Below are 281,617 nucleotides of genomic sequence, written 5' to 3' on the forward strand. Positions count from 1 at the left end.
CTCAAGAGGCCAAGTGTGTGTGTGGGGCAGCAGATGTTACTTTACGGAGGAGTGCCAAGTTTACCACCCTGCGGTCGCCCCATTGCTCTGGCTTCTCGGGGAGGGGTGGTAGTGGGGTTGTGCAGTAGAGCCGCAAATGGGTGCTTGTCCTTCCTGTGCGCGGTGATTCTTCTCATGGCCAGACGCGCACTGGCACTGCAGTGTAGTGAACAGTGAATACTTTAAACACATGTGACAGCGTGCTTCCTGCCATGAACCATGAATGTCACATGTGTATGATGATGATGATGACGACGATGATGACGACGACGACAATGATGCCCGCAGGCAAGGACTAAGGTGACTCTGCTTTGCACATCCTGCTGCGGGCACTCTTTTTACCGTGTTTCCCATTTGGCACAGTGTTACGAACAGGTGAACCGTGAGTTCCTGCGCAGCGACCACCCCGCTGTGACTCGTGTGCGCGCGGTCGCCGACGACGCCTACGTGGGCATCAGCTACAAGAACCAGGGGAAGCTGAAGGACAGGGAGAGCGGTTTCGATGAGCAGCGCCTCAGTTCCGACAGCGGCTACATCATCCCGCTGCCCGACCTGGACCCGCTGTCCGACGACGAGCACGGCAAGAGGAACCGGCACAGGTAGGCCTGGGCTCCGCACACATAAATCACCGCCCCCGCGCATGGACTGATTTGTCCTGTTGGGCGGAGGCATGCGGTTCCTCCTCCTGGCGCCCCGCTCACGTACCCTGTTCCGTCCCGCTGCTCCAGCTCCCAGACGTCGGAGGAGAGCGCTATTGAGACGGGCTCCAGCAGCTCCACCTTCGTCAAGAGGGGTGAGGGCGAGACCCTGGAGGACGTGGAGGCGCTGGACATGTGCTCCGAGTCGGGGGACATGGTGGAGGACAGCTTCCTGTAGACGGGCCACGGGGCCGAGGGACCGCGACCAAACACACATCGTAACCACTTCCCTGCAAGCAGACCTGCTGGCCGGCAGCCCCCGGCGGACCCTAACCCTACGCGGCGTGTCACTGCCGCGGGGCCTTGTGCACATATTGATGATTTATCGATGACTTATCGATGACCGCATTTCACGAGGGCATTGAAATCCAGAGACGTGAGCAAAGGAGAGCAGCTGTGAGCATCCAAGAGCCAATTGGGCCCAACTGGACGTGGGGACGAGCTGCTGGGACGGCTGGACCAGACAGAGCTCCCTTCCTGTCCCGGCGGCCAGAGGACATCGCAAAAGCACAAATTTACATTTTATATATATATTATATATATATATATATATATATACAAATACATACATACAAACACACACAGATATACACATTATATATAAATATACATATATTCACATTTTTTTCTCTGTGTGGTTATATTTTGCCAGCAACTGAATAAGTGCAGTAGTCAAATTTATTTTTGTACTTCTTGTCATGTATGAATATGGACTGTTTGTGAATTTCCGTGGATGGGGCTGTTTGCGGTGCACTCTGGGCTTCTAGACACCCTGCGAACTCTTCACCATCGTACCAAAGCTGAATTAATGGCGTGCTTTTCGCGCGAAGGTGCCATGACCCTGAACCCGAACGTAACCCTGAGCTCAGGCCCACGCGACCGGTTCACCTTCCGTGTACCACACGTGTAACGTCCACCGTTGTGCGCGAGACAGCTCGACCTACTTCGTAAACAGAGCTTCGCTCCGTACAAAACACTGCGATGTTCAGCCACACAAAAGTATGTGATTTTGGACGGAAATGGCATCCATCGAGCTGATGTTTTGGGTACTGCGTTGTACGTAAGATGGGACTGACTGCCTGAACAAGTCACCGTTCGCAGGGACATCAGCTGAAGACAGTCTGTTGCTAGGTTACCCGTCCCGTTGCCATCGGTCACTTGGCCTCCGTTTGATGTCCCACCAGCACATTCGCAGTTTCTGCCTTTCGCCTTCAAAGAGATAACGAGAGAGACGCTCATGCGTATGTGGGCTGGACGAGAAAGCGTGTTTGCGGACCAGGTCGCTGGTTTGACTCGACGAGTTCTCCCGGCGTACATCGTAACCTTGGATGTGCAGAACATCCCTCAGGACCGAAGCCCCGCGGGACCGAGAGCCCTGCCGGAGGCACGCGTGTGTGGGCGTGTGTGGGCGTGTGTTTCACCCGTTGGGGACTCGCGTCCCCGGCAGGACGCCGTACACCAAAGTTCACTCGCGTGTCTCGGCACCACCGAGCTATGCTGTGTCACTGCCTCTCCGTGCCGAGCGTCCGCCGTGGCGCTCTGGCGTGGAACGTCTAAACTGTTGCACTTTCTGTCTTTCCTTTGATGCGAAGGACCCCCTGGGAGACACGTCGCCCCCGTTCCTGGGCAGGAGACATGTCCCGGGGGACAGGGCTGCGGCTGATGGAAAGGGATGGCATTTGTTCAACTGTAGGTACAGTGGTTGTAATAGTTATGCAGTTATGCCACTGAATATGGTATCACTTTGTTTTTATTATTCATTATGTACATTCAGATGATCTATATTTCAATAAATGATTCCATAATGTGCCTTGTGGCTCCGTGTGGAGTGTGTGATATGTGGTGTACGCTGCACGGTCTCTCTTCTGTCTGGAACACAGCTAGATTCCGGAAGAAAGTAGAATCTCCGTCTGGGACAGATGAAGTGTCACCCACCCGTCCGTCTATCTGTCCATCCATCCATCCATTCACTCATCTGTCCAAACCCTCTGCAGGGCATCTTCCAACAAAAAAAGCTGCTTCTCCATGTATTAAGAATAAGGCACATACACTTCATTCGTCTACGGGTTTTTGCAGCAAGAATATCTGTCTTCTAATACCGAGAGTGTGGGAGTGGGGGACATGTGGAATATGTTGCCCGTTTCCTTCATTAAGAACCGCAGGAGTCCTGTACCTGTGGCTGAAGCCAAAGAGCACCGGTCGGCACCAGTGGCTGGGGAACACCCGGATGTAGTGCCAGAGTATTGCCACTAGGTGGCAGGACAGCGCCTCCAATGGCAGCCTTGATCACTGTGGGGGGGCGCACACGTTTGGCTGCAGATGGACTGCGATGAGCTCTAATGTTCCTTTGGAGAAGAGGAAAGGAGGAGAGCGCAGAAGTGTGGCACAGCAAAGTGCGAAGAGTGACAAAACTGAAGTCGGCTGAGAGAAGTATGTATCTCCTCTACTTGTTTCTCTGGTTAAGACCCTGGTTGTTGTCTACAAATGTATCAATAGAACTGATCCCAGATAGCTACAAGACTTGATCACCCGCTACATCCCAACCAGACTTCTTCGCTCTTCCACATCTGCTCGCTTGGTGGTCCCACGTGCTAAAGGTAAAGCATGAAGGTTCTCGCTTCTGGCTCCGTTGTGGTGGAATGACCTCCCCCTCTCACTCAGAACTGCTGAAACTCACCTTTTCCGGACTCAATTCGCCCAAGATCTCTCGGGCTCATGTATGGTGTGAATGTTCATGCACCATAACTTTATGATCATCCCCAGATAAGCCTTTAATCAGCCACTATTCCGGCACTGTATGTGATTGTTTGCATGTCTCAGAAAAAAATTTTTTAAAGAAATTTCTAGGAAAGTGATCAGGATTCGTCTATTCTGAGTTTCATGCAGCTACTCGTGTGATGAATATCGGTCCATAAAGTGGAAAGTAGCAAACTAAGTTTACTTAAGAATCACAAGTCTGCAACTATGTCTCTCTTACTCCTAAATGTAATGAAGAAATGGTATTTTCTCTGAGATGTTCGTCACTTCGGAGAAAAGCGTCTGCTAAATGAATAAATGTAAATGTAAATGCAGAAGAAAGAAGGGCACAAGGTGAGTGTGTTTCGCTGGACTCACGTTGCTCTCATCAAGCTCCAAAAGGCCAACAAGATGCTCCCAAATTCACTCAAATGAGGATGGCAAGAAAATGGGGCACTTGACATTACCACATGTTTGAGGAGAGAAACCACACAGAAGGCACAAAAACATGGTAAAACGCAGTTCCTTGTCATATGTGTGAGAGTAACTCATCCTTTCAAAAAGGATTCTCTCATCCAGGAAGCTCTTGGCACACATTAACAACAGACATTTTACTATGGTACATTACAGCGAGCTTGGAGCTGGTGTCCAAAACATGTGCACGTGAACCTGGAACGTTCGACCACAGCGCGCTCCAGCGGTTCAGGTTCAGGTGACCGTGTGACTCGAAGGTCACTCGTTGTGAAGCAGAAGGAAGGTCCTCCTGTGTGCCGTAAACACGGTTCACCAGCAGAGGGTGACAGGAGACACCGAAGAGTTTGGCAACCACAGGAACGGTGACCGTTCAACAGGTAGTCGGTCGCTAAAGCAGCAACTGACACGCTTCACATTAGAAAATAAAACGCAGCTTTTCAGTCGTATTTTCCAGGCAACTAAGACGTGGCACTGATGCAGAGAATGGCAGCAGGAGGTTAACGTACAACGGAACTAAATAAGCAGGTCGTGCCATGACAAGAGGCTGATGGCACAGCTGCAGGGAGGAGAAGGTTGAGCCGTCTGGCATTCGTACCCATGGGGTGGATGATGCCGCTGTGGAAGCACCGGGACGCGAGGAGTCGGCCCAGTTTCGCCCCCGGAAATGGAAGAGCTCAGAACCAGAGAGGCGGTTTCACGTCGCTCTCTCTCGGACGCGAGAAGATCACTCTGTAGACGCTGCCGAGGCGATGGCTGAGGGTCGCCAGGGTTCACCGCGGCGCACGTGGGCACCACGATGACCGTGTGCACAGGTTAGTGCAGGGCTCGTGAGGAAACGGTGACAGTGGCAGCTCTGCCCTGTCCTCAGCAGAAGGTGGCCTTCCATGAACAGGTAGGACCGGTGGTCTCACGTGGCTCAGCGTGATGATCTCCTGGGGAGGTGCCGAGAGATCATCGCTCTTGCTTGCAAATGACGGCGGAAGTCGATTTCCAGAAAGAACGTCGACGGCTCTCGGTGACGTTGCGAACGAGGTGCCGCAATAAGGACTCAATGGGCTGAGAGCCACAGCGCAGTTACCAGCCCGAGGGTCCGAGTGCCGCTCGCAGTCCCCATTTCCTCGGACCCCCGCTCCTATCCGGGCAGCGTGTCGTTGCAGGGGCCCACAGGAGGCGGAGAGCTCTCACACTCCTCCGTTCATATCTCCAGTTCTACAAACAAATTAAGGCTTTATGTGGCCAGGAGAAGAGCCGCTCTTTTCTGGAAGGATGCAGTTCTCGTAACGGCCGCGGTTATCAGCTCATGCAAACGAGCTCCCGCCGCAGAGCTTCTCCTCCTTCCCTCTTCTCAGGCCTCAGAAGTTCAGGGAGCTTCATAATCGCTTCTCCAGGGATCCTCCTGCGCTCCTGCGCTCTTCACACAGACAAGTGCTCCAGGGCGCTCTCAGCCATGGGCTTCAAGAGAAGTTGCTCAGTCTCCTCCTGCCACTGTCCTTCTTCCCAGCGTTGTGTCGCCTCCTGATTGCCGACCGGATGGCAAACCGTGGTGCAGCCAAGTTCGTTGTTCTTCTACAGTTTTTCTCATATTATTACGTATATAACCCCGACGAGCGCAGACCGCACCGTTACGGCTCCCGGCAGCGGGGACAGCTGGTAGCGCGGTGGCGACAGCGGCTGTCTTTGGACCCAAAGGTTGCAGATCCAATGTCCTGCTCCAGCTGTAGTAGCCTTGAGCAAGGTACTTTACCCCAGATTACTCCAGTAAAATGACCCAGCTGTATAAATGAGTAAATAACTGGAAGTCACTTTGGAGGAAAGTGTCAGCGAAATGAATGAGTGTCACGGTGCAGAGCTATCGCTAAGCGTCCACCCTGTTTCGGTCCTCACCGCCAGTGTGTGTGGCATTACAGAACTTAGCAGCACACACACTGCCATTATTGTCCCTCCTAGGTCACATCGTACTAATCGTGACAAGAAATGCGCATGTACATGTGTTCATTGATCAGACACTTTGCTCCAAAGCGATGAACATCTCATGGAAAATGCAGTGTGTTCATTACATGAGCAGGAAGAGACACTTAAATACAGACGTGTGATTCTTAAGTACAGTTGGTTACTTTCCACCATATGAACCATCGTTCATCACACGAGCAGCTGCATAAAACTTTATGCGACGATGTTGTATAACAGATTAATTCTACAATTCAAAGCACTTTTCCCCTTGAAGAAGTGACAGTACTATGTTTTTAGCTGTGAACAGTGTATCTTTACTGTGAACAATGTAATTTTGTTCGATAGTCCAACAAGACAGGAGCACTGAATGTGGCGCTACGGCCTGACGACTGTTGACGGTACGAATTGCAGTCACAGCGACTCCCGAGCGTGAAAATCAATGTCTCCTTTGTTCGCAGATAATTTTTACTCCATGCTTGGGGAGCGTGTAACAGGGCACGGGAGTGGGGGATGGGGCCGGGACGGAGGGAGGGAGGTTCGGACTCGGTTCGCACGATCCACACGTTACGCTGGACAGAGGCTTTCTGCAAATCCTTCCAGGCCGTGGAAGATCCCACTGCCGGTGTCACCGTCTGCGCTGCTGTGCGTCCAGCCGCGGCGCTGCCTGCTCCGGTGGGAAAGTGCTCCCGAAACACTGCGTGTGCCTCGAGGACTGTTTCTCCTGCGCCGTCTTTCGTAGATTCGTCTCCTCTTACCTGTTGCCTTCTGACATCGTGTCACTCGTGTCACCTCACCTGCTCTGCCGGGTCCCTGCGCCCCAGCACCCCGATACAGCTGAGCTGGGAAGACCGTTTGGAGGCGTCGAGGGCGGCCGGAGGCTCGGGATCGAGCGAGGCACCGGCCGGCGCTCGGCTCTAAGCGCGGACAGGAGAGCGTCTTGTTCGGGGTAAAGCAGGGTAAAGTTAGCATGTCGCCACGAGCAGACCGCAGTCTGCCACCAATATGGTATCGTGTATTAAACATGTGTAACAAAAGGAGGCCGAGACGGTCACGTGCGATGCTCGTGAGGAGGGGATTATTAACGGGCGGGTGTGTCAGTGGACAGAGGGACCGGGGGGAAAAGGGGGCGCAGGGAACTGGTGTCGAGGGGTGGCGCTCCGGGTGCGGGATCGGGGTCGGTGAGGTGCTCGGGCTCGTGCTTCCTGGTGCTCCGGCTTTGTCTCCGGCATCCAGGCTTCACGCTCTCTCTCCCCCTCACCGGTCCGCCCGAGGGAAGAAATAAAGGACCTGCTTAGATTCCGGTGTCGTTGCTCCGCCCCCCGCTCCGCCTGGCCCTTAGCCCACCCTGGCGTGCTACACCATGGTAATACGTCTCAACGTTCATGCAATTTACTTCAGAGACAAGAATCGCTACTACTGTAGTATCAACCTGACACTTCTTCCAAGATGACTTAGAGGGTGAGGTTTGAACACTGAGCTACTGTACTTAACCATTTCTACACTTAGCCAACACTTTTCTCAAAGGCAACTTACAAAGTCAAGGTCACAATTATTTACCCATTTATACTGGTAGGTATTTTTACTGGAGCAATTTAGGATAAGTACCTTACTCAGCGGGGGGGAATGTGGTGACGCAGCAGGTTTGTCTGGGGCCTGCTGTGTGCTGGGTCTGGGGTTTGAGCCCTGCTTGGGGTGCCCTGTGGCAGACTGGCATCCCATCCTGGGTGTGTCCCCTCCCCCATCAGCCCTGTGCCCGGTGTTGCCAGGTTAGGCTCCGGTTTGCTGTGACCCTGTTTGGGACAAGCAGTTGTAGACACTGTGTGTGTGTGTGTGTGTGTGTGTGTGTGTACCTCACTCAGGGCTACCACAGCCAGAGGTGAGGATCAAACCTGTGACCTTTGGAGCCACAGACAGTAGCAGTACCCACTACGCTACCACATGTCCTTGGTAGTACACAGCACGGTCATTTTCAATGCATTCATCCAGCCTAAGTGTGTTGCTCAGGACTCCTGCACTGGGAACTGAGGTTTGAACTTCTTCCTGCAACCTGTAATGCTCACAGGATGCAGGGAGATGAGAGGTCGGAGCCGAGTGCAGGTTTCGTTGAAAAGGATCGGGACGATGCTTGTTTGGGCGCTGCGATGAAGAAGAACCGCGGTCCAGGTCGGGGGCGGGGCGGAGCGGAGCGCAGTGAAGCGAAGGTCAAAAGCAGAGGAGCCGGAGCCGTCAGAAGGCGGGCAGTGATCTCGGCGAGATGCTGCGAGCGCTGAGGCTGGAGGAGCTGCTTTCGTGACAAACTCATTTTCACGGAGTCCAGCTACGTTGTGGTTAACGCACCGGCGACCTTTGTGGCGGAGCCGCGCTACGTGTCTTCGCAGCGGCCGCAGGACAGCACAGCTGAGCGCCACCTGGTCCGGCCGCACGCGTCTCAGCCGTGTCTCGCGTAACCGCATGACCGCTGGCTCCGCGTGACCCACCTCCGCGAAACCCGACCTCAGCAGGTCGTGCCACACCTGGCTACACCTCTACACTGGAGCAACGGTGAGCTCCCGCACAGAGCGCTCCGCTCATACCCTAACGACTATCGACCGCGCGCCACAAAATATGGCAACGCGCACGATATGGATCTGCTTTTACGGTAAGCGCTTCTGAGTGGAACATGCAGACGCAATTTGATTTGCGTTTGTGCGGCTGGTGATGAGCTTCAACCTCCAGACGAAACCCAACACGACACGGAGGACCGAGCGCGCCTTCCAGGAGCGGCAGCTCTCTGCTAAAGAGGATTCATTCTGTGCGGGAGCGTCTCGGGTTACAGCGGCGTTCGCCTAACGAGCGCGTTTCCATCACACTGCTGTTTAATCGAGGCGTCATGTCGAGATTAAAACTTCCTCTTCGAATTACAGCCGCATCAGATTCGGGGCTCAGCGCCGCAGCGGAGCATAAACACAGAGCCGGTGCAGCGCGGAGATGCAGAGCTCCGTCTTCTCCGGGGACGAGCGGGAGGTGCAGGGCAGCGAGGTGAAGACACACACTGGCGAATCCAAGTGTTTGTGGCACTCGGTACATCACACCATTCGTTGACGTGTTAATTAAGATGTCGAGGTTAACACCCCCAGGGCCAGGTGTCAAGGGCAATAACTTGAAGGGTCAAAGGTCAAGGCTGATGATGCCAAAGGTCACGTGCCAAGTTAATGACCCAGAGCTCGAAGGTCAAGGTCAATGACCCTCGAGGATCAAGTCTGAGTCTGATGATACGAAGGGCAAGTGACAAAGTCGATGACTCCAAAGCGTGAAGATGATGAGTCCCAGGGCCAGGAGTGATCGTTCAGTGACCTCCAGGGTCAGCTGCCGTGGTTCATAGTGCGCTCAAAGATCAAGTGCCAGGACCTAACATCCGAAGATCTGGTGTTTTAACGGCCGAGGAACTTTTCGCTTCTTTTGCCCCCTTTCTACCGTTTATTACAAAACATTACCTGCTGAGACTGCGAGACCCAGCCGCACCTCATCAGAACCTGGGACCCAACGCCACTCCATCACGCTGTGAGATCCAGGCCCGTGTCAGTGCACTGAGAACCCAGGCCTCACCGCACTGTGGGAACCAGTAAGTTCCAACAGGAGGTGTGCGCCCTCACCGTGTGCGACGGCTCCACGGCCGCAGCCCAGTCGAGCCTCTCCGTCGGCGTCTCCATCCGCTTTCTTTCCGTCTCACGCTCCACCGATGGAGTCCTGGCCGGCGGCTACCAGGCGTTGGACGCGCACAGAGCCCTGGATGAAACCCCAGCTGCCAGACAGATGGTTGTGCAGTACACACCCTGAACAGCAGCGGCTGTGCCGGCTCTTTCTGGAATGCTCTCTGCCTGCTCTCAATTTGGAGCTCTTTGGAGTTCTTGGTGACGGCTCCTCCGAGTTTTATTAAAGGGCCCGAGGGTTCGGCAAACGCTGCCGCGCCGATCTTTCCGGATGTCCTGGTTTCAAACCGTGCCTCCCAGCATAGTAGGGCTGCATGTGGGTCATGTGTGTCGCTCAGAGATGCCAGGGTTGCCTGGAGAAGATTGCTGGTGCCATGTGATGAAAGGCCTCTTGGCAGCATGAAGGTCATCCCACTTCCAGTTGGTGCTCGTGTGGAGCTCTGCGGCGAAGCCCGTCGCTGAGAGAGCAAACGAGTGGGTGAGCAGAAAATCTCGTACCGAAGGCTCGGCTCACACTGGGCTCAGTCGGGGCAGGAGGCCTCCATTGCTACGATGAGAGCTCCTGCAGAGGAGCGTTCGCTCATGTGCGGCGTGGTGGAACCCTCTGTGTGCGTGTGTGTGTGTGTGTGTGTGTGTGTGAGAGAGAAAGAGAGAGAGAGAGAGAGTAAGCGGCTGGTCAGGTTATCGTGCCTTCAGCATGTCCTTGCAGGTCCCCAGCATTCCTACACCGTATACTAAACAGCGATCAGGACATACGTGAGGTAAACAAGGTAATTTGAGGTATTCAGTCTGGTTTCACGTTTAGCCGCAGCTGTAAGAATCATGTTGCTCTCTAATCTGCCGCTGATGCTGCTGCTGTTTCCACTTGTGTTTGCCGAGTGGCCCGTTTCTCTGTGGGGGCTGCGGGGGGTGGGGTGGGGGCGCAAACTCTTGCCTTCACGTTCCACCAGAGGGAGCAGACTACCCTCTTGCCCACAGACGTGCGTCACGCATGTCTGTGTTTTCCTGCCCTCTCTTTCAAGCATCTTCAGCTACTGCTGCAATGTTCTACCTGCTTCAGCAGCATCTCACTTTGCACAAGTCCCCCCCCCCTCGCCAGACCACCCGGGCTACCGGGACTCGCGGCCGAGCTCGACGGCCCTTTTGTAAACACCCTGTTTACCGATTTGCACAGTGTGAGCCAAAAAGGCAGGAAATGCCACGGAGACAATTGACGTGGAGCACAATGTCAGTGTGCGAAAGAGGCTGTGTGTTACTGGAAGGGTGTGTGCCTCTCACGCTCGTAGAGAGGGAGCAGCGATGGGGCGCTCGGGTGATCTTCCTCACCCCGCTCGAGGATGTAAGGCTCCGCTTTTCGAGACTTAGAGTCGGTCTCGGTTTGGGTTCGAGAGCACGAGGAAGGAAGGTTACAGTGCTTTTGGAAAGAGTCACGGCTGGTGCGATGCAGGGCACGGCTGAGGTCAGCATGTGCGCGAAAGGGCTTCACGTGCTGGCTCCTTGTGTAGACATTTTTGAAGATACAAACATTTTCCAGTTTACGTCTTTATTTTAATTACATTTTCTTCACTCCGAGCCCAGAGGTGGCAGTAAGGAGCATCACGACAGCGGAGCAGTGTAAGCAACACCTCAGCTCAACTCTCTTCCACGGTGTTTACAGCTCCTGTCTGGAGTTCCTGAGTGTCGGTGATCAGTACCAGGATGAGCAACGTTGTAAAATAGGAGTCCGTGGACACGACTCCTTGCTATTTTCTGTCATTTTAAGTGAACTTGAAATTTTTCATCTTCAAGTTTTTTGCTTGAAGTTAAGAAGAAGCATAGTTTGGGCGAAGACGGTTCCCGACAGACGAGGGTAGGACAGTAGGACAGGGGGTAGCACTGGTGCCTCACGGTGCCTCTGTTGTGCCTTTGAACGTGGGTTTGATTCTGGCAATCGGATCAGTTACATGTTCTCCCTGTGTTTATGTGGGCTTCTCCTAGGTGCTCTGGTTTCTTCCCACAGTTCAAAGATGTCTTTCAGGTGGGCTGATGACTCTAAATTGCACAAAGTGTGTAAGTGTGTGTGACTGGCCTGTGATGGACTGGCACCCCATCCAAGGTGTACCTAACCCCGTATAGAACGCTATGCTTCTGGGACAGGCCCCTGACCACCATGACCCTGATTTGGACGAATGGTTATAAATAATGGATGAATGGATCTTGCGATTTATTTTTTATTCGATAAAGCTCTAACAGAGGTTTTCACGGAACTTAACCCGAAAAATGGATGAGGTCTCTCTCTATTATTAACCTTTTATCAACTGTGCCTTGCTGTAGTGGTAATAATGCCTTGGAGTTGTGAACAAAAGAAGCCACGAAGAGGCAGTAAGAGGTTCCAGTTCGTAAGCTGAAGACGCCGTGTGTTTAGTGTCACGTCAGCAGGCTGCGCTTGGCGCAGGGCTGGAGAAGCAAGCAGGTGAAGCAGAAGAAACGTTCCGTGGCTTCCCGACGGATGGCTCGTGTGCCGTTCTGCGGTCGTTAATCTCCTCCTGTCCCCCCGCCCTGTTTGCCTGGCTCCCGGATCTCGGCACCGGCTCCCGGATCCGACGGGAACCGGTTTGTCCGGTACAATCCCGGAGGTGCGCACGCCTGCCAAAGCCCGTAAACCGAGGCTCCCTGTCAACGGTCACCTCGCAGCGCTGTGTGTTGCTCCCCAAGAACGAAAACATGGTCGACACTCGTGTTCACGCACATCGCCGCTTGCTCCCGGACCTGTTTGCGCAGCGATCCGGCTGCCTTGCATCGGTTCGGCCCTCGCAAAACCCTAAACGACGAGGCGACGCACAGACTTCCCCTTTCTGACGCTCGGCGTCCGAGTAAGTGCCTCTTGTTACGGCTCCGCCGACGGCTTTACTGCTCAAAAGCAAAGTGCGCTTTGTTTGTTGAGGAGCGGGAATGGCAGCGTGGGCTGCGCTAGAATAGGGGGAAGTGCCAGGCCTTGAAAGAACCACAACTTTCTCGCGCTGCCTTTAGAGCCATGTTCATTGACCGTGCCACACATTCCACGCTCATTGTGTTGCACCACGCAGCTGTGTTGCACCGGGGTCAGGATCTGGCCGGAGGCACCGGACGGTCGCAGCGATGCGGAGCTTCGTTTGACAGGCTAATGGAAAGCGAATACCTGCCAATCTGGCACCGGAGCCCACCCACGTTGGGTGTTCAGAGCACACAGATGAACACGATCATTGCGTGACCTGGGAAGCTGCACTGAAAGTCTACCTGAAACATGGGCAGGTACTGAAGCGGGGAAGCGCTCGCTGAGTCAACAAAGCAAGAACTGGCGCATTACTGGTGCTGTTAACCCTTATTGATACGACACCCTTCCCAACAGGGACTTCCTGTGTGAGGTTTGTCTGCTGAGGCTCTTGCAGCAGCTTACCCATTAAAACAGCTGGGTAATTTTTACTGTATCACTTCAGGGTAACCCAGCTCTTCTGACCGCGCGCGAGGTGCCGGCACTGCCGGTACGACACCTGCCGCCCCATGTACGCTCCTCATTCGCAGCGGAAGGTCATTCTGTGCTCTTGTGCATCAAGTGGAAAGTTGCACTGCTTCGTTGGCACATTCATAAGCGGTTGCACCGGATGCTGAGTGTGGCTGGGCTGTTGCTCTTTGGATCCGATGAGCAAGGTCCTCAGCTACCCTGAATTGCTCCAGTAAAACTACCCGCCGTTGGAGAGACGCGTCCGCTAAACGAACGGATAAGCACAAGAGCTCATATGTTCACCTAAGAGGGGCATCAGCACGTCTGTAAATGATGTCTCCTGCAGGCAAAGCAGACTCATATAAATGTTCTCTGGTCATCGCTGAAGATAACGTCTCCCATTGTCTCCTTCGGAGAGACGCGCAGTCTCCCCGACACGTCTCCGGGCCGAACAATGCGAGCTCTGTTCGAGATGGAAAGACAAATAACAGAAGCGCTTGCTTATGTTGTACCTGACGCTTATTTTTCTTATAAACACCAATCAGTCAAGAGGTGAGCTGGATTAGATGAGGAAAATGTGCACATTGTTTGCACGCCGCGAGGAAGCGTGCGGGACGACTTTACGTGCGGCGTCGGCAACGTGAACGTGTCCACAAGGACCCGCTTGAGCTGCTCTGGATCCGGGCTCAGCTGCGCTGCTTTACTCCTGCGGCGGGATGTGTGTAAGAGCAGGAGGGGAAGGGCTCTCGGGGAGCCGTGGAAGAGCTACTGCCGCGTGCAGACACCGCAGTCTGGAGGAATGAGCGGAAGAGCGCGGCTCCACGGTCAGCGCGCTCGCTCACGTCCGGAGAGAAGAGACAGGGGTCATGGGACCAGTAGGCCAACAGCTGCTCTCCACAGCCACTCCCTGTCAGCAGCGAGCTGTCGGCTCTTCGCTGCTCGCCATCCTATCGCGGACGCCTCCAAACGGAGGCATTCTGAAGGACCCCCTGTGTCACGTGTCAGTGACCATCCTTGCGCATTCTCTTTCTCGTGGTGATATAGCTGATAGCTGAGGGAAGTCCAGCTTTTATTGCTGATGTTTTCCTCACGAAGCAGAAGCGCTGATGGGTTGATGGGCATGTTGGACAGCCCAGACCATCGTGTGTACCTGCTGAGCTTTGCTCCCCAAAGGTCACAGTTTAACCCCTCCGTCTGGTTAAAGAGCATATCGTGTACTAGCGCGCACTTCGACGGAATATCAATTGTTCGTCTCACATTGCGGCCTTGTGTCACCGAAGCGTAACAAGCCGGACCTCTGGCTCGCCCCCCGGTGCTGCTCCCATCCTCCTGTGCTGCAAACTGACATCGTCATGCACCCGAGTGTTCGGTAAAACCAGGTAAATCAAGGTAACTGTCTCCAGGAATCGGTGTTTCTGAAGATCACACGAATCCATGGAGACATCTGATGCACAAAGAGAAAATATGGCATATGTCTATCGACAGGGGACTTCTCTGGATGACAGAGCTGTAAATGTTTCATTAAAGCAGAGGACTCTTCGTTCGGGCTCGGAGGTGACGAGCTTTTCTGTCATCGCTCTCAGACTCGCTTCATGTGACTGGGCAGAAGTTGCATTGTCAGAGCGAACTGAGCGAGTGAAACTCCAGTGTGTACAAATTCGTCTGCTGATCCTCTTGATGGTACAAGAGCGCTTAACCAAATATCAATGAAGGCTCATTATTTGTAAACAGAGATCCTCCTGTTTCCAATCTGCTCTTTCAGGTGCGTTTCACAAAACAGACAACTATTGCAACCGACACACTGTAGCCTCTTAAGAGGAACTTTTTCTGCAGAATTTCTTTGAGGCCAATTATCTTCTTATGGGTGTTCATTTTATTGGTATATAAAATGTCCAGTCTCAATAATTAACATACAGTCATTGTAATTAATGAACATCATATTGTAACAACCCGTGTTACTGTGCTTGAGAGGGAAATGTGTTTATTGTAATTGGCTATCTTTTGGTGACGTACGGGGAATATAAGGGGGTGATTGCATTTGCCAGAGGAGAAAGAAGAGAGAGCCTGGGGGGCGCTAAGCAGGCTGGGAAGGCTGGCTTAAGGTGCAGGTCCTGGAGGAAACGGGGTCCTCGGACCAAGAGCATTATTTCCCTCCCTGTGTGTCGCTGTTCAAATAAATCGCTCCAAATGAACGCTGCCTCTGCGTCCTTCTTCGCCGCACCCAAACCCACGGCGCTGCGCGCCAAAATATTTAACACCTGGGAAGGCCACAGTCCCCCTCCAGGCCTGTATGGTCCGGTTGCCATGTCGATCAGACAGCACGATGACAGCGGACTCTCTGTGTGTGTGTGTGTGTGTGTGTGTGTGTGTGTGTGTGTGTGTGTGTGTGTGTGTTGGGTGCGGTTGTTCCTTCACGCTGGGCTGTTGACTTAAGTCACATTGTAGTTGCTTGGCAGAGTAAATATTTTTCCCACGGCTGTCTGATGTAGGTGAATCTTCCACTAATGCTCTCTGTCAACACTGGGCGTCTCCTGAGTGCTGTCTGCAGTGGGAACGTGGGACCACTTGGACCAAGCAGAGCTAGTGCCACTGGGACACATCCAGCGGAAGATCTAGAGAAGATCACAGCACTCTTCACTGGCCCAAACTTCTCAATGTCCTCTGTCATGTTGCACTGACCAATTCTATCTGAAAAGTTTGTGTTGATTTTATTATTAATAAAAAAGCACAGTACAGCTGTAATTTCAGCCAGATTAGCTTTGTTGTGTGTTGGGTATATGGCAGACAGGTTGGGTATGTAACCGAGCCCCCAGTGGCTTATGAAAATATATGTTCAACAGTGTTTTACATTTATTCCTTCAGCTGATGCAAACACACACACACACACACATTAGCTGAAGCTGCTCGTCCCAAGTGAGGTCACTTACTGGAGCCTAAGCCAGCAACACAGGGCGCAAGGCTGGAGGGAGAGGGGACACACCCAGGATGGGATGCCAGTCAGTCACAAGGCACCCCAAGCAGGGCTCGAACCCCACACCCACCAGAGAGCAGCACTCGGCCAAACCCGCTGCGTCACTGCACCCACATTTAGCTGATGCTTTTCTCCAAAAAAAAAAACTTACAATGTTAATGTAGTTACAATTATTTACCCATGTATACAGCTGGGAATTTTTACTTGCTCAAGGGTACTACAGCTGGAAGTGGGACTAAAACCTACGACCTGTGTAACAAAATGCAGTGAATATAATTAATATACTACCACCCATTGTCTTAAGTCCAGGCATTTTTGCCTCTTGCCCAGTCATTTTACTGTCACAAAGGCTATTTTATAATATGCAATGGATTGTATTAAATATCTTAGGACATACACTTTGTCTCTCAAACCCCAAAGGTTTTTGTCCCTCTGATGTGTTACTTTGGCTGTTTTCCTTAAGTTTATTACCATGGATATATTTCATATGTAATAAAACCAACTTCAGTTCTTTTGTTATTACTTGTTCATTCAACTGAAGCTTGTCTCCAAAGCGACTTACAGTATTAAGCTACTTACAATGACTTACCCATTCATACACATGGGTACTTTTTGCTGTATCAGTTCAGGTTAACTACCTTATTCAAGGGCATTGTACATCTTATAGAAATAAACTATAAACATCTATTCCTTTTTTTTACTCTGTTTACAAGATGCCTGATCCCTCCTGATGAAAAACATCCCCACATCATGACGCTGCCACCACCAAACTTCTCTGTAGGCATGGTGTTTCTTGAAGCATGGACAGAGTCAGGATTGCAACACAGATATCCTTTTGAATTTTGCCCAAAAATACTTTTTGTTGGTCTCATGGTTTCATTTTATCCCAGAGACTTTTGTCACATTGTAGCTGAGCTACTTCTCTGTATTCTGTTAAACTCCAGACATGCTTTAATATGATTCTGTTTGAGTATTTTATACCACCCTTTCACCTAGGCCAGTGTTGTGCAAAGCCCTTGTTATGGTGGGCTGGGGCACCTTTACTCCACTCTGAGCTGCTGAACTCTGCATCTCCTTCAGAGTGATGGTTGCACTCTCTGTGGCTTCACCCACAAGTCTCCTCCTTGTTTTTGGACTGAGTTTTGAGGAACCGCCTGCTCCAGGTCTTGCCTGGGTCGTGTGATGTATTATCACATCACCAGAATTTCCTGATAATTGAATAGTGCCTACTGAGATATCCAAACACTTTTTGTGCCCTTTTCCTAATTTATGCTTTTGTACCACTTTATTGCTGACTCGAAGTCACAGAAAAATGCTCTTTAGTTTTTATTTCCACACCTTACCTTCAGAATCTTACCCTGACTAACGATCCTTTAACACTTACTTTAATGGTTCACACGTAGAGAACAGCTGTATAGCAGTTGCGCTCATCTGTGTAAACTTGAAGCTTCCACAGAACAGAGAATACACACTTATGCAAAGAGCATTTTTCTTCTAATTATTACCTAATAACAAAAATAACATCACCTTAACTACTTCTGAGTTTCAGTGTTCTGATGTGAAAATGAGAATTTAATTATTGTGTACCATTGGTGATTCAGAAAAATGCAAGAATTAGTCAAGGGTCTGAGTACTTTTGTGAGGAACTGTACCTGAGCTATTAGTACTGGCAAGAAAACGGTGGTACGGAACAAGCAAGTGGTGCTGTGATAATTCTGTGTGTGTATGTAAATCTCTTTGTCTGTAGAGGCACATTTGTTTGTTCTGTTAAATGAATAAATGTAAATATACGGTACATGATGTTGGGTACCTGCGTGACGTTGAGTTATACAGTATATGGCTGTGGGTTTTTGTTAAAGCACTGGGCTTCAGGCTTTGCTCAAACCAGATGTGCTGCTGACCCGGAATGAAAACAGTCCAAGAGCTGAATACCAACAGTAGCTCCACGGAGTCAACAGAACACCCCAAGAACAAGGAGGGCGCTCTCTGAGGTCAAACGCTCTACACTCTGTTGCTCCCAAAACAATACACACAATGGCGTCCTTCATGAGAGCGCCTGGGCAGTGCGTGAGCAGGCCGCGGTCATGTGAAGAAGACCAGGGCCCCGGGCCCAGGCTCCGTGTAAAAATAGTTTTCTTTTCCGCGGACCCCGCGGCCACCTTGGGTGAGCGAGCGCTCTGGAGCTCAACCACTCACAGGCGGCGCTCTGTGCGAGACGGGGCCTTGGGGGCCCCTCAGCCAGCAAACAAAGGTCCATTCTGGAGCTCCCAGGAACCCACGGCTCCCCACTGCTACACACTCTTCTGAAAGCTGGAGAGAAGGAGGCATGTGCCTTGGTCCCGAGGGCAGACATCATTATGTGCAATATCATATTTTATAATGGTCAATTCATTTGATTAAGATCAGATATCAGAAGCACAAAGAGTAAAAAGCAGGTCTGCAGCACTTGTTTACACACACTGTGCAGCACAAAACCTTTGAAGGAGGGAGCAAGTCCGTGGAAAAATCCTCTCCTGGGTTATTTGGTGGTTTTCTGTTCCTATTTGTTTTGGTTTTTCGGGGAGATAATTGGATGTTGACAGATACTGTTAGAGGCTCGTGTGTGAGCCTCAAACGGGAGCCTGAGCTCTTTAACTTGCTCTAACTAGATTGGTTTGGAGGTCAGGTTCCCACGTACTGCTCACAGGAGCCTCGTATCGACCGCCCGGCCCTGTCCAAAGCGCTGCACGATCCAGCTGCGTGCGCGTGTGCGTCAGTGTGTTTGCGAATTTCCGTGCGACGCAGCAGTGGAATGCGTGTGTACGAGCTTGTCGATCTGTAGGAGATCCTGAGCAAGAGCACGGCAGAGAAGCGCGTGTCTCAGGGATGTGTGTGTGAATCGTGTGGTTTGAACAGTGATGTAAATCCCCACCGTATGCGGCTTCGGGGTCACCTGCAGTCGCTACAAGCACAGACGGGCGTGGAACTCACGTGTCCCATCCCTGATAAGCGTCTCGAGGCCTCGTGGACACTACATGTGCCTTCCTCTTTACCGCAGTAAGTCTGGACGCGGTATACAAGCGTGCGCTCGCCACGCGCACCTGGGTTCCGCACGGCGCGTTCCTAAACATCAGCAGGAAGAGGCCTCCCGCAAAGACGCTCTGCTCTGCTCTTCCCTTCGCGACGGGGGTTGCTGGCTCTCGTTCTATGAGCGGCCGCTTCATTTTGGACCCTCCAGGACACAAAGGACTTCACGTGGTTTCGTAGCCAAGGCATGGGACTCTGGCGAGATCTTTAGCCGCTGAGGAAAAGGTCACACTGCTGCAGTGCTCGCTGGAAACACCGAGTGTGAACGGGGACCCTACTTCTTTCTCCTCCTCATTAATTAAGCTAATTAACCGTTAAGGGCTAATTCCCACGCTGCCTGTTCCCCGGCAAAGCAAGAGCGTTCTGGCGGCAGCAGACGCGGGGGCGTGTCCTTATTGCATATTCAAATGAGGCGGGCTCTAAAGAAAGGCCCGAGCTCCCGGGCGCGTGTCCGGGGGCGTGTCCCTCGTTGAATATGGAGATGAGGCGCGATGTAAAGCGGGGCCGAGCGCTCGGGGCGCCCAGACCGGAGCTGCGCGTCTCCGCCGGGGGACTGAGACACAGGAGAGACATGAGAGCGCGCAACGGGCTGCTGGTGCTGGTGGTGGCGCTGCTCCTCGCCACCTTTCGGACAGGTAGGGAGCAGAGAGGCGCGCGCGCGAGACATGAGCACCTGCTCACCTGGCAGGTAGGAGGAGGAGGAGGAGGACGAGGAGGAGGAAGGTGCGCTTGATGACTAACTAAACTGGACCGGCACTGGTGCTGGACTCAAAGGGGTTCCGTCCAGCGGACAACGGACAGGTGCAGCTTTTCGCGCTTCCATTGACTCGCGGGGCTCTTGGACGCGCTTCCCCCCGTCCTATAATCAGGGGTGGTCGAGTTCAGGTCCCAGGAACGCGACTGTGTGTGTGTGTGTGTGTGTGTGTGTGTGTGTGCGCGTGTGTGGAGAGAGCACCTGTCCAGGTGGGGGCGGTGACCAGTCCCCGCGGTCTCCTCCAGACCATCAGCTGTCCCCACCTGTCCCCACCTGTCCCCACCTGTCCTCACCTGTCCTCACCTGTCCTCTACACCGCATTACATCGCATTACACCTGAGGCGCTGTTGTTGAGCGCGCGGTCATCGCCCGTCATCCGCGGTGGTCGCGGTTCTCTTCTTCCTCACGAATCGGAAATGTACTGCTTTTCATTTAGCAGACGCGTTACTTTCTCCAAAGCGACGTACATCTCATAGAAGATACAATGTATCTTCTTTACTTCACTTGGAAGATACAATGTATCTTATTTCTTTCCACTATTTCCATATTATGAGTAAAGAAAGGAGCTCTTTCTTTGTCCGGCAGTCGCGCGCTCACCCTTCATACTGTCCGTTTCATCTCTGCCTTTTTCCGCCTCATTCATTCATTGTCATTCCCACATTTTTTCTGCTTTATTGGTGCGCGACGCCGAGCGCTTTTCGGGAAAGTCGATCGGTGTCCGTGTCGCCGTCGGAGCCGGTGTTAGTGTTCCTTTTACAGCGAGTGTCAGTGTTCAGTGTCAGTGTTCAGTGTCAGTGTTCAGTGTCAGTGTTCCAGTGTCTGCTTACACCACCGTGCCGTGACGACTTTTTTAATAATTCATTCAACAGCGGGAAGCTGCGCCCGAACTGTGGACGGGTGGTGGTCATAATGATAATTATAAGTAGTAATATATAAGAATAGTAACAATAATGAATAATAAAGGTTGTAGTTTAGTAGCAGCATATATTCACACAATGATAATATCACAATGACAGTAATAGAATGCCGTAAAAATTATAAGAACAAAGATAGTAACATATTTATTTACGGGATAAATTTGTTATTAATGACAGTAATAATTTGTTACAGGGAATGTATACCATGGTATGGTACGGTATCGGACTCCTGTCACTGGAAGGAAAAATAAACTAAGTCAGTAGTAAAAATAAAAAGTTATTCTTTGGGGGGGTTGGGGGGGGGGGGGATCTGTCCCGCTGTCGTTGTCGCCGCCGTGTTTTATCGAAGTTGTTTTTTTAGGATCCCCTCCGTTTCATTTGGTTCTACTCTCTTTTACTTGTTTTCACTCGCCTCGGTTGTAACCTTGTGCCGCGTTTATCTCTTGAGTTTTTATCTCGTTCCGTCACCGACGAATTTCCACGGAGGTCCTGCAGTAACTGTCGTATGGAAATATTGCAATAACTTGTGCTTCTGTCACAGCATGCAAATGAGGCCAGTGCTTAATGAAGGGCTTTCTTTACCTGGCTAATTACCAGATAGAATTTACACGTCCTGTGAGTGTGTGTGTTTGTCCCTGCATGTCTTGTCTCAGGAAAGAAGCTTTAAATGCAAAGAGTTTGAAAACAGCACCTTCTCTGTAAACAACATCATGTCATGTGTGATGGAGGCGGTTACAGTTCCCTACACCTGAACAGGCGGACTTCTAGCACAGGACACACACCGCATCCAGCAAACATACGCTCACACGTTTGAGTGTGAATAATGAAAGCAAAGGTTTTAACGCTAAAGGAACTTTTTCTATATTTCCGGAAAGTGTGTGTGGTAGGTGGTAGCTCGTCCGATGTGTGATAAGAGGGGTCAGGTGTGTGTGTGTGTGTGTGTGTGTGTGTGTGTGTGTGTGCATCTGAGCAGGACTCAGACCAGTATATCAGTGTAAACAATGTAAAGAGCACTTTACTACTTCCCTGTATTCCCACTGCCCTGGAGTGCTGCTGACCCTCCTGCACCATTCTTACCCACAACGCTTTAGTTCCTCACCCCGCTGAACACGTAAACAAGGCGCGTGAGTCGTCGCGTTTATTACCGCACTCTGTCTTAATGCCGCTCGTCACCTTGTCCATTTTATACACCGTCCCTCGTGACAATAATGCACCGCATAGCCATAAATCATAAGTATGCTTGTAAGTGCACCAGTGGAAAATGTGCAGCCTGTTTACTTTGACTGGGTCCTGAACAGTTCACACCACGAAACCCGGGAGGTGCAGATGCAATGCGGGGAAACGCAGTGGACCCCTTCTTGACCCTGCGAGAAGTGTGAGGCCAAACCCAAACAGTGGCGCTCAGCCCTTATCGCTTTGACAAGCCCTTATCAGGGTTCCTCTTTCCTCTTCGTAGAAGTCCGTTTACTGAACTCTGCTCGCCAGAGTCGCCTCGGAAAAGGGAAGTGATCTCCTCGCTGCTTCGCCTCAGACAACGGCATCATTTACATGGCCTGTTCTATGGTAAAGCACCTGTACCACGGTGAAATACCTGCAGGATCCCTGCTCGGTTACATTACTGAGGGATCTGGCCCATTGCTGGAGGAACTCCTCTGTGGCCAATGTGTAGCTAGAAGGACGTGAAGGCAGTTTCTGCCCCACATGCTGTGGATATTGTGCTGAAGTTTCCAGAAGGAAAATAAGGCCTTTCTTGTAGTGTAAACACCTCCAGATAGCCAAGGCTGATAAGTCGGGCCACAGCGGGAGCATAATTTCCATATTCCATTGGTGTGAAGACAGAGTGCCCGTGACAGGTGGCCTAGCCCTGGTGACAGCTAATGGTCACTGACGGTCACTGACGGTCACTAACAGTCTATCCATCACGGAGCGTTGTCCTCTGTTGCTCTCCTCCATCACACCTTCGGAATGAACCCTACAGCAAACCTGCAGTGCTGATGGTGGACCATCCTAGAGGTGGACGGATTTATAATGGGCCATGATGACTGTCGACTGGTCCATAACGGGCTGCGATGACAGTGGATCGTCCTAGAGGTGGACCACGCAGAGAAGAATATTGAGAGCAACTGGGGCCAATGCACAGCTTCTCCAGGTGGACTCCTACAGTCTGACGTGTTGCTTTACTCATCGCGTCTCATGGGGAATGCGTGGTGTCCCAGAGCGGTGCTGCACCACAGATGTGTTCAAGCTTCTGAGATGGAAGAGGAGCTTCTGCTTTCAGGGCCAACTGACCTGTCGAGCTGATAGGTGCTCAGTGTGTCACCTGGCAGAGTGTTTACAGCCGTTTCTCACACCACAGTCCGGAGAGAGGGAGGGAGGGAGGGGGAGCAGAGGAACCGTTTCGCTCTCCTGGCGCCGTGTCCCTGGCATGAGCTGCTGCCTTTGTCCAAGATATCTTACAGTATGAGGATTCCAGCGGTGCATTGCTGCGAGCTGAAGCACGGCGCAAACGTTACCATGAAAGGAAACTGTTTGACGTGAACACGGTCGGCTGAGTTTGACCTCAGCGAGACAGAGAGACATTTTCCTAATGTCCCCCGAGAGGCTGAGAAATTGCACAAATTGCTCATTCTCTCACTGAGACGTTCACTGTCTTGCTCCTTGACTGCTGCATCACCTGCTGGGCAGTGTGTAGAAGCGCATCCCCAGCGCTCTGCAAAGTGTCACCTCCCCTCAGGTATTTCAGCCAGCAGCTTCCATTTGACCGGCGAATGTAGCGCACGTGTGTTTGTGTTCTTATGTGTGTGTGGTGTTGAGAGACGCCCTGCAGGCTCTGGCCGGGAGCAGCCGTGTCTCCGGTGTCCTCTGGAGTTGCCGGCGGTCGAGTCACATGGTCACGTGGGGTTTGGGAGCAGCCCGGAGCAGCAGTGTCAGGCCACATCCCAGTACACACACGCTTTCACACACACACACACACACACACACACACACACACACACACACACACACACTGGCACATGCAGCTGTGTTAGGCATGTCATTACGCTGCTTTGTGGTCATTGAATCCTAAGGCCGTTACGATGTGGTAAGATGTGTCATAACTGTGAGGTCCAGGCGTTATAAGCGGTGTGAGGACTTTGTCACTCAGACAGTGACCATGAGATAGAGACTGAAAAACCATGTATACTGTATTTGCACCATGTTTTGCCGAACTGACACAAGCAACCTCTCCTCATGCCAGGTAAGACGAAGCCCCAGATCTTCCCAGGTAATGGACAGCTGGTGGTGTCCCTGCACTCCAACTTCAGCCTCCGCTGTGAGGATGAGGGCGCTGTGAGGTGGAAGGTTCCAGAACGCAACAGCATCTTTCCAGTGGAGCAGAAAGAGGGCGTCGCACTGCTCACAGTGCACAGAGCACAGCCACTGCACATGCGCCGCTACATCTGCGAGAATGAGAAGAGAACGGAGGAGAGCTCCATCTACGTGTTTGTCAAAGGTGCAGTGAGATCACAGAAGGCAACTGAGCTGGGTCCACCTCAAAGCCAGAGGAGATGTTGGGCATCTGGTCCAGCTCCACCTCAAAGCCAGGGCAGATATTTAGTGTCTGGTCCAGCTCCACCTCAAAAAGCCAGGGCAGATATTTGGTGTCTGGTCCAGCTCCACCTCAAAGTCAGGGCAGATAGGTAGCGTCTGGACCAGCTCCACCTCAAAGCTAGGGCAGATAGGTATCGTCTGGTCCAGCTCCACCTCAAAGCCAGGGCAGATATGTAGTGTTTGGTCCAGCTCCACCTCAAAGCCAGGGCAGATATTTAGTGTCTGGTCCAGCTCCACCTCAATGCCAGGGCAGATATTTAGCACCTGGTCCAGCTCCACCTCAAAGTCAGGGCAGATAGGTAGCATCTGGTCCAGCTCCACCTCAAAGCCAGGGCAGATATTTAGTGTCTGGTCCAGCTCCACCTCAAAGCCAGGGCAGATATTTAGTGTCTGGTCCAGCTCCACCTCAAAGTCAGGGCAGATAGGTAGCATCTGGTCCAGCTCCACCTCAAAGCCAGGGCAGATATTTAGTGTCTGGTCCAGCTCCACCTCAAAGTCAGGGCAGATATTTAGCGTTTGGTCCAGCTCCACCTCAAAGTCAGGGCAGATAGGTAGTGTCTGGTCCAGCTCCACCTCAAAGCCAGGGCAGATATTTAGTGTCTGGTCCAGCTCCACCTCAAAGTCAGGGCAGATAGGTAGTGTCTGGTCCAGCTCCACCTCAAAGCCAGGGCAGATATTTAGCATCTGGTCCAGCTCCACCTCAAAGCCAGGGAGATATTTAGTGTCTGGTCCAGCTCCACCTCAAAGTCAGGGCAGATAGGTAGTGTCTGGTCCAGCTCCACCTCAAAGCCAGGGCAGATATTTAGTGTCTGGTCCAGCTCCACCTCAAAGTCAGGGCAGATAGGTAGTGTCTGGTCCAGCTCCACCTCAAAGCCAGGGCAGATATTTAGCATCTGGTCCAGCTCCACCTCAAAGCCAGGGAGATATTTAGTGTCTGGTCCAGCTCCACCTCAAAGTCAGGGCAGATAGGTAGCATCTGGTCCAGCTCCACCTCAAAGCCAGGGAGATATTTAGTGTCTGGTCCAGCTCCACCTCAAAGTCAGGGCAGATAGGTAGTGTCTGGTCCAGCTCCACCTCAAAGCCAGGGCAGATATTTAGTGTCTGGTCCAGCTCCACCTCAAAGCCAGGGCAGATATTTAGTGTCTGGTCCAGCTCCACCTCAAAGTCAGGGCAGATAGGTAGCATCTGGTCTAGCTCCACCTCAAAGCCAGGGCAGATATTTAGTGTCTGGTCCAGCTCCACCTCAAAGCCAGGGCAGATATTTAGCGTTTGGTCCAGCTCCACCTCAAAGTCAGGGCAGATAGGTAGTGTCTGGTCCAGCTCCACCTCAAAGCCAGGGCAGATATTTAGTGTCTGGTCCAGCTCCACCTCAAAGCCAGGGCAAATAGGTAGCATCTGGTCCAGCTCCACCTCAAAGTCAGGGCAGATAGGTAACGTCTGGTCCAGCTCCACCTCAAAGTCAGGGCAGATAGGTAACGTCTGGTCCAGCTCCACCTCAAAGCCAGGGCAGATATTTAGTGTCTGGTCCAGCTCCACCTCAAAGTCAGGGCAGATAGGTAGCATCTGGTCTAGCTCCACCTCAAAGCCAGGGAGATATTTAGAGTCTGGTCCAGCTCCACCTCAAAGCCAGGGCAGATATTTAGCGTTTGGTCCAGCTCCACCTCAAAGCCAGGGCAGATATTTAGTGTCTGGTCCAGCTCCACCTCAAAGCCAGGGCAAATAGGTAACGTCTGGTCCAGCTCCACCTCAAAGCCAGGGCAGATATTTAGTGTCTGGTCCAGCTCCACCTCAAAGCCAGGGCAAATAGGTAACGTCTGGTCCAGCTCCACCTCAAAGCCAGGGCAGATATTAGTGTCTGGTCCAGCTCCACCTCAAAGCCAGGGCAAATAGGTAACGTCTGGTCCAGCTCCACCTCAAAGCCAGGGCAGATATTTAGTGTCTGGTCCAGCTCCACCTCAAAGCCAGGGCAAATAGGTAACGTCTGGTCCAGCTCCACCTCAAAGCCAGGGCAGATATTTAGTGTCTGGTCCAGCTCCACCTCAAAGTCAGGGCAGATAGGTAGTGTCTGGTCCAGCTCCACCTCAAAGCCAGGGCAGATATTTAGCATCTGGTCCAGCTCCACCTCAAAGCCAGGGAGATATTTAGTGTCTGGTCCAGCTCCACCTCAAAGTCAGGGCAGATAGGTAGCATCTGGTCTAGCTCCACCTCAAAGCCAGGGCAGATATTTAGTGTCTGGTCCAGCTCCACCTCAAAGTCAGGGCAGATATTTAGCGTTTGGTCCAGCTCCACCTCAAAGTCAGGGCAGATAGGTAGTGTCTGGTCCAGCTCCACCTCAAAGCCAGGGCAGATATTTAGTGTCTGGTCCAGCTCCACCTCAAAGCCAGGGCAGATATTTAGTGTCTGGTCCAGCTCCACCTCAAAGCCAGGGCAAATAGGTAACGTCTGCTCCAGCTCCACCTCAAAGCCAGGGCAGATATTTAGTGTCTGGTCCAGCTCCACCTCAAAGTCAGGGCAGATAGGTAGTGTCTGGTCCAGCTCCACCTCAAAGCCAGGGCAGATATTTAGCATCTGGTCCAGCTCCACCTCAAAGCCAGGGAGATATTTAGTGTCTGGTCCAGCTCCACCTCAAAGTCAGGGCAGATAGGTAGCATCTGGTCTAGCTCCACCTCAAAGCCAGGGCAGATATTTAGTGTCTGGTCCAGCTCCACCTCAAAGTCAGGGCAGATATTTAGCGTTTGGTCCAGCTCCACCTCAAAGTCAGGGCAGATAGGTAGTGTCTGGTCCAGCTCCACCTCAAAGCCAGGGCAGATATTTAGTGTCTGGTCCAGCTCCACCTCAAAGTCAGGGCAGATAGGTAGTGTCTGGTCCAGCTCCACCTCAAAGCCAGGGCAGATATTTAGCATCTGGTCCAGCTCCACCTCAAAGCCAAGGCAGATAGGTAGCATCTGGTCCAGCTCCACCTCAAAGCCAGGGAGATATTTAGTGTCTGGTCCAGCTCCACCTCAAAGTCAGGGCAGATAGGTAGCATCTGGTCCAGCTCCACCTCAAAGCCAGGGAGATATTTAGTGTCTGGTCCAGCTCTACCTCAAAGTCAGGGCAGATATTTAGTGTCTGGTCCAGCTCCACCTCAAAGCCAGGGCAGATATTTAGTGTCTGGTCCAGCTCCACCTCAAAGCCAGGGCAGATATTTAGTGTCTGGTCCAGCTCCACCTCAAAGTCAGGGCAGATAGGTAGCATCTGGTCCAGCTCCACCTCAAAGCCAGGGCAAATAGGTATCGTCTGGTCCAGCTCCACCTCAAAGCCAGGGCAGATATTTAGCGTCTGGTCCAGCTCCACCTCAAAGCCAGGGCAGATATTTAGTGTCTGGTCCAGCTCCACCTCAAAGCCAGGGCAGATATTTAGCGTCTGGTCCAGCTCCACCTCAAAGCCAGGGCAGATAGGTAGTGTCTGGTCTAGCTCCACCTCAAAGCCAGGGCAGATATTTAGCATCTGGTCCAGCTCCACCTCAAAGCCAAGGCAGATAGGTAGCATCTGGTCCAGCTCCACCTCAAAGCCAGGGAGATATTTAGTGTCTGGTCCAGCTCCACCTCAAAGTCAGGGCAGATAGGTAGCATCTGGTCCAGCTCCACCTCAAAGCCAGGGAGATATTTAGTGTCTGGTCCAGCTCTACCTCAAAGTCAGGGCAGATATTTAGTGTCTGGTCCAGCTCCACCTCAAAGCCAGGGCAGATATTTAGTGTCTGGTCCAGCTCCACCTCAAAGCCAGGGCAGATATTTAGTGTCTGGTCCAGCTCCACCTCAAAGTCAGGGCAGATAGGTAGCATCTGGTCCAGCTCCACCTCAAAGCCAGGGCAAATAGGTATCGTCTGGTCCAGCTCCACCTCAAAGCCAGGGCAGATATTTAGCGTCTGGTCCAGCTCCACCTCAAAGCCAGGGCAGATATTTAGCGTCTGGTCCAGCTCCACCTCAAAGCCAGGGCAGATATTTAGTGTCTGGTCCAGCTCCACCTCAAAGCCAGGGCAGATATTTAGCGTCTGGTCCAGCTCCACCTCAAAGCCAGGGCAGATATTTAGTGTCTGGTCCAGCTCCACCTCAAAGTCAGGGCAAATAGGTATCGTCTGGTCCAGCTCCACCTCAAAGTCAGGGCAAATAGGTAACGTCTGGTCCAGCTCCACCTCAAAGCCAGGGCAAATAGGTATCGTCTGGTCCAGCTCCACCTCAAAGCCAGGGCAGATATTTAGCGTCTGGTCCAGCTCCACCTCAAAGCCAGGGCAGATATTTAGTGTCTGGTCCAGCTCCACCTCAAAGCCAGGGCAGATATTTAGCGTCTGGTCCAGCTCCACCTCAAAGCCAGGGCAGATATTTAGTGTCTGGTCCAGCTCCACCTCAAAGTCAGGGCAAATAGGTAACGTCTGGTCCAGCTCCACCTCAAATCCAGGACAGATATATAGTGTCTGGTCCAGCTCCATTTCAAAGCAAGGGTAGATAGTTGCTGCCAGCTGCTTGTACAAAATCCTTTTATTTGACTCTTTGACCTTTGCAGATCCCAGCCACGCTTTCCGGAAGACCATCATGAAAAGCATCCTGGGCAAGATGGGCGAGAGTTGCGTCATCCCGTGTCATCCGACAGACCCAGGCGTGGCCGACCTGCAGCTGGCCACATGTGACGGGGGGCCATTGCCCCAGGAGCTGAAGTTCAGCGTCAGCGTGGAACATGGCATCACCATCAGCTCCCTGCGCCAGAGCTTCTCGGGCTGCTACGTGTGCACGGCCGTGCTGGACGGAGCACCGGTCAAGTCCGACGACTACACCCTCATTGTGCGGCCAGGTGAGGGCACCACCTGCGGCCTCAGGCTACCTTCACACGTGAGGGAGAGGAGTCTGCAGTAGCGAGGGGATCCCTGTGAATGCGGGGCAGCAAGGTTTGGGGTTATTGTCCTTGCACCCCAAAAAACAGTGTAAAGTGAATGGTGCTTCACCACGCTGGGCTCATTCGATGCTGTGTGTGTGAGTGTGTGTGTGTTTAAGTAAACTGCGAGGTCAGCCTGCGTAGTGAGATGCTCCGCTGCGATTCCTCAGTTCCAGAACACCTGCCCGTCCTCCACTTCTCTGAGAAAGAGACAGTTATTCTCACCGTGGGCCGGTCCTTCAGACTCACGTGCAACACCTCCAACATCAACAGCAACTTCAGCCTCCACTGGATTCCTCCTCCAGGCGTGGTAAGACGTCCTCCCCGAAGCACTCGACGCATCCCCGAATACACACCATCCGATACTTTCCGTGTTTGCATGCACGTAGCGGTATGCAATGTTACACACAGTCGGCGCCGCAAAAACGGTGTAAAGTAAATGGTGCTTCACCACGCTGGGCTCAGTATCCTGCCACACCTGGCCATCTCCAGTGTTTGGATGGACTTGTCTTTGATGGACGTGTTTCTGCACGCTGTCTCCACAGAAGGCCAACATGCTCGTGAGGCCCCATATGCAGACAAACCCCCTGCTCTACCTGAAGAACACTTCTCTTCAGGTTCCTTCGGTGACCATAGAAGACTCTGGCAACTATCGGTGTGAGGCCACCAATGAGAAGGGCGTGACTTCATCGTCCGTCGAGCTCGCGGTCTACGGTAAGACCGCGAGCCTTTGGGCCCTCCGAGCAGCCCTGCTGGAGAACCGTCTCCTTCGCAGCCTCACGTGCCGTTGAGGAAGAACGTTCTGCGCTTGACATGGTCGTGGTTCAGTGAGCTCACGGCGATGTTTATCTGCTGCAGAGAAAGGCTTCATCAACCTGACAGAGGTTGGCAATCGTACGGTCCACACCCGCGTAGGAGACAGCCTCACGCTTCGGGTGGCGCTGGAGGCCTATCCCAGGCCGCAGGCCATGTCCTGGCTGTACCAAGGAGAGGCGCTACAGAACAGCTCGGACCACATCATCACCGCACATGAAGCAGGCTACAGGTGAGCGTGGAGGTTGCTGTGGCTCCAGAGAGGCACCACCCTGTGGTGTTGAGGGCCGCTCAGCTCCACGGTCCCGTTTGCTTTTTCTGAGGATGTGTGACCAGGCTGACCAACACGCTCCTCTCTCCCAGGTACCTCAGCGAGCTGAAACTTGTCCGTCTCAAAGTGTCCGAGGGCGGAGTCTACATCTTCAGCGCCTGGCACTCTGACACCTCGGCCAACTGCTCCTTCGCCGTCCACGTGATCAGTAAGTGCGCGCGGCTATGCGAGAGGTTGCGACCGTACTTGGGTAGACCGGCAGTGACCTGCGATCTCCGTCCAGGTAAGCCGGAGATCGTGGTTCGAGAGGGGCCCCTGGACGGACAGGTGCGCTGTGTTGCCGAGGGTTACCCCACCCCCGAGATCTCCTGGTTCTACTGCGACCAGCCTCACAGACGGTGAGTTCAGCGCTGCGGTCCTGTTTCCACCGGCCACCGAGTCGGTGTAGTGAGTCTCTTCGACCTCATGTGTTCGGACAGTTGGACTCATACGCAAACTTAGAACATGTGTTTGTTTGTTTGTTTGGCTCTCCTCGGCATCTCCCGAGATCTCCAGGTGTTAATGGTTACAGGCTGAATTTCATCGCATCCCGTGAGTCAAATCTAGCTAGAGATGTGTGGTCGTAGACAGAAGGAGCTCGGCGACATACAAGAGGAACTTCCTCGCCAGTGAGCAGTATGTTGTAGTGCAGCATAGCCTGATGATTATTATGATGATGACGATGATGACGATGACAAACTCGTCATCATCTCGTGGCCTTGAGGTTAGGGACCGGTTGACACTTGTAGCTCTCAGTTTAATTTAGGGTGGGTTTTGTTTACAGTTTGTGTTGTGTTACTGTGTGGCTCCTGCATCAAAACTGCCTTCATTACTGGTTAGAGTTGGTTTAGGGTTGTGCTCCATGCTGGACACTTAGGGTTGGGTTTAGGGGTGAGGGTTGTGGTCCAGATGCCCGAACGACCTCAAGGATAAGGATGCCCCCTGGGCGCCTCCTTTGGAGGTATACCGGGCACGGCCAACTGGGACCCGCTGGAGGGATTATATCTCACAGTTGGCCAGGGAACGACTGGGGATCCCCCAGGTTGAACTGGAGGAAGTTGTGGGGGACAGAGGCGGCTGGGCCTCTCTGCTCTCCCTGCTGCCACCACAACCCTTTTAGGACAAGCGGGATGGAAGATGGATGGATGGATGGATGGATGGATGGATGGTTGTGGTCCATGATGGAAAATTAGGGTTGGGTTTAAGGGTTAGGGTTGTGTCCCATGCTGGATGCTTAGGGTTAGGTTTAATTAGGATTGCGCCTGGACATTTAGGGTTGGGCCTAGGGGTCAGGATTGCCCCCCATGCTGGACATTTAAGGTTGGGTTCATGGGTGAGGGTTGTGCTGCATGGCGGACATTTAAGGTTGAGTTTAATGGCTAACTCCAGGTTTGTGTGCCCCATGCTGGATGTTTAGGGTTAGGAGACAGACATTTACTTTGTGACACTTTTCTCCAAAGTGACTTCTAACGATAAGCTACTTCTCCATTCATACAATATGGTAATTTTACTGGAGTTATTTAGGGTAAGTACCTTGCTCTAAGGTACTACACCTTGGATTTGACTGTGCAACATGTGGCTCTAAAGGCAGCAGTGCTAACCACTATGCTACCAGCCGTCCTCTAGACACAGAGACAGAGAGGCAAAAAGACAGATGGACGGAGAGACGGAGAGACCAAGGGACACAGAGGCGGAATGGTGGAGGGACAGAGAGACAAGACGACAGAGAGGCAGAGGCAGCAAGTCAGAAAGACAGAGGGACAGAGGAAGAGAGACATGGAGGCAGGGAGACAGAGGGAGAAAGAGGCATAGGGACAGAGAGCGGTCGAGCTGCTGACAGGACCGTGAGACACACATTCAGGAAGGATTGCAACTCTCTGTAACACACACTGGGACACAGGAGGAAATGAGCAGGACGAAGGACAAAACACAGTGCAACACCGCAGTGACTGTTTATCGGCTCTCGGCACTGGACAGGAGCCATGGGTGGCAGCTGTGGACGAGTGTGTTGTGCTGGAAAGCCACAGACATACACACACACACACACACACACACACACACACACACACACACACTCAGGCTTGTGTCATTGGCGGTTGGACAATTGTACATCTGCAGTCCATCTGTTTTGGCGCAGGCTGTGGTGTGTGGATCAGTAGGGCACCAAGAGTGGGACTTTACCTTCTCTCTCTCTCTCTCTCTCTCTCACACACACACACACACACACACACACACACACACACACACACACACACACAGCTCTATCTGTGGTTCGTCTGTATAACTGGTCACATTCTCCCCTTGTGTCACTGACTGCCTTTTGCACCACAGGCTCTGATGTTATTGCTATTGCACAGTGACCCCCCTGGCCCTCTCCCCCCCCCACCTGACTGAGTCCACACTGTACTATTGGTCAATTTCACTTTATAGTAAGAGTAACACTGACGTTTATTTATTTTTGGAATCTGTGCCAAGTCAAAGACATCCTCTGTCCTCTATCCACTGTCTGCTGTCCTCTCTCCTGTGTTCCCTGCTACATCTTTGTGTCAAGTTAAACTTTTAATAGCTTCTCTGCGGATACTGCAAATACTAAAGATCCAGTACGGCCTCTGTAAGTGACATAGCTGCACACGTGTAAATGTTGAACAGGATGGTCATGTGACACATGTTCGTGTTTGCCTCCTGTCATTCTTATGTGACTAGTGACCTGAGCCCCAGGGGCTCCTGGGAAGGGGTCACACGTGTGTCGATGGGACCAAATGTGTGACGTGATGGGACCCGACCCAGATGCGTGATGTGATGGGACCAAACGGCATGCTGTGCCCACACTAATGCTGCTGCGCTTCTTAGACGATGGTGATGACGTTGTGCAGGAAGCACTGGGTATCCATGGCAACACCAATCAGCAGGACCCATTGAGTCAGTAGGGATTATCCAGCTCGTACCTGGATAAACACGACTGGCCAGAGAGCAGTGGACGTGAACACGGGTTTTGACACACACACGTACAAACCTGGGGAGATGCAAACACAAACAGTACCGTAGAAATGCAAATACAGACACGCAAACAACATGACCGCAGGTTTCGGAACCCGGGCAGGTGTGGACAGGTGCGCATGTTTACACAACAATATTTGCATGAAGTTCAGCTGTGTGAGAAAACAAACACAGGGCATTCACCATGTTTTTACACTGTTTACAGTGCTTCTTATCACCTGTTGACACAACGCAGAGCCCAGCAGGGCCCTCGAGGTCAGGGGCACTGCACACCTGCGTTGTCAGGGTTCGATTAATTATCACATGGAACGCAAAGCATGCGGTCACCCCAGTGGCGAGACACTATGACCTCTTGCGCCCCGCACATCACTTCACTGGTGACCATGGCAACGGGCATGACCACAACCACGTGGCTCCTGTGAGGACCCCCAGGCGCATGTTATAACGTGTTTATGAACTCCACTTGTCCTCTGTGCCGCAGGTGCTCGCAGCTGCTCAACTCGACGCCGGAGGTGCAGGACGTCAGCACGGTCGTGCTCTCGAACCCCACGTTCGGCCGCAGGAAGGTCGAGAGCCGCCTCAACGTGAGCAGGACGGGCTACCCGACAGTGGAGTGCTTGGCGACCGTCGACGACCAGGAGGCCTTCTTCCTCTTCTCCATCAGCGGTGAGTCCCTATCCCTGGTCCCTGGTCCCCCTGCATGGTCACTCTCCCTCCCTAATGTGTGCAGCCTTTCGCACACTGACCACGGTCAAAGAGCTGGACAGACGACTGGAAGGCCTTTATGTCGCGGACACTGTGATGCAGCACAGTGTGTAGGACAGAGGGACACACAGGCATCACGGGTGAGACCAACGCACACCTGTAGCGGCCCAGTTGACCGAATGGTCGGACACAGCGGTCTGCTCGAGATACGCGGGATGCTGCCGGCTGTGCGGGGGGGTTGGGGGGGGTGTTTGCTCAGGCGAGCGTAATGCGCTTAGAGGCCTGCAGCTGCGGTCAGCTTGGGGTGCAGCTTTAGAGCCCTGCTCGGTCTTACAGGGGATCAGAACCTGCTGACTCGGCACTCTTGGGTCTCAGTGCGCAGAAAGCTGCTTAGCGCTCAAGGCTTACCGCACTGCACAACACCGGCAGTGGCGGTCGAACCGCGGTAAGGCGCTCCGGTTAACGCTTGGCGTGGCCATCTGCGGGATGGCCGAGAACGGTCAGCGGCACTGCGAGTGCAACTCTCAGGATGACCAGGTGGCGAGCGGTCGCTGACACTCACCGACAGAGCCCAAGTGCAGTGAACGGCTCTCTGAGTCGGGTGGGTATGTGGAAGAGATGCGCAGAATATGACGCAGGCTGCGGTCGTGTTCCAGCTGCAAAGGGGACTTCTGCTACAGACGGCCGTGACAGCGGTCACAGTGACTGACCGTGACCCTGACGACACGACACATTGTTACTTTTCCTGCTTTTGTTCCTGGTTCCCGTGGTGTGGAACATCTCTGAGGTGAAAACTGTGTGGATGCATGGGGCCAGCAGGGGCTGCAGCGGTGAGAGCCACACCTTGCTGTAAAAGACGGTAAATAGGTGTAAGTCGCCCGTCTGGAGAAAAGTGTCAGATGAATGGCGGTTGGTAACATTTAGAGTGTGACTCACATTACTGTAGAGTGAGGGCAAAGTAACACGTGAGCCCCGTCGGTGGAATACGCCTCGCTGGAGTTGAGCTGAACCCTTTGAGGCCTAATGAAACGCTGTTTACCGTTGCCAAGGAAACGCATGCGGGGGACAGCCGGGACACCGGGGGTCTACAGCATTGAACAACATGAGGTTCACTGGGAAGGCCAGATGGCAGAGAGACCGTGAGACCACCATGGTGGGACAGAGGGACTTAAACAGCACAACAATGCCTGTAACGGCTGGAGCCAGAGCCATGCTCCCCCCGCCTTCCGACCCCCTGCCCCCGGACTCATTAATCTCCTCCAGAGACCATTTGAACATCTCACTGAGCCCCAACGCGGCTCACAAATGAACCTAATACCATCTGATACCACCTCCTCAACAGCCCAGCGTGATGGTGGTCCTTCTCCAGCACCTCACTGGTTCTCCTCCGGTACCTCAATGGTCCTTCTCCAGCATCTCAAAGGTCCTTCTTCAGCACCTCACTGGTTCTCCTCCAGCACTTCAAAAGTCCTTCTCCAGGACCTCAAAGGTCCTTCTCCAGCACCTCACTAGTCATTCTCCAGGACCTCAAAGGTCCTTCTCCAGCACCTCACTAGTCATTCTCCAGGACCTCAAAGGTCCTTCTCCAGCACCTCACTAGTCATTCTCCAGGACCTCAATGATCCTTCTCCAGCACCTCACTGGTTCTCCTCCAGCACTTCAAAAGTCCTTCTCCAGCACCTCAATGGTCCTTCTCCAGCACCTCAAAGGTCCTTCTCCAGCACCTCACTAGTCATTCTCCAGGACCTCAATGATCCTTCTCCAGCACCTCACTGGTTCTCCTCCAGCACTTCAAAAGTCCTTCTCCAGCACCTCAATGGTCCTTCTCCAGCACCTCAATGGTCCTTCTCCATCACCTCAATGGTCCTTCTCCATCATTCTCCATCACCTCAATGATCCTTCTCCAGCACCTTGCTGGTTCTCCTTCATTACCTCAATGGTCCTTCTCCAGCATCTCAAAGGTCCTTTTCCATCACCTTAATGGTCCTTCTCCAGCACCTTGCTGGTCCTTCTCCAGCACCTCTCTAGTTCTGTGTGGTTGGTTCTGTTGGTGCTTCTCTTGGCTCTACTCCACTCTGACGTTGTCCTCCACTTGCAGAGCGTACTGTGCAACATCACCTCTTCACACCGCTGCTTACTGGATTTGTCACGACTGCCGCCCTGCTCTGCATTGTCCTCGTGCTGCTGTTTTACAAATACTTACAGGTGGGTTTGGCCTCGCTGCGGCACACAGGTACACACAGAGGTACACACACAGGTGTGTATACGCTCATAGACAGACACACACACGCGGCTCCCACCAGCAACTGTAACACCTTCGCCGTGTCTCTCTGTCACACAGAAACCCAAGTATCAGATCCAGTGGAAAGTGATTGAAGGTATCCATGGCAACAATTATGTTTACATCGACCCCAGCCAGCTTCCGTATGACCACCAGTGGGAGTTCCCACGTGACAAGCTCCGTTTCGGTGAGTGTGTCAGGGTTGGGCCCTGACTGGGAGTGGCGCCCCCCCAGGGGGAGGTCTCACACACAGGCGCAGGTAGGACTGTGTCTCTCTCTCTCAGTCCGTGTGTGTGTGTCTGTGTGTGTGACCGCAGGTAAAACGCTGGGCTCCGGTGCCTTCGGGAAAGTGGTCGAAGCGACCGCTTACGGCATGTCCAAGGCCAACACGGTCATGACGGTGGCGGTGAAGATGCTCAAGCGTGAGTAGCACCCTGGGCACTATGCCACCCTGAGGCTCATCCTGCCCCTGCACCCCTTGTGTACGAGCTTTCTGAAAAGGCCACATGTTCACTCTCCGGTGTTTACTCTGTGTTTACTCTGTTTACTCGTGCCCCCCACCCCCCTGTCTCCCCAGCGAGTGCTCACGCCACAGAGAAGGAGGCGCTCATGTCGGAGCTCAAGGTGCTCAGTTACCTGGGTCACCACATGAACATTGTGAACCTGCTGGGAGCCTGTACTGTGGGAGGTTAGAGGACCTGGGGGGGCTGGGAGGGCTCCTGTGGGGGTTCCTGTGTGGGGGTCCTGTGGGGGGTCTTGTGTGGATTACGCACATTATGTCTCTGCATTTGTTTATCTCTTAGCTGAGGAGTGTGAAGTTTCTAGAGACGCGTCTGAGTGCGGATGTCACTGATGAGACCCCCCCCCGCCGATCTCCCTGCAGGTCCCACTCTCGTCATCACAGAGTACTGTTGCCACGGAGACCTCCTCAACTTCCTGAGGAGGAAGCGAGAGATGTTCTTCTGCTCCAAGCTGGCAGAAGAGTGTCACTACAAGAACGTTGTGCCGGAGCCCATGAGGTCTGAGCCACGGGGGGTCCCCTAGTGCGGGGGTTCTACGACACGCCTCATCTATCCTGCTGCTCGAGTCCAAACCATAACCCTTAACCCGTCTTTGGGCTCTGCTCCCTACAGGGACGACAACCACAACGGCTACATGACCATGAGACCGTCAGCTGCGAGGACCGCGGTGCACGTGAGCGCCCCCGAGAGGAGGCCCTCCCTGCGCAAAGGCAAGCTTGAGTTTACCACGGTGTCACTTTGGCTGTTGTGGTGTTCCGCTTTTGAGCGAGGAGCTGCGAGATGACCGTCCCTTGTGCCCCCTAGCGGGAGGGTCCTGCGGGGATGGCGACACCCAGACGGAGGCACTGCTCGAGGACTCCATGTCCCTGGACACCGAGGACCTGCTGAGCTTCTCGTATCAGGTGGCCAAAGGGATGGACTTCCTCGCTTCCAAAAACGTACGTGAGCTCAGGTTACCGCCTCGGTTTCCGCACGCCGCTGAAATATTGATGGAGGCCCCAGTGTCCCCGGTGTCCATGAAAGATTCATGTGTGACACGCTGGGGACTCTTGTGTCTACAGGGCGTGGACAGAGTGGCAGAAACACCAAACGCACATGAATGTTTACTGACGTGAGCGTCCTGTACAGAGAGGGAGTGCGGCTCAGGGCAACGTCGGTCCCTTTGCCACGGGACGCTGGTCCTTTGGACGAGGAGGACACCCTCAGTCCTTGGGGGACGAAGGAGCTGGAAACCTCCTCTGTGCTCCAGAACTCAGCGCTGTGTAGTGTAGCGTGGTGGCCGCCGGATCCCACGCAGGGCTGTGACATCATCACTTCGATGTGCCTAAGGCGGTCGCCCAGTGTGTCACAGTACTGGACCGCGGGATGTTGTGTGGAAACAGCAGTTTTGCTCTAGGACCATGTTGTCACCGAAGGCGTCTTCATCCGTCTCCGCCATCTCAGCACACAGCAGCCCTGGACCTAGTGACTCAAACCCCCCCTCCCGTCTCCCATGCTTGTGTTTGTGTGGGTTTCTTCCCGCAGTCCACAGGCGTGTGCGCGAGGAAATGTAGGGCTACTGCATGGAAGCCGTCCTAAAGTGGACTTCTGAGCCCGAGTGGCTGCGTCTCAGGGCATAACTGTACAATAGCACTGTAAACAAGTGGGCAGTACCGCGGTGCATGTACAGCACAAGTGTGTTTCATGGCTCGACGTTTTGCCAGTGCATTCACAGAGACCTGGCGGCCAGAAACGTCCTCCTTACCCAGGGACGCGTGGCTAAGATCTGTGACTTTGGGCTGGCGCGGGACATCACCAAGGACTCCAACTACGTTGTCAAGGGCAACGTAAGTCTTCTGTGTGTGTGGTGGGGGGGTCAGATAAATCGCGATCATGATCCATGTTCAGTAACATCCCCGATACACTGTTTACTGCATCTCGGCTCCTCGGTGCGTCTCAACGGTGTTTACAGCACCGGGGGGGGGGGGGGTGAGGGTCCCGTCGAACTGCCTGCTGTTGTACCCATGATCAAAGTAACTTATCCTGAGCTGAAAACTACCCTGCTGTTTCAACTCATAAATCACTGTAATGTTGTTTTTCTAAAGCCACAACAGTAATAATAATAATAATAATAATAATGTTAAAGGCAGAGTGCTGCGTTTTTGCACTGCCAACTCAAGTCAGTATTTCCACCTGTGCCACCCCAGGTCCCGAATGGTTCTAAGGACACTAGTACTGTTGTGATGGTGTACTTCCTGTCACAAAACGGATGGCGGTGATGATGATGATGATGATGATGATGCACTTCCTGTATGAGGATAGAAGACTGCTGTCCTTTGTTTCTCCAGGCCCGTCTTCCTGTCAAGTGGATGTCCCCAGAGAGCATTTTTGAGTGTGTCTACACTTTTGAAAGCGACGTCTGGTCCTACGGAATCCTGCTCTGGGAGATTTTCTCTCTGGGTAAGGACTCACTTCCCAGAATCCTCCAGGCCGTGGCAACCTTGACATGTCTTTCCTGAGAGCCGCTGACTTCTGATGAGCGCTGTACCTGCCCGTGTTACAGGCAGCAGCCCGTATCCCAGAATGCCAGTGGACTCCAAGTTCTACAAGATGATCAAGGAGGGCTACAGGATGAAAGAGCCAGAGTTTGCACCCAGTAAAATGTGAGTGGGAGTGCAGCCCAACTGCAGCGTCTACTCGTAGGGCGTAGCCCAACTCAGAGCGTCCACTGCATGGCTGTGTCCAACATCGGACCTGTAGAAGCTTTCTGCCAGGCCTGCACGACGACTGGGTGTGGATCTGGGCACGCGAGAATATGGTAAATCGTGTCCTGGGTGTAGTAGCAATAACTGTACACTAATGGTTAAAATGAGTAAACGGTCCTTAAAGACTCTACGGACATGTGCTTCATTGCACCTCGAGTGACAGCGCACGTGGACACACCAGACAGACAGAGCTGCAGGACACACACGACTGTATGTGAGTCACCACCAAGAGCGCAGTTCCCTCCATGGACGCTGTGTATTGCATTGCATTTATAGTGAGCTCAGTAAGCGACTCAGTGTTAACTACTTACAGTGATTTACTCTGCTTAATAGAGCAGGGTAAACGGTCAGTCAGTGAGTAACAATTCAGTCGCGTCACTGTGGGTACCTTGTCCAATGGTAAAGCAGCAGGAGGAAAGATTCGACCCAACAACCTTCAAGTCCAGAGGTGGCGGCTCTTACCGGTTTGCAACCTGCTGCCGCATGTATTAATAACTGACAGTGACTGAACAGCACTGACTCGGTGTACAGTACTGTAGTACAGTATGTACTTTACTTGTGGTGTCATGGCTACAGTACAGCACTCACACCATGTACGGTATGTCGTAGTCGTGACGCACTGTTATGTAAAGTCACAAGGTGCTTAAGGTTTCGCTCTTATGTACACTTGCTTCGCACCTTGTGTCCACCTTCAGTGTGAGACGCACCTGAACTCACACCACAACACATTGGCACCAGGTGCCAGAACCTTCGCTGTTCTTCGGACCTGCTCACAGGAGACCCGGTCCCTCACCCCGAGCTGTGACTGGGCCTCGCGTGGCGATCGCACGACCCCAGCGACGATCGCTGCACAAGGCGCCTTTATGTCAGACTCGGTCGCAGGTTTTGATGAGGAAGAGGCTACGCGCCGTGACTTCCTGTTCCAGGCTCGGCCCTCAGTGAAGGCATTCTCCTCCCTCCTCCGCGGCTCAGCATCACGTTCCCTCTAAGGTGTAAACAGAGATTGCACAAAAGATCCTTCTGCGGCCTCCAGTGTGTGCTCTCCTCCTTTCCCACAGCTATTACTGTCTTTACTCTGGTACCACTGTGTTGAGCGTTGTTGTGTTGTTGGAGGTTGCCGTGGTAACCGTTAGCATCCTTACTCTAACGTTGCCGACAACATCATTTTGCTCCACTGCAGGTACGAGATCATGATGTCGTGCTGGGACGCCGACCCAGTCAAGAGACCGTCCTTCGGCAAGATTGTGGACAAGATCGAACAGGAGCTGTCGGACAGCACCAAACATGTACGTTTTACGTTTGGGATCCAGACGTACAGCACTTCACCTCACGATTGTAGAGTCACGAGTGGGAAAGTTACACTTTCGACGGGCGCGGTCGGTGGTTTAGAACACATGACGCGAAGATGACCGTAGAGCACGGGCATACACCAGCGTGTTGAGTTCGCGTGCCGCGTGCGAACGAGGACTCTGCTAGAAATAGACATTTTGCCGAGAAGCGCAACGTAGAAGAGTTACCGGGCCTCCTGTTGCCGATTCTGAAGGAGCCCTCAGTTGACCAAAACGCTCTCGCTGAGCTCGACTGTGGAAAACTCGACGCCCCGTATGCACACGGAGCGTTCTTCCGGTCACCCTCCAACACCCAACTCCAAATGCGTTGGGAACCCGACCGAGCCGCGTGCTTTAATGCTAGTCCCCGATTGGCCGCTTGCCGATGGCCTTCTGCCGATTCATTCTTTTCACTTGGCTCCTCGCAGATTTACCTGAACTTCAGCTCCCGGCTCATGGCGAGGGACGACCACAACGGGCACTTCCTGCGTCTCAATTCAGTGGGCAGCAGCACGGCCTCGACGCAGCCGCTGCTCGTCAGTGACGAGGTCTTCCATGAGGAGACGCTGTGCCCCCCGAGGGCATGAAGCTGCTCACGTGGCCAGGATGTACTGCAAGTGCCTCCCCCCAAGTTCTCAACGCTGGCACTCTTCATAGACGAGGCGACCTCTAAGGCTCCTGTCTGAAGAAGTGTCGCCTCACACACAAACACACACTTGTTGATGCTGTTGTGCAAGGAAAACTGTGACAGGGAGAGACGCCACCTCGCTGTCTCTCTCTCTCTCTCTCTCTCTCTCGAGAAAGCACCGCCGCTTCTTCTCGGATGCTGCTCTGTGCCCTGTCTGCGCCCAGTAACACTGTCCGTGTTGTATGCCAGCGTGCATTGGATGTAGTCGTGCAGTTCCTGTGTGCTGCTCCGTGTAAAACTCTACTGCTTACATGTGCCGTTACATGTGAACCTCAGTTAATCAGAAGCCGGTAGCCATTCACGGGAATTGTGGTCCAGGATCAAGGAGGACGTTGCTCTTCATCCTCTGGAGCCGTGTGTGTAGAGTCCGTAGGCCAGACTGCTGCATGAGAAGGAAGAGCTCGTTTCGGAGAACAAGAACGTGTTTTATAGGCAATCGGCTGTCATTCCCTTCACTTTGGCAATGACCCAAAGAAGCCGCTTTCCCGTCAAATGCAGATATTTAGTGGCCTGTCTTGTGCTTCGGAAAGTCGCTCAACGTTCTCCCAGACTTCAGTATTAATGTGTTAGTGCTACTTGATCACTTTGACGTGTGAAGGCTTTCTGAAGCTGTGGCTCTTCACATCCACCCAGGAGGTGGTTCTGCCTCTAGGAAGCTACGCTTGAGTGTCTTCTAGAGGAAGCAGTGCTGAGCGTCGCTTCTGTCGTGCGCGTTTACATGGTCGCCGCATGTGCGGGGCAGCTACTGTAGCAACGCAGCGCTCTGGTAGTGCTCTGCTAAGGCGTGTTCCACACACACCTTTTGAACGCATCGGTGCAGGGCCTTTAGAAAGGACTCGAGCAGCAGCAGGAAACAGGCAGCTTTTTCTCGTCTCATTCTGCCCTTGGATTCTCTCACTTTGCAGCTCGTTTCCAAGGAACGTTTGTCTTCGGTGCTTCGTCAAAAGGCAGCTGTTGGTACGCTTCAGGTTCCCGAAGGGTTTGCAGGTGATTTCAGGCTTCACTGGGTCCCTCTAAAGGGCACTTCGGGCCCTGCCAATTGTCTTCAGGCTTTCGGCGATTCGCATGTGAGTTCAGGACCACCTCCCTGCTGTAGGGAAGTTTAGGCCCGGCTGGGTTCGTTCAAAGGCACCACTGTTCTGCAGGTTCTTTTTGACCAATTTAGGCACCTTCAGGTTTGGGACAGGCCTGTCAGGGAATTGGGCTCACACTCGGTTCCTTCCTTTACGCGTCCTTCGTTCCTTCCACGCCGAGTTCCTCGGTGAGTTCGGGTTCCGTTGGGCTCCGTCAGGTCTGGTCTTCAGGTAAGTTTGGCCCGGCTGGGTTCCTTCAAATGCGGAGCTGGTCCGCGGGTGAGTTTATGCTCCGTTAGGCCCGTTCAGGTTTGCGGTTGCTCCGTAGGTTCGTTCAGGCCTTACCGGCTCCCTTCAGGGTTGTGGTAGCGTGCCCGAGTCATCGGGCTCCTCTGTTCTCACTCCAAGCTAATTCCTCTGCAGGAAGTCCCACTTCCAGGTCTTGGCTAGAGCCGTGAGTCAGCCTGCGTTTCACTTCCCCATTTACATGAGCGTGGACGCACCTGGCCAGAAAGCACTTCTCCACATGGCCAGTTCCACGCTTGTCGGGCTGGAAGGACTGCCACGCTAGCTAGAGACCGTTTCCGTGACACACGCTTCCGTCCCGTTCCGTTCTTCTTCGCACAGTTCACGCTCCGTACATACACCGGGAGCTGGTTACGTTAACGATCCTTCTGTGTCTTTTTATTGCGTTTTTAACGGTACGTCTAATGAGATGTCGTAATCCTCGAAAGTCAGGCTGATCGGCGAAGCAGCCAGCTGCCAGGTCAGGGCCCATAGCCAAAGAAATCGGTTTGCTGGAGGTAAAACAAGATATGGGGCATCTACCTTGCTTTTGCATTCTTTGTGCCGGTAGAGACACCACATTACTACTGTGGTGCACTGTATTCGCACAAGCTGGTGGAACGTATTTGCGCTCCCTTCAGCCCTTGTTAGCGTTAGCGTTGTAGCAATGAATCCTGTACCCTTCGGCGTACCTTCTTCCAACCACCAGGTCTACTAGTTGTTCTTGTCTCGATGGATCACCTGGACTCCACGGGCTCCTGGATGACAGTCGATAGTACCTGACATTTCCGCTATTTCAGGAGTGTTTGTGAAGGCCAAAACTTTTGCATCGTCAGCACTTTATCAGAAACACATGGCTGTGTACAGTTGCTCACCTCTGTCTCTAGCTCGGAAACAGCTTTCATGTGTCGCAGGACATGAAAACAGCAACTTTCTGCCACTGTAACGATAAACGAATTCTGCGGCCGGCCGCGACGAGCTCTTCGCTGCGGCTCCATCCGTGTAACAGGCGGTCACTTAGGCGGTCGCCGGAGGCTCGGCTGTAGATGGTTCACCTTCCCGTCATCCTCGCCAGGAGGAGAGCCAGGGTCCCGTCCCCAGGTCTCCGCCCTCGAGCTGTCGCATCAGCTGAATACGAATTACTGCGCGTGCCAGTCACTTTTTCTGAAACGGAAACTCGTGTGTGTAGTGGGAGCGGTGAGAGATCACCGGGACGTCAGAGCTTCAACTCGTACCAGTTTTTTTGCATTCTGTTAATGTACATTTACTTTTTTGAAATGTTTGACCTCTTGTACAGGGCTGGAAAGATGTGCTGTGTAAATGTGCTTAACGTCTCGCTGTTTTTGTTCATGTAAATAAACTATAATGACAAACATGTCTTTGGTGTTCAGTTTAGTTTTCCCCGACTTCGCGTGGGGATGTTGAGGTCACGGCTTTCAGGTTGCTCACGGTGTCGGACGCGGCCGGATCCATCTGAACTGTACAGAACTGTGCTCTTCCACGCTGGAGTAGCTCTTGAATGAGACCCTGCTGCTTTACACAGTTAGACTCCTTTGGAGGCTTTGCTTCACGTTCCTACAGTCTGGCTACACCGAGCCTTGAGTCTGCTTCTCCTCCAACACACACACACACACACACACACACACACATGGGCCAGCCTTTATTTGTAAATAAAGCTTCCCCTCCAGAACAATTAGTGATCAGCCAGGAAGACACCTGGCCTGAAGCTCAGTGGCGCAGACAGCTGGAGAGCTACTGGCTTGGCGCTCGCCATCAGCCTCGTCCCGGAACCAGACCTATTGTTTCTTCATCAGATAAGTGCAGAAGGAAATCCCACAGATGAGCTAGATGTGATCAACACACTGGGGTCCTGAATCTGGTCACCATGACTGAGCACTGACTGGCACCCGTTAACCACAGTGGCAAGATCCTGAACCAGGTCACCCAGGCCATAAATCTGTGTTCCAGCAGGAGCCTCAACAAGTTCTAAGGACACTGTCCAAAAATGTCAAAACCTGGAAATCCAGAAATCTGGTGAATTTCCTGAAGGCCTCTGAGATGTTGCAGAAAAGTCACTGTTTCACAGCAGCTCATAGTGATTTCTGTAAAGTCCAGATGCTGTAGGCTCAAGTTCCACTGTTGACTGCTTAAGCTACATCAGTGAAGTTTAGTGCATCAACCACAAAGAGCTTTAGACAAAGACACAGGACTATGGACACACATCACCATGTTGTTGGGTCACATCCCTCCAGTAGTTCCAATAGAAGTGACCTTCAAACAGCAAATACACAGATAATCATAGCAGATGCTGTTGGACTCATTGATGGAGCAGTCAGGAGATCAGGAGAGAAGTGGCTCTCGAAGAGATGGGTTCAAGAGCCTTCTTCAATGTGTGAGGGATTCAGCAGCTCCGAGGGACAAGGGAAGCTCTTTTCACAACAGCTGGTAAATATGCTGTTTCAGAGATTGGATTCAGAGTTCACGTTCTGTCGCTCTCTGGCTAAGACATCGGAAAAGCTGCTGTGAAGAAACACAGGTTCCTGTCTGTGGTTCTACCCTAAGTTGACCACTGAGGTCCCACAGAGTCTACATGAAATCAATGAAGCATCTAAAAGTCTTGCCCGGCACAATATTTACCATGGCTGTACTCACGCTGCCCCACTGAGATCTTTACACCAAGGGAAGATTCGCCTCCTTGACTGCTCTGTGCAGGAGCACATGTGCAGCACTACTGGTATCCTTTTTTATAGCTTTGCTTTTTCTCTTTGGCTTTCAGGATTTCATACTTATCTCTCCCTCTTTCTTTTCTCTCTACTCTTTCCCAGGGTCCCTTGTTTCTCTTTATTTTGCTTTCCATAGTATGACAGCCAGTATTACCAGGTTTACACGATAATTTTACAATGAAACTTTTCCAAACGTGTCACTTGCGGTGTAGCTGTAACTAAGAGCAGGGCGGTGACAGTAAATACGTACAGTAAATATTACGGAAAGAAAGGAGAAGAGCTTATCGGCGCTACACTGAGTGAGGAACGCACTTGGTTCACTATACTCCCTTCAGTTCTTACAAGAGTTGTACGGACATTTTAATGAGCATGAATATCCTTTGCGTTCCAGGTTTATTTACAGAGTCTCTCTGTCCCTCACAAGGTGACCAGCTAGAGCTCAGTGGAGTCGCTTTCGTTTAACTGCTCGAATGACCGTAACCGCACAGCTTCGCTCATCCCTCTCCATCCACACTATGAGCCTTCGCTCTGGAAGCGTGAGGCAGCTGCTGGTTCCAGTGCTCAGAGCTCCTGCCCATGGACCCAAATGTCGCAGGTTTGAATCTCACCTCTGGCTATAGTACCCTTGAGCAAGGTACTTACCCTAAATTACTCCAGCAAACTACCCAGCTGTTTAAATCAGAATCTGATCTATTTGGCCAAGTGTGCACACACATACAGGGAATCTGGATTCGGGATTCGGTTCCCAATGGCTCATAGTGTAGAGCAGACAAAAAAACACAACACACATATAAGCATACATACAAGAAGTGCAGGGATGGGATGGAATAAATAACGAGGGAGGGAATAAGTAAAAGGGAGACAGTTTTGCACAGACTAACAACAGTGAGCTGTTCGTCGACATAACAGCGTGGGGAAAGAAAGCATTTTTGTAGCTGGTTGTTTTGGTGCAGGGGGTGCGGTGGCGCAGTGGGTTGGACCACAGTCCTGCTTTCCTGTGGGTCTGGGGTTCGAGTCCCGCTTGGGGTGCCTTGTGATGGACTGGCGTCCCGTTCTGGGTGTGTCCCCTCCCCTTACGCCCTGTGTTACTGGGTAGGCTCCGGTTCCCCGCGACCCCGTATGGGACAGGTGGTTCTGAAAGTGTGTGTGTTTGTTTGTTTTGGCGCACAGTCATCTGTGGCACCTGCAGGGTGGGTGAAGTTTGAAAAAGCTGTGGCCTATGGGTATCTCATTGGGTAGATAACTGTAAGTTGCTTTGGAAAAAAGCTCCAGCTGAGTCAAGAGTCCAAAGACAGGACGGTTCCAGATCTGCAGGACAATCTGAGTGCACTTTGGAGGATCGGGTTGTCGCTCGCTCTACTCAGCCGCTTGCTCTTGTCGGGGTTGTGGGGTCCACAGCCTATCCCAGCATCCGTATGTGCTGGGCCATGGGGGACAGGCCTGGACAGGGCATCAGTCCATCACAGGACAATTTACTCAGAAGAGCTGGGTACATTTTACTGTATCAGCTCAGGGTAAGTATGCGTCAGGCTGCTGCAGCAGCGGCTGGGATTCAAACCTGTGCCCTTCCAGTGCAAGGCAGCACCCTGGGCCACTACTCCACCTGCTGCCTCTAGATTGTCGCATTTCTTTTCTTTGGGTCTTCCCAATGCTGCATGACCATCCTTGCAAACTGCCCTCACCCTTTGACTTTGATCATGCGCATGTGTATTTGTGCTTTCCTGCTGCATTGATCATGTCTTTATACCAAGTGGTCGGGACCCAGTGCTGTACCGTTGAGATCGAAAAATACAAAACCTGTGCTCTTTTGCATACAAGATCAGGCAAACTCAGAAATGACAGTAAGTGTGATAATGATGCGGTGTGGCCCCTCCCACTGCGGCGCGTTGGCTGCGCTCTGAGCACACCACGGTGGGGGTGTTACGGCGGAACGGTTAACGCAGCCCTTTGCCCGGACGACTGAGAGACTAGAACCGCTGTTGCGGACCCCCTCGGCCCCAGGCTGGACCTCATCCGGCCTCCGTCCCTCTGGACACTTTGAACTGGCCTGCAGTGGTCCAGCAGCAATGAGCGTGGCCACACGGAGCAGTGCTGGGAGCAGCGACATGTTCACAACAGGAAGTACTGGACCGCGCTATGAACAACACTGCTTGTAATAAATGATTAAGATGAGGTTCTGCATTTACATATACACACACACATTTTCTGAACCGCTTGTCCCATACAGGGTCACGGGGAGCCGGAGCCTAACCTGGCAACACAAGGGGCGTAAGGCCGGAGGGGGAGGGGACACACCCAGGACGGGACGCCAGTCACCCCAAGCGGGACTCGAACTCCAGACCTACTGGAAAGCAGGACCCGGTCCAACCCACTGCGCCACCGCACCCCCTGCATTTACATCTATTTACATACATTTACATACACTGACATTTATTCATTGTTCTACAAATTTGTAGTGTGATTGTTTACGCGACAGTTCTGTGCTGATGAGCTGAGGTAGTATGTGTTCTTACAGATATGAGTTGTGGTGTGTGTGTCTCCATGTGATGTGTGTGACAGCGTGTGTCAGTGACTGTTAACGTGTTACCGTTGCTCTGTCCCCCCCGGCTGCCCCCAGCTGTTGGGTTTCACCTTCCTGTGGTTTCAGTGGCAACTCTGACCGTTGGCACACACTCTCTCTCTCTCTCTCTCTCTCTCTCTCTCGCTCTCTCTCTCTCTTTCGCTTGCTCGCTCTCTCTCGCTCTCTCTCTCTCTCTCTCTCTCTCTCTCTCTCGCTCACTCCCTCTCTCGCTTTCTCTTTTGCTCGCTCTCTCTCACTCGCTCCCTCTTGCTCGCTTTCTCTCTCTCTCGCTCACTCTCAGAGACACAGAGGGAGGCCAGACCGAAGACCTTATTGGAATAACAACCACCTGTTGGCCTGGAAAATCCAGGACAGCCAATGAAATCATCCCACCTCCTCTTGTGGCACCCTTGAGCAAGGTATTTGCCCAGGACTGATACAGTAAAAATTACCTGGCTGTGTAAAGGGGTAAATCAGAGTCACTTTTGGTCTGTCTCACCTGTCCACCTGCAGCAGGACGATGAGTGAACCGCCCACTTCAGTGCACTTGCTCAGGCCGCCAAACAGGGTAAACACAGGTCACAAACAGGGTCATGCCAGTGTGGATGATGTGTTGTCAGCTGCCAAGGAAGCAGGCGGTATTGCTGAACCAACCACAGCTCCACATGACCACACCCCCCAGCAGTTCACCCTCTGACCGCAGGGTGACCGCAGGCACAGTTCACAACAGCTGCTCAGTTATCTAAGGTGCTCCCCGTTTCCTCCTTCTGCTCCTTCCCCCTCTTACAGGTTGCACAACCCAGAGGGGCAGTTAGAGACACTGCAGGCCTGAGAGTGCGAACCCGCGTCCTACGCCACCAGTGCCGAACTCACGTCCTACACCGCCAGCGGTGAACGCACGTCCCGCACATGACATCCCTGAAATGCACTCTTCCCATCAAGTACTGGGCATGCTTTGCTACTGCAGAACTTGGAAGATGGAACAACTGGTACTTGAGCCATGGACCCATAAGTGAGATCCAAGCCTTGGGAGAGGAGTCTAGAGTTGCGGTCATGATTCAGCAAGACACGGTCAACATAACCACCCCAGAGTCATGGTTAGATGACAGTTCAGCTTGATGTGGTTCGTATAACCAGCCCAAAGTTGAAGCCGGGCGATAAGTTCATTGTGTCGGCTCCAATACTGACACCCAGACCCATGGTCAGGTCATGAGTTCAGTCCCCCATGGCCCATAGCAAATACCACAGAGTTGTGGTCAGGTCACGAGTTCACTCCGTGGTTCATGTCTGGCCTTGAGCCATATACGACCTGCTGTGGCTCTTGCCACGTGGCAGATGGATTGATCCACAAAATCATATTTGTTACACAGATGCTTTTCATAAAAATCAGAATCCACTGTGCTTTCCAGTGGCAACCCAAAACCCAAAACCCAAAACCCAGAGAGAACTTGGCCCAAGCGTGGAGAAAGCGGTTGAGGGACGCACAGGAAGAGAAAGTGAACTGGGACCACAAAGAAGGGGGCTCAGAGCAAAACAGGAATACGTGCACATGTTGTGACCGTTTCTCAGTGCTTTTGGAGGCTCGCAGAAGTGTGCATGGTTCACACCTCGTGCAGCACACAGGAGCAGGAGGTGTGAGGCGTGAGGACGTCCGTCACATAGAGCCACGGCTCCAGAGCAGCTCCACCGCAGGCTCACCGTGTTCGGTCTTGCTTCGGTCCGTGACGCTCGTGAAGGCCTCACCTGAGGTGTTCTGTTCACCTGCTTGTTTCACCACTGCAACGTTTTGTGAAAAGGGAGGAACAAAGGAGACCAGGGTGATTGCAGAATGCGGACGTCACGCTACGCTGTGTCCCGCGTTCAGTCGGCACTCCTGCTCGCGGTTGGAGGTGTTTGTGTTTCTCAAAGGTCTGGAGACCATCAGTGGATACAGACAATTTTCACAGCAAGTCCTCATAGCGACACGTACGGCAGGCGTACACAGCGGTGGGTAGCAGTGCGTTACCTCTACTTGTCCTTAAGGAACCTTCTGGAAAAACTGCACTTTTCAGAGCAGTGTTTGCTGTCAGTGCTTTTTATTGTTACATTTCAAAAGATAAGATGGACTTTTGCTCTGTTGCATTTCTGTCACTCTCTTGTCATTAGCTTTCAATTTCACACATTTATTGTAATGTTTTCAGCCCCGTTCAAGTGTGTTGAAAGTACTGCTGCTTTGTCCCCTAACGTCCACCGTGGATTTCATTGGCTGTTGTCAGCTCTCACTGACTTTTACATGAACCACTAACAATGAATGTTCACTATCAGCTGACTTCTGTTGTGGATTTCATTGGCCAGAGGTCAGTGGCAGTGGGACCAATCAGAGTTTAATGTTGTGTATTGTCCCGCCTTCACTGACAGCCTAATTCATCTAAAAACGGGAGGCACCATCTACAAAAAAATTAAATAAGCACTTTTTTGCTTTCACACTTGATTCTGTGCAGTGTCTTTTTCACCTCTGCTGCTTACTATGTCAGCTACATGTGGTAGAACCTTGCTCTCTTCTCAAAAACCCAGACTATAAAACTGCTTGCAGCCGCCCCAGCTCTGTAGATTAATACCTTCAACATGTACATTTGCATTGATTCATCTAGCAGACACTTTTTCTCCAAAGCAACTTCAAAGTATGTTTTTCCCCATTGTCTTTCCTCATTCTTTCTCCATTCATTTCAGTGCTGTTAAAAAATCGCTCTCTGGATCCAAACTGGCTCCAGAACTGCAGTCCAGTCTCTGTCCTCCCTCCCTCAAAAACCATGGAACCTGTGACCAGCTGTCTGAACTCCTCGCCCAGAATGATCTCCTCGACAGTAATGGCTCCGGATTCAAGGTCGCTCATTCCACCGAGACAGCTCTTCTCGCAGTGCCGGACGCTCTCCGGTCAACTAGAGCGCCTCCCTCTCCTCGGTGCTCGTCCTCCTCCACCTGTCTGCAGCACTGGACACTGTCAACCGCTGCGTTCTACTCTCCTCTCTTGGACAGTTTGCCATCAAGGAAGAGCACTGAACGGGTTCGAGTCCCACCTGTCAGCCAGATCCTACCAAGTGGTCTGGTGTGGCTCCCGATCATCTGCTCAGCCTCTTTCTCGACTGGTGTTCCACAGGGCTCAGTACTGGGCCCCCTACTCTTCTCCATGGACACCTCCTCCCTCTGTCCGGTCATCGCCTCCCAGGGATCCTCCTGCCATTGCTATGGCGATGATACCCAATTCTTCTTGTTTCCCCCTGCAGCTACAAACATCTTCTCATATTTCAAATTGCTTCTCAGACATCTCGGTTTGGGTGACTGATCACCATCTACAACTCAGTATTTCCAAGACTGAGGTCCCTTATCTGCCAGCAGGTCCATCCAAGAGTTGGGAACCACCTGGACTGCTGCAGTTCTCTCCTGTCTGGTCTTCTGGTCTTCACCATCAGGCCTCTCTAGATGACCCAAAATGCTACTCTACCGGTTATGTTCGACCTCATTCCTATATATCTCTCCTCCTTGTTGCTCTCTATTGACTTCATGTAGCTTCCTGTATCAAGTTCAGCACTCTGGTTATGACCTACAAGAGAGATGTGTGCAGCCTAATTATATGTAACTAACCTTACATTTATCAGTGTTTCAGACACTTTTATCCACAGTGACGTACAACTGAGAGTAAACTGAAAAGCATCAACACCAGATGAAGAGCTTTAGGTACAGACATGGCACTATGGACACACAGTTTGTGTGTGTGACACCACCATGTTGCTGGTTTCACACACAGTTTGTGTGTGTGACACCACCATGTTGCTGGTTCTCATCCCTCCAGTAGCTCCTATAGCTCTTTTTTTGGGGCACGATGCAAGACGCCATGAGCCCGAATCCGTGGTCTTCCTCCTTTCACCGGGAGAAGAGGAGAAGGACGCCGTGTGCGCGTCAGTCCAGCGTATGACTCGTGACGACGCTGTTGAGAGAGGCGCCGCTCGGGGCCCTGCCTGCTGCACAACAATGCGAACGTTTGATAGGAGGCGAGCGGTGGCTCTCGCCGTGCTATTTATGAGGCGCCGCTGCTTCACACCAGGATATTTTTACTTGCGTTGAGAGAAGTCTTTGCGTCCTTCGCTCTCGTCCTGCAGCGCTGCAGCATCTCCAGCTGCCTTTGAAGAGCCGCATCAACAGAGTCCCTCTTTGTGCGAACCACCACTTTTTCACAGCCGCTTTCCATTTCGCCCAACATGTTTGTCCTTCTCGTAAGTCATGGCCAATGGCTGAGGGGCTGTTTAAAGATCAGTTCCGCAGAGAACAACAACGATGCCGATAACGTCTCCGCTGAGTCACTGCACTCATGTTCCAGAGCCACAAATGGTCTTGCTGCTTCTGTTGACCGTAAGCGTTCGATGTTTCTCTCCGCTTCAGCAGCAGACGTCATCATGGGGTGTCTTGGTATCTATGTGTGTGTGTTTCTGCCCACCTGTGGCCAGATGGTGTGTCTGCAGGCTCTCCGTGGAGGTGTCTCCACGTGGAGCCTTTGCAGAATTCTCCAGAAAGAATCAGAACCACCTTGGTGCATCACGAACACCGAGATCCGATGCAGACCAGCTCACTTCTCGCACATCACGTGTTCACGATGTTCCTTGTTCAAGCCTCACAACCAAAGTGTTGCCCTCACACGCCTAAAACCCGATACTGTTTTGGAGGAGCCCGGCTCTGAGTCTGCGAAGAACGTACATCCGGCACAGGTGTCACCGTGCCCTGGACCAGGAGTTATATACAGTCTTCTTGTTGTTCAGTTTCTTGACCCGAGTCAGTCGTTACTCCCAGACTCTTAGCTGATGAGGCCGGTGGAACGAGCGACTTGTCCAGTTTCACAGAGTTCGTGACCGGAGGACGGACCAGCTGGGAGGTGAAGATCTCTGTTCGGCAGAAGTTGACTTGTAGGTGGTGATCAGACTTCCAGGCAGAGATACCGCCCCCCCCCACCCAGCACTCAGATCACTCCAGGTGAAGCCATGGGTTTGGAATTTTGCGTGTGTCCAGATGAGAGTGTGTGTTGTATTTCACACCATTGTTCCGCCCCCGTTTCCTGAGGTGTGTTTCCTCGGTGAGGGGAGGAAGCACAGCTGGGTGAGGCCTGGGTTGGGGCATCGGAGGGCAGTGGGGGGGTTTCCCTCAGATAGCACAGACCTACTTCCTGTGCAGCTGCACTGTATTCATTTGTCCCTGTTTGGGTTGCTGTTGGGGGGTTTTCCTCGGCATATCGGCACGGGATCGGAGAGACACTTTGGAAGCAGCGCACAGGGAAAAACATCCTCTTGGGGGGACAACTTGGCCCGCTTGGCCCGCTTTGCCCACTTGGCCTGCTTCAACTGAGCCTCAGATCCCAGACGCCTGGCAGATCATCCCAGAACTTGGAGCAGCCACTGCCACCAGGACTTTCGCTCCTCCTGCCTCCCGCCTGACCGAGAGCTTCACCGTGGCCTGGACTCCCCGGTCTCTCTCTTTCTCACTTTCTCTGCTGAGGCCATTTCAGCTCGTTCTTCTGAATGACCAGGTGAGCTCAGAAGAGCCCTTGACAGCTGAGCGCAAAGAAAGCGGTCGGGGAAATGGGCAGAAGGAGACAGGAGAGGCAATGAAGCACCTGCCTCACGTGGAGCAAGAGGACACACCCCTGGGGCTCCATGTTCACCTCGCGGTTGCGGTCGTGCTTACGGCCCGTGGCCAGTCAGCAGCCCGTCTTCCGTGGGTCGGGACGGCGAAACCTTTGGGTGTCGATGCTGCGAAGAGCCGTGTTTTACTACCGAGAGTGCGGTACCCAGCAGTACTGTACTATCCTTCAGGTGTGCCTGTGACAGAGTGACACTGTGACAGTGCGTCCTCCACCTGTTGTCCCTACAGTGAGGCGTTAGCAGCGGTCCACAGGTTTGCGGGATGGGGGGGTCGAGGGGTGGAGGGGGGCCCACAAAGGCACACATTTCACATGCAAGCTCAGCGTTGCCAATCCAGCTTCACTGATTCATTTCTCCTTCAGATGCTGTGAAAAAATGCTCACACACTCATGTGATATGACGTTCATGTAAACGCAGACAAGAACAGCTTTGTCCCCTGGCTGTGAACCCCACCCCACCCCACCGGCCCCCAGCGAGGCTATTGAAGCTCTGTTGCCATGACCGGAGGTCAGGAGTCTCGGGGCAAAACAGCCGTGTCACATGGGGGCTTCTGCTTGGGGTCTCGAACCGCCAGGGATTTACTGCAAGCCTATGGGGGGGCTGCCCCCCTTCCCAGCAGGCCTCACCCCACGCCTTCACGTCACGTCTACTTCCTCCATCATACTCTCGCTGTGTAATTACGCGCTTCCTCAGATTGCTGTCTTTCTGAAAGCAGCCTTATCTCTGAGGCGTCATTAAAATATTGCAGCGCTCATTGTTGGCGCGTTATGAGAAATATGAATGACGTGCTGTTATGAGTCCTCAGTGATGCTGTTGTCCACTCATCAGAGCCCTGCGCTCATGCAATATGAGACTGAGGCGAGATCTGCTCCACCTCTCAGGGCAGTTTCCATCAGCTCCATCTATAATTACGGTTGGGGATGCGGGTACGAGAGGGACCCTCATCTCCCTCTGTCTGTGTGCTGTCGAAGCGCGCGTCCGTGCGGTTTTGCCGCGGGACGCGGGTCTGGGGGCAGTCCAGGACGGCTCAGAAACAGATGCCTGTTCATTCCTCTGGAGCGCCGCTCCGGTTGGGTCGGTCTGGGCCCGGTCTGCGGTTCCCCATCGGACTCCCGTTAGTGGATGTGGGCTCCGTTCCAGAACGATCCACAGACGGGGAGCGTCTCTCAGGCCGGATTCCCTGTCTGCATTTGCACCCCACCTGGCGAATACACACACATACACACAGGATGACAATGCTGACGACTCTGATCTCTTCATCCGCATCACTGGAATTTGTATCCAAAGAAAACGTGACTGTTTTACTGGAGTAATCTGGGGGTAAGTACTTTTGTGGTACTACAGCAGAAAAGGGGAGTTTGGCCCAAACCAGCAACTGTCACGCCTCGGCAATGGGGAACACCTGCGACTGATCGGCGTCCGGGCGCATAAAAGGGAAGCCTGAAGCGCAAGAAGACGCGGAACCTTGTTCGGCCTGGTTACTCACGCGCGTTTCTTGCCGTAGCTCTCCTGACTTCCCTGATTCCTCCTCCTCCTCCTCCTCCTCCTCCTCGCCTGCATCCTCATCCTTGTCCTCACCCTTGCCCTCTTCCTTGTTTCCCTGTGCCTGCCCCTGTATCTCCATGACTTCCTGGTTTACCATAACTTCTCGCCCATTTACTGGATTACGACTCTTGGATTCTCCCTTCGGATTTCGGACACCGTGACAGCAACCTTCAGCTTTACACACTCTTATCTAGTTCTTTAGCTGCTGTGTGCTACGAATCAGTAATTTACTGATAAGGTGACTCATTTTACCCTATCTTTACAGCCTCTTGCTGTCCCCCGAAACACATTTTACCACAAAACACTGCCAGTAACATTATTATCACTGTTGTCCTTGACACTGAGGGCAACCAGCAGAACTGATTACACTGATTTCACAACAATGCAAAAACAATGCATATATTATCATGTTTGCAGCAACATGCCCGTGTTTTACCAAATCTGAGAAAAGCTATCACTTTACTATGGTACACGCTGTATATGTGGTTCCCAAGTAACTGGGTTAGATCACACCTCATGATCTGAAGATGAGAAAAGCAGCAGGCCAGTAGCGCCCCCCTGGGGTAAAAAGGCGGTGTTACTCCTACAGACACAGACAACGGCCGGCGATGGCGAGAGCCACTGCGGGCGCTGAGCCATCAGACTGGGTGGGGCTAAACGTGACGGACAGCTCCTGGATGGGCACCCTGTGGCAGTACGGTAGTAGGGGGGGACCGGCCGGACACACACATCATGCGAATGAAGGAACAGGTGCACAGAGGAAGGACAGCGTGCACGCACGCACGCACACACACACACACACACACACACACACACACACACACACACACACACACACACAAACGCGCTCACAAACACAAACACGCATGCGCACACACACGTCACCGGGACCATTTGAACCCAGAGAAGCACCTGTGCTGTTTCATTGGCTAAGGTTTTTAGCAACGACACATTAACCATTTGACCTTTCCACTCCTTCACACTTGATGCTCCAGGAAGTTCTAGAAGATGCCACAAGCAGGTCGTCCACCACCTTTTCTTGAACTCTTCCTCCCATGAAAATCTCTGGAGGTGGTGTTCCAGCGCTGTGTCTACTGCGTTTCCAACGCGAGTCGCCCGTGGCCTTCGGCACACCTGCACGGCACTAATTTCCCAACTGTAGGTGACGCACGAGCAGGTCTGGCTCGTGGGGACGACGGGGACGTTCCGCACACTTCCAGACAGGATCGCGGTGCCTAATGCACGAGTCGTCACTTGTGCGTGTCACTGAGGGTCCGGTGCTTCGCAGAGCACACACAACTCGCACGCTTTTCTCCTCAACGGTGTGCTGGGTCCCTTCAAAAAGGAGGTGGCGTGAAGCTCATCCAAAGTCCGCCATCCGTCACGAAGAGCATCGCTTGTCTCCACCGTTAGCACTCCTGTGTCCCTCTCCGCGAAACGCCTCCACCACCCGAGGACGGCAGCTCCACTCATCGTCTCTCTTCCACGCGCTCGACTCGCCGTACCCGAAGTGTCTACAGTCAGTCAGTCAATCCCTCAATCAATCCATCAGTCAGTCAGTCAGTCAATCTATCAATCCATTCATTCTTTCACATATTGATTTTAATGAATCACTGAGGTCAGATTGTCACACACACCCAACAGCAGGTGGCGCTGCACCGACGTGTAACTGAAGATCACTGTTCTTCAACGACCTCCTGTCTGCTCTGTTGGTTGTAATAACAGCGGCAAGTGATTTTGGAGGTCGTAGGTCGCATCGCGTTCAGCACTGGTTACGGTCTAGGATCTGCTCCATAATACCTGCAGGGCTTCATCGCACTCTCCACCCAGCAAGATAGATAGATAGATAGATATACTTTATTGATCCTACAAGGGAAATTATTACACAAGGGAAATTATTAGATTTTATTATTATTATTAGAGCGCCAAGCACTTTGGTGGTCCCACTCACAAGGGTTCAGAAGGATTCAAAAGTCCTTCAGTTCTCAGCCTTGAGCCCAACATGGTGGAATGAGCTGCTTGTGTTCTTTAGAGCTGCTGAATCCCTCTAGCATCAAAGAAGGGTCTTGAACCCATCTCTTTGAGTGCCACTTCACCCCTGATCTCCTGACAGCTCCATCAATGAGTCCAACACCATGTGCTGTGATTATCTATGTATTTGCTGTTTGAATTCCACTTCAATAGGAGCTGCTGGAGAGATGTGAACCAGCAACATACTGGTGTCAGGCACACAGGAGAAGAAAAACAGAGGGTTTTTTGATTTGGAGAAAAACATCTGTCAAATGTATGGATGTGAATGTACAGCGAATGCAGAGAGAAAGACAGTTGTGTCCAGACCACTTCCAACAAGTGTCAGACAGACCGATCATCTGTAACGATCTTCTTACAGTTTCTCTTTCATACCTCACAGATTGCGCCACCCCCTGCCCTGTACTCTGGTTGCGTCGTCTGCTGAGCCTCTGCGACCGCTGGTGGCCGTTGTGACGGCTAGCTGGGGTCGGGACCTTTCCTCAGGGAGGCCTTTGTTGGGCCACACCCACTGTGTCAGGAAAGTAACATTTACATGACCGTGCTATTTATTACCTTAATTAAAGACTTGTTGTAGACATGATGGGTTCCCTTTGTGGGCAGACAATAGTGTGTGCACATACACCTCTGGCACACACACACACACAGATACAGATACACATTCTGACGCAACATATACATACACAACACCAGAGAGTGTATCACAGGAGGTCCAGCGCCGCCCAGGAGTGACGAACCGTGGCTCTCAGGGGTAAAACCTCGGGTAAAACCTGTAGTCACGTTCAGCGTGGATGTTGACACATGGCTGTAACTATGTTCCGTCCAGTGTTGCCCTGTGCTCAGATCTCACTGATTCTGGCACAGCTGCGTGGGACGGTCGCACATTGGAGCCGAACCGTTTTACGCAAAACCACCAGAACCATGGAGGGGTGACAAGTTGTCTGGGAAACATGCTCTTGTCTTGCTCTGCTTGCGGCTCTGGAGTCACACTCACACGGCCCCTCGGTAGAACCCGAGAGCCAACTGCACTATCAGCTGTGAGTGGCAGCAGGCAGCAGAAGCAAAACACAAAAGCAAGGTTTTCGCTGACGGTCATCGAAATGGTGGAGAGCCCCTGGGAGACTCATATCCATCATCCCATTTCACTCATGACCTTCAGGTGCTGCACTTCATCACTCACACACTATGGGGGAACCAGAACAGCATCTCTTTGGACTGTGGGAGGAAACCCACACCGACACGGGGAGAACAGGTGAACTCTACACAGACTGAGCGGGGATCAAACTCACATTCTCGCAACATCCAGGCGCTGTGAGACAGCAGCGCTACTCGCTGTAGTGCCGTGCCGTCCTTCCTATCAACAGGCGCGTTTATAATATGCTTTTATCCTAAATCACTTGCCGCTGCTATAAAATACAGTAATATTTAATAGATGAATGTGAACATTTTGACTTGAGAAACGGAACAGAAACACTCCTCTCTGCGATACAACACTGGGCTCTAGTCTGTAAGTGCGCATCCTGAAATGGTACGGTATCTGCGACCTTATGAATTATTTTCACGCATATATTAAGTGCAGTATAAAGGCTATAACATGACACATTCATTCCTATAATTATACTTTCAAGAGCAGGAATAATACAAACACACACATTTTCAGAACCTCTCATCCCATACAGGGTCTCGGGGAACTGGAGCCTAACCCGGCAACACAGGGCGCAAGGCCAGAGGGGGAGGGGACACACCCAGGACAGGATACCAGTCCGTCACAAGGCACCCCAAGCGGGACTCGAACCCCAGACCCACCGGAGAGCAGGACGTGGTCCAACCCACTGCGCCACTGCACCCCCCTGCAGGAATAATATTCCATATTTATTCAGTGACAGGTACACATAAGGCCTGTACAACATTATCTTTGTGGTTGAATCCACAAACACACAACACACAACACACACACACACACACACACACAGTCTGAAGCCACTTGTGCCAAGCAGGGTTGGGGCAAGCCAGGGCCTAGCACAGCGGTGCAGGGGACACACCCAGGGTGGGAGGCCAGTCCGTCGGAGAGCACCCCAAGCAGGACTCGAACTCCAGACCCGCCAGAGAGCAGGCACAGGCCAAACCTGCTGCACCACCACACCCCCCCATGGTTATATAATTTTGACAAAAAACTGCTCCCACTGAAGAAACTGTAACAAAAGAAAAGACACAATGTATCCGTCTTGTTTTTCCAGACAATATGATTCACTGAGTCCACAAGGAGTATTAATAAATAGACATTCATGTGAAAGAGATAAAAGGACGTGGTTGATGGAGGAGGACGTGGCAAAGTCACACTCATTTCCTGAGGAATGGACACTCGGCCCCAGACTGGAGAGGAGTACAACAGGATGTGCACTGGAACGCACACTGTCTGCGTCTCTCTCTCTCTCTCTCTCTCTCTCTCTCTCTCTCTCTCACACACACACACACACACACACACACACACACACACACACACACACACACACACACACACACAGACGCTGTCACAAAGATACACAGACACACAAGTGACATACAAAACAGTATCAAAACAAAGAGCTTTACCCACAAACACAGGACTATTGACACTGCTTGTGTGTGTGTGTGAGACACCACCATATTGCTGGTTCACATCCTGCCAGTAGCTCCTATACAAGTGACTTTCAAATAGCAGATTCATAGGTGATCACAGCGGATAGTGCTGGACTCACTTAGCTGGAGCTCAGCGCTCTTGTTGGACTGTAGGGAGCGATCAGATATTGTGGAGCAGATCCTTTGACCATCTTGCAGAGTGTAACCAGCACTGAACTTGATGCTTCCTGTGACACGTGGTCACAGCTCAGTGAAATGGGCTATTTGTCGTGATCAGATGAGGCACAGTCAGTTGTCGCCCTGCGATTTCCTGCAGTGTCGCAGAACCACGGTGGTACTCTGTCTACCAGCTCCTTGGATCCTTTCACATGGTTTACTTTTATATGAGATGGCATCATTCTGCCTGTCCTGTCACACCAGCAGGTCGGGGGCCCTTTTCAAGCGTTCAGAGTATTGTTGACTGGTGCACATTTGTCTTGTCTTGCCAGTTACATCGCACTGTCTTTGAAAGAGGTGGACGGCCTCATGGCGGCGTCCCTCTTTACGCGACTGCCTTCCAGCGTGTCGGGGTCGTTCAGGGCTTTGCATAATTCTTCTCCTATATCTGTGCTTTTCGGACATTTCCACAACTTGGCCTTCGCTGGAACTCGTCTCCCTGACTGAGGTTCTGAGCAGCTGTGCTACATTTTGTGTCCAATGTTGAGAGCGCAAGCTCGGAGGAAGCGGCGCTGCACGCCCACTACTTTGTACCAGTGCTGTAGTGTGAACTCTGCTCTTGTCCACAATATTTTAAGCATTTCGTAGGCTAAAAACAGTGTCGATTATCCAGGCCTGCAGCTGTGTTGCTCTGTCAGGGTCACAGAAAGGGGAGGAGCCTCACTGTTCTTGTCTCTCTTTCCATAGCTGACTGCATACCGATCCAAACGCCACACACCCACACTTCACCCTCAGCAGGACGTCTTAGTGATGCCACACGAACAGCCAACAAAGAGATGAGCAAAGAGGCTCGCGCATCTGGAATGTGCGTTTATTTTATAAAACTAGTTACATTTATTACAGGTCTGTTAATAATGGTACAACATAGTGGCATTTTCATTACGAACTGTACAACTGGGTGAAGCTCAGGAACGAAAGAAACACCATGGCGGAAACCTAAAGCTAGATACTGGGCAGGAGAGCTCCGTGTCAGAGCACGCTGACCTTGCCTTCACAACACAACTGGAAAGAAAACAGCGGCCGACTCCCAGTCTCACACAGCTCTGCACAAGCTTCCTGCCACAGGAAGTCCTCGTGTCCACAAGAGGGACGGCTCTGCCCTGCTGTTCTCCAACATCAACTTCAAGCTTAGGCTTTCAGGAAGCATGACAGCTAACATGTAGTGCATACATGCTTTTCTTCCACAGACGACCACAATATACAGTATTACATTTACTTCTACAATACAGTGAACCGGTATGAAGCACCCACACAGCATGATGGGTGTACGAGGCATTTCTGTGCTGGTGAAAGCAGGGAAAAGAATGTTCGACACGGTCTGTATCTGCAGGACGTCCAAACACTGAAACCAAGGCTGTGTGAAGAGCAGGCCTGCAGTCAACGCTGCGTGGGCACAGTAGCCAGGATGTGTGTGCACAGTAACACTGAAGGTAATGAGTGTATGTGTAGAGGAGCACTGAGGGTATCAGGTGTGCATCTTTAGAGCTCTAGTGGTGTCAGGTAGTCACAGGGAGGCACTAGACGGGGGGGGCGCTGTAGCGCACTTCACTCGTGAACATGCTACACCCGCTGAGAGGGGCCTTCAGCTGCAGGTCCCTCTTGAGGACGACCTCGTCGTTGGCATAAACAGGGATGTCCGCATCGTCGGAATGGTAGCCTGACTGGTAGCCGCTGGTGGGGTTCGATGACTCAGATGCCAGGGACTCCTTGCTTTTACAGCGCAACAGAGCACTGTGGCGGAGTCGGGGAGGGGACGAGATTGAACAGTCATAATCAATAACCTGTCGTATCGACTGAACTGAGCAGTAGCCCCCCTAGATGGTGCTCTGCTGGTTCTCCCTGGGGGGGTGTGACTGTAATAATGATTATCCCACAACAAAGTATCTTCAGAATGACTTTTCCCCACTGGAGAGAAAATCTTTCTTGCTCTTACAGCAATTACCCCCATGGAAAGGTTGGTTTCTCACTCTCTCTCTCTCTCCCTCAAAGAGTTATATGGTGGAAATCCATATGGAACATTGTCATTTTCTCTGTTGGAAAGGTGTTAAAGAGTAAAGTATTAGTTGTATTAGTATTAAGCATGTTATGTGTTGGACAATGTCAGAGTAACTTTCCCTCTCTCAGACTACAGCAGTTGCAAGTTTCACTTTCTGGGACAGTGATGTGTAAGTTGTGTCTGGGACAGCACATTTTCAGGGTTCATCTCTTTGGAAGATGAGCAGGAACACTAAGTCCACATGTAGCTATGTCACCTGAAATTTGGTGTCTGGGGATGGACACGGTCCAGCCTCTTCATGGCCTCAGGCAACAGATCCATTCCCATATCTGTCTGTCCAGCCTGGTGAGAGATGTTTCATACATTATTCAATATTCCATGGGCCTATCTGGGCGAAATCTCAGTTCCATTGTCAGAGGGCGGCACACTCACCATCACAACACGTTTTTCCAGTGGCACATCTTCAAAGGTGCTCCCACACCTGTCACTCTGCAGAGAGAATCTGTATGGGGGTCAAGAGGAGGCACAGTTATCCATGGACCCAGAGCCACAACACATCAGGTTTCAGAGTTCACGTAGCCTCACACAAACTCATTGAACTCAGTTGCAGAGGACTTGTTCTACATGTGGAATCTGAGCACAATGGTCATGACAACAGGGTGTGAATACTGCCGCAGTCGGACATACCCGAGGAAGGCCGCGTTGTCATAGTGGAGCAGGGGGTTATGAGAAATCTCTGGAAACCTGCGGGATGCGAAAGACCCCTCCAGGTGATCGACAGTCAGGGGGATGTAGTCCTTCCCATCCTGCAGCAGAGTGTTACTTCGGTGTCATTCAGGGGTTAATATTGCATCTTGGTAAGTAGGTAAGGTGTGTGCGGTGCACACACAGATACACACACCTACAGTACAGTGATAATGACATGGGCCAGCAGCCTCAGGCTGGCTCCATACCTGTTTAGCCCTAGCCTGCAGCAGGTCACCCAGGTGCTGGACAAGCTCGGTGAACGTTGGCCGGTCTTTGGGTCTGTCCAGCCAGCATTCCAACATGATCTGATATCTGACCAAAGACGAGACACACACACACAATCAGCAAAGAATCGAGTTCACCCCAGTTTCATAACAAGAATGTCTTGGAAGTGTACATATAGTGCACCCTAGCAGTGTGAGCTACAAGTCCAGCACAGTGAGAGCAGTTGGTAAGCAGTGTACCCCAGTAGTGTACACTCACATCTCAGGGCTAGAATAGTCAGGTGCTCTCATTCGTGTCCCCTCCTTCAGTCTTCTGCAGAAAGTCTCATCGATTACCACACCTGGGTATGGTGATGCACCTGCAGATGAGAAGAAAGCTGTTAACAGCTGAAAGAATCTGGTAATGATCCAGTCTCACAGTGGAGTGTTTGAAGTTTCACCTAGAGAGAAAATCTCCCAGAGTAAGACTCCAAAAGACCACACATCGCTCTGTGTGGTGTAGACTCGGTCAAAGATGGTCTCAGGGGCCATCCATTTCAGTGGGAGTCGTGCCTTTAACAGCGAGAGCAAGAGAGACAATGAGAAGAACAAGTGTTTACACTCTCTGTTAAATGAAGAAGACAAATAGATGGTGTAAAATACAGGTCTTTTCATTCCTTTTGGACTCACGTCTCCCTTCCTGACATAGTCGGGGTCTTTGTACACATCCCGAGCCAAGCCAAAGTCACAGATCTTCACCACATTGTTCTCAGAAAGCAAGATGTTCCTTGCAGCCAAGTCTCGGTGGATGCACTGTATGTCACACACACAAAGGCACACAGTCACAGGGACAAGTGACAACACAAAGCCAGTCGCAGCACCAGTGTAAGGGTACAGCACATAGCTAGTCGAAGCGCCAGTGTACGGGTAGAGCACACAGCACAGTCCCTGCACCGGTGAACAAATACAGAGCACAGCCAGTTCAAGCACCAGTTTTAGGTACACAGTAAACCAAATGCAGTAGCCATAGACACTCAGCCAAACACTCATCCTAGTTATAGGCAGTCAGCCAATCAGAGAACAGATGAAAAAACATCTAACAACCAACAACATCATTATTATTATACCAGACTTTTCATATTATTGTACAATCCACCATTAGTATTTCTGTCTTGTCTTTTCATTGTTATATTTTCACTCATTTATTAATTAAGTGACCCTTTCTCTAATGCAGGGTCACGAAGGTCTGTAGGAGACATAGGGTTTGAGACAGAATACACCCTGGACAGACACACTGTGATCATTTTGTTCACAGATGTTTATGATATTAAAAACAAAGTTCTCCAGTCCTGCCACCTTGCCCTGAATTGCTGCAGTCAAAAATTAAGCTGTCTTGTGAATAGATAGACTGTACATGGCTTAATATGTAAATTGCTTTAGAGAAAAGTGGCAGCTGTGTGACCATGCAACTGGGCAAAAATACTGCGTTACTGAATAATAAGCCTCTTGCACGAAAAAATGTTTATATATTCATAGGCTGTCATTGTCATTTTTTGTACAGGACCATGCTACATGAAGGCTACGTGTACACATCTAATTCAAAAAATCCTTTCATGCTCCAAACTATCACATCTCAGCAAATGACATAACCCCAGCAACAGAAATGAATTTTCAGCACAGTGCTCTTGATGAATGGCTGACCTTGCGAGAGGATAGGAACTCCATGCCCTTAGCCACCTGGAAGCTGTAGCTGATCAGGTCCTCCATGGTGAGGTGGCTTTTTTCTAGATCATCACTGCCTGAAGGACAGTGTGGAAGAAATGATGAGTTAAATTCTCAGAATTCAAGTTTATTAATTTAGCTGCACTTTTCTTCAAAGCAATTTACAATATTAAGCTACCCACAATTCTTTACCCCTTTTTTAGAGCTAGGTAAATTTATTAGAGCAGTTTACAGTAAAGACCTTGCTCAAGAAAACTACAACAGAAGGTGGGATTCAAACCTGCAACCTTTGGATCCAAAGGTAGCAGCACTAGCTGCTACACTACTAGCTCCCTTGTTCATGAAACCACCCATGCTGACCTGGGACTGCCCCTCGACGGCCCAGTACTTATTATTATTGTTTATCTCGGTGATACCTTTGGCCACGACAGGAGCTCAGCTTTCAGCACACTGGTCTTTCTCAATAGCAGTGACTGCTGGACTTATGGTTTGGAATGGCTCATGAGTAACAGACAAACCGGCTGCATCCTCTAGGTGGCAGACTGATCCATCCTTAGTGTAGACACAGCGGGCAGCCCTGGCCTTCGGGGAGCAATGCTGGACATTTGTCCCCAAACCTAGGTCGCCGTTGCACAGATCTTCCTCCATTGGAGACCAAAGTGGCATCCTCTGCCCAGCCTGAGAGATAAGAAGAGGCCATTAGCAAAGCAGTACCCGCACATGGAACCTATAACTATATAGTAAGGCACAAGGACAGCAAGACTAGCAATATTTTATAAATGGGTAAAACTGTCACCCAGCGTACATGAGAGCACAACTGTGGTGGTCAATTGAATGCTGAGAGTATTCTGAACATTCATCTGGAGAGTCTTGGTTTTCCTACCTTGAAAGGGCGGTACTCTGCACGTCTGCTTTTTAGGTAGCTGGACAGGTTGCCATACTTGCAGTACTCAACGATCACCATCAGAGGACCTGGGGAGTGACAGGCAGTTTTTGCAGACCTCTGAAGCACCATGTGAAGGAAACAACAGACCTGTAGAAAACTCTCACCGCCTGGTTTTGTACAGGCTCCAAGCAGGTTGACCACGTTAAGGTGATGGCCGATGTGGATCAGGATCTTGAGCTCTGACATCAGGGCTCGGTACTCGCTGGAAGTAGCTCCCTCTGTGGCATGGAAGGAATATCGATCATCAAGCACTCTAGACAGAGAGAACCAGCCACTGGATGATAAGTGCTGCGCAACAGAGCTGCTGGGTGTCATGATATACCTTTCAGCATCTTCACAGCAACCGTGGTACACGTGGAGGCTTTTTTGATGCCAAATGCAGCAGCCTCTACAACCTGGCCAAAGGCCCCACGGCCGAGAGGTTCTCCTAGAAAACAGAGAACATTTATTCAGTTAGCTGACCCTTCCTCCAAAGCGACTTAGAATAATTTACCAATTTATATTATACAGCTAAGCAATTTTACTGGAGCGATTCATGGTAAAGTACCTTGCTCAAGGGTACTTAAGCTGGAGGTGGGATCTGAATCTGCTACCTTGGGGTTTAAAGGTAACAGCTCTAACAGCTGGCCCATAACAAACATAAAATAGCAGTTTAGGAGAAATACATAGAGTTTCTTCAGTTAAATGTGTAAAATCCTGGTAAGTGTTCACTGAGAACTATGGGTCATTAAGTATTACAACTGGATTCAGTCTTTATTTGGAGGAACAGTCTCACCGAGCTTTAGCCGGTCTCGAGGAAACTCCCACTTGGTGGGGTCGTAGGTCAGACGCTCACACTGATCCTCCATGGGCATGTCCTCCGAATCCAGGATGATTGACAGGTAGCCTGTTTTTAGGTCTCCGTCACTAGACTGGAAGACAGTAAATAGACTGATTACACAAGTGCTGCATGCTGGTGCTCACGGCAGCGTCTCTCGGCCCATTGAGCCCACCATCCAGTTCCTTGCCAGCCCAGCTTCATTAGGGCTTCAATCAGCGAGGCCTGTCACCCAGCTAGCATCACAGGGAGTGCGAGGAGAGAGAATGTGGCCCTTGTTTTACACACAATGGTCCTCAGAGTTGTGTCCTGACTGGTTCCTCACCCTCTTCCTGCTGCGGATCACGAATACAATGAGCAGCCAGAAGAACATGGCAACGGCCACCGCTCCAATGGGGATGATGAGCTCCATGTTGGTCTTGTCCTCTGCCCCTGTATAGACAAAACACACAAGTCAATGTCTTTGCCTTGGCATCGACAAGACATTCAGGTAAATGGCTGCCTCCACATAAACGATGCCCACGTACCATCTTCTCGTAAATACTATTCACTGATCAATGAGTCCTCCCATGCTCCAGATACAAACTTGGTCAAAGCGTCCAACTTGTCCACAAGTCCTCTGTCCCCTCGTTAGGGAGGCTTCCTGGCGCCTACAGGACCTCTGGCAGGGAAGGCCAGCGATCGTGTCACGTAGCCACTGCTGCTGTTGTTGTTATATACTCACACAACAACATGGACTCTTCTGGAAGGGATCTCATTGTTCTAAAGCTTTCAGAGTAAATGGATCTGTGTTTTGTTTCCGTTGTTCCCGGGGGATACAGCTTATCAGCTTCCCTTTTCTTTAGTGACTATTTTTAACATCACAAATAAAAGTTGATATAGACATTGTGTACAACTTGCACAATTCCCACTGGATTAAAAAGGTGAATGTGACGTGATTTTAAAATTAATATTCATGTCTGAAAAAACTAAAACGAGAATGATTAATGTCTGTGAGATATTAGTTTGCATCTGAGGATTTTTTACGAAGTTCAAAGGAGTATTAGTAGTAAGAGTATGTAGTGTAGAAATCAAGGAGATGGACTTATAGCTTGAACGTTGTAGGTTCACGTCCATGCCTTTCTATGGCTGTGATTGAACAAAGTACTGCCCCAATAGAAAACCCTGCTCTGCTAATTGGCCAAGTAACGGTTTTCCTTGGGTGGAAGCTTCGGCAACACTACGTGTCAGTAGTATTCACCAGTAGTTTAACTGGGGTGTTAGCAGTGTAAATTCAAAAGTATGCCTGTCGGTACTTAGTTTTGGCTCCAATGTGGTGGAATAAACTTCCTTTCTCACTCAGAGCTGCTGAATCCCTCCCAGCAGTCAAGGGTCTCAAAACCCATCTATTTAGAATCCACTTCCCTCCTGTTCTCCTGATAGCTGTGGTTGCAAGAAAAACTTGGTAAACCCTTTGGAATTATCTGTATTTCAGTGATTACTCATAAAATGTGGTATGATCTTCAACTAACTGACAATAACAGACAAACATAATCTGCTTAAACTAATAACACACAAACAACTGCACTTCTTTTCAATATTGAATACATCATTTAAATACTCACAGTCCATGCTGGAAAAAGTATATGAACCCTTGTATTTAGTAACTGGTAGAACCTTCTTTAGTAGCAACAACCTCGACCAAACATTTTCTGTAGCTGCTGATCAAACTTGCACAATGATTAGGAAGAATTTTAGATAATTCCTCTTTAGGAAACTCACACACACACTTTCTGAACCGCTTGTCCCACTCGGGGTCACGGGGAGCCAAGGTCGAACCTGGCAACACAGGGCAAAAGGCTGGAGGGGACACACCAAGGACAGGACACCAGTCTGTCACAAGGCACCCCAAGCGGGACTTGAACCCCAGACCCACCAGAGAGCAGGACCCAGTCCAACCCACTGTGCCACCACACCCCCCTTCTTTAGAAAACTGTTCATTTATATTTCTGAGATTCCTTGGACAAACAGCTCTCTTCAGCATCTCAATTCACACACACACACACTTACATTTATTCATTCAGCTGACACTTTTCTCCAAAGCAGCTTATAATGGTAAGGTTACAATTATTTACCCATTTATACAGCTGGGTAAATTTACTCAAGCAATTCAAGGTAAGTACCTTGCTCAAGGGTACTAGAGCCAGAGGTGAGGCTCAAACCTGCAACCTTTGGGTCCAAAGGCAGTAGTTCTAACCACACACAACTGTGAAACTGCTTAACCCAACAGCACAGGGTGCAGGGCTGGAGGGGAGAGGACACAGCCAGGATGTGACACCAGTCCATCACAAGGCACCCCAAGCAGGACTCAAACCCCAGATCTACCAGAGAGCAGGCACAGGCCAAACCCACTGTGCCATTGCACCACCCAAGCATCACAATTGAGTTAAAGAATTACAAAGGTGAATAAAGCTACAAAAGGTTACAAAAGGACCGCTAAAGGCCTGGCTGTTCATCAGTCTATAGTAAGATAAATTGTCTAAAAATACAGGAAATTCAGTACCGTTGCTTCTCCCTGAGATGTGGGCACCCTGCAAAGGTCACAGCAAGAGTGCAGTGTCTAGTGCTGAACGCAGTGAAAAAGAACTCTAGGGTTACAAAAAAGGACCTGCAGAAATCTTTAGAAATCCAAAAAGTCCAGTATAAGATGAAACATTGAACCAGAATGGTGTTCATAGAAGGATGTCCTGGAGGAAACCACTGCTCTTCAAAAAAGCATTGCTGCACATCTTAAGTTTGCCAAAGTCTTTTTGAACGTTCATATATTTTTTCCAGCTTGGACTGTGAATGTTTAATGTTTAAGTGATAAATTCAATATTAGGAAGAAGTACAACAGTTTGTATGTTATTAGTTCAAGCATATTGTGTTTGACTTTACTCTTTATTTGCGTTTTATGCAGCTACTCATGTGATGAACATTGGTGCATATGGTGGAAAGAAACAAACTAACTTTTACTTAAGAATCACACATCTGCAGCTATGCCTCTTTCTCCTTATGGAGAAAAGCATCTGCTAAATGACTAAATGTAAATGTAATGTCTGTTATTGTGACTTAGTCAAAAATAATACCCCATTTTGTTTTTTCACATCAATGCAGAAATACAGATAATTTGAAAGGGTTCAAAATCTTCTTCTTGCAACTATAACAATTAGCCCAACACCATCCACTATGATTATGTATGTACTAGCTATCTGAATTCTCAGGAGAACTTCTCGGTCGAGGGGTCTTTGGCCAGGTTGCTCTATAGGAACTACTACAGGAGGGCTGTGAACCAGCAACATGGTGGAGTCGGACACACAAGCTGTTTGTTAATAATCCTGTGTCTGTGTCTAAAGCTCTTTGTCTGTTGATACTGTTTAGTTAACTCTGAATTGTATGTCACCTGAGTGCCTTTGTGTCTTTGTGACATTGTAGATCTGTGTGTGTGTTTCTGTGTGAGAGAGACAGAGAGAGAGAGAGAGAGAGAGAGAGAGAGAGAGAGAGGGGGGGGGGGGGGGGGGGAGAGAGCGCATGTGTTCCAGTGTCTAACTCCATCCTGTCTAGTGTTATACTGATTGCATGCCTTTTTGGAGGAAGGTGTCTGACAAAAGAATAAATGTAAATGTGACTCCCTAACTGATGGAGATCCTGGTTTGTAATGATATTAATTCCCATAGAGCCAGGGACTCACCTTCCACTAAGAGGGCTGCTTGTGCAACATCACAGCCTTGCCTGTTGCAGGCTCTGCAGGCATACAGGCCGCTGTCCTCCTTCTTGACACGCTGGATGGTCAGAGTCTGGTTCCTCTGAGTGAGAACAACACCTGGAAGAAACACAAAGGTGAGGAGAATCCCTGATAAAGCAGAACTCTAGGTGAAACCTGTAATTTCAGCAAAATTCTCTTCCAACTTCATGAAGATTTGCTTATTTTAGTATTGCTACATGTTTGCCTCAGAGTGCTTAATGGAGAATAACAATAAGGAGAAAGTAACAGAAATGGAGAAAATCCTTTAGCCTAGAAAAAGTTTCACCCCATAGTTCAAAGACACATGTTTCAGGATGACAGGCGATTCTAAATTGCCCTTAGTGTGTGACTGTGTGTGACTGCCCTGCAGCGAACTGGCATGCTGTCCAAGGTGTACCTTGCTTCATGCCCTTTCCTCATAGAAAGGGATCCAGACTACTGCAGCACTACATTATGACAAGCAGTTACCTACAGTGAGTTACTGGGTTATCCATAATGAATGAATGAATGGATGTTTCCTTTAAGACATCAGTGTGATTTTTATACCTGCACAGGCCTCACCTGAACCCTCCACTAGAGTCCTATTGTCCTTGGTCCACACGACAGTCGGTGTGGGAGTCCCAGTGACTTCACACATCAGCAAGGTCGTGTGACTGACATTCACTCTCTGGTCAGTCGGTCCCATGACTACTTTTGCAACTTGAAGAGCTGGCAGCCAGAGAAGAAGAGGTTTTTATACATGCTGTCAGAAGTATTCTGATTTTACAATTATGCTGAAAGTAAAATGTGTGAGCACAAGGCTCATGCAACCCACACTATGTACCCAAACACACACCCATTCTCCTGCTCATTACACTGTCTATAATTGAACTGTTTTACACAATTTACAATTATTGAGATTATTGTTTATTTAGCAGATGCCTTTGTTCCAGTGATGTTTGTTCAATATAAAAAAAAATCCATACTAGGTCACACAAAATCACTCAGGATGAATTACTGTGTTGCAACAACCTCAAACTGAACATGATCAGTTACACACAAAATAAGAATTCCTTGAAGATAAAGTTGAGGTTTTACAAAAAGTGTGTAAGGTAAAGAATACTGTGAGGTACTATGAGAAAAATCACGAGAAACACAATTATACAGTTCAGAAATAACCAATGAGCTGATGGGCATGAAAAGCCAAAGGAAGGTCATAAGATGTATATCACAACTGACTCTGAGTGGAAACTCATTCCACAGCTTGAGGGTAGGAACCACACAAATGATCCTTCTGTGTGTCTGGAGAGTTTAGGTACTGAGAAAAGGCTGATAGAGGTACAGAGGAGGTACAGACACATGGCAGAGAAAGGTATAGTGGAGGAACAGACAGAAGGTGGGTTCAGTGACAGGTCAACATTGCACACCTCTAAGGATCAGCTGGTTAACCAGGCAGGTCTTCTCTTTGGTCTTCATGTTCTCAACCTGACACACGTAGAGCCCCTGGTCTTGCCGGGAAACATTGGCAATGGACAGCACTAGGCTGATGTTTGTACCCCGTGGGCCTGATAGAGTGGCCTGGGGTAGGGGTTCAGCGGGCAAGGCCAAAGAACGGCAAGACTGGACAGGAGGGTAGTCATCCACATGGGACATGTTGTACCCCAGCCAGAACCAGCGCAGGTTCCCATAGAGGAGTTGGTCAACTTTGCACTTGAGAACCACACTGTCCTGCTCAATGGGCTCCTTGGATGGCAATATGTCCAACTCCAGGCCTCCTGCACACATGCACACATATATGGCCTCAGGAGCACACAAACATATGGAGACAAAAACAAATGCGCACACAGATACAAAGTTATACACACAAAAGTAGTCAGACAAAAACATGTGAAGTGTTACATATGGAAAAGTCACATGTCATGCACATTGGCAGACACATTTCAGCTTTATGTGAGCAGCCCCCAATTTTCTTGATGAAAAATTAGGCAAAAAAAAGGGATCTGTGCAAGTGAACCCACTCCATGCCATGGGAGCTAGGGAGCTATACCAGCCCTCTTCAAAGGGACTCAACTCATGAGTCAACTCAGTTGGAAGTTTTTGTTCCTTTCCCCGGTGGCCAGTAGGTATACTTATAGCTCTATAATAAGTTCTTCATTATGATAGCCATTAGTTGACTGTCTTCTTTGTTTGTATCAATTTTTCTTGCTGTATGCCTGTGTTAAAGAGCTCTGTGTCACTGCGTGAGAAGAGCGCTCTATAAAAATAAAAATAAATTATTGTCCCAAATACCCTCTTCAGCATCTTTCTCACTTCACCCATGTCCTCTTGTCCATTAACATCTCACAACAGTACAGAGTATAGTGATTTATAAAGGTGTGTTTTTAGAATGTTTTACTGTTTCTTATTCATTCCATTAGGAATTATACATGTTCATTATTATATGTACCATTATTGTTTGTACATAGCAGATGATGAAACTCCACACATATCAAGGAGTATGATACATAATGTATCAAGGAGGGGAGCAGCTCTGCAGCCCAGACACTGAGCTAATTAGTTTTAGTGTGTGTTCATATTTTACACAAGAGACACCATTTCAGATACCATTTTACTTCCTAACACAAGAGTAGCATGTGATCCACTTTGCTAACAAGACTTGAAACATGCACTCAGGTGGAGTTACACTGAGGCCTCCACAGACCTTTCAGCAGTGATCAGGTCTGTCATAGCTCTCAGCGCTGCACACTGCACCTGTCTGTCTATGTTTTGACACACACACACACACACACACACACTCTGAACCGCTTGTCCCATACGGGGTCGTGGGGAACCAGAGCCTAACCCAGCAACTCAGGGCATAAGGCTGGAGGGGGAGGGGACACACCCAGGACAGGACGCCAGTCCATCGCAAGGCACCCCAAGCGGGACTTGAACCCCAGACCCACTGGAGAGCAGGACCCAGTCCAACCCACTGCACCACTGCGCCCCCCTGTTTTGAGACATACAGTATTAAACCCTGAGTAAGTTCACACATTCATATAACACACACACGGACAACAGCCATAAAGACATTTACATAAGTATTCCTGCGCAAATCCTGACACAGATTAAATATTACAAGCATAAAATATGCTGTTAAGTATATATTTGTAGACACCTGGATATCAAAAGACAAATGTAGGTACATATACACACTGAATGATTTTTCACATACACACATAACGCTATTAAAGTATCTATGTGTATAGATTCTTCAGTACATACAAAATGACAGGTTCACTCACGTGTGACATGGAAAAAAATGATCCGTTCATCACGGCCCACTTTGTTGGATGCAACACAGCGGTACAGAGCGTGGACTGTGGCCTTCTGGATCTTCAGCAAACTGATAGTCTGCTGGTGGAGTCAATGAGCACAGTATTACTATGCATACAGCCAACCAACTATCTAACACTTACTGTGTGACATTAGAATACAGCCATTTACAATATTTTGAATCAATGCATTGTTTGGGGAAAGAGGTAGCATAGTGGTTACAGCTGCTGCATTTACACTTAGGTTACAGGCTCAAATCCCATTGCTTGGTGTAGTACTTTCGAGCAGGGTCTGTACCCTAAATTGCATAATTAAATAAATGGGTAAATCGTTGTAGGCATCTTAATATTGCAAGTTGCTCTTGACAACATGTTGAAAAAAAAATGGTTGTCTTTTCTAGTCAATATATGTAAAGATCAGTTGTTTGGTCAGTGTTATGGTGAGGTTGTAGTCAAGAATGCCTAATGGTGATTTGGGTAGGCTGCAGTCAAGATCAGGTGAGCAGAACTTGCCTTGTTGGTGATGTCGGTGTCGGTGGTTAGACTCTCAACCAGATTCTGCCCTGTGTTGTTTGTGATGTCCCGCCATTTGTTACAAGCAGTCAGCCTCATTCCTGACCTCCAGCCATCCGACCTACAGAACAGAGTCCATGCAAAATAACAGACAGATATCTGTAACAAAAATCTAAATCCAAAGAAAATCGAGGACACTTTTCCATGGCCACAGAAGGTAATTCCTGGTGGACTGGTTGTGGTTTCCAGTGAATGCTCACTGGGGGTTGAGACTGACTCAGAGCTCAACACTCAAAAAATCTCCTTCTAGAGAAATAATAGAAATGCAAAACAAACCATTTTTAGCAACCTCAGCTGCTAGAAGTAATCCAAAACCAGAGGAAGAGGGGGAAGAAGACAGTAAAGAAAGAGAGGTGGAAAACAGTGAAAGAGACATAAACATATTGAAAGGAATTGGATGAAAGAAAGCAAACGAGTGACAGAGATATAGTGAAATAAAGATTTCAGAGGGAAATGAGATACAACCAAACTGAAAACTTGGAAGGAAAGGGAAAGACAATGAAGGAGAGATTCTGGAGTGGAAGAGAGGCAAAAAAAATGATTTTGGAAGGAAGGAGAGAAACAGATTTTGTAGGGGAAGAGTGAGAGGGACAAAATGAAACAGATTTTGGAGAGAAAGAGTAAGAGCAATATAATGAAATTCTTGCCTTAAATGCTAATAAAACAGAGGTCTAAAATACCGAGCAGTAAATTCTCTCAGCTGAACATGGAGGACCTACATTTAAACCTTCCACGATGTGCAAGGAATCTTGTTCAAGGAATGTGTTCTCTGAACCAGAGCTGTCATTGAAATCCCTTATCAAGTCAGTTAGTAAGACTTTGTTGATGCACCAGAGGAATATCTCTAGATTAAAGTGAACTATCTCTTGATCTGAAATCTAGATGTCATGCTTGGAACAAGCAGGCTGGAGACAGGTAGGTGGTGAACCCAAATGCAGGTTAGTTTTAATCTTTAAACAAGGTTCGTAGGACAGAACACAAATGAAGTCAGGGACAGGCGAAAGTCTTGCAAGGCATGAACATCACAGTACAGGCAATCCAAAGTCAGGAAGAACAAGCAAGGAAAGGTCACTGAGCCTGCAAAACCACAAAGGTGTTTGCAACAATCCACGTTGTGGTGTAGAGTCAGAGCTCCTTATATCCCGGGGGTTCTCAATTAGCTGCAGGTGTTGCCGCTCTGCTCGTTCCCGGGGTTTGACTCTAGACGTTAGCTCATGCCTTCAGCTCCAGGAGGTTGGACTATTCCAACTCACTGTTGTCTAGCAGCACTGCTTGGATCATGTCACCTGTTCAACTGGTTCAAAATGATGCAGTGAGAATTGTTTCTGGATCTGGGAAACACAATTCTTTCCTCTCTACACTGGCTACCCGTCTCGCACAGATGTGACTTCAAGTTACTTCTCCTAGGGTGTCATGGTTTTCGTCCCGGAAGGAAGGGGCGGACTCAAGTGCAGAGTGCACAGGGGTTTATTCAGACGCTAGACAGGAATCAAAGTCAGGTACAAGCAAGGATCTTCTGACTGCAAACAAGCTAAACCAGGAAATCCAGTGTCGGAGTCGGGAGAACAGGCAGTGGGTCAGAACACAAGTGAGCGGATCAGGGTTTGGGACGGGAGTGGTCTCAGGAGATGGGCGAAGGGAAGAGGAGCGAGGAGCAAGGTGGCAGGTAGGATGACTCATAGCGAGTGAGTGATCGGCAAACAAGGTTCCGCGACCCTCATCGTTCGCTTCTGCCTTTTAAGCTGTCGAGCCCCAGGTGTATCCGATTATGCCGATGACATGGGCGTGGCATAGAGAGAAGTAAAGGCTTAGCTCCATCACACCTTGCCGACATCCTCACCAATTACATGCCTAAGAATCACACTCTTTGATCAATAAACATTAATCTGCTTGTCTAGAGATTTGTCTGAAAGTGGTAGGAGACATAGAATTTTGTTATAGTTTAATTCATAGTTAAATTTTGGAACATGCTGCCTGTTTCTATGAAATAAACCTCTTTGTCACTGTTTTCAAATCTAGATTGAAAAATATTTATACTGTAGCTTTCCAATAAATGACCAACACTACTATGTTCACCGGTTGTTTTCTCTCTTCCTATTCATCCTGGAACATCACAGCACCCTTGGAAACATAGGCCATTTGGGCAGCCCACAGTTAAACCAGTGTATCAATGTGCTCTAGATGCCACGTTAAGCCTGGAACATGCCCCACCTGATCAGTTACCTTGGCCTGGACCATGACTTCTGTCTCCACAAGCTCTAATTATGTGTTTACCATTGCACTGGTCTTCTAGCTGTATACATGTCTACACAGGTCGCCTGTAACCACAGTACAACACACAGGAGGACAGGGCAGCCACTGGCACAGGGACCCCAGAAGTTTATTTTTCTCCCCTTCTTCATAGCTGGAAGTTTTTTGCTTCCTTCCCTGACCAGTCAGCTGACTTACTGACCCAGGTTTACAACATTATCCCTGTTTCTATCATGATCCTGCTTGTACCTTAGTTTACATTTACCTTAGAAATAAATGTAAACGTACCTATTGTTGAGTGCTCTGAACACTCATTGTTGAGTGCCACTCTACTGAGAAGAGTGCTCTCCATGAATTGAATTGAATTGAAGAATTTGGAGAGAAACAAACAGCAGGACACAATGAATTAGAGAGTTCTGAGAGAAAGAGTTAAAGGAATACAAAGAAACAGACCTTTTACAGAGTGATACAATGGAGACTTTGGAGGGATACAATTCAACAGATTTTAGAGGGAAAGAATGAGACAGAAATGGAAAGAAGGGGGGCGCAGGAAGAAGCCTATGATGAAGCAGTGGAGCACAGAGTCAGTGCTGAGCAACAACAGGAAGCAGAGAGGTGGACAGTCAGGGGGAAGCATGTGTGTGCACTCCTGATAAGGGCTTCCATCAAGAGGCTCCATCAGGGGCTCCATGGAGGTCCAGCCCTCAATCACCTCATGCCCAGACAGCACAAGAGCCGGAGAAAATATCCAGGCAGTAGAGGAAACTCTCGGGGAATGTGGAGAAAACACCCAGAGAATACAAAGGAAACATTCAGGGGACTAAGAGGAAACACTCAGTGAACTCTGAGAAAAAGCACATAGGTAGCAAGAGTGATGTAGTGGCTAACGCTAGTATGTCACAGTGCCTGAACTACATGTTTGGTTGTCGGTTTGAATCTGGCTCAGGGTATGGGGTGTATATATGTTCTCTGCCCTTTTCGTAATACTAAGACAAGAGTCACCATGAGTCAGACTGGATCTGATGACACTTACCAAAAACCTATACAGAAAAAAAACATTTAGGTAACTACAAAGAAAAAACTCAGGAGGAAATATGGAAACACGTAATAAAACAACAGAATATTGTGTAAAAACTATGGAGCACATATAAAAACACATAGCCCATACCCCTGGAGGCAAAAAGCTTAAAGGAATGTAGGGAGAGCACAGAAATGATCCAGGGAATGGAAAGACAAAGAATAGGCTGGTACAAAACACAGCTCAATCATGTGCTTTATTTCCACTATCAGAACTGTGATTCTGTTTTTTACCGCTTTTCTCTCTCTTTGTATTACAGCAAGGATCCTCTTTTATAGCCCTGTTTTTGGGTACATTTCCACCATAACTTTCATTGTCCCTGCTGTGCTCTTTCAAACACTCAACAATAAACCAAGTCTGAATGTGTTGAGATATGTTTAGAAAACAACATTCCCAGAAGAAAAAAAAATATTTTTTGGACCACATGCTTGCACGATACTCTAGTCTAGAAATGTTCATTTCCTTGAAAGTTCAAAAGTCAGCCAATGATACTAGGGAGCCAGTGCATGTAAGAGTGACTTCTTCTAATATCTTTATCTTCAACACAACTGTACAAAGTTCATGATGTAGCACACTACAAGAAAAAAAGGATTCTTATATTTTTGTACTAACTTCAAAAAATAACCCATTTGAAACTCATGTTGTATCAAGTTAATAAAAGATAATAAAAGTTCTGCCCCAGATTGGCATCCTATCTACAGTATTATCTGCTTCATGCCCCCTGTTTCCAGGATAGGCTTTGAAACACAGCTACCTGACAAAGGTTCATTTGTTCATGGGAATGTAATCAATAAATTCAATTCCAGCAATATTTTTTTATTTCATTATAGCTTAATCTGAGACTTTTTACAGAATTTAATCCATAAATAACCTGGGGGGGTGTCTCTGTTGCTAAACTTTTGTTGACTATGGCATACTTCTTGGACTTACAAACAATTCCACTGACAGACTTCCAGACACAGTTGTGTTGGTATATTTACATTTATTCATTTAGCAGACACTTTTCTCCAAGGCAATTTGCAATGAACTCTATGCAGTGTTATCAGCCCACACACCTTATTCACCAAGGTGACTTACACTGCTAGATACACTACTTACAATGGGTCACTCACCCATACATCAGTGAAACACACTCTCTCTGTGTCACTCACACAATATGGGGGAACCTAAACAGCATGTCTTTGGACTGTAGGAGGAAACCCATGCAGACATGGGGAGAACATGCAAACTACACACAGACTGAGCAGGGATTGAACCCACATTTTTTTGCACCACCCAGGGGCTGTGAGACAGCAGCGCTACTCACTGTGCCACAGTACAGCCCACCATGGTAAAGCGAAGATCCAGTATAATGTAACACAGTGTTTATCACCACATTGTGTATAACACATGACAAAATTACTTACAGGAAGTTGAGGGGGCAGTCTTCTCTTGGCATCCACTGCCAAAGGAAGTGGACAGGTGAGGGCAGTCCACGGGCAGTGCAGCGGAGGGTGGGGCTGCTCCCATACATGTGGATATCACTGTCCTCAGCCACCTCCTTCTCATAGATCTGGGGTGGGACTGTAGGGAGCAAAAAGTTTATAGGGTCTGTTCACCACTACTCTAATGTATAACAGTTCACACTCTGCAGAGCACGTCAAGTACACCCACATTCACACCAAATGAAGGACAAAGACACAGAGGTGGTACAGGTTCCATTGATGAAGAGACACAGGAAGGTGGTATAGGTACCATTGACAATGAGCTGAACAAAAGCCTTCTTCTCCTCTCGGGTACTTGGGTTCCTCAGCACTACTGTATAATTCCCAGCATCCTTCTCAGCTACATCATAAATCGTGAGTGAGTCCTTGTCTGCCCGGATCCGGCTGAATCTCATGTCTTCTTTGATTACAGGTTGGCTGTTTTTAAACCTGAGGCAAGTAAAGAAAAGTTGAATGAAAGCACGTAACATGCACTACTTACGTAGTAATTACACAGATTAGTTACCAAAGATGAGTAGTAACAAGTTACATTTACTCTGCTACTAAATGGCAAATGGGTGCTATACTGTACTAACATACTACTGCTAGTTTGGAAAAGCAGGTAACGTAGTGGTTAGAACTATCATCTTGCAATTAAATGACAAGCTTAGAGTGAATCAGGTGGATCCTTGCTCAAGGTAGTTACATTTATTAATTTAATGAACACTTTTATCCAAAGCAGCATACAATTTTTACAATGCAATATTAAGGTGAAACCTCTGTCCAAGGGAACTAACAGTGATAGATAAACTCCAGTAAACTCTCTAGAATCATTTGACCATTTATACAGCGACAGAGTACTGTAACAATCACATACATATTAAGGCCAATTTACAAAATAGACATATAAAAATATTTTTCTATTAGTTAAAACTGTATAGCTGTTAATACTGCTACCGGTTAAGAACATTAAATAACTTCATATTAATTAAAATTAATTAAATCAATTGGTAATTAGTTTTTGAACTGATACTTTTTTACATTTACCTAAGTAGATTTTTGGACTATTACTTTTTAAGGTAGTGGAACCCTTTCTTCAGTACTGCTTTTCACTACACAACTCTGCAAATTAGTCATACAGGCAGTGGAAACACTAAGAGACAGTAAGCCGTGTCATCAAGGCATCTCACCACTTGACGTCAGGTTCCGGGTAAGCGTAATATCTGACTGGGATCTTTGCAATATGCTCCCCTACATTGACCTCCACTGTGGGCTTCCACTCTTTGCTCAGTACAATGAAGGGCTTCTCTGAACATGAAAATGAAAACAACATAAAAAAAACTGTACCTCTCAATGGATTTGCAGTCAGGCACATTTACACAGGTAAACACTGTAATACAAAATGAGCAACACAAATAACTTATATTTAACTTAACAAGTTTACTTTTGTTCAAAAAACAAATTTTTAACCAGCAGGCCACCCTTTGTCCCTTTATAGATCACTTGGTTTAGTAACTACAGAATTGAGGGACATGTCCTGTCCTATCAGGTCCAACGACCATTTTAGTTAAACAATGGGACTATATAATTCTTTAGTAAAAATATGAAATTACACATTACACATTAAAAACCAGAGTTGCAAAAGGAATGAGAAAATTAAAATATTTTAAAATAACATAATAATTTCTTGCCTTTCTCCAGAATGTCATATGATGCAGAAAGGACAGAATATATTACAGTAAATTATAATGTATGTTTTTGGTTTTTATTAGCAAATAATTAATGAATATCAATATTTGTCCATGCTGGGTTAGGCTCCGGCTTGCCGCGACCCCACTCGGAACAAGCGGTTTCAGTCAATGTGTGTATGTGTGTGTATTTGTCCATCGTACACCTGTAAGCAATGCCCATGCATGAATTGCCTACACAAAGGCCAATATTACTGATAGGTTGATCAGGTTCAGTTGTAGACATGAGCATTAACTAATACATATTTATGAGCATTGTCACTAAAGTGGGAATTTGCAAGCATTGTCCAAAAATGGCATGGTGATTAAAATCCACCATTGTCAGCCACATTAACCACTTTATATCTGTACACCACCAAAAAAGCAATCAAATTTCTAGGCTGCAGGGAGAAGATTTCCTGCTAGGGGAAGCAAAGAGGTGGTCACACATTGTAAGACTAAAAGAAACAGTAGGAAAGACAGACACCCAGAGAGACAGTTTGGACCATCCGTGAACAATTAACATTTATGTTCCACCAGGGAGCTGGTACTGTGGACTACGACTATAATGCTTAAGTACTGCACTTTGGTGCACGGAAACAGTTCACACTAATGTTCCACCACAGAGGGGTTTACACACCATAGACAAACAACGTGGCCATGCTTGTTTTGTCCATCTGCCCACTGGAGGCAGAACACTTGTACTCGCCAGTGTCATTCAGCGTCACATTGTCCACAATGAGTGTGCTGGAGAGTTCCAGAGAGTTCCACAGTTTCTTTTTGTGGGAGCGGATGTCTGGGTGTACTGGGTCCTTAACATGTGGGGACAGAAGGCAAAGGCAGAAATCATCATTTCATTCCTTCATTAGTTGCAAAGACCTGTGAATCTCACTGGAAATGGGAGATTCATGTAGCAGACAGAATCACTCAGAGGTATTAAAAGAGGACACATGGTCACTCAAGGACAATAGGAGAGAAGGAATGCCTCTTCAGGGGCTGACCGGGTAGCTCCATCTGAAGTTAATGCCCACGTTGAGCTCGGTGTAGGCAGTGCAGTTCAGCACCAGTCTCTCTCCCACAGCCAGTTGCTGCTGGGTTGGGCTCAGTGTCAGCTGGTGGATCTTGTACCCTGCAGGAGCAGGAGAAAAGGCAGTTACAAAAAAGCATGATGAGCTGTATTATAATTAGATTACTATTGTTTACAAATCCCGAAGTTTCCATTTCTGGTGACTGAAGTATATTATTCTAGAGATATAAAGGTTGAGGTGAAACTAGGGAAAAGTTGGAGGGCATAAATATTATATCTATATGTGTAAATGGGGCATCTTTTCTCAGTTACAGTCATCTGGTTTTAAGTCTCCACAATACAGCTAAGGTAGAAAAGGTAGTCATCAACTTTTTCAAAAGGATACAATTGCCTCTTTAGCTTGCTATTTGTTTAAACAGCACATACCAGAAATTAACATGTAAAAAACCAAATTAACATAACAAAAAGGCAAATTACAAAGTGATCATGCACAGCTGATGTACAGTAGTGTTTGAAAGTTTGTGAACTCTTTAGAATTTTCTCTATTTCTGCATAAATATGACTTAAAACATGCTCAGATTTTCACGCAAGTTCTAAAACTAAAGAGAACCTTATTAAACAAATGAGACAAAAAACATTATATTTGTTCATTTATTTATTGAGGAAAATTATCTGATGTTACATATTTGTGTGTGGAAAAAGTATGTGAACCTCTAGGATTATCAATTTATTAGAAGGAGACTATAGATGACTATCAGGTGTGAGTGGGGGAGGTCCTGCCTTCCTTCAAGAACAGAAATCTGGGGATTCATTATCAAAGTCTGATCTTCACAACACAGGTTTGTGGAAGTGTGTCATGACTCAAACAAAGGAGATTCCTGAGAACCTCAGAAAAAGAGCTGTTGATGCTCACCTGGCTGGAAAAGGTTACAAAACCATTTCTACAGAAATGTTTCTATAGAACTTGGACTCCAGCAGTCCACTGTCAGGCAGATTGCGTACAAATGGAGGAAAATCAACACCACTGTTACCTTCAACACCTTGATTGTTATCCTCGACCAACCAAAGTCACACCAACAGCAAGGCGTGTAATAGTCCGAGAGGTCACAAAGAAACCCAGGGTAACATCTAAGGAGCTAAAGGTCTCTCATGTAGTGGCAGTTCTATGAATAACATCCAAAATTATACAATTTCAAACTCACTGACAACCACTCATCAACAATCACAAGTTGGCAACCAAACACAAACAAAGCCTCTCTACACAACATCAAACAGCATCGACCCAAACAATAAAAGATACAACATCTCACGGATTCACTAATATTAGTGTTCATGAGCCCACCATCAGGAGAACATTGAACAACAATGGTGTGCATGGCAGGGTTGCAAGGAGAAAGACACTACTCTCTAAAAAGAACATTGCTTCTTGTCTACAGTTTGCTGAAAACCATGTGGATATGCCAGAAGGCTATTGAAAGAATGTTCTGTGGACAGATGAGACCAAAATAGAACTTTTGTCTTGAATGAGAAGCATTACGTTTGCCAAAAGGCAAACGCTCCACTCCACAGGAACCTTATCCCATCTGTGAAACATGGTGGTGGCACTATTACAGTTTGGGCCTGCTTTGCTGCCTCTGGACCAGTATGGTTTGCCAACATTTATGGAACTATGAATTCTGAATTGTACCAGCAAATTCAACAGGAAAATGTCAAGGTATCAGTCTGTGAACTGAAACTCAACAGAAACTGGGTCATGCAACAAGACAATGATCCTAAACACACAAGTCATTCTACCAAAAAATGGTTAAAGCAGAAGAAAGTTATTGTTTTGAAATGGCTCAGTCAAAGTCATGACCTTAATGCTGTAGAAATGTTGTAGAAGGACCTGAAGCGGGCAGTTATGCAAGGAAGCCCTCCAACATCCCTGAGCTGAAGCTGTTCCGTAAGGAGGCATGGTCTACAATTCCTCCAAGCTGATGTGCAGGACTGATCAACGTTACTGGAAATGTTTAGCTGCAGTTAATGCTTCACAAAGGGGTCAGATTAATTATTGAAAGCAAAAACTCACATACTTTTGCCACACACAGTTATGTAACTAGTATAATGTTTTTGACTGATTTGTTTAATTGAGTTCTAGTTTTAGGACTTGCATGAAAATTTGATCACATTTTAGGTCATATTTATGCATAGAGAAAATTCTAAAGAGTTCACAAACTTTCAAGCACTACTGTACATTACAGCCACTTTTACAGATGAACACTGACTACCCACAAAGGACAAACTAGATTAGAAAATCTCCTTGTGTAAAAGTGAGGCCACTCTCTTACCAACAACTGCCGCTATGTAGAAGGAGGACTGGAACGTCTCATTGCCAATGTGTGCCTGGCAGAAGACCACTCCTGCGTGGCTAATGAGGTGGCTGGGGATGGAGAAGCCTTTCCGACCGTCCCAGCGGACTTCCTTCCCATCGGGGAACAGCTCTTTCTTAGGGAACTTCTGACCCACAAGCACAGTAGAGGTGTCAAACTACAATCATTCTACAAAACAAAAGACTCCAATTTTCCTGGAAACACACTGGTAGACAGCAGATTCAGCGCAATTCACAGTGATCAGCCCTCCTAATGTGTATTCAAATCTCCCTAGCACCAAAGTTGTCAAACCATGATCTGACAAAGACAGTAGCTGTGTAGAAACCAGTTCCAATTAGCAATTTCAAAAAGGGATGCAGAACTGCTATTCCCATGAATAGCATGACCATGGTATGCTCTCACCGTGTACAGCGTGACATTTAGGTTCTCAATGGAGCCAAGGCAGGGTATGACCACAGGCTCACCCTCTCGGATGAACACAACATCGTAGGTGTGGGAGGAGTGGATGAACGGTACTCTGTAGTCTGAAACAAGGAAGAAGAGTAAGGTAAACACCATAACTGCTTAAACAGAGTACAATCAGTGAGACAGTGATAAACTGCACAGCTCCTTAAAGAAAACAGTAAGAGAAACAGATAAACTGCACAGCCCTTTAGAAAACACAGTCAGAATAACAGATAGATTCCACAGCTCCATAGAAAGCACAGTCAGAAAACAGAGATAAATTCAAGAAATCCTTAGACAGCATAGTAAGAGAAACAGGAAAAAAATCCATGGCTCCTCAGAGAGCATAGACTTAGAACCAGTATTGTCAGCTGAAGTTCTCCTCCCCTCTCCTCCCTGGGACTGGTGCCACAGTAAATATGTAAGTTTTGCAGGGGACAACCTGTGAGACTCAATCCCACAGGGCAAACAAGCTGAGAGAAACCATGTGAAGGATTTCGTGATATGCACCTTCTGAAAACCTTATAAATATAGAAAAACTAGGTGAACAGTGTCTTGGAACTGGAGTTACAATGAAATCAAACGCATCCAACAGAACAAGAGGGATCTTGATAAACAAAATCCTGTAGTGCAATAGATGAGTCTCAAAACTGAACAACACACAAGTGCACAACTGTGGCACTCAAGGTCTGTGTATCCTGGCTTTTTATGAAGTTCAGTCTACAATATTAAGTAATTTTAGGCCCGGCTCCAAATATGAGATGAAAGGTGGGCCAACTGTTATTCTTGGCAGGCCCCGCGGGGTGGTAGGGGCTGCTGGGATGCAGGGGTGTTATCACTTGGAATATCACAAAATCTAAAAATCAAATTTTTAGATTTGTTTCTTTGTGGTTGTTGTTTGTTTTTTGCTTTTGTTTTTCATTTTTAATATAATTTTTTTAAATTTATTTTGCAATGACACCTGTCGGCGGCAAAACTCTGTCCATGCGGTCGAGGCTTGTAAATGAGCCTGGCTACAAGAATGTTTTTGAAGAGCACGGTCACATTCTAATGCTGCTTTCAGACACACACACACACACACACACACTGTACAAACCACTTGTCCCATTCGGGGTCACGGGGAGCCAGAGCCTAACCTGGCAACACAGGGCATAAGGCCGGTGGAGGAGGGGACAGACCCAGGGCAGGATGCCAGTCCGTCGTAAGGCACCCCAAGCAGGACTCAAACCCCAGACCCACCGCAGAGCAGGACCCGGGCCAACTCACTGCACCTAATGCTGCTTTCAAGTTTTTAAAACCTGGCGAAATGAAAGTGTCTTTTTCGGAGAAAGCAGCACCAAACACTTGAAACAAAACACAGAAAACAAAAGCATGCATCGCGCTCTACAGAATATTCAAGCCAGGGTCATGACTGATACCAAGCAGCCGAAAAGCATCTCTCCCTCCCTCCAAAAAGAGTTTGGGGATATGATTTCAGAACCAGCTCATGAGGATTTGCGCTGTTTAAATCATTTGGGACAGAATTGCTGCATTTTTGAGTGGGTATAATTGTGTTTTTGACACCATCAGAAGCTGCTGATGAACTTGACTCGTCTATTTCTCTGACCTCATTGCCGCAAATGGATGAGGTAGTAGCTGTGTCCTGGTGAGCTAAAGTGGTTTTCTTTTGTTGTTTCAGAAGAAGAAATCTGTACATGTTGTGTTGCCTTAGGCTACTAAAGTGTGTAGTAGTAGTAATAAAGTTCACTAATAATTCTAATACAGTTCACTGGCTGTTTCTATCGTTGCTTTGTAATTCAGCACTGGTGCCATATTCAGAGAATATCTGGAGCTGAGCTGAATATGGCACCAGTTTTGTGACTGGTTGTGGGGTGTGAGGCCGGAGTGGGTCAAGCCCACCATGCCCCCCCGTGGATCGAGGCCTGAGTACTTTACTCATAGACAGTATATTTACATGTAAATATGTATGCATTTAGCAGACGCTTTTCTCCAAAGCAACACACATCTCATAGTAAATGTCGAGAAGATGTTTTGGCTCTGTACTTCAGCACACTGAATTTTATGTTATATTTACATTTATTTTAAATTAAAACAACCACTATGAGGACAAAGTTTAGACTGTCAGCTTAAATTTGAGAGTATTTACCTTTACACTGGGTGAACTGTGTAGGGATTGTAGCCTTTTTATACATAGTACCTGAATTTTATGGGACCAAGAGTAATAGGATAATTGGGCTTTCAGTTTCTTGCACAGCTGTGTATCTTTGCATTGTTAGCTGAGACATAAGAGACCTACAAAATTTCTAGAGTTCATTTTGGAAGTTCCATTTGCATTTGGAATCTCTTGCTGCCATCTCTCACCATGAGTGTCGATGCCAGTAAAGCAGGTCATTATGAGGCTGACAAATCAGAATAAGTAATCAGAGACATAGGTGAGCAAAACATTAGGCAAGTCAAAATCAACTGTTTGGACCATTTTCACAAAACTAGAATGCACTGGTGAGCTCAGCAATGCAAGCAGCCTGGTAGACCATAGAAGACCAGTAAAGTAGATGACTGAAGAATACTTTCAATTGTGAAGAAAACCCCCCTTTCAACTGCTGAAAAGAAAACTCTACAGAACGTAGATGTCTGAAACACTACCACAAACAGACGAATATATCAGCAGAACCTCTAAAGGTTAACCATAAGATGCAAACCACTGGTAAGCCCCAAGGACAGTAATGCCAGGTTACAGTTTGCTAAAAAAATATATATTAAAAGCCTGCAAAATTCTGGAACAAAGTCTTAGATGAGAGGAAGCTGACCAACGTGATGAGAAGAAGAAAGTATGGAGTAAAAAGAAACTGCTCATGATCCAAAGCATATTACCCCTAATCATTATGCAACTGTCGATGGCAGCAACATTATGAATTCTGAAATGTGCAGAAGTGTCAATCAAATCCTGAAAATTCCTTGAACAGCACTTTACCTTGCAGTAGGACAGTGACACAAAACACACTTCTAAAGCGCCTATGGAGTCTTTCAGGACCAAAAACTTCAATGTTCTTGACTGGCCAAGTCAATCATGAAACCCGATTCTGTGGAGCAGCGTTTCACTTATTGAAGACAAGACTGAAGGCGAAAGGCCTCCAAAACAAGCAGGAACTGAAGATGGCTGCAGTACAGGCCTGACAGAGCCTCACCGGGGAAGGTAGCCAGTGTCTGATCATGTTTATGGATCCCAGACGTCAGGAAGTCATCAAATGCAAATGCAAAAAATTTGCAAACAAGTACAGTTACCCCTCCAGATTTGCAAATTTCAAATTTTTGGTTATGCATGAGTTAACCATGAAGAATTAAATGGGAATATTTTTGGAGCTTGCTGAAAGAAAGATCGCAGAAATTCGCAAACGATGCGGAAGTCAAAAATATATAAACAGTACTGAAAATGATTTGTATGACAAAAAAAATCATATAATACTTGTATATAAATATTAGTGTTATTTAATATTTGTTAGTGTAAGTGCATACTATATCTTTAATAGTAAAACATTTTTGGTAAAAAAGAACTGTGGGATCTACGCATCTTGGCTTGGGTATACCGTGCATTTTTGTCTGGGCAACCAGCCTCACTCACGTGTTCGCTGTCCTTGTGACCACAGAATCTCAAGTTTCTCGCAGTAACTTTTAAACTTTTCGGTGCTGTTAATTTTGCAAGTATTATTAGTGAATTTTCACATTCGAGGGGGTCTTCCACCCCTATCCCTCACTATACTAAATTTGACAGTTTTGTTTAAGTTAAGATATTTCAAACTGTGTTACTTTTGGTCCCCTAGAACGGAGCTACTATTTATAAAAAGGGCTGCAATCCTTATGCAGTTCACCTGATGTAGATGTAAATAATCTGGCATTCTGCACTTAATCGTCATAGTTGTTATTTCATTTCAAATCCAGCAGATTGTACAGTGTACCTCAGGCAGCATTTCGAGACACAATGTAACACAACAGAGAAAAACCCAGTACAGTGTGACACAATAGAGAACAAGGTAACACAACAAGGCAGTGTGACACATTGTAGTACCAATGTGCCCCAATGTAACATAGTGTTTAATACCACAACGTACAGTCCTAATGTGATACCAAGTAAGAAAAGAAGCGCTCTTATTCCTTCCACCTGACCAGGAAGGCAGGACCTCAACACAGCAGGGTTACCTTGCACGTAGACGTAAACAGAGGCAGCAGTCTTGGCATCCTCTGCAGGCATGCCGCGGTATGAGCATCGGTACTGCCCTGTATCGTTAGCCACAGCCTTGTTGATGCGTAGAGAGGAGCAAAAGAGGCCTGCACCACTGCAGTCTGCTATGGATACTCTTCCATCTTCCAAGGTGCGATCCTGAGGGTTGCTCCACTCTACATGCTGCCGACCACTGTAACACACAGACCATACACAGCTTACACAAAGCAGCCCTCCACAGGGCCCATAGAAGGCCAGCTGTAATGCACCACTGATCATAGTGGGCCACTTTTTACATTGTAGACTGACCTAACAGTGATGGCTCACAGCTAGAACCCTGAACAGTTGGGTACTCCAGGGAACCCCAGAGAAGACCATGTTATCTGGATCCAGTCAGACTGAAATCATTTTGGTTCAAAGTACTTATATAAGACCAAATAAAAAAATCTTGCACTTCTCATAACAAAACTGAACCTACCGAAATACAGCGACCCTGCCGATTTTTTGGTAGCAGACGGGAGTTTTTCTGATTTTCTATGCAAATTGCATAATATAATAGAATATTTGCCAGCAATCTCATGAGTGGGAATTATATGTCAATGAAACACTCACGCTGAGGAATACACGTTTTGTAAACTGATGCGATCACAAACTGATCACAAGAAACAACAATGCCGGAAAGAGGTACGTTCATTTTAATACACACACACACACACACACATTTTCAGAACCGCTTGTCCCTTACGGGGTCACGGGGAACCGGAGCCTACCCGGCAACACAGGGCGTAAGGCCAGAGGGGGAAGGGGACACACCCAGGACGGGACGCCAGTCCGCCGCAAGGCACCCCAAGCGGGACTTGAACCCCAGACCCACCGGAGAGCAGGACTGCGGTCCAACCCACTGCGCCACCGCACCCCCCTCTGTTCATTTTAATAATTTCATTAAAAAATAAAAATAAAAATGCGGTTTAAAATGCATTCACATACGCTTCACATTAAAGTGAGTTTGATAGGGTTTTGAAAAGATCCAGAATTTTACTGTGCTAATGTATACTTTTTCTGTTTCTACAAAGCTTCATCGTTCGTCAATGACGCATTTAATTCCTTTATAATCGCTCATACTAATAGCTCTATAACACTGATAAAATGCAGTCATTATGTGTTAAACACACACAATGTCTACAATCACTTGTCCCGGCAACACAAGACAAAGGGGTAGAAGGGGAGGGGAAACACCCCGGACGGCACGCCAGTCCCCCGCAAGGCACCCCAAGAAGGAATTGAACCCCAGATCCACCACTGAGCAGGCCCAGGCCAAACCCATCGCATTGGCAGGCACCATTGCACCCACCCCCACCCCCCGTTACTAAACAATCAAAATTAAAGCTAAATAATAATTTATAAATTATTTATTTATTCATTTTACTTTTACTTATTTATTTTTATTTTACATTTTTTCCCCCAAAATGACTTACAATGTTAGATCTGCACACAGAGCTTCATATAATGATATGTCTGTTCTGGGATCAAATAAATGTAAGATTGTTTTTATTTACAATCAGTAGAATATGGGACCTTCGGCCATATGTCTGACCTTCGGCCATATGTCTTGGACACTCGGGTGAAGAGAGGGGCTGAGCTGTCAACTGATCACCACCTGGTGGTGAGTTGGATTCGATGGCGGGGGAAAAAGCTGGACAGACCTGGCAGGCCCAAACGCATAGTGAGGGTCTGTTGGGAACGTTTGGCGGAGGCCCCTGTCAGAGAGGTCTTCAACTCCCACCTCCGACAGAGCTTCAACCAGGTCCCGAGGGAGGTGGGGGACATTGAGTCTGAATGGACTATGTTCCGCGCCTCCATTGTCGGGGCGGCGGTTCGGAGCTGCGGCCATAAGGTCTCCGGCGCCTGTCGCGGCGGCAATCCCCGAACACGGTGGTGGACATCGGAAGTAAGGGATGCCGTCAAGCTGAAGAAGGAGTTCTATCGGGCCTGGCTGGCTCATGGGACTCCTGAAGCAGCTGACAGGTACTGACGGGCCAAACGGAGCGCGGCTCTGGCAGTCGCCGCGGCAAAAACTCGGGCTTGGGAGGAGTTCGGTGAGGCCATGGAGGAAGACTTTCGGTCGGCCTCAAAGAGATTCTGGCAAACCGTCCGGCGACTCGGAAGGGGGAAGCGGTGTTCCGCCAACACTGTTTACAGTGGAAGTGGTGCGCTGCTGACCTCAACTGAGGATGTTCTCGGGCGGTGGAAGGAGTACTTTGAGGATCTCCTCAATCCCTCCGACACGCCTTCCGTAGAGGAAGCTGAGGCCGGGGACTCGGAGGGGGACTCGTCCATTACCCTGGCTGAAGTTGCTGAGGTAGTCAAAAAACTCCTCGGTGGCAAGGCTCCGGGGGTGGATGAGATTCGCCCCGAGTTTCTCAAGTCTCTGGATGTTGTGGGGCTGTCTTGGCTGACACGCCTCTGCAGCATTACGTGGAGTTCGGGGACGGTGCCTCTGGACTGGCAGACGTGTTTTGTGGACCTGGAGAAGGCATTCGACCGTGTCCCTCGTGGCATCCTGTGGGGGGTACTTCGGGATTATGGGGTTCGGGGCTCGTTGCTACGGGCTGTTCGTTCCCTGTATGACCGGAGTAGGAGCTTGGTTCGCATTGCCGGCAGTAAGTCAGACCTGTTCCCGGTGCATGTTGGACTCCGCCAGGGCTGCCCTTTGTCACCGATTCTGTTCATTATCTTTATGGACAGAATTTCTAGGCGCAGTCAGGGAACGGAGGGTGTCTGTTTTGGTGGCCGCGAGATCTCGTCTCTGCTTTTTGCGGACAATGTGGTCCTGTTGGCTTCATCAAGTCAAGACTTGCAGCATGCACTGGGGAGGTTTGCAGCCGAGTGCGAAGCGGCAGGGATGAGAATCAGCACCTCCAAATCCGAGGCCATGGTTCTCAGTCGGAAAAAGGTGGATTGCCCCCTCCGGGTTAAGGGGGAGTTGCTCCCTCAAGTGGAGGAGTTTAAGTATCTCGGGGTCTTGTTCACGAGTGAGGGAAAAATGGAGCGGCAGGTTGACAGACGGATCGCTGCGGCGTCCGCAGTAATGCGGTCATTGTACCGGTCTGTTGTGGTGAAGAGGGAGCTGAGTCGTAAGGCGAAGCTCTCAATTTACCGGTCGATCTACGTTCCTACCCTCACCTATGGTCATGAACTCTGGATCATGACCGAAAGAATGAGATCGCGGATACAAGCGGCAGAAATGAGTTTCCTCCGCAGAGTGGCTGGGCGCACCCTTAGGGATAGGGTGAGGAGCTCAGTCACCCGGGAGGAGCTCGGAGTAGAGCCGCTGCTCCTCCGCATCGAGAGGAGCCAGTTGAGGTGGCTCGGGCATCTGTTCCGGATGCCTCCTGGACGCCTCCCTGGGGAGGTGTTCCGGGCATGTCCCACTGGGAGGAGGCCTCGGGGCAGACCCAAGACACGTTGGAGAGACTACGTCTCCCGGTTGGTCTGGGAACGCCTTGGGGTTCCCCCAGAGGAACTGGAGGAGGTGTGCGGGGAAAGGGAAGTCTGGAGGACTCTGCTCGGACTGCTGCCCCCGCGACCCGGCCCCGGATAAAAGCGGAGGAAGATGGATGGATGGATGGATGGATGGATGGATGGATGGATGGATGGATGGATGGATGGAATATGGGATCAGTCTGTTGGGTGATCAGTCCCTCCTGGCTTCTTACCTGCATGTGAGTTCCAGAGTTTCACTGGCATTTATCTTGTAAACTCCTTCTGGAATCAACTTTGGGGGGTCCGAAATAAACTTCAACTCTAATGCTGGAAGAAGATTGGACAAAATCACCTAACACATCACTCTGCAAATTTAAACAGGTTTTTAAAGCTGCCAGACATTTTGTTAGTTCATAGTCTACTAGTGTAATTCTCTGACAGGAATAATGAAATTCCAATTAAATTAAATTTGCATTTATATAATGCCCTCTCCATCTTGGTCATCTCAGGGCGTTTAATATAGGATCTGTGAAGAAGGAGCAGGATGAGAAGTGAGCGTGCACAGTGGACAAGAATTTGATTTCTATTTCCGCTAGAGCAGCAAACGGTACAGCTCTGACAAAACAGGAAGAGCAGGCAGATGGCCTGGGTGGACCACACTCTGCTCTGGAGATGGACCTCTTGTTCTGAGGGGACCCGTGGAAGGGTAGACACTGTGAGGCAATGACCGGGGCAATAAACCCAAAACTGGAGGTACACACTGGTCTGTAGCCACCTGGCACTTTAGTCTGCATCATCAAAAGCAAACAGTCTTGGAGTTTGAAGGTTCACTTTTTGACACAGGGCTTGATAGAGTTAATCGAGATCACAGAAATCCAAACCTGTGGTCACTGAAAAAGCGTAAAGTCAGAGTGCATGGTATTACACAGAATTGTCTGTAAGCAAGCCTAAAAAAGTCCAGATTTGTCCAGAGGAGTGTATAAAAAGCCAGCCCTTACAGATTTCAGGGAATGACAGTAGCACTGCTGGAATTATGGGCCAATGCATGTATAATAAATAACACCATGTGCACAACACATTTTGACTGTATGATTCGAAGCAGTTTCTGTCCATCCAGTCAGGCCCTCTTTGGCCAAACCGTCACCTGACCAGGCATGAACAAAGCACATTGTGTGCGGCTCCGGCGTCCGTTCCCTGCGCACTTCCTGCTCTCGTTTCTGTCAACTAAGGACAATAAGAGACCAGAAATAGAGCTTCCCGACTTTGGTGAACTTCACCAGTACCCCCACCCACCCAAAGCATGGTAAAGTCAACTTTACGCATCATTATCCTCATAGTTACAGGGCAGCAGGTTGAGTCCTGGGGGGCTGTCACCTCAGAACCTGAAGGAACTGGGCTCGAGTCCCAGTCATACAGCACAGAAGCACTGAGCAAAGGTATTTACGCTGAATTGCTGCAGTATGCCCTGGCTTCTGTATAAAAAAGAGCAAAATTCGTGAAGCTGATTATCTACATTTACTCATTTAGCTGATGCTTTTCTCCAAAGCAACTTAGAGTGTTAAGCTACTTACAATTATTTACCCATTTATACAGCTTGGTAATATTTACTGGAGCAATTGAGGGCAAGTACCTCGCTCAAGGGTACAACAGCAGAGGCGGATGGGATTCAAACCTGCGAGCTTTTGGGTCCGAAGGCAGCCGCACTAACTAAACGTAACCAGCGGTACACTAGCAGCAGCAGTCCTGTTGTTGGTAAGACTAGTATAATATAATACAATGTTCATAATTTGTAATAATGCTGACGTAAAGGCAGACAGTGTTATTTAAAATAAAAGTAATGTAAATATTTAATACTAGCACTTTTGTCAACTCAAAAGTTCTCAATTTTTTAAATGTTTCGACAGAAAACAGAAATAAGAAGAAGAAGAAGAGCAGTGATTAAGAAAAGAGAGGTGAACTGACTGTCACTGTGTGTTTTGCCATCGTGCCGAACGAAGCGAACGAAGTACGAAGAACTTCAAGTTCATCTTTGTTTCTTACCGGTGAGCTGAGAGATTCCCAGGGAAGAAACTAGGAGGAGGAGGAGAACGACGACCGCGGCAGCCTCCGCCACCACCATTGTCATTGTGCCGCTGCGCTGGCTGGCTGGTGTGAGAAAGCAGAAGCTGCAGAGTCTCTGACTCGAGAAACGAACTAAGTCCCCAAAAACTAAGCAGGAAAAAAAAACGCAAGTCTTCAGAGAAGCATGATGTCGATGAGGGACACAAACACGGACGGAGCGAATTCCTCTCAGCCGGAGAAGAAAACGAGAAGAAGAAGAAGAAGAAGTTCTTCGCAGAAAAAAAGACGAGGGACGCGGCGTTTTACCTCAGAGGAACACGATCATCATCATTCATCATGATATATTAATTAATAATTATTATTTTATTATGGTTATGATATTTTCCCATGAAAAGTCGCAATTATTGTCACATTTCCCTCCCTGCTGCGCCACTACATGTATGTAATTCCAGGTGATGAAGCACCGCTACTAACAACCTCCCGAAAACTGAGGTAAAAGAAAGAAAGAAATTGAGAAAAAACAGCAACTCAACTTCTGACGAGTCTCAGCCTGAAAGGAACCTGCTGCCGCTCTCGCGCGCACCTCCCGCTCGGTGCGGTGGCTCGCGCTGCGACGCGGAAAGGGGGGCGGGGAATGTCGTCGTCGTCCCGTTCCCCCCCCCCCCGTCCCCCCCCCGAGGTCCGTGCGGCGTCTCCGGCTTTTTCTATCGCGCTGCGAAACAGTGCTTTGGGACAAAGTGACGACTTTGACAATTCCATCTCCGTGTGTCCAAGTGTCCATGTTTCAATGTTTCCATGTGTCCATGTGTCCAAGTGTCCATGTTTCCGTGTGTCCACGTGTCCGTGTTTCCATCCATGTGTCCAAGTCTGGTCACTCTCCAAAATGTAGAGCAAATTGTAGTGATTCACCACATAACTCAGTTATTATACTAAGTACTAACTTACAGCTAAATACTAATAACTAAGAGCAGCTCTGATAAAACTCTACTTGTACATTGAGGAGAAGAACGATTTGTTAAGTTGTTTATGGTCAGATGTGCGTCGCTTTGGAGAAAAGTGTCTGCGAAATGCATACATGTACATGTAAATATAAATATAAATATAAATGTACATGTGAATGTACAACAGAGCCATCACGGTGTTTTTAAAACTGGGCCACAAGGGAGTGTGAGCATGCGTGTGTGTGTGTGTGTGTGTGTGTGTGTGTGTGTGTGTGTGTGTGTAAAAAAATTACACAAGAAGAGTGAAGGGCACACAGGAGAAAGTTACATCTTTTATTGCTTTACACACTGAGCCCAAAAAACAGCTTTGACACTTTTCACTCCCAGAGCGGCACCAAACACATGAGACATGAACATTTTCCAGCCCAGGCGGGAATCTACTACGTTGTCCCATCGGGCGGGACAGCACTCCGCTGCGAGCTCTGTTTGCTTTCGCCGCCTGCGACGTGTGTGACAGACACACCTGACCTGTCTCTGAGGTTTACCGCAATTATACGGTAAAGTACGTCAAATGTCCACATGATGGCCATAAGTGCTGTTGTTCTGTATTGTCCAGCACCGCAAGGAGAAAAGTGCGACTCCCTTAGGATGACGACCGGAGGCGGGCGGAAACATGTCACCTTTACTCTGCTACTTGGACAGTCGTCCCTCACTTAATGGTGTCGCGTATGACGAGAACTGCAGCGATGACGACGACGTGTGATGACGTATACGTTAGAGTGACCAATTCACTTCAAAGCATTTCTTTGGAGAGTGGGACGAAACCAGAGCACCCCAGGGATGAAAATGCAAATTCAACACAGACTGAGCAGGGATCGAACCCACAGCTGTCTCTCTCACAGCCTTAATGCCTTCTGCTGTGCGTGAAGCGACGTGACTGCGGTCGACTGAGTGGACGTTTGAGGATTCCATCACTATGGCAATGCGGTGCGGCGCGGTGAGTCATCGTTGCGCTCCACTCGGCCGCATCGCCACACACAGGTCATTGTCACACATCTTCATCGCTGACAGTGATCTGAAAGGAACTGCTGAGTACCAAATGGCAGCTCTTTTCCCCTTAATGATGCTCTCATCATCACGTTCCAGAACATTCTGGCTGCTGACCAGGGAGCTCCGTGCAACTGGGCCAATTGGAGCTGTATCTGAGAAATGCCATGATCTTTTCATAATTATCTTAATAGTCTGGGCTGCTCTCTTTGTCAGTGAAGAATGCTGTCCAAACACTGGACCCCACAGGGGGTTAGGATTGTTCACATAAAACTACAGCCTCTGCACCCTAAGAGTGTGTCGAGAACCTCGGAGTATTGCAGTTCCAGTTGATGTTCAAGTTCCAGTTTAAATTCCAGTTCCAGTCCCAGTTCAAGTTGTTTTTATTGTCATTCCTCTATAGAGGTTGCAGACAGCGGAATGAAATGTCGCTTCTCCGGAGACCACGGTGGTGCGACGCAGAACAGGATGCAGGACTCCAGAAAGTGCAAATACACAACAGGATGAGATGAGTACAGGACAATAAATAGAGAGGACAGCAAACACACAGGACGTGATGGGCTGCGGACCGTACGCGGCGCGTACTGTATGGAGTCATGCTGGGCTCACTGTTTGACCGCACCAGGTGAGCGTTGGGAGGCCCCAGGGTGTTGACTAATCTACTCTGCCGAGGGACTCGCTACGGACACGTTAGTGGACATTAATCCGGAATCCGGAAAAATCTATCGTTTGCGAGCGACGGCTCAACTCCGTCGTCATCATAAGCGTCATCGCCGACAGCGGCTCTCCCTTGTGCCTTCCCCTCCTGACGGCCTGCTTCTCGAACCCGTCCTCTCGGCGTCGGCGGCGAAGACTTACTGCCGTTTTACCCGTCGTTCGCACGGCTCCAAGGTCGCGGCGAGACGGAGCAAACGCGATGGAGAGGAGTGACCGAGGGAAGGCGGAAGGGCGACAGAGGGCAGGTGTCCGGGTGTCTCTCTTACACACGACTCTTGCCGCTCACGTGACTGACAGAAGCCTTCAGCTCTGGTGCGATTATGAAGATGGAATCGGTGGAAAATTCTTTCTTCCCACGAGAAGGGTGTCGTGCGGCAAATGGAGCGCGCCGTCCCGAGCGTGTCCGCACTCCGCCCGGGCCCCTGCTGCGTAGCCCACCTTTGTTTTCGGAAGAGAAACGTTGCGAGCGGAAAGACCCCGCCGACCCAAAGGGAGGGAACGCATGCCACGTTCCGCTTTCCGGCAATAAAACGACAAGTGCCGCTCCCTCACTTGCGCCTCCATCGCTGCTCCTCTCGGGCTCGCGGAGGTGTCGAGAGCTAATGGGAAAGGACGCAGGATGGACAAGAGCCAAGGCTCGGGGGACCCGACTAGCTGAAGCATCATGGGATAAATTTGGAAGGCGAAGCACGAAAAGGTCGGAAACCGCCGCTGGTGCGCGTCACCGACGAGTCGTGGTTCTTACGAAGGTAAAAGAGGAGCTCGAGACGCTTGTTGCCCTCTGGGCCGAGAGCCTGATGAGCTTCGGGCCTCCGTGGTCCAGCAGAACGTCCTCCAGCAGCCGTGTTCAGCTTTACTGCTGAAAAGTGTGCAAAATTATCATCGTTTCAGGGCTGCAGCCGTATAAATACATAGAAATATACTTAGTCCTACTTTGTGTGTTGTACAGTAATATTGTAATCTTTCATCTCTTCGAGTGCGCGTGTATACACTGTGTACCCGTATCAGCGTTCGAAAGTTTCAAATCACAAGAAATACTGACGCTTTTGAGACCAACTGATACTTTTGTTCACCAAGGTAGCGTTACATTGATCGGAAATGATAATCAATACACTGACAATGTCATGACATAATTTTTTTTCATATATCAAACATTACATCGCTCAGAGAATGTTCCGTTTGCTAGACAGTCCACGAAAGGCCACGAAAGGCAGCAAAGACAATAATCCGGCATCCTGCTGCATGATGACATTTTCAGAACTGACCACAGCGCTGACCACAGGGGATGGCCTCATGCTGGTTAAATTAGAGTGGTCAACTCTGCTCCATTATTCCCGTGCTGGACAGAAGGCATCAAATCTTCTTCCATCATTCTTACATTTGCTCTGCGTCTCACATGGAGTCTCTACCTTCTCCTCCTTCATGCAGATGCCTCAAACTTGGACTCTTCCGTCCATAAAACTGCACTTTTCCAGTCGTCCGCTGTCCAGTCAGCGTGTGTGTTTTTTGCCCAGTTTAACACTTCCTTTTCATTTGCCAGCTCCACAAATGGCTCCTTTTCGGAAACGTCTCCTCCAAGGCCAAGATCCCCGAGTCGGAGCTTCGCTCCCGCTCACCACGCCACTGCTTCGGGAGGTACGACCCCTAGCTTGTGGATTCTCGAAGACTGCGATTGTCGAGCGGTTGGTTCCTGCGCACTGAGCCGGTCCTCCAGCGTCTTTCTGTTCCAGTGCTGAGCTGGAGCTCCTGTCCCGTCCTGTCCCGTCCTGTCCCGTCCCGTCCCGTCCCGTCCAGTCTTGTCCTGACCCGCCTTGTCCTGTGGACGCCAGTCCCTTGTGACCCTGTCCAGGTCCCGTGGACCACCCCACCGGTGTCACGTCTCGCGGTATTAAACCTCTTCACGCCACATCCAGGGACAGCTGGTAGCGTAGTGGTTAGAGCTGCTACCTTTGGACCCACAGATCATGGCTTTGCGCCCCACCTCTGGCTGCAGTAGCCTTAAGTAAGGTATTTACCCTAAATTACTCCAATAAAATTCCCTAGCCGTATAAATACGTAAATAATCGTAGGTGGATTAACGTGGTAAATTGTTGTAGGGGGGAAAAGTGTCCAATAAATGTAACAGCTGTACACTTTACGCGTGGGTTCGCAGCGAGCCCTTGTACACACACTCTGCTGTTGAGATCATTGCGTTGTACAGCTGCATGCGGACGTCACACCGTTTGCAACACTAGTAATGATGCCTTGGCGCTATTTCTCAATCACTTTAATAGAAACAGTAATTACAAGTTCAGTTAACAGCATCAGTTCTTCCAAAACTTTCCAGTGTATGTAGATATTTTTTGTTGTGCACGGAGAAATTAAATCTACTTAAATTATAACAACAATAACCATCAACACAACGTGCCACACCAAAACATCAAACAAAAATTAGAACCTGGCTCCTTCGGCCACAGGGAGGAGACTCAACCACCACGCCGCCTACTGGCCAAACCGAAGACAAACGTACATTTTCATGATTCATACTAATGTTGGCAAATGAGTCCAGAAGATGCACGTAGCTTTTAAGGAATCATATTGCAATAGATCTCTGAATATATTTCATTAATCACACACACACACACACACACACACACACACACAGATTTACCCTAAAATCTTCTGTCACTGTTTTCTTTTGCTGCTCTGGACCTCTGAGCCAAGAGAAACATTTCAGGGAGAATAATGACATTTTCCTTGGCACAGAGGCTGGTGCTCCACCAAATACGGAATATTATTTCCCTCAACACCCTCAGGTGAGCAAAGTCAGAGATACAGCACTGCTATTGTCCTCTGTAGACTCGTCAAAACACACACACACACACACACACACACAGGCAGACTACACACGTTCACACACAGTGCACATGCTGGAAAATCTGTTCCTCAGGAGTTATGACCTCCTGTTTCTTACTGCCACACAATAACATTTTTGTTGTCTCATAACAGTTTTGAAGTGTGTGTGTGTGTGTGTGTGTGTGTGTGTGTGCGCATGTGCTGTCGTCTGTAATTAGCGAAGTGTTGTTCTCCCATAAAGGCTCGCTGTTGTCGGAGCAGAGCGACCTGTCCAGAGCGAAGGCCATCGGGGGCTAATGAGGGTCCAGTGTTTGGCAGCAGGGCTGGACTCAGGGGGTGGGGGTCGGGGTGGGGGTAGCAGGGCAGGAAACAGAGCACACTTCCTCTGGCAGGATACTGCCATGCGCTAGGGGGCATCCTGCAATAAACCACCCCCAGGCCTGTCTTCGCTTGATCTCTTATCGTCCACACACACACACACACACACACTGTCTGAAACCTAACCCTAAGCCGGCAAAACAGGGCGCAAGGCTGGAGGGGGAGGGGGACACTGCCAGGACGGGACGCCAGTCCATCGCAAGGCACCCCGAGCGGGGCTCGAACCCCAGGCCCGCCGGAGAGAGCGACCGACTCGGGACGAGCGCTGCTTCGCGATGGACGGTCACTGAGCTTCGTAGGAAGTTCACGAATTAAGATCATTATTTTTGGATCCGTTCTCGCTTCACCGCTTTTGCCAACCAAGTGCCTCAGACGTTTTGCACCGTTCCGTATCTGTATCCCCACCGGGGAAAAAAAACGCTTCGTTTTACACTTTGTGAAAAAACGATCTATACGTGCGAGTCGTTGCGTGTGAAGCGCGATTGGAAAAACGACTCGCCGGTCGTGCGTCTCTTCGTGCGCCGAGTTCCGCCGACTGCAGCGAGCAGCGGAACCCGCATCCGCTCGCGTCTCCCTGAGAGAAGCCGTCGGCTCCTCGTGGTCCATTTCTTCTCGTTCTCTCGCAACAAACTCGTCTCTTTGTTACTGGCGCTTTTGCTACGTTTCACCAGAGGGGAGAAGGTCACGTTACTTCGGAAATACATCAGATGCGTTGACGCGAAGGAGCTCATGAGGAGCAGCGCCGCCGTTCGCCTTCAGAAGAGTTTCCCTACGAGCGTGTGCGTGTTGGGCACCATCATCCCGGAATATGGGAACACGACGAGGGAACAGCTTCGCGCCACGCGCTGCTCCGAGACGTCGCGGCGTCGCTCGGCCGCCGCACGAGCGACCGGAACGAGCGTCGGGCCTCTCGACCCCCAGACCACGAGATCCCCATCTTCACCAGCTTTAAAGCCGCCAACAGGCGCCGCGCGTTCGACACCCCGTACCTTCCCTACGCGCCACCCGTGCGGGGTCACGGCCCCACGGCGCTTTTCCCGCCGACCTTGGATGCGGCGAGTTTCCGCGGAGCGGCTCTTCCGTAAACTGCTCCGTCTCCGTGAACTTTGTGCGTTTGTACACGCTGTGCGTGTGACCCACGGAGGTGCGCGTTCGGTTCCGTGCTCGTTTTGGAGGCGTTCGGCAAAGCGCGTGTGCGTGCGTGTCCATGTCGACGAGCTTCCTCTTGTGTGTCGGGAAGAGAGACTTCAAAGACGCTCTTCGAGACGGACCGAGGAGAGCCGGGCTGCCGTTGTCTCTCGTTCGCCCCACCTGCCGCTGTAACGGAAGCTGCGTGGAAGAAGGAAGCAAGGTGCCGGTGTGCCGGTGCGCCAGTGCGCCGGTGGCACTGCGACTCTTCCATGAAGCGTGTTGCCGCGCCACAGTGACCCTCATATGCTGCTCCTTTGATCTTCCCAGCAGAAACACGCCGCGCGTTCGTCCTTCTGCTTCCGTCCGCTCCTCGGAAACTCGTCCCAAGTAAACGCGTCCGACGGCTCCCGTAACCGAGCGAACGCCGCCGCGCGCGGGGAAGCTCAGCTGGGCTCGGCTCGCGGGCGCCGCGGGGGGTCTCCGCCCCCTGACGAGCATCGCGGTGCCGGAGCGCGGCGGAAACGCACTGTGTGTCCAGCGCAAAGCGGAGCGCAACGCTGCCGGTGCAGTGAAGTACGAGGTGTTTGTCAGTGAGCAACGCCAGCTTTGCTGCTTTTAGTGCTACATGTGCGCCACGGGTGTGCTACAGGTGTGCTACGGGTGTGCTACGGGTGTGCTACATGTTTGCTACAGGTGTGCTACAGGTCTGCTACAGGTGTGCTACAGGTATGCTACGGGTGTGCTACATGTTTGCTACAGGTGTGCCACAAGTGTCCTACAGGTGTGCTACAGGTGTGCTACACGTTCGCCAAAGCAGCAGATCGAGGCTCCCTGAACAATCCAGATACGATAACAAGAAGGACCCGTTGAACGTGCAACCCGAAGATGGTCTCTTGTCGCCCCCTGCTGCTCACACGCTTTGCGCGCCGTTCCTCACTTCGGCCCTTTCGTTCTTAATTGCGACGTACGGAGCCACGCGTGACGTTTTCTTTGCTTTCGCAAGCGGAACGCTGCTGTTGCTGCGGCGGCCCCGTTTCCCCGTCGGACCGAGCCGGAAGTGCACCCCGCGCGACGCCATGCTGCGCTCGCTGCGCCCCGTCGACTGGCTGTGGCTCGCGCTGGCGCTCAGCTTCCTGCTGGCGTACTGCGCGCACCGCGGCGTCCCGCGCGCCACCGAGCGCCTGCGCCTCTACGGGCTCCTGCAGGAGCTCATCCGCTACGGAAAGAGCCGCGAGGAGTGGCGAGGGAGCGGCGGCGCGCGGCTGCTGTGGGAGGTACCCAAGAGGTGCGCGCGCCCCTCTGCTTACGTGTTTCCGCTTGCGGTTCGTTCGCCTGCTGAGTGAGCGCGTGTCGCCCTTTTCTCTGAAGGGACGTGTTGGGACAGCGCGGAGCAGCTACTAGGCGCTGGAACGCACGCACGCACGCACGCACGCACACACCACCACCACGATGCTGGATCACATCCCTCCAGGAGCTCCTATAGAAGAGATTCAGATAGAAAATACATAGATAATCGCAGCAGATGGCGTTGATGAAGCTCATTGATGGAGCTGTCAGCAGATCAGGAGACGAGCGACTCGGAGAGGTGGGTTTCGCACCCTTCTATGCGGATGGGATTCAGCAGCTCTGAGGGACACGGGGAGCTCCTTCCGGCACATCGGGGACGAGCCCGAGAACGGAAATTTGGAACCCGCGCGAGCGAGAGCTCGGCGCTCTTGCCGGGCTGGAGGGAACGACCGGCTCCTGTAGGCATCGGGGTCAACGTCTTTTCACCGTCCTGATACGTGAAGCCAGTGGAGATTGATATATACGCGCACGCGCGCGCAGCGGTGGGAACCACAGAGCACAAATCTCGGCTCGAGGACTGTGGAAATGAGCTCTGAAACGCCACACCTGGTGTGTGTGTGTGTGTGTGTGTGTGTGTGTGTGTGTGTGTGTGTCCGTCCGTCCATGCGCGTGCACAGCGCTCCGGGTTCAGCGCCTCCGCGTTTGCGGGCCTTCGTAAATCGCACCGAAACGGGAACGTCTCTCACACACTTCTCACGCACGAGCCCCGGTAAGGAGGAGGGCAAAGCGGCGCCGTGCGGAGCTATTGTTTACCGCGGTAAAGAACAGGCTGCGCACGCACACTGGACATGGTGATACATCTCCTGGCACGCCTGCTGCTAACGGTGTGCGGCGCTCCTCCGCAGGTGGTTCGCGCACTTCTACGCCGTGTCGGTGCTGTGGAACGGCGTCCTGCTGCTCCTCGTCCTCCGGCTCCTCGTCCTCGGCGTCCCGCTGCCTCCCTGGCTGGACGAGGCGCTGCGGCTGCTCGCCGGCGACGCGCACGCCCCCCCTCAAGGTACGCGCTCCCTCCGGCGCGTCCGCCTTCGGCCGCCGCCAAGGTGACGCTCACCCCGCGCCCGCTCTTTCTCCTCCCGTCCAGCGGGGGCGCTGTCCGTCGCCCTGGTGCAGACGCTGCTGTGGGTCCACAGTGCGCGGCGGCTCTTCGAGTGCCTCTTCGTCAGCGTCTTCTCGGACACGTCCATCAACGCGCCGCAGTACGCCTTCGGCCTCGCCTACTACGTGCTGCTGGGGCTCACCGTGCTCGGCCTGGGGCCTCTCGGCGGCGCGACAGGTGAGCCGGGCGGCGAAAGCGGCGCGTTTTCCCTCGCCGCTCGGGGAACGACCGTTGTGACGCTGTCGTTGGCAGGCGCCGCGGAGAAACGCGCGGACTGCCGCGTCCGCTGGTTCCACGGCCTCGGGCTCCTGCTCTTCCTGTGGGCTTCGCTCCACCAGCACCGCTGCGCTGTCCTGCTGGCGCGGCTGCGCACGAGACCCGGGGGGCGAGCAGGTGAGCGAGGGCAGGATGCGCCACACGCCTGCGACACGTGAAGCCGCTGGCGGCGGGTTTCCTACATGGGAGGGGTTAGGGTTACTTGAGCGCGGGCGCGCGCGCACACACGCACACACACACACACACACACCTGTTCATAAGTCTGTGCACAGTCACTCTCACCGCAAATTAGCCAGTAAAATGGTTACTAGAATATACATCGTGACGTTTTGTTTAATAAAGACTCCAAACACTCACACGTAGCTGTCATATAAATAAATATGCTCATTGAAGACATTTTTCACTTAGAGCTGCATTAAAATGAAAACAGAACTTAGTCGTTTCCACAAACCCCGTTCAGCGTCTCTGGTCACCGATCACTGACACTCAGGAGGTGTAAACACTGTGGAAGGGAGTTGAAGGGAGGCGGTTCCATACACTGATTTTTACTGCCCTTCACCGGCCTTTACTACCCTTTATCGCTCTTTACTGCCCTTTATCGCTCTTTACTGTCCTTTACCGCCACCTGTGGGCTCAGAAGGGAAACGCATCACACATTTACTGTGCTAAAATGTAAAAATCGCGTGAACAGTTGCAAGCGTGCCATTTGTAGCGAGTCGCCAGGCGTGGACGCCGTGACGCGTGACGCCCGTTTGCCGTCGCTCTTCCGCAGGCGAGCGGACCGCTCTGGGACACGCGGTCCCCCGCGGCGACTGGTTCGAGCTCGTCTCCTGCCCGCACTACCTGGCCGAGCTGCTCGTCTACGTGGCCCTGAGCGCCTGCTGCGGCGGCGGCGCCCTCACCTGGTGGCTCGTGGTGCTCTACGTGCTGTGCAACCAGCTGCTGGCGGCGCGGCTCAGCCACGACTTCTACCTGAGCAGCTTCGAGGGCTACCCGAGGGAGCGGGCGGCGCTCGTGCCGTACCTGCTGTGAGCCTCCGCGGAGACGCCGGCCGCCTCGGCGGACGGACGCGACGCCACCCGAGCTCCGGATCCGGACTGTGTGGCGTTACCGTGAGGACGCACGCCGCGCTATTTAGCGTGGCAACTTACGCTGCTACATACGCTCATCCATACATCAGCGGAGCGCACGGAGCGTGCGCGCGCACACTCACACTCACTCTCTCTGTCGCTCACGCACACTGACTGGGGGGAAACCTGAACAGCGTGTCTTTGGAGTGTGTGAGGAAACCGGAGCACCCGGCGGAAACAAACACACACACACACATAATACACTGTGCAGGAACCCGACTGGCAGAGAGAGAAGTCCCGAGTTTGTCATTTTAATAAAAGAGATTATGTGAAACAAGCTGACGGAGCGGTTAGTTAGGAGGAGAGCGGGAGAGAAGAGGCTCCCGCTGGAAAAAAAGGGCGTGTTCTGAGACCCGGCTTCTCGAATGTCGCGAGGCACTCAGCAGCTTCTCGTGCGCTGTGCGCGTCATGAATTTCATCCGCAGCTTCAGTTGGGTGTCGCTCGCGCGGAACACCGGCTGTAAAATCCACTTCCTCCTCCGGTTCGCAGGGCCTCGTCCGACACGGGCTCGTGTTCCGCGATACGAAGGACACGCGGCTGAACCAATGAGCGCCGGTTCTCTCGCTGACGTCGCTGCTGCGTGGCACACGCCGTCAACCGAACGGCCAATAGCGAAGCGCGCTGACGCGAAGGCGGGCCGTGTGAGGAAGCAGCGCCTCATCTTCCTGAATTTCTTAAGGTTAACCTGTGAGGCGGTGCGTTCGGCGGGCCTGTGCTCGGTTTAACGCTCATTTTATGCGAGCGCCTCGGTTCGTTCCGTCCGCCTTCACCTCGATCTGCCTGTTCCGGTTTTAAAATGTTGGCGAGGACCGGCGGAAGGCAGATACTCGCCTTGCTGCTGGTGTTCGGCTCGCTGTGGCCCGGAGTCGCGGGGATCCAGGAGAACAACGAGCAGAGAGCGGAGCGCGACCAGCAGCAGCAGCGTCTCCTTCCGCCGCAGGAGGTAGAGCTCGCAGCCGCCGGACCCATTAATTGTTGTCGTTGTCGTCCTCGTCCTAGTAATGGTATTTGGCGTCCTGAACTTTCCGCGTTCTCATGATTATTCCCTCCTCCCCCCCGATTGAATAGCACGGACGGAGCAGACCCGGCGGCTTTCCTTTTTTCTCTCTCGCTCTCTCTCTCTGTTCGAAAGATTGCTGTGGAGTCTGTGTGGTACACTACAGACAGTGTAAAACCAGTGTGAGAGGGCAGTATTTGTAATGTCTGCAGTACAGCGTATGAGGAAACAGACAGAGAGAGAGGGGGGAGTCACTAAGGCCGTACACAGACAGGGTAAAACTAAAAGTAGCAGAGTAAATCCCAGGCCGACTCACTCCAGCGCTGCTTTGGCCATTGAGCTGTCGATCAGCTGCAGTTTGATGGATTCATTCTCCTCGTCACACCTTCACCGTTCAATTTACCACATTAATTTACCTTCGCTACTTGTCCGACTGCACAGACCGGAAGCTCTTCCGCTGGACTTTCGCGGCTGTCGCCCTGTACTTGCTCGCAGGGGCTCTGTGTGTGAGAGAGAGAGAGAGAATGGCTCTCTGCTCCAACTGCTGTGTTCCCACAGAAAAGCCCCACAGCGCCACCCGGCGGTCCGGCCACTAGCGGAAATGACGCCAGCGGGGGCAACCTGGGCTTCATCCACGGCTTCGCGGCCTCCTTCTCGGTCATCATCGTGTCCGAACTCGGCGACAAGACCTTCTTCATCGCCGCCATCATGGCCATGCGCTACAACCGCCTCACGGTGCTGGCTGGTGCCATACTGGCCCTCAGCCTCATGACCTGCCTGTCAGGTGAGCGGTGCGGGTGGCTGCTGGTTCGAGGTGCAGGGTCAGCACACACCTGTGTCAGCGGGGGAGCAGTTGACAGAGAGGCTGAACGTGTGCGCGTGTGTCCCTGCAGTCCTGTTTGGCTACGCCACCACCATCATCCCACGAATCTACACGTACTACGTGTCCACGGCGCTCTTCGCCATCTTCGGCGTGCGCATGCTGCGCGAGGGGCTCAAGATGAGCGCAGACGAGGGCCAGGAGGAGCTCGAGGAGGTGCAGGCCGAGATCAAGAAGAAGGACGAGGAGGTAGAGGAGCCGCTCCGCCCCCGTGCGCACACGCACACACACGTCCGTAGGGTCACCGCCCGTCACCCTCATGCGCATGTCGTGTTGCTGTGTCGCGCAGCTTCAGCGGGCGAAACTGGTCAACGGTGCTGCCGACGTGGAGGCCGCCTCGGGGAGCCTGCGGCCGCAGAGGGCGTGGCACAGCTTCATCTCGCCCATCTTCGTACAGGCGTTCACGCTCACCTTCCTGGCCGAGTGGGGCGACCGCTCGCAGCTCACCACCATCGTGCTCGCCGCCAGAGAGGTAGGCTGCGGTCGCAGTGCGCTCGCGGTGCGCTCCACGCATGCAAGCCGCTCTTCTGACAGCCCCTCGCTTCCTTAGGACCCGTTTGGTGTGGCAGTGGGCGGGACCCTGGGCCACTGGCTGTGCACGGGACTGGCTGTCGTCGGAGGCCGCATGGTCGCCCAGAAGATCTCGGTCCGAACGGGTAAATGGCATACGGGGAATGGCGTTGCAGGGAATCTTCTTGGACCTCCTGCTCCACGCACACATAACGTTGTCTTTGTTTTCCCCTCCCGCACAGTTACAATAATCGGAGGAGTCGTGTTCCTGGCTTTCGCCTTCTCAGCGCTCTTCATCAAACCCGACACCGGCTTCTGACGTGCAACGCACCGGGAACCTCCTGTAAATACGTCTGCTAGAGGCGGAACAAATCTACTCCGCGTGCGTGTGTGTGTGTGAGACTGGGTGTAGGGGTGGGACAGGTTTCTCTCTCTCTCTCTTGGTCTCTCTCTTTACCCCCTTGTGTCTATGTGTGTGTGAGGCCAGGGTACCTGGGCTCCTTGGCACTGGACAGTTCCCATGTGCGTGCGGTTCAAAAACACAGGATCGCGCGCGCACACGTTCTTGTTGCTCCAGGTTGGAGTGGCACCGTATTTTCCCTGCAGACGGGTGCGTGGTCCCTGCTGCGCTCACGTGTCGGAGCTCGGCGCGGCGCGGCGCCATACTGTGGCCCAACACAGAAGCTCCGTGCCCAAGTGGCCTCCGTGAGAAGACGACCATCTGCTGGTCTGCTGGACGTTTCCTGCACGGACTGGGAGCTGCTTTCTGCAGTGTGTCTTACAGCTCGACGTGCACACTCTCCTGGGGGACTTTCAGAGCAAAGGGTATTTATTTAACGTTAGCACACACATAGAAGTATTTTTATTAGATGTAATATTTTCTTTTCTAGATCAGGTACTGTACATGTCAGGGTAGAACCCGGGGCTACAAGGGGCCAGCAGCACGACGCACGTTGGCCGCGACATACAACCCGTCCGTTTTTACTGTTTGCTTTAATGCCACGATGAGCTGTCAACCCTGACTGGCGGAAATAGCCAGTAAATAAATCCTGTTCCTCTTGGCGCGGGCAGAAACTGGTGCTGTTGCGTGTCCGTGTTTCGCCGCTCTTCCCCTTCGCTGTCGCTGTGAGCTTCCGAAAGCTTTTCTTGCCACTTCTTTTCACACCATACATCACGACTGTGATACAAAATATAAATGCAGGCTGAGCCGTGAAGGTGATGCCACAGGTCACCTGCTGACACTGTGGGTCAGAGCAGCAGTGAATCGCACAAACTTTTTCGGTGGCAATTCTGCTTTGTCTTTCAAATGCAACCTTCATACATCTGAGTAATTGTGATATTTCAAGAAAAATTATTCGCTTAACTGCAGCTGAGGGCAGGCGGCGGCAGCAGCAGCAGCAGCAAATTGCAGGGGGTGGACAAAAACAAGCAGCGCCCGAATAACCTGTTCACAAACGACAAAACTCAGATCCAAAGGTGACTCACGTTAGCTTCGTTACGCTTTAGCAGTGTGCGTCACTGTAAAAGAGCTTTGAGAGTGAGCACTTTGATATGTTGCTTTGAAAACTTACATGATACCTACCAGAGTTCAAAGAGGACAAGTGTGCCTGATTTGCAGGTTCATCTGTCACAAAAACTGCATTATCATCGAATGTGTCAAAAATGACAATGTGCCACATGTGGACACACTGCATCGGTGAAGAGGAGCACTGGTCGTGGTGGAAACTCAGCGACAGGACAGGCAGACGCTTTGCTAAATGCCCCAAAAATTACCACAGAACTGAATGAGCACCTCTGTGACCTACTGTTCACAGTGAAAGTCAACAAGAGTTTTGCATCACTTTTTTTAAAATAAAAACATGCAATTTGTATTCAAACTCTTTCATTGTGTTATACCTTAACTTAGATTCACAAAATTGCCTTAACGTGCCACCCACTTAGTTGACTGCCCTATACCAGTGAGCTATAATAGTGGTTCCCCATAAATTACCAGATTTCAAGATAAAATTACCTGTTTGCAAGGTCTCCCACTCAGGCAGTAGAATCTGAAACAAAGACATGAAGAGCAAGGAGCTTTCAAAGAAGGTCAGAGATGAACTCATCAAGAAACACTAGGGAACAAAAGTTATCAAGTTCCTGATAAAAGCCTGTGAGAGCAAAGGCTACTCTATCATCAAAAAAAAACAGGTGAGGCATCATACAGCACAGACACTGCCTCAATCAGGCTGTCCCTCCAAACTGAGTCCCCAGGCAAGAAGGAAACTGGCTAAGAGACTCAACAAAAAGCCAACGGCTTTGAAAGAGGTGCAGAGTTTACTGGCTGCAATGGGAGAATGAGTATCAGTGAACCATTTCAGCACACAGCATAGAAGTGGCCTGTACAACACAGTGCCAAGGAAAGCCATTCCTCAAAAAAGCCCATATCAAAGTTCAGACCGATTTCAACACGGCACCTGAGTGATCTGGCAAAAAATGGCAAAAGGTACTGTGGTCAGATTGAATAAAAATTAAAAGTTTTGGTCATCATACAAAATGTTATGTTTGGTGCAGACCCAACACAGTGCATAACCCAGGTAACACCATCCCTACAGTAAAGCATGGTGGTGGCAGCATCATGTTATACGTTCCATCAGCAGAGGACAGGGATGCTTGTAAAGACTGAAAGAACAATGGACAGTGGAAATGACAAATACTACAGGAAAACCTGTTTGTCTGCTGAAGACAAAATTGGAGCAACATGTAATCTTTCAGCAGGATGATCCTAAACACAAGGTCAGCGCTACCCTGGAGTGGCATCAGAAGAAGACACTGAGTGTCAAAGAGTGAGCCGGTCAAAGTCCTGATCTGAATCCAACTGGGAATCTGAGGCAAGAGTTGAAAACTGCTGTCCACCATCATCTCCAAGGACCTTGAGAGCTTGAACTGAACAAGAATGGACACAAATTCAGTAAAGAAAAAAATAAACCACCACACACTTACCCAAAAGACCTGTAAGTCCTGCCAAAGGTGCTTGCACTAAATATTGAGTTCAAGGGTTTGAATACTTATGAAAGCAGAATATTTTGGGGGGGGACTGTGACGCAACTCGTGTTGACAAAGTAATTTTTAGTAGTACACACACACACACACACACACACACACACACACTTTCAGAACCGCTTGTCCCATACAGGGTCACGGGGAACCGGAGCCTACCCGGCAACACAGGGCGTAAGGCCGGAGGGGGAAGGGGACACACCCAGGACAGGACGCCAATCCACCGCAAGGCACCCCAAGCGGGACTCGAACCCCAGACCCACTGGAGAGCAGGACTGTGGCCCAACCCACTGCGCCACCGCACCCCCTAATTTTTAGTAGTATTGTTTTGAATTTAAAAAAATTGCATGAAAAGGAAGATTAAAGCATTTTGTTATTCCATAAAATGCAATTTATTGAGGCTCTGAATACTTTTTGAAGGCACTTTGTAGAGTAAAGTTCAGAAACTCTGTTGTCCATGATGGAGATTTCAGTCCACATTTGGGTACCTCCTAGACAGACTAATCAAGATGAACTGCTTGTACAATTTGAACCCAAGAGGTAAGCTGCTATTGGACTTTCATGCAAGAGTTTTATCAGTATTTGGATGAAAGCTGGGGCATCCAAATGGTCCTTTTTTCAAGGTTTTTGCTGGCTGAACCCTGACATGAGGAAGGAATCCTTTGGTGGACACCAACTACCAAAGAAGCCGTCAAGTTGAAGGAAATCTATCATGCATGGAGAGTTCCAGATTTGGAAGTACTTGCAGACACAAAAGCCCAGATGCGGGTGGAGTTTGTTGCCATAGAAAATGACTTTCAATCAGGACACTTGGGAGGGGAGAGTACAATGCCAGCCAAACTTTTCTTAGTGTGGGGGGCAGCACCCACTTCACTCAGTTATTGTTATGAGGTAGAAGAAGCAGCTGAGAAACTGCAGAAGCTGGGAAGCAGACTATCCTCGCAGGAGGCAGTGCCACAAGGAACATTCTGGGTGCTAGATGCTAGTTACACGTATTCATTTAGCCGATGCTTTTACTTACCCATTTACAACACTACAACTGGACATGGAATTTGAACTTGTGACCTTTAGATCCAAAAGCAGCAGCTTCAACCACAATGCTACCAGCTGTCCCCGTGCTGTTTTGTAAGACGTAAGAGAGTGAGCGCTGGCACCATCCAGAGCTTAACGTCACATACCCAGAGAGCCAGGTGCTCTGTAGGGGGTGTGTGTGCGCGTGTGTGTGATTTCATGTGAACTTGGCAGATCAAGTCCTATAACCGTGTGCGAGAGCGTGGGCTGTCAGGGCCTCTTCGCTGGAGAGCCAAGTCCATATTTTCAGTAAAAAGTCGAAGTCCCTCAGTGTAGGTGGTGTCGTCGTGTCTGCTCCTGCTGGGTGTCTTCAAGGACGAGATACCAAGGTGCCCCGAGAGTGTGGACGGTTTTTAAGCTGGGAGCTTGGACACCAGGGGTTGCATGGCTGCTGTCTACACGACGTGACGATGTTGCTCTCATGAGGACGAGATCTTCAGCTTGCACGAGAGTGGTTCGCAGCTGAGCACAGTACAGCTGGGGTGAAAGTCCGCACCTCCAAATGTGAGGTGATGGTTCTCTCCAGCTGCCACAGGAAGAGGAGATTAAACACCTTGGGGTCGTGTTCACTGGTGACGTTCACAGGGAGTAGCGCGCTCCACCAATGGCATGGTGCAAACGCTGGACACAGCTGTGGCCAAGCAGGAACACAGTCCTCACTTACCACTCAGTCCACATCCTCACCCTCAGCCATGGCCACAAGCTTTGAGTTGCAGTGTACCATGCGCAGCCAGGACACGCTGGTCCAACCTGGGACATCTTGGGACGCTCCCAGGAGAACCTGGAGACAGTTGCCATGGAGAGGAGAGTGCAGTCTGTCCTGCTCGGCCTGTTGGCATCGTGCCCTTTAGGGGAGTAAAGGCTCTGAAAATGGCTGAACAGAAACAGAAGGTACATTTCTGTCAGAGAGAAACAGAAGCCTCAGATCACAGGGTCAAATCCCACCTCCTGCTGTAGTGCCCTTGAGCAAAGTACTTCCCTTGGATTGACAAGAGCGAAAATGAAGGGTAAATGTAGCCTCGATTGTGCTCGAGGCTCCACCCTTGACGGAGACTACACGCCACACAGGTGCAGCGAATCCATGGCGTCGGGCTCCTTAATACGCCGATTAAAGCAGAGCCCGGTGCTGTGGGCGTGCGGCCGGCGGCGGGGGGAACCCATGTGCACTCCTCTTCCGTCACGCTCACGTTTGCGGCTTTCGTGAGACAATGAAAATGATAACTTCCACCGGTGACGTGACAGAACGAGCGCGTGACCAACAAAAGGAGCTCCACGAAAGAACCATGCGAGACACACAGAGAGAGACGGTTCCTTGGGAAGACGCCGAAACGAGAGATGCTTTATAAAGAATGTTTATTGAAAAAAGGAGTCGGAGAGCAAACGGCCGGGCTGCGGAGAAACACACGTGTTTCTGTGACAGCGAGCAAAGTGCCGTCGCCGCTCCGGGTTAGTTCCTTTTATTCTGTGTACTGCTGGAAAACACACGGGTAGCCGTTCTCCACTGTAGTTGTCTTTTTTAAACGTGTACAAAAACACATGTCATAAGCCAAGCACAGGTGTTCCGCAAAGAACGTTACACATCGATTAAATGATACACAAAGAACACGGAGACATTCAGGACTTCTAGTGCTTACATCAGAACTACGCAACACAGAACATGAGTCAACAGCTTCCTTTTCCTCCGCTTCCCACCTTCTGCTGCAGCTCTTTGGATTAAGCGAGCGCTGGGAACATCCGCCCGTGAGGCCGCGCCCCGCCCAGCCGCCAGCCAATGGGGACCCCGCGTGGGATCTTTAACCGCCTTTGCCCGTGTCACAGTTTGTCTAAAGCTTTCAGAGATCACATCTCCACATGCGGCACTGTGCCTTTGCTTTGCAAACGCTATCCGCACCTCTGCTAAAATGGTGGCTTTGCCATAAAAAAATATTTTAAAAAATATTTGTACCTTTGTCTTGTTACATCAGATGCACACATACAGATGTGTTTACACTTCCATTTTAAATAAATCTTCTAAACTTCAGTATTAAATCCATGCATGTAAATAATCACACTGGAATACATTCAAAAATCCTCCTAAATCCCCATTATCCTTCGGACACAGTGGGAGGAAGTTCTGCTCATTCTTTCCTTTTATTACACAATTTTCTCTCTGTGTGTGTATACTTATACTTATACTTGTGTATATATAAAGGCAACTTTAACAAGTAGACTTTTAGACTGCATTCGAAAGAAAGGTCCAACACAAATCAACCATAATCTCTTTATCGGAACACAAGAGCTCTGCTGCGACGCCTGTCCCTGGGGGTCCGGACCCCCGACTGCAGGCGGCGGCGACAATGACGACCCGTGGACGTCGACCTCAAACATCTTTTTCAGCTACAGGGCCGCACCATTACACGTGTTCCTGAGCCAGCGTGCGTTTAGCCTCATGAGAGAAACATGTTTAAGGCAGCTGAAACAGGAAACCGAGCAAGGACAGCTGGATTCACTTAACGGCAGGACCAGGGTTCGAAAACCACGCCTCAAGACATGTTTCTTTGAGGCTTATAGTGGACGACCTGTCTGTCAGTGGTGCTCACCGACATCACTAGCTGCCCTGAACATGCAGCGCGTGCAGCACGCCACCACAGTCCCACCTACAGGGGATAGTGTCCGAATGGGGGAAAAGGGAGGGAAACAGCAGGTCCCGATTGGATGTGAAGTGTTACATGACAGCTGATTTCAGCTGCCTGAAAAGCCAGTAACTGGTTTGCGTGAACCTTGAGAAGAACGCGACCAGCGCCAAAGGATCCTGAGCCTCAAAACACATTCTAGAAGCTTCTTGGCTGGTTTGTCTTGGTTTGATATGAAATGCAAAAACCTGAACTGACACGACCCGTATCTGGGGGAGTGGGAGACGGCTCTGATGCCCATCGGCGCTGCACAGTTTCCAAGTCTGCATCAGTTTGACTCCGGTGCAGGAAGCGTGACAACGTTCACCCAACAGACTGGAGGTGTAACAAATGGAAACTAAGGCTGTTTAAAGGGGGAAGTGATTGTCTGTCACTGCGAGAGGAAACAGTAAAATGGCCAAGTGAACAGTGTCAGTTTGGCATCCTGCTGCCATCGCCGTCGCCACTGGAAACGAGAGGTTAAGTGCTACAGTAAAAGTGCTCTTCTGGAAACAAACGGGACTCAAGGCAGGAGGTGAAATCCTCTGTAGGGACCTACAGGGGACACAGTCCAGAACCCCGACACACACACACACACACACACACACACACACACAAACACACACAAACACACACAAACACACACACACACACGATGAGGACTCAGCTTTTACTGGTGTTGGACCCACAGCCCACGACTGACAAACTGTTTCTCCAAAGAGGGGTAGGAGATAGGAGAGCCTGCGAAGCCCAGCACGAGAGCAGGCTCAATCCCTCAACATGGAGTGTGTGTTCAGCGACAGTGTGGACCACCAGTGTAGCAGGAGCAGCTTGGTGAGGCAGGAACACACACCACTGAGGAACCGGCACATCTGCAAGAGCATCTAAAGCGGTGTGCGAACTGCACTGCTCCCTTATGTAGTGTAAAAGCCCAGTGATGAGGCTGCAAGCTTAATGCTCAGTTGTGTGTTGCTGGGGATCCTTACTGAATCACAGCAGCGGTTCAACCATCCTCACAGCGTGCGCGTACTCACGCACGCACTCACGCGCAAGGAGCCGGCGCAAACAAAGGGCCTCCAACAACAACCAGTCAGGATTCCCAGTTGCAGGGTGTCTGCGACGCCTGTGCCATGCTCTCGCTCGCCGTGTCCACTGTGTGAGAACAGGATACGCAAACCGCACTCAGTCAGCTGCACGCCAGCAGGCCAAAGCTCAACAGCGACCCGGCCGAGTGTTTCACACAAACACGCTGGGCTTTGAACCTTAAGCGCCGCTCAGGAGCAGTGGCTGCAGCGCTCCAGAAAAGGCCACGTGTGACAGCACCAAACATGGCTGCACTGTCCTCCTGATCACGGCTCTGACTCGCAGCATGGCGCCAACCCTGAGCACAGGTGCCCAAGTCCGATGACAAACAGGTGTGTAAATAGAGGGATCAACTCTGGGTTTTTAATTTAAAAACAGAAAAAAAAGAAAAAAAAAAAAAACCCCATAGTAAACTGGATGCAAGTCCCCCTCGTGCAAGACATGGTCGTCATAGACGACCATATGAGACACTCCATCTATCACCGTAAACTGTCTTGTAATACAAAGTGCTAAAAATAAGAGACTGTATTTGGTACAAAGTACATTGTTCAAAACTTTGTTTCATAGATCCTCTTTCATTAGGGTAATTTTCTGTGAATTTTAGACTTCCATAAAGTTTTGGTTAGGGTTAGGAGAACTACCGACACGTTGGCACTAACGTACAAGCACCTACTGGAGGTGTGTATTCGCAAAACGCTCACGGTCCAAGCGTTTGAGTGGCACAAAGAGCCGCAGTAGCTGCCCAGCACGGCGCTTCCCGCTGCCACGTGTTACGCTACCATACATACAACACTGACATGCAAAGCTTTCTTATCGCTCACGTATTTACATCTTTAAATTGACTTTGTCACTTTCAACTTCGCTTTTTTAGAGAGTTTTGAATTTCTCTTTGGAACACATAATATACATTTTCTTTATACTTAAAAGTTTTTTTCTTCCCTAAAATTCTCCTAGAGGAGAGTTGCACTAAGACTTCGGTCAACTCTTTAAACAAACTGTGACACTGCCACCCACGCCTGAAGGGAAAGGAAGTCCACAAAAATATCAGCCTTAGCGTTTTTAGTTCTCATTTTCTCATTGAGTACTAAAAAAGTATATTCAAAGCTACAAATAACAGATTACGCTGTTCATGCATCATATAAAATATTAGTTCTTTCCTTTTTTCCAGGTATTTACATACTATTTTACACGTGTCTGTACAATAAAGTTGAATCCATGACATTCTTAAAAATATTTTCTGACCCATAATTATTTCACATGAACACAAAAAAGACGGGAAGCCTTGCAGCTTCACTGCTCGCGCTACCTGCATAATTTAAAGCTGCTTGAGAACAGCGAAGGTGGGGAACGAGTGGGGCGTGTGTGGAGGGGGGTTTGGGTTAGCGAGCGCCGTCAGCCGGGGACGATATGGGCCTGGCGCCACGGTGAAGAGTCCTCTTCTGGTCACTGGCAGCGCCTTCTTGCCAGGGTTCAGTGCGAAGGGCCAGCTGTTCTGGCGCAGTGTGGCCCCGCCCAATTTTCCAGGGGCCGTCACAGTCGAGCCCGAATACTGCGTGTTCAACGCACCCGTCTGTCCCGCGCAGCCTCACTCCCTCTAGTGCGTCTGCAAGTTACTGGGGTTGCGCACCGGAGCGCTCCGACATGCTGTCAGTCCTGTGCGAGGTCATCTGTTGCGGCGGTGGCTGCGGTGCCTGCTGCTGGTGGGCCTGCGCAAAGGCGCTGGGCTGCTGCAGGGGGAACGCGGCCTGCAGGATCAGCTGTGTCGACTGGTTCCCATGGAGCAAGCGGGGGGCCTGGGGGGAAAGGGGGGATGAACAGACAGACAGACAGCATATGAGATGTGCTGCGAGGCGAGCCCAAGGCGGCGCCACCTGCAGCTCTCACCCTAGCGGTTACCTGCAGGAACTGTGTCGGCTGTTGCGCGGACGCCTGGCCTGGCTGAACGGCCGCAGTCTGGGACTGCACCTGGTGCTCCTGCGCAGACTGGGCCGGCTGCGCGAGGCTGATGGCCTGCGGCTGGGCCGGCTGCGGAGCGAAGGCATTGTACGCGGTCACTACCTGGCCCATGAACATGGTCGTTGGAACCATGACCGCGCCACATGCCATCGGGGCCGTCACAAGCTTGGTGAGCAGCTGCTGTCCTGCAGGAATCCTGCGACGGATGACGAGTGCATAGTTACTGCCGTGACGTAATTGGGCACATAGGGCGTAGTGCATCACTGTGTGTCTTAACAATAAGTTGCTTTGGAGAAAAGCACGAGCCTTAGGAATGCATTAACTGTAAGGTGTCTGTAGTCACCAGTACTCCCAGACACGACAATTTCTCTCACTGACAGACAGACAGACAGACAGACAGACAGACAGACGCTTACCTTGGATGGCTGCTGTAATGAAAGTTAAAAAAAAACTCTGCTTAAAGTGAGTCAAAGGGTTTAGTGTTTGAAAGCCTGAGACACACTGAGCTGACTCCAGTTCTGGTGCACAAAACGAGCTTTAGTATCTGTGTAGTTTTTAATTACCTTTACGTTTATTCATTTAGCTGACACTTTTCTCCAAAGCAATTTAAAACATTAAGCTACATACACTTAGCCACCCATGCATACAGTTGAGTAATTTTTATTAAATTTAATTGGAAAAGAGGAGAAGAGAAGCGCACTCAGCGGTGAAGCACTTCAGAATGAGAAGCACTCAGTTTCAAACACAAGGTGTGCAGGGACAGGGGAAACCACAAAAAAACTGTGAGCCAAAGTAATCAGTGCACAAAACAAGTGGTTACTGGTAACGAATCAATGAAAATATAACATAAGCTAGAAGAATTTTCTTTAGGAGTGTTATAAAATATGTTGGCGTTATTCCTGTTGTGTAAAACACCTTTATTTTGGTATTTTCATACATTTAGCATAATATTTTTAATCAGTGAACTGATCTTCTGCCCAGTGAGAACCTGTGGTAATTTCACTTGCTCAGAAAGAGGTTTAAGCTTGATTTTGGAGAGGTGCAATGTATGCATTGCGTGATTTCTTGCTGAAACGTCAGACACTGTTCTACATGACAAACGCTCACACTTGTGTAGCAAAGAAAACTGCATTCACTCAGTTCAGAGGAGAATCTGTGCATACTACATTTGCTTGATGCTTTTCGCCAAAGGAACTTTCAATGTTAAGGTATTTTACAATTATTTACTTCATTATTTATTTCATCTCCTACACAATAAAATCGTAAAGCATCGTGATCTCAGTGGAACCAAGGTCGACTTCTCAGAGACCAGCCTACCAGAACCAAACCTACCGGATCTGCCGGTCCGATGCAAAGGTGGCCACAGTGCCGCTGGGGTTGCTGCTCTGGGCCAGGCTGGTGGCAAGTTGGACCACGCTGGCAGGGCCGGGCTGGGCAGCCTGGGAGATCATCATGGCATTGTAGAGAGAGGCGGGCTGCTGCTGCGTGTGGCTGGACCTTGGGGCCTGGAACGAACAAGAGTCTATCTCAGATGCCTGAGCCAGCAGCAGTAGACGTGTGTGTGTGTGTGTGTGTGTGTGTGTGTTAGCTCCAGGTGGGACTGACCTGTGAAAGGGAAGAGCCCTGCTGAGGTTGCTGAGACAGCGTCTGCTGTGGGGGTGGAGCCTGCTGAGGCGGAGCCTGGGTAGAAGGGGCTTGTGGCGGCTGCTGCTGCTGAATAACCCGCTGGGCACCACTCTGCAAGGTGCTGGCAGGGAGCACCTGGCCCTGCATGGTGAGGGCACCACCTCCACCTTGGGCCAGCTGCACCGAACCAAAGCTGAGGCCCCCTGCAGGCTGCTGCAAGAACATCTGCACACAACATAAAAAGAGTCAGGGTGGGCATGGAGCACGGGTTCGTGTAGGCAACAGGGGGGTGTGGGAGGGGGGCTAAAGTAAAGTACAATAGAATGTGAGCACGGGGCGGAGGAAGTTTTGGGGACCCACCTGCAGACCCTGTCCCTGCACCATGTGCAGCTGCTCCTGGATCTTGCGCAGCTCCTCCTGCTGGCGCTGGATGTTTGCTTCAATCATCCTGGTCCTCTGCTCCAGCTGGTCCTTCAGGTGTTGCATGGCGCCCAACTGGGCAGAGAACTGCAGCGCTGGCTAAGCAACACGTAACAAACAGAGCAGGACAGTAAGCACTTGCTATACCTAGTAAACTGTTTCATAGCAAGAGTTCACACAACACGTACAGCTTGCGTCAACAGTCTAGAAGGTTCAGTAAAAGCATTTTGTACCATCAGCCATTAACCATCCACTATATTGATCATTAATGGCTGCAGAAGAATTCTGGATCCGCAGAAGGATGTGAACATGAACTCAGCTGCAGCATTCAGTCGACCTACTGTAACCCGTTTCTGTACGTTCAAGCCTCAGGACGATTAACCTGGTCACCCGAAACGTGTGTAAAAACAGACCGTGAATGTCAAAGCCCTGCCGAGGCACCAGGTTGTGCCGCGGTTCACACGTGGCTAGCTAATGTAAAGCTAGCTGACTCATTGTGGCCTCTGGTACGGAAGTGATTTACCGCGACCGCCTTCTGCACGTGTCTTTGGGCTGCGGGAGGAAACTGATGCAAACACAGGAGAACATGCAAATACAACACAGACTGAGTGAGGATCGAAAACTAGATTGAAAACAGCTTCCCACGGTGCCACTATACCGCTTCCTATAACCAGCGATTTACACAACCTCCCCGTTGGTGAGAAGAGTTCCCAAAAATGGAGGGGGGAGAGATTAAGCATTCAACATTGGTAACAGTCCATCTGATTAGTTTAGCAACTTGGAAACTGTATGCAACTATGCTTTCAGCAGGTTATTAAACATGTAGTGCTGTGTTGTGCTGTGCAGCCCAGAAAGCAGATCTAGTTAATGCAATAAGGTTTGGATTTGGTGAGTTTCAGCCTTTTGCAGCAGACATTGGATATGAACACAGAGTGCTCTGCTGGAATTTATAGTTCCCTGGAAGGCGAGCATTTCTCTTGGCTAGAGGTTGATTTCCTTTCAGGTGGCCTGCTGTGATGGCCACTGATGACAGCTGTGGCAGAGGACACTGGAGGGCCAACGGAAACAGGGCTCTGGGTCTCACCTGGACGCTGGGTTGAACTGACTGCTGCTGTTGCTGCTGCTGCTGCGTGACCATAACCGATGCCAGATTCGGTCCCGTGTTCTGGGAACTCATTGACTGCTGAAGGGGAGACACATAAAAAAGAAAAACCATTTCAGACATATGACAGTAATAGGAGGTAGTAAATGCATTAGATGGTTTGGATTACGATGGAAATGCATGGCCTCAGAGTCTAGACTATTAATTTTCCCATAAAAACAGTTATATTAATTTGTTCACTCCCCCCAAAGCACATCAGATATTGCTTTTTTTGGAGGTTAATGTTAATTTTAGTGACTTATCCATTTTCCTGTATTTTGAAAAACATTATGTGCTAACAGATGTTTGAGCGCTAAATGTGTGGACTGATTTGCTAATTTACAGCATATGTGGTTATATACATTACTAATGGTTTTATAGTAAAGCAGGACAGTTTATTCCTGCTTTAGTCCTTTTCCTTGTTGTTACTGGTGGATAAGTACCTACCACTGGAGCTAGCAGCATGGTTCTGTGAGGGTTACTAGTCTTAAAAAGGTACACTGGCTACACATCCTCCCTCACCCTTTGAACGAAGTAGCTAGATTTAGCCAGCTGCTATAAGTAAACTCATAAACTCTAATTGTGCCCATGGAATTTTGTCCTAAAGAGCACAGACACAGCTACATGAAGGCAAGGCAGTTCACAGAACACAACTAATCAGTTAGCTGACTGTGGTCTTTTATTCAACTCAATGTATTTCAAAGTGGCTTTACTGTCATTTCAACCATATAGAGCTGGTACAGTATAAAGTGAAACAAAACAATGTTCCTCCAGGACCCTGGCGCTACATAAAAAATTATTACAATATATTATGTTACAACGATATACAGGTGGTCCTTGATTTACGATGGTTCGACTTACAATTTTCAACTTTACGATGGTGAGCTGGCGATAGACATTCAGTATATTTACGTTTATTTAGCAGACGCTTTTGTCTAAGGCGACTTCCAATGAACTCTATTGTGGTGTTACCATCAGCATACACACCTTATACACCGCGGTGAATTACACTGTTAGATACACTACTTACAAAGGGTCACTCCTCCATACATCAGTGGCACACTCTCTCTCTCACTCACACAGTGTGGGGGAACCTGAACAGCATATCTTTGGACTGTGGGAGGAAACCAGAGCACCTGGAGGAAACCCATGCAGACATGGGGAGAACATGCAAACTCCATACAGACTGAGTGGGGATTGAACCCACATCCTCTCGCACCACCCAGGCGCTGAGAGACATCAGCGCTACTTACCGTGCCATTGTGCCACCCTAGAAGAAACCATACTTTGAATTTTTATTTTTTCCCTGCACAAGCGATATGCAGTGCGATAATCTCTCGCGATGCTGGGCAGCAGCAGCAGCAATCCTCATCTCCCAGTCTGTCATGACGGATTGTTCATTATCTCTGGGGACTTTAACCAAGCCGATTTCAAGAACATGTAGCCCAAATACCATCAGCACATCTCCTGCCCCACCAGAGGCTCAAACACCCTCGACCACTGCTACATTTCACACAAAGGTGCGTACCGCTCCCTGCCACGTCCACATCTCGGGCAGTCAGATCACGCCTCGATTCTGCTGCTCCTGGTCTACAAGCAGAAACTCAAGCGAGAGGAACCTGTGATGCGCACTGTACAGCACTGGACACCAGAAGCGGAGGAAAGGCTCCAGAACTGCTTTGACTCCATGGACTGGGACATGTTCAGAAACTCATCCTCCAATCTGGATGAGCATACCACAGTGGTCACGGACTTCATCGGGTTCTGCGTAAATGTCTGCATACCGCATAAAACAGTCCGCTTTTTCCCCAATCAAAAACCGTGGATTACCGCCAAAATCCGAAATAAGATCCGCACGCGAACTTGCGCGTTTCAGTCTGGAGACATGGACGCGTACAAGAAGAGCAAGTACGAGCTCCACAAAGCCATCGCCAGCACGCAACGGGAATATAGCAGGAAGGTGGATCACAGTTTAACTGGACTCAAGATGCACATAGGCTGTGGCAGGGAATCCAAACATTAACGGATTATAAACCACAAACGCGGTCACTGACAGGTGCCGCTGCGTCTCTCCCAGATGAACTGAATGCGTTTTATGGCCACTTCGAGTTCGAGCACAAAGACCCCCCCCCGCTGCACATCCCCACAGTACACGATAACGCCAGTCTCACAGTCTCTGTGGCACAGGTGAGAAAAACTTTTAGCCAGGTGAACATCCGCAAAGCTGCTGGACCGGAAGAATTTCAGGGCGAGTTTTAAAAACATGCAGTGAGCAACTGGCTACTGTCTTCAGGGACATATTTAACACCTCCTTAAAAAGCTCAACTGTACCCACTTGTTTCAAAAACACCACCATCATCCCCGTTCCTAAGAAGAACAAAGTGAGCTGCCTTAATGACTATCGCCCAGTGGCACTGACCCCCATTGCAATGAAATGCTTTGAGAGGCTTGTACTGGGACACATTAAGGACACCATCCCAGACATTCTGGACTCACTGCAGTTTACCTACCGCCACAACAGATCCACTGAAGACGCAATATCAGACACACTTCACATCATTCTGTCTCACCTGGATAATAAAAACTGCTATGCAAGGCTATTGTTTGTAGACTACAGCTCAGCATTTAACACTGTCATCCCAACCAAGCTGATCCAGAAACTACTAGGGCTGGGACTGAGTGCCGCATTGTGCAATTGGATCCTGGATTTCCTCACCAACAGACCCCAGCGTGTGCGGATTGGCAGCAATACCTCCACCCCACTGACCCTCAACACTGGCACTCCACAGGGAAGTGTCCTGAGCCCAGTGCTATACTCCCTGTTCACACATGACTGTGTGGCCAGTCACAGCTCCAACACCATCATAAAGTTTGCTGATGATACCACCATTGTGGGTCTGATCACCAACGATGATGAGACGGCCTACAGAGAGGAGGTGAGGCTCCTGGCAGAGTGGTGCCAGGACAACAACCTGTCTCTAAATGTCAGTAAAACTAAGGAGCTGGTGACTGACTTCAGGAAACAGGATACGGTTCAGGCACCCATCTACGTAGGAGGGGACATGGTAAAGAGGGTCAACAGCTTCAAATTCCTCGGGGTCACCCTCACTGCCAAACTTACATGGACTGAGCACACAGCATCGACCATCAAAAAGGCCCATCAACGCCTCCACTTCCTCAGGCATCTGAAGAAAGCCAGGATGTCCACTACAGTCCTCACCACTTTCTACAGATGTGCTGTGGAGTCTGTCCTCACAGGGTGTATTACATCCTGGGGTGGCAGCTGCTCTATACAGGACAAGAAAGCCCTACAGAGGGTGGTCAAAACAGCTCAGGAAATCATGGGCACACGGCTACCAGCAGTCGAGGACACCTACACCACACGCTGCCTCAGAAAGACGACGAGCATCATGAGAGATCAGTCACCCCGCACGGGCACTTTTCTCTTCCCTGCCATCTGCAAAACGGCTTAGGTCTATTCGAACCCGCACAGCTAGGTACAGGAACAGCTTTTACCCCACTGCTGTAAGACTATACAACACTAACCAATGTGCCACCTTTAGTAACTAGAGTTGGACTGCTCCTCCCAAGCACATTGGTAAATTACACTGCCACTTTAAGCATTCTCATTCTCATTCTCTCATTCTGAGTTCTCTGACTGTCAACTGGCATTATTGTTACTACTGTTACCATTATTTACTGTTATTGCTGTCATTGCTGCTATTGTTATTTACTGTCATTGACACAGTTTTGTTTGTCATTGTTTTGTTTGTGCAGTACTTCTATTGCCCTTGCCCATAGTCTGTGGAGAAGCATTCAGGAAGATTTTCATGATACGTGTACATGGTACTTGTATCTATGACAATAAACTTGAATGTCACAGAAATGCCCATCTGTGTCTCCTGCTACTGGTGGGAAGAAGAAGAGGAGGACAATTACTCTTGAGGAGAAACTTAAGATAATTGCCCAGCATGAAGGCAGCAGACCCGTAATGGCCATCACACGTACGTTAGGGTATGATGTTTGGTGGATTAGGTGCATTAAATGCATTTTTGACTTACGATATTTCTGCCTTATGATGGGTTTAGCGGAACATAATCCCATTGTAAATCGGGGACCACTTGTATTACAATATATTATAATATATACAATAAAAACAGTATATTACAACATAATAATAAATGCTGTAAAATGTAAACATAATTGAAAAAAAATTGTGAAGGGAGTGGAATGGTGTTCCGTTGAGTACGTGTGTGTGTGTCTACGGGTTGGTGGTTTTTACACAGCACCACAGAGAAGTGAACAACTGAGCACAAATGAGCAAATGAACTCAAAGAGTACACAATGATCTGGTAAAGCAGCTGGTAGCCAAAGGATGGACACAAACTTCTGGCTACCAACAAGTGGAAGAAAATAAACCTCTGTGGGGGGTCCTAGTGCCAGCGGTTGCCACTCCCACCAAATTGAACCAGTGTAACTTTATATACAAGAAGCAGTAGTTTTTTTTTTTTTTTTTAAAAAAAAAAAAAAAAAAAAAAAAAAAAAACTTTTACTAAAGTGGATTTCTGAACTATAACTACTAATTTTCATTTGACTAGTTTCTATATTGTCCAGTAACTGTACTTTTATCAGAGTATTGTTCCTGACCACCACAGTCATCCCTGTCTACTGTCAACAGAAATTACGTAATGGTACATTAATAGCATGAAAGGTGACTGCAGTGATAGACCAGAATCTGCACCTCTATGGCAGTACAGTACATCTCTACTGTTACAGTATAAGTTACAGTGCTTCACCATATTAAGGAGATGCTGTCCTTCATGCAGCTGGGCAACTTTATAAGGTCGGGGATCTATTCTCTTCACTTACACATCCAGTTTCTTAATCACTTCGCCAGTGTTTCTACTATGGGTCAAGCGTCACCAACCTGGCTGCTTATGGACGACCTTCGCTGCGAGGTCATCTCCATGGCAACAGACTGCCTGGGCGGGGTGCTCCTGTCCGTCTGCAGTTTAGTTTGCGTTGCTGGAGAATAAATGAGAACCGAGATGCTTCTCCCGCACAGCAGCGAAGGTGCAGCGAAGGAAGGGTGTGCGAGTGCACAAGAGGGGAGGAGCTTACAGGCAGGGTCCGAAAGCGCGGTGTGGGATGAGGACTTGCGTGAGCTGCGGGACGAAGCCGATGGGGTGCGGCTGCGGTCGAAGCGCTCCAGGGCCTCCTTCAGGCTAGACGTGTTGAGCTGCGATTCGGAGCCCGAATCCTGACTCTGCCACAGGAGAGAAGTGAGCCGATGCACAAGTGGACCAGACACGAGCAACACACAAGCAGGGGCTGCAAGTTGGGGGGAAGCAGGGCATGGATTTGCCTCCTCACCTTGTCGGGAACCATCTCAGGGGGCGACTCCTCAATTCCTAGCTCTCTGCGGCGCTCGGCTCTCACCTCTGCGTAGCTACAGAAGAAGCGACTCTGGTTATCGCAATGCCACACACAGAGAGGCTGAGGAAAAGGATGACGTTTGGCATTCTCAACCATAAGACGATTTACCTGACCACGGTGTGTGTGCAGACGATGAACTCGGGTCTCGAGTTCCATTGGTGGTACGTAATGTAGTAGTGCGTCTGCAACCAGATCCACTGCTGCCCTTTGGTGAGAAACCTGTAGTAACAGGACTTGCCCTTCCCATACTGCATCACTGCACAGCAGAGCAGAGAGAGACAACAGTCAGTGCCAGCACCACCGCACACTTCCGCTTCCCACAATGTGTCACTGCACACCGTAAACATTACTCCAAGACCAAGGACGCGACCAGTTTGCCCGATGCTGACTGTTCCTTTCGAGAACTCACAGTGTTCGTGGCACTTAGCCAGCGTCTCCAGATCATCCACATGGTAGTAATCATAGCCAGATGTGCCAAGAACCTCAAATGGCAAGTAGCCAATAATGGGAGGAGCCCTGAGAAGAAGAAAACAAAAACACCCATACAAGATACAATAATAATAATAACAATGACTACACCACCACCGCACAGTGGTCTCAGTGAATGTAGCAGAGGTCACACCTCGACAGTAAAGTGCTAGAGACACACACAAGTCCTCTAGACACATACAGAGCTCCACTGAACACCATAATGTGTTATAAACTGAGGCTCCGCTGCATGCCGGGCTTTTTCCCCATTCAGCTATGTTCCGCCTGATGCCAGACATCAGCACAAACATTAATATTACGGTTGTTTATTTAGGTGACAATTACAATGTTAGGCTGGTACAAAGTGAGTGCGACTGCTTACACTGCATGCGAGACACCACCTCACCTGTGGTCCAGGAAGAGGAACTTCCACTCCAAGCTGTGCCGTGACGTGAACTCTTCGTTGGGCTCTTCCACAGTGCACATCTCCTGTGGAGCACAGAGGACTGGAGCTTGTCTCTACTGTAGCTCCTTTAAACCCTGCAGGTGCGCTTCAACGCAAACCCTTCTCAGCATGTGTGCAGAGGAAAGTCAGCACCCATGTGTAGGCACAACCGGGGCGCGGAGTGGCAGGGCCTACCTTGATGAACTGCGGCTTGGCAAGCCTCACGGTGGCAATGAAGCATACCCTGTCGTCAAAGGTGGGCCGCAGGGATCTCTGGATCACTCCCTCTAAGCCGTTTCTGGTGGAATTAGGCACTGCAGAGAAGTGCCAACATGACAGTGAAGACATGCTGCCTTTGGCAGACTGCCCTACAGAGGGTGCTATTCCGCACCCACCTCACAATCCACGTATCCTCAAGAACAGAGACTCACCATTGTTCAAAGACTTGAAGTTTCCTATGAACTTGACGTACTCATACACCGGCGGCTCCTTTGGGTCCATGGTCCCACGGAGCATGTGGCAGCAGAACTCTAGCTGGTTTTTCGCTGGACAGCAGCCACGGAAACACACGCTGGCATTAGCACAGGGCACGGCCCAGCAGCGCGAAGAGAAGCGGCGAGCCGAAAGCACAGTACTCACTCTTCAGGTACTCTGGGGTAAGCGACTCGCCCTCAAGCATCTGCGTTGACAAAACTTTGTACACCTCAGAGTGCTCCCCCAAGGGCAGGAAGTTCAACAGGTTCTGATCCACCAGGTCACACTGCAAGGGATACAGACTGCTCAGCCTGACCGAGACCTCGCCTTGCACACCCTGAACCAAAAGCGTTCCTCTCTCTTAGCAACAGCACATTGGCATGCTGGGTTTGTGCTCTGGGGGATCTGTGGGCTACAATGAGTGCAGCATTTCTGCCAAACAAACATTCCCATGCTTCTCTAAGAAGAAAAAAAAAGTTACAGAGGAATTCAGGATATCATGGCACCACTGCGCGATCACGTAAACGTTTTCGCTGCGAGTTCGAAACTTCGAATTTTTGCTCTTGTTCCTTGAACACAACCCCCCCCCCAGGTGAGCATCAGACCGCGTCGACCTTTGTAAGGATCAAGGATCAATCACCTTGTTTACACTCAGCTGGCACAGCACAGATACAATGTTTAAATTACTGCTACAAGGTACATGCACACAGAGTTCCAACTTACAGGTAAATGTTCAAGTAAGGAGGTGACACTCTCCGATACGTAGATTATATTCCCATCTGTCATTATTGCAAGAAAAAAGCCATCCAGTGCCTGGAATACAAAACGCAAAGCTGTTAGATTGCACGCACGCACGCACGCACGCACGCACGCACGCACGCACGCACGCACGCACGCACGCACGCTCCACTCACCTCCAGCATGAGCTGCGTAAACTCCTCGTTGCTAAGGAATGGAGGCTTCCAGTCCTGTCGGATCTCACTCGACTCGGACTGAGCGGCGATTTCTGACAGAGACAGATGTTTCCCCAGTTGGTCACACAGACACAGGACAACAGTCTCACCTCCGTCCTCACCTCACCACAGAAAGCTCCTTCTCCCGCAGCCACATCAATGGGGCCACAGGCTCACGGAAGTAGGCTTTACCTTTGTGCTTGCGCAAAAAATCAATGCTTTTCTGCAGGATCGTGGACTTGTCCATCTTGCGGGTGTTGCCAGGCAACATGGTACCCAGTTCTTTGATGAGCACATTGAACTGATCACGTCGCTTCTTCTCCGACTTGTTCCTGGACACACTGCATGGGAAAGTGAAATTAATAAAGATTGCAAAGATTAGACAGAGAGAGGGAGAGATCTTTGACCAAATGACAGGAAATGTCACAATTGGATAAAGTGACTGCTCTACCCACTGAGGCATCCTGTTACACCAATAAACGCTTACTTTCATCAATAACAATGAAGAGGAATTTAACAATGCTCTCCAGTCTCCAACAGTATTTTTACAACTAACTCAATAGTCTGAATTATCAAAAATGTTACTAAACCTAGGCCTCCCCATGTAGTTTCAATTGATCCCACTGAACACCTGAACTTCATTCTGGTAGAAGAAACAAGAGCCAGAAGACACTGACAGAGCAGAGCGGCATGAGGATCCAGCAACATCTTTAGCGATCACTACGTTCCCCACGTTCCCCTAAGACCAGTAGGGGGCAACACAACCCTAATCCCGGGAGCTAAAGTGCCTCACCGTTTCGCTTTGTCTTTTTCATCTTCTTCCATCAACCCATCAAAGATGCTACAGTCATCCCTGCAAGGCAAGCAGACATGAGTGAGATCACCCTTTGCTGTCAATTTATTTCTCGTGAATGTTGCTCCCAAACAACTGTCTCACACTGGGCCTACAGGTGAATGCGGTAAGATCGTGGTACATGCTGGGCAGCCAGTTCTGAATTTCCCAGTGCGGTAATGACAATGTGGCAGGAAGGCTATGGCCAGCAGCAGCTTCTTCTCAAGGAGCGTCAGGAAAGGGAGAGGCTGCGGTTCACTGCCTACGGTGCTGCTTTTACCACTTTGTTTCACATTTGTATTCATTCATTCATCTAGCAGACACTTTTCCCCGAAACAACTTACACAGAAGACTATGTAGTATTTACTAAGCCCACAGCTTTTCATTTCAAGTTCATTCCCGTATATGTAACCAGTAAAATTAGCAATGCCGCGATAGTGACCAGCGTCTACGCTCTGAGCCAGCAGGTCGCAGAAAAGCGCGCCACCCAAAGAGAGCAGCAGTGCAGGAGCACATTCATTCATCTCACTTCCACCGTTTACGCCTCCAGTCTCATCAGTGCTACTCTGCACATGATCTGGGATGAACGGCAACGATCAGCACTGACCTGGAGTTTGTGAACCACGTTTATTTAGTCATTTTCAAGTAGTATTCATTTTATTGTGGCTCAAATGAAAAATTTAATAAAAAGTCTTTGCTGTATTGTAGATTTAATCATACCAGTTGGACACATGACGACTATGTTCTGAGGCCTTTTCAGGCTAATCAAGGAACACCGAACAAAAACCGTTCTTGTCACCATAACGCAAATACAGTTTAATGGGTATGCTCACTTAAATAAGTGCAACATTATATAATTTTAATCACCTGCTCACAGCATAAGAGTAAATTGGACAAGTATGGGAGTATCAGTTTTCATGGTGCGCCGGGAACTAGTCAAGCCATTGTCAACATGAGAGAAAGTACATGACAACATAAACCAAGCGACGTGGGCTACTGGTCCTAGCTCAAAAAACACAAAACATGACAATGAGTCCTTCTGTGTTATTAACTCTCACATAACAACTACTATACAATCACAAACAGCTGTCTTCTATCTCTGACCTAAAATTCATTTACCCTTGAATAAGGTACTTTAAAACTGCTCCAGTAAAATTACACAGCAGTATACACACACACACACACACACGCACACATTTTCAGAACCGCTCATCCCATACGGGGTCGCGGGGAACCGGAGCCCACCTAGCAACACAGGGCGTAAGGCCGGAGGGGGAGGGGGCACACCCAGGGCGGGACGCCAGTCCGTCGCAAGGCACCCCAAGCGGGACTCGAACCCCAGACCCACCGGAGAGCAGGACACGGTCCAACCCACTGCGCCACCGCGCGTCCCTCACAGCAGTATAAATAATTGTAAATTAATGTAAGTAGCTTAACATTGGAAGCTGTTTTGGAGAAAAGCATCAGATCAATGAATAAATTAGAAAATGTAATTTTTTGAATTTGATATCAAATAAACAGAAAAGGGTAAAAAAAAAACAAAAAAAAAATCTTTTAAAAATAACACCCATCAACTGGTACATTATCAGCAGTGACATCACAAAGCAAAGGCTCACAAAAGACAGAGAGCATAAAACAAAGCACAAGAACACACCACTGTCAGATTGTGCACGTGCGCACACTCAGACACACGCACACTCAGACACACGCACACTGCAGCCAGCGTGTGGGGGTCAACAAAAGGTAATCACGGACATAGTCCCCAGCAGGAAGAGTAACACCAGATGGCCGAAGTGCAGGTGACATAAACAAGCAGCTCATGAGCTAACATGGCCTACAACAAATGTGCTGGTGTACGGGTGATTCCAAAGTAACCTCATGAGGTGTAAAACACCAGCTGACTGCGGGAGGCTCTGACAGGTCAGGACCCCTTTCGCTCATGATGGCATCATAACTTTCATAAAAACATACAAATCTTGGAGCTGCCAAAAGCAAACAGATCTTTGGAGGTGCAACAGTTACACTAATTCTTTTCCACTTGTGCAGGAGTCTCTTCATCATCTACATGCTATGTGGGTTAATAGGGAACGCACAATGCTGTTTAATTTTCAAACCTGTCTTTATACACCAGTTTGTGTAATTTTTGCTGGTAAAAACGCTGGTACTGAACTTGGAAGATTGCATTAGTGTCTTTATCTGTTTGCTTTGAGTTGTACGTCGCTTTGGAGAAAAAGGTCTACTACATGTACTGTCGATGGCAGTGCAGAGACTCGCTTCTCCATTTAAAATGAAGAAACTTTCCAGGGTGAGCTCACTTCTCACAGCATGGTCAACAACAATGTGACGAGGGAGCGAGCGTTATAGTCACTGTGCGGGCAGAGGTGTGGCTCCATGACCACCTACCATCACAGTGCAATTGAAACAAAACCAGCAGATGGAAGAAATAGCAGCCAGAGTGCAGACTTTGTCTATGAAGTAACACTGCAGGAGAACGGTTTTACGCTGCTTTCTACGACAGGTAATCCATATCATCACAACTCAGTTTCTTTCACCATGCTTCCAAATTTACACTGACACTACTTTTCATCAGACACCTTTGTCCAGGGCAATTTACAGTGTCAGTTTTGTACACTAAGCAAAGTACAATGACTGTCCCAGTTACACAGATGTAGTGCCTTGATCATAAGAACACACAACAGAAGTGGGAATTTGAACAAAGAACCTTCAGACTGAAAGAGAACCGTCCAAATCAGGGCATATCTTCAGTTATTTTTTGATTATTCAATATTTTAGGCCTTTTTCTTTAAACTTCCTGTCTTCAAACCCCTTTTTAAGGGTGTATTCTTGTAAATAGACATAATTACCATTTGTTTCAGTGACAAAGACAAAGTCCACACCACGTGGGGAAGCAGTTACCCCCACCCCACACGCTGGCTCACCATCAAAACCGAACAGGCCCGGAAGGGAAAGAGGGGACTTACCGGTCTATGCTGGAGGTCATTTTGTAACTTATTCAGGGTCGTAGCGGTACTAAGAGGCCCTTTAATCGTGAGGTAGACATTTGTGGATGTACCTGATGAGAGCAAAGAGGGTAAACTGGTTAAATCACCGTACTGGACCCAAACATACACACCTGCACTCGTCCAACGAGTAGCGCTCTCACCTCCGATACCGCCGGCCTTGGTCTGTGTGACGGAGACCACCGAGAGCCTCCGCTCACTTGAGAGCTGAAGAGGGGAGATGAGTGAGCTGGACAGGGATCGGTGGGCAGGTCCAATGATGCAGAAGGGGCGGGGTTACCAAGGGTCGTCTAGGCACTGCAATTTCAAAGGGGTTTGAGTGCAGAGCGGGCACATGGCAGCTGGTCAACACACCTACAGGACAGAAAAGTGCGGTCAACACCTCCTGTGCTTCCTCTGTGGATTAAAAGTGACAAACACTGGAATACAACTGACAACAGAAGAGCTAAACAACTGGTTACGACAGCACTATTCATATGCCTCCGACTGAGGACTCATTCAAACAAAGTAGTATACAGGCTCTTTCCAGCAGGACTTCACCGCCAATGCTTTCAAATGACCCCAAGGTTGGGGAGTCAGGCCGTTCAGACAAGACCAGACAACATGCTCTCAATATGTCTGGAGCACCCCCAACCCTGAAGATCACCACCCCTCTGCGTACCCATCCCCGAGTAGACAGACGGCACAAGGAGGATCCAACATAAACCCAGAGCCCAGTCCCACTGAGCGCAATTAAGTCACTAATATGTTTATTCATCGGACACCTTTTCTCCAAGGTGACTGACTATTTGAAATTTGTAACCCAAGCCTCTTAAATGCTGATTTACCCATTTATAAAGGTGAGTAATTTTTACTAATCAGCTCAGGGTAAGTACCTCGATCAAGGGTACTGAAGCAGGAGCAAGGATTCACAACCAGCGCTTTTCTTGGCAAGATGACGGCTCTAAACACAATCCCACCTTCTGGTTTTAAAACTGCTAAAAACCACTTGAGGCTCCACCTGAACATACATGCCTTCACTACGTTTAAACAGGAGCCGCTAATACTTCTATATGCAGTTACTCATATAATGGATACCAGTTAGTACATGAGTAAGACAGGCTGTCCATTGCTGAAAAACTACATTTATCTCATCTGAACTGCCTGAAAATCACTTTGCGGAAGAGCATCTGATTCATGAACTACTGTTAACACATGCCTGCACATTTATAAGCGCACACGCACGGACAGAGTGAACGGTGAAATTCGGGTACACACAATGATGAAGAGGGAATTGAAGTCCACCAACTTTCAGGGTGCAAAAAAATGTTAATCTATAACCTGCTGCACAACACCCAGCCACATACTTCTCTGATTCTCCCATTGTCTCTGTCCACCTCTGTTACAGAACCCTAGAACCCATTTCATTCTGTCTACACTGCCACACAGTGAAGGTAGAGCAGAATAGCAGGAAAGTTTATGCGGCACCATGCAGCGTGTGCCAACAGCACTCATTCAAACCACACCTACTTGCTTCACCAGGGAAACCATAGCCTGGCAGCCAGGAGACATGCATACACTACCATATTTGTGCCCTACAGAACTGTGACTATGTGGGTCTCCCTGAAAGGGGAACCCCAGAGTAAACAGCCCGTCACAGCTGGGGGTTGCAGAGATGGGCGGCTGGCCACACGGGGCCAAGCTGGAGCTGAAGGGGTGACGGCCACAGCGATTGTATAAGTGTGATGTCACTCACTGCCCCAGTGACCTGCTGACCTACTGACCCACTTTCCTGTTTCTGGTCGATGTCCGCGAAAGGCAGGTGTGACGGAAACGTGACGGCCAGCCCTGCGCACTACAGCAAAAGTGGCAGATACAGCCAGCTACATACTCAACACATCTACGTGTTCATTTAGCACACTTGTCTCCAAAGCGACTTCCAAAGAATGCCGTAGTATTTATTTAGGCCACAGCTTTTTAGCCAAAATTACTTACAATGCTAGATGCACTAGAGAACAGTACTTACAGTGAGTGACTCATCCGTACACCAGTGGCGCACGCGCACACACATATACACACACAGTCACCAGTTCAACGCGTATTTTTGGACTGTGAGAGGAAACCCACGCAGACACAGAGGAAAACATGCAAACTCTGCACAGACTGAGCGGGGATTGAACCGACGTCCTCTTGCACCGCTCAGGTGCCATGAGATGCCGGAGCTACACGCACAACCTGCCAGAGACCCATCTACACATTCAATGTGCAGAGCTGTGCAGAAACACACCCTGAATACTGAGCTGCACCCTTCTAACCCTGTGCAGTGCAGCACTACACTGTACTACACCCTCATACACTATAACAGCAACAAATATCTCTCTCACAAACACAGAGGACAGAGACAGAAAGAAGGAGAGAGATAGAGATGAAGAGAAAGACAGAAAGAGAGGGAGAGAAAAGAGAAAGAACGAGAAAGAGAGAGAGAGGGAGACGCTGCCATTAAACACCCTGGAGAGAGGCTTCCTCCAGAATGTAGGTCAGTGGAGCGGCGAGCCCATGACTCACTGTGTGGATCCACAAAGGAGCTAAATCACACAGCTCACACACACCTCCAACACAGCTACATGAACACACAGCCCATGCGCCTTGACAGTTCAGGGCAAGTGTTTGAGCTTCATCATCGCCAAAATCCTGCTGCAGCATCAATGTGTGTGGGAGAAGTATATGGCCAACAGACACACACAGACACACACACACACACATAGTGCCGTCATCTCGACTTCCCCCATATACAAAACAACAGAAAAACAATTCAGAAGATCATGAGTCTCTGAACACAGGGAGCAGGACCACACTTCACAAACACCACACACACTTGTCCAAGGTTATACAGTATAGCACCACACAGAGTCAACAGGTAGGATTTTTCCACAGAGGTTTAGACAACACAGTGAAATAAAGTGTAGCTCCCATGTGCATATTCCACAGTAAGATCAGAGCACTCCAGCTAACTTTGAGCTCAAGACAGTGAGGCTGTTAAATGTGTATGGATGACACATTATATCAACATTGTGTTTAACACTCCAGTGAACAAGCCCGAAAGAGGGAAGGCAAGGGGAAGGGGGTCGAAACCAAAGGTTACAGTGTGGTAGCTGACACTTCAGGAGGAAGCAGCTCCTAACTGGGTCACTAGGAGGGAAATAGTATGGCCCCGCCTCCACCCCCTGGTGCCCGATGAGCCTTACTGTGGTACAGAGCGAGCAGAGCAAGGCTGAACTTCTAAGAGACTGATGGCAGTGCATTTTTCATAACTACTACTCATTTTTTCCTTAAGTCAAAGGTTAAGGGGAACAACTGACAACGTGGGAGGGCTGGTATCATAGTAGTAACAGCTGCTACCCTTGGACCCCAAGGTCACAGGTTTGAATCCCACTGCCAGCTGTTATATCCTTGAGCAAGGTACTTACCCTAAATTGACACAGCAAAATTGCCCAGCTGTATAAATGGGTAAGTAACTAAGTATCTTAAGTTGCTCTAAAGGACAGCATCAGCTAAACGAATAAATGTAAGTCATTTACTCATGATTAAGGGAAATTTTAGTCAGGGAAATTTTACTGTGTGTTTACATTTATTTATTTAGCGGACGCTTTTCTCCACTGCGACTTCCAATGAACTCTATGTAGTGTTATCAGCACACACACCTTATTCATTTACATTTATTCACTTAGCAGATGCTTTTTTCCAAAGCGACTTACAACGGATACTATGTAGTGTTACTAGCCCACACACCTTATTCACGAAGGTGACTTACACTGCTAGATACACTACTTACAAGGAGTTATTCATCCATTCATCAGTGAAACACACTCACACACTATGAGGGAACCTGAACAGCCTGTCTTTGGACTGTGGCAGGAAACCGGAGCACCCGGAGGAAACCCACACAGACACGGGGAGAACATGCAAACTCCACACAGACTGAGCGGGGATTGAACCCACATTCTCTCACACCACCCAGGCACTGCAAGACAGCAGCACTACTCGCTGTGCCACCGTGCCACCCCACAGTGACTTACACTGCTAGATACACTACTTACAATGGGTCACTCATCCATACATCAGTGGAGCACACACTCTCCCTCTGTCACTCACACACTATGGGAGAACCTGAACAGCATGCCTTTGGACTGTGGAAGGAAATCCATGCAGACACAGGGAGAACATGCAAACTCCACACAGATCGAACCCACGTCCTCTCAGACCACCCAGGTGCTGTGAGACATCAGCTCTACTCGCTGTGCCACCGTGCTGCCCTGCGTAAAGCTAAGCGGGCTGTGGCCGTGGCTGTGGTCACAAAGAGGTACAAAGGGGTGCTGAAGGGGAAGCCGACATCCCGGACCACGTCACACTCGCAGCAGAAGTGCTCGTGGCTGCTCACTGCTCAGCCAGCCAGGTCCCTGGGAGCCACAGGGTGGGCAGGTCCCCCACACAGGCCACACTCCTATTTGTAAGGAAAACAATACTGAGAAGCATACTCCAGCTCCAGCAACATTGTGTGCATGTTCATTTTTCTGCACTCACACACACACGGTCACATGGCCACATTTCTAGCCTTTCCTTTAACTCAGTTGCCATTGTGGAAGAAGCAGAACAACGGCGCTACAAGAACTGAGCAAATGGCAGGGAGGACCCCAGAACACAGCCTGGAGTGACGCACATCGCAGGGATGTAGGAAGGTGGACGTCACCGCCATGAGGCACAAGTGCAGCATGGAGACGTCAAACGTGTGTCCACCTGGGGCAACAGTGTGGAGTAAAACACTATTGTTTCATTCTCTGCAGCCTCAGAGTAATGTTTGGAAATTTACATTTATTCATTTAGCAGGCACTTTTCTCCAAAGAGACGTACATCTCAGCGAAAATGTAAATTTTGCTTTTACTGAAGTACATTTGCAAAGAAAAAAAGTCCTTAAATATACTTATAAACCACAACTCCCTGTGCAACAGCCTTGGAATTTCACACATCATACCATGTGTTAATACCAAAAAGGACTTTTCTGAACATTAAGAGCAATAAGAGTTTGCTTTTGGGTCTTGACTGCCAACCCAGTTTAATCACAGCAGGAAAAGTGACAGCACAACTTTAAAAAATAATCTCAGTCAACATAATGTAGCACTTGTTTTTTCACCTGATATCTTTTTCCAAGTGCACATTTTCTCACGAGTACTGAAAGTATGTGTGAAAAGGTCGGGACAAACATGGAATACGAATCACACGAGCATAGAAAAGTGCATTTCTATAACATTTCCACTTGACACCTGCTTCCGCACCCTCCACCAGCCCACTTTCAGATGCAAAGAAAAACAACAGCTATACAGTACCAGTACACGACAGAGATCACACAGTAAAGTACATTGAACATGTACCATGCTACCCATCACTAGCTCGCTTGTCAGCAAATTTACAAACAACCCACATTCATGTACCGACCTGCTATTTACTGACAAACACCCAGTGAGAAACCCTTGAAAAATAGACAGGAAAGTGGAAAAAAGCAAGAAAAATGTCTATATTACAGCAGTATGGTACAACTGATTAAAGTGTGCACTGGAGCAGCTGCATCTTCCACAAGAGCAAAGAATCTGGCCAACATGAAGTGACACCAAGCATCCTGCTGACTACTGCTGTACAATGTCCAGAGGATCTGCCAGAGTTGGGTGCCACTCCCTCCCTAAGGTCAGAGCCACCCTCACCAGCTCAACATCCATCTGCCCAAGCACAGAATCTCTAAAGCGAGGCGGTGAACGGAGTTTGACAGAGGGCTAGAAGTGGATGCCTGGCCTTCGGATCCATCAGTCAGACTGAGAAAAGAACACAGTAGAAGGCAAAGCTGTAAAGAAAAAATAAATAAAAAGTCACAACGATATAATAGCAAAGACAACGGCCGCAAAAGGCAGAACAGCGGTTGCAAGTCAGCGCTCACAGAGTGACAGGCATGTGTTGACAGGACAGTCAGTGAAAAGCGCAACACGGCCTTGGAAATGACCACTTGACCGAACAGGTTGTGTCTGGAGAAAGGCACCGGCGGATGGTAGACCTGCAAAGGTTCGAGCGCCCATCCCACCGACGAAAACATCTCAGGGGCCACCATGGTGAGAAAACAGTTTCCTCATGATGCTCCCATGCTCCAATAAAGCAGCATGACCCATACACACTGCAGAATACACTGAGGCGTGGTCTTAAGGACACCAAGGTTTTGCGGCAGCTCCCCACGATCTACCCCAATAGAACACAAACTACTATAGGGAGAATTCTGGAGCACAGAGCAGATTCCCACGTCTCAAAGAACTGGAAGCTCTCCTTTCTGAAAGGCAGAACTCCATGTTTTCCGGAGGGAAACTGCAGCCGAAGAAGTGACTCAACTGCATATCCTGTTTCCATTACTTTGTTCACCCGTATACATGACGACAAAAGCTACTTAGAAGTCTTTGCTGGCAGGGGTCCCACCTGTGCCACCATGGACACCGTTACAGCTGTACGTACTGCTCTGCAGACCCCGTTCCGAACCACATGGCACGAACGAACACGCGCCCGGACAGGACATTTACAGCCTAGTGAGCACTATGTAGTGTTATCAGCCCAGACCTCATTCACTGGGGTGACTTACACTGCTATATAGACTACTTACAATGAGTCATTCATCCATACATCAGTGACACACACTCACTCTCTCACTCACACACTGCATGTACCTGACAGGTGTGTCCAGGGCCCAAACGCTGCACAACTCCACATTTGTGTGTCCTGTGTGTACCCAACTTTAGCCCCCAGCAGACTGCTGTAATCCAAGGGGCACATTAGAATGACCCGCAGGTACCTCAGGTATACACACACACACACACACACACACACACACACGTGCATGATGTAGTGAAACCTACAGCAAGCAATGTGTAGCAGCTCCTTGTCACAGACAGGCAGAAACACAAAGCTCCTGAAAAACAAGCTCAGCGTCACAGCCCCTCGGCGGTCCATCGGACCCATGGCCAAAAAGGTGTCAACTTTACCAGCCGAGCCAACCATTGAAGACACCCATTCCCGGTACGCATCGCGTGCCACGTTTACGCAAGCCGAAACACTCTTCCATGCGTGGAGGCCATGAGCGCAGACACTTGGGCACTTAGGAGGGAACTCGTAGCAAATGACAGAGCTGTGGGGCTTTAACACACCACCCACCGTACTCCAGGGACAACTCACACTTGCTCGGCTTGCGTGTAAGAAAAACAAGATGAACAAGTCAGACTCACTGCGTCAAACGTAAAAAAAAGTTCAGGAAAACCACACAGCACACTTATTTTGAAAAAGATGTTAAAAAAATTTGAGTTAACAAAAGAAAAATAAAAGTTACATCGCAGGTAATGTAAAATGACCACGACACTCCAAGCTTCAAGCATTCGGACGAACGTATGCACAGCAACAGCAGCAGCAGCCAGAGGGCACCCTGCATCACCACTGTGGTTTGGACCCGCAGCTGTGGGTAAACTCCAAAGAACTTGCCATCTAAAGATGTGACAAGACCATCATATGATGGGGCAAAAGGGCCATCGAAATGATACTCATAACTCGCCCAAAATGAATCCTTGACATTTGTGGAAGATGGCAGCTCTGGACAATTTTAAAAAAAAAAAACAAAAAAAAAAAAACCCAGGTTGCACCAGGGTTCAGTTAGACCAAACACCCCCTCCACACACAGTCGCACACAGTTGCTTGATTAGACTGCATTACATTCATATGCCAACAGCACGTTTACAGTGAAGTGAAGTATCTGCTGAGATAAAGCTCACGTCAAATCTAAATGTAAAGTGTGTCCAACATACTTCTTACGTTTCAAGCTGACAACCAACATACGATTCATATGTTGACATTAGAAGTGTCACTGTGTGACAAGAGCGCTCTATAAAAATAAACTGAATTAGAAGAGGATGAAAACTTCATGTCTATACTTACAGTAAAAGTGATATGCAAGCCTAGAATGAATGGGAACACAACATAATTTACATTTAGCTGATGCTTTGTTCAAAAGACACTTCCAACGTTAACCTACTTTACAATTACTTACCCATTTATACAGCAGGGAAATTTTACTGGAGCAATGTTAGGGTTAGTACCTTGGTCAAGGGTACTACAGTCAGAGGTGGGGGTCAAACCTGTGACTTCTGGGTCCAAAGGCAGCAGCGCTAACCACTACGCTGCCAGGGGTCCCATAACAATTAAAACAATCAGGTGCAGAGCGAACAGAGTACGGGGCAAATCGAGGGGCGTGACCCCGCACACCAAACAAATTTGGGGAGTAAAACGAGGGGTGTGACCCTGCAGCCCAAAGAGTGGTGAGGAAAACAAAGGGCGTGACCCAGCACAGCAATCAAATCTGGGGGGTAAAGGGAGGGGTGTGACCCCACAGACCAAAGAGTGGCGAGGAAAACGAAGGGCGTGACCCTGCTCACCAAACAAATTTGGGGGTAAAACGAGGGGTGTGACCCTACAGTACAAAGAGTGGCGAGGAAAACGACGGCCGTGACCCCCCACACCAAACAAATTTGGGGGTAAATCGAGGGACGACGGCCTACAGACGAGACGATGCTCTGCGAAAGCGAGGAGCTTTGGCCTGCAGACGAAACGACGGTTCCCCGTTTCACGCTAAACCGCAGGCCGAGGTCTACGGAAACGAGGAGCATCAGCTGCACGCGAAACGCGGTTTGCTCGGGGAAAAAAAAGAGAGCCGTGGGACATGACCCTGGAAAAGGGTAGCTGGTGAAGCTGGACAACGTGAGCGAGGAGGAGCGGTGGCTCTTACTGCAGGGGTCGGTGCCTCGAGGACAGGGCAGGGGGTCCGTCGTGTTCCGTGTTTTCAGGGTGTCACAGCGCCTCCTACAGGAAGGAGGGAGACACCGCGTGTGAAAATCGTTCCCACAGACAAGCACACACCTCTCCACACAGACACAGGCGAAGAGAAACACTTGTCTTGTGCGCACGTACGTAGGCGCGAACGCACGCGCCCACACACACACACACACACACACACACACACAGGGAGTAAGTGGAGCAGGAAGTCATCGCTAGCGCTGTAGCCAGTGTGAGTGAGTGAGTGAGTGGCTGGCGCGCATACACACACACAAACACTACTACTACTACACACACTACACACCCGGCCTTACCCCCGAAGACCGGAGCGAGACGAAGGAGCGGAGCGGGACACGGAGCCGCTCTGCTCGGTTCGCCTCAGCTCTGTTCGGTTCGGTTCGCCTCAGCTCGGCTCTCTCCTCCGCTCCGCTCTGCTGCTCTCCTCTCCTCACTCAGGCTTCCCACGGCGAAGCCGAATCGAATGTGGGTCACACAGGCCTCCGTCTCTCCCTTCGGCCAAAACGCGCCTCTCGCCACCGCCTCGCCCTCCGCAGAGTCCCGCGCTGCGCACCGGTGCTCCGGCTTCCTGCGGCTCGCTCACGAGGCGCCTCTCGCGCTTCGCGGACCGCCGCGAGTGCCCGTCTGTCCGCGCCGTTCGGCTCGAGATGGCCGCGCTCGGCCGACTTAGTCAGAAAAACAGCAGGCCTGGCCTCGCGCGCGAGCATGCGCAGTGCCGCCGGCGGCGCGCACGTCGACGGGGCTCCGTGGACTTTGCGTGCGCGGGACCCGCGTCGGTCGTCTTGGATTGCGTGACCTGTGCGCGAAAAGTCGACGTACGGTGCTATAATCATCATGTGTGGGGAAAAGTAGTGAAATATACCGCGTTCTCCCGCGGCGCTCCTACACCGATATGCGGTTAATCCATTAGATGACAACACGCAGGAAACGCCGAAAATGGAGCGTAGCTATAGTTAGTGCAATTATTCGAGTGCATGTTATACATTTGTCGAATTTAAGGCAACAATCTGCTCTTGAAATTTGTACTTCAACTAAGGCTCCCTTCAGAGTCTTTCTCGCTTGGCAGGGCGCCAATCAGGTCAAACTCGCACGTCAACCTAACTTGACAGCTGGAGTGTGCCACAAATAAGATTGACAGCTGTGCTGTCCAATCAGCGCCTTGCAAGTATAGTTTTGGGCTGTCGGGGCGGTCCCCGAAGACCACTGCGCTTGTCTGCCTTCGGGAGGCACATGGAAGCGGGGCTTGGATATTCGCTTTTAGCAGTTTTAAAAACTGTTCAAATGAGCGTCTTGTCATCTGTAGCGAAGCGTTCTTTTAATTTGTTAGCTTGAGATGCACTTATGTATACAAAATGCACGTAAATGAACGGTATGCTTCTCGGTGGCTAGAATCTTATTTTCAGTTCTGCCGAGTCCTCCAGTCAATGCATTTACATTCTTGTTCTTCGTCGTGTCACCCAAAATATTTCAGAATGCAATTGCTGTGGTAACACTTCTGTACTTTTTGTCCTTCGGTCCGTATTTAAGTGTTGTAGCTTAGACAAGGTGTCACCGTGACACCACATCCAAACGGTTTCCATCGATTGTACTGAGAAACGTAAAATGTCTGAATGGCGCCCTCTCACGGCCAAGTGGTAGAAGCAGCAGACCGGCTCACGGGCCCTTTTCCGTTTCCGCCCGTTTCCTTTCCGTATCCGCCCTGCCACCTGCTGGTCGAAGCCGTGACTGCAGGAAGAGCGCCTGGAGCCGACGAAGGGCTGGGCTGGGCTGAGCTGAGCTGAGCTGGGCTGGACTGGACTGGGCTGGGCTGCGGATGAGTTGCGCGTCAGTAGCGCTGCCTCTACACTAGAGCAGGAGGAGCCGAGCAGTCTGTCCTTTTGCACAGACGTGTGTGTATAGCGAGGGAGTTTCTCATTCACTGTTCTGCTGCGCTTTTCACCTAGACCGTCACTTTGCTCACGATTTATCATCTGGTATGATTCCCTCAAAAAAAGGGATTCTGTGCATTTTAGCCAATGAACTTGAGGGCTGTATTGGGGATCGTCCCGAAGGGGAAGGTCTCTAAGGGGCAGTTAAGGCATAGCACGGAAAAGAACGCCTCGTCACGGAAGTGGGACGATTTCCCGCTAAGTGGTGCCGGTGGAGCAGCGTCGTGTTTCGAAACGTGCGGCTGCTCCTCGCTCGAGAAGCCACGGCGCCGTTCGCGTTCCTTTCCTGGTCGTCCCCAGCTCTTCGTTCCTTGAGTATTTCAGTGTTTCGTGCAGGTAGGCCGGTTGGGGCTGTTCTCGGTGGAATGAGACACGGTGCTCTTCGAGCCCTCGTGAACCTCGGAGCCCGGCCAGTCTGTCCTCGGGGGAAACGCGTAATGGACTTGAAGGCGCTGGGCGGTCGTCCACCCCTCGCCGCCATGCCAGTTGGCGGGGGCCGGCATTGGCGGGTCCCTTCGCTCAAAGAGGTGTCTCGCTCTCCTGGTGACAAGGACTCAAAGTCGGGAGGGAGGCTGGACCAGTCACCAGTTCTACGCTGGGGGTGAAGATTGCCCCCCTCCTCGGTGGGAGCCGATCGGTGTGTTGATCATTGATTGGGGGGGGCGTGTCGTGTTTTCTTTGGAAACCTATAACTGGTATCTGTCTTTTAGATGTGTATAAGAGAAGGGGCTCTTGGACTTTGCAGACGATCTGACCCTTCTCTCCCACACCCAACAACGGATGCTGCGGAAGACCAGCACATTTGCGGAAAACTCGGCACTCCTGGGTCTCAACATCCACCAGGGGAGAGCAAGATCCTTAAGATCAATGCCGCTGTCAAGAGAAGCCCCATCATACTAGAAGGCGAAACGCTAGAAGAGGTGGAGAACTTCATGTACCTTGGCAGCACTGTAGATAGGAAAGGTGGAGTGGATGCTGACCGAGTACGGCTCACCAAGTCAAGGGTAGCTTTCCTCCAACTGAAGAACATCTGGAGATGAACTGACCTGAACATCAACCCCAAGATGGGGATCTTCAACAGGATCGAGAAGCCTGTCCCCCTTTATGGAGCGGAGACCTGGAGAACCACTGCCACAACCATGAGGAGAATCCAGACGTTCATCAACACTTGCCTCCGAAGGATTCTCCGGATTTGCTGACCCAAAACCGTTCGCAACAAAGAAGTTTGGCAGCGAACGACACCGCAGTCGGTGGAGGACAAAATACTCCAAAGACGCTGGAGATGGATTGGCCGCACCCTTCGAAAACCTACTTTCAGCATCGTGGAATCCGCAAGGGAAGAGAAGTTGCGGCCGACCAGAAGACAGCTTTTGCCGCGACATAGAGGCAGATGGGAAGGAATTGAGACACTGGAGACCAGGATGCCTGAAGAGACCTGGAGAGACTGGCTCAGGACCGGGATGCCTGGAGGGCTCTTGTTGGCAGACTATGTCCCAGAAGAGGCCGAAGGAGATGGGGGGACTCTTGTTTTATCACCGGTTTATAATTTCAATGTTAACTTTAATTTTTGTGATGTTTAGTGGTTCTTGAGCTATTTGGACTTCTGGAGTGTTTTAAAATATTTGGATGGTGGGAGAGGGGGTGTATATCTTATGTTTGAGAATAAATAAATCCCAGTAAGGAATCTGATTACTTCTCATCTCTGTATGTGACTGAATATTAAATGTTTGAAAGCACTCCATATAATGAGATAATGACTTAGCAGTTGGTTGTGCCTGCTTGCTCACCGCTGAACGCATGACGGGAGCCATCGTGTTCCCGTTTCTCTAACGGTCCGTTTTACTGCTCCCCAGGTGCTTGAGAAGGTCACTGTGGTCCCACTTGAGAAACTATCCGTAATGCAACACCTGGAGCTGGAGCTTCACATGGCTTCCTTCTCGGCAAAGGGTTCATGGGTACGTCTTTTTATTGCCACCAGGAGATGATTCAATTCATTCACCTCATGCTGCTTTTCCACGTTTATGTGCCCTGGGGAGTCGTCATCTCCAAAAGTCCCAGTTCCATGATGCCTCCTGAGAAGACTGGGAAGTTGTAATGAAAGTTGTTGTATGCATGTCTGTTGACCAGTTGTTGGATCCAGCTCCTGCAGCTGCAGTATACACTCAGCAGTCCCCTGCAAACACACACTCGCATACAGCAAGCCTCTGGGATCACTTACACTAACACACACAGCTGTCTAAATGTTACAAAACGTTTTTCTCTTTTGCTCAGGGTCACTTTAAGGTCTTTCGCTGCCCCAGTGAGTTCATTTTATGGAGATTAAACGCATAAATAAGAATACATGTATATTGTATAAAGACAATTTGCAATTAATGTGTCATGACAATGCACCATTGTATGAATTTCGGTATGTACGACTGTAGCAAAAGCAGAGGGCGGCATAAAGGAACAGGGTCAGTTGGCACTCAGTGGCAGGTATCGCTAAAGAGACGAAACCACCGTTTCGAATGTTGGAGCTTTGAAAACTCTGAATTTTGGTTTCTCTTCCATACAAACACTGGTGTCACATATTTTGTTCGTGAGGTTGGTATTCAACCTTATTGCCTGAACGTGGCTGAAGAAAGGCAGTAGCTGAATGCAACTTCAGTATAGTGGCCTTTGCAACGTTAAGCTTTTTTGGAGTCTAGTGTGTAAGTAGAGCGGAAGGATGGGGACTTTGACTATTGCAAATATTTTAAGGTGAAACTGGAAAGGGGGAATTATGGCAATTTTTCAGACAGGATGTTTTGAAAATAGTTTCTAGTTAGGAAATGCTGTGTAAAAAATACAGTACGCCCTATTAGTACCTGAATCTGACCGTGGTGCCATAGTGTGTCGGTGATTTCAAGCAATAATACAGTCAGACGGTGTAACACTACTTTCAAAGCCGCTTGTGCTTTTTTGGAAATCACAGCACTGTAATAAATAAAAAAAAAAAAAAAAAAGTTTTGTGATGCTTTTTAATTTAAATGACAGATTATAGTTACAGCAAAGGGACTTAAACCAAAATGTATTTATTTGTGTTTATGTACATTCAGAATGAGCAGACAACAGTTGTAGAGGATAATGCAGGATCGGTGGTCCTGGGTGCGAGAACGCCGTCATCTCCGGCAGCCGCGTTGGTTACGTCCTGCGGAGACACTTCGAACATTAATCGTGAAGCCTGCGGTTACGGGCGAGACGTCGCCTCCACGCTAGCTCCTCAGCGGCCTAGAAACTCTTCATTCCCAGCTAGTTAAACCACCTCCGTTGCTGTTCCGCTGCAGCGACGTGTAAAGAATCTGAAGAAGCATTCGATGCGAGACCAATAATTCCCAAGCAGCGCGAACCCACCTTTCACACAGCCGTAGCTGATCTTCGTCCATTTCTTGGCTGCGAAAGGAGAGAGACGCATCAGTACACGCACGCTAACGTCGCCAAAGAGCGCTCGGCCAAGAGTCTGGCAGGAGTGACCCACCCGGTACAGGAAGTAGCCTCTGCTCTGGATGCTGCCTGGCCCATGAAGGTCCCCCTGAGGGAGAGAGGAAGCCGCCGTTACAGCCTGACTCTCAAAGGCTGCGGCGAAGCGCAAAGGTCGGGCACTCCGTGCTTGCGTGTGTTGGCACTCGGGGCCCTTCTGCTGTGTGTGCTCTGCTCCACTCTGTCATGTCACGCACGCTCATTTGTGCGTTTTTCACCGTCCTCCTCGTGTGCAAGAGCCACGGTGCTGTCGGCCGTGTGCCGTGGAAAGAAGCGCAGGCTATGCTAGTGGAAGGTGCGACGGGAACTCGGCGGAGCCAGCATTTGACTTGTTGGCTGCGAGTGACACGGGGGGGGCTCCCTAGAAAGAGAGCCGCCGAGCCGTGCGTAACGTGGACCAACGGAGGGAAAGTGTACTGATGAAGAAGGCAGAAGTTCCGGACTCGAGCCCGAGGAACGCTGAGGAGCACAGCGAGCTCCCGGCCCTGGAAGTGCTCGGTGAGAGCGAGCAGCTGTGTTGGGAAGGGTCCCGTGTGACGGAGCTCCAGCTCGTGTTGTCGTGGAAGTCCAGCGGAGTTCATTTTATTCACTCGCTCACTCAGTCACTCACTTAGTGCCCAGTTGTAATTGCCGCAACACAGATGGAACAACTAATGGGCAAGAGGCAGAAAATGGGCAGGCAAATAGATGGAACACACACACACACACCCGCTCGCATGCACACACTCGTGGGACAACACTGAGGGTTGTTACTCTGTGCAAAAGCACTTGTAAGGAACTCCTGCAAGTTTCCCCTCGTGGGTTCCACCCTCGTTCTGTCACAATACAAGCTCAGCGCTGGCATGTCACGACGGCCTGCGCGTGAGGAGGTGCGGGTGGGGAGACGGGGGGCGGATACGTACGCGGACGGTGATCCTCCGAAGCCGGCGAGGGTGGAGCTGCGGGACGAGCTGCAGTAAGGGGTGCAGCACAGACGACTGTCAGCGTGAACACAAGAAGAACCGTGAAGTCAAAGGTTTCCCGACACCACAGCGGCACCGGCGTGACAGGTGCACAGAAACACTCGCACAGCTGTAGCTACCCATGTAAATGTGAAGAAGTGTCGCCTGCTGCACGTCTGCTCGAGAAGCTCCCTCGCACCGTCACTGCGAGACCGTGGGCTTGTGTTCTGCTCGCAGCGCCACACGCTGCGCAGGACATGACTGTATGGAAGAGGGTCCCGAACAGCAACAGAACACATGGCTCATTGCGCAGCCCCTCTGCCTCTTTTTCTGCCTTTCCCGGCTAAAGGTGCGGAGAAAACCTTCACGCCGCCCTAGACCACTGAGCATCACAGAGCAGCAGTGCAAACAGCCTGAGGATCAAATGAAGATGGTGTAGTGGCAGACACCTGTGTGAAATGCCACACACGTACTCCTCGCACAACATGGTGGGTGGGTGGGTGTGTGTGTGTGTGTGTGTGTGTGGAGGCCAGCAGACTGTCGGCGTGTTTAAGCTCCAGTAAAATGTGTAATTGAATCATTTTCGAAACCTAAGCAAACCATCAAAATTGAATTAGAATTGACGCTCGTTTGCATTCATACAACCCTTAATGAGTTAGAAGCTGAATTAATTAAGAGCGCGGCTGCGTCCACAGGGGGCGCGTCCACGCAGACCTCTCTGGACACACTTGTACGAGTTTGCAAAGCCTACAAGCAGATGTCCTCTGGAGTGGACAAAACAAATGGCTGGGTCTCAGGAGGACACCGTGCATACAGTGTAACCGAGTGTGTGTGTGTGTGTGTGTGAGAGAGAGAGAGAGAGAGAGAAAGGGAGAGTCCTGTACTTCAGCAGGCTTTGTGCTCTGTGTTTTACTCGTCTCCCGTGGCGCACGTCCAGGCGCAGGTGTGTAACGACCGTCTGAAAAGAGCAGCACCTGAGGACCCCCGGCAGCTCCGCTCCCGGTGTCCCCCCCGCGTGTCCCCGCAGACCCTGAGGGCCCGAAGCAAATACACGCTCCGCCGCCCGCAAAAATCCAAAGAGGGCCTCGTGACGGAGCAGAGCAATTACAGACGAGGTAATGAAAGGGTCGGGAAGGAGTCCTTCTGCGCGACAGGCTCTTAGAGCCGCCTTTACCGTGAATAACGCACCACGTTCCCTTGAAAGACGAGGTAAAGGGTCCCTTTCAAGTTGCCACAGCGACGGCGCACGTTACCCGCTGGACCTGAGCTCGAACCCATAAACACGGTGAAAGCGTGGGAGAGCGCAGCGAGCCGCGGCGCAGCTCTGTAAAGCACCACAGGGTCCGTGCGTGAGGCCACACGCGCCAACGGAGCGCCGGTCCTCGCGTCACTTCACCCGTGTTTCATATGTGTCGCTGGTTTCTTTTTTCCTTCCCTTCGCTTTCGCACGACTCTACGAATCTTATTACGCATAAACAAAGTGTTGTGTTGTAGCCGCACGGAGCGTAGCGCAACACGGCAAAAGCACAGGCGTGCCGTGTTGGAAGGCTTGACGACATGTAGCCTAATGTTATTCTATGTCATTATTAAACGTTTTATGTAAGTAACTGTATCACTTGAAAACAGTGGTTTTTAGCAATTTCTTATTTGTGAAAATTCTGGGAAGTAAATGAAAACAACGTGATGCACCGGACTGTATTTCCATCCCCCTGATTAATACGACTCGAGCGACGTGTGAAAAACTGCTCTCGGTGCACTCGCGTGTTTTGCGTGTAACGTGATGTCGTGTGTATGTACGTGTGCCGTGCTCGTGCGCCACCTCGTAGCGCAGGGAGCGGACTGAGCCTCCGCTAGGGGGCGTGCTCACCGGCGCGTCCCTCTGTCCTGGGCCCTGGCTCTTGGTGTAGTGGAACAGGAACTGGCGAGAGAGAGGTCAACACACGGGTCAGCGCTCTACCGACGCCGTTGCCCTTCGGCGCGCACACACGCGCAACACGCAAACGGCGGCTACGCCTGGAGATCCTCACCCTCTTAGTGTCGTCCCTGGCGGTCACGTCCTGCGGGAGAGAGAGGACTGAGTGAGCGACGAGACACAGGAGAGGAGTGGCGATGGCCAACGTCAATCGATCAGTCGATCGGTCAATTGATCAACAACTAATCAGTCGCTCAGTCCAGGTATTTCTGCAGCGAACGGCCAGAAAGCTCAGCGAACCAGGAGGACCCCGTGTGGTGTGTGTTTCGCTAACTGATGCGGCTCACTCACACACGCCTACCTGGGGCGGCTGCACCGCTCGCACGGCCAGGTAACAGAGGTGTCCGAACACATCGAGTTCCTGCAACGACAGCAAATTGCACCTTGGGCTTCGGGCTCCGCTTCCAGGTTCCTTCCTGCCGGAGCCCTTTGAACCCGGCTCACCTGAAAGCGCGTGCCTGCCGACAGGACGGCCGCACATGCTTCCTCCACCTGCCAGGGGACACAAGCACACGGATGCAGCGTAAGGATGACCCCCGGCTCATCGCAGGTAACAGCCGCCCTGAAGCTCGGGCTGTTCCCAGACCCCCTGCGGCGCTCCAGTGCCGACACACTCACCTCGTTCAACAGCTGCAGCTGTATATCTGGACTTAGGCTCTGCGTGGAGACTGGGGCACCTGTCAATCAATCGAGACACACAGATGCGATGTGAAGGGCTGGGACGTGTGTGAAACACAAAGATTTCATACAGACGCAGTAAGGTGGGAGGAGTTTAGCTGCTGTCACACTGTAGTGTGCCTCACGCGCACACTCGCACTCGCTGGGCCACTGCCATGTCACCACGTGTGATGATGAAGTGCTCTTAGCCAATCAGCAGGTAGTGTGTGTTCTGCCATCGGAGAGCTTTTCGTGGCGCTTTGCATTATTTCTACGGGCAGAAAGCTGTGAACGTCCAAGGCACCGTGCCCGGGGATGTCTCACCTGAGCCGTTACTCTGTACTGTAATGTTACACTTTACGTGACCGTTTAAAGGTCCGCAACTCCAGCGAGAGCCATGTCTGTTCCACACACCCTGTCTCACACTGGCCTTACACCCTTCCACTGCTGGGATTTTACCACGCTCAAGGGTGAGTCTCTAAATGGTTCTGGAAACGCGGAGTGGTGCTGTTTAAAAAAAAAAAAAAAAAAAAAAAAACCCTAACCCTACAGCACCACGATATCATACAGTCTTTTGTCACAAATAATACACCTCTTCTGGACTCACTTGGCCCTTGATCTCTTACGTTCATGTAATGTGTAAATGTTGTTGCTCTAGAACTCTGAGATGATGCCTGTCAAACGACGGATAAACCTTCACACAGCTACTCCTGTAATGTAACGTAAATGAATCAGTGGCTGCGCTCAGAGTTGTGTGTCTCACTGTCTGTCTCTGGGTGTTCTTCGCTCGGAGGTGTGTGTCGCTTTGGGGCGTGTATGTCACCTCACTCTGGAGTGGTATGCCAGGTAGCGTGAGAATCGCCCCCTCAGTCTCAGCCTTTAAATCCAGACTTATGACTCACCTTTCCTCCTTCGCAAACCCGCCCTACACTAACTCATCATCTACTCGCTCTTTTGTTGCCCGTTGCCGGAGTACCTGCATTTTTTGCGAGCACCGGTACTTTGTTAGTTGTTACCCCTTGTTCTACCCTTTACCGGCACGGGAGCCACCGCCGAGCCGCGACGCTTGGTGTACTTCGCCGCCGCTCGGCGACCTTCGTTTCTTTTACGTTTACGTACATTTGATTCAGGGTAACGGCATCACCACCCTCCGCACTGAGTTCTGTTTTTCACCATGCACAGATACACTTACTGCTCATCTGCCGTTGCAGTTCCATGAAGCCATTGGCCAGAGACAGAGCAGACGAGAAACAGAGCTAAGTATCGTCGTCATAACAGTGAAGGCTAATATTAATTGTTGAGCAACGTCCCAGAATGGCAGCACATAAAGTGAGAACAGTAAGGGACCCAACACTAAGCCATGGGGAACACCATCATTGACCTTACACGCTCTTTGACCCCACGCATCACACAAAATTCACTAATACTACAGTACAGTATATTCAAGTGCAATAATAGGAAATAAAGCATAATTACAAGGAATGTGAAAACCAGGTGAGTTATATGTTATTCGCCCTGAAGTGCAGACCAGAGGTCCGTGTCCTGAGAGCTGGTGGGAGGTGCAGGGTGACGGAGAGGCACCGTTTCACCAGCGGCTCAAGACTGATAGACGTAGAAGGTGGAGGAGCAGCTACAGCTTGTTCACCTTTTCTTTGGTTCCTCTCTGCCTCTTCTGCTCTTTTGAAAGACTTGAGGTGGAGCGTACGGTCGGCGTTCGCTCTCTCAGCGCATCGGGAGACGCTTTTGTGCTCAGTTTAAATTAGTGCGAAAGCTCTGCTTATGGAGAAAAGCTAAACACTTCTCAAACGCACCTTGACTTGACAATGGAGTGATTGTGTGGAATTGAGTGACGCTGTCCTGTGAGCACAAATTGTATTTCCTGTGAGATGTACGTTGCTTTGGAGAAAAGCGTCAGCTGAATGAAAACAAGTAAATGTACATGTGAGGACTGAGCATGTACTGTATATACGCACGCACGCACGCACGCACGCATGTACAGCATATCGATTCCACAGATACAAATGTCAGTACATCACGTCACGCTGTCACTGGAATCTTCTCCAGGGTCTCAGGGAAACCTGCGTGCAGGAGCCGCGAGGCCACTGCCGCGGAGGATGCGTTCGGACTGGAGGGAAGCCCGGAGGTGCGGACAGCCACGATAGAAGGCACTCATGAGGGAACGTTCATCGGAAGGCCACCCAACGCGAGGCTTCACTCGGACAGAAGCGACGCCAGCTGAGGAGATGTTGTCAGGACCAACGGAAGGTCCTCGAAGCCGATCACGTGCGCACACGTGTCGTGGAGGAGGACGCCTCCACGACAGCGTCCCGCATGGAGCGCCGAGAGGCGCTGGGGACCATCGTGATGTTTCTCCTCAACACGTGTTTTGTCTACCTCCGTTTCTATGCGACCTCAATGATGAGAGTGTGAGCTCAGGAATGAAGCTCCTCATGGAGCCACGCGCAGCCAGAGCTCAGCTCAGTGTGTTCCTGCGGTGAAACACACTCAGTGGCCCCAGTGAAGCGCTTAGTGAAGTCACTCAAAAACAAGTCAATTTAAAGGAGCTCATTATGCGTGTTCCTGTCATCAGCATCATGTCATTAAGTGCTGTGCTTATAAAGTTAATGTGACCGGGGTGGGGGTGGGCGTTCCGGCGCCAGTATTCCTGCTACAAGGAGCAGGGGCCTGCAGGTCACACACAAGCACACACACGCACACATAGACGGTGATGCTGTTAATATATGAAATGATGTCTCTGTTCAGCTCTACAGTTTTCATTTTATTTTTGAACATCTTAACCCGATAAAATTCAGTGCAGATGAAACATCAAGTGATAAGAGTAATAATAGTGGGGACAGCTGCTGCCTTTGGACCCAAAGGTTGCAGGTTCAATCCCCCACCTCCAGCTGTAGTACTCTTGAGCAAGGTACTTACCCTGTGTTGCTCCAGTAAATTTACCCACCTGTATAAATGGGTAAATAATTGGAACCTTAACCTTGTAAGCTGCTTTGGTGAAAAGTATCAGTTAAATGAATAAATGTAATAATATAAACTGATAATAAGAGTAATAATATAAGTAAAAAATCAATGTGAGTTGCTATGGAGAAAAGGGCCTGTTGAAGGAGACCAGAATATGAGTGTAAATCTATACAGCATAATGATGAGACTCGGGAAGAGTTTTGCGCTGTCGGAAAAAAAGGTACAGAAAAGGTGCAGAGATGCTGTGACAGTGAAAGTGTGCAATAGTGACATAGGAAGGAGAAGAAAAACTGAGCAGCACATCAGTGTTGTTTCGATGAAGAAAAACAGTGAAACACTTTGTGCCTTTTATTTAGTCTCTGTGTTCAGTGTTTCTCTTATTCCTCATCAGGAGAAAATGTAACGCACATCTTTCTTCAGAAATAATCTGTCATAAATGGGGTTTTGACTCTTACACATAATATAATATAATATAAGGATGAATGGACAGTTTTGCCAGCTATTTTTAAAATGTACATTAACAGGACAGTTTTTACTGTTTTCGAGATACTAAAAGTGCAGTAATTACAGTTTAATTCTATTTCTCGGTCCACACGCACACACACACGCACAAGTGCGGCTACGAACGGTAAGGGGTGGACGGCCGCACTCACCAGCGCACGCGCGCGTCGCGGACACGAGCAGCAGCAGGAGCGCGCGCGCGGGGCTCGGAGCGCGCCTCATGGTGACCCTGCGGTGGACGCGGACTCAGCGCTGTTCATCCGGCTGTGCGCGAGGCTCCTCTGGCGGCCGAGTGGTGCGCGGGGCTGTGAGCGACGGCGCGCCGCGGGGGGCCTTATAGAGCACGGTGTCACGCCCCCTTGTGGGCGTCACGAGCGGGCAGCGTCGCCCCCAGCAGCCTCCCTCCCTCTGTCCCTCCCTTCACCGAGTGAAAGCGCAGCGTGTCAAGAGCCACCATGCCATGGAGCACAGTAAGCACGGTGAGCCACCAAGAACCATGGTAAAGCACGGTGAACCACCAACAACTACCATGGACCACGGTAAAGCACAGTAAATCACCAAGAACCACCATGGACTACAGTAAAGCACGATGAACCACCATGAACCACGGTAAAGCACAGTGAACCACCAAGCCCCACCATGGACCACAGTAAAACATGGTAAACCATGGCCAATGATGGTGATCCAAGAACCACCATGAACTGGCACAAACTGCCAAGGACTGCACTGAACCACGGTGGACCACGGTAAACCACAGTGAAGCACCAAGAACAATCTTGGACCATTGTGCATCTCCCAGAACCGTGAAGTGCTGTGCCATTTGCTAGATGAATAAATGTAAACATTCATGGGGAAGAGCAAGACCCACCAAGAAGCACCGTGAACCACAAAAAAATGGTCCTCTGAGAAGTACTGTGGACCATCATGAAGTACTGTGGACCATCATGAACCACTGTGGACCATGATCACTGGAAACAGATCAATATTTTCCCCAAGTCCCTCCTGAGAACAAGCAGGTGGAAGAAATGCCATCTGAGCACGAGGAATATTGATCGCGCAAGATACCAAAGCGATTAATCTGATCAGGCTTGTGATAGATCATCAATATTAATCTTTTATCTGTCATTAACATTTAATAGTAGCTGCATCATCATCTGTGTTGTTGTTGTTGTTGTTGTTGTTGCTGTTGTTTTCCGAAACGGGGACGATTGAACGATTCACCGTTAGAGACAGTGGAATATTTCAGCCAATCACGATTTACCGATGACATGTGAAGCTGTGCGCAAAGCGGTGTGTGACACGCAGTGCTGGTGGATCACGAGTCCAAAGAGCCGTTTACGCAGAATCCTGGAAACGCAACGTCCGCAACGTCCGCAACGTCCGCAACTCCAGAGCACAAAGGTTCGGACACAACGAACCAGTTATGGAAGTGACTTCGGTCGTATGAAAGGACACCATTCCGGCCGTTTCTCCAAAACGCTGCCTTACATGAACTTCCCTGATGCACGGCGACGTGTCCGAGGACCTCCTGTTTACCGCCGACATGCACGTTTATTCATTTACTGCGTTTACATGTACATTTACTCATTTACTACGCTTGCACGTACATTTATTTATGTATGAGACGCCTTCCTCCAAAGCGACATGCATACATCTCCACAAACAACACAGAGTTCATCACAGGAACAGAAAGAGAGATTTGGATTCAGACACATGGTTCCAGAGTACAGTCAGTTGGTCACATACCACGGTATGAACCAGTTTACACCTCTTTACTCCACACTGCATGTCACTTTGAAGGAATGCGTCTGGTCGATTAATTAAAGTAATAAAGCTGTCCAGCCATAACAGGGTAAATTTGCTCCATGAAATCAAGCCATTAGCAAGTCCCCAGTGTGTGTGTGTGTGGGGGGGGGGTTGGGGTGTGAACATCGTTTCTCATGGAAACCAAACAGATTCCAACCATCATACTAACATTCGTATCAAAAGAGGTTATTACAGTGGGCAGCGTGGGCAGAGTGAGCCTCGCACTCACACCTTGCACCAGCCTTGTGTTTTGTCTCCGCTCCTGTTGTGATGTTCACGGACAGGATATAAAGGTAAGTTTGAGGTTCGAAGGGTGGGGGGGTGGCATCCCTGCGCTTTAAATACGAAGTCATCCTCTTGGCTCCCCTAACCGTGACACTCAAAACTCAAACGGTTCGCTGCCGAGAGTGAAGCCGCTGGTGTGATCGTCAGCGGCTCCAAGTCTGAGGTCATGGTCTCCTCCCGGAGAAGACCGTGTTCAGCTCTTCAGCTCTCGAGGAGGAGGTTGGGTATCTGGGGATCTTTTCGATGAGCGAAGGAAGAAGGGAGCAGGAGACCGAAAGACAAACCAGGGCGGCGTCGGCGGTCCTATCAGTACCGTTCTGGTCTGTGGTCGTAAAGTCCGTGCCTAGGTGAGCGTGTGAGCCGCACTGTCATCCTCACCTGTGGTCCTCAGCTCTGGGGGATGACTGAAAGAACGAAGACCAAAATTAAGCTCCTTCACTCGACTGCTGGGCTCACTCTCAGTGGCCTGGGAAGGAACCTCTCGCCTCGCCTCTCGTCTGTGGTCTTTCTCCAGTGCGGTCGACTCTCAGAGACCATGGAGCGAATGTGGAGCTCCTTTCTGCTTCTGCAGTACCTCTCCGAGGGTGGGGCTGTGACCTGTGCCAGGTGGCACTCTGTGTGTGTCTGCTGGCGGTCTGGCACTTTGGACCGATACGGGAATGGGTGCGGGCACGAGGAAGGGTAATGGTACTGGTACCGGTACAGGAGTGGGAATAGGTATTCGTACGAGAACGGGAATGGGTATGAGAACGGAAATGGGTACGGGAACGGGTACCGGATCAAGTACAGGTACGAAAACAGGTATGGGAACCGGTACAGTTACGAGAATGGGAACGGGTATAGGATTGGGTACAGGTAAGGGGACGGGTAAACTTACGAGAACAGGTATGGGACTGAGTACAGGTACAAGAATGGGAATCCATACGGGAAAGGTACAGGTACGAGAACGGGTACAGGGAGGGATACAGGTACGAGAATAGGTATGAGACTGGGTACAGGTACTAGAACGGGAATGGGTACGAGAACAGGTACGGAATTGGGTACAGGTACGGGAACGGGTGCAGGTATGAGAACGGGTACAAGAACGGGTACAGAAAAGGGATACAGGTACAAGAACAGGTGTGGGATCGGGTACAGGTACGCAGATTGGAACGGGTATGGGATTCTGTACAGGGATGGGATCGGGTACAGGAAGGGACACATGTACAACACGTACGGGATCGGGTACAGGAAGGGATACATGTATGAGAACAGGTATGGGATCGGGTACAGGTACTAGAACGGGAACAGGTACGAGAACAGGTACGGGAAGGGATACATGTACTAAAACAGGTACGGGTACGGGAACGGGTACAGGTACAGGTACGAGGATGGGTACGGAAATGGGTACAGGCATACGAGTGGGACTGCAGAGCTAGAACGGGATGTCACACCACCGGAGAAGACAGAGAGCACGAGAGGTTAGCTGGGAGGGCAGGTACTGGAAGGCCTCCAGCTCGAGAGGACTGAGTCACAGGATGACTGTCCGTGTGTTTCACTCTGCAAAGGACACACACACACACACACACACACACACACAATGTTGTTTGGAGCACCATATAGTGTTACTCACTCTGTATGATGCCACGCAATCTTTGCTGGACTGGTCGGTTAAGGCTTTGTTTACACCAGGGGTCATTGTTTCCGTGGTAATATTCAGGTTCACACCTCAGGTGTGGATAGAAAGGAGGCCGACTGTGTGTGTGTGTGTGTGCGCAGTGTACAGAGCAGGTAAAAGAGAATCAAATGCCTGTTGTGTGCGTAAAAGGACAGTGTAAAAGGATGGTATAAAAGCACGGTATGCCACTGAATAATGAGCCCCATGTGAGGGTCGTGTTGTACGGAACCCTCTGATATGAGGGGTGAGTGTAACCCAGAAGGTGGAGAACTCCTGAACGCAGCCCCCCGGGACGGGTCTGTTCCGTGGGGTCCAGTCCCAGGAAATGACGTACACTAATTCGAATGTGTGAACGCGCGACTCGCCGTGACGTCCGCCACCGCTCGGCGTTTCTCCGATTGTGTTCGTTGGGCGGTCGCATCGTCATGGCTCGCAAGCCATGTGGTAGGGGTCATATTTTGGAAATATGAAACACGTAAATCCAGTGAGCTGAGCGCAGCCCAGCGGTCAGTCGTCGCTCTGTTATGTAACGCAGTAACACCGTTAGAGCCGGAACACCGATAAAATTCCCCCTCCGGTTGACCGGCGACGGTCGGCTCGAGTAGCTCAGCTCTCGTTTCCACACGCAGCACGAGAACACGTGACGAGTCCCGGAACGGTCGGGAACACGGAGTGAAATCAATACTCATAGAGGCTATTAATGGCCGTGTGGGAACCACGGTCGCTCTCTGTGCGGCTCCGCTGGAATCCGTGTCGTCTGACTGTCGCAAGAAAAACGAGCCGCGTTTCTATTGCCCCCCCCGCACCGTTAACTGGTCTTCCCGAGCGACCGCGGGGAATGTCCATGAAGAGGTGTGTCTGGCATCACAGCGAGGAGGAGGCAGCAGACGCAGAAGGGTTGAGATGATGACCTCTCCTCTGTGACCTCTGCGACCCCCTGCGTGCCCCGCAAAAATGATGGGATGTGCACGAGTTCACAGCCACGGGTGCAATTAGTCATCACAGAGCATCAGGAGAAGCTGCTGTCAGCGAGTCCTCTTTTCCCGGGTGAAGCCCTGGCCACTTTGACGGAAACAGGGCCCGTGTGACGGCCCGCAGTCCATCCCGCTTAGACGCCGCTCGCCCTCAGCTGAAGATGGAGACGGGTCTAGAGAGGGTTTCTCCAGGGATGGACGGACGGACGGACAGGTGAAGGTGACTCCCCGCTCGGCGAGACACACGTTACTGTGGCTCAGCTGCCACTTGGCAGAGAAACAGCCCAGCGTGTCCTTCTGGCAGGAGGCAGCAGCTCTGACCACCACACACCACCACCTGGCATCCCCAGCCTGTGCTCTTTAAAGGGTTTCATGGAACTATTTTGTTGCACTGTAACTGTGTCAGTGGTGTCACTGCATCACTAGTGCTGCGCTTGCCTGACACTTTTCTCCAAAGCCACTTACAGATATTTACCGATTTATACAGTTGGGTAACTTTACTTGACAGTTTAGGCACAAGGGTGGTGGGATTTGAACCCATGACCTTTGAGTCCAAAGGCAACACCAGCTGGCCCTATGATAGTGTCAGTGGCGTTACTCTATCCCTGTGGCCTCGCTGTGCCTCCACCTTTACTCTTGCTGTACTGCTACGTCCCTTGTGGACACATGATGCTCCTATGATACCTTTTAATAAAAAGGTACACAGACATTCACATACGATACAGGAGTAGCGGCTGTGTAAAGGTTTATCTGGGGATGTTCGTCTCTAAATTAACATTTACATTGCATGCACATGTATTCACTTACTGTGTATCTTTTCTGTACCGTCCATGTATCCTTTGTTTATTGCCCGTGTATCATTTATGTATCATTCATGTATCGTCTGTGTATTATTTGTGTATTGTCTGTGCTTCGTCTGCAGCGCCGTGTCTCCCGATGACAGCACCGAGGGGCCAAGAATTGGTTCCAGTGGGACTCAGCACACATTTTCTCAGCGTTTTCTCATCCATATTCCTCCATTCAGTAGAAGTGTTGCGCAATTTTTAGCACATATGGTAAAATGTGACATTCAAAAGTAGATTTTAATTTGATTTTAAGTTTAAAAATGATTACTGAAAAAACCATACTTGTTTTAATAACTGCGATATAAGACAAGATTTTGACACACTGTACTGTACTGCTAAGGCACATCTTTCAGTCCCCAATAACATGGTCCAGTGCTCCAAACATCAACTTCTACTGAAGTGCCTGCACGTAAAGTAGGTACAGTACAGTAAAACACAGCAAATCACCAGACAAGAAACAAGTGAGGGCACAGCTTAGAGCTCAGCAAAAGTTCTGGTACTCATTAGCACTTCACACAAAGAGGAGAGTGTAAAAACAGAGTATTTCGCCAAACATGTGGCCACGCCCAGCTGTCAATCATTTGCGACCCATATACTGCACTGAGGGTGCAGTGGTGCAGCAGGCTTGGCCGGGTCCTGCTCTCTGGTGGGTCTGGGGTTCAAGTCCCGCTTGGAGTGCCTTGCAGTGGACTGGCATCCTGTCCTGGGTGCGTCCCCTCCCCCTCCAGCCCTATACCCTGTGTTGCTGGGTTAGGCTCTGGTTCGCCGCGACCCCACTTGGGATAAGCAGTTTCAGCCAACCTGTGTGTGTGTGTGTGTGTGTGTGTGTGTGTGTGTGTGTATCAGCTCCCACAGGAGGCTCTCGCCATCATTCCTCTGCAGGGCTCCACCGGCTCCCCAGTACATTTACATGTACATTTCATTTATGCCCATGTGCCATGTAAATGGGAACAAGAGAACGTTTACTCTGCCCGGAATAGCTGGTGGCTGGCCGGCCCAGCTGGGCTCAGCCCGAAAAGGCAACGTGGCAGGGCCATGTGGGCCTACCACTCTCAAGGTCCAACATGGGGGTCAGGTGCGATGCCTTTCGGGCAGCAGGAGGGGACAGGGTGGCGCATGGTGTCACGGCCCCTCACAGCAGAAACTGGCTCTTGGCACATGGAATGTAACCTCACTTAGGGGGGGAGGAGCAAAAATTGGTGCGGGAGGTTGAGCGATACCAGCGAAATACAGTTGGGCTTACCTCCACCCACAGTGTTGGCTCTGCAACCAAACTTCTCGATAGGGGGTGGTCTCTCTCCTACTCAGGAGTTACACAAGGTCAGAGGCGCTGGGGGGTGTGGGGATACTTACATCCACCGGCTGGCTGTTGTCCAGTTGGAGTTTATCCCGGTGGACGAGAGGGTCGCCTCAGTGCGACTTAAGGTCGCAGAGAGGAAAACTTTGACTGTTGTGTGTGCTTATGCACCAAACAGCAGCTCAGAGTAATCAACCTTCTTGGAGAGGTAACCCTAACCCCACCTACAGGCTCCATAGTCCTGCTGGGGGACTTCAACGCTCACGCTGGCAATGACTGGAAAATCTGGAGAGGGGTGATTGGGAAGAACGGCTTGTCCGATCTAAACCCGAATGGTGAAATGTTATCGGACTTCTGTGCTAGTCATGGTTTGTCCATAACAAACACCATGTTCGAACACAAGGATGCTCGTAAGTGTACTTGGTACCAGAGCTCCTTGAGCCAAAGGTCAATGATTGACTTTATAGTCGTTTCTTCTGACTTGAGGCCACATGTTCTGGACACTCGGGTGAAGAGAGGTGCTGAGCTGTTAACCGATCACCATCTGGTGGTGAGTTGGATCAGATGGCGGGGAAAACTGATGGACAGACCCGGTAGGCCCAGACGTTTAATGAGGGTGTGCTGGGAACGACTGTCAGAGGACCCTGTCCAGAATGATTTTAACTCACACCTCCGGGAGAGCTTCTCCCATGTCCCAGAGGAGTTAGGGGACATGGAGTCTGAATGGACCCTGTTCAAAACCTCCATTGTGAAAGCAGCCAGGCACAGCTGTGGCCAAAAGCGTGTTGGTGCCAGCCAGGGTGGCAACCCAAGAACCTGCTTGGTGGACACCGGTGGTGAGGGAAGTCGTCAAGCTGAAGAAGGAGGCCTTTAGGGCCTGGTTGGCTCTGAGGACATCTGACTCGGCACACAGGTACCAGCAGGCAAAAAAGTGGCAGCGGCTACAATTGCAGAAGCAAAGCCCAGAGCATTGAAAGAGTTTTGAGAAACTATGGAAAATGGCTTTCGGTCGGCCTCAAAGGGGTTCTAGAGAACCATCCGGTGGCTCAGGAAGGGTTTGAGGAGCTTTGCTCAAGCTGTGCTCAGCAAAGGTGGAGAAACTCTGAGCTGAAATGAGAACATTGTAGGAAGATGGAAGGAGCATTTTGAGGAACTCCTAAACCTGAGAGATACGCCTCTCTTACAGGAGTCAGGGCCAGAGGATTCCGGGGTATCAGAGTCCATTTACCTGGTAGAAATCACTGAGGGAGCTGGAAAGCTCTGCAGTGGCAAAGCACCAGGGGTGGATGAGATTCACCCAGAACTGCTTAGGGCCCTGGATGTTGAGGGTTGTCATGGCTGACATGCCTTCACAATGTTGCATGGACCTCGGGGACAGTGCCTTTGGATTGGCAAACTGGGGTGGTGGTCCCTATCTTTAAGAAAGAGGACCGGAGAGCGTGTGCCAACTATGAGGGTATCACATTTTTCAGCCTCCCTAGGAAAGTCTATGCCTGGGTGCTGGAATGGAGGCTCAGGCCAATAGTTGAACCTCAGATTGAAGAAGAACAATGCAAATTCCATCCTGGCCATGGAACAGTGGACCAGCTTTTTACCATTTCACAGCTAACTGAAGGAGCATGGGAGTTTGCTAAACCAGTCTACATGTGTTTTGTGGACTTGGAGAAGGCCTATGACTGTGTTACCCAGGAAATTCTGTGGGAGGTGCTTCGGGAGTATGGGATGCCGGGGCCACTACTGCGGGCCATTGGATCTCTGTACAGACGGAGCGAGAGCTGTGTCCGCATACTCGGCATTAAGTCAAGCCTGTTCAGTGTGGGTGTTGGACTCCACCAAGGTTGTGCCTTGTCTATACTCCTGTTTGTGGTTTTCACGGACAGGATATCAAGGCGCAGTCGAGGTCAGGAGGGCATTCCGTGTGTGAGTCGGAAGGTGATGTCTCTGCTTTTTGCGGATGATGTTGTCCTTTTGGCACCGTCACATGGCTGCCTCCAGCACACACTGGAACAGGTTGCAGCCGAGTGTGAAGCAGTGGGGATGAGGATCAGCACCTCAAAGTCTGAGTCCATGGTTCTCTCACGGAAAACGATGGCATGCCCCCTCCAGGTAAGGGGAGAGAATTTGCCCCAGGTGGAGGAGTTCAAGTATCTTGGGGTCTTGTTCACGACTGAGGGAAGAAGGGAGCGTGAGATCGGCCACAGACTGCGAGCAGCGGCAGCAGTAATGCGGTCGCTGTACCGGACTGTAGCGGTGAAGGGGGAGCTGAGCCATAAGGCAAAGCTCTCTATGTACTGGTCGATCTACGTCCCTACCCTCACCTATGTTCATGAACTTTGGGAATGACCGAAAGAATAAGATTGCAGATACAAGTGGCTGAAATGAGTTTTCTCCACAGGGTGTTGGGACTCACTCACCATGACAGGGTAAGGAGTTCTGACATCCGGGAGGAGCTCGGAGTAGAGCCGCTGCTCCTCCACATTGAGAGGAACCAGTTGAGGCGATTTGGGCATCTGGTAAGGATGCTTCCCGGGCGCCTCCCTTTGGAGGAATTTTAGACACGGCCAACTGGGACAAGACCCTGAGGTCAGCCCAAGACCCGCTGTAGGGATTATATCTCCCGGTCGGCCTGGGAACGGATGGGGATCCCCGGGCTGAGCCGGAGGAAGTTGCGAGGGACAGGGACGTCTGGGCTTCTCTGCTCTCCCTATTGCCACCGCAACCCTAGAAGGACAAGCGGTCTAGGAAATTGATGGATGGATGGATGGATTTCATTTTATTTAGCAGACGCTCTTCTCGAAAACGACATACATCTCAGAGAAAAATACACAGTTCATTACATCGACAGAAAGAGAGATTTGCATGGAGAAGTGTGATTCCAAAGCACAGTTAATTTGTCACAATCCACCATATGAACCGGTGTACTGCCATGCCCACACCTTCAGACCAACACGGAACACCTGTGACTCAACGCAGATCGCAGCATAAAAGGCTGCGTCGGACAGCCAGCTGATGCGGAACCTTGATCTGCCTCCTAGTTAGCGACCTTCTCCAGCCCTTTACCTGTTCCTGAACGCCTTCCCCAAACCCGTACCTCGTTCCCCCGATCTACTGCCTCCTTTGGATTATCGACCTCTTGCCTGAACACTGACCTCGCCTTTTGGATCCTCCCTGTTACGACGTTCGCACCTCGAAGACCTTTGCCCGTCCTCTGACCTCCGCTCTTGGATTTCCCCGAAGACACCACGATCATCGCTCTGCACTTGGGTCCGCCGCCTCCCTCTGACGCGACCATGACATGTACATTGCATGAGTAGCTGCATAAAGGTTGATTCATTATTGTACAATTAATAATGAGCGAAATGCACTGAGTACCAAGGACACGCAGCCCAAACTCTCACTGCCTGCAGACAGCACTAGAGACGTTGCGTTAACATGAGATCATCTCGCAATAATTATTTCCACTGACTCATGGCTCACCGGACAAGTCTGACCACTCAGAGCAGCTCAAGATGGACAAAGGGAGAGAAGGAGAATGGGACAGAGGGATAGCGGGACAGACAGAGGGACACTGAGAGTGAAGCACATTTACATTTACTTGGACATTTATTCATGAATCAGGCATTCATCTTGGAGAAAAGCGCACAGAGCTCATCACAGGTCCACAAGAATCACATGTGAGAAGCGCTACACTCAGGCGCTTCCTTGCTGTCACTGAGTAAGACATCCTTCATCCGGGGGGTAATGAGGTCAAATCCAGCAAGCAGGTCGGGTCACGCCGCAGCGAAACAGCTCGCTTGGTCCCGGAGCCGAGGGCGGCGCGCCACTCTTTCCAGCACTGCACAATTACAAGTAATGACATGTTCACTTTGATTGAATTTCCACGTTATCGTCTTACGGCACCCAGAGAAACTCGAGCTTCTGTTTCCTAATCAAATGCACAGAATCTTTCTTAATTTCTTCATCCGATTTGTGTTGCGCGAGAAGGAAAAGGAGAGAAAGGATCCCACACGTCTGTCTCCCACGGGTTCTCCGCTCACTGCCGCGCTCGTGACACCGAGCTCTTCTTCTCCTCCCCCCCCCCCGGAGCTGCAGACATTTCCTCACGGCAAATCTCCACCTACAGCTCAAGCTCTCTGAGACTGAGATCCTCCACCTCCCAGCTGGACCGTGCACCCATGGGGGGCTCTCTGTCGAGCTGGACACTCACTCAGAACCTGGGAGAAACGATGGACTGTGCCCAACTGTGCTCTGCCGGCATCAATCCGGTGGATGGTGTTTCTAAAAACCCTTAAACTAACATGGGCTCCTGAAAACAAAAACACGCACATGCACACGCACACAGACACACACACACAGACACAGACACAGACACACACACACAGACACACACACACACACACACACACAGACACAGACACACACACACAGACACACATATTTAGCTTTTGTCTGTGCTGGTGGGAATTTATCTCCTGATCACATAGCCCTGCGTTTCACCGATACCTTCAGGTTTCCTCACCAACATCAAGGCACCAGAGCATGAGGAAGAGGCAGGTGGAGAGTATGGTGGTACAGGCAGATAACAGGAGGTGTCAATATGAAAAAGATACGAGAAAGATAAGTAAAGGCCCAACAGGCTCATCTTGCTCCTCCTGCTGACCTGCTCTCCACTTTGCCGACACTCCAGCCCTGGGTCTGGGTGAAGACGAAGGCTCTTCGGAGCGCCAGGGAGGGGCCACGGCAGGGCCACGGGGCACTCTGCTGGTGCGCGGCTAATGATGCCGAAAGTGCGTCTTTACTCTTCCGACGTGCTCCGACATGAATGTTCCCGTAATTCCGTACAGTCCGATTACTGCACGATCTCTCTGGAAACTCACAAAATGTCTCGTGTTTTTCACGCTTCTTTTTCCATGGCAACAATGGTAGGACGTTTCAGACCTTGAGCCTTTTGGGGGTTAGGAGTTGAGCCCATGGACTACGGATCCCAGCAGACAGCAGGAACCACTACAGTTAAGGAGGAGAAAGTGACAAATGAGAGGCAGGAGGTATCTGCCCTCGAACCTCAGCAATGTGGTTCTCATCACTTTATGACGCTTCATTTGACATGGATACATTAAAGCAATGAACTGTGGTGTGTGGGGGGTGCAGCCTCCTGCCACTCAGTCATTCACCACACCCAGTCACAAATGTTATTGTTCCTCCTGCCCTCGAACGATGAACGACTTTACAGCGTCCAACAGGAAGGAGCAGTGAGGACGGTATGAAATTAGCCACTTTGTGCTATTAGATCAGATCACTTCTGCAAAGCCCCCCTCCCTGTCCAGGGCTGCTCTGCGTTGCTTGGAAACAGGCTGAGAACCTTGAGATGTGTGGAATGGCAGCTTTCGGAGATGACGCAGTGGGACTGCTCTTCTTTGCTTCTGGCCATTCCCTCACTCTTCATCTTCACCCCCAACCGTTTTCCTCCCTCTTCATCTCCATCTCCAGTTGTTCCCTCACTCTTCATCTCTACCTCCAGCTGTTCCCTCACTCTCCATCTCCACCCCCAGCCATTTTCCTCACTCTTCATCTCCATCTTCAGCTGTTCCCTCACACTTCATCTCCATCTCCAGTTCCTCACTCTTCATCTCCACCTCCAGATGTTCTGTCACTCTTCATCTCCAGTCCCTCACTCTTCATCTCCACCACCAGTTGTTCCCTCACTCTTCATCTCCGGTTGTTCCCTCCCTCTTCATCTCCATTTCTAGTTGTTCCCTCACTCTTCATCTACATCTCCAGATGTTCCCTCACTCTTCATCTCCATCTCCAGCTGTTTTCCTCCCTCTTTATCGCCACCTCCAGTTGTCCACTTTTGCTCTTCTCCTTCAGCCAGTCCCTCAGTCTTCCTCTCAACCGCAGGTTTTCCTGTTCTCCTCCTTCTCCCCGTCTGTGGCTCTAATTGAGTATCATCTGAAATGTTATTTTTTCCCTCAACTGTCAATCTTTTTTGTTGATTGGAGCATCACGATTACATTGAGCACATTCCCTTCAGTCACTGGTGACCTTTATGAATAATTTAAGGGCGATTGTTGCTTAAACAGTTTAGTATTGTACAAGTGTCCTGTGGGACATTTCGATAAATGATTGGTATCTGGAGAGAACAACTGATTACATTTAGTTCGCTATGACGTTCTGCATGTAAGATCTTTACACACAATCGCTCTTCATTTACTGGGATTCTGCAGATCGAAAGATGGCACAGTGAACACAGCAAGTGCAAACGTTTAGGAAATCATGCGGTAAAATGTGCAAAAACACACCATGTTCGATTTTGCATTCAGCAGAGGCTCCCCTTACATCTCTTCACTGAGACACTGAGCAGGACTTGTTTACTTCGACATGCCCCGAGAACCATGGTTATTTTAGTGCAGTTTTTGTAAAGCATGGTAGATGTCAGTGTGAAACGCAGCGGCGAATGATGAAGGGCTTCGACTGGGAAAGCGCTCCTAAGCTTGACGTACCCAGTGTTAGAGATTGAAAAGCTGTCAACTCCATCATCACTGCCTCTCAATGTCAGCACAGGTTTCGCGAAACACCACACAGTGTGAGCCGCCCATCCAGAGCGTGCCATCGGGGTCCCCTCTTGGGCGTCACCTTTCGGTCAGAGGAGAGGCATCAGGCAGCGACAACCACGGGACAGCGGAGTAGGCAGCACGTGCTGTCGACACAATGTCATGGTGGACGAGAACAGCTTCCTTTGGCATCCTTCAAATATTTGTTTTTGTTCACATGAAAGTAGGCAGGAGTGGAAAGTGGAATTAAGCACTAAAATAGCAGCACTCGTGGTCAATCACATCTCTTAATGTAAGTTAATGGATGAACGTAAAGGCTCGGCTGGCTCTCCTCCAACACCATTTGAACTTACGGCACCGCTGCTTGTCCGCTCTCAGTGCGATTCCATATGGCGACTCAGAGTGCATCCGGCACGGCCTCGTAATTGCCCTTTATTTGAAGGAATCCATATTCACATCTGTCATTTCATAAATGCACCTTTTCACATATGAGCAGCTCCAGTCAAAACTGGATTTATCGTAGTAATAAGGTGCCACTTTAACCCCCAAAGACTAAACCTGCTCCAAAATGACACCGCAAATCAGAATAACAGCTCAAGAGCCACTATTTCAGCACTTCTGTTGTGGTACAAGTTTGGACTCTTACCTTCCAACTGAACATCTCAGGTTTGGACCTCCACCCCCTGCTGCAGTGCCCTTGAACAAGGTACTCAGACTGATATGGTAAAAATTACCCTGCTGAAACATTGCAAAGTTGTTTACCTAATAGTGTACTTACATCTAAGGTGTCACTTAATTACTTTTTAACAGCAACTTGTATTTTTACATGTACATGTACATGTATTCCTTTATCAGACACTTTTCTCCAAAGCGACGAACATCTCGTAGAAAATACAATGTGTTCATTACATGAGCAGAAAGAGACACATTGATGCAGACGCATGATTAGTTTGTTTCTTTCCACCATATGAACTAATGTTCATCACACAAGTAGCTGCATAAAACTTTATCTGAATATCGATGATTTCTGATCACCTTCCTAGTAATAATTTTATTTATTTATTTTTTTTAAATATAAATAAACATTTACGTTACATTTACATTTACATTTACATGGTAGTGTGGTGCTTAGTGCTGTTGCCTTTGGACCCAAAGCTTGCAGGTTTGAATCCCACCTCCTCCTGTAGTACCCTTCAGCAAGGTACTTATACTAAGTTGCTGCAGCAAAATTACCCAGCTGTATAAATGATAAGTACTGTAGTTGTAAGTTGCTTTGGAGAAAAGCATTAGATGTGAAATTAGGTCCCCATGAAAAAGGGTGGCTGCTGAATAAATAACTAATAATTTCATAGCCACATCAGTGTGCGTTTGGGTGGCACAGCAAGTAGCACTGGCGTCTCTGTGCCTGGGTGGTGCAAGAGGTTGTGGGTTTGATCCCAGCTCAGTCTGTGTGGAGCTTGTGTGTTTCCTCTGGGTGCTCTGGTTTCCTCCCACAGTCCAAAGACATGCTGTTCATGTTCCCCCATAGTGTGTGAATGATAGAGAGAGAGAGTGTGTTCCACTGATGTATGGATGAGTGACCTATTGTAAGTAGCGTACCTAGCAGTGTATGTCACCGCAGTGAATGAGATGTGGGTTGGTGACTCTACATGGAGTTCACTGGAAGTCGATTTGGAGAAATGAAGTAGTGTGAATGTTTGTATCTGCAGGTACTGTGACATGTCCAGGTAGTGGACATATGGTGACCTGGACCTTCACTTTCACAGGAAGCCACAAGTTGTCAATTCATCCTTCATAAGGACCAAGCGGAGCAAAGGTGACCCACAGTACACACGATTCATCTCGTCCACGGCTCTGAGAGCAAAGAGAGGAGAGCCACTTGGCACAGAATCGAGTAACAGACACAAGGAGGAGATCAAGAACGAGAGCAAACAGCTCGGTGTGGAACCGAAACAATCACAGCGGCAGCACCTGCTGCATGGCATCTTGGGAAGGGAAGGAGTGGCGCAGACACAAGGAACTCGGAGCAGGACGAGCGGCACGGATGGCAGGGGGGCTTTGTGTGGAACGGGGAGCAATGAAAGGAGGCTAATAAGACAGACGATTAAAACATTAGTCATGAATATAAGTGCACAAAAGCAGGGCAGCGCAAACAGGCCTCATCGGGACGCAAGTGACGCCACGGACGTGATAATGAAGCACAGAGCAGACAAGTCAGTAAATATCATGAGAAGGACTGACAACAAAGGACTATTATGAGATAATCATAGCTGTGCGCACGTCGCTTTTTTGTGGCTCAGGACAAAATTTCCACTGCAGTGGCCAATTTGCTGCATCACAAAATGGTAATATTGTTACATAAATTGTCTTATGGAAACGGAGAGTCCGAAAGAGCGAGGAGAAAGAAACGACGCAGAAAGTCGCCATCAGGTGACGATGTTACCCTCAATCTACGGTCACTGGCTTGGTGTTGCCACCTAGAGCCCAGTAAGAGGCACTGAGCATCGCAGCGTCCAAAATAACCCACCTTGAGCCCCTCCAGTGCTTCTGACACGCCTGAGTTTTCACATTGAGAGGTACTGTACATTTATTCCTTCATCCGATGCTTTTCTCCAAAGCAACGTGTCTCAGAGGACGTCGCAATGTGTTTAGCTGACGCTTTTTTTTCCAAGGCAAGAAATCAGAAGATGATTCAGTCCAAAAGAGGTGTTTTGAGACTTTTCCTAAATGCAGAGAGAGAGTCAGCAGTTCTGAGAGAGGGAACTCATCTCATCATATCAGAGGTCATTCCACCTCTGTGCTTTTCATTTTGGACCTTTTGTGTGTGGGACCACCAAGCAGGCAGAGGGGTTGAGGTGGAAGATCTGTTGATTGTTTTCTAGAAGAGAAAGGCAGCGTGGGAGGCGCTGACAGGACCGAGGGAGGAGGTGTACATGGAGAAGAGTAGGGGGCCCAGTACTGAGCCCTGTGGAACACCAGTCGAGAGAGGCTGAGCAGATGATCGGGAGCCACACCAGACCACTTGGTACGATCTAGCTGACAGGTGGGACTCGAACCCGTTCAGTGCTCTTCCTTGATGGCAAACTGTCCAAGAGAGGAGAGTAGAACGCAGCGGTTGACAGTCTCCAGTGCTGCAGACAGGTGGAGGAGGACGAGCACCGAGGAGAGGGAGGCGCTCTAGTTGACCGGAGAGCGTCCGGCACTGCGAGAAGAGCTGTCTCGGTGGAATGAGCGACCTTGAATCCGGAGCCATTACTGTCGAGGAGATCATTCTGGGCGAGGAGTTCAGACAGCTGGTCACAGGTTCCATGGTTTTTGACGGAAGAGGGAGGACAGAGACTGGACTGCAGTTCTGGAGCCAGTTTGGATCCAGAGAGAGAATTTTTAACAGTGCTGAGAGGAGAGCTGTTTTGAGGGCACATGGGAAGCAACCAGAGGAGAGTGAGGAGCTGATGATCATGGGGATATTCTACCTCATGTGAAAAGTCATAGATTTGGTCCACATTAGTTAAAGTATGAGTTTTACTGCCTCTGTTTCCTCACGGGTTTCATCATTTTCCATATGTGTCTCGGCTCTGAGCTTCAGTGCTGCTGCTGGAGGTGCCACAGCAGAGTAACCCTGCAAAGCGACTGATGGTGTGAGAGAAGGGTCAACAGAGACAGACAGGAGGTGTTGACTTTTCTAGCACCTGGAGCCAGTGGCCTAGAAAGGTGAGAAGTAACTCCCTGCGAGTGTGTGAAAGGCTGCTCTCTCTCACACCACCCACGTGTCGTGGTGTCTGGGCGCCGTCTCGCTCAGGGCTATGTTAACAAGCAGGGACTCAGCAGGCCTGAGGGACAGCAAAGCGGCTGTCTGCTGAACATCATTAAAGTCATGCTCTCAGTGCCTGTGTGGCTTTCACATAGAGAACTGAGCTGTACACACGCGCGCGCACGCGCGCACACACACGTTTCACTTGACAAATTGAAGACAAGTAGAAAAGCACAGACTCTCATCACTCTTTGACACTTTGTCCTCAGTGCAGTGCCGTCCTGCCTTACTGAAAATCCCTCCGTAAGATGAACTGTCGTGACACAAACACGTGCAGCAATTACCACAAGGCGCAATGGTCAGTGTTTCTACTACATTTCTGCTAAACTGTCACCAGATCCCACTAAAATGGAGGGATTTACTTTAATAGTAGACATTAGCTCTCCAAACGCAGCGTAAGAGTGTAGTTTACTTCAGGGATTACTCTAATACTGTATGGCTTCATCATCATCATCATCATCATCATCATCATCATCATTATCGGGGGGGCACGGCATCACAGCTAATAGCGCTGCTGTCTCACAGCGCCCAGGTGGTGTGAGAGGACGTGGGTTCAATCCCCACTCAGTCTGTATGGAGTTTGCGTGGGTTTCCTCCCACACTCCAAAGACATGCTGTGCAGGTTCACCCACAGTGTGTAAGTAACAGAGAGAGAAATGAGGTGTGTTCCACTGATGTATGGGTGAGTGACTCATTGTAAGTAGTGTATCTAGCAGTGTAAGTTACCCTGGTGAATAAGGTGTGTGGGCTGATAACACTACATTTGCTAAATAAATAAATATAAATATCCCCAGATAAGCCTTTATACAGCCACTACTCCGGGATTGTATGTGATTGTTTGTGTCTTATTATAAAAAAAAAAAAAATGGTAGGAGGTTATCAGGATTCATCTATCCTGTGTTTTATGCACTTACTCGAGAGATGAACATGGTGCATCAAGCGGAAGGTAACAAACTAGGTTTACTTAACAGTCACACATCTGCAACTATATCTCTTTCTCTTAATGTAATGAACACATTGTATATTCGCTGAGATGTACGTTGCTTTGGAGAAAAGCGTCTCCTAAATGAGTAAATGTAAATGTATTAATACTATGTGTCTGTCTGCCTGCACTTGTGCTGCGCTGTCCAAATTCCTACGTACCATAAGTTTAAACACTGATACACTCACAGATGATATTCTGTATATACATATCTGTTGAAATTTAATGCAAAAATTAGACACAACAGTAAAGACAAAGTAAATGTATGAAAGCAATGAATTCACACTCAGTGGAAAAAAAGTGACATGGTGTCTTACAGCACTGGGCTGCGCCACTGGACACGGGTTCAGTTCCCACTCAGCCTTTGGGGAGTTTGCATGTCCCCCCCATGTTGATGGGGGTTTCCTCCCAAAGACACGTTTTGGGTGAACCAGTCACTCGAATTGTCCATAGTGTGTGTGTGTGTGTGTGTGTGTGTGTGTGTGTGTGTGTGTGTGTGTGTGTGTGTGTGTGTGTGTGTGCGCGCGCGCATATCGATGTTGAGCTGGAGATGATTCACTTCACACCATGAACCAAAGTGCTGCGAGACACTTGCTCTCCACATGGTCCCCTGTGTCCAAACACTCAACGACTGCAGGGACATCAAAGGACTCCAGCAAGTAGACAGACCAGTGTGTCCTGTGAGTTGGTACCTAGAGGGTGAACAGGACTGGAGACAGTAGCGCTTCCTGGGCCATACCTGTGTTGCTCACCACCCTGTTGGAGACACAACCCTGAAGCCTGACCATGTGCGCTCTGCCCGTTGGACAGTCCAACATCCCAGGGCACCAGGACACTTTGATGAGCTTATGTCCCTCAAGTGGAATGGCTGGATGGTACTGAAAGCACTGGAGAAGTGAAAAAAATTACCGTTTTCGTGCTGCTGGCTTTCTCCAGATTCTGTGTCAACTGATACCTCACTTAGTCACGTCCACTGACCATCAGTCATCGCTTTTGCCCCAGTATGTTTGTGTTGATATATTTTAATGAGTCCCTGAAGTCTCGCCGTTCAAAAGACTTGAGGGCCATTGAAGGTGACAGTGGAGCTGGAGGAGTGATGACGACTGTGGACGGATGAGCGCAGCACCTTTCATGCGCCGCAAATGAGGCCGGCTGTCTGTCATTCCTGTTGACACAGAGTCTCGTGGCACATGGACACTCGGTCTGCCGTGGTGGGAAAAACAGCGAACGTCATGGGTTACCGACGGCGTCTCACCGTGTCGAGCCATGGAAGTCACCATGGAAATCTGAGTGAAAACATGAGTGCGGTAAAAAAGGGTCACATGGGTTCAGAAGGCCCTTGCGGACATCGGTAGAATCAGGATGGGGAGAAGGTGTGGGGACAGGGCAGGATGTCAGCATGACACACAGGAAATGATGATGGAGTGTGAGAAAGAGCGCGAAGGGGATCAGGCCACAAAAGACAGAGGAACACAAGCAGGAGGGGAGGATGAAACAGGTGGAAGGTAGAAGGAGAAAGAGTGAGAAAGAGCTGGGAGCCAGAGGTTGTGGAGAGACATTTTCTGAGGGGGGTGTGAGCTAGTAAAAGTGTGTACAAAATACACACACACAAACACACACACACACACACACACACACACACACACACACACACACACACACACACACACACCTGGATGTCACTTTGCAACAGCAGAGTACTGCTATTGACCCCCTCCCTCTGCAGATGTGACCTTCAGTGAGTGCCACCAGGCATTCCTGTCATTCAGTATCAGTCTCCCAGGGTTTCCATGTCAGTCTCTACATCTGTGGAAACACACACACACACACACACACACATTGTCCGAAACCACCCGTCCCAAGCAGGGTCACGGCGAACTGGAGCCTAACCCAGCAACGCAGGGCACAGGCCTGGAGGGGGAAGGGACGCACTCTGGACAGGACGCCAGTCCGTCGCAAGGCACCCCGAGCAGGATTCGAACCCCAGACCCACCAGAGAGCGGGACCCGGCCAAACCCGCTGCGTCACCATACCCCCCTCTGTAGAAACGTCTTTGTCCGTTTCTCTCTTTTGTCTTCACTCTTCTGCTGTTAGCAATTGAATCGCCCAACAAACATTGGTTGCGATGTTGTAACAGTCCACCTGAACCTAGGAAGGGCTCAGCAGACAGAAGTCCACACACACGACAAGTTTTCGTTCACCTCCACATGGTTCAATAGAAGCACTACGCTCACATGTTCGCCAAAAGGCTGAGAAGCGATGCATGGCCCACCAATGGAACCTCTACAGAAACAAAACACGGGCTCAGTGATCCCCCAGAACTCCCGAAGCGGTTGCCGATGACCTAGTCACACGCACGCTGCAGCAATGCATTCTGGGGAGAGTGAACGTTCCTCTCAAGGGATGGCCCAGTCCGTCGCTCCCTTTGCGCTGCTGGGCTGCGCATCAATGGCAACCCGCGAGCGGCGATCTCACGGCAGGTACTGGCACCCCTCGCACAAATTCTTCACCCTCCTGCCGTCTGGGAAAAGGTCCCGAAGCATCAGAGGCCTCACTCACTGCAACACCGCGTAACAGTTTCTTCCCCCAAACCGCCAGACTCCTCGGCACTGAGGAGCGACAGCGGAAGTCGCGCGCTCGTCGGCGCTCAGCTGTCCGGAGTCATCGTGTCCGTTGTCCTCTTTCAGCCATTGTCGGTAACCCCAGCAGCAGGGTCCTGCGGGAATGCTGTTTCCTCTCGCTGTGCTCTGCGTTACCGTACCAGCTGAATGCGGTGCAAATGACAATAAGGCCTCTCGTCTCGTCTCTGTTTTTGCGGTAAGAAGAAATCATCAGTAACGTAACGGTCCGCTGGGGCACTTCCCTGTGCTCTTTCTCGCACTGCAGGTAAGGCGCCGGGTGGCTTGTTTTGTGTGTATAATATGCAGCGAGCGCTGTTATCTATCTATGTGTATGTTGTGTGTAAGAAAAATGCACATTTTGCTACAAGAACTGTCACACAGCTACACATTTAACTGTGTCGTGTAGTAATTCCTACTAAAGCTCTTCTTCGTCGTGGAGGAAGTCCGAAGCGCTGCCTCAGGCTCAGGCTCAGGCTCAGGCCCGAGCTTCACACACACAGGACTGCAGAGTAGATACACGTTCATTCCGGAACAACAACATCACTGACTGATTCGGTCACTCGTTGCACCGATGCCGAACATTAAGCGCGCAAGAGGAGGACGAGAACGAGGACGAGGACGAGGACGAGGACCGCGACCGCGACCGCCCCCTGTCGCCACGTCACTCTCACTATAACTGTAACCTTACGAAAGCAGCGCCGCTACTCGCGATGGGGGTGGGTCAAGGCCTCACACGACTTCCGCTTTGTAGCGGAAACGGGAAGTGGTCGTCCGGAAGCTCCCTTCCTCGAGCCAAAACGGACGACTTCGTTTGTGTGACAAGAGACATTTTCAGGATTTGTTTTAATGGAAGTGGAGAACTTCAGAGTGTAAGAACGCTGAGTGAGAAAGTAGCTTTCGGGGTACGTTGTTGTGTGAAGTCTGAGGCTGTGTGTGTTACGTAATATTTCATTTTTTGTTTACAGTAGTTTATGACAGAAATTTTGTGAGCTACGCTGCTGGGCAGTCGCGGTTGTGTGTCCTACGCTCTGTTTGTAGGTGCACTAAATTTAAACGCCACACTATGCAGTGTGTGTGTGTGTGTGTGTGTGTGTGTGTGTGTGTGTGTGTGTGTGTGTGTGTGTGTGGGGTGGCATGAATGACGTTGTGCCTCTCCTTGTGTTTCGCTGCCGTGTGTGTGTGTGTGTGTTCTTCCTGTGTTTTGTGTGGGTTTCCCATGGGTGCTCTGGTTTCCTCTCAGTCAAAAATGATGCTTTGTAAATTGGTGAGTTTAAATTGCTCTTTCTTTGTGTGTGTGTGTGTGTGTGTGTGTGTGTGTGTGTGTGTGTGAGAGAGAGAAAGAAAGAAAGAAAGAAAGTGTGATTCACTGGCGTGTAGATGAGTGACTCACTGGAAGTAGTACTTTGGGTGAATAAGGTGTGGCCAGCCCAGGTAACGCATGGTGTTCTTTGGAAGTCGCTGTGGAGGAAAAGTGTCTACTAAATGAAGTAATGTAACGTAAATGTAGGTACACACTAGTATATGTGTCTGCGTGTGTCTGTGTTTGCAAAGAACCTCGGAGCCCTCTTTTCCTCTACATTAATGTAACGTAGATGTGCAGTCTGAAAGATGCTGCCTTTAAGTCTTCATGTGCTCTCAGCAGATTCCACCCTTTACACTTATGTGATTTAGTTTGTTACATTTATCTGTGAAACTTATTCCTTTCACAGATAGTTTTATCCAAAGTGACTTCCTGTGACTACTAATGTAATTACAGTAGAGTGTTCAGTGCAGGTTGTTACAGTACTGGACACACTGCACTACACTCCCTGAAGTCACTGATCATGTGTCTATGTAGTAGAGCAGCATAAGACTTGATCACTCACTCACTATTTATCTGAAGGCACTTTAGAGTGTGTGGTCCAACTTGTAGTGAAGTCACTAGAGCTGCAGCCTTTGGATCCAAAGGTCTGCTGTAGTACTCTTAGTACTTAACCTAAATTGCACCAGTAAAATTACTCAGCTGTATAAATGGGTAAATAACCGTAAATAGATTAACATTGCAAGTTGCGAAAAATGAAAAACATTAGCTAAATGAATAAATGTAAAATAGTCAGTCACCACTCCCTCTGAAATACATCTGTTTGGACTGTGGGAGGTAACCCGAGCACCTGGAGGAAACCCAAATGAGCACAGGGAGAAAATACAAACGCCACAGAAACTGTGCTGGATCTGAACCTGGGTCCAAAGCCACCGCCAAGGAGCTGTGTGACAGCAGCGCATCTTCACAGTGTCTTGTGGTGAAAAGTAGGCCGGTACGGATGGGTTTGTGTCACAGGTGGCTGTTGGCTTCAGTCAGACAATGTGAAGAAAGAAACAGAGCTTCCATGTGCTTCTGTGTCAGAGAAACACACGTGGCCTGCACTTACTGAGCGAATTGCGAGGGGAGTGTGAAGGGCTCCGGTGGACAACCTTGTCTCGTCGTTTCCGTTGCACTGTGTGTTTGTTCCCATGCTGGTCTTTTGTTATGAATGGTTACTTGAACACCACAGCAGTAAGAGGCCACACAAAGACAACAGCTGGAATTCACTTGCTTTATTAGTTTTAGTTGGTTTGTATCCTGTTTAATCAAAGTTATTTACTAAAACCTTCCTTCACTACAAAAAAGCCAGCCAGCAAGCCATTGTTAACCACTTGTTCCGAGCGGGGTCGCGGCGAGCCAGAGCCCTACCTGGCAACACAGGAAGCAAGGCCGAAGCACCCCAAGCAGGGCTCAAACCCCAGACCCGCCATGCCACCACGCCCCCCTCACAACAAAAAAGAATCAGCTAAATAAAGACTGATTAATAATAAGAGAGTAACTTTTCAAATTGCTGAATGTGTTAAAGACAGAGGACCAACTTATCAATTATGGAACATTTTTTGAATTTCATCATATATTCACCAATCACTTGGCTTTCTGTAAATATTTTTGCTAGTTTGTGCATGGCAAAAAATTTCAGAAGCTGAAATATGTCGCTGTTATGATTACTGGTTTTGCAAATCATTTAGTAGACTGAGGCAGTTCTAAGGGTTCAAACCCTAGGTGTGCTGAGGCTCCTCGTGTATCCAGTACAGGAGATGCAGTTCCTATAAATTCACCAGGTGGTGCTGTTTGCTCAGTGGAAGCAAAGATGAGCGCAAGTGGTGATGACTAGTGATGATGTTCATGATGGTGACTTGCTTTGACGTGGCCTTTTCTTCATGCGACTAGCTGCTTTTAGCTGAGATATTGGCAGAGCAGCGTCACATTTAAAAATAATACAACACACAATAAAAACCCACTTGACATTTACCAGGTTTCTGTTGTGCTCCATTTCCACAGAAATTTACATTTATTCATTTAGCAGATGCTTTTCTCTAGAGCGGGTAGGGGTAGTCATCGCACGACTAGGTGCATAAAACTCAGAATAGACTATTCCTGATGACCTTCCTACAGTTTTTTTTTTTTTCTCTCTCTAATATTGTGTGTGTATTAAAGGTACACAAACATTCACATACAATACAGAAGTAGCTGTGTAAAGGCTTATCTGGGGGTGATCATAAAGTTACAGTGCATGAACATTTACACCAGACATGAACAGGAGAGATCTTGGGTGAAGTGAGTCTGGAAAAGGTGAGATTTCAGACCCTTTTTAAATATAGACAGAGATTCAGCAGTTCTGAGTGAGAGGGGGAGGTCATTCCACCACAACGGAGCCAGAACTGAGAACTTCCGCGCTTTACCTTTCGTGTGCGGGACCACCAAGTGAGCAGAAGTAGACAAATATCTGGTGAATGGTGGTCCCATGATGACTTCTGTAGAAATGTCAGTCATGTCTAAACTGGTAGCGCTGGATTAAGAGTATGGTGCTGCTACTACATCATGCTTTTGCTGCCTTGTTTAAGGAGCTGATAAAAGCTAAGGACTGCTCCTATAAAAATACCCATACTTGCACAAAGTGTTGCACTGTTTTTGCAGAGTAGCGTGATATCACATATAATAATAGCACAGAAACATTTTTATTTTATGTTTTCCTTTTTTTTTTTTAGTTAGTGTTTTTTGCAAAGCCAGCTTGTGCTTCATGGGCCTCCTGAAGCCTATCAACAGACCCCGGCTGTGACATCAGGCTATCAGTTTTACCCAGTTTCATGGGCAGTAACCTCTTGTAAAAACTGTGTTGCAAGGCTAAATTTTGTTATTGTTACTGCAGTAATATCTTTCCTGAGAAGTGTAACAGTGTGGTATGTCCATGAGCCCAAACAGAACAATAGTTGCTTGCCTTCAGCAGGGAGCAACATGACGGCTATTAAGCACGCGCTGCAGAGGGACATCTTCACTCCTAATGATGAGCGGCTGCTGGGAATTGTGAATGTCTGCAAGGCGGGGAAGAAGAAGAAGAACTGCTTTCTGTGTGCCACAGGTAAGTCTCACAAGCCCCCGTTAGTGTGGCATTACAAGTAAATTTGCACCTGTTCTGTCCTAGAACACAATGGTAGGGACACTGCGGTGCTGCATCGTACGTTTAAGCATCGGAGCGACGGACCAATCAGCTTGTCTCCTTCTACATGGAGCAGCTGCGGAGAAGCACTTCTAAAGGTGAAAGTGTCCTATTACTCTTCAGTGACGACGGAGCGGCCCGTTCAGGTGAAAGTGGTGAAGGTGAAGAAGTCGGACAAGGGGGATTTCTACAAGCGACAGATGGCTTGGGAGCTGAGGGACCTCACCGAAGTGGACGCCAAAGATGCTAACAAGGTGAGATGAGATGCTATGGAGATACCATGTGGTTTTTCCAGAGAAGAGAGTCACTGATATTCTTTGTTGGTCTCAGCTTCTCAGTCTAGTTACAGACATTTTTGCCATTCAGGATTGTCCATGATAGAGGTGGCACCAGGTGGCATACTTCTCATTGTGAAGCTCCCCAGTTCAAATGTCCGTCCTGATGTAGTGCCCTTAATCACCTGTTCCTCACCAGACAGGATTGATGTGTTCCTTGAGATCAACTCATTGGGTGAAGTCTCATTGCGGCAACAGGCAATGTGGTGTTTAGAGTTACTGCATTGGACTTGAGGGACCCAGGTTCAAATCCCATCTTCTGCTGTAGTGTAGTGCAGCATTTTGTAGAAGCTGCAGAGGTTTGATAGCAGTAGCAGGAAGGCCACATAGGAGAGACCTGTGGAGAGACCATTTAAATAAATGTACTTGTAAAGAAAGACCTAAACGAATTTGAAAAGGTGAAGGAAAGCCTAGAATTCCCTTGAAATGCGATATCATAATGAACGAATTTGCCCTTCCGCATATGATTTACTGTTCATTTACTGCAAGTGATACTTTATGAATTGCCCTGCAGAGAGGGGTTACGAGTGTTACAAGTGTGGAAGAAGCTTCTCTTAAGAATGAGACTCAAGGATTGTTCATTTATGCATGCAGAGGTGGAGGATCACAGACATATCTGCAAATGACTCACTCTGACTGACTACCCAAAGAGCCCTTATATATGCGGTTTGGTGGCAGGTTTTTGTTGCATCGCACTCATTGGGTTTCCCGTCCAGCCCTTGTCAAAACCTCCAGCCTTGGCATCTTCTAAGAATAATGTGTACAGATCTGTTTCACTTCAGCAGTTTCCTTCATACATTCTTTCTTTTTCCAAAAAACATGGACGAAAATAGAACATTCCAAATGGGACAACAGGTTCTCTGCAAGTCTAGTTTCAAGTTTATTGTCATAGGTACAAGTACCATGTACAAATATCATGAAATTCTTCTTGAATGCTTCTCCACAGACTATGAACAAAAACAATAGAAATATTGCACAAACAAAACAATAACAATGACAGTGAGTAATGCTAATAATAAATAACAGTAGACAGCCAGAGAACTCAGAACATGAGAATGCTTAAAGTGACAATGTAATCTACCAATGTGCTTGGAAGGAGCAGTCCAACTCTAGTTACAAAAGATGGCACACTGGTGAGTGTTGTATATTCTTACAGCAGTGGGGTAAAAGCTGTTCCTGTACCTAGCAGTGCAGGTTCGAATAGACCTGAGCCGCTTTCCAGAGGGCAGAAAAGAGGAAAGTGCCCGTGCAGGGTGACTATGATCTTTCACGATGCGCATCGTCTTTCTGAGGCAGCGTGTGGTGTAGGTGTCCCGGACTGCTGATGAGGACTCTAGTGGACATTCTGGCTTTCTTCAGACGCCTGAGGAAGTGGAGACGTTGATGGGCCGTTGATGCTGTGTGCTCAGTCCACGTGAGGTTCACAGTGAGGGTGATTCCTAGGAATTTGAAGCTGTTGACCCTTTCTACAATGTCCCCTCCTACGTAGATGGGTGCCTGAACCGTATCCTGTTTCCTGAAGTCAGTCACCAGCTCCTTAGTTTTACTGACATTTAGAGACAGGTTGTTGTCCTGGCACCACTCTGCCAGGAGCCTCACCTCCTCTCTGTAGGCCGTCTCATCATTGTTGGTGATCAGACCCACAATGGTGGTATCATCAGCAAACTTTATGATGGTGTTGGAGCTGTGACTGGCCACACAGTCATGTGTGAACAGGGAGTATAGCACTGGGCTCAGGACACTTTCCCTGTGGAGTGCCAGTGTTGGGGAGGAGGTATTGCTGCCAATCCGCACACGCTGGGGTCTGTCGGCGAGGAAATCCAGGATCCAATTGCACAATGCGGCACTCAGTCTCAGACCTAGTAGTTTGTGGATCAGCTTGGTTGGGATGACAGTGTTGCATGCCAAGCTATGGTCCACAAATAATTGCCTTGCATAGCAATTTTTATTGTCCAGGTGAGCCAGAGTGGTGTGAAGTGTGTGTGATATCGCATCTTCAGTGGATCTGTTGTGGCAGTAGGCAAACTGCAGTGGGTCCAAAGTGTCTGGGATGGTGTCCTTACACCAGCCTCTCAAAGTATTTCATTGCAGTGGGGGTCAGTGCCACTGGGCGATATTCATTAAGGCAGCTCACTTTGTTTTTGTTAGGATTGGGGATAATGGTGTTTTTTTAAAATGGGTGGGTACAGTTGAGCATTTAAGGAGGTGTTAAATATGTCCGTGAATGCAGTAGCCAGTTGCTCACTGCATGTTTTTAAAACTTGTCCTGAAATTCCGTCCGGACCAGCAGCTTTGCGGATGTTGACTCGGCTAAAAGTTTTCCTCACTTGTACCACAGAGACAGTGAGACTGGAGTCATGCAGCGCTGTGGGAGCTCGTACTGGGGGTCTTTGTTGTGAGCTCAAAACGGCCGTAAAACGCGTTCAGTTCGTCAGGGAGAAACGCTGCTGCGCCCATCAGTGTCTGCGTCTGTACATTTACGTTTACATTTATTCATTTAGCAGACGCTTTTGTCCAAAGCGACATACAGCTCAGTAAAAGTACAACTTATGCATTGCATTGCATTACATTACATTACATTGTTATGTCTGTGGTCTATAATCTGTTAAACTTTGGATTCCCTGCTACAACCCACGTGCGTCTTGAGTGCAGTTAAACTCTGATTCCACCTTTCTGCTGTATTCCCGTTTCATGCTGGCGATGGCTTTGCGGAGCTCGTAGTTACACTTCTTGTATGCGTCCGTGTCTCCAGATTGAAATGCGCAGGTTCGCGCGCGGATCTTATTTCGGATTTCGGCGGTAATCCACGGTTTTTTGTTAGGGAATGAGCGGGCATTCATGGGGTATGCAGACACTTACATAGTACCGGATGAAGTCCGTGACCACAGTGGCATACTCGTCCAGATTGGAGAATGAGTTTTTGAACATGTCCCTGTCCACTGAGTCAAAGCAGTCCTGGAGCCTTTCCTCCGCTTCTGGTGTCCAGCACTGCACAGTATGTGTCACAGGTTCCTCTCGCTTCACTTTCTGCTTGTAGACCGGGAGCAGCAGAATTGAGACGTGATCTGACTGCCCGAGGTGTGGATGTAGCAGGGAGCGGTACGCGCCTTTGTGTGAGGTGTAGCAGTGGTCGAGGGTGTTTGAGTCTCTGGTGGGGCAGGAGATATGCTGATGGTACTTTGGATACACATTCCTCAAGTCGGCTTGGTTAAAGTCCCCAGAGATAATGAACAGGCCATCTGGGTGCTTGTTCTCGTACTTTGTGACGACGTGGTACAGTTCATTCAGAGTGCTGTGTGTGTTCCCTTGGGGTGGGATGTAAACCGCAGTCATGACCACAGCCGAGAACTTCCTGGGAGGTAGAACGGTCAGCATTTGATCAGAAGGTATTCAAGGTCTAGAGTGCAGTTCTGTGAAATCACTTCCACGTTTGTACACCATCCGTCATTAATAAGAAAGCATACGCCCCCTCCTCTTTTTTTACCCAATGAAACAGTCTGATCTGCGCGGTAAATTGAGAAGCCCTCGGGCTGGACCGCGTGGTCCGACATGCTGGCGGTGAGCCACGTCTCCGTAAAGTAGGAAACACAGCAGTTCCGTAGGTTTCTTCAGGATTTAAGTCGTCTTCTGAGATCGTCCAGTTTGTTGTCCAGAGACTGAACATTGGACAGGAAAATGCTGGGCATTGCAGGTTGTAGGCAGCATTTCGTTTTCACCTGTACGCCAGCCCTGCGGCCCTGTTTCCAAGCTTGCATCTTCTGAGTGGTCCAGGTGCATTGCGGCCATGTTGTTAGCGGCATACCGAAGGTAGCAACTTCAGCCCTCTAATGCCAAGAATTGTCTAATCGCACTGTTTCACATATTTGCAGAAGTGTTTGGCGGTCATAAGTAATAAGAAAGTAAACTGGCTGGAAGGATAGTGAAACAAACAAAACAATACACACTAAGAAGTCTGCGAGGATCAGCAATCAACACGTCGCCACACACCGGCGCCATCTTTATTCAGTCTAGTTTCATTACAAGAAGCTTTGTGTGATTTGAGTAGTTCTCTTGGACAGATTGGCATCAAAGGAAGAGCACTGAACTGGTTTGAGTCCCAGATATATCATACCAAGTGGTCTGGTGTAGCTCTCGTTCATTCCTTCAGCCTCTCTCAGCTGGTGTTCCACCAGGCTCAGTTCTGGGGCCCCCACTCTTCTCAATCTACACCTCTTCCCTCAGTATTACCATCGCCTCTCACGGATCCTCCTACCACTGTTATCCTGATGATACTCAGTTCTTCCTCTCCTTTCCACCTGGAGCTACAGACATTTCCTTGCACATCGCCGCCTGCCTCTCAGACAACTCTGCCTGGATGTCTGACCTCTACCTGATGAAAAACAGAGATCCTTCATCTCCCACCTGATCTGTCCTGTCCAGACCTCTCTATCAGACTGGAGAACTCACTCATTTTATCTGCTTCATTGGCTAAAAGCCTGGGAGTAATGATTGATTGAAGTCTGTTTTTTCTCAGCATATCGAACCCACAACCCAGTCCTTCAGATACATCCTGCATAATATCCACAGCATCCCGTCCTATCTTACAGCAAACTCTACGTAACTCCTGGTGCAGACTGTGGTAATATCCACCTGGACTACTCCAACTCTCTCCTGTCTGGCCCTCTGGCCTCTACCATCAAACCTCTCCGGCTGATACGGAGAGTTTCTGCACGAGTTCTTCGACCTGCCAAAGCGTTCCCATGTAGCTCCCCTCCTCACCTCTGTGAATTGGCTTCCTATAGCAGCCCGGATCAAATTCAGGTTGCAGCCTACAAAACCATCAACGGATCTATTCCCCTTTAGCTACGAGACCTGAATGCCTGCTACACCCCAACCAGACTGCTACGCTTCCCCACTTGGTGGTCTTATACACAAGAGGTCCAAAATCTAAAGCACAAAGGTTTTTAGTCCTTGCTCCAGTATGGTGGAATGCCCTCCCTCTCTTGCTCACAACTGTTGAACCTCTCCACATTTAAGAAGGGTCTCAAAACACCTCTTTTGGACTCACTTCTCTGCTGATGGGTAAACCTTTTTGCAGCAACTTGTGTGGTGTACACTGGTTCATGTGGTGGCATGTAACAAACTGACTACTCTACAATCACATCTCTGCATCCAAATCTTCTTCCTTCTGTTGATCTAATGAACTTTGTATTATTCTCTGAGATGTATTTTGCTTTGGAGAAAAGCATCTGCTAAATGAATAAATGTAAATTTGATTTGGTGTTTTGCAAATGACACTGTGGATATTTTTGGAGACAGCTCATTCGAACCCGCTGACCAGGAGCTACGAGATACCAGCACTTCCCGATTTGCCAGTGTGCTGCCCAAGAGCAATGGCATAACACAATAAAACAAAAGGAAAATACTGTCAAGATAAAATTAATACAAAAAAGCATAGACGTGTGTAATGTGTAATCGGCACCTGAGTACTTCTGATATTCTAGACTTGGATTTGCTACATGTGGTACCTCTGGCTTTTGGGACCATCTCTTTGCCCCCTGAGAAGAGTTACTGACACCAGGCTTTATGTTGCTCCCATTGTGGATATGACTTATCAAAGGAGCTGACCGTGTGTTTGCTCGTCCTTATGGGTTAGACTAAACCCAAAGGTCATAAATAGTTGCAGGACCATCTTCTCAGTGCCCCTTCAACATAGTGATTTGCTCTTGACTGAGCAGTTGATTTCTTTCTATAACGTGTCATGTGGATAGCTGCTACATCAGATAAATCATTAAAAGTTAAAACTATCATCTTTTCTGAGGTGGGTTGTGAGTCCTAGCTGACTCTTATGCATTCCATCTTCTTTTCATAGGAGAACCCAGAGTTTGACCTCCATTTCGAGAAAGTCTACAAGTGGGTGGCCAGTAGTACAGCTGAGAAGAACTCCTTTATCTCATGCATCTGGAAGCTCAACCAGAGGTACCTGAGGAAGAAGGTTGAGTTTGTCAACGTCAGTTCCCAGCTGCTTGAAGGTAGATGACCTTCCTTTAATACCACAATCTGTCTGATGAGTGAATCTGCTTTCCTCCTCTGTGATACCATAGTTTGCCTGACATGTAGGTCTGCTATTCCCCCCTAATTGAACGCTAACAGTTATCCATTCTGAGTGTGCACTTCTAGTCTTCCGAGGCCTTGATGTGACTACTTCTACATGCAACAGTGTCTCTCTAGTCTTCTAAGGCCTCGATGTAGCTACATCTACATGTAACAGAGTTTCTGTTCTTTACTCTTCTCCCCTATCCACTCACCTGCCAGAGCTTCCCAAAACTGAAGGTTGGTAATGCTTCACTGTTTCCTTTTCTTGCCTGTTTCTTTCATACTCAGTGTCTTGACCCATCTTTTATCAAAATGTCTTCACGACTCTCATCAGTTTCTGTGGAGCTGTGGCTTTTGGACATTTTTCGTTCTGCGCTGAAGTAACTCTGAAGTGTGACAGTGGTGGGTTGTTTGGCAGGTGTGTGCAGCGACTGTAGGGAACAGATGCGAGTTGCAGTTGTTTGTTTGGTGTGGTGTAGTGCTGTTTCTTGCGAAGTAAGGTTCCATTGTGGATCCATTGCATATGTTGTTTGAAAAGTCAGTCTCTGTTATGTCTCCTTTAAGGAGTCAAAGTATTTTGTTTCTTGCTCTCTGTGAAGTGTGTCCACGATGAATGAATGTTGTGTGAGGCACCAGGTGTGTCCCTTGTCCCCTGCAGAGTCTGTTCCGAGTGGGGAGAGCCAGAGCGTGACAGGGGCAGACGAGGATACGCTGGACGACTACCAGGAGCTGAACGCCCGAGAGGAGCAGGACATTGAGAGCATGATGGAAGTGTGCGAGTACGCCATCTCAAATGCAGAGGCCTTTGCTGAGAAGCTCTCCAGCGAGCTGCAGGTTCTGGATGGGGTAAGTAGGATAAGAGCAGCTGGTAGCCTAGTGGTTAGAGCTGAGTGGTTAGAACTTGAGCATCCGCTACTCCCCAACCAGGCTGCTGTACTCTTCTACATCTGCCCGCTTGGTGGTCCCGTGCTCGAAAGGTAAAGCACAGAGGTTCTCGTTCTGGCTCCGTTGTGGTGGAACAACCTCCCCCACTTACTCAGAACTGTCCACATTTAAAAAAGGTCTTAAAACTCATCTCTTCCGGACTCACTTCGTCCACAATCTCTTAAGTTCATGTAAGGTATAAGTGTTCATGATCATGTGTGGATCAGTCCTTTACAGAGCCACTCCTGCAATGTGATGTAAATGTTTGTATGTATATATCAAAAAAAAACTACTAGGAAGGTGATTAGGAATCGGTGATATTCTGATAAAGTTTTACGCAGCTACTTGTGTGATGAATGCCAGTTCATATAGTGAAGGAAACTAACTGTACTTAAGAATCACACATCTTCAGCTATGTCTCTTTCTCCTAAGGTAATGAACACATTGTATTTTCTACGAGATGTACGCTTTGGAGAATAGCATCTGCTAAATGTAAATGTAGACCTGTTGCCTTTGGACCCAAAGACCGCAGGTTAAAATCCCACTTCTAGCTCTAGTACCCTTGAGCAAGGTACTTACCCTAAATTGCTGCAGTAAAATTACCCAGCTGTATAACTGGGTAAATCACTGTAAGTAGCTGAACATTGTAAGATGCTTTGGAGAAAAGCATCAGCTAAATGAGTAAATGTAAGAGCAGGCCAGAGCAATCTCATAACCTGTGCCAAAATTGTAGACGCCAGAAAAGGGGCCAGTTTTACTATGACATTTCTTTAAAGTTGAGAAGATGTGTTCACAGTATTGACAAGTTAGATTCAGCATTAAATTATAAGAAATTGTAAATAAATTGAGGGAATTATCACTCAGAGATTTACTATGTTGTTATTAAAAAGGATCATTTGTCATAACTCCACACCTGGTGCCCATTATTGCAAAAGGAAATAGATAATTGAGCAAAATGAAGAAAATGTCTGTACTGCCATTGCTGACCATCACACGCTCTAGGTCACGGCATGTGTGTACGAATAGCATATATAAATCAATGTATCAGGCAACATTAATGAACAAACTTTAAATAGAATGAGGCGTTCTTGGCGTGTACAATTTTTGCACTTCTTTTCAAACCTTTCTATTTACTGTTAGCATGTTGAGAATGAAGAACATGCCGCTTTTAGTCCATACACTTAAATTAATAGAATAGGAGCAATGCCGAATGGCTGAGTGAGACCTGCACCTAAACCTCCATTTATTCATTTAGCAGATGTTTTTTTTCCAGAGCAACGTATGGCTGACTCATGGTTGATGATGTGCCATTCAGTGGTCTTTGGGGAAGTTCTGCATCAGTGAGCCGTAATATGAGCAGCTGTTCAGTTAAATGCACCACCTGTGTCTGAATATGTTGTGGCTCTCTGACAGGCGAACATCCAGTCGATCATGGCGTCAGAGAAACAGGTGAACATTCTGATGCAGCTGCTGGACGAGGCTTTGGCAGAGGTGGACACCATCGAAGGCAAGCTGAGCAGCTATGAGGAGATGCTGCAGAGCGTGAAGGAGCAGATGGACCACATCTCTCAGAGCAACCGCCTCATCCAGCTGAGCAGCACCAACAATGTGCACCTGCTTGAGGAGATTGAGTTCCTAGTGGTGAGTGAGGACCGTGCATTTTTTTTTTTTTTTTTTTTTTTTTAAATAAAAATGTGTCAGGCCTCACAGACCTTCTCACAAAGTCTCTCTCTGCACAGAACTACATGGACCTGTCGAAGGGACACATCCGGGCTCTGCAAGAAGGGGACCTGTCCTCGCCTAAGGGCATCGAGGCCTGCATCAATGCCTCGGAGGCGCTACTGCACTGCATGAACGTAGCTCTGAGACCAGGTGTGCGTATGTACGTGAAAGTGGCTCCTCCTCTATGCTTAGTACATTTTTTTCGTAAATCGTGTCTCTTTTCAGAGGGTAAATACAAGTGGAAAATGTGTAGCTTGGCTGTTTTGCATCACAAGGAGCCAGGGTGCATTAGTGTGTGCATATGAATGAGTGAAAGAAGACCGCTGAATGTTTGTGTCTATTGAAATACATGCATGTGAGTGTGGGTAAATGTGTATGTGCGCGCAGGAATGAACGTCACTCCTGCTCTCTCCTACAGGCCATGACCGACTGCTTGCCGTGAAGCAGCAGCAGCTGCTCTTTGCAGAACTCAGAGACGCCTTCGCCCGCAGACTCACCAACCACCTCAACAACGTGTTTGTCCATCAGGTACCTTCAATGGGAAGCTTACCGTGGTATTTCAGTGGCTCTTTGTTGCGGCACACTCTACTGTTTCACTCAACCTCCCTGCTCCTGTTCTCTGTCAGTTCAACCACTTCAGCCACTTCAGAATGACCCTTCCTCAGTTCTATAGGGCCTCCTACCTGTCACTTCCTGTGAGTACCCCATCGTGGAGGGCGGTCTCCCTGGCTCACCACATTAACCTTCGGAGTGTTTCTTTGCGACCCTGCGCTCCCACTAACGTGATGGCTATGTAATCCCAGATCACACAGCCTCACAGCTGTCTCATTGACAGGAGACCTGGGTGCGTTCCCTTGCATTTCAGAAAGCATGATCTCTAACCTTGGGCTTCACCTCGGCAACAGGGTCAGAGTTTTCTCCTTGCTGACTGGACAGTGGTGGTGTGCAGTGCAGAAAGCAGGTTTGCTTGGCCAGTATCTGTTTGCACAAACTTCCACCGGAGCAAGGCCATCAAGCATGGAGACGGAGCCTGTTTGTGCACTGGGTGGTGTTTAGTCTTACACCATCTTATAGCTTTAAATCATTGCTGAGTAAGTTCAATTCAATGTATTTTTATAAAGCTCTCCTCATACAGTGACACAGAGTGCTGAACAAAAGCATAAGACAAGAGAGAGCATAAGGAACAAGACAGTTGACTATATATTAGAGTAATACATTATCCGTACAGTTATTAAAGCTATAAGTTTGTCTACTGGCCACACAAAAAAGAAACAAAACTCCTAACTGAGTCAAGGGAGAAAAAAACTCTGGGTTCCAAGTGCCACTGGCTGCCCCCCTCCCTTCTTCCTGGTCATTCTAAATTATAAAAAAGTCAATTTACAACTATTAATAACATTGTAGATGAGTGATAACTTGATGTCCAAGTTCACAAAGGTACGTCTCATCCATCATGGCAGGCGGTCATCAGTTTCAGTCAACATGGGCACAGCGGGTTTGACTGGGTCCTGCTCTCTGGTGGGTCTGGGGTTCTAGTCCCCCTTGGGGTGCCATGTGACGGACTGGCGTTCCGTCTGGGATGTGTCCCCTCCCCCTCCAGCCTTGTGCCCTGTGTTGGTTAGGCTCCGGTTCGCCACAAGCCCACTCAGGACAAGCGGCTTCAGCCTGTGTGTGTGTGTGTGTGTGTGTGTGTGTGTGTGTGTGTGTGTGTGTGTGTGTGTGTGTGTGTGTGTTATTGTACTAGTGGCTGCCATACTGGACATGTTGTATTATTGTGTGGGTCTGTCTGCCTGCTTTCGTGTGGAAGGTAACAAACTAGGTTTACTTGAGAGTCACGTGTCTGCAGCCATGTCTCTTTCTCTTAATGTAATGCACAAATTGTACTTTTGCTGAGATGTACGTCACTTTGGACAAAAGCGTCTGCTAAATGAATAAATGTAAGTGTGTGTGTGTGTGTGTGTGTGTGTGTGTGTGTTCGTCCGTCCAGCACTGAGTGACGCCCCCTACACCTCTGCTGTGTCCAGGGCCATGACCAGAGCTCCAGCCTGAGCCAGCACTCGATGGAGCTCATGCTACCCAAGCACAGCCCGCTTCATCGCGACTTGCTGCGATACGCCAAGCTCATGGAGTGGCTGAAGAACACGCAGCGGGAGAAGTATGAGGGTCTCATGGGGGTGAGAGCTGTCTGTGCCATTTGCATCATCTACACCATTTTCACTATCTGCATCATCACTACTATTTGAATAATTTACACAACAGACATGGTCATCATCTGGATGGATGAGTGGATGGATGAATGGATTAATGGATCCTAAGGGAAACTGCCCAGGGCTGCAGCAGGGCGCACGCACGGAGCAAAGCAGTGAAGGAAGTCATCGGAATAACTCCAGAAGAGTAGATGAATGCCACACCCACAGAGATGAAAGTGTGTAGATAAACAAAAAACACGCACTGGCAGCTCAACTGGATCAGTCTACTGATCAAGGAAGCCTCTTCAGGTCTCAGTCAGAGCTCCTTGTCTGAAGCATCCCAACTGTGGCGCTGACGACGTCTCATGCTACATCCTTCGCTTGTAGTGAGCTCAGTGTCCGGACTACAGGTCCGTTCCCCAACCATGGTGTGGTGTAGGGTTGTACAGCCCACAGTTCACAGGGATATCAAGCCCACCACCTCTTCTCTCACCGCACCTCCATGATCTCATCTGTTCACACAGTCCGACACCCATCTGTAGGTCCGCATCTTGCTGGAGGCCACCCAAAGCAGCAGAGCCGGGCAACGCAAAGCACAGCACGACTGGCCTCCACGGGGTCAGTGGCACATATGAAAAACCCTGCTGCTGTCATGGCTGTCGCTCTCAATGGGAAAATAGAACCACAGACCAGCGCCACGGCCACTGCACTCTTGTTGTGAAAAGAACAGCGCTCAGAGATAGTCACCTTTACATGATCGCCATCTTTACATGCGTGCTTACTGTATTAGTATATGTTGCACCTTTTTACCTAATGATACCTTAAACATGCGATGACAGGGAGACAGTTCCATGTCCACCCATGGATATGCATCTGTGATTCAGGTTTGTCTCGTGGCGACATGCCCATACTGTACCGTACCATACCATACCATGGACACAGTAGAGCTGATGGCTTTCTGTTCATCTATTATTGCTCTTTCCCACTTCCCAGACATATGTCGATTACATGACCAGACTGTACGAGCGGGAAATTAAGGATTTCTTTGAAGTGGCGAAGATCAAAATGACGGGCACGAGCAAGGAAGGGAAGAAGTTTGGTGAGGTTTCCGTGCTCTTGAGTCCTGTCACACGTGTGTGTTTGCACAGGGGGGCCTGAGGCTGTGCAGTGCTGCTCATTGCTCATCACATCCTTCCCCTGCTTGTTCAGTCATTCTCATGTCACTTTGTGTATCACTGACAGCAGTCACTTCTGCATGTTGTGCCCTGGGTCACTTTTGTAGCTTTTCAACGATAAGTGTGAAATTGAATCAGCATGCAAAAGGAATACAGCTAATGACACTGGAAGATACAATCGGTGTGTGTGCTCAAATGAGTTATAGTTGGAATGCTTGTTTGTTTATAAGCCCTAGAGAAAGGGGTACACAAAGTAAGAGTGATCTGCTTCATCTGGCCTGGAATCAGCACTCCTGTGTTGGGGTTCATGCCACTGCGGTGAAATGCAGTACTCCTCCTTTTCTCTCACCAGTTTCAATGTCATGCAGCCTTACAAAGCTTTATAATGAAAACAAAATGAAGATATTTGTTTTCCAGAAACTTCCCTGCACATTTCACCTCGTGGCGATGCATTGCATGTCAGCGTTCAACATGTGAGATTAATGTGTACAACTAACCTGGCACACATTGCAGCAGAGCGTGGCTACTGTTCGCCTAGTGTTTGGCTAACGTTCGGCTAGCGTTTGGCTAACGTGTGGCTAATGTTCGCTAACGTGTCTCTGTCTTTGATGCCTGCCATCTAACTGGCTGCCAGCTACGCTTCCTCGGAAAGAGAGCGCACTCAAACAGGAGACAGAGAGTGAGTATCACACACACATCCCACAGTTCCTCCCTCCGCTTGAACATCCCCTGTGACCTTCTTTTCCTTCCTGCAACCTCCATATTCAGTTAGCGCAGAATTCCCACTTTGACAGGGAGATGACTCCCAGAATCCTTCACTCACACACGTTTTCCAAAGAGCACCTTAAAAACAGCACCTGTTCAGCTCTTTTCTCAGTGGTCAGTGATCACTCCAAGCTTTGTCTCACCTGTGGGACTATGTGAGCATCCCAGGCTGACAATCTCTGAGTCACACAGCTGACCGAGACCTGTTCGGTTCATTGTCCCTATGCTCACGCGTTCACGACAGCATTTCCCGCCATGCGGCAGGTCTCCATGGCAGCTCGGGCAAGCTGACGGGCTCCACCTCGAGCCTCAACAAGCTGGCCGTGCAGGGCTCCAGCAGCCGACGCTCCCAGTCGTCGTCCTTGCTCGACATGGGCAACATGTCTGCCTCGGACCTGGACGTTGCCGACAGGACCAAGTTCGACAAGGTAAGCAGGCAGTTCTCAGTGCTGCTCTGGCCATTCCTTTTATAAAGCTGGGTAATTTTACTGCAGCAATTTAGGGTATGTACCTCACTCAAGGATATGACAGCAGGAGGTGGGATTTGAACCTGCGACCTTTCAGTGCAAAGGCAGCAGCTCTAGCCATTACGCTGCCAGCTGTTTACAGAGAACGTAAGTTACAAACATTTGTGTGTTGAAGAATTGGTGTTCTCCAAAGGGCACAAGTGAGTTAACAACAGAATGATTTAGAGTTGAGTTTAAATATGATTAATCAGAATGGACCTAATCAGTGTGTAACAATCATGAAATCGCTGCTTAACTGAAGTCACGAGTATGTTGTTCTGAGGCTAAAATTATTGTGAGTCCCCTACTCATACTTTGTTTAATGTTGTCTGAATTGTGCCGTTTATTCATTGGCCATTTAATAAAGACCAGTTTGACAAACAACAAGAGTCTGTGGGGGCCCTGATGGTGCTGTTAGAGTTATAAGAACTCTTGTTTCTGTTACTGTGTCCTGCTTCTTCTCTTTCATTCATGTTCTGTTTGTTGAAGCCTCACGTTTTGAAAACGGTAAAACAGGCCGAGTCTGTAGACCTTAGAGCCGCTTAGACTCCAGTTGTAGAGCGAGCCCTTTCACCATCTCTGCCCGTCTCTTTCCGCCCGCAGATATTTGAGCAGGTCCTCAGCGAACTTGAGCCGCTCTGTCTCGCCGAGCAGGACTTCATCAGCAAATTCTTCAAGCTCCAGCAGCAGCCTGTTGTCGGAGGGGTCCAGGTGTGTGTTTTCTCCGTTTACTTCTCACGTAGAGTGGAGTTTCATAAGGTAAGGACGTGTCTAAAGTTTGTGACCAAGCACCTCTTTGGCAGAGCGAAGAAGTGGATGGAGGCATGCGCTCTAGAGTGCCCCCTGCTGCTGACCACAGACACTCTATGTCCTCAGAGTAAGTGGCCTTTGTTCACGAGCAGAAACACAAGGTGTGGTTCCTACACAAAGCCGCTGACCTTCTGGACTGTCTCTCTCCTGCCCAGGAAGGACACAGTGCGACTCATGATGAATAAGATCTTCCACAGCATCGAGGTGGAGCTCAACAACCTCATTGCCCTTGGAGACAAGATCGACAGCTTCAACTCGCTGTACATGCTGGTCAAGATGAGTCACCATGTGTGGACCGCGGAGAACGTGGACCCAGCCTCGTACCTGAGCACCACCCTGGGCAACGTGCTGGTCACGGTCAAGAGGAACTTCGACAAGTGCATCGTGAGTGCCTCCTGTTTGCGGTGGGGTGCTCTGCTAGTGTTTCCGAAGCGCCATAGCTGGTGGCGCTAGACACTGTACATGTGGTGGTCTCAGGTGCAGACCGCACACTCGGTTCCCGTTTCACCATCACTTCTCTCCTGGCACCCAGTCCACCCAGATCAAACAGATGGAGGAGGTGAAGATCTCCAAGAAGAGCAAGGTGGGCATCTTGCCATTTGTCACCGGGTTCGAGGAGTTTGCCGAGTTGGCTGAAACCATCTTCCGCAACGCAGAGCGCCGAGGAGACCTGGATAAGGCTTACGTGAAGCTCATCAGGGCTGTATACATGAACGGTAAACACGTTACCTCAGCCCTGGAGTGTGCGCACGAGTGTGTGCGTGTGCTTTACAGAGAGCCCTGTGCCTGTTTGCAGTGGAGAAAGTGGCCAGCGAGAGCCAGAAGACCCCTCGGGATGTCGTGATGATGGAGAACTTCCATCACATCTTCTCCACCCTGTCCCGGCTGAAGATTTCTTGCTTGGAGGCAGAGCGCCGTGAGGCGAAGCAGAAGTACACGGAGCATCTGCAGGCCTACGTGATAAACTCGCTGGGCCAGCCCCTGGAGAAGCTCAACGTGAGCCTGTTTGTGTGTTAGCGGGTGATGTGGGGTAGAAGGGAGCTCCCTCTGTTCATTTGGGAGTAACTGGGCTGAGAGCTTTGAGTGTCTCTGGGCCCAAGTGTGCAACCTGATTTATTTGTGTCCGTTTCTTGAAGAATGCAGAACCTGGATATAAGTTCTTGTTTTGAGCACACTGACTTTGTGCGTACTGCTAATGTGTGTGTGTGTGTGTGTGTGTGTGTGTGTGTGTGTGTGTGTGTGTGCGTGCGTGCGCCCACGCGTGCAGCATTTCTTTGAAGGTGTCGAGGCCCGTGTGGCACAGGGGGTGCGTGAGGAGGAGGTGAGCTACCAGCTGGCCTTCAACAAGCAGGAGCTGCGCAAGGTCATCAAAGAGTACCCAGGCAAGGAGGTGAAGAAAGGCCTGGACAACCTGTACAAAAAAGTGGACAAGCACCTCTGTGAGGAGGAGAACCTGCTGCAGGTGAGGGAGGTGACAGCACTCGTGTACAAAACAGCTTCACAGAGGGTCATTGGTATCTTCCCGATGCTCCGGTGGCCGTGGTACCGGAACACCCTATGCTGCTCGGGCCATTGCAGTGTCCTCTATGTCCAACAGGTGGTGTGGCACTCGATGCAGGACGAATTCATCTGCCAGTACAAGCACTTTGAGGACCTGATTGGCCGCTGCTACCCAGGATCAGGAATCACCATGGACTTCACCATCCAGGACATCCTGGAGTACTTCTCAAGCATTGCCCAGTCGCACTGATGTGCTCCACGTCCGTCTCGCTGCTCTGCAAGTGTCAGTGTCAGCACTGCCCCAATGGTCACACGGCTGCGCTTTTGCACACATCACGATGGTCTTTCTCGCAGAGCACTAAGGTCTGTAGCATTAAACACCGGGTCCTCGAAGACCCCCGTCTGTTCACTGTTTCACACTGCCCTCTTTGCACAGTATGTCCTCTATTACTCACTAATTGACGTGTAATCCACTAGTTAATTCCTAAAGTCTCCCTTGCTGTGGTTAGTGGCAGCTGCACTACAGGATTCGCCCCATCTGTCCCTGTCCCAGTGCTGCAGTGAAGGTAAACACTATTGCGGCAGGAAAGCAGCTCTGGAGCCCCCTTACTCCCCACTGCATTTGTTGTCTGGTTCACTACATTCTCGCAATTTGAGGAGCACCTCTGTTCATTTCTCAGAAATGACAGCATTGAAGTGCAGGCCCTGCTACCAAGGAGCAGCTTGACGCAGCGCAACGAGAACATTAGTCGCCTTATTGAGCCCAGACTATGATGTGCGTTGTGTTGGACTCGCGCAGTCTACAGCCATGTCATTTCCACATGTTCAATAAATGGCTTCTGCTCTCACGGTGTGTCATGTGCCTTTGTTTCATTCATCGATCACCATTGTGAGGAGCAGCATTGGTGTAGCGATTGGTGTGTTTTATTGCAGCTGTTCGGTTTTAAAGTGTCTCGCTTTCGGATCTGTTGTACCAGGTACTTGACTCAACAACCCTTCTGTAGCCAGGCTACGTCCCCTGTACACCCTATGGCCACCAAATAAGAAGCATTATCACAGCTGGATTGATATTGCATTTATTTATACTTTAATGGTGCTAAACACAGTTATTGATCTGATCTGTGCCTGGACTCTGTATATCAAGGTTCTACAACTGATGTAGCAGGAACATGAATTCAACTGGAGGATATTAATGTAAACCGCAAAAGCTTAGCTGCAAAATGATGGATACCATCCAACATACTGAATTGCCCTCACTCAATACGAAAGAGTCATTAAGTGGCAGGACTTGCCTTTCTCACTTCAAAAAAAAAAAAAAGAAAAACAAGAAAGCCATTCGGGGCTTATTTGAACCAAACTTCTGTTCCCTATGTCATCTCACTGGAATTCCCATATCAGAAATGGGCCTGTGTGCTGGAGAAACGATGCTTGTCACTATATTCAGAAATTCAAAAAAAGAGACTGAGACAAACTACTCTGTGAAGGGCAGTCAAACTGTTCTGCACTCACTATGGTAGTGCTCATGTACTGTAACACTTTGGCAAAATATGCAACACTTGGTCAGTGTCAATATTCATCATTTACATTTATTTATTTAGCAGATGCTTTTCTCCAAAGCAACTTCCAACGAACTCTATGTAGTGTTACTATCAGCCCACACACCTTATTTACCGCGGTGACTTAAACTGCTAGATACACTACTTGCACTGGGTCACTCATCCATACATCAAGTGCAGGCCCTACTACCGAGGGGTAGCCTGACACTATTCATCACAAACCATTGTCACTATTGTGGGAAAATGTGCTGTTTGATTTCTGACTAAAAAGTTTGTTGTCCTTGCAGCACTCTAATTTTGTTAATCAAATTGCAGAAATGTAAATTGTGTAGAAATGAACAGTACTGAACATCACTATGGTCCTGGACTCCACTAAAAAGAAACGCAAATAAAACTTACAATATCTGTAAATCTGTATTTGTATTGCCCTGGTTCCTTTTTGTTTTTTTAAAAAGTATTGTAACGAGCGCAGGTTTGGGCTCCAGTGGCGAACGTTCACTGGAACATCTGCACACAGCAGGAGGTAGCAACGAGTACAGAAGCAAAGCCTCCCATCTGTCCGAGGAACCCCCTTCCCACGTGGATCTGTACCTCAAGCCAGTCTCAGAGTCACGAACAGGTGGTCACCACCTTATGGTGCCTCGCAGACCCCTCTACGTTTTCTCTATTAAACAGATCAGAATGGACTACCAGGAAAGTGTCTGGTGACGCAAACTGTCCGACGCGACAGGTACAAGTAACTAAATTTGTTAAACCTGTCACGATGCTCTGAAATGTGTACAGTAAAATCTGTTTAATAAAACCAGCCAAAATAATGCTACATGATGGATGGATACTTACGCCATAAAAAAGCACACCCAAACGCTTAAATAGTACAACATTAAAAAGGAAAGCTTGTCCGGAAACTCCAGGGCTCAAGAGGGCCTGTACCCAGGGTATCGCTGTACACCTTACCTACCATTTCCACTTGGTATTTTTCTTTAACAGTACAACTGCCCTATTGCAACATTTTTGATAAATATAAACAGCCATTTATAGAGAACATGAGTTACAAACAGACCCCATTTATATTTGTGTGCTGAGGAGTTAGGGTTAGATAAATAAATAGAATTAAACCAAATAACACAAAACAATCAAGAATAATGGTTGGTAAACACACACACACACACGCATAATAAAAAGCAAGCTACACTAAACTAAAACAAAATTAAAGAATAAACACACCACAAAGGTAGCCTTTTTTTAACAGATATATCTTATACTGATACGTTAGGTGATAACAGGAGCAAACTGCGGGCTGCAGAGCGAAGATGGCGTAAATCCAAAACTCCATCGGACCTCGATGCCTACCAGTCACTCTTAGCTGCTTTTCAGTCTGCCGTCTCTTCAGCTAAAACCTCCTTCTTTCGCAACAAAATACAGTCTGCATCCAAAAAAACCACACAGTCTCTTTGCCACCTTCTCATCCTTTCTGTGTCCCCCGCCACCTCCTCCTCCCTCTTCTCTCACTGCTGAAGACTTTTTCAGAGACAAAGTCGAAGCGATCGCTGATAAATTCTCACCATCAACCTGCTCGGTTCACGCTGGACCTCCCCGCAAAGCTATCCTCTCCAACTTCAAGCCGCTCTCCGAATCGGAAGTCTCTGACCTCCTGATATTGCGCGGAGCCACCACCTGCTCGCTCGATCCGATCCCATCATCACTCCTTCAGAACATTTCACCGCAACTGTCCTCCTTCATCTCTTCTATCATCAACTCCTCACTCTCCTCTGGCTGTTTCTCAGCTGCCTTCAAAACCGCTCTAATTTCACCTCTGTTAAAAAAACCCTCCCTGGACCCCAATGTGGTTGAAAAATTACAGACCGATCTCCCTCCTCTCCTTCCCGTCTAAAACCCTAGAGCAGGAGGCCGGTGATCGACTGTCTGATTTCCTCACCTGGAACCATCTCCTCGATAGTCATCAGTCTGGTTTCAAAGTTGGTCACTCCACTGAGACGGCCCTTCTGGAGGTATCTGACGCTCTCCAAGCCGCTAGAGCTGCCTCCCTCTCCTCGGTCCTCATCCTCCTCGATCTGTCTGCAGCATTCGACACTGTCAATCACCGGATTCTACTCTCCACTCTTAACTGGCTTGGGATCAAAGGTGTGGCGCTAATATGGTTTGAGTCCTACCTATCTGACAGATCCTATCAAGTGGTCTGGTGGAGCTCTCGTTCTTCTCCTCTGCCTCTCTCAACCGGTGTTCCGCAGGGCTCGGTATTGGGTCCTCTTCTTTTCTCCATCTGCACCTCCTCCCTCGGTCCGGTCATAGCCTGGATTCAAATACCACTCCTACACTGATGATACCCAGCTCTTCCTCTCCTTTCCACCTGGTGCGTCAGACATCTCCGCACGCATTGCTGCCTGCCTGTCGGACATCTCTTCACGGATGCATGATCACCACCTCCAACTCAACCTCTCTAAAACAGAGATTCTTTACCTCTCCGCTGGCCTGTCCTCCTGTCACGACCTCTCGATTAAACTGGACGACACACTAATTTCTCCTAGCTGCTTTGCTAAGAGTCTGGGAGTAACGATTGATGCAAGTCTGTCATTCTCTCAACATATCAAAGCCACAACTCTGTCCTGCAGACACATCCTGCATAATATTCGTAGGATCCATCCCTACCTCACTACTGACTCCGCCCAACTACTTGTCCAGGCCATGGTGACTTCCCGTCTGGACTACTGCAACTCTCTCCTGCGTGGCCTTCCGGCTAATGCCATCAAACCTCTGCAGCTTCTACGGAATGCTGCTGCACGAGTCGTGCTTGATTTGCCAAAGCGCTCCCATGCATCTCCTCTACTCATCTCTTTGCACTGGCTTCCTATAGCTGCCCGAATCAAATTCAAAACCCTGGTTACTGTGTACAAATGCATCAATAGAACTGCTCCCGGCTATTTACAAGACTTTATCAACCGCTACACCACAGTCAGGCCCCTTTGCTCATCTACTTCTGCTCGCTTGGTGGTCTCTCGCATGAAAGACAAAGCTCGGAGGTTCTCGGTTCTGGGTCCATTCTGGTGGAACGACCTCCCCCTCTCACTCAGAACTGCGGAAACTCTTGTCTGTTTTCAAGAAGGGTCTGAAAACCCACCTTTTCCAGATCCACTTCGCCTAAGATCTCTATAGCTCATTTACGGTGTAACTGTTCACGCATCGTAACTCTAGAAGCATCCCCAGATACAACCTTTATTCAGCCATTACTCTGGTATTGTACTGCTCATTTGTGTATCTTATAATATTTAATAAAAAAATAAAAATAAAATTGGTGTGGGTATCGGGATTTGTCTGTCTCACGCACCTACTCGAACGATGAACCTCGGTGCAGCAAGTGGTAGGTACGAACTAGGTTTGCTTGAGACTTTCATGTATGCAGCTATGTCTCCTTCTGTCAGTGTAATGCATAAACTGTACTTTTGCTGAGATATATGTTGCTTTGGACAAAAGTGTCTGCTAAATGAACAAATGTAAATGTAAGTGTAAGGTGGGTAGCATGGTGGCACAGCGAGTAGTGCTGCTGTCTCACAGTGTCTGAGTGGTGCAAGAGAACATGGGTTTGATCCCCACTCTGTGTGTGTGGAGTTTGCATGTTCTTCCTGTGTCTGCATGGGTTTCCTCTGGGTGCTCTGGTTTCCTCCCACACTCCAAAGACATGCTGTTCAGGTTCCCCATAGTCTGTGAGTGACAGAGAGTGTGTATATGTGTGTTCCACTAATGTATGGATGAATGACCCTGTGTAAGTACTGTATCTAGCAGGGTAAGTTACCCTGATGAATAAGGTGTGTGGGCTGATAACACAATCATTGTAAGTCACTTTGGAGAAAAGGGTCTGCTAAATAAATAAATGTAAATGGAGTGTTTTGTAATTTATTTTGTGTATTTTTATATATTTATTTATGCTCCTCCCAGCTAGGTCTGATTGCTCTGTATTAATGTTCTTGTGAGTTCCTGAATTGTTCAATAAAAAAACCCGTCCCGTTATTTAAATAATAACACGAAAAAAAATATATCATCAAACATGGCGGACGGGAACGTCGGCGCGCGCCGCAGTCCATACCGTTTCTTTACGAAACTCTACCTTGGCGTGTTTTCTTATTTTTGTGTGTATTTCTTTTTGTTTGGTTATTTATTTCTCTTACTTCCCCTAGGTTTGATATTTCTTGTAAGTGTTTTGAATCGTTCAATTAAAAAAATAAAATAAAATAAATAAATAAAATAAAATAAAAAACTAAAATCGACCATTTACGACTTCCGGTTGCAGGCCGGAAGTTAGTGTCCCGGGTCGAGCTTTCAGTTTCTACGGTAGGGCTAGGCGGAAGTGAGAGACACTTCCTCCGGCGCCATTTTCAAACGGCTCTGCCGCCTCCGGCGCGTGATAGTACAGCACAGCGAGTCCCTTTAAATGTAATCTCTGTCATCTTCTCTGAGCGCCTTTCAGAACCGGGCGGGTTAGTTTCCTACTAGGTACTCGCGGTGCAAAGATACTTTCGCTGATTCTGCTCGACTCACTCTGGGTCCTTCATGATCTGTTGTGTTCCGGCGACTCGTTCACTAAGATCTGATCTGATCTGTTTACGACAAGCGAGCTGATTGATTCGTCAGGTAAGCTTAACTACTTCAATACACTTTTAGTGCGTGGACACTGAGCTAACTAGTAGTGTTTGGGCGCGTGGATGCGGGAGGACCAGTGCAGAGTGGCAGTGTTTCCGCGCATGCCTGGACTGGACGTTGGCCTAACTTCATGTTGGGGTGGGGGGGGGTTGTTACTCTCCCAGTCAATGATCTGAACAGTCTCCTGTATTACTGCACGCGTGTCTTGTTGTCACCGAGAGGCAGTTTGCTCTTTCTTACCACCAGCCCTGGATCTCAGTGCCACTTGCCTTGGGTCTCGTCTCCTCACTGCCGCCAGTGGTGATGATGCAGCAGCTGCGTTGAGACCTACTAGCTGTCACACTGTTTCAGTCTTTTGCTTCACTTCTAGTATAAGTGCAACTAGGACGTGTTCACTTTTTTCTTATTTTTGTCGTCATCGTAAGTGCTCTTGTTAGGTGTCGTGCGGAGCTGCTGTGTGTGGATGTCCCTGCAGCGACTCAGACGCTATTATTATAATACCCTGTCCGTTGTGCTTCCAAACCAGCTGCTTGTGAAGATGAGCTGCAGTGCCGAGCGGCGTTTCCTCGCACTGAGGAAGAGGCTTGACCAGTTGGGCTACAGGGAGTCGCTGGGTACGGAGTCACTGGCGCTCGTCGACAGGCTCTTCAGGTGAACAGATAATACTGAGGCTGATGCTCGTACGGAAGCGGTAGCCGAACTGGTGCTGTGCCAGCTGGGCTGCAGCCAGCGTCCGTCTGTTCTCCTGCGCTCGGCCCAGCTCGGCCTGTAGAGAGCTTTGGAAAGCTGGTGGTGGAACCGCAGATCTGCGGTACCTCCCAAGTGGACGCTGTGTGTGACAGTTGTTGGCATGTTCCGCTGCAGTGACCTGGTCCACACCACGGAGAGCCTTCGCAATGCCAAGCTGTCGCTGGCCAAAACTGAGAAGGAGAGCAGGAACGTGGACGCTGTGCTAGGGCCGTACAGGACGGACAATGCCCGGCTGGTGAGGGAGAACAATGAGCTGCACCTCGACCTGCTTAAGCTCCGCGAGGAGAAGGACCGTCTGGCCAGAGGTGACCATGAGCTCGACCGCATCCTTGACATTGTTGCTTTATTTTGTGGCACGGTTTGCTGCTTTTTAGTTTTTAAAAAAAAAGAAAAGTTCAGAGCAGCATAAAGTTGTATTTCACAGTGCAGGTCAATGTTTTACTGTAGTGTTTGAGCACCTTGACCAAGGGTTCAAAGTCTATGCCCTCTGTTATGCACTATGAGGCAGTGCTACCTGTTTGTAGCGCTGCTGTGTCTTACTGGTCTGATTATTTGTGGCTCCTCTTACCCTCAGAGCTGAAAGGCTGCACGCGCAAGCTAGAGCATGAGACGACGGACCTCAAGTTCCTCAATAACCAGTATGTACAGAAGGTGCGTGCTCTGGAGAGGGAGAACGCGGTCAAGTCGGAGCGCATCCAGCAGCTGCAGGAGAGGAACATGCAGGCTGTGGTTCAGACGCCTGGTGAGAGCCAGTGCTGAGCACTGCTCATGTCGCTCCTTCCTGTTTGTGTAGGAGTTTGAGAGGACCGTACCTTTTGTCTGAACAGGAGGGAAGAAGCGGACCATTCCATTCCGGCGTCAGCGCATGCAGATTGACGAGCTCCTACCTCCATCCTCCGGACCCTCAGCGGTTGTGTCGCAGCCAGACGACCCGTATATTGCAGACCTTCTGCAGGTGGCTGACGACAGGTAGTCAGTCGAGTGTACCTGTTTATTCGCACTCACTACGTGGAAGTGTAGGAGGGGTCTGAAGTTCTGTGTTCAAGCATGTGGTCACAGTGCGGTCACTCTCTACAGAATCCATGAGTTGCAGCAGGATTTGACTAGACTGAAGCTGGAGCTTGACAGAGCCCAAGAGGGAATCAAGCACCTAAACACACAGGTGAGAGACACGCACCTGTACACGTCTCTCCCCAGCTGAGACAGTGGCCTCATGGTTTAATTAGGCCACATGTCTGTAGGTGGCAGAGCGGGATCGGGAGATTGAACGGTTAGGTCGAGTCCTACATGGAGGCCGTCCTCATGACGTCATCTCACTTGAAGCACAGAACATCAGTAACGAGAAGCTGATCGCCCACCTGAACCTGCAGGTACTGACCACACATTAACCCTATGGGATAAATAAGAAAAAAATTGTAAAACTTTTTTTTTTTAAATTATTTGAATGCTTTTATTAACTTTGAGCTACAGGAAAATTAATGGCTGAAAGTACAAATGAGCCATGTCCACAAATTCCTGTTCAGTGCTCACTGTTGACTGACTGATCCCTGAACGTTTCTTGTCTTGGTACTGATCATTGACACTCAGGAGCTTCAGAAAGGTGTTGAGCTGCTCTTCACAGCCAGTCTACAGTGCCCTGCAAACAGAGGCGACTGTGCAGCTCTGTGTTCACAGTGCGGTCCTTCACTGCTCTGTGGTCTTGACACTTTGAACAGATGGAGTACCTCCAGGAGGCCAACGGGGTACTGAAACAGCAGCTGCAGGAGCGCCAGCAGAGTGCGTCCAGCCAGGTGGCCCACCTGAGTGCCAGGAACCAGGAGCTCTGCCAGGAACTGTCCCACATTGACCAGCTGGCTGAGCAGCTGCAGAAGGACAAAGACCTGGTCCTGGTGACCGCCGACCAGGAGCTACAGGAGGCCAAGGTGGGCGGAGGGCTTAGGAAGGACTGTGGTGTGTGTGTGTGTGTGTGTGTGTGTGTGTGTGTGTGAGAGACACGCTGATCTCTGGTTATGTTTGTTCACAGCAAGAGATAGAGCGGCAGCACAGACAGATAGAGCATTTGGAAAAGGTTGTTGGGCAGTTGCGCACGGTGAGAGTCCACTTGCTGTGTTCTCTGTGCTCCGACTGCTGCCTCTGCTGAGCCAGTGCGAGTGACAAGGACCACCGTGTTGCTGTCTCCAATGCAGAGCCGTGTAGAGAATGAGCACAAGACACAAGAACTGCGGAGCCAGCTGGCAGATGTGAGTGAGCAGAAGGAGGACATGGAAGGGCTGCTGAACTTCCTGGAAGAAGAGAAGAGGAGGCTGCAAGGCAAAGTGGAGAAGATGATGGATTCTGGTAAGAGATGTTCTGACATGTTGATGTCCCCCAAATTGTGACTGCGGAGAGCTGTGACAAATCTGCTCTTCTGTGGTGCAGAGAAGGAGCTCGTCCTAGAACTAGAGCGCATGCGGGCCCATTTCGGCGTGTGTGGGAAGGACCGCTCTCCATCCCGCCTGGACGCCTTCGTCCGCAGTCTCGAGGACGATAGGGATTTCTACAAGCTGGAGGCAGAGCGCCTTTGCAGGGCTGGCCATGGTACCTGGGCTAGGAGCCCCCGGAGGGGCAAGGTAGGCAACCTCCTCAAGTGTGTGGCACGCTTGCTGTCATGGCACAGGTATGCGAACTCATATCCTGCTCCAGCAGGATGGTGGCTCAGCAGAGTTGGAACAAGCCGTGCAGGAGAAAAAGGAGCTGCAGAATGTGCTCCTGGATGTGGAGAAACAAATGCAGGAGATCCAGGCGAAAGTGAGAGCTCTGACAGCTGAGAGGGACATGCTAAGGATGCAGCAGCAGCAGGTCTGCTTGGGTGGTTGAGGGCTACATGTGTGTTGGTTCTTGATGCTGTGATTTGACTCTTGTCTCTTGGATGACCAGGCCCAAGAGGAGCTCTTGCAACTGCAGCGTGACATGCCGAGTTCCCAGGTGGCCGAGAAGGATCGAGGTGTTGAGGACCTGCAGAAGGCAGCCATGGAGAGAGATGCACTGAGGGAACGGCTCAAGGTACTAGAGCCCCCTCCATGTCTCCCTGCGTGCCTCCCTGATTCCCAGCTCTGTCCCTTAGTGTATTGCTCTGGCTGTCCTGCAGGCTGCTCTGTCTGCTAGAGAGGAGGACGAGAGGAGGATCCACACCCTGGAGGAAACCCTTCAAACTGTAAGACTCCACAGAATGCTGATGGGCACCATGGCGTGTGAACATATGAACGCTGTCCACTCATAGGGCTCTTTGGGCCTGTCAGGGTCTCACTGAGCATCACTGAGATGAGAACATAATATGTCCTGCTGTCATGTTCTCCAGCTGGAGGCGGAGCGCACAGAGCTGCGTGCCCAGGTGTCTCTGCTCACCAAGAGCAGTCTGGCCCTGGAGGAGGAGCTCAGGGCACGGGCCTCTGCGTCAGAACGTGCGGCTGAGGAGGCAGCGCAGCAGCGGGCCGAGACCAGTGCACTCCGGTCGGTGTGCCCGCCTCCTCTGAGGTGAACTATCTCCCATCTCTGTTTGCCTTGGGTGGGGTTTGATCCCAGCCTGTGTCCTGCAGGTTGCTACAGGAGCAGATGGAACAGTCCCTCTCAGACTGCCAGCACCAAGTGTCTGTAAAGAAGAACGAGCTGCTTGCCGCTCAGCAGCAGATCGAGAAGCAGGAAAAGAAGATTGGTGAGGAAGAGCAGAGATGCAGTGATCTGTGTACAGTTTGGCATCTACAGCAGCCCCCCTGTCAGCAGTGTTTCCAGCTCACTCTGGAGATACACACTGGCTCTGCTCGTCTGCATTGAGCCCTAGATTATTCTAGTACCACACAGTAGGAGGGTGTTGAAGACCTTCCCAGGAACTTGCGGCGAATCATACCTGTGCTATGATTAATGGAGCAGAAAGGGCTGGAGATGAATGCTGTCTCTGCACACATTGCGGCACTGATGCAGGGCTTTGGGGGGGACACATGCGCACACAGGGGGATATGGGAGAAATATGGGGGAAGCTCCTGCTAAATGAATAAATGCAAGCTAGGAAGCAAAGCTCCTCTGGTACCCTGGATAACAGTAGAGTAACCGTTGAGCATAACCTGTCAGACACACGTGGGTCACACCAAGATCCAGCAGGTACTAGGATGCCAACATGACAAAGGTCATGTCTGTGGTGAGTGTTGTGGCGCAGCGGTTTGGATCACATGCGGAGGTACAGTAGGGAATTTGTCCTCTGCGAAATGCATCACTGTGGTCTCACCAGAGCTCCGCTTAGAGCAGAGTTCAGATGTGCTGGTGGAGTGAACTGCCGGGTGCTGGTCGCACCACCCTCACAGTAATGCCTCTGTGCCCAGCGGAGTTGAGTCGCCACAGCTTTGAGCATGGTGATGAGATGGCTGTGCTCCAGAAGACTGTGTCTGCACTGGACCGCGAGAAGGATGCCTTGCAGGAGCAGGTTGATCAGAAGACTGAGAAGATTGCTGGGCTGCTGGAGGAACTCTCCAGCAAGGTGATGTCTCGCGCTTGTGGCTCTGTTAGAGGCAACCCTTGGCGCGACAAAGCTCATGCTTGTGTGTGTTGTTCACAGGAGAAGAGCCTGGCGCATGTCAGGAGCACCATTGCTGACATGGAGAATTCACTGCAGTAAGCATGACTTCTTGCACACTGGGGTACACCCATGTGCTGTTGCGACTTCAGGACTTATCACTTGTGTTCCCTGCAGGCTGCTGCAGGGGGCGCTGAGTGGTCGCGAGCGGGAGATCAACAGCTTGCGGCAGCAGCTGGATGTAGCCCAGGAGGAGCTTGCAGCCATGGGCCAGGAGCGGGAGCTGACGTTGAGGGAAAACCGCAGGCTGCAGGATGACCTGGCCACCATGACCCGTGAGAACCAGGTTCTCTCTTTCTCCCTCACTTACTCGCGTACGCATGCATACACACACACGGACAGTTGCATCAACCTGATCTTGATCTTCCTGGTGCCTTGCTTTCCAGGCAGTACATGTCGAGCTTGAACAGGCCATGCGTGACCAAGATGATCTCAAGATGAGGGTTCACTCCTACATTGCTGAGGTGGCCAGAGTGGAAAACATGATGGCACTGAAGGTCAGTGAGACTAGGAGAATAGCTCAGAGCTGTGGTTCAGCGTACACAGTGCTTCTGGTCATGGTGGTGGTCAGTGCTGTTCTTGCCACGTGTCCACAGGAGCAGGAGAACCGGGACCTTTTGGAGCAATTCCGCTCGGCTCACCTGCAGGCTGAGGATCGGGAGCTGAAACTCCAGCAGGTAGAGGGCACAAACTCGTCGATCCGCCTGGAGCTGCTGACTGCTGACACGGAGCGCCGCCACCTGCGGGAGCGAGTCAGTCACTTGGAGAGGGAGATCGAGGAGGTGAGAGAGTGGTGCATGCTGGCCATGATGTTTCACAGGTCAGGTACAGGTGCTCCAGCACTGTGGTATAGGTCGTGTACATAATTCCTGTGTTGTTTCTGAGTGCCTTTCTTGAGCGGCCGGTTTCTACTCTCTTCGCTTTCTCAATGTTTGAGTTTCGGTTGGGTTCTATTCCTGGTTTCTGTCCTCAACAGGGTGATTTGATCAAGAACCAGCAAACTCATTAGAATGGAAAAGAGCTTCATAAATATGTTGGCTCAACGTACCAACACTACTGGGAATCAGTCTCTCTGTGACTCTTTGTTCATAACTCAATAAGATACTTTGTCATTGTATACAGTACAATTAAATTTTATGTGGCAACCCTCAGAGAGCAGCAGCCGAGAGAACACTTAAGCAATAAGACTTAGATTAAATATACATACATATAATACTGTATGTATTGCACATCCATACAATGAGTCAGCCTACTGAAATAAAAAGTTCTCTGGTTGGGCATGGAGGGGAGTGATGGAGGTCATCGCTCTTGGAAAGAAGCTGTTCCTCAGTCTTTTGGTGTGGGATCTTCTGGTCCTGAACTGATTGCCGGACGGCAGCGGTTCAAACGGGGCGTGGCCAGGCTGTGTGGTGTCCCTGATACTGCCAGCTTTCTTTCTCAGTCAACTAGCATAGATAGTCTAAGTTAGGGAGCTCCACACTGCACTCTGTATTTCTTGAGCAACTACTGTCATTCGGCTTCACCGTGCCAAATGACAGTAGTTGCTCAAGAAATACAGAGTGCAGCGTGTCAGTTTATTCACAGTTTAAATTATGTAGAAATCTGACATAGCTATACTTTGTTTTAATAGTTTTAAGTTTTAAAACAGATGATTCTGGCGACAAGATTTTTATTTTGTCTCCTTTCAGTGTCACTGTGGACTAGGGGTTGCGTGACTTCAGATTTTTTTTTTTTTTTTATTTTTTATTTTTTAAAAGTCGACCGTTATGTGATGAAAGTCAAGTCGACATCGACTAATCGCTGATGACGTCATGAATAAAAACACAGGAGAAGGGAATGCTTTACAAGAACCAACAATCTGTATTCTCAAACTGAATGCATATGCTGACAATAGACAGCTCATACATAGGCTCTCTCTCTCTCTCTCTCTCTCTCTCTCTCTCTCTCTCTCTCTCTCTCTCTCTCATATATATGAATCTAAAATTATATAAAAAAACAGATAAGTTGGGGCATTGTAGCTGGGTTCAAAAAATGGTTTTTTTATTTTAAAAATGGAAAAACCAAATTATGAATTAACTGTTTTAAACTATTGTTTTTGACTTTGAGTTATTTCGTTCTGTGGCATTCTTGAAGAACCCACATGTAGACTAATTGAAACTCTGCATAATCCATCAGTGGCTTCATCGAACGTGCTGGCTTTGCTCCGAGTTACTGATCATAAGTTAACAGAGATCACTAGGTGCTTTTCAAAAGCAGCAAGAGAGCGTCCTCTTCTTACAATGTTGGGCCGCGCACAAAATCTTCATACACTCATTGTAGAACAACCCCGAGCAACACCATGTTGTACTAGATTGTCCGCGATCTCTGAATATGTTGCTCTAGTTTGTATCATATTTATCATTTGCGCAAACGGCTCCAGAGTGGACATTTTTTCCAAAGAAAAGACCACCAATGAAGCTCACTTTTATGTCCAGCTTAGGCTACTTGTTAGATGTTGGGGTTGTTTTTTTTTTTTTTTTTTTTTTTTTAAACCAGGTGCTTTTCTCCAAAACGACTTCCAGTGAACTCTGTTATATCACCCTGCCTGGTTCATGTTGGACCTCCTTGTGAAGTCATGCTCTCCAAATTCAAGCCGCCCTCCGAATGGGAGTGATAATTGACAAGTCTAACTCTCAGCACATCGAAGCCACAACCCGGTCTTGCAGATACATCCTGCATAATATCCGCAGGCTCTGTCCTTACCTCACAACCGCCTCTACCCAACTACTTGTACCGGCCATGGTGACATCCCATCTGGATACTGCAACTCTCTCCTGCGTGGCCTTCCTGCTACTGCCATCAAACCTCTACAGCTGATAGGAGACTGCTGCTGCATGAGTTGTTTGACTTGCTGAATCGTTCCCATGTATCTCCTCGTTTCTCTGCACTGGCTTCCTATAGCTGCCCGGATCAAATTCAAAACCCTGGTTATTGTCTACAAATACATCAGTAGAACTGCTCACAGATATTATCAACCGCTACACCGCAACCAGAGCACTTCGCTTGTCTACTTCTGCTTGCTTGGTGGTCCCGCGCACAAAAAGTAAAGCACGGTTGTTCTCGGTTCTGCCTGCCTTGTGGTGGAACGACCTCCCCCTCTCATTCAGAACTGCTGAAATTCTGTCTACATTCAAGAAGGGTCTGAAAACTCACCTTTTTCAGACTCACTTTGCCCAGGATCTCTCAAGCTCAGGTAAGGTGTAAATGTTCATGCACCGTAACTTTATGATCATCCCCAGATAAGCTGTTACACAGCTGCTCTTCCTGTGTTGTAGATGTTTGTGTACCTTTTTTTAAAAAAAAAATTGTAGGAAGGTCCTCAGGATTCGTCTATCCTGAGTTTTGTGCCCTACTCCTGCAATGAACATTGGTGCATAAAGTAGAAAAAACTAAGAATTGCATGTCTGCAACTCTTTCTCCTAATGAACACATTGTATTTTCTCCTGAGATGTACGTCGCTTTGGAGAAAAACGTCTGTTAACTGAAAAAATGTAAATGTATGTAGTGTTATCAACCCACACACCTTGTTCACTGCGGTGACTTGCACTGCTAGATACACTACTTACGATAGTCACTCATCCAGACATCAGTGGAACACACACACACTCTGTCACTCACACACTCTGGGTGAACCTGAAAAGTATGTCTTTGGACTGTGAGAGGAAACCCACACAGACACGGGAAGAACATGCAAAATCCACACAAACCGAGTGGGGATTGAACCCACGTCCTCTCGCACCACCCAGGTGCTGTGAGACTGTAGCGTTACTCGCTGTGCCACCCGTTCTAGGTTAGGCATTCAAAATCTCACAATACCAAATATGATGATCTCTATACTTTTTTTTTGTTTAATCATACAATTAAACAAGTCCTTTTTTGTGTGTGTGTGCTCAGAAAGAATAAATAGCCATTTTTCTGCTAGTTAATTCATAATTTGTTTTTCATTTTTTAAAAAAAAAAACAAAGGCATCATAATTTGCACTTTGTTTTTCAATTTCAAATCAAAAAAACGAATGAATGCAACGTGCATGGACCGATTTGGATTGTTCTTCTGCTAGTGTTAGCTGATCCCTTTTCAGATGTGTGCATTTCACTTGTACTTTTGTTGTACTTCAGGACGGACTTGCAAATTTTGCAAGTGACAGTAGCACAGCCTTCATCTATAGTGAAGTATTTCCACACACTTGATGAACTGCTGCTGGTTTGCTGCAATGACCCACCAGGCTCCTCACCTGTTGTCTTCTGGGAGGCGTCTCTATTGTTAGTGTCAATCACGTGAGCTGCAACCACTTGATGTCAAGCTTAGTGTCATCGCAGAGCAGTAAAGTCGACAAATCGACTAGTCTGTGTAACCCCCTACTGTAGACTGATTGATCCCGCAAAGATGAACGATGTTACTCATCCTGGTACTGATCACTGACACTCTGAAACTCCAGACAGGAGCTGTAAACACTGTAGAAGGGAGTTGAATTAAGGCACTGTTTGGGTGCTCTTTACTACTGCCTGTTGGCTCAGAGGGGAACACAAGTTATGTTTGCTCTGCTGGAGATAAATTTTAGAAAGTAAAATGGGGTTAAACTGGAACAATGTTTTTTGAAAATTCCCAACTCTGCTGTCTTTTAGCTGCTGTGTGCCGACATCCCTATTTGCTCTCCGCAGCACATGAATGCCCAACAGGCCTACGAGCAGCAGGCCTCGTCGCTCACAAAGAGCATGGCGCACCTTGAGGCGGAGCTACGGGCTGCACAGGCAGAGAAGGTCGATGTCCTTACTGACCTGGCTGCTGTTAGAGAGCTCTGCGTCAAGCTGGATTCCAGCAAGGAGGTGATGGGCCGCCAGCTCACCTCCAAGAGCATGGAGCTGGAGAGGGTGAGAGCAGCATCTGTAGGTGAGGGCCATCTTCTGCCTACACCTCCCACTCACATGCTCTGCCCGCCGCAGGTGATGGCCGAGCTGGAGGATGTGCGCTCGGAGGCAGAGCTGCTGAAGCAGCAGTTGTCCAGCGAGCGGCTGGCTCTGAAGAACCTGGAGACGCTGCTTTCCGCTGTCCGGCAGAAGGAGTTCCAGAGCCACGTGAGCGTGAGCGAGAAGGAGGGCGAGCTTAAGGCCCTGAAGGAGCGTCTGGCCCTGGCTGACACCATGACGTAAGGCTGCCTTCTCTGGGCTGCAAACGCGTTTCTGTCCTCTGGTCTCACAAAGGTGCCGCACATGCTCCCACTGTGTTTGCAGGGCGGGACACGTCAGGGAGGTGTCTCAGCTGCGAGGGAAGCTTTCCCAGCTGCAGACAGAGATGGATGTGCTCAAGAGGCAGCTGACCAGCGAACGCTTTGAGCGGTAATGGGCCCTGATGTCGCCGCGTGGAGAGACACCCCGTTGGTGCCCTGCCGGAAGAGCCGTACAACTTCTGTAGCTCTGAGATTCACCTTTCGCATAGTTTCACTGACTGAACGTGCCGAGCATCTTGTCTCTTTTGCTGTCCATAGGATTCTATTTTCAGCTGTAATTGCTCAAGTTGGTGCCTCAATTTACTAACACGGCTGGGTTTGTCACACGTTGCTTCATAGATTTTGTCACTTTTACCCATCACAATAATTAAAAGATGACAATAAGTCAGTCAAAAGAGGGATACTAAACTGTTCATCTCCACAAACTCCTATTCAGTGCCAATTGGCCAGCTGATCCCGTGAAGATGTGCAGTGTTCCTCGTCTTATTAACACTTACCAGTCAAGAGCTGTAAGTGCAGTTGAAAGGAAACTGGAAAGCCAAGTAACTAGTGTATGCTGTAGAAAGTTGAACTGTTAAATAATGTTAAAAATAGTGAACCCTCACATTACAATAGGAATTAGTTCCAAACCTACCATCATGTGGTAGATATTGTGAGACCATTACGGTCAGTCAATTCAAAACCCAAAAATTTTTCATATGAGGGAAAATTCCAAACCATGTTTTTGCAACCTTATCATAATGACAAAATGCATAACATGAGGAGAAACAGGTGAAGATGGTGTCACAGCAAATTGGGCTGCTGTCTCACTTCCTCAAGACAGTATGGGAGAATGTCTGATTCCCGTGCAGCCTGTGTGGAGTTTGCATATTTGCCCTGTATTTGGATGGGGTTCCTCCCAAAGACGTGTTTGGAGCCACGGCAGCCCGAGTGAATGTCCTTGGAGGGCGCTTTGGTACAGTGGGTTTGGCCGGATCCTGCTCTCTGGTGGGTTTGAGTCCTTCTTGGGGTGCCTTGGGCCGTGTTTCCGTGAGCTTGCTTGGGACAAGCAGTCTGACAATGGGTGTGTATTTTTATATAGTAATATTTGTAAAAATCGGCAATAAGTTACAATGCATATTTTCCTGAAACTGAAAGAGCTGTTAGCTGATATTGATGGTGAGGTGAGTTAATTTCACAAAGAGTGCAATCACCACCACTTCCTCCATGGTCAGTTAAACAAAGGGACTGTTCTACCGAGGACACCAGATACACCGGTCCCCTAGGCAGCTCCTTATTCACTGAAAACACTTGTGCTTATTGCTGATTGGCTGTCCTTTTTCCCGTGGCTCTGTGGTCACTTGTACAGGTTGAGGAAAAATACCATCATGTCATAATGGAAGGGGAATCATAAGGTGAAATAAACATGATCTAAGGTGATGGTTTACTGTTTTAAATGATTTAATTACAAATGTGTTTCCTTTCCATGTGTCCCTCAGGGAACGGGCGCTGCAGGAGATGCGCAGACAGGGACTGTCCTTCTCCTCCATCCGTAGCTCCTCCCCGAGTCCCTGCCCCCCATCTCCCGAACATTCCCTGGACAAGTGAGTCCTGAACTCATCTGCTCAGCAGAGGAACTCAGCAGTGTGAACATCACTCAATACTGCCTGCATGCCTGTGTACACATGCACACACTGGATGAACAGTGTTGGTATATTTGTGTATCCAGCAAGCTCTGACTGAGGACCGTGTGCGTGTCAGAGCAGTTCATCTCCTTGTAGAAGCATGAGCTTTAAGGAGTAGACGAAGGCGACCGCCAGCCGAGAAACAAAGGACACGCAGAGGAAGCGAAACTCGAGGTACGGTCTGGGAAAAGTGTCCCCCCTTCGGAAGATGTTGCCACATGTGGTGTACGTACTGGACAAATGAACAATTCCCAGTACTGGGCCAATGTGCTGACGACTTGGGTCAAACATGAAATAACACGGGAGACAATTAAGCATTAAGCAAAGTTTGGTTCTTTATAAAAGTTGATATAAAAATGTTGGTAACAACTGTATACTAAAAATGTTTGTTACATGTATGTCTTCAGAATATGCATACACTGTTGTAACTACAGCACTTGTGATATTTACACCCCAGTAAAAATGTGATGGAAGAGGCACAGGTGGTGGTCTGTGGTCCAACTTTTTGCCTTATACGCAAACATGTTTCCCTCTAGTCACCAAGTGTTTGTGACCACAAAGAGCAACAGATTAGATTGAGCCCCTCAGACAATAGTGTCGCAAAGAGCACTGAGCCAGCCCCACCTCGTCGTCTCTCGCCTGGGACACACGCACTCCTGTCTGCTACGTGGTATGCTGCTGTGTACTTGGACAGAACCATATCTGCACATCAGTCCCACTCCATATGGCTGTGCTCAAACCTCAAGCGCTGCTAACCTTCTAACTGCACTGCAGTTCTAGTCTCTAGGGGTGGGGCTGGTCTTCCTTTCATATGAAAGGAAATGCTATTAAAATGGCACTACTGCATGGAGGACGAGCAGAGCTGAGCTCAAAGTGGAGAAGGCAGCCACTGTTAGCACAACCATGTGCTGCCAGCATGGTACAGGAGCTGAGCTCAGCTCTCTCTGGGTAAGGGCAGCAGGCAGGTGAGTGAGTGTGCAGTGTGGCCCGTCAATGACAGCAGGAGTGCGCAGCACACCAGACGCTACCTTTGTCACTTAAGGCAAAGAAACCGTTCGATTGTGCTTTTCCTGAGCTGCAGTTAACTGGTCTTTGTGGACAGAGTGGACAGCTGTGGTAGTTCCTGTCACCAAGACAAATTCCTTGTATGTGCGAACATACCTGGCAATAAAGCTCGTTCTGATTCTGATTCTGAGTGAGCAGAGTAAATGGGATCACAACATGTCCTCGGTGGCAACTGAGTGGCTTCAGCGGTTGGTTTGTGCTTAGTGTCCTTTAACTCCTCTTTGCATTTAAAACGGTCTGAGGAGTGCCAACACAGCACTCACTTTCTACCCATTGTAATACCTCAGCTGGCATGGTAGAAAGGGTAAGGGATGCGCCGGCGCATCCCCTAGTGCGTACATGCCTCATGCGTTGTGTTGGGCAGAGGGTATGTGAACAGCGAGAAATCCAGGATGTACTTGGGCAGCAGCTCACGCAGTAGCCCTAGTGGCACCCCGCAGAGATAGTATTGCAGTGTCTCAGTGCTCACGGGCCGGTACCACGCTTGGCGCTCGGGGAAGCGCACCTGTGGAGGTGCTCCAATGTGGCGCAGCACGTAGGTAGCGTCCCTCTGCAAGTGCTCGTAGGAGCCTACAAAGTCGTAGGAGACCACACATGGCTGGCAGAGGTTGTACACGGGCATCCAGTGCTCGTTCATGTGCTCCGTGTCCTCGTCCACCAGATAGCGCACGAACTCGGTGAAGGTGACGTCGTCCCCAGCCACGCGGCCCACATTCTTGCGGTAGCGCTTCACAATTTCCACACCATACCTGCGCTGGTACGCCTCAATCTCACCAAACTTGTTGCGGTAGGCTGAGAGCAGCCGTTCCATAGGCTCCCGCACAAACAGGAACTTGAAGTAGTGCTGTAGCCGGTGCTGGATCTGCTCGGGCTCCAGGTCGGCCAGAAAGACCAGATCGCTCTTGTGGTCCATCTTGACGTTAACGTCGACGCTTTGCAGGGCGCCGCTCAGCACTTTCAGCACCCTCTTCCAGTTTGAGCAGGCCACCTTAGGCACGTAACAGTACAGGAACCTGTGTCGGTCATTCACCAGGATGTGCTGTAGCAGCGTCTTTCGCTGCAGGGGACTTAACGACCACACGCTGTGCGGCATGTTCTTCTGGCCACACACGGTTTGGATGGTCCGGTTTCGGATCTCCTGAAGGATCTGAGCAAAAGGGCAAAACCATGAATAGGGAACTGTCCGTCTAGCCTCTCAGGTCTCAAAATAATTTGAGGAGTACAAAAGTGTACTCTGTGGCCAATTCATTAGGTACACCTATTCAGGCAGCCTTTGTTCTTCAGGCCGTGGATCCTGCATGCGGTTCCACCGGTCAGCTACTGCGGCCTGGTTAGAGCCATGGCCTCGTATTCAAAGCACCCAGGTTTAAACTGTAGTACCCTTGGTAAAGGGAGGAATTAGGGAAAGAAAGGTTCTCACACTATTCAGAAATTGCACAGTTATGTTCTAGAACTCCGTTTTGAAATGACATGTTCTCTCTAGTAGGGGCACGCAAAAATACTTTGTCAAACATTGTGCATTTCAGTGTCTAACCTGCACCATTTTTTTGGGAACTTGCAAGCTGTACTTCGTCGTGAAAAAGATCACGTGTGTAGGACATAGCAAACTGCATCCAGGAAAGGAAAAGTAAACGGTGCACATGTGGAAGCTACATCTGATGACTTGTGCTCTCCTTTTAAAAAAAGTTGAATACACCTCCTCAGCTCCGTATTGAACTGATCGACAGTATGCTCACGTTTCCTTCTCCTAGACTCTGAATGAACTAGGTTGTCCAAATAGGTTGTGAACCAAGGCAGAAGAAACTCGATCCTAAACTCTGATTGGTCAGCACTACATTCTGATGGCTGTGAGAACTAGTGAACTACAGCCAATGGCATCAACCGCACAAGTCAGCTGACAGTGATGGCACACCGCTAATGGTTCATGTAAAAGTGAGAGAGTGAAGTGTGCGACAGAAAAGTAAAAGTGTTGATTCCCAGCACTGGCGTGGGAAGTACCATTTCTCCAGCGACTTACTTAGTGTAACGCACGGATCATGAACATGATGATACACGGGGACTCACCTGGAAATCGGTATCGGCGCCGTCGTCGTGCTGCGGCTCCGGGCCCGTGTGCTCCGCGCGCCTCGCGCTGCCGCGGGGCGCAGGGGGCTCCATGCTGTTCAGCATACCCTTCTCTATCATAAGCAGGAGGCCCCCCGACGCCACGATAACGGCGAACGTGAGAACGGAGGGCAGGAGGGCGGAGCCGCGGCGCGTGGACACGGAGCTCAGCGGAGAGCGCAGGCTCAGCATAGGGCCGGCCCGCGCGCGCGCCGCTCTCTTGTTCTGCCACATCGCTGAGGGTCGTCTGCCGTTTCTGCTGTCCGTTCGTGTACGTTCTGTTGAATAGACAGGAGAGCAGGACTAGGGCGAGCCCATCGCGCGCGCGAGAAAAGAAGAACTGCTCCAGCGATGAGCTGGAGGACTGAGCTCAGCTGGTGAGGTTTCGTCCTGCGGTGGGTTCTGGGAGCCGTAGTCCTTCGGTGCGATGACTTCTGGGAGCCGTAGTTCCTGTGGGTGTGGACGGGCTACGTGCGCTGTTGGACTGGAACGGTTCTGTGAGCGTAACAACCCGCTTATCCCACTCGCACGTAGACCCTACTTCGTGTGTTTTTTTTTTTTTTTCTTTTCTTCCAGTTGTTTCCAATCGCTCGTCTTTACTGTGTGTGAGAGCTCACACAGTACAGATGCCTGACTGTCACGAAGTAAACTGACCTGACCGTGTCGTGATCGTGTGACCTCGCGTCAGGCGGGACACAACAGGCGCGCCTTGTCCCAATTTCCCACCCAGAGACAGGTTACACCGCACTCTCTGTACACTCTTTACCACGATGACGACGGCGGCGCTTTCTGCGGCGAGGCACGCGGTCGCCCCCCTCCTCCTCCTCCCCCTCCTCCTCCTCCCCCCCCACGCCCCGCCCTCTCGTGGTCCTTCATCCTACCCACCACCCCCTTCTTTTCAGTTCACGTGCAGCCGCGCGGACCGGGAGCCGGTCAGCCCCCCCACCCCCCGAGGGTCGCGCGCTCGCAGCATCAGCACAGCGGCGCGGGGGTCTAGAGCGCGGCGGACGGTTCGCGCGCGTTGCTGCTGCTGCTGCACAACAAAGGGCCAGGCTGTGGGCGGAGTGCGCGCGGCGGAGCATCCCTCCCTCGCGAGACGGTAGGAGCGTTTTCTTCCCCTTTTCAGAGACTAGTAGTCTAGCGCTGTGAGGCGGGTGCGTGGTATTGATCAAAGGATGCGCGCGACGCCATTGTCTTCGCGGCGCAGAGCGAGGAGCCTTGAGTTGAGCGCGGAGCGGCTGTGCTGCACCTGTCTGTCCTTCGTTATTCATTGCTGTCCTTGCTGTCCCCCTCCGTCCCTCCTTCTTCTCCTGGAACAGCTCTTTTGTTTGCTCCTCCGCGTTTTTCCGCCCTTTGAAACGTGCTGTTCTCTCGTGGTGCTCGTGCGCTGAGGTCACTGATGATGATGATGATGATAACCGAGGAAGAGTAGACCAGTCAGTCCTCCATTCGGTTCCATCATTCATCTGGTGCTCCAGTCCTGTTGTGACATCATGAGCCCTGAAGAGGCCTTTGTGTGTGTGTGTGTGTGTGTGTGTGTATGTATATGTATATACGCGCAGCAGGATACCCAGCAGACAGGCCTCCTTCACCTTCGCACAGAGGCGGCTCCGCGGTGGTGCGCACCTCGGATGTTCCTGCCGAGCCGCGTGTTCCTTTTGGCCCTGGTGACAACTCGCACACGCACGCTGAGCACACGCCTGACCCTTGCTCCGGCGCGTCCCTCTTCCACGTGTTCCCCAGGTGTGCGGAGGACACACACTTTGCTCGCTGTGTCCGCAGCACATAGAGCGCGTTTAAGTCGTGTGCTCGGCGTCCCGCGTGGCCGAAGCGAAGGTGATCTCGTGCCTGGAGCTGCGTGGGAGCAGCTGTGGCCCCACGAGGTGCGCGGAACGCGTCGCTCTTGAGCACGTGTGACGGCGGGCCGCGCGCGCACCGACGCGGAGCCTTTGGACCGAAGGGCGAAGGAGGGTGGGACGCCGGCCGCGGAGCTGTGCGGCCCGAGCCCGCGCTCCGCTCTTTGCACGTGAGCGCCAAGGCGGCCTTGTCGCTTGTGTCTCGATTCCTGTCCTCGACAGATAGGTGTTTGGGAGAGGATTCGCTCTTGGAAAAGCGTCCCTCGTCTCAGACCGGTGCGCATCGCTCTCCGTTTCCTACACAGCCCAATAAGCGTGACTCTCGCTCCTCTGTGTCTCGGTGAAAGATACGAGAGGAAAGAGGAGCTCTTCTTTCCCTGTCGACACAGGCAGCCCTTGGGTTAGAGAACGAGAAAGCCTGTTATTGTCATGGTCTTCATCATTATTGTCGTTATTGTCATTACTGTCACTGTGGGCGGGAAAAACGATGTGTTCCCAAACCAGTTTCCCCGAGTGTCGCTAGAACTGTGTAAAGCACCTGTGTGACCATCAGGCCGTGATTTCACACGCAGCGCCCCTTCTCTCCAGCACACAGCTGCAAACAGTCAGTAATGGACTTGATGTTGGGGGAAAAAGTAAGGGTGCAAACAGCACATTAAAATGAGCACATGAGGCCGTTTACTGTACACATTCTGATATTGTCCCGCGTTTGGTGTGTTGTGAGAACATTAAAGGGGCACCGTCACCGTCCTCTTTCTGTTCTTTCAGTCGCTTCGCTTCGCTGCTATGATGTGCGAGCTCTGCCACACCTCCTGCTCTAACTGCTTAGAGCTTTTGCCTTTGAACCCAAAGGTCACAGGTTCGATCCCCACCTCCAGCTGTAGGACCCTTGAACAAGGTACTTACCCTAAATTACTCCAGTAAAATGACGCAGCTGTACACATGGGTAAGTAATTGTAGGTACATTACCACTATAAGTCACTTTGGAGAAAAGCATCAGCTAAATGAATAAAAATAAGATTTGCTGCTAAAATGTGATCCGAGCTTCATCTAAATCAATAATAAAAGATGTTCTTGTTTAAGCAAAGAATGCACACAGTACTTTGCGATTCTGTATCTTGGTTAAAACAGTCAGGGTCATTCCTGGAGAAAGTTAGTGAACCCCCACCCTTACTAACCACTGGAAGCTCCTTTATTAGGAAGAGCCTCAACTACATAGTTTCTGTAGCTGCTGGAGAGACCTGCAGAGGACTTAGGAGGTGTTCTGGCCCCCTCCTCTGTACAGAACTGTTTCAGTCCATGGATACTTTGTGGGATTCAGGCTTGAACGTCCTGTCTGTGTTATGACAGATGAAGGTCAAATCGAATTGTAGGATCCATTCACACCAAAGTCCAGATTCTTCCAAAGGGCTCACAAACTCTTCCTCACACCTGTGCAACTCAAGTAGCTCTAGACTGAATGGTTGAGGGGCAAAGGCGCCAACTGTTGTGTTCCACAGAGCGCGCACGCTCTACGCGTCATCGACGTTGTGTATCACTCTGCTCTGCAACTAACACTTTTATTTGTCCTGCAACGTCTCTTTCTTGGGTTGTGTTCAACTGCGCACTCCCAATTATTGATGTTTCTGCACTTTTTTCAGTATCTGGAACCTCTGTCTCTGCCTCTGCCCTGTGATACAACAGTAAGGAGGTGAATATGAACTAGTGGCATCATTTTAAATCCACCGTTTTCCTCACGACCCAACTGCATGTAGTAAGAGCAGCAAACAATGTACAGTTACCTAATATGTACAGTTAATTACATATTTCTGTATTCATCTCGGGGGGGGGGGCACGGTGGTGCAGTGGGTTGGACCGGGTCCTGCTCTTCAGTGGGTCTGGGATTTGAGTCCCGCTTGGGGTGCCTTGCGACGGACTGGCGTCCCGTCCTGGGTGTGTCCCCTCCCCCTCCCCCTCCCCCTCCAGCCTTACGCTCTGTGTTGCCAGGTTAGGCTCTGGCTCCCCGCGAACCCGAATGGGACAAGCGGTTCAGAAAATGTGTGTATTCATCTCATATTTTGAAAAATACCAAGTATTTTTGGAGGAGGGCATAAATGCGATCCAAATGAGATTTGTCAAAGTGCAAGTGTACGAAGGAGAGCAGGGGGAGAATGTCCACAAGGAGGAAGTGCCACATGGCCCTCCTCGTACACTGTGAGGGTGACGGAGCTCCAGCACTTGCTAAAAGTGTTTCTTTCTAAGCCCCTGTCATAAATAAATACTGCAGGCTGTAAGTGGAGTAGTTGCCATGTGCCCCCCCCCCCCCCCCCCCCCCATTGTGCCACCAGGCTTGTCCTTAGGAAGGCCTCTATTGTGCGTCAGTGCGTCACCCCCTCAGAGTGCACAGCTCCGGTTTCTGCCCTCTTTCTATTAATACACGGTGGCTCGCACACGCACACGTGCACGCACCCCGACGGGTCCTCAGGGAGACACACGCCTTTGAAACGTGTGTGGCTGATGCTGATGTAGTGAAGCAGTGAGCTGGATCCTGGAGCCCGTCTTCATCCATCACTCTTGCTGCTTCCCGTCTGCTGTTTCGTCATAGTACTGGAGAGCAGGTGTGTGTGTGTGAAAGAGAGAGAAACATTGTGAACCCTTTTTTGGCTTCTAAAAAGTTATGACTTTCATCTCAGTCATAATGGAGACCTTCTGACTAACCTTGACCAACTGCTATTTTGCCCATTTCTCTTCCCATGGCTGTTTCAGTTCATCCATATTTATGATATGCTTTACGAATTGCTTCCGCCACATCGTGCCGCACTGATTCCGTAGGACTGAGGTCAGCATTCTTACTTGACTCTAAAATTCAGCATTTCCTCAGTTTAAGCCATTCTGTCATTGATTTACTCCTGCATTTGAACTCATTGTCAAGCTGCAAAATCAAAATCCTTCCAAGCTTCATGTCGTAGACTGATGGCCTGATGTTCTACTAAGAACTGCCAACCCTCCAGGCACTGAGGCAGAGAAGGAGCCCCACAACATGACACTCCCTCCACCAGTCTCCACTGTAAGGTACAGCCTCCATGGCTTATCATACAGCAACAATATCATTATTACTTGTAAACTGTTTTAGAACGGTTATTTAATCTAGAATGCCCGGGTGGGGGGCAGCCACTTGCCCTTGGACCTCCAGAGGTTTTTGTCTCCCTCGATTTTCAGTTTGGAGTTTTTGTTCCTTTCCCCCGTGGCCAGTAGACATACTTATAGCTCTATAAACGTATTATATTATGATAGTCAGTAGTCAACTGTCTTCTTTGTTTCTTATCTGGTGTGTTTGTTTTTCTTGCCTTATGCCTTTGTTAAAGTGCTCTGTGTCACTGCGTGAAGAAGAACTCTATGAAAATATACTGAATTTAATTGAATTATGGTGCACTTTTGGTACCGTTATGTAACGTTTTGCTTCCTTCAGACATAGAGACATGAGAAGCTTTGTCAAAAAGTTTTTCTTTATCTGTCCACACAAACTTGTTTCAGAAGTGCCGTGGAATATCCATGTGCATGTGTATCCAGTGTTATGATTTCTGAAGATAAACATTTCCCAGGTTATTTCTTTATTTAATTGCATTTTTCCCCCACTGTTATGTTTTGTAAAAAATGTCTACCTGGTTATGCCTTCAGACACATTGTATAGAGTCCCAAGATGGACACTTGATGGTTTAAGGATTCCTGTATTCCTGAATCAATTACGCTGCTCACACTAAGTGCACATGTAGTGGAAAACATGGTAACAATTATGCGGGATGAGTTCAAGTGCAAAAATATGGGTGTGCAAAACTGTGGCCAGTGCAGCTGCACAAGTTGTGTTTATTCTGGCCCTGTGTGTGTGTGTCCGTGTCCGTGTCCGTCCGTCCTGTCTCTCTGCTTTCGCTTCCTGCATTTGCCGGCATCAAATTCAAGACTCTGGTAACATCCTACAAATCATCATCAATGGATCTACTTGGAGAAAAGTGTCTTCATGAAAGACTCCTACAATTATTTGTGGGGAAAAGCAACTTCAAAGTGTTTTTCTTTCTTTCTTTCTCAAAAATGGATCAGTGCACAGTTTATATTTGAATGTGGAAGGAGGTCAGAGGGGATCCGCAGAAACATGTAAAATGTCAGTTTGAGCTGTGTGTGCCTGGACCTGGAGGGGGGGACGATATATGTGAGTTCTGTGTGTGTGAGAGATTCTTGTTGCGTGTTTATCTGTGTGTCTAGAACTCCTTCGTTTTCTGCCAGCTCCCTTTGGGAAGAGAAACAACAATTATTGATATCCTAGAAGAGACCGTATGAGACATGATCATTGGGCTCATTGATCTGTTGACTCTCAGGGCCTTGCAGTATCTTGCATCCTCTCTTGCAAGCACCATTCGACACACAGCGACACACAACCTGCGCAGAGCGACACCTGACACCAGCTGATGCCCCAGTTCCTACCTGGCATTCGGAGCTCCGGTTCCGCAGCCGTGGGGCGGTCGCAGTGAGGTGAGCGTTGTCCTCGTCCTCCTCCTCGTGGCCTCTGAATGAACAATTTCTTTCTTGCTGTATGTCGTCAGTGCTATTGAGGGGACACACCTTTACAGTGACGCCCCTGTTTCTCCCTGGACATGTACAGTAACACGGGATGTCAAGTAACACTGTCTTCACAAGGACACAGAGCACCAAAGGGTAGGTAACGTGGCGCTGCAGCTTTAGTGTCGCTCTTGCAGTATGTGACCGCTTTGTGACCGCTGCGTGTGTTCTTCTCAGCACACTGTTTTCATCCCTTCCGCAGCGCTCTGATCAGTGCTTTTTCTTGAAGCTCTCCAGCGTGGAAACAGAAAGCCACCGACCACATGACCTGGTCAAGGTGTTACTCAGTGTTCCTCTCACCCTGCAGCATGTTCCCCTCTGTTGTCACCAGGTGTCCCATAACTGCACACGTATACAACTGCCACTGACACACCGTGGACCACTGCAGTCTGTCTGCATTCTGCCTGGGGTGTATTTGGGGTTCAGGTGTACTTCAGAGGCACTGTTGGCTGAGGCCTCTGCGTGCACGCTATTTTGTGTGTGCGTGCGTGCGTGCGTGCGTGCAGGCACACACGCTCGCTGTTGGGTTTAGTGCGTCTCTCCTTGCTTTAGTTCCTGTGTGAGTTGAGAGCCTGTGAACACAACCCCACGGTTTGGCTCTCGGAGGAGACCACGTCTCAGCTGTGTTCTGAACGCGGTTCCAGGTCTGGACCGTGTGGCTCTGTGTTGCTCTCCACCTTTGTGCTTCTTACTGTAGGCGCTGCAGTCGCTGGACTAGATGCCCAGTTTGTGCTGCTGTCCATCGCCGGTCACACTGGTTCTGGGTACGAGTATGGGAGCGGAGCGAGCATGAGCTTGAGCTCGAGCTTGGCCGGCCAGAATGCCAGGCGGTGTCAGTTACAGAACAGCGCCTCGTTCAAACGGCTCGCTGAGCTCGTTGCCATGGAGGCTCCTTGGTTCCACATGGAAACTTATCATGCGTGTGAAAAAAACACTCAACTCTAGAGCCATTGTTGTGTTTGCAGGTGTCCGTGTCTCAGAGTCCTCCGTTCCCCTCTGTAGGCAGTGTCCGTGTGTACCATGGTATTCACACTTCTTCATCACCGTGTTCCTCAGCCATCCGCTGTGTTTCTGTAGCTCTTGTATTACCAGCTCAGATAAAAATGTTTGTTTCATTCTGTAAAGTTCTGTAAAGAGGTTGCTTAAATTCAGTTTTAATGGTATTTGCTCTTTTGTGCCTGACCTAAAATTTGTTTGCTGTGGAGGGAAAGTGACCTGCGTTTCCCCTCTGAGCCCACAGGTGGCGGTAAAGAGCAGTAAAAATCAGTGTGTGGAACCGCCTCCCTTCAACTCCCTGCCACAGTGTTTACAGCTCCTGAGTGTCAGTGATCAGTGACCACATGAGCAACTGTTCATCTTTATGGGATCAGCGACTCCACAGTGACATGACTCATTTGCATTTTCAGTCATTTCAAATTAGTGTTAATATGGCTCAAATGTGTACAGCGCAGTACTGATGCAGTCACGTCGACTGCTGATGAAACGTTTGCAGTCCAAATGCCAAGGTCGGCGAACAGCTGAACATCAATGAAACGTGTACGCTTTAGTTCAGTAGATTTTTTTTTTTTTTTTTTTTTAAATAGTGCACCCTCTGTCACTTCTGTGAGAAGAGTGCTAAGAATAAATTGAATCAATAAAAGTATTGAAATCTTGCAAAGTATTTTTATTTATTATGGCAAAAGCTGAGATCTTCACAGGACTCAAGGGGTGACTAGAAAGAGGGAATTCTGTGTTATCATGTTACCGATGAGGATTTTGGGACCCCCAGAGGTTTTTTCTCCCTCAACCTTCAGTTGGGAGTTTTTGTTCCTTTCCCCAGTGGCCAGTAGGTATACTTAACTCTATAATAAGTTAATAAGTTCTTCATTATGGTAGCCATTAGTTGACTGTCTTCTTTGTTTGTATCAGTTTTTCCTGCTGTATGCCTGTGTTAAAGTGCTCTGTGTCACTACGCGAGAAGAGCGCTCTATAAAAAATAAAAATAATAATAATAAATAATTTTGGAGTCACAAACAAAGCAAGGTTGCGAACAGTAAGCTGAGGTGCGCAAACACTCTGCTTTGGCCTAGGAAGACGTAGCGAAGGGTCCCCCCGTGACGCTCCTTGTGCCCCCTTGGACCAAGACGCTGTGATGCCCTCTACCCACCACCCCATTTGTCTGTCTGTTTCTCTGAAGCTTCTCTGGATCTGCAGCGTGTGTGTGGACACCAGCTATGTTCCCTCAGGTGTTCCTGCGGTGTTGCCCCGCTCACCTAGGTAACGACTCACCTGTGCTGTGCTCCCATCGTACACACAGCTGTGTTCGCTGGCATCGGCGCTGCAGTGTGTCCGCGCATGGGCCACACCACTGCATCGCCATGGTTTGCTGCTGTGGGACGCTGAGACACTGGGACGCGCGCTCCTCCTGGCTCCGCCCCTCGGTGTCTGGTGCATTTGGTGCATCCCGCAGGTTCTCTCCATTGTTGCTGCAGTGCACGTGTCGCGGTGTTTGCTCTCTGCCCTGCGCCGCAAAGCGCTGCACGAAGGTGTGTGCTCGTGCTGCAGGCCGTGTGTGTACGGTGGAATGTGGTTCGCACGCTATGCGTGTTGTGCGAGCAGCTGGTGCAAAACGTGCTTTGTCTCTCTCGCTTTGTGTTCCGTGTGATCGCAGAGCTCGTGGAATCGGAGCTGGAGGTCAGTGCTGCGACACGGACGCTGCCGGGACTCGGACCGGTTCCTAAAACTTTGCGCTGAAAAGTGTGTGTGGTGTGTATGGAAGCGAGAGGTATGCCAAGCAGTCAAAAACAGTGTACTAAAAGAGAAGTATCAGGCCGTGCATATCATGTTTGTTAAGGTTACAGTTTATAATGTCCTGAACCTCGACAAGTTTCGGCGTGAAGCGAGAAACACTCGACACGTGGATATAGATGCACCTTATTTAATACATTCATATTATTTGGTGTAACAGCATTTTGCCCAGTTACATGGTCATTTCAGTAGCGCTGTGAGGAAAAACTTTGTGAACCCTTCTGAAACATCCAGATTTGAACACAAAGGGCTCCTTCATCTGAGTCATAATTGTAAATAAAGACCAACTAAAAAGTCTAATTTTGTAACTTAGAAATTCTATGTGGTGGTAACAAAAGTTGCAGACAGTGCTTTACGTATCACTGTTGAAGAAATGGTTGAAACAGTCAGGGTCATTCCTGGAAAAAGTTAGTGAACCCCCACCTTGCTAACCACTGGAAGATCCATCCATCCATCTTCCTCCGCTTATTATTGGGAAGAGCCTCAACCAAATAGTTTCTGTAGCCGCTGGAGAGACCTGCAAAGCACTTAGGAGGTGTTCTGGCCCCCTCCTCTGTACAGAACTGTTTCATTCCATGGATACTTTTTGGGATTCAGGCTTGAACGTCCTGCTTCGGGTCCCATCGCAGCATTTCAGTGGGGTGGAGGTCAGGACTCTTGACTGGGCTGTTCTAAGATACAGAATTTCCTCTCTCTAAGCTGCTCTGTTGTTGACTTGCTCCCGTGTTCTGGGTCATTGTCACGTTGCACAAAGCTACATCTTCTGTGTCGTTGTTGCGGATCACAGACAAACATCCGGACACTGTGCTGTTCAGTTTTCTGATGCAACTTAAAATGTTTTGCTCCCTCAGTCATTGCAAGGCATCCAGACCCCGAGGCAGCAACGTTGCCCCACAGCATTACACTCCCTCCACCAGACTTTACAGCTGGGAGGAACTTTTGGTGCTGATGTGCAGGGGTTTGTCTTGTCCAGTCTTAATGCTCTGTACAGTTACTGGAAAGTTCAGCTTTTGTCTCATGTGTTCACAGAACATTGCTTGAGTAGTACAGTGGAACTTGCCTGGTGGTGTTCGGTGACTTCAAGACAGACATCAATGTTTTTTGGAGAGCGGTGGTTTCCCGTGTAGTGACCTCTCAAGAACACCACACCTTGCTTAGTGTTTTTTCTCACAAAAGACTCATGAACACAGAGGTTATCAAGTGCAAGAGATGGCCGCACACCCTTAGCTGTCAGCCTGGGGTGCGTTTTCCTTAGAACAGTGTACAGAGTGCTCTGGCACTGATCTTTTCAGGATGTCCACTCCTAGGGGGTCAATCGGTGGTGCTGAATGGCTTCCATTTCTAAACTGTCTCCCTGACTGTGGACTAATGGAGGCCTAATCTTTAGAAATCCTTCTGTAGCCCTTTCCAGTCTTATGAGCTTCTACAGCTCTTCTTTTGAGCTCCTCTGAAATCTTTATGGACTAATCCCATTCAGGGTATACCCCCCCAACAGTCTTGCGCCCGATGCTTCGGTTCACTGCGACCCTGTTCAAGGCTAACAGTTAATGAAATTGGATGGATGGATCTAGATCAGGTAAGCAAAGCTTTGTGGTTTGTTTGATATGGCAGTGCAGTTCAAAGCACACCTGAAGTGACAAGAACACCTGAATCCAACTGCCCTCTTTTCAAGATGTCGTTATCATAGAGGCTCACAAACTTTTCCATCAGTGGCCTTGACTGTTTGAACCATTTGTCTGAGAAAGATATGGATATGGAAACATTGTGCATGTAGTTTATTAAAACCCACAGTGGCACATTCCAACACATGGAAAAGTGTATCGCAGCCAGGTTGGCGTTTGATCAATTATCTTTCATTTTTTTAAAAATTTGTAAACCATAATAAACTCTCTGCAGGCTGTAGTTTGAACACTGCTGGCCTAGATCAATGTTATGACCGTTGGACAAAGGAGCAAATGCTATATTTTTGCTTTTGGAACAAAGACAAAAGCCATCGATGGAACACAGAACACCAGCCATTAACTTGTGGTGGGCAGAGTGCATTGCAGCTTTGATCAATTCCTTTATCGTGTTGTTGTTATTATTTCTTACAGATAAATTGTATTACGATGGCGGCAGATACCCAGGATGCTCATTTAGAGGTACCTGAAAATCCAGGTAAATATAGAGTAAGAGGACCTCACCTCAAAGGGACAGTGCTGCTTCTGTTTTTCTCCCTCTCTCACTTTTAAACGCTCTACTGATGACAATGATGATAACTATCTGACACATAAATTCTTTGCTTTTGTCTCTCTTTCTTCCTTTGTCTTCACTGACTGTCCCTTTAAGGGATGCATGTGTCTGGTTGCAGTGATGCTTTTATTCCAATGCAAAGATGATAAAATCATTATCTCCTGTCTTTATGGCTTGCTGTGCAGTTTTTTTTCCCCACTGTTTTTTATTAGAATTTGAATAAAACTGGCATGGACTTCATTTCAAGCTCAGAAGGGATCAAACTGAGAAAAGATAAAGGCAATGGAACACAACCTGCCATTGATCAGCTGTTTCTCATGGATTGATGATAAAATACCAAACAAGTTTCTGAGGGCAGCAGGTGACGAGGAGGTGTCATCAGTTCAAATGACTCTGGTTCCTTACCCGAAATGGGTACAATAAAAATTACCCAGCTGTACAAATGGGTAAATGTTTGTAAGTTGCTTTGCAGAAAAGCATCAGATAAATGTAGAATAATAATGTCTGAGAGGAAGGCTGTGATGTCTGAGGAAACATCTGTATCTCCGGGGGAAAGGAGAGGAAGAGCTGGGTATCGTCGCCATAGTAGTGGGAGGCGATGACAAGACTGAGGGAAGAGGAGTACATGGAGAAGAGTAGGGGGCCCAGTACTGAGCCCTGTGGAACACCAGTCGAGAGAGGCTGAGCAGATGATCGGGAGCCACACCAGACCACTTGGTACGATCTAGCTGACAGGTGGGACTCGAACCCGTTCAGTGCTCTTCCTTGATGGCAAACTGTCCAAGAGAGGAGAGTAGAACGCAGCGGTTGACAGTGTCCAGTGCTGCAGACAGGTGGAGGAGGACGAGCACCGAGGAGAGGGAGGCGCTCTAGTTGACCGGAGAGTGCCCGGCACTGTGAGAAGAGCTGTCTCGGTGGAATGAGCGACCTTGAATCCGGAGTGATTACTGTCAAGGAGATCATTCTGGGCGAGTAGTGCAGACAGCTGGTCACAGGTTCCAGAGTTTTTGGTGGAAGAAGGAGGACAGAGACTGGCCTGTAGTTCTGTGTACAGTATATACAATAAATAAGACGGTTAAACACATGGCCATTTAATCTCTCTGCTGCTCTCCTTCTATGGAGCCAATGTGTTTTACCTGGATTCATCCATCTATCCATTTTCTTGCCCGCTTGTCCTATAAGGGTTGTGGTGGTAACTGGGAGAGCAGAGAGGCCCAGAAGTCCCTGTCTCTCGCAGCTTTCTCCAGCTCAACTCGGGGGATCCCCAGCCACTCGCAGGTCAACTGGGAGATATAATCTCTCCAGCGGGTCCTGGGCCGACCTCGGGGCCTCGTCCCAGTTGGCCGTGCCTGGTATACCACAGGGGGCATTCTTATCAGATGCCCAGACCACCTCAACTGGCTCCTCTCAATGCGGAGGAGTAGCGGGGTGTAGAGTTCTTCCCGCGTGGCTGAACTTCATCCACAAAAAGCAGAGACATCAGCTGCCGGCCCCCACATAGAATGCCCTTCTGACCTCGGCTGCACCTTGATATCCTATCCATGAAAACCACAAACAGGAGTGGGGACAAGTACAACCTTGGCGGAGTCCAGCACCCACGTTGAACAGGCTTGACTTAAGGCCGAGTATGCGAACACAGCTCTTGCTCCATGTATACAGAGACTGAATGGCCCGCAATAGTGGCTCCGGCACCCCATACTCCCTAAGCAACTCCCACAGAATTTCTCGGGGAACATGGTCATAGGCCTTCTCCAGGTCCAGAAAACACTTGTAGACTGGATTAGCGAACTCCCATGCCCCCTCAATTATCTGTGAGAGGGTTAAAAGCTGGTCCGCTGGTCCACTGTTCCACAGCCAGAACAGAATCCACATCGTTCCTCTTCAATCCAAGATTCAACTATCAGCCAAAGCCTCCTTTCCAGCCATCTGGCATAGACTTTCCCAGGGAGGCTGAGAAGTCTGATACCCCGATAGTTGGCACACACTCTCCGGTCCTCTTTCTTAAAGATAGGCACCACCACCCCAGTTTGCCAATCCGAAGGCACTGTCCCCGAGGTCCATGCAACATTGCAGAGGTATATCAGCCATGACAGCCCCACAACATCCAGGGCCTCAAGCAATTTCGACCGAATCTCATCCACCCTTGGTGCTTTGCCACTGCGAAGCTTTCCAGTTACCTCAGTGACTTCCACCAGGGAAATGGACTTTGATACCCCAGAAGCCTCTGGCCCTGACTCCTGTAAGGGAGGCATATCTCCCAGGTTTAGGAGTTCCTCAAAGTTTCCTTCCATCTTCCTACAATGTCCTCATTTCAGGTCAGAGTTTCTTCACCTTTGCTGAGCACAGCTTGGGCAAAGCTCCTCCGACCCTCCCTGAGCCGACCAAAAGTAATTTTCCATGGCTTCTCCATACTCGTCTCATGCTCCGGATTTTGCTTCTGCAACTGCAGCCGCTGCTGCCTTTTTTGCCTGCCGGTACCTATCTGCTGAGTCAGGAGTCCCTAGAGCCAACCAGGCCCTAAAGGCCTCCTCCTTCAGGTTGACGGCTTCTCTCACTACTGGTGTCCACCAGTGGGTTCTTGGGTTGCTGCTGTTGACTGGCACCAACAACCTTTTGGCCACAGCTGTGGCTGGCTGCTTCCACAATGGAGGTTTTGAACAGGGTCCATTCAGTTTCCCTGTTCCCTGCCTCCTGTGGGACATGGAAGTTCTCACGGAGGTGGGAGTTAAAAATCATTCCGGACAGGGTCCTCTGACAGTTTTTCCCAGCACACCCTCACTGAATTATTGGGTGTACCGGGTCTGTCCATCATTTTTCCCCGCCATCTGATCCAGCTCACCACCAGATGGTGATTGGTTGACAGTCCCCCAGCAGGACTGTGCGGTCTGTAGGTGGGGCCCTGTCCAGAACCCCACCCGCTCTCTCCAAGAAGGTTGAATATGCTGAAGTGCTGTTTGGTGCATAAGCACACACAATGGTCAAAGTTTTCCTCTCTGCGACCTTAAGTCGATCGAGGCGACCCTCTCATCCTCCGGGACAAATTCCAACTGTACAGCAGCCAGCCGGGGGCTTGTAAGTATCCTCACACCCACCCGGCACCTCTCACCTTATGCAACTCCTTAGTAGGAGAGAGACCACCCCCTATGGAAGAGTTTGGTTCCAGGGCCGACACTGTGAGTGGAGGTGAGCCCAACTATATCCAGTTGGTATCTCTCAACCTCCCGCACCAGTTCCAGCTCCCCCCCCCACCGGGGTTACATTCCATGTGCCAAGGGCCAGTTTCTGCCGTGAGGGTCTGTGACACCATGTGCCACCCTGCCCCCTCCTGCTGCTTAAAAGGCATTGCACCCAGCCCCCATGTTGGACCTTGTGGGTGGTGGACCGATATGACCCCCATGTTGCCTTTTTGGGCTGGGCCTGGCCGGGTTTCGTGGGCTTTTTGGATCATGTTGGTCTGGATCTTCACTCCAGACCTGTTTGCCTTGGGAGATCCTACCCACTGCTCCTGATGATATAGCTCTGGAGATCCCTAGATCACACAAGCCTTTCCGCCATGACAAGGCCTCAATCCAGGGAGGGTTTTACCTGGATTACCCCAGTAAAATATTTTGCATCTTTAGCCCATTTGGATAAAAGCCTTTGATTTTAATATGTTCTAAGTGAATTTTAAACTTTTTTTTACTTCTACTGTAATTTTTCTGTCAAAGCTGTTTTGTACCTGCAGGTTTTGCACATGAACGGAACTTGTATTATTATTAACTGGGATTGAAATCATTTAGCAGCGAGGAAAAGAAACTGAAATGAATGCTCTTTGTGTTCTCCTTTACTCTCTGTTCACCTTTTCCTGGATCAGCTTCTGTGTTCTGCCCCCCATGACCCGATTGCACTCCTCATGTTCACCTGGAGCTGGTGGTTGATCTTGAGCTACTCTGGTCACGCTAGGGTGGAGCGGTGCTCTTACTGCATACAGTGGTAAAACGCGTGTCTTTGTGTTCATGTTTGATGTTGGATGCCAGCAAGGGTCACTTTTCCCCCTTTTTCCACCTGGGTCCTGTAGTGACAGGTTTGGGCTCAGCGCTTCCACACATTTCATCCTGCTGACGGATCACCACACTGCTCACTGATGTGGCTCGAGGGCTCTGTGTGATGAGCATGTTTTCAGGCTGATGATCCTGGTCTCTCCTGGTCCTCATCACATCCAGACATCTTCATAATCATGCACCGGGCGCCATGGCTGCACAGCTGCGGACATGCGTGTCTCTTCACGTCACAGTGCCCCCATTTACCCCTGCCCTGCCTGCTTGCTGAGCTCCACGTGTGTCCACATTTCAGACGCACGGCTCACTGATAAGCTGACTCTCGGGACTCTCCTGTCACCCGTGTCCTGCAGAGCAAAGGCGACAGGGCAGATTGCAGCCCTTCAAGCGCTTGTTCTGCAAGAGGAAGAAGAAGGAGCGGGACAGCTGCTTCCCAGAGGTGGGGCTGAAGGCCAGCAGCTCCACGGGTGACGTGTGTAACGGGTTCTTCGACGATGACGGAACCAAGCAGCATCTGAGGTAAAGGCCCCACTGTGAGCTGTGCTGCTTCGGCACACGTCTGTGGTGTGGAATCAATAACGGTCATGGCTGCCTGAGCACCATCTTGGTGTCAAGGTTGAGTTCAGGGCTTAGCTGCATTCTGTGCTCAGCATGCGTGTTGTGGTCCCTGGAAGCAGTGCAGCCAGCCACCGGTTAGCTATCTCCGAGACACGTCCAAAAGCACGGGGCTGCTCGCACCCTGACCCCTCACGTGCCCTGCGTGTCTAGCGCGTGATCCTGCCGGTCGGAATCCCTCACGAGTTGCGTTTGTGTTTGTGCAGGGAACTGAAGGCCCTCGGCTACAGGGCTGTGTCGCACGACAGTGTGTTTGTTCCTGAGGGGCCTAACGGAGCAGAGAGCATGTCTCAGGAGAATGTGTCAGACAGAGTGAGGAGCCTGCAGGTGGGGTGCGCCCGTGCGCGCGCACACACGCGCGCACACACACACACAGAGCACCAGGAGAGTATGACACCTTGCACTGTTGCAGTAATTGATGAGTATGGATATTTATGCACTGCATGCCTGTCAGCAATGTACACTGCGGGGTGGCGCCGCTTCGCTCAAAGACGTGAACGCAGCCCCCGTTACACATGATACGAAAAATGGTATGCCATTAAAGCGCACATGCTGTTAACCAGGCAAGGACTGTATGTCACAGTGACATTTTGGTTTAATTGTCACTGACGTTCAGTACTTTTTTACCGTACCTGACATGTAAGCAGCTGTGGTGGGAGTGGTACTGGGTGGAGCTGTCAGCGGCACGAGGAACTGTGAACGTGCTCTGAATTGGGACACCTGGTGGTGCAGTGGTTAGAATTACTGCCTTTGGACTCAAAGGTCACAGGTTCAATTGCCATCTCTGGCTGTAGTACCCTTGAGCAAAGTACTTACCCTAAATTACTCCAGTAAAATTAGCCAGCTGTACATATGGATAAATAATTGTAAGTAGCTTAATGTTGTAAGTCACTTTGGAGAAAAGCATCAGCTTAATGAGGGAATGTAAATATGCATTTGGGAGATGTGTGGTTCTCACTGTCTCCACAAAACTAGAAGCAAATAGCACAGAGCATCAAGTTTGGGCAGAAGGTCTCATCCCTGAGCAAGAGTGACGATGCAGATGACAGCTCTGATGAAGAGGGGGCACCCAGGAGGTCTTTGCAGGTGTCAGCCCAGGTGGAAGCAGAGCCAGCGGATGTCAAGGTAACATGATCTGCAGCCCACACAGAGTGGGGGGCATGTTGTGCCATCCCTCGTCCACATGAGCATCGCTCTCAGGAAACGGACCAACAGACAGGCTCCTGTCTTTTTCACATACACACATACGCGCAGAGCTCCATGCGTGAAGACAAGTGGAAACGGTTCCACTCCCCACAGTAAGATGAGGGTCAAACAATTCAGAAAGGTAGCCCATTTCAAAGTGGAGTGGGATGTAATGTACCGTGTTAATGCATAATGTAACTAATGCGCTTCACAATGACGCTTGTGAAAGCTGCAGATTTATCTGCTAACTCCGTATTGTACTGGACTCCGTGCTGTTCCACAGTATGGATCTTTTGAACTGTGCTCAACTGCTGGTGTTCAGGTTGGAGCTGAAGGTGCCGTCCAAAGTGGCTTCCAGGCCGAGCCCCAGAGTGGGCTCCACAGTGGCTCCATGAGGACACCGGTGAAGTCCCCACGGTCCAAACGAGCACCTCCGGCAGCCGGCACTATAGAGTCCGTCAATCTGGACTCCGTACCCCTCTTATTCTCCTGCCTCGACAGCAGCGCTGCCAGACACAAGCTCTCTGTGAAACCCAAGAACCAGAGGCTGTCCCACAAGCACAGGCGCTTTACCCAGGTGAGAATCTCAGGAAGTGACGTCACAAATCATGGAGCGGTTACAGTTCCTTCCATATTTTCTCATTTCGGTCTTTCGATTTGCATTTTTAAATAAAATAGAAATAACAGAAAAAATGAAAATATCCTTGCATGTTCCCAAGAGCTTTGTAGTTAAAAATCCGCTAGGATGAAATGTGATGAAACACACTGATCAGATCAACACTTTCTATAAATGGAGTAAGTTGGGAGAGACTGTGGTACAGTTCTTTGATAAATGATGTAATTAAAGTATCAGAATAAGGTGTGTGTTGCAGTAAAGAAAAACAGATGGGAGGAGACTTGTGGTTCCCTGTTTCTGCAGGACACGCAGAACATGTGCCCCACTGAGGGGCTGCAAGAGGAGAGTGAGGCACAAAGCCCTGCACATACAATCAGCAACAGATCCAGAGCAGAGGGAGAAGCACCTTCGTGGTCAGAAGATGAACATCTCAGCACATTTCCAGAGAAATCAAATAAACCAAAGCTTCAGGCAGAGACAAGCTCATTGGATGTTGACTGGAGATGTGTAGAACAGCAGGAGACCAGGAGGGAGTTGGAATCAGAGGGAAACATACAAAATGCAGAGGAAGAAATGAAGCAAAAGCAGAGAAAAGGGGAAGAACTAAAAGTGCATGAAACAGAGGAGAGAAAAAGGGGGGAAGAGAAGAAGGTCACATTGAGAGAGGAGGAAGAGACTAAGAGAAGGAAAGATGAGGACGGGGGAGAAGAACAAAGCAGAAATGAAGAACTGAGGCAGCAGGAAATGTTAACGGAACTCCAGCATTTGAAAGGCGAGAGGCTGCGAACTGAGGAGGAAAGCAGGAGGAAGAAGAAAGAGGAGAAGAGGCTTCATGAGTTAGAAGAGCAGAGGGTGCAACGAGACAGAGAGGAAGAACAACAAAGACAGGCAGAGAAGAAGAGAATGGAGGAGGAGGAGGAGAGGCAACAGCAAGAGCAAGACAAACAGCTGGAAGAGGCTGAAGAGCAAAAATGTCCCAGTGAGGTAAGTCCAGTGGAAAAAGCCCGGCACTGTTCAGAAGAGGGAACTCAACCCAAGGAATGGAAACGGAAGGCTGAGGAGCTCCGCTGGAAAGAGATGGAGGAGCGGCAGAGGCCTTTCACCTTCAAAGTGTCATCTGGAGAGAAACAGATCCTATTCCAGCGAGTCAATCTGTCACCTGTGACGCCCTCCAGCCAACAGGGCAGCTCTAATGAGTCAAAACTGTCCAAGAGTCCACCTGTGGGGTCCACAGAGTCACCCACCCTGCCTTCCTCCCTGTTCGTTCCCCACACGGCCATCCTTGTGACTGGGGCTCAGCTCTGTGGAGCTGCAGTGAACTTGGACCAGATAAAAGATCCTGCTTGCAAGTCGCTCCTTGGTCTGACGGAGGACAAGAAGGCAATGGGGCTTCCCTTGAACAAAGGGCCCGGTAAGAACTCACCGGAGCGCAAGTCCACCAAAACCAAATCCCTGAACGAGTCTTCCGCTGATCAGTCGAGCTCTGCAGTGCTAGCAGAATGGGCCACTATTCGCTCCAAGATCTTCAAACGAGCTGAAAACGGGAGTGTCGAGGATAAGGACACACGGCACCTGAACCAGCCCTTGAGTGAAGATCTCAGTCGGAAACCGGTCTCCGTTTCCCACAGTAACCTCCGAAAAACCGTATCTGCGAATGCAAAGTTCTCCATTACACCGGCTCGACAGAAATTTCCAGATTCCAGCAAGGCCTCCGAGGCATTGAATCACATAGAGAAGGATGGTGGGAACACCAAGTCTTCCTCTCCTGACACAGGATCCCCTCCTCCGGTATCCCCAGGTGAAAAGTCTCAGAGCAGGGTCAGTAAGACGGTGCGGATTCTGGACAGAACAGAAGGATGCGTGTTTGCCAAAGACCTCCCGTCCTTCCTGGTGCCCAGCCCTCCTCATGTGTCCCCTAGGATTAGGTCGCAGTCAGAAGCCCTGAGTCCTGCAGACTCAGACTCTAGCTCCGACAGCAAAGGCCAGAGCAGTGAAGACAAGGCTTCCCCATTCGGCATCAAGCTGAGGAGAACAAACTACTCCCTGCGCTTCCGCAATGATCAGCCCGTGGAGAAAAGGAAGAAGCGCTACAGTGCCGGCGACAGCTTTGATGGAATTCCAGCTCCTCTGACCTCCATCGACGCCGACTCTGACACCTCGGTGCTGTCAGACAAATCTAGCCCCTCGTCTCCCCTCCGTAACGTGTTGGGAGCAGCTGTGGGGCGACTCTCTCATGTGGCTGTGGGCTGCGACAGCGACAGGCTGCTCTCCAGGCCGATGCACCACAAGCCACTGGTAGCTCCAAAGCCCGGCAGCGGCACCCCACCATCCTCCTCGCAGAGTCCAGATGACAGTGCAGCACCAGGCGCAGCTGGAACCTCCAATGCTCACATGGGAAAGCGGGAAACGGGAAAGGGCCAGGAGAGCTCTGGTCTGCAGCCAAGAGCCCAGCAGGCGGAAGATGGACCCAAGGAACGCAAGTCTTTCTTCCCAACCATCAGCATGCCGTGGAGGGAGAAAGGGGACCGAAGAGCTGAGGTCCTCAGGCGAGGTGAGTGGCAGCTTCGTCGTAACCAAGTGCGCCCTTATGCTGTACACACACGGTGAGTCTACCTTTACAGGTTACGATGAGTACCTTGCGTTACCCTTTGAGACTGTAGGCCTCCTGGGGAATGGTCATCACCAAGTCTGTAGTTCAACAAGTGTTTCACTTCTAATAAGACTGTTTCTGAGAAATTGCTGATGGCCTCGATGTCCGGTTGAACCTTGGCAAAATTGAAAAGTATAGTCAGAAATACTACTTGAGTAAAAGTGCTGTTATTTTCAAAACAAAATTACTCAAGGAAAATTGCTTTGTGCAGAAATGTACTTGAGTTTAAAAAAAAAAAAAAAAAAAAAAGCATCAGGTCAAAAACTTGATACTTTCACTTGCTTTGGAGAAAAGAACGAGATAAATGAATAAATATAAATATTGTCAGTCAGACTAATCAAATACAGAATAAAGGCTACAGTCTGTTAGGTGTTTATTAGCTAATATTTATCTGGTGTTGTGGTCCAAGACAACTTATACAAAGCTACTTAGTTATTCACCATTTATAAAACATGGTCTTCGGTGGGCTCACCACCTGCCGGAGAGGACGTAAGAGGCCGGTGCATTGTGATTTGGGTGGTGGTCGGGGCCGAGTGCCCGGCCGACCCAAACCTCAGGCGCCAACTCTGGCTTTTGGGACTTGGAATGTCACCTCACTGGCGGGGAAGGAGCCTGAGCTAGTGCAGGAGGTTGAGAGATACCGTCTAGATATAGTCGGGCTCACTTCCACTCACAGCTTGGGTTCTGGAACCACTCTTCTCGACCAAGGGTGGACTCTCCACTATTCTGGCGTTGCCCAGGGTGAGAGGCGGCGAGAGGGTGTGGGCTTATTAATAGCCCCCCCAGTTCAGCCGCCATGTGTTGGAGTCTACCCCGGTGAACGAGAGGGTCATCTCCCTGCGCCTTCGGGTCAGGGAAGAGTCTCTCACTGTTGTTTGTGCTTATGCGCCTAGTGGCAGTGTAGAGTACCCGGCCTTTTTAGAGTCCCTGGGGGGCGTGCTGGAAAGCGCTACTGGGGGACTTTAACGCCCACTTGGGCAGCGACAGTGACACCTGGAGGGGCGTGATTGGGAGGAACGGCCTCCCTGATCTGAACCCGAGTGGTGAGTTGTTATTGGATTTCTGTGCTAGTCACGGTTTGTCCATAACGAACACCATGTTCATACATAAGGGTGTCCATCAGTGCACTTGGCACCAGGACACCCTAGGTCGGGGGTCGATGATCGACTTTGTAGTCGTTTCTTCTGATCTTCGGCCATATGTTTTGGACACTCGGGTGAAGAGAGGGGCTGAGCTGTCAACTGATCACCACCTGGTGGTGAGTTGGATTCGATGGCGGGGGAAAAAGCTGGACAGACCTGGCAGGCCCAAACGCATAGTGAGGGTCTGTTGGGAACGTTTGGCGGAGGCCCCTGTCAGAGAGGTCTTCAACTCCCACCTCTGACAGAGCTTCAACCAGGTCCCGAGGGAGACTGGGGACATTGAGTCCGAATGGACTATGTTCCACACCTCCATTGTTGGAGCGGTGGTTCGGAGCTGCAGCCATACAGTCTCCGGCGCCTGTCGCGGCGGCAATCCCCGAACACGGTGGTGGACACTGGAGGTAAGGGATGCCGTCAAGCTGAAGAAGGAGTTCTATCGGGCCTGGCTGGCTCATAGGACTCTTGAAGCAGCTGACGGGTACCAGCGGGCCAGACGGAACGCGGCTCTGGCAGTCGCCACGGCAAAAACTCGGGCCTGGGAGGAGTTCGGCGAGGCCATGGAGGAAGACTTTCGGTCGGCCTCAAAGAGATTCTGGCAAACCGTCCGGCGACTCAGAGGGGGGAAGCGGTGTTCCGCCAACACTGTTTACAGTGGAAGTGGTGCGCTGCTGACCTCAACTGAGGATGTCCTCGGGCGGTGGAAGGAGTACTTTGAGGATCTCCTCAATCCCTCCGACACGCCTTCCGTAGAGGAAGCTGAGGCCGGGGACTCGGAGGGGGACTCGTCCATTACCCTGGCTGAAGTTGCTGAGGTAGTCAAAAAACTCCTCGGTGGCAAGGCTCCGGGGGTGGATGAGATTCGCCCCGAGTTTCTCAAGTCTCTGGATGTTGTGGGGCTGTCTTGGCTGACACGCCTCTGCAGCATTACGTGGAGTTCGGGGACGGTGCCTCTGGACTGGCAGACCAGGGTGGTGGTCCCTCTTTTTAAGATGGGGGACCGGAGATTGTGTTCCAACTATAGGGGGATCACACTCTTTAGCCTCCCTGGGAAAGTCTATGCCGGAGGAGAATCCGACCGATAGTCGAACCTCGGATCCAGGAGGAGCAATGCGGTTTTCGCCCTGGCAGTGGAACACTGGACCAGCTCTATACCCTCACTAGGGTGTTGGAGGGTTCATGGGAGTTTGCCCAACCAGTCCATATGTGTTTTGTGGACTTGGAGAAGGCATTCGACTGTGTCCCTCGTGGCAACCTGTGGGGGGTACTTTGGGATTATGGGGTTCAGGGCTCGCTGCTGTGGGCTGTTCGTTCCGTGTATGACCGGAGCAGGAGCTTGGTTCGCATTGCTGGCAGTAAGTCAGACCTGTTCCCGGTGTATGTTGGACTTCGCCAGGGCTGCCCTTTGTCACCGATTCTTTTCATTATCTTCATGGACTACTTCTAGGCGCAGCCAGGGAACAGAGGGTGTCTGTTTTGGTGGCCGCAGGATCTCGTCTCTGCTTTTTGCGGACGATGTGGTCTTGTTGGCTTCATCGAATCAAGACTTGCAGCGTGCACTGGAGAGGTTTGCAGCCGAGTGCAAAGCGGCGGGGATGAGAATCAGCACCTCCAAATCCGAGGCCATGGTTCTCAGTCGGAAAAAGGTGGATTGCCCTCTTCGGGTTAGGGGGGAGCTCCTCCCTCAAGTGGAGGAGTTTAAGTATCTCGGGGTCTTGTTCACGAGTGAGGGAAAAATGGAGCGGCAGGTTGACAGACGGATCGGTGCGCCGTCCGCAGTAATGCGGTCGTTGTACCGGTCTGTTGTGGCGAAGAAGGAGCTGAGTTGTAAGGCGAAGCTCTCAATTTACAGGTCGATCTACGTTCCTACCCTCACCTATGGTCATGAACTCTGGATCATGACCGAAAGAATGAGACTGCGGATACAAGCGGCAGAAATGAGTTTCCTCCGCAGGGTGGCTGGGCGCACCCTTAGGGATAGGGTGAGGAGCTCAGTCACCCGGGAGGAGCTCGGAGTAGAGCCGCTGCTCCTCCGCATCGAGAGGAGCCAGTTGAGGTGGCTTGGGCATCTGTTCCGGATGCCTCCTGGACACCTCCCTAGGGAGGTGTTCCGGGCATGTCCCACTGGGAGGAGGCCTCGGGGCAGACCCAGGACACGGTGGAGAGACTGCGTCTCCCGGCTGGCCTGGGAACGCCTTGGGGTTCCCCCAGAGGAGCTGGAGGAGGTGTACAGGGAGAAGGAAGTCTGGGGGGCTCTGCTTGGACTACTGCCCCCGCGACCCGGTCCCGGATAAGCGGAGGAAGATGGATGGATGGATAAAACATGGTAGTATTTACTGTATCTGTGGGAGTGCAAGTACTGTGTTCGAGGGGAGTACCGCAGCAGCAGGGATTCAAAATCAAGTCCTTTACAACGTGACAGCTCTAACCATTGTGCGACCTGCTGCCCTAAATTCAGCTATTTCACTCGTATTGCAGTTAGCCGACACCTTTATCCAAAGTGATTTTCAAAGATTTACCAGTTTAAGTGATTCATTTTGGGTTTTTATATTAAAGCAGGATAAATGGTTCAAGGTAAATGCCTTTCTCACAGGGGATGTAGTAGTGGCAGTACTGGGATTGAAGGCAGCAGTGTTTAGGTTACCGGTCATTATCCCTAAGCACTACTGCACCAAGAGTCCGACACCAAGAACACGGTAACGCTGTCCAAATAACTACCGAAGGATGAAGGCCAGTCAGCCCCGATGGTGAAAGTGGGGGGGGGGGAAAAGGTTACACCCTACATAGTCTGTTACATTGCATACGTTACTACATGTTACTCGTTACTTTTCCGTTACTCCGGCAGAACTGATGTTCTTCAGCGAGACACTTTAGACACCTGCAAACATCAATAAGAGTTACAGAGGCAGTGTATTTTCAGTCTGTGTGTGTGTGTGTGTGTTTTTTTTTCTTCTTCTTTAAAAACTATATCGCTTGTGTAGTGTATGTAATGTATGTAGACTCAACCCGACATCCTTTGGAGAACACAGGTGACACATGTTACAACACTAGTTCCCAGCGGCACGTAGTGGTGTGCCAGAACTGAAGAGTCCAAATGAAATCAAGAGTTTGGACCATCACGGTGCGGAGGTTCTGTTTCCCTCCGTTTCCAGCACCTGGTTGTTACTGCCTTTTGGTTCTTATTAAAGCCCTGATTCATTCTTGTTGCAGAAAAGCCTTTCTTGCAGAGTAGACATTCACTGGACAGCGGGCGGCTTCAAGGGAAGGAAGTGGCGTCTCAATGGACCGACAGCGAAAGGGCCCCAGAAAAGGAGGCAGGGCCACTGTGGATCACACTGGCGCTTCAGAAACAAAAAGGGTTCCGAGAGCAGCAGCAGAGCCGAGAGGAACACCGGCACAAGAGGGAGGTCCGGCTGGCTGAGAAGCAGTCCAGGGAACGCAGTGTATGTATTCACTGCTGTCAGGGTACGAGTGAATGGACGAATGAGCCAACGAGACATTATCCATCCAGCCAGCCAGCCAACCAGGGTTGCGATGAACCAGATCCTATCCCGAAAGCATTGGGTGCAAGGTTGATGGGGGGGGGGGTGGTATATCCTGGACAGGACATCAGTCCATTGCAAGGACATTATTGATCCCAGAAGAAACACTGTTGGGTCACAGCAGCAGTGTGCAAGATACATTGAAGACACAGATAATAAGTACATGAACAAGTTGCGTAGATAAATAAGCAGGTGTGTTTACAGTAGAGCAGTGAGCATAGTGAGGTGGTGCACAGCGCATTGAGCTCCTGTGTGTGACCAAGGTGGTGTGCAGAGGAGCACTTTCTACAATGTTCTAAACGCACACGACCTCTGCTATGGACAGCAAGTGCTACACGCTGGCTGCAAACCCACACCTTGAGGGTGCGCCTAATAATAATAATAATGACACATGTCAAGCACTGTTCTCAGTACCACAGATACATTGGTTTGAGTCTCAGCTCTAACCTCTCACACATCATTCTTGATGAACGAGTCTCCCCCCCCCGATAAGTGACAAGGGTTACCTTGTCATACGTCTGACTGCGCATATGAGTCCTATACTTGAGTGCGCTATGTTTTGCCCACAGCTCTCCTGCTTGCCCAAATTCAATACTGTAACAGTGGCTTATTTACCTGAGCGTGTCACAGAGCGGAGCTGCCACAGGTTGGAGCAGCTGAACGATGTTCCTTTTCCAGAGTGACCTCAGTAGCCCAGGCAGCGGGGAAGGAGACGACAGCAGCGGCATGAGCAGCGCTTCAACACAGAAAGCACCGGAAGGGGACAGGGACAAAGTGGACAATCCGCTGAGCCTGTTCGAGCGCAGGGAGCACCTGAGGAAAGCCAACACCCTGCCCGGCTCTGTCACAGGTGCAGTATCGAGTGTGGCGTGAATTAGACTGGACTCAAGGAGCACTGATTAAACTTAACAAAAGAATGAGTGAATCTGGACCGCATTGACGTCTGACCGATATCATTATCGGAGGAGCTCGATGACGTTGCTTTCCTTTTGTGTTGCAGTGGAGATCGCAGATGTTGCCACTTCAGCTCCGCCAGCAAAGGACTCAGTCAAGCGCTTTCCATCCACAGAGCCCGTTCAGGTCTCCACAGAGCCAGCATGGCTCGCTCTTGCCAAACGCAAGGCGAAGGCCTGGAGTGACTGCCCTCAGATCATCAAGTAAGAAGGCCCAAGTCGCCGTCCTCCACAGGCATCTCTGATTTTTATTAGATCCACAATCATTGGTAGTTGTCCACTCGCGTGAATGTCGGGTTTGCCACTAACTGGCATGGTCGTCTTGAGGTTTCCATACACCAGCAAAGTGATCGTCCGTCACTTTGTCGTCTCCTCCTCAGTTCTTCACACACACTATTGAGTCGTCATAGCTTTTCCACACAGCCATGTAGTCATTTTCAGTTCTCCACATGTTCACTAGTTCAAGTCACTCAGCTATTGTTCTGCACATCTTCATATACTCATGCAACCATCAACAATGCTTTTACAAAGAACCACCAATTCTGTACTCAGCCGTCTCCAGCACTAAACACACACACACACACACACTGACTCATCCACGTTTTCCATAAAGGTCCCACACAGAAAGTGATCTGTTGTCTGCTGTCATGTCTTTGTTCACGAGATGTTCAGATGTTGTGTTCATTGTGCAGATCTGAAGTGGTCCCTGTAATCCACGATTCATGTCTGGATGTGTGGGATGATGTAAGTAATGGTCCATGTGTGGAAGGAAAGTGAGCTGTGGTGTGATGTAGGATGGAACTCGCACCCTTTTGGTGCAGAACGGATGTGAAGCCAGGCCTACGGAAGAGTTTAGAGTAGAGACTAAGGAACTTGACCAGAACGCTGTTGGCTGAAATTCTACAGTGAGGGCTTGGTTGAATTCTTCTTCCACTTCCGTCACGTGAACGCCATTAGTAAACATTCTGAGAAAACGGTAAACTCTGTAAGTCACTGTGGAAACTGGCGCCTTGCACACCCAGCAATATCGATGATGTAGAATACCGGATGCGGTGTTGATGTCATATGCATGCAGGGGTGTCATCTGACGACATGTAGTCAATCACAGCTGAGTTGTAAGGCACCCGTGGCCGAAAGGTACCTGTCGCCGAAGGCACCTGTCCACCCGCCGATGCGTCCTGCACACTGCCTTGGAGAGGTCGTTTTGCTGGACGATGCTCCTCATTCTCCACGGGGATTTCGGTGTGATCTTCTCTGAATCCCTCACAGCGCTGTGGAGACAAAAGAAAGAAAAATTAAATGATGTCCATATAGAATAGAAGAGCAAATATGGCACACAGAGTTTGAACAGAGGACAGCTTTTATTGACGTGTTGTCTAAAGTCAATCGGTAATTCAAGAGTCTGTTTTTCTGTTTTTCACTTTTTTAGCTTCATGAAGGTTTTACTGTAAAAGCTGCAAAACTGTAAGGGCTAAAGACTCAAAATGACCCCCCCAATCCTTGAGGTCGGCGAGATTTCCACATAACATGCAGTAATCCTGGCTGCTCCTGAATTCTGAATCTATTCATTTCTGCTGCTGTTCCCCGCAGTAGGATTTCGGTTCACTTTTTACACCCGAGTCCCACGTGGCATCATGCGGTGGGTCCCACTCTTTATGCCGTGTTTCATTTTAACTAAACACAACCCATTTCCTTTGCCGCTGGCCAAAACCCCAGTGTTGGGAATGAGATGCCCCCTGGAGAATGAGCTGAGGAACGGCGGCGCCCCCTGCTGGAGCAGGAGCTTCACTTCCGCTGGAGTGGCTCAGTGCTGACGGAGCTGAGGGCGGCGAGTCGCCTCTACCGCGTTACCATTCCCTTGTGTGGTTTGTACAAAGGGGGAGTGTGCAGCGCTCTTGGAGCTCCCACGATGCATTGGCTGCCGTTTGGTTCTTATCCTCACTAACGTGCGACAATTTAAACAGTGTTACTGTGAACTTTTGTTAACATTTGCACTTTATGTTCTACTGCTACTTATTCTGAATAGAATTACATGACATTAAAGAAAGAAATGTAGAGAAATTCATGAGCAGTCATTGATTGTTTGGGTTCTTCTGTGACAACGGTTTTTCTTCGTCCTTCCACCCACTGTGTGTTTTGTTTTTTGTCCACATGAGGCCATCCATCTCTGGTTCCACTGTAGCGCACTGCTTTGAGGTACGTACCCTGTACTGATACAGTAATAATTACCACACCATCTACATGGGTAAATCAGGGTAAAATCAAGACTGAAAGTTTTCTCCAGCTTGTACGTTGCTTTGCACACAAGCTAAAGGAATAAATGTAAATGACCGAGGAGGAAAAATGCTACAAATCACAAAAAAAGGTTAATAAACATTAACAATGCACTTTTATTAATGTTGCTTTACAGTAAGACAGTGAACAGACACAAATTACTCTAATCTGTGATCGTGAGCAGGATCCTGCTCCTGCTGTTCAACAATGTCTATACAGTAAACAAGGTCATTCCTGCAGCCCACAACTAGGGAGTGCTGCCACAGCACAGGGGAAGAGAAGAGCTCTCCAGGCAGTTGCAGCGAAGCCTTTAGGGATCCGTTCTCTCCGTCCAGAAGCCACAGCATTCCGTCCGTGGAGCAGAGTGCCACCAGGGTCCCGCAGCCCCAAGCGGAGCCGTCGAAGGCCAGTGGGCTCGAGAAGACCCTCCCCGTTGTCCCAAATCGCCACACCAGCATCCCAGCAGTACAGTCCACGCAGTACACGCTGCCGTCATGCGAGCCACATGCAAGCCTCTGGTTGGCAGAGCATGGCACGGGACATGGGGACGAGAAAACGGGTGCGTTTGTGGAGAAGTGCCACAGCTAGACAAAAGGAGAAAAGAAGTTATAGGAGCCGATGGCAACCAGCCACTGTTGAACCTGCGACACACTGCTGTGGCTTGCAAGGCTCTTTTACTCATTGAGAGCGCTGGTAAACTAGGCCAGTATCCAGCGTTAAGTGTACTTAACGTAATCATTCACATGGAGCCCCGTGCTCGTGCTCTTGCTCACCGCGTCGCCCTCGTGGCTGAAGCCGCAGATGCTGCCGTCCACAGAGCCAATGCACACACAGCTGCGGAGGCAGCAGGGAGACGAGAAAAAGGGCACCTTTCTGGAATGTGTCCACAGGATACCGCCGGTGTCCTGCAACATGCAGCAGAGCACGTTACACACATGTACGTGAAGCCGGATCACGCAGAGAGCCCAGGCGAGAGCTTTCGGTAACATCAGTTCCACCCCAGCGACATCATCGCCATTCCTCGGTACATTGAGGGGAAAGCCTGGACAAGTGTCTGTGTTGTGACATTTTTTAAACCCTTCTATCATTATCAAGTATGTATTTTTGAAGAAAACACTGTGCCACTATACAAATTATAGCATGCACACACAAATCCTGCTGATGGCATGAGAGCAACCTGCTTAAAGTGACAGTACACACTTAATGACAACAATGACACAAGGGAGAGTAATGAGAAGCTGACCTTGTCGGTGTGACACTCACGGTATTAAGGGACAGCAGTCGGCCACCCAGAGTTGCGACATACAGCTGCCTCTGGGATGGGTGGAGACAGGGAGACGAGAAAACTCCTCCACTCCCACATGAACGCTTCCATGTGCAGCAGCAATCCTAAAACCACACACGGAAATTCGACACACACTTGTGTATGGAAAATCAGTGACGGAGAATGGGGACACGACTTCCCCACAAACACAGCGGAAGCTCCTGGAAGGCACCACGCATTAAAGGTGCCTGGTAAAAAGTGCACTTTTACCTTCTGCCTCTTTACAGTGAAAATCCCCCTAAATGCTGCCCAATATCATTAGAGAAAAGTAGCATTGTTAAAATAAATTACAATATTACAATTTTTTTAAATTAAAAAAAAATTTATATATATATATATATATATATATATATATATATACACACACACACACGCAGTTTTACTTTTTCATAGTCTTGTCCAGCACTTCATTCACAGAAAATAATTTTAAAAGTTATGCCATTCCCTTTTTGGAATCGCGTACACGATTATAGCAGCAAACATGGGCCTGTATCTAAAGAGGTTCCGCACTCCTCTGCGTCTGATTTTTTTTTTTTTTTTTTTTAAAGTCGATATTCGGAACACAGGTACTAACAATGAGTTTTCCTTTAATTTCACTGTATTTTATGTTTCACTTTTTCTTATTCTACTAAATTACAAATAAATACAGAAATAATTATTAGTTAATAGTAGTTTATAGTTTCTATTTTTATTCTTGGCCCCCTCACTGCTGCTCCTGATGGCTTGAGGACCGACCCCCCCCTCCCAGAGTGCACAATCTAGGTTTACCGGGTAATGGTGAGCCAATATATATATATATAATTTTATAAAGTATACTTACCCTGGTAGTGTGTCTAGAGTGACTAGAGGAAAACAAGGGTTGTATATCTCATTTAAATAAAATTAAATTAAATAATAAAATTAAAGCACAGTGGTCTCACAGTCTCTCCTGCATGTCACAAAGCATATAAAGGACAAAACATGAAAATCCTTACCAACAATAATCAATATTAATAATCTCAGATCGCATGAATGGGGGGGCAGTGGGGTCATCAGTATATAACTACATGGGGTTCACTGCCTTTGTGTCACTGACTCATCAGAGATTTACAGTGATGTGTACATGTAAGATCCATATAAATTCCGTTTTGCTCTTTGGGGATTAACAAAGAAACTGAACGAAAAAGACAAAAACCTCCAGGTCAAGGGCGTAGATGTGACCATCGTGCGATCCAACAATGATGAGGCCACTCAGAGGATCCGCCGTGGGACAGCTCTTGACGGCATCCCCGGTGCCAAAGACCCAGTGCGTGTCCCCCGTGTCGGCGCACACGAAGTACACGTTGCCGTCGTAGCATCCTAAAAAACACAGCTGCACGTTAACTGCAAGTTCACTTAGCACCAGTGTGTAGCAGAGCATCTCCACAGCGAACACTACATGTTCGTGAACATCCCACGCACGCAGAGTTTTTGGCCCGGCTGATTCCCGGTAGAGTACGTCATTCTTGACTCCAGGACATACTGACCGACAACCACGAAGCCTCCACACCTGGTGACTGCTACTGACGACTCGATGCGGCCCCCCAGGACCCTTTCCCATCGCAGGTTCCCCGTGGAGAAGTCAAGAGCCTGCAACCTATGGGAATGTGAGCCGATGTAGACCGTGGCTTCAGTACGGTCCAAGGTGTTGTCCACTCGGGTCACCAGCAGCACTGGGGAAGCATCTACACAACGACCTGTGTCTGAAGTCCACCGTACTCGCAAACTCAGCTCAGCTGCTCCCACTCTGTCCCTCTGGGCTGTGGTGTGTGATGGGGCCCTCCCTAAAACAGCGTTGTCTTCGCTCTTCAGCGAGAGCACGGAAAGACCCACCTCAACAACTTCTCCTGCTCTCCTCAACATGACAAATCCCATTGGCCTCCTTCTGGCAGCAGCGAGTCGTTTGGCTCGTTCTGGAAACGCACCGGGTGACGAGGGTCTCTTGGATGAGGGCAGAGAGGGACGCTGTTTGGAGCAGCTATTGAGGACCTTTGTTGGGTGCTCCCTGGATGACTCTGGACTCAAAGGTTGTGTTGGGGGTACTTTGTCTGGTTCTAGTGAGAAGATATGAGCTGGAGATCCCTGGTCTGCTGATGGAGCAGACTTCCTCCTCTCCTTGGAGAACAACGCCGTGGTAACACAAGATACGACATCAGAGAAGGAGCTGTTAAGGAGGACCTCCAGCAGCTTGGTTGGGTCCAAGTCCATGGAGAAGGTAATTGCATCAAGGAGACGCAGGCACTGCAGAGAATCTCCACCGCTGAGCAGGAAGTTGGCATCACTGCTGACATCAGCATCATCTGCAAGACCCAGGGCTTCCTAACAAAGGGAGAACCACAGAAAAAGAGCTAAAACCTCCCTTTTCAGACCAGCACCTGGTCAAAGGTGTGTGCCTGCCTGAAGCCATCTGCGGCTGAGGGAAGAGACCTTTGAGAATAAGCAGAGACAAGATCATGTATGTTGTCTGGAACGTGCAGTGCTGTCCTTAATTATTTGGTCACAATTTTTTTGTGCATTTTTGCTCAGTGTTCCAGCACATTGGATTTGAAATAAAATAGCAGCTATGAGGATTAAGTGCAGAATGCCGGATTATTTACATCTGCATCAGGTGAACTACGTAAGGATTGCAACCCTTTTCAAAAATAAGAGCCCCATTCTAGGGGACCAAAAGTAACCGGACAGTTTGAAATATACTTTTTGTATTTGCATTTGATGACTTCCTGACATCTGGGATCCATAAACATAACTGGACACTGGCTACCTTCCCCGGTGAGGCTCTGTCAGGCCTGTACTGCAGCCATCTTCAGTTCCTGCTTGTTTTGGAGGCCTTTCGCCTTCAGTCTTGTCTTCAATAAGTGAAACGCTGCTCCACAGAATCGGGTTTGATGATTGACTTGGCCAGTCAAGAACATTGAAGTTTTTGGTCCTGAAAGACTCCATAGGCGCTTTAGAAGTGTGTTTTGTGTCACTGTCCTACTGCAAGGTGAAGTGCTGTTCAAGGAATTTTCAGGATTTGATTGACACTTCTGCACATTTCAGAATTCATAATGTTGCTGCCATCGACAGTTGCATAATGATTAGGGGTAATATGCTTTGGATCATGAGCAGTTTCTTTTTACTCCATACTTTCTTCTTCTCATCATGTTGGTCAGCTTCCTCTCATCTAAGACTTTGTTCCAGAATTTTGCAGGCTTTTAATATATATTTTTTTAGCAAACTGTAACCTGGCATTACTGTCCTTGGGGCTTACCAGTGGTTTGCATCTTATGGTTAACCTTTAGAGGTTCTGCTGATATATTCGTCTGTTTGTGGTAGTGTTTCACACATCTACGTTCTGTAGAGTTTTCTGTTCAGCAGTTGAAAGGGGGGTTTTCTTCACAGTTGAAAGTATTCTTCAGTCATCTACTTTACTGGTCTTCTATGGTCTACCAGGCTGCTTGCATTGCTGAGCTCACCAGTGCATTCTAGTTTTGTGAAAATGGTCCAAACAGTTGATTTTGACTCACCTAATGTATGGGGAAAAAATCACTACAATAAGGAGAGGAGATGCGTTCACGGCTCAAAATGGGGGAACTGGGAAGATGCAGCTTCCTGCCTTGCCTGGCTATGCCGACTTGCGCTTAACGCATTTCAGATATTTTGTGTAAACGCTGTCCGTAAATAATGTGTATGCCTGGAATTTTTTACTTAAAGCTGGATTTACGCAAGTCAAATTTATGCAAGGAGAGGGGTGTCTGTATGTATAAAAAAGGCTGCAATCCCTACACAGTTCACCCAATGTAAATACTCTGGAATTAAAGCTGACAGTCTGCATTTTGTGCTCATAGTGGTTGTTTTCATTTAAAACCCAGTGTGCTGGAGTACAGAGCCTAAACATCAAAAATTGTGTCCCTTTCCAAATACTTACAGACTGCACTGTACACACACTAAGCCACACGGTTCACAGGTTCCTCCTGGTCCTGTCATAGGTTAGCTCTCACCCTCCACAGAGCCCTGAGCTCCTGAAGCACAGCACGGCCATCTGCCAGCGTGCCAAGAGACACCGTCCTCCGTTTCTGGTACACCTTCAGCAGCTTGTCTGTGGACACCTTTCCTGCAAAAGAAAGCAATCTTTCAAATCAAAGGCACAACATGGACAACAACAAATGGCAGTTTCCTGGCAAGTCCCCACTGCAGGCTTTGGCTTTAGACACCAGAGCTCTGCTGCTCACCATGTGCGGTCAAAGGGAGGAAAGGCAACATGATCAGCGAATCCGGGATGCCGTGAGCAGGCAGAAGATGGGACAGCGAGCGCAGTATGTCCCCCTGGAGCGCCCTCGAAGAAAGGATATCGGTCCCGTGGAAGTCCGACACGACAAAGGCCAGCAGCCTCCCTTCACACAGAATCACCGCACAGGCGTCCACCTGCGGCAGGCTTTCCAGTGCCTTGAGGAGAGAGAGGGACAGTTGCTCGATCGGTGGGTCTATTGGTCAGGCAGTCGGACTGGGGCACGAACACTGCAGGATGGAGGACCACAGCTCCACGGGAGATGAGAACAACAGTCACAGCTACTCACGTGATGAACAGCATCCAGGTACAACCTCTGGCCATTGCGTTTCACCAGGCAGTCCTTCCTGCCCATGTAGAAGAGCTGAGAGTCACGCAAGTCCACCCAGTCGCCTGTGGCCCGCATCGTTCCTGCTGCCACCGTCACTTCACCTCCCAGCAAACACACTCTGCGTTCCCCTCCTGCAGAGTAAACCGCCGGCAATTTACACACCGATGCCTTAATTCAGCAAAATGTTCCTTTGTATCCCCCTCCTTGTCCCTTCACTGACTTTGTGTAGCTGCCCGCATCAGATCCAACACCCTGGTTCTGGGCTACAAACCCATTAACAGATCTGGCCCCTAATAGCTACAGGACCTGATCACTCACTACAGCACCACCAGATCAAAATGAAAAGCCCGAAGGGTCTTGGTTGCAGCTCCAAAGTGGTGAAATGAGCTCCCTGTCTTTTAGAACTGCTGAATCCCTCTCTAGGTTCTAGAAGAGTCTCAGAACACATCTGTTTTGGACCCAGTTCCCTCCAATGTGCTCCATAAACGTTCTCTACTCTATCTGCAGAGGAGCGTCTGCAAAATGATTACACGTAGATGTGTGCACACACAGCTGAGCTTCCACAGAGCACCAACTGTCACACACTTGTTAGAGGAGAGACGCGTCGCTGATACCTGTGTACACCTGACCTTCGCCCTCAGTGAGAACACGGCCCGTTTCGTCTCTGACTTCAACAGCGGTGCCCATCAGCGGGGTTCCAAGTGGCACAGAGAGCTCTCCCCTTTAGACACACAGAATCCATCCTGTTAAATCCTCACACGCATGCAGCACGCGCGCAGGCAGCATGCACGCACGCACGCACTCACGTGGCAGTCGCCAAGAGTTGTTCTTGAGGGACCTCATAGCAGCAGCTCCAGCAGGACGTCTCCGTGGTCCCGTACAGGTTGAACACACGCGTCCTGTTGCCCTCCTGCCTCCAGCTCCTCAGCACAGCCAGGGAGGGACACGGCTCGCCCCCGAGGGCCAGCACTCGCAGGGGGGAGTGCGCTGACAGCACCAGCTCCCGCAGGACACGTCTCCCAAACTTGCACACAAGAGTGGGTGTGGCCTAGCCAGGTGGAAGCCAGCCAATAGATGGCAGCCCTGATGATCATCATCCAACATCGTACTACATCACAAGTACATTTCATTTATTTAGCAGACGCTTTTCTCCAAAGCAATGTACATCTCAGAGAAAAATAAAAACAGTTCATTACATCGACAGAAAGAGAGACTTTGATGCAGACGCGTGATTCTAAAGCACAGTTAACTTGTTACTTTCCATCATATAAACCAGCGTACATCGCATGAGTAGCTGCATCAAGGTTGATCCATAATTCAACAGTTCTAATCACAAAGTTATTGAGCATAAACATTTACACGTTTATCACGCATATAAGAGATCATGGGAGAAGTGAGTCCAAAAGAGGTGAGTTTTAAGACCCATCCATCCATCCATCCATCTTCCTCCGCTTATCCGGGACCGGGTCGCGGGGGCAGTAGTCCAAGCAGAGCCCCCCAGACTTCCTTCTCCCCGCACACCTCCTCCAGTTCCTCTGGGGGAACCCCAAGGCGTTCCCAGGCCAGCCGGGAGACGTAGTCTCTCCAACGTGTCCTGGGTCTGCCCCGAGGCCTCCTCCCAGCGGGACATGCCCGGAACACCTCCCCAGGGAGGTGTCCAGGAGGCATCCGGAACAGATGCCCAAGCCACCTCAACTGGCTCCTCTCGATGCGGAGGAGCAGCGGCTCTACTCCGAGCTCCTCCCGGGTGACTGAGCTCCTCACCCTATCCCTAAGGGTGCGCCCAGCCACTCTGCGGAGGAAACTCATTTCTGCCGCTTGTATCCGCGATCTCATTCTTTCGGTCATGATCCAGAGTTCATGACCATAGGTGAGGGTAGGAACATAGATCAACCGGTAAATTGAGAGCTTCGCCTTACGACTCAGCTCCTTCTTCACTACAACAGACCGGTACAACGACCGCATTACTGCGGACGGCGCACCGATCCGTCTGTCAACCTGCCGCTCCATTTTTCCCTCACTCGTGAACAAGACCCCGAGATACTTAAACTCCTCCACTTGAGGGAGGAGCTCCCCCCTAACCCGAAGAGGGCAATCCACCTTTTTCCGACTGAGGACCATGGTCTCGGATTTGGAGGTGCTGATTCTCATCCCCGCCGCTTCGCACTCGGGTGCAAACCTCTCCAGTGCACACTGTAAGTCTTGATTCGATGAAGCCAACAAGATCACATCGTCCGCAAAGAGCAGAGACGAGATTCTACGGCCACCAAAACAGACACCCTCCGTTCCCTGGCTGCGCCTAGAAATTCTGTCCATAAAGATAATGAACAGAATCGGTGACAAAGGGCAGCCCTGGCGGAGTCCAACATGCACCGGGAACAGGTCTGACTTACTGCCGGCAATGCGAACCAAGCTCCTGCTCCGGTCATACAGGGAACGAACAGCCCGTAGCAACGAGCCCTGAACCCCATAATCCCAAAGTACTTCCCACAGGATGCCACGAGGGACACGGTCGAATGCCTTCTCCAAGTCCACAAAACACATATGGACTGGTTGGGCAAACTCCCATGAACCCTCCAACACCCTAGTGAGGGTATAGAGCTGGTCCAGTGTTCCACGGCCAGGGCGAAAACCGCATTGCTCCTCCTGAATCCGAGGTTCAACTATCGGTCGGATTCTCCTCTCCAGTACCCTGGCATAGACTTTCCCAGGGAGGCTAAAGAGTGTGATCCCCCTATAGTTGGAACACAATCTCCAGTCCCCCTTCTTAAAAAGAGGGACCACCACCCCGGTCTGCCAGTCCAGAGGCACCGTCCCCGAACTCCACGCGATGCTGCAGAGGCGTGTCAGCCAAGACAGCCCCACAACATCCAGAGACTTGAGAAACTCGGGGCGGATCTCATCCACCCCCGGAGCCTTGCCACCGAGGAGTTTTTTGACTACCTCAGCAACTTCAGCCAGGGTAATGGACGAGTCCCCCTCCGAGTCCCCGGCCTCAGCTTCCTCTACGGAAGGCGTGTCGGAGGGATTGAGGAGATCCTCAAAGTACTCCTTCTACCGCCCGAGGACATCCTCAGTTGAGGTCAGCAGCGCACCACTTCCACTGTAAACAGTGTTGGCGGAACACCGCTTCCCCCTTCCGAGTCGCCGGACGGTTTGCCAGAATCTCTTTGAGGCCGACCGAAAGTCTTCCTCCATGGCCTCGCCGAACTCCTCCCAGGCCCGAGTTTTTGCCGCGGCGACTGCCAGAGCCGCGTTCCGTCTGGCCCGCCGGTACCCGTCAGCTGCTTCAGGAGTCCTATGAGCCAGCCAGGCCCGATAGAACTCCTTCTTCAGCTTGACGGCATCCCTTACCTCCAGTGTCCACCACCGTGTTCGGGGATTGCCGCCGCGACAGGCACCGGAGACTTTATGGCCGCAGCGCTGAACCGCCGCCCCGACAATGGAGGTGTGGAACATAGTCCATTCGGACTCAATGTCCCCAGTCTCCCTCGGGACCTGGTTGAAGCTCTGTCGGAGGTGGGAGTTGAAGACCTCTCTGACAGGGGCCTCCGCCAAACGTTCCCAACAGACCCTCACTATGCGTTTGGGCCTGCCAGGTCTGTCCAGCTTTTTCCCCCGCCATCGAATCCAACTCACCACCAGGTGGTGATCAGTTGACAGCTCAGCCCCTCTCTTCACCCGAGTGTCCAAGACATATGGCCGAAGGTCAGAAGAAAAGTTTTAACACCCTTCTACTAAAATCCGGAACACATTTCAGGGCCTCAGCAATGAATATAACTTCAGTTGTAACATGCATTCCAACACATTCTTATTAGATTATTATTATTGTTTTTCTCATTACATCATTATTACTAATGAATTGTTGTTACATTAATTCACACCATGTTATCAATTAATATTATACTGCTATTATTGTCGTTCACATAATGGGGCCTAATTCCTTCCATCAAATCACCCTGTTTGGCAAACCGCTGTTGGTTCCAGTTTAGGTGCAGAGGTCTCACCTGTAAAATGGTATTCTGATGCTTCTTGAAGAGGGTGGCAGCCAGTTTGTTGGGGTTCCGCTTAGTGATGGTGGGCACAATGAGCAGACGCGCCCCCGAAGACAGTGCTACAAACATATCCACCACAGAAGGGTCAAAGGTCAGCGGGGAGGCCATAAAAATGATGTCCTCAGCAGTCACCTGGAAAAGAGACCTGCAGAATACAAACACAGAGAAGGCAGAAATTCGGATTAGCATGGAAATGGGTAGAAAGAGCAGCTAGTGTGTACAAAAACACGGCCATAGTCAAAAATTATTCACGCTCAAAAACAAAATCGGCCCATGCTGCACTGTGGCAGGGGATCCAAATACGCACTCCCACCTGATGTGGATGATGTTAGGCACGATGCACTCGTGTGGCACCCTTACTGTCTTGGGCCACCCGGTCGTTCCGGAGGTGTGCAGCACGTATGCCAGCCCTTGCTGCCCTGCCAGGTGGGATTGTGCAGCAGACAGGAGGCTCAGTGGCACCCCCTCATGGCCTGGCTGTTGAGCAGCAGCACCTCTGTGGATCCTGAACAGGGTGATGTCCTCGCTCTGCCACTCAGCACACACCTCCATCGAGACGAGGCTCGAAAAACGAGCATTGAACCGCTGGGGAAGCCAGGAAGGAAGAGCTCAGTGTTAATGTGGTGCACCTGTACCAGGTGTCTCCGGAGCATTCAGGTGAGTCATGCTAAACATACCTGTACCAGGTGTCTCTGCACCACACAATAGTTCAGACCGCTCTGCTCCATCACTCGTACAGACTGCACAGGTGCACCCTCCGGGTCCAGGGGGACATACGCAGCTGGTACCTGCAGGATCCTGTTTCCAGGCAGTAAAAACAGAATGAAGATGTGAGAAGAGGAAGAAGAGACTCGCTAATTGGTGTAAAAAGCAGTAAACCCTAACCCCAGCATTAACCCTAACCTGAACAGTAACCCTAACCCAACTTCCATTTACATTTATTTATTTAGCAGACGCTTTTGTCCAAAGTGACATACATCTCAGCAAAAGTAGAATTTATGCGTTACATTAAGAGAAGGAGACATAGCTGCAGACGTGAAAGTCTCCACTGCTTTATTATAGTTTTTATAACTTAAACACAATGTAACCCCAACCTGAACAGTAAACCTAACCCAACTTAACCACAACCTAACTCTAACCCCAACCTGATCAGTAACCCTAACTCAACTTAACCAGAACCTAACCCAACATTAACCCTAACCTTAACCACAACCATAACCAGAACACTAACCCTAAGCTAACTTATCCACAACCTAACTCTAACTCTAACCCTACCTGACCTGACACAGACTAACACTAATTACTAATCAAACCATAGCCATAGTAACGCCGGGAACGGCGAATACCCGAGGATCCAGGCAGGCACTCGGAGCCCCGGCTCGCAGTACAGGCCGAAGAGACGCTCCTCCGGGGGACCGCGGGCCCTCAGGAGCCCCGACAAGCGCTCGGCTGCGCTCAGCAGCTCTGAGTAGGACAGCGACTCGGACTCGGACTCGGAGCCCCGGGCTCCCCCGGCATCGAAGGTCACGGCGACTCGGGCTCCGTGTGCGCGGCCGACCGACAGAACGAGGCCGTGCAGCGTGTCGGCGGCCACAGGCTGCATCATGAGCAACTACTATTGTTGATTTCTTATTTATATCACGTGCAACATCACGCCGCACGGTAACCCCGCTCGGCCGTTGCTGCTGAGCGCTGCGGTCGCGTGTGGATGACGTAACTCCACGTGCGACAAACGTCCGTCCTTCACGCAACACAAGAGTACAAAAATACGGCGGCAAAGACGGGATCAGATGAAGACTGATTCTGTGAAAAGAAGAAAGGAGCCAGGACAGTACGAATGCAGATTACACTTTTGATTAGCCAACATGAACGACTTACACACTAACTAACAGTTTTAATTGCTTCATTTGGTGGAGTCCTGGACCGTGGTGGTGATGATGATGATGTACAGTTACACTTACAGTACCGGCGACGTCCGTTCATTTCATGATTCAACTTAGAGAGCGCTAAAGCTCTCTTTTTACATTTGTGCAGTTTGGTTAACAATAAAATTAGATCGAACAAATAAAAGTTTGCTGTCCTCTTTGCAGAAATCACAGAAACCTAACAGCACATTTTCCCCACAGTACTGACAAGGGTTTGCGATGATGAATGAATCTTTCACACTCATGTTACTTCTGTAGCAATTCCGCCACGAGACGACGTAGGGGACGGAAGTGACGTCTTTTGAAAGTTGTGCGACGAACGTTTCCGGCGGTATCTGCGCGCGCTCGCGTGCGCAAAACGTTCCTGGCGCATTTTGTTTATTTCCCCTTGGCTAGGCTTGATTGTTCTGGATTAATGTTCTTGTGTTGTAAGTGTTCCAACTGTTTAATAATAATAATAATAATAATAATAATAATAATATAAACGACGTTCCAGTCGCGCGGTATAAATACGTCACATTACAAGAACCAATCGCGATTTGATTTTTTTTTTTAAGCGGCCTATTTGAATGTATGAGACGTGACGGAGAGCAAGGGCGCGCGCCGTTAGTTCATTTTTATATACAATTATGGATGAGGAATACATAAAACGTCGGTTTAAGAGGAACGCTGACATCTACAGGGATGCGTTAGAGCGCATCGTTGAAAAGGTGAGACCGCGTCGTGGCTGCTGTGTGTGTTCGTTCCGTGTTCGACGCGACGACGACGTGAGGTACAGTAGCTGTGTGTGTGTTGCTTCTGTGCAGCGCGTGCAGGTGAGGTGAACAACAAGCGTGTTGTTTCCGCAGTACTCCCGCGTGGACGCTTCGGGGATGGAGGTGTGTCTGCGCTCCATGACCTGTCTCTCGGACAAAGGTATTTATCGTACTAGCGCGCGTACGTACCGCCTCTACTCGTCTCAGCACCAGCACGAACGTACCGGTCCGGAAACCGAGACGAGTGCGTGTGTTTGTGCCAATAATAAAAAATATAAAAAAAAAAAAACACACTGAAGTGACACAGTAAGTCGGAGAACAGGAGGGACGCGGTGATGAAAAATCATCATGGGGTCAGAGACGTCGTGTTGTAACATTATCATGGCCTGGTTACTCTGTTACTGTGCTAATCATAATGTACCAAGTTAATGTTACCAGGCAGGCAGTAGATCAGCAGCACAACCGGTGGGGGCACCAAGGAATTTGTCCTGCCCTGGTTAGTGCCACCCTCCACTTCCTTTTCCTGCGCACCTACTGTACACCTGTACAGTACACTGCCGTCCCTAGGGGGGGGGATTTGGCAACTGGGAAGAGGTTGACAAGTGTTTTTCATAGCAGAGTGTGCTCAGAGAGAGAGAGAGAGAGAGAGAGAGAGTGTGTGTGTGCGTGTGCGCGCGCGCAACATTAAAGAAACTTTAATGTTCTCTTTTCCAATGTTCATTGGCATTTCACCTTTCGCTTTATTTCCACTTTAGCTTCAGTTGTGATCGTTTCCTTTTTTTTTTTTGGATGCATCACAATCACATTTATACTTTGGTGCATTGGTTATGTGAGGGTAAAAAAAATAAAAAATTAAAGGCAAATACAGCAGCACAAGACACTTAACACGAAGTCTGTCCTACCTCGGGATCATGTGCTGCACCCACGAGCCGATAAACTGCTGTAGACACACAATGTTTTGATGCGCGTTTGTTATCATGAACCATTGTATATCCAGTAACTATCTTTTTTAAGATAAAAGGCTTAATTCTGAAGTTTATTTGATTGATACTTAAGGGTATCAAAATCAACTTCTAGTCAGTAAGGAGGTTGTACGTAAGTTGGACGTTTGTAACTTCAACTTGGACTTTCTGTAAAGTTCAGCAAGGGCTCACAGCACACAGAGATCAGGGGGGCATTCTCACTGCGCTGCTCTCTTTCTCTCACTCTCACACATACAGCTGACTGATGTGTCACTTTCAGGTGTCGAACCCTGGGACAAAGTGCGAGACAGCAACTTGCTGAAGGTAAGGATATGGTTTGACCCCATGCTGCTGTTGGCTCTGTCTCGTTCATGGCCCTCAAGTTACTCCACTCCTTCTCCTCCTGCACTGACTCTAGCACTTCTGTGGTTTTCCGCAAACGTTCCTCCCATTTAATGTCCATTTTGTGAAATGAAGTAAAATCCAATTTCGTGGTAACATTCATTAAATGTGCACTTTAGCACAGACTCGAACCCACAGACACTTCCTAATTTCTCTTAGGATATGGCCAGCTGTCGGTTCCCGGTGCGAGAGGAAGGTACGTGCTCGAACCCATTTCACTGTTGCTGCCAGGCTCAAGCAGTTTTATCACTTTTTTTCATACAGAGTGTTGTATTAAAATGCTTTGAGTCTTGTTCAGTCATTTTTCTAAATATTCTTTTGAAGGTCAAGAAGATAAGAGAGATCTCCAGGTTGGTTTGTTACTGCACTGCCCGTGGGCTGAGTGCGCCCCGGTAGGGGTTCGTATACAATGGGCTCAGTGTTTTTCACCGGAGGAATGAAAACACACGCACACACTGCAGGCATAGCGGAAACATTGTCCTCTACACCAGGACCGCGTGTCATGGCTCTTTCCTCTTCTGCTGCAGGATAATTTGCGGCTCAGTGACGATGCATCCGTTTCCATGGAAACTACAATGGAGAAAAGTACTGGCACTTTCCTGTGTAAGTGTGTCAGGACAGCAAGCACAGCTGCACAGACATCCACAGAGGAGTTTATTTTGTGCTGTCTGTTACATTTGAGGCACATAACAGCCCCTGGCTACGTGCAGATGTTACACTCGCTGTCATCTGATGGAATTGAACTTCAGAGCCTTGTGATGCTAACAAGGACCATTAGAGCATCTCCACAAGCAGACAGATTAAAGTCTCTAATGTTCAGGAAGGAACTGGGTGTTGTGTGCATTTGGCTGTTGCTTGGTTCTACTGTCTGTTCCAAGGAGCTGTAAGTGGTGTTACTATAATGTATGTCGTATTGTGATGCCATGTTTTACCCCAGGGGAGTCCGGGGTTGAGAGCTCCCACCTGCTCTCCAGCACAATGAGCGATTCCCACTGTGGCCAGACAGGGGTGCTCAGCCAGCCAGAAGACCAAGATGAGGAGCTGGAGCAAACACTCAGCAGCCAGGGAAGCACCCTGCTGGACCTCTATCCCAGCATGGTCAGCCAAGTGGGGGAGGCGTGCCGACGCCAGAGGGTAGTGGAGGCTGGCAGTGCCATCCTGCGTAGGTACCGGCGTCGAGTTTGGTTTCCAAGTTCCCACAGATCCTCGCTAAACAGCAGCCTTCGAGGTCAGGGTGTGTGCACCAAGAGCTCAGAGATGGAGGACCGAGTAAGGAGGCGCCTAGCATATGTGATGGACACAAGAGCCCCTGAGCCCTCGGTCCTAAGCTTCCCAGAAGACGCTTCCTGGACCGTTGAGTCCATCTCTCATGTCAGCGGCAAGCCCGTGTGCTCTCTGGCTGCTGCTGCTCATGTTGCCATGGCAACCACACCGAGCCCTCCTCAGCCAGTGTGTTCCGCCCCATCTCTGGGACTATGGGGGAGCAGGAAGGAGAGATGGCCAACACCACCATGGAAGTCCAGAGTGCAGCAGTGGGATAAGGTGTCCTCCCCAGGCCTGAAGAGGCTCTCTGTCCCTGGATCTCCGCCTGAGCGCACTCAGTATCTCCACCATGGCTCTGTTTCCTCTGTCCAGTACATCAGGGACTTTGAGGACCACAGGTCAAACACTTACAGTGTGTCGCAACCAGGCCCCTTCCATGCTGCTGGGCTGCACCTCAGCAGGAGGAACTCCTTCTCTGGGTTCCAGCTGAGCCACCAAGCAACCAGGAGACAAATTGACCTGGAGTTCCAGAAGATCTACCACAGATATGTGTGTGAGGCTAGAATCTCTCTTCACTCACACTCCTCTGCTCTTGCCTGCTGCAGTCCCACATGCTCTCTGAGGAAGAGGGAGGCACTCTTGTCGTCATCCTCTTCATCCCTCGCGGCACTCGCCTTGTCCCCAGCCTGTACCAGGGTCAGGAAGCGTCAGCTTGAGCTGTCCTGTGATCTGTCCCCTCTCTCTAAGCGCTTTCGAGGAGGCGCTCCAGCTCCCATGAGCCCCCGTAACCTTGTGGGTAGGTCCACCCTTGAGAGATCTCCTGGATCTCCAACCTGCAGGTCTCCCCAGAATGGCAGCATCTCCAGCCTCAGGGCTCGACTCTCTCCTGCTCTGGTAAACATGGCCTCACTTTTCATTGGCATCATTCCATCAACTCACCTTTGTGCCCCTAACATTTCTCCTGCGTGCTCCACAGGGAGGTGAAGGTGGAATCGTGTCTAAAGTCACAGGTTCGTCTCTTTACTCTTCATCTTTCACATTTCCTACACTTGATATTTACAGCCTGCTTTCCCCCCCAGGAGATGCTGCTGAGGGAAGACTTGGTTTGACTGCCAGCAACTGGATGAAAGAGGGACCATCAAGGTGATCATGAGCAACCCACTTAGCCCCCCCAAGTCCTTGTTTACTAGTGGAAATGTCCTCAAGTGGACAACGTACATGGAATGTTTTTCAAATGTTACTTTTACTGTATGCAGGTTTTAATGGTAATAGAGAAGGTACTGCTAAGTAATTCCATAGTGGGGAAATAGTTTTGGAGGCACTACTGTTTGTAGTTGTTATGCATAACTGGGGGTGGCAGAATTGGGTTAGTTGTACTGTCTGTTGTCTTGATTGCACTAAGGACAGGTACTGAAGATGTAATTTGGAGGGTTGCCAGTGTGAATTATTGGGCTGTGGGCCCATGGAAATATACCCTTGTACATTATAGCAGTTTTTCTATTGAGAGAGAGAGATATATAATGTACTCTAGAATTAGGCTGTACTTATCTCACACTGAGGATGTTCAGCAGACTGGTTTTCTACCCTCATTCTCCTCCAGATGGTATCTCCACTACAACAGGAAGTTAAAGTTCTGATCAGCTGTGAAGGGGGGTGGCACCACTGATGTCATTCTGGGCCAAAAGCACCCCTGGATTCCAGTCAGGCCCCTGCTCTGTGTTAAGGTCTGCCACACATGTGTCTGTATATTTACCCCTTTGGGAGAAGTACTTTAATAAATGTAATAAAAGCCCCCTTTGTACATTTGCATGGGATTCTTGTACTCCTCTGCAGTGTTTCAATATTCCCTTGCACTGGGCCAGCTCTATGATGTCATGTTCACTTTCTCTATGGTAAAGCAGGGGCAGGACAACTACTGCTATGAACCCTAAACCAGCTATCTTCGACCCCTCTGCACAGGGACCATGCTATTAAATATTGTGTGCTATGGGCAAGGACCAGGGTGTCAGCTTTGCTTACCCAGAAGTGGTAAGATATTAAATGAAGAGGTCAAGACCCATTCAACAGGTAAAAGGTCGTATCAATATTTGAACAATGAACAGTTGTCAGGGATAAAAACATGTGTAAAAGGTGCATGCCTTAGGGTCACCCCATTTTGGTGGTGTGTGTGTATAGGGGATAGCAGGCCCCTGCAGCAATCAGGGGGTTGCTAGGAATGATCACCACTCCAGCTCAACCGGGTACTTCCCGGTCAAGCAGGCGGTGCAGTGTCCCACGCTCCTGCTGGCTTTCCTGCTCGTCTCCATTTGCTGGTCGTGGTTTGCTGGCAGAATCTGGATACCCTCTTGAATGGCGGAAAGCAGCCCCCCCACAGAGAGGTAGCGCACAGTGGAGGCTCCTACACACAGGTAGAAAAAGTCCTCACTCTTCTCACAGCGTAAACATCAATAAGCATGTTGACCACCTTTTTTAAAAAAAAAAAAAAAAAAAAAAAAAAAATTTGCTGTGCGCTAGGGAATGCAGAAGCCGTGCAGATCTCTCTCAAGGGTTTGAGAATACATTACTTTCCTGAGGCAGGAAAAGACTTTTTATATAGTCTTTAGGCTAAATTAACACTAGAGCTCATTTAAAATAGAGTACAGCTCACCACAATGAAAGTGTGGTATAAATGTGTGTGTACAGGCCCCTGTACCTCTATCTGCTCTTGAGGCTAAAATATGATTTTAATCAATTAAAAGGAGTACAATTTCCAGTGAATGTTATGGTGAGGTCATAGCCCACTGCTTGAAGTAAATGATCAGCAAATGATATTTTCATCAATAGGGTTAGGGCACACAGTGACATGCATGTAATTATGATTTAGTCATCATCCCTGTGCAGCACACTGGTTTTCATAAGCAGCATGTTTTCAGTCTACAAGGACACTGTAGGCCCCTCACCGATGTAGCCAGCGATGTCCTCGAACTCGGGTTTGTTGGCAATGAGCTCTTCCTTGGTGGGAATGTTGATGCCCATGTAGCAGGGGAACCTGATGGGGGGAGATGCCACGCGGATGTGCACCTATAGAGAGAAGGCAAGAGAAGAGGAGAGATGCTGAGGACCCTGCGCTCCGACACGCCCCCTTCTACCCTGGGACCACGGAACTCCTCCTCACCTCGGTGGCTCCTGCCTCTTTGAGCAGTTTGATGATTGGCGAGATGGTGTTGCCCCTAACAATGGAATCATCGACAAGCACCACCCGTTTTCCTGCAAAGTTGTCTGTCAGGACACCAAACTTCTTGGCCACGCCAAGTTGTCGAAGGCGTGTATTGGGCTGAATAAACGTCCTCCCGACATATCGGTTCTTACACAGCACTTCCACATAGGGCAGCCCAGCCTAGAAAACAACGTTAAATGAACGTATGATAGAGGTCATTCATACACAGCTGAACACTATACACACAGTACACACAAAGAGCTTCAGACAGTCACAGGACTATGGACACGCAGCTAGTTGTCACTCCACTGTGTTGCTGATTCACATCTCTCCAGTAGGTCCTATAGAAGTGATTTTTAAATAGCAAATACATAAATCATAGCAGATCATTACGTATCTGCCCCCCCCACCCCAGCACCAACGGGCTAAGCAGGTCTTGCAGCTATCAGACCAATACAGTGAGAACGGCAAGACTGGTCCACCGCAGTTCTCTCCTTACCTGCTGAGCATATCCCAGAGCAGCAGGAGTGGCAGACTCCGGCACGGTACTGACCACGTCTGCGTCTGCGGGGGCCTCCATGGCCAACTGGCATCCACAGCGCTGTCTCACTGTATAGACCATCTGACCTGCAGCAGTAAGCAGCCTTCAGTAACCCAACCCTGTTCCTACACAAGGATGCAATTTGCCCGAGATACAGCACTTCAAATGCATAACGTTAGGAGGCAAGGAAAGAAAAGCCAAAGCCCATTTTGCTGGAGAAGCAGGAGGAGGGACCTGACTTCATAGCTCAGTTAAAGCGAGCAGAGCTGAGAAAGAGTAAGGACTGCAGTCCATAAGCACAGTGTGATGCCAGTAGAGGTGTTTAAAAACACTTGATCATGTGACCTGTAAACCCTGAGAAACCTACCTTCGAATATCGAGTCTGGACGTGCAAAGTAAACATACTCAAATATGCAGAAAGCTGGAGCATCTCCCTCCGGTCTGGGAATTACGCTGAGTGTCTTGACGCCATGCTTCGAGATTTGCGCAATCTCACCAGGCTGCACCTCTCGGTGGTACCTGACATGGCACACAAAGTACTGAAAGCGAAGGCAGAGCAGCCGACTAGTTCCTTCGTATCGCTTACAAAGCTGGTCGTTTCTATGTACGATGGAAAGCCATAAGCGAAGGGGATGAATGCCGTTACCACGGTAAGCTCACCTTGCTCCAATCGACTGGAAGCTGCAGGACTCCGATGACACCACCCACCCTTCCGTGTCTCCATCTTCAGCTCCTGCCAAGTGCAAAGCACATGAAGGTTTGAGGTCTGATCTTAAACTGCTCATCTTGGCGCACCTGGAGACACCTGACCACCTGCTACCCAACTGAACATCATCCAAAGCAGAGCGAAGGAGGACAACCGATCACTCCAGCGCAACTGTGCAAAGAGCTCAGAGCCCACGGTGCACGGCACCACCGACAAGACACACGACACAGCTGCCAACATACCTGTGCTGTGCAGCCTGGAGACGGGAACCAGGCGGCCAATGCAGAGGGGGCGGTTCCCGTAGGGATCGCGCACGGCGTAAATAACATCTTTGTGCATCACGAGCAGGGAGTAGGACGTGGGGGTCTCGTTCATCAAGTTCTTGATCCTGCAAGTAAAGAGCAGAAGCTGAAGCAGGTGTGCACAGCCAGAAGGTGACCCCCCACCCCCCACAGTGTCGACAGCACAAAGCTCCAGTTCCTCCTTGGAGTACGCAGATGGATGTTTCAGGAGTGTCGCACGGTTGGGTCCTTCCACGATCAGAGACCATGCGTGTGCAGTGCGGAGGGACTTACCGAGCCACCCAATCGGGAGCGTCGTATTCCTCCATAGGCGGAGTCAGGGCCAGCAGTTGAGTGATGAGCTCGCTGTCAGAGCTGGTGGACAAGCCGACGCCGTGGCGCATCACCTGGAGCGCACGTGGTGAGACGCGTGTTCAGAGACACGGAAACGGAGTGGGAAAGCGACACGCACACACAAGTCTGCAGTATAAAGCAATGGATACAATTTTAAGGCTGATGATCAGATGTGGCACTGGCGCTCCAGAAACAATGTTACGGCGCTGATGAGAACCTCCTTTCCATCCAAGCCATACCATGCAGTATCAGCAGGAGAGCCTTAATGGGATGAAACCGTGGTGACGATCATCCTAACAACAAAGAATATTGTGTGTACACATCCACCCGAGCGCTTTCATCCACCATTCATCCCAAGCAGAGTGTCAGTGCTCCTTTCTGCTGGAAACACCAAGCATGTAGCAGAGCCCACTATGCCTCACTGTCAATCTATCGCTGGAATTTCATTAATTGGAAGTGACATTAAATCTACTTTAAAATCAAAGTCTGTCCTACCCACAACCTCCTATTCAGTGTGTTGAGTTGTGCTTTATACACGCAAGAGTGCTGTGTTCCTCCTGGATGTTAGGTGGCAAAGCAGCATAAGGGACTATGGTGTGGTGAGAAAGTACTTAAAAGTGTTTTGTGTTTTTTTTTTTTTTTTTTTTTTTTAATTATTAAATGGACTGGATACTTTAAAGTAATACCTGGATAGATTTTTGAAACAGAACTTCCATTTGCAGCTCAGGATGATTCGGAGCACCAGAATCAATTCATTACTTAAGTATGTGTACATATTCCTTGGTATCTGAGCACTTTCACTTTGTTTTATCATCTATACAATAATATGAACATATTAATGGAGAAATACCTCAATTTAATTACTGAGCAGTTTCTTTGAAATTCTCTGATACTGCAATAACAAAAAAAGATGACACATGGCAAGGCTGATTGTTTAAAATTGCTTTAAAAGTAGCTGTAAGTTACGTAAAAATACATCACAGCTGTAGAACTTTTCAACACGAGCTCTACTGGGTGGACACGGCGAGTTTGTAGGACGAGACTAAGCAGCTCTCAGCCGGCTGCACTTCTTTCGTTTGCTGCTGGGTTCAGGCAATAAAAACCGTAACTTGAATTAAAATAGCTTCATACTTGAGCAGTTTTTTTTTTTTTTAATTATTAAATGGACTGGATACTTTAAAGTAATACCTGGATAGATTTTTGAAATAGAACTTCCATAAGACTTTGAAACTCACAGAACTTGTGGTGTTTTACTTGTGTGTCGCTGTGTCAAGACAAGACACACCTCCTCAAAGTGCACTGTTACAGCGAAGTCCATGCAGACCCTGAGCGTGACCCTCGCTGACCCGACCCACCCTGACTGCTCTCACTTTACACGCTTTCTTTTGATGGACCCCGGTCACTGAGTCTGTGTTGCCCTACGATCTTCAATATCTTTGAGGACACGTTGTGGGATGAGCGGGAGACACACTGCAGTGAGGAGAGCCGTTCTGTCCAAGTTCTCCAACTCCTGCGCTGCACCATGGAAGCCAAACACATGAAGTAGAACACATGTGGTTTCTGTACGAGTGTCTGCGTGTGCGAGACACATGACAAGAGGGCGTGCGTGCACGAGAGAGAGAAAGAGGAAAAGAGAGAGAGAGCCACGCGGACCTTCTTGCGCAGCGCAGCAGCGTTGACCAGCTCCCCATTGTGGGCCACAGCAATCTTGCCATGCAGAGTGTCTACCACGAAGGGCTGGCAGTTCTGCAGCTCCGAGACGCCCGTGGTGGAGTAGCGTGTGTGGCCGATGCCCAGGTTCCCCGAGCGCAGTTTCAACAGCTCATCTGGCTTCAGGGCATTGCTCACCAGGCCCATCCCCTAGGAAACACATCAGTGGCACCCGTCCAGATATACATATCTCTCTCTCTCTCTCTCTCATACACACACACACACACACACACACACACACACACACACACACACACACCCCTTTCTCCTGGGTAAATACAATCACTATGTGCACTTTGGGGGCGGAGTAAGTGACACAGTGCGTGTGTGTGTTACCTTGAGAGTGTTGTATGTCGGGGGTGAGGAGCCACTGCTGACGACGATGCCGGCGCTCTCCTGCCCCCTGTGGAATGGAAAGGGGCACAAATACATTGGTAACTCCTCTAAGAGAAGCTCATTAAAATCTGCACACAACAATAAATCGGCCTGTAATGCTGCGGGGGGGGGGTTGTGGAAGGGGGTGGGTCACGCGGAGAACAAAGAGAGCCACACAGGGGTGGGGGTGGGGCGCGGAAATGAGAGCCAAGTGCCCTGGGGGGGGCAGTTTAATAAACACACAAGGCGGGCGTCTCGCAACCGACGCGTCCTTCCTGGGCCAAGGTCACGCAGAGCAGTTCGGGACAGCCGCGTGGAACCTTCTGGAAGGCGCTCGGAGCAGCTCTCTCTCCGCCGCCCGAGAATCATTCACTTCGCAGTTGCCTTATTTGGAGATCCTGCTTGGCAAACTGCCTCTCGGATTACGGCAAGCCCCGCCCCCCAGCTCAGGCTAAGCCAGTCGAGCGGCTGCTTTCCAGCGCGTGGGTGTTGCTCAGCACCAAACCGTCTGGTTGCCTAGGGAACAAGGCAGAAGGGAGGGAGCAAAGTGTTTCCAGGTCATCCTGAATATGGAGGCAGGAGAGCAGCGGCGGTGGGGAGAGGAGCGCGGCGGGGCCGGCGAGCGGCGCTGGGGGGGGCCGCGGGACAGGGACGGGGCCGAGGCGGAGGAGGGCGCGCCGGGGGAAGACGACGGCGACTGGAAGGAGGAGGAGGTGAGGGCCCTGCTGGCCGTGTGGTCCGAGAAGGACGTGCAGTACTGCATGCGGGGCGCCGGGCGAAACAAAGCCATATTCATCTACATGTCGAACCGCCTGCACCGGCTCGGCATCTCCAGGGACTGGCGCCAGGTGCTGGCCAAGTGCGCCAGCCTTAAGAGCCAGTACCACAGCGTCAAGTTCGCCCACAGCACAGGCAACCCGAGCACCCCCATGAAGTACTTCCAGGACCTCGACTCCATCATGGCCTGCGAAAGCGGCGGCGGGCCTCAGGACGACGACGAAGACGACGACGACGAGGGGGAGGGGCAGGAGGAGGAGCTGGACGAGGAGCGGGGAGGAGGGCCCTTCGTGTGCTGGGCCCCTGATGGGCCCCAGGAAGGGGACGGCTCCTCGGCCGGAGAGCCGCGCAGGGAAGGTAACCAGGCAAAGGGCAGGTAACCAGCAGGGGAGGTACGCAGGTGGCCCACGTTTACCGCGCTTTACAGCATCCACACTCCTCACGCGCAGTACACACACCCTTTTTTTCCCCCCCTTCTCTTTTTACCGTTTACATTCGCTCGTTTACCTGACGCTTTTCTCCAAAGCGACTCAGACTGATGTATCCATTGATAGAGCAGGGCAATTTTTACTGCAGTACTTCAGGGTAAGTATCATGAACAAGGGTACCACAGTAGGAGGGGGGTATTCAAACACGGATCCTTCAGGTCTAAAAGGCAGCGGCTCTAACTGCCGAGCTCCCTGCTCCCCAAAGCACGTTAAAAACTACTCTTACGTGTATTTGTTTAGCAGAGACTTTTACCCAAAGCCAGGTACGTTATTACCGTGCGACACTGCAGACACCTCCATCCAGGGTCATTCCAAGTACAGGGAGTACAGGGTTACAGCTGCAGTCTTTGGATCGAATCCCACTTCCTTCTGTAGTGCCCTCAATTGATACGTAGATTATACATCTCTTTTAAAAGGGTTAGCATCTTTACGGGGGGGGTCACAAACAAAACCATAAACTCCCTAGAATCACCGGCCCGTTTGTACAGCACAGCAATGTAACACAGGTGTACATGCATGCACGCAACATACAGACTCATCAGTTCACCTGACATGCATTTTTGGACTGCGGGAGGCAACCAGAACACCTAGACAGAGACAGAGATTGTGCAAACCTGCACAGACTGAGGTGGATTCTAACCCACATCAAGCTGCGCAGTTGCACCACTTGGCACGCGTGTTTGTGTGTGTATATAACAGGACTGCAGCACGGTCCACTCACAACGCTTCGATACTCATTTCAGTACTTCTAACGGTAACTGTTTCTGGGAGAAAGCAAAGCTGTGCCCCCGGTTCCCACGCTTCCTGCTGCGAGTGCTGACCGGCCCTTTCACCCCCCCCTCCCAGGCAGCCCGTGCGTGATCCGGGAGCCATGCTTCGTGCCGTCCGTGGCCACCGAGGGGGGCAAGCACTGGACGGACGAGGAGGTGCAGGCCCTGCTGTACATCTGGGCCGACCCGCAGGTGCAGCAGCGGCTTCAGGGCACCGTGCGCAACAAGAGCATCTTCCAGGAAGTGGCCAAGCAGCTGCAGCGCTTCGGTGTGCAGCGCGACTGGAAGCAGTGCCGTTCCAAGTACAAGAACCTCAAGTATGACTACAAGAACGCCAAGAGTGCAGGCGGCGGCTACTTCGGCAGAACCATGAAGTTCTACCGGGAGGTGGAGGCCATCCTGGAGGGCAGAGCCATGAGGACCAAGGGCTCCACGGAGCTTGGCAAGCAGGAGGATGCCGGGTCGGCCCCCGACGAGGAGGAGGAGGAGCAGGCCGCGCTCTGGAGAGGAGGACCTGAAGGAGAGCAGGCTGCGCAGAGCAGGCCGCACGACAGAGAGCAGGGCACGCTGGCAAGCCTGCCGAGAAGAGCCGAGGGACATCTGGACAAGGAGACCGACAAAGGTAAGCAGGTCCAAACCCCCGCACCTGAGCGCTGGGCACGACCGCGCCGCCTGCTGACTGTTTGCCCCACCTGCATGTTGCAGCTCCACTCGCGGATGCGCAGCGGCATTCGCCGCAGGCCCCTGGCGGAGCGGAGCCCAGGGCCCCCGGCAGACAGAGTGACTGGAGCCCCACCAGGGTGTGGCCCTTCTGTCCGCCGACGAGCGAACTGGGCGCGCTTGACCGCAGCCTCGACCAGTTCCAGGTGACCGTGGGCCGCAATTGGAGTGACGAGGAGGTGCGGGCGCTCATCCTGGTGTGCTCGGACACCGAAGTGCTGCAGCGCCTCGAACGCTCCACCCGCAACAAGGACATCTTCATGCAGATCTCGGGCCGCCTGCTGCAGCTGGGCGTTGACCGCGACTGGAAGCAGTGCCGCACCAAGTACAAGAACCTCAAGTACCTGTACAGTGCGCTGCAGAAGGGCCAGGGCGTGCAAGGCCACCCACGCAGGGTCATGCGCCTCTACCACGAGGTGGACGCCATCCTCAAGAACTCGAGGGACGCTGGAGACAGGGAGTGCGACCTGCAGGCTCCGCCCACGGGGCACTCGTCGCCCATCGACCTGCACGCCGGCGACAGCCAGGACCGGGGCCCCTCCTCCAGCACGAGCACCTGCACAGGTGAGCGGTCGCGCCGTGCTGGCGTTACACAACGGACTGCCTGAGCCGCGTCATTGAGCGCGACAGTCTGTGACCCTCTGCACCAGGGTTCATTTGCATGTCATGAATATTAACGTTAGTCTGGTGAGCGCTGCTGGACGTGCCGTGTAAACACACACTGTGTCGTGTGGCAGATGTGTCGCACAGGAGAGCGAAGAGGAAGGCCGTGGACGAAGGTACCTGTCCTCTCGTGCCTAGCCACTGACCACATGACCACACGAGCACATGACCACTTGGCACGCGAGGTGAATGCTGCAAAGCCGCAGCAGCGCCTGAAAGCCCCGGTAAAAATGACGGTAAAGCATTTCCAAAGTGAACTGCACACACAACTCTGTAAGTACACCCGCTGTGCTGTCATGTTTGCGAGCGGCTGTGCTGCAGAAGCCTCGGTAACGCACCGCGCCTGCGGCCCTCGGGCTCTTCCTGCGTCCACAGAGCTGTGGGAGTCGTCCAAGCGCGCTCTGTATGGAGACGCCGCAGAAGACAGCAGCCCAGACAGGTCCACGCCTCAGTGCAAGGAGGAGCCCGATGACTACATCCCCATCATCCAGATCAACTCTGTCTACTCCATGACCGGCTCTGTGTCCTCGGCGCAGCGTCAGGTGGGTGCCATCGCTGCCGCGCGTCCCCATCTGCATTGAACCGATCCCGACCGATGCAGAACACGGGGAGGGGGTGTCCCGGGGTGTCCTCATTAAGAATGAGAAAATGACCCCGTCCACAGTGGTTACTGTAGACAACCAGGCTAAAGCGGCAAACGGTCAGAACAGTACGTGAGGAATGTGTTCTCAGTGGCTGCGTGCTGTGAGATGATCCCCGTCGGGTGGGTGTGCAGAGAGGTGGCCACTGGATCCTTTCTCAAGAGGAATCCAGGAGTCACGGAGGGCTACAGGTTCTCTCCAGTCAAGTTGGGAAAGCCATGGCAGTGAAGCGTCCAACCTGCACACATCTAAGAGTTTCTTTAAAACTAACGTGCTGCAAAGTGCCCGTGTGTGCTGTCCAGGCCCCCGAGGGCCCCTCATGTCCCCTCACGTCCCTCCAGTCCACAGGCAAAAGTGAACAGAAACCACTTTTTCACAATTCATTTCATTTATACATCTATTCATTTAGCAGAGACTTTCTCCAAAGTGACGTACATTTTCAAGAACAATACAAAAAAATCAACCTTTTTTTTTTTTTTTTTTTAAAACTTACGATTTACTCATTTACAAAGTAGGACAACTTTTACTGATCATCTGCTACACCCCAACCAGACTGCTCCACTCCTCCACCTCTGCCTACTTGGTCCCATGCACAAAAGCACTAAAAGGAAAAGCGCAAAGGTTCTCGGTTCTGGCTCTGTTGTGGTTGAATGACCTCCCCCTCTCACTCAGAACTGCTGAATCTAGAATTTAAAAAGGGTCTTAAAACTCACACTTGGCCCATGATCTATTAAGTTTATGTAATGTGTAAATGTTCTCGCTCTATAACTCTGAGATGATGCCTGTTAATGGATAAACCTTCACACAGCTACTCCTATATGTAAATGTTTTTATATATATATTTTTTCATTAGGAATATGATTCGGAATTGTCAATATTCAGATAAAGTGTTACGCAGCTACTCGTCTGATGAACATTAGTTCATATGGTGGAAAGAAAAAACTGTACTTAAGTATTATGCATCTGCATGTATCTCTTTCTGCTAATGTAACGTACACATTGTATTTTCTGTGAGATGTCTGTCGCTTTGGAGAAAAGTGCCTGATAAATGAATACATGTAAATATACCGCATACCTTGATAACAGCAGGAATGGGATTCAAACCCGAGTCCAAGGCAGCAACTCTAACCACTGATCCCCCTGCTGCCTCCAAATGCCGAGCGCAGAGGTGCACAAAGCTGCGCTCGCCCGAGAACAGTACATGGTGTCAATTCTTTTCCCGAATTCTCAGCTGTAAATATTCCTAGACTAGAGGGCTCGAGAGAACAGTTACAGTGTATCAACCCACCGCCCGCAATGACTCCGCTATGAGGACAAGCGTGAACGAGGAATGAGCGCCTCCTGGCGGCCACGCGCGGCACAATCACAGCGCCGAAAGACACGTGTTTCTCATCAATATATGTTGTGACCGCGAGAAGACTCCGTTTCCCCAGGCGACGCGACACTTGTACACGTATTCATTGAACGTTACCACTCCTGGGCCGAGCCGGGCCGAGCCGCGCTCTCAGGGCTGCGCTTAGTTTCTTTCTCGCTCGACGCTGTCCGGTGCGGATCTGGTTGGCTGGGCTCGCCCCACTCACCTGTGTTGCAGCGCCACGAGCCCCAGCGCGAGCACCTGCGCCACCTCGAGCTGTGTGGGCCACTGCCCCGCGGCCACACAACCGAACACGCCGCACTCCTCCGCGAGACCCGACTCCTCCAGCTCTAGCTCCATGCGTTCGCGCGTGTCCGACATACAATCGAGAAGCCCAACTCACTAACACTTGCGCACCGGGAGCGCGCCCTGCGCACAAGCCTCGGGCCTGCCACGCCCACCGGCCGAACCATCCGCGCGCGCCGAGGGGAGGGGGGGCTCACTACTTCAACGTTGTGCGCGGTTAAAACGTGTCAAGGTTGTGGCTTCGCTGTCCCTTTCCTCAGATAACCGAACTGAGATCGAGTGTGTACGCTCTGTGTGTGTCCCTGTGATTTTACACTCTTCACTACCCCCCGCCACTGCGTTTGGATCCGTCCGGCTCGAGCTGCTAGCGCTCCCGTTCACTCTTTCTCTCCTTTTATTGTCCATCCTGTCTTTCTCTGCGCTCTGTTTATCGTATGTACGCTCTTTACTTTGATCCATACACACTGAATTGTGTATTCGGGGTCCGAACTGACCGATTTCGCTTCTACACAAACTTGTGCGCACGTGGGTTCGCCGGGGTCACGTGCTCGGCGCCACCCTCCCGGTCACGTGCTCGGTTTGCCGCGAGACGCCCAGAGCGATCGTGGTAAAACACAGTGAAACCACGGCGAGTACATGTGAGTGACACACTCACCGGATGGTTTTTGTATAAAAATAATAAATAAAAAAATAAAAAGAACGCTAAGCGTCACTTTTCGCCTGTTTTTTTAGGAGCAGAGAATCGACGACGAAATGGCGTCCGGAGCAGGTATGTCAGCAAACACAACATTTTTCTAAAGACATGATTGTTGGTTTTATGTCCGTTTTTTTTAGTATTATAAAATAAAATAAAATAAACTCACATCACCGTGTCCCTACAGTAAGAAAAGCGCCTTTTTTAAAGACAGTTGTCGCCTCAGTCCTCACTGACTCTGTGTGAACGAGCACGAGGGCGGCGCGTGCAGAGTGAGAGTCACGGCACGGAATCCGGATTTTTGGCGCCTCAGACAGAAAATCGCTTCGTTTGTGTTTTATCGAAACAGCAGTAACAGTGGCGCATATCCAACTTTTCCTTGGAAATATAGAACGTGTAGTATGAGTGGTTAGTGTAGCGCGTCTTGGGAATGTTGATCATGGACACGACCAGGCAGCCTTCATTCCTGCTCGTGGTGTGTCACTAACTTGTCTATCTGTGGTAACGCGTACGTAACACAACAACTTTCATGAAGTTCTCACTGTTAGTAGCGCGTCACTTTCCCTGCGAGCTTTAATGCGTGTATTACCTGCCTACGTTGTGTGTGACTGTGTTTGCTTGGCCTTGGTAGTTGGTTCTGTTCTACTAAGTTAGTGGCGGTGGCGGTACGTGCTGTGATGGCAGTGAGTGGAGTGGTATATTCATTGTCCTCTAGTCTATGCCATACCACCGGCGTGGTCCAGGAGAAACCCCATTTCACTCTAGACTAGTGTACTTCATCACTTCACACATTTGAGGCTCAATTTACATTTATTCGCTTAGCAGATGCTTTTCTCCAAAGCAACTTACAGTGGATACTAGTATGTTAGTGTTGCTATCAGCCCACACACATGGTTATTCACCGCGGTGACTTACGCTGCTAGATACACTGCTTACAATGAATGGCTCGCTCATACGTCCGTACATCAGTGAAACACTCTCTGTGTCACTCTCGCACTGTATTCACAATCTACTCTTTTCCTACATTTTCTGGTTTCTGTGAACTTTGAAGTTGATTCTTTGTAAATTGTTTACATGGGAGAGAACATCTGATTTATCGTGTTAATGAGTCCAGATTGTCTAATTTATGATGGACGGGTAAAGAAATATCGCACGTGGGTGATTGTCACAACAGTTTACATCTCTAATTCTTGTTTGGGTGATCTTGAACAAGTACTAATGTAGAAAAAAGTTTTTTGTATACACTCTTTATCCCAGCGAAGACCCTGTTGCCTTTTTCTTTTTAGCGCTGTAGCCCCGTGGGGAAATTGTTCAGACTAAAATTATTCGGTTCTATTTAGGCTTTTACAGGTTTGCCTGGATTCCAAACATGTGGAGCGCACAAGTAGCAGCTTGTGGAGAAAGATCTTTCACCACGACTGGCATGAACATTCTAGTTCTGGCAAAGCACCTGAGCTGCTCATCTGTTTGCACTTCTCTTTTAGAGCTTAAACTGGGACAGAAACTGGCCGAAGGGAAAACGAAGGAGATCTATGAGCTCGCTGATCAGCCAGGTCATGTTCTGGTCCAGTCCAAAGACCAGATCACAGCTGGGAATGCGGCCAGGAAGGATCAGATGGAGGGAAAGGCCGCAATTTCCAACAGAACTACAAGCTGTGTGTTTAGGCTGCTACAAGAAGCTGGTAAAGGCCCTCGGCACCTTTAACGTTAAACTCGATATCCAGCTCCGCATTTGCACAAGCACTTTGAGTTTGAATGTAAGCTGTAGAGTCCCCCAGTTTGAGAGGAACTCTGCAGCAAAGCATGTGCTCCTTATGATACCAGCTCAGCTGTTGAAATTACTCTCGTGGTCCAGCATGTGCCTCTCATTGGGGCTAACGTGATGCCCCTACACCAGAAATTTGTCATTCTGCTTCATTCTCATTGATGATCTGCATGCCTGACAAAACTGTTTGGCTGTTGTTCTGTATCAGGAATAAAGACGGCCTTTGTTAGGCAGCAGTCTGACACTGCGTTTGTGGCTGCACGCTGTGAGATGATCCCCATCGAGTGGGTGTGCAGACGGGTGGCCACTGGATCCTTTCTCAAGAGGAATCCAGGAGTTAAGGAAGGCTATAGGTTCTCTCCAGTCAAGTTGGAAATGTTCTTTAAGGTATATTTGCCAGATCCATGCCAGTATTGAAGAAGGCTCCCACAGCCCATCTTCCAGACTCATTTCTCATCTCCTGAGAGCTCCACAAATTTGCATCACTCTGTGATTACCTTATTTCCCACGAGACTTGCTCATTTCTACGGGCAGCTACTTGTGTAACGTGCACCTGTAACAATGGTGACATCAGAGAAACAAACTGGCAAGTGTCCAGATCTGGAGCACTTTGTCTGTTGGTGGGCTTTTATTTGCTCTCAGTTGTACATAAATTTGGTTGAAAGTGTGTGATAAATGTACATGTACAGCTGTGAGCTCAAGGTTCCTACAGTTAAGTGTTTCCGTTTTATTTCAGGACGATGCCAGCAATGACCCTCAGTGGTCAGAGGAGCAGCTGATTGAGGCCAAGTTCTGTTTTGCGGGCCTGGCCATCGGGCGCTGTGAGGTGGACATCATGAACCGCAGCACTGTTGCTGTCTTTGAGATCTTGGAGAAAGCGTGGGCTACTCAGAACTGCACTCTGGTGGATATGAAGGTGCAGTTCCCTGAATTTCCTTCTGGTGCAGTGTGCATTTCACCTTTTGTTCTTTGAATAGGGTGTAGGTTTGTGTGTTATGGTTTTTCTTCACAGGTTGAGTTCGGAGTGAATGTAATGACAAAGGAGCTCATTCTTGCGGATGTAATTGACAACGACTCATGGAGACTGTGGCCCGCAGGTGACCGAAGCCAACAGAAAGACAAGCAGGTCTGCTTTCTTTGGTCTCCACACTGTGCTGTCACACTGACTTTGAGCATTTGGTTGTCTTTGTTGTGACTCAAGGCTGTTTTGTGACCAAAGATCAACAAACCCACCTTTTCTGGTTTGAAGGTCAATATGGTCCAATACTTGAGTACACACATTGTATCAGTTGCATTTATTGCAGTCGTTGATTGAAATGATTTAAAGCTTTTAGGTTTACAAAAAAAAAAACTGCCTTTTGCAGCCCTGTGAACAAGGTCTTTGGGTTTTGTCAGAATGCAACTGGTAAGAAGGTAAATAATGTTCCTTTTAACATTGTCCAGGTCTACAGGGACCTAAAGGAGGTTACACCAGAGGCCATGCAGATGGTGAAGAGGAACTTTGAGTGGGTCTCCGAAAGAGTCCAGGTCTCTGACCAGAACTTTTGAGTTTTCCTTCATGTCAGTAATTTTAAACTGTTAAATGCAAAACGAGACAGTGGAACTGAAGTAGTAGGGAGATGAAAGGCTACACCAGTGTTTACGTTTCTGTGAAACATGTCCTTTTTTTGAGTCGGCATTTTCAGGTTGGTACCGACCTGTAAATGGGTTATGTACTTTTGTGGTCAGGAGGTCACAATGTGCTCCAGATACAAACTGCAAATGATCCACTACCTTGCTTACACCCCAAAGTTAAAATTGGACACTTAAGCACTTTTTCAAAAATCCACAACTGATTTACAGCTTTATCTTAATCTGCTCTACCATATCAACCTTTTGAGTTTGGCCAGAGTGCTTTCTCTCTGTTTTTGCCCCAATTCCCCCCACCCCCACATACTGAACACAGGATAGAGCGAAGGGGTATTATGTAAACAGCTTTTGGGCAGTCTCCTGAGTTTCGCCTGTTGCTTAGACCTGGTAAGACAGAAAATCTGAGGGCAAATAGCTGTGTGTGTGCGAGAGAGAGGGAGAGAGAAAGAAGAAACTCTTTATCTCTTCAGGGAGAAAACAAGCTTTAGAGTGAGAAAGAGAAGGTAGTAAAATGTCTCTTATGCTGTGAAGTACACTGGGTCACTGTGTCCTGCACAGAGGGACACTTTTCCTAGCTCATGTTGGTCTTGCCTCATGTGTCCTCAGCTTCTTCTGGAGCCACAGAGCCAAGGAAGGGTGGTGGTGCTCATGGGCTCTGCATCTGACTTGGCCCACAGCGAGAGGATCCGTTCTGCCTGCAGCAGTTATGGTATCCCATGTGACATCAGGGTCACATCTGCCCACAAAGGACCTGATGAGACATTGCGTATCAAGGCGCAGTATGAAGGTGTTTATCAGATGCAACACTGACACAAACCCTGCTTGACACAATGTGTGTCTGTGGGAGTGACACTGGTCCCTGGTTGTCATCTTGTCCCATCGCTAGCTCAGTGGTTCACTGACTTGATTGAAAGTAGTGTTATGTCTCGCAGTACAGGTATCCCTGGCTTTACAGAAGTACTTTGTTCCAGAAAACTGCATATATTGAGCTTATGCAACAGCAGGCTTAGTGATTTTTATTTTACCCCCTGCCCCAATTCCCAAAATGTTCCTGTTCCATTATGTACATTCATAGGAGCAGCATTGTGGGGAGAGCCATGCCTCCTCACTTAAAGGGCACTCGCAAAGTGGCTCCAAAGGTAGCAGCCCTAACCAAAGGTCACTGGTTTGAATCTTACCTGCTGTTGTAGTACCCTTCCTGGGTATAGGTTGCCAAGAAGAGACTTTGAGTCCTCTTTCTTGTGCCTTTTCTTCTAGCTGGGTCCAGGTAAGGCCCATCTTCTTCATGTTTCTAGTACCCTTGAGCAAGGAATTTTCCCTAAGTTGCTCTCGTCTGTATAAGTGGGGGAAAATAGTTGTAGGTAGCTTCGCTTTATAAGTTGCTTTGGAGAGGAGCACCAGCTGAATATAAGTAACACACCTGTTATGACCAAGAGACATTCTTGGGGAATTTCCTACACTTATTACAATGCAACACTTATATAGTGTTAATGCACTTGTCTCACATTCTTAACACACCAACAAACAGAGTTCTGGATGCAGACACATGAATCACATCATGGTTGTCAAATACTTAATGAGGTGGTGGGTATGTTTCTAGGCAGTGCATTTTAGAAACATTGTTTTTCTTGTATCAAGTAGACCACAACAAGCAGTATTTTGCTGTACTTCTACTTTACTCATGCTGTGTGAGCCTTGTAAATGCTTTTGTTTGGACAGCCTTCAAATCAATTTCATTATGTTGATTTCTCGTTCAGTAAATCGAAGACTGGGTATCAAAAGCCAAGAGCCATTTCACTGAAATTTAACATTAAGAGTTTGTAAATCAAGGGATGCCTGTACTTACCAAAATTTCCCAGGTGAAACCACTCCTTATTTTACTGCACCAGTTGGTTTTCTTGAGTTTTTCACCATTGAACAATGTGCCATGTTACGCAGGCGACGGTGTGGCTACGGTGTTTGTGGCGGTGGCAGGCAGAAGTAATGGACTTGGCCCCGTGATGTCGGGAAATACAGTGTACCCTGTCATCAACTGCCCCCCTCTGACGCCTGACTGGGGGGCTCAAGACATCTGGTCATCCCTGCGCATGCCAAGTGGTAGGCCTGCTGCTCTATTGTTTAAACATTGTTACTCACAAGGTCTAGACACGTGTCATTCCTGCGGTCCTCATGCACACATTGTCTTCCTGCTGCTTCTCCAGGTCTGGGTTGCACCACAGTCCTCTCCCCAGATGCTGCAGCCCAGTCTGCTGCCCAGATCCTGGGCCTCAGCGACCACTTGGTCTGGGCGAAGCTGCGCGCAGCCATGCTGAACACCTGGATCTCTCTGAAGCAGACTGACCGCAAGCTGCAAGCGTGTAATCTGTGATGCTGACAGGAGATCTTCACTCACAGTGCTGGTGGAGGACTGTTAACTGTGCTGCTCTGCTGCAAGACATTCCTGAATTAACGCAGTTCTGCATGGAAACTGTTTTTCCCCAAATGGGAAAATTCTTTCCAGTCTTGAAATTTAAGAAATTATAAATGAAGTCAGCTATTCTAGTGTACTGCCCACTTTTTTTCTTTGTAATTAAGCCTTGGAAGTAATTGAAACATCTACCAGAAATATATATTTCACATTCAAAAAATGAGGAATCTATGATCCATTCATTATGGAGAGGGTGGTGTAGCATAAAGTAGTGATTAGGGTCGTTACCTTGCAGTCACAAGGTTTCTGCTGTGAATCCCCTTCCTGTAGTGCTCTTGACCAAGGTACTGAACCCTGGACTGCTCCACCAAGAATACCCTGCTGTATAAAATGGGGTAAATAAAGTAGCGTAGTTTACAAAAATATCACTGTAAGTTGCCTTGGCTGAAGGTGTCAGGTAAATAAACTGGTTTTATTAAAGGCAGACAAAATACACAATGACTGACTTTATTTTTAAATCACTAACACATCAAATCATTGGAGCAAAAAGCTGTAAGTTGCTGTTTTTAACAGCACTGGGATAGTTTTGGCTTCATTTTTTTTTTTTTTTTTTTTTTTTAATTTATTTTTATATTTGGACAGGTTGCCCATGGCATCCATGTTAGTTGTTTTTTTTTTTTTTTTTTTTTTTCTTACAGCAATGATCAAAATGCAATGTAACCCACAAAATAGGAATGTCACAAGCATACATTTTATGGTTAGCATACAGGTCAACAACTTTATAATTTAATATGAATGTGGGGTGCTGCAGCACAAAAAATTACCTTTAACCTTTTATCAGGTAATAAACACCCAGTCCTCACTAAAGCGGTTTAAATTGTGCTTTGACATCTTGCCATTAAGAGAGTTCCTGTTCTAGGGTTAGGGATTGCTATTCATTCCTTTGGAAAACTAATAAAATAGTTCTCAGATCAAAATGTCAAAATAAGTTTTTTTTTTTTTCCTTCCCCCTCAAATGTATGGTAACATTACCATATTTCATAGTTGAAGGAAGAAATATTTCTAGCTTGTCTTCTGTTACATTTTCACTTGCTTGTTCTCAATAACCACTTGTCCAGTGTGGGGTTGTGATGGTCTGGCTTCTTGCGTCATTTTAAACATGGTTTAAAGAAACAAATGCTGCACTTTTCTTCTCAGGGGAAACCCTGCAGTGACACTGGAGGAAATTAGATGACATATCTTTCTGTGTCACAGTGAAAATTTCACACTCCCGCATAGTGCAGGTGTGACATGAAGGGGAGAAGATGGAGAGCTTTCTGAGGCTGTGTGCAGATCAGCTGTGTGGAGTTATACAGTGTACACCCAGTTTGAGACTGAGCTTGGTAAAGGTCTCCAAGATGTGGAAAACGTTGCCTCGTGCCCGTTACCAAGGAAGGCCGAATACCGCTGACCAACTGACTGAGCCAACAGGCGTCTCGATGTCAACTTCTCAGTGTCATGGCGGGAGGATGAGTATGGGACCCCGGTGAAGGACTTTGTTGAGTGGCGCAAAATGTACCAGCTGCAGCTCAACAGTGCAAAGACCAAGGAGATGGTGGTGGACTTCAGGAAGTGCAGTGGTTCAGAGTGCCCTGTGAGAAGTGGAGTGTAGGTGGAGGAAGTGGGGACATTTA

The 281,617-nt window shown here is 49.6% G+C and overlaps 13 protein-coding genes across 41 annotated transcripts in view; 8 read left to right on the forward strand and 5 right to left on the reverse strand.

The window, feature by feature from the left end:
* pdgfra (platelet-derived growth factor receptor, alpha polypeptide) overlaps positions 1–1,313 on the forward strand; it is a 16,850-nt gene extending 15,537 nt beyond the window's left edge. For all 3 annotated transcript variants that reach the window (XM_018733162.2, XM_029254731.1, XM_029254730.1), the window contains 2 exons: positions 403–638; positions 768–1,313. In XM_018733162.2, coding sequence (XP_018588678.1) covers positions 403–638; positions 768–915 — 384 coding nt within the window. In that variant the 3' untranslated portion in view covers positions 916–1,313. The remainder of the gene's footprint in view (positions 1–402; positions 639–767) is intronic.
* Positions 1,314–19,622: 18,309 nt separating this feature from the next.
* kita (KIT proto-oncogene, receptor tyrosine kinase a) lies at positions 19,623–44,360 on the forward strand. 2 transcript variants are annotated; one of them, XM_018733165.2, is made up of 21 exons: positions 19,623–19,718; positions 23,993–24,247; positions 28,888–29,172; positions 29,424–29,563; positions 29,799–29,967; positions 30,112–30,298; positions 30,430–30,545; positions 30,621–30,735; positions 33,855–34,039; positions 36,177–36,283; positions 36,420–36,546; positions 36,677–36,781; positions 36,937–37,047; positions 37,243–37,378; positions 37,493–37,590; positions 37,685–37,818; positions 38,584–38,706; positions 39,208–39,319; positions 39,423–39,522; positions 40,805–40,910; positions 41,381–44,360. In XM_018733165.2, exons 1-21 carry the CDS (start codon positions 19,655–19,657, stop codon positions 41,537–41,539), a joined length of 2,934 nt encoding a protein of 977 aa, XP_018588681.2. In that variant the 5' UTR covers positions 19,623–19,654; the 3' UTR covers positions 41,540–44,360. The 2 variants fall into 2 exon arrangements, with proteins under 2 accessions (XP_018588681.2, XP_018588682.2); XM_018733166.2 differs by lacking the exons at positions 38,584–38,706; positions 39,208–39,319; positions 39,423–39,522; positions 40,805–40,910; positions 41,381–44,360 and adding an exon at positions 37,942–38,565.
* Positions 44,361–61,152: 16,792 nt separating this feature from the next.
* kdr (kinase insert domain receptor (a type III receptor tyrosine kinase)) lies at positions 61,153–95,186 on the reverse strand. 3 transcript variants are annotated; one of them, XM_018733160.2, is made up of 30 exons: positions 94,513–95,186; positions 92,706–92,799; positions 88,968–89,182; positions 84,732–84,853; positions 84,288–84,453; positions 81,935–82,062; positions 81,574–81,745; positions 80,397–80,514; positions 79,478–79,656; positions 79,150–79,306; positions 74,356–74,476; positions 73,813–73,924; positions 71,956–72,303; positions 71,111–71,257; positions 70,496–70,627; positions 67,112–67,218; positions 66,745–66,880; positions 66,292–66,396; positions 66,074–66,187; positions 65,907–65,995; positions 65,542–65,701; positions 65,003–65,100; positions 63,992–64,114; positions 63,763–63,874; positions 63,582–63,681; positions 63,305–63,410; positions 63,039–63,157; positions 62,784–62,853; positions 62,608–62,693; positions 61,153–62,086 (listed from the first exon to the last, which is right to left on the reverse strand). In XM_018733160.2, the coding sequence occupies exons 1-30, from the start codon at positions 94,595–94,597 to the stop codon at positions 61,873–61,875; spliced, it is 4,035 nt and encodes a 1,344-aa protein (XP_018588676.2). In that variant the 5' UTR covers positions 94,598–95,186; the 3' UTR covers positions 61,153–61,872. The 3 variants fall into 3 exon arrangements, with proteins under 3 accessions (XP_018588676.2, XP_018588675.2, XP_018588674.2); XM_018733159.2 differs by having other exon boundaries at positions 73,813–73,921; positions 84,288–84,456; XM_018733158.2 differs by having other exon boundaries at positions 84,288–84,456.
* Positions 95,187–102,793: 7,607 nt separating this feature from the next.
* Positions 102,794–108,889, forward strand: tmem165 (transmembrane protein 165). Of its 2 annotated transcripts, XM_029254987.1 has the most exons (11): positions 102,794–102,867; positions 102,951–103,478; positions 103,775–103,926; positions 104,011–104,202; positions 104,278–104,418; positions 105,074–105,413; positions 106,988–107,213; positions 107,323–107,498; positions 107,599–107,781; positions 107,860–107,965; positions 108,062–108,889. In XM_029254987.1, exons 2-11 carry the CDS (start codon positions 103,455–103,457, stop codon positions 108,136–108,138), a joined length of 1,617 nt encoding a protein of 538 aa, XP_029110820.1. In that variant the 5' UTR covers positions 102,794–102,867; positions 102,951–103,454; the 3' UTR covers positions 108,139–108,889. The 2 variants fall into 2 exon arrangements, with proteins under 2 accessions (XP_029110820.1, XP_018588640.2); XM_018733124.2 differs by lacking the exons at positions 102,794–102,867; positions 102,951–103,478; positions 103,775–103,926; ... (1 more) ...; positions 104,278–104,418; positions 105,074–105,413 and adding an exon at positions 105,634–106,375.
* Positions 108,890–113,097: 4,208 nt separating this feature from the next.
* Positions 113,098–142,040, reverse strand: clocka (clock circadian regulator a). 3 transcript variants are annotated; one of them, XM_029254710.1, is made up of 23 exons: positions 141,626–142,038; positions 141,265–141,338; positions 132,575–132,785; positions 132,393–132,484; positions 129,373–129,432; positions 128,772–128,920; positions 128,541–128,632; positions 128,350–128,439; positions 127,792–127,912; positions 127,584–127,697; positions 127,348–127,466; positions 127,114–127,196; positions 126,649–126,755; positions 126,348–126,495; positions 126,177–126,252; positions 125,925–126,069; positions 125,731–125,828; positions 120,747–120,845; positions 119,603–119,761; positions 119,222–119,467; positions 118,949–119,121; positions 117,557–117,812; positions 113,098–117,453 (listed from the first exon to the last, which is right to left on the reverse strand). In XM_029254710.1, the coding sequence occupies exons 4-23, from the start codon at positions 132,410–132,412 to the stop codon at positions 117,271–117,273; spliced, it is 2,538 nt and encodes an 845-aa protein (XP_029110543.1). In that variant the 5' UTR covers positions 132,413–132,484; positions 132,575–132,785; positions 141,265–141,338; positions 141,626–142,038; the 3' UTR covers positions 113,098–117,270. The 3 variants fall into 3 exon arrangements, with proteins under 3 accessions (XP_029110543.1, XP_029110545.1, XP_029110544.1); XM_029254712.1 differs by having other exon boundaries at positions 117,271–117,453; positions 132,575–132,728; positions 141,626–142,040; XM_029254711.1 differs by having other exon boundaries at positions 117,271–117,453; positions 141,616–142,038.
* A 33,357-nt stretch (positions 142,041–175,397) lies between these two features.
* Positions 175,398–195,971, forward strand: exoc1 (exocyst complex component 1). 5 transcript variants are annotated; one of them, XM_018733176.2, is made up of 20 exons: positions 175,398–175,536; positions 178,921–179,055; positions 179,257–179,387; positions 185,320–185,479; positions 185,763–185,780; positions 186,202–186,389; positions 187,881–188,108; positions 188,207–188,339; positions 188,608–188,717; positions 190,211–190,360; positions 191,369–191,474; positions 192,185–192,229; positions 192,580–192,743; positions 193,425–193,532; positions 193,625–193,698; positions 193,787–194,015; positions 194,164–194,347; positions 194,428–194,627; positions 194,899–195,093; positions 195,229–195,971. In XM_018733176.2, the coding sequence occupies exons 2-20, from the start codon at positions 178,932–178,934 to the stop codon at positions 195,379–195,381; spliced, it is 2,700 nt and encodes an 899-aa protein (XP_018588692.1). In that variant the 5' UTR covers positions 175,398–175,536; positions 178,921–178,931; the 3' UTR covers positions 195,382–195,971. The 5 variants fall into 5 exon arrangements, with proteins under 5 accessions (XP_018588692.1, XP_018588693.1, XP_018588695.1 ...); XM_018733177.2 differs by having other exon boundaries at positions 178,924–179,055; XM_018733179.2 differs by lacking the exon at positions 192,185–192,229.
* Positions 195,972–201,063: 5,092 nt separating this feature from the next.
* On the forward strand, positions 201,064–213,838 carry cep135 (centrosomal protein 135). 2 transcript variants are annotated; one of them, XM_018733167.2, is made up of 26 exons: positions 201,064–201,331; positions 201,867–201,991; positions 202,205–202,395; positions 202,665–202,832; positions 202,918–203,059; positions 203,168–203,252; positions 203,332–203,460; positions 203,806–204,012; positions 204,114–204,179; positions 204,277–204,427; positions 204,509–204,699; positions 204,773–204,928; positions 205,007–205,132; positions 205,218–205,283; positions 205,428–205,579; positions 205,666–205,781; positions 206,443–206,597; positions 206,676–206,731; positions 206,811–206,979; positions 207,080–207,190; positions 207,290–207,475; positions 211,392–211,601; positions 211,674–211,876; positions 211,962–212,066; positions 213,436–213,540; positions 213,666–213,838. In XM_018733167.2, the coding sequence occupies exons 2-26, from the start codon at positions 201,879–201,881 to the stop codon at positions 213,673–213,675; spliced, it is 3,369 nt and encodes a 1,122-aa protein (XP_018588683.1). In that variant the 5' UTR covers positions 201,064–201,331; positions 201,867–201,878; the 3' UTR covers positions 213,676–213,838. The 2 variants fall into 2 exon arrangements, with proteins under 2 accessions (XP_018588683.1, XP_018588684.1); XM_018733168.2 differs by having other exon boundaries at positions 204,776–204,928.
* A 93-nt stretch (positions 213,839–213,931) lies between these two features.
* Positions 213,932–217,611, reverse strand: chst14 (carbohydrate (N-acetylgalactosamine 4-0) sulfotransferase 14). The gene is made up of 2 exons (XM_018733066.2): positions 216,751–217,611; positions 213,932–215,833 (listed from the first exon to the last, which is right to left on the reverse strand). The coding sequence occupies exons 1-2, from the start codon at positions 217,021–217,023 to the stop codon at positions 215,015–215,017; spliced, it is 1,092 nt and encodes a 363-aa protein (XP_018588582.2). The 5' UTR covers positions 217,024–217,611; the 3' UTR covers positions 213,932–215,014.
* A 40-nt stretch (positions 217,612–217,651) lies between these two features.
* Positions 217,652–245,587, forward strand: cracd (capping protein inhibiting regulator of actin dynamics). Of its 9 annotated transcripts, none has more exons than XR_003797910.1 (14): positions 217,652–217,888; positions 222,995–223,148; positions 223,279–223,331; positions 232,645–232,810; positions 233,113–233,233; positions 233,882–234,031; positions 234,414–234,668; positions 235,011–237,258; positions 241,707–241,939; positions 242,717–242,888; positions 243,039–243,195; positions 243,684–243,735; positions 244,708–245,187; positions 245,506–245,587. XR_003797910.1 is itself a non-coding variant. In XM_029254776.1 (11 exons), exons 3-11 carry the CDS (start codon positions 228,131–228,133, stop codon positions 243,197–243,199), a joined length of 3,555 nt encoding a protein of 1,184 aa, XP_029110609.1. In that variant the 5' UTR covers positions 223,127–223,148; positions 223,279–223,331; positions 228,116–228,130; the 3' UTR covers positions 243,200–243,677. The 9 variants fall into 9 exon arrangements, 1 of the variants encoding a protein (XP_029110609.1); XR_003797911.1 differs by lacking the exon at positions 217,652–217,888 and adding an exon at positions 218,762–218,815; XR_003797905.1 differs by lacking the exon at positions 217,652–217,888 and adding an exon at positions 228,116–228,179 and having other exon boundaries at positions 223,127–223,148.
* Positions 245,483–257,459, reverse strand: aasdh (aminoadipate-semialdehyde dehydrogenase). 6 transcript variants are annotated; one of them, XM_029254777.1, is made up of 14 exons: positions 256,607–257,459; positions 255,938–256,058; positions 255,574–255,845; positions 255,213–255,405; positions 252,012–252,253; positions 251,820–251,926; positions 251,164–251,336; positions 250,819–251,032; positions 250,588–250,700; positions 248,095–248,926; positions 247,764–247,927; positions 246,509–246,654; positions 246,039–246,170; positions 245,483–245,849 (listed from the first exon to the last, which is right to left on the reverse strand). In XM_029254777.1, the coding sequence occupies exons 1-14, from the start codon at positions 256,864–256,866 to the stop codon at positions 245,576–245,578; spliced, it is 3,243 nt and encodes a 1,080-aa protein (XP_029110610.1). In that variant the 5' UTR covers positions 256,867–257,459; the 3' UTR covers positions 245,483–245,575. The 6 variants fall into 6 exon arrangements, 2 of the variants coding, with proteins under 2 accessions (XP_029110610.1, XP_029110611.1); XR_003797914.1 differs by having other exon boundaries at positions 245,833–245,849; positions 246,529–246,654; positions 248,030–248,926; XR_003797916.1 differs by having other exon boundaries at positions 245,834–245,849; positions 246,529–246,654; positions 248,118–248,926.
* Positions 257,460–257,528: 69 nt separating this feature from the next.
* Positions 257,529–262,360, forward strand: LOC108922798 (uncharacterized). The gene is made up of 10 exons (XM_018733156.2): positions 257,529–257,895; positions 258,034–258,100; positions 259,183–259,226; positions 259,464–259,500; positions 259,629–259,654; positions 259,832–259,907; positions 260,242–261,461; positions 261,544–261,577; positions 261,647–261,710; positions 262,168–262,360. Exons 1-10 carry the CDS (start codon positions 257,815–257,817, stop codon positions 262,202–262,204), a joined length of 1,686 nt encoding a protein of 561 aa, XP_018588672.1. The 5' UTR covers positions 257,529–257,814; the 3' UTR covers positions 262,205–262,360.
* A 75-nt stretch (positions 262,361–262,435) lies between these two features.
* On the reverse strand, positions 262,436–273,732 carry ppat (phosphoribosyl pyrophosphate amidotransferase). Its single transcript, XM_029254687.1, has 11 exons — positions 273,370–273,732; positions 267,692–267,758; positions 267,299–267,505; positions 265,586–265,698; positions 265,253–265,398; positions 264,965–265,037; positions 264,672–264,823; positions 264,263–264,390; positions 263,722–263,943; positions 263,507–263,627; positions 262,436–262,965 (listed from the first exon to the last, which is right to left on the reverse strand). The coding sequence occupies exons 1-11, from the start codon at positions 273,522–273,524 to the stop codon at positions 262,787–262,789; spliced, it is 1,563 nt and encodes a 520-aa protein (XP_029110520.1). The 5' UTR covers positions 273,525–273,732; the 3' UTR covers positions 262,436–262,786.
* paics (phosphoribosylaminoimidazole carboxylase, phosphoribosylaminoimidazole succinocarboxamide synthetase) lies at positions 268,174–280,641 on the forward strand. 3 transcript variants are annotated; one of them, XM_018733153.2, is made up of 14 exons: positions 268,174–268,864; positions 269,842–270,387; positions 270,471–271,049; positions 271,223–271,264; positions 271,524–271,690; positions 274,182–274,218; positions 275,628–275,825; positions 276,117–276,295; positions 276,645–276,824; positions 276,921–277,034; positions 277,352–277,435; positions 278,144–278,324; positions 279,476–279,634; positions 279,739–280,641. In XM_018733153.2, the coding sequence occupies exons 1-14, from the start codon at positions 268,300–268,302 to the stop codon at positions 279,903–279,905; spliced, it is 3,198 nt and encodes a 1,065-aa protein (XP_018588669.2). In that variant the 5' UTR covers positions 268,174–268,299; the 3' UTR covers positions 279,906–280,641. The 3 variants fall into 3 exon arrangements, with proteins under 3 accessions (XP_018588669.2, XP_018588670.1, XP_018588671.1); XM_018733154.2 differs by having other exon boundaries at positions 268,729–268,883; XM_018733155.2 differs by lacking the exons at positions 268,174–268,864; positions 269,842–270,387; positions 270,471–271,049; positions 271,223–271,264; positions 271,524–271,690 and adding an exon at positions 273,799–274,087.
* The last annotated feature ends 976 nt before the right edge of the window (positions 280,642–281,617 follow it).

Source organism: Scleropages formosus, chromosome 9, assembly GCF_900964775.1.
Source record: "Scleropages formosus chromosome 9, fSclFor1.1, whole genome shotgun sequence".
In the NCBI taxonomy this organism is placed as follows: Eukaryota; Metazoa; Chordata; class Actinopteri; order Osteoglossiformes; family Osteoglossidae; genus Scleropages; species Scleropages formosus.

Coding starts and splice junctions, on each gene's coding strand:
- exoc1 (XM_018733176.2), top strand. CDS start 178,932: ATGACGGCTATTAAGCACGCGCTGCAGAGGGACATCTTCACTCCTAAT. Junction 179,056..179,256: donor CTGCTTTCTGTGTGCCACAG/GTAAGTCTCACA, acceptor ATTACTCTTCAG/TGACGACGGAGCGGCCCGTT. Junction 188,109..188,206: donor AGGAGATTGAGTTCCTAGTG/GTGAGTGAGGAC, acceptor CTCTCTGCACAG/AACTACATGGACCTGTCGAA.
- kita (XM_018733165.2), top strand. CDS start 19,655: ATGAGAGCGCGCAACGGGCTGCTGGTGCTGGTGGTGGCGCTGCTCCTC. Junction 30,736..33,854: donor TGCGACCAGCCTCACAGACG/GTGAGTTCAGCG, acceptor TCTGTGCCGCAG/GTGCTCGCAGCTGCTCAACT. Junction 37,819..38,583: donor ACTTCCTCGCTTCCAAAAAC/GTACGTGAGCTC, acceptor ACGTTTTGCCAG/TGCATTCACAGAGACCTGGC.
- kdr (XM_018733158.2), bottom strand. CDS start 94,597: ATGACAATGGTGGTGGCGGAGGCTGCCGCGGTCGTCGTTCTCCTCCTC. Junction 84,457..84,731: donor TAAATGTCACGCTGTACACG/GTGAGAGCATAC, acceptor CTTGTGGGTCAG/AAGTTCCCTAAGAAAGAGCT. Junction 65,101..65,541: donor CCACCTAGAGGATGCAGCCG/GTTTGTCTGTTA, acceptor ACTGTCCTTCAG/GCAGTGATGATCTAGAAAAA.
- ppat (XM_029254687.1), bottom strand. CDS start 273,524: ATGTCGGACACGCGCGAACGCATGGAGCTAGAGCTGGAGGAGTCGGGT. Junction 263,628..263,721: donor AAGAGGCAGGAGCCACCGAG/GTGAGGAGGAGT, acceptor TTCTCTCTATAG/GTGCACATCCGCGTGGCATC. Junction 262,966..263,506: donor GGACATCGCTGGCTACATCG/GTGAGGGGCCTA, acceptor ACCTGTGTGTAG/GAGCCTCCACTGTGCGCTAC.
- cracd (XM_029254776.1), top strand. CDS start 228,131: ATGGCGGCAGATACCCAGGATGCTCATTTAGAGGTACCTGAAAATCCA. Junction 228,180..232,644: donor AGAGGTACCTGAAAATCCAG/GTAAATATAGAG, acceptor CGTGTCCTGCAG/AGCAAAGGCGACAGGGCAGA. Junction 233,234..233,881: donor ACAGAGTGAGGAGCCTGCAG/GTGGGGTGCGCC, acceptor CCACAAAACTAG/AAGCAAATAGCACAGAGCAT.
- clocka (XM_029254710.1), bottom strand. CDS start 132,412: ATGACCTCCAGCATAGACCG. Junction 128,440..128,540: donor TTACGCAGCTCATGCTGGAG/GTGAGTGGAGCG, acceptor TTTGTATTCCAG/GCACTGGATGGCTTTTTTCT. Junction 127,698..127,791: donor TACCCCAGAGTACCTGAAGA/GTGAGTACTGTG, acceptor GCTGCTGTCCAG/CGAAAAACCAGCTAGAGTTC.
- cep135 (XM_018733167.2), top strand. CDS start 201,879: ATGAGCTGCAGTGCCGAGCGGCGTTTCCTCGCACTGAGGAAGAGGCTT. Junction 206,732..206,810: donor GACATGGAGAATTCACTGCA/GTAAGCATGACT, acceptor TGTTCCCTGCAG/GCTGCTGCAGGGGGCGCTGA. Junction 207,476..211,391: donor TGGAGAGGGAGATCGAGGAG/GTGAGAGAGTGG, acceptor TGCTCTCCGCAG/CACATGAATGCCCAACAGGC.
- chst14 (XM_018733066.2), bottom strand. CDS start 217,023: ATGTGGCAGAACAAGAGAGCGGCGCGCGCGCGGGCCGGCCCTATGCTG. Junction 215,834..216,750: donor GCGCCGATACCGATTTCCAG/GTGAGTCCCCGT, acceptor CCTTTTGCTCAG/ATCCTTCAGGAGATCCGAAA.
- tmem165 (XM_029254987.1), top strand. CDS start 103,455: ATGAGCTCTGAAACGCCACACCTG. Junction 103,479..103,774: donor GCTCTGAAACGCCACACCTG/GTGTGTGTGTGT, acceptor GCTCCTCCGCAG/GTGGTTCGCGCACTTCTACG. Junction 105,414..106,987: donor CCGGACTGTGTGGCGTTACC/GTGAGGACGCAC, acceptor GTGTTCCCACAG/AAAAGCCCCACAGCGCCACC.
- aasdh (XM_029254777.1), bottom strand. CDS start 256,866: ATGATGCAGCCTGTGGCCGCCGACACGCTGCACGGCCTCGTTCTGTCG. Junction 255,406..255,573: donor CCTAACATCATCCACATCAG/GTGGGAGTGCGT, acceptor TGTATTCTGCAG/GTCTCTTTTCCAGGTGACTG. Junction 246,171..246,508: donor GTGAGTGTCACACCGACAAG/GTCAGCTTCTCA, acceptor TGCATGTTGCAG/GACACCGGCGGTATCCTGTG.
- paics (XM_018733153.2), top strand. CDS start 268,300: ATGGAGGCAGGAGAGCAGCGGCGGTGGGGAGAGGAGCGCGGCGGGGCC. Junction 275,826..276,116: donor TAGGCTGCTACAAGAAGCTG/GTAAAGGCCCTC, acceptor GTTCTGTATCAG/GAATAAAGACGGCCTTTGTT. Junction 278,325..279,475: donor TATCAAGGCGCAGTATGAAG/GTGTTTATCAGA, acceptor CATGTTACGCAG/GCGACGGTGTGGCTACGGTG.
- LOC108922798 (XM_018733156.2), top strand. CDS start 257,815: ATGGATGAGGAATACATAAAACGTCGGTTTAAGAGGAACGCTGACATC. Junction 257,896..258,033: donor TAGAGCGCATCGTTGAAAAG/GTGAGACCGCGT, acceptor TTGTTTCCGCAG/TACTCCCGCGTGGACGCTTC. Junction 259,501..259,628: donor GTTCCCGGTGCGAGAGGAAG/GTACGTGCTCGA, acceptor ATTCTTTTGAAG/GTCAAGAAGATAAGAGAGAT.